We start from the raw sequence: 288,358 nt of genomic DNA, 5'->3' as shown, positions 1-288,358 counted from the left end.
TGGATCAATGTCACACATTCACCCCAGTCCAAAGATCTGGGCCCAAATCCATCGTTTTTTTGCACTCCACACCACCCTGGGTTAGACAATGGCGATATGCAAATCAGCTCTGACCCTGTGCCCCATGGGAACAGTCCAGTCCGAACTACAAAAGCCATGTCCTTCCCAGAACGGAATCAAGCATCCGAGGACCGGACCGGTTTCGAGGTAACACCTCTCATCAGACCGGCTAGCTTGACTCCAATGGTGTGGAGTGCCTGGGACCCACGTCTGGGCATCCCCAGCGTACTTAGGGCGGCACTTGCAAACAAAACAGGTGATGGACCGAATGTGGATCAATGTCACACATTCACCCCAGTCCAAAGATCTGGGCCCAAATCCATCGTTTTTTTGCACTCCACACCACCCTGGGTTAGACAATGGCGATATGCAAATCAGCTCTGACCCTGTGCCCCATGGGAACAGTCCAGTCCGAACTACAAAAGCCATGTCCTTCCCAGAACGGAATCAAGCATCCGAGGACCAGACCGGTTTCGAGGTAACACCTCTCATCAGCCCGGCTAGCTTGACTCCAGTGGTGTGGAGTGCCTGGGACCCACGTCTGGGCATCCCCAGCGCACTTAGGGCGGCAATTGCAAACAAAACAGGTGATGGACCGAATGTGGATCAATGTCACACATGCACCCCAGTCCAAAGATCTGGGCCCAAATCCATCGTTTTTTTGCACTCCACACCACCCTGGGTTAGACAATGGCGATATGCAAATCAGCTCTGACCCTGTGCCCCATGGGAACAGTCCAGTCCGAACTACAAAAGCCATGTCCTTCCCAGAACGGAATCAAGCATCCGAGGACCCGACCGGTTTCGAGGTAACACCTCTCATCAGCCTGGCTAGCTTGACTCCAGTGGTGTGGAGTGCTTGGGACCCACGTCTGGGCATCCCCAGCGCACTTAGGGCGGCAATTGCAAACAAAACAGGTGATGGACCGAATGTGGATCAATGTCACACATTCACCCCAGTCCAAAGATCTGGGCCCAAATCCATCGTTTTTTTGCACTCCACACCACCCTGGGTTAGACAATGGCGATATGCAAATCAGCTCTGACCCTGTGCCCCATGGGAACAGTCCAGTCCGAACTACAAAAGCCATGTCCTTCCCAGAACGGAATCAAGCATCCGAGGACCGGACCGGTTTCGAGGTAACACCTCTCATCAGCCCGGCTAGCTTGACTCCAGTGGTGTGGAGTGCCTGGGACCCACGTCTGGGCATTCCCAGCGCACTTAGGGCGGCAATTGCAAACAAAACAGGTGATGGACCGAATGTGGATCAATGTCACACATTCACCCCAGTCCAAAGATCTGGGCCCAAATCCATCGTTTTTTTGCACTCCACACCACCCTGGGTTAGACAATGGCGATATGCAAATCAGCTCTGACCCTGTGCCCCATGGGAACAGTCCAGTCCGAACTACAAAAGCCATGTCCTTCCCAGAACGGAATCAAGCATCCGAGGACCGGACCGGTTTCGAGGTAACACCTCCCATCAGCCCGGCTAGCTTGACTCCAGTGGTGTGGAGTGCCTGGGACCCACGTCTGGGCATCCCCAGCGCACTTAGGGCGGCACTTGCAAACAAAACAGGTGATGGACCGAATGTGGATCAATGTCACACATTCACCCCAGTCCAAAGATCTGGGCCCAAATCCATCGTTTTTTTGCACTCCACACCACCCTGGGTTAGACAATGGCGATATGCAAATCAGCTCTGACCCTGTGCCCCATGGGAACAGTCCAGTCCGAACTACAAAAGCCATGTCCTTCCCAGAACGGAATCAAGTATCCGAGGACCGGACCGGTTTTGAGGTAACACCTCTCATCAGCCCGGCTAGCTTGACTCCAGTGGTGTGGAGTGCCTGGGACCCACATCTGGGCATCCCCAGCGCACTTAGGGCGGCAATTGCAAACAAAACAGGTGATGGACCGAATGTGGATCAATGTCACACATTCACCCCAGTCCAAAGATCTGGGCCCAAATCCATCGTTTTTTTGCACTCCACACCACCCTGGGTTAGACAATGGCGATATGCAAATCAGCTCTGACCCTGTGCCCCATGGGAACAGTCCAGTCCGAACTACAAAAGCCATGTCCTTCCCAGAACGGAATCAAGCATCCGAGGACCGGACCGGTTTCGAGGTAACACCTCTCATCAGCCTGGCTAGCTTGACTCCAGTGGTGTGGAGTGCTTGGGACCCACGTCTGGGCATCCCCAGCGCACTTAGGGCGGCAATTGCAAACAAAACAGGTGATGGACCGAATGTGGATCAATGTCACACATTCACCCCAGTCCAAAGATCTGGGCCCAAATCCATCGTTTTTTTGCACTCCACACCACCCTGGGTTAGACAATGGCGATATGCAAATCAGCTCGGACCCTGTGCCCCATGGGAACAGTCCAGTCCGAACTACAAAAGCCATGTCCTTCCCAGAACGGAATCAAGCATCCGAGGACCTGACCGGTTTCGACGAGGTAACACCTCTCATCAGCCCGGCTAGCTTGACTCCAGTGGTGTGGAGTGCCTGGGACCCACGTCTGGGCATCCCCAGCGCACTTAGGGCGGCAATTTCAAACAAAACAGGTGATGGACCGAATGTGGATCAATGTCACACATTCACCCCAGTCCAAAGATCTGGGCCCAAATCCATCGTTTTTTTGCACTCCACACCACCCTGGGTTAGACAATGGCGATATGCAAATCAGCTCTGACCCTGTGCCCCATGGGAACAGTCCTGTCCGAACTACAAAAGCCATGTCCTTCCCAGAACGGAATCAAGCATGAATTGGAAGACATGACCTCCAATCTTAAGGATTTTACTTCTGTGGATACATCTGGTACAGTAACCTCTATCTTAGAAATGGCTGCACCTATTGGAGAGATTATGTTCATAATAGATTCTGTGGTCACCTCTGAGATTTTTGTGGTAGTCAGATTCCAAGTTAATCTGGTGCTACTAGAAGCAAGAAGCAAGAAGCAAGAGTAGTTGTGAGGATTTCAGATGAAGCATGTAACTTATTTATAGTTACAGTGATTGAAGGTGATCCATCTCGGTGTAGTGTGGGACCATTCCCTTAATGTATGCTTAACTACGGTGATGCCTCAGAGGCCAGCTAATGTATGGGGGCATCTGTATTTGGTCTCTCCAGTTGGAGACGAGGGTCTCCTGGGAGGGCTATGAGTCAGTGCACCATAGAAATACATCAAGCCAGCTGGGAGCAGTGCTGCATCCAAGCTCAACAGTACTATTTCAACAAGGCTAGTAAGTTTAGAGTACCATAACATTCTGCCTGAAGTCTGGCCTGAGTGCTCATAGAGGTTTCAGACATGGGACTTTCTTGAATATCTAATGCTCCCTTGCTTGTACAGGCAAATCTCAAGTTAACAAGTCACCTTTATGGGTCAATGGGTTGCATTAATATTCATTCTGACACATACCACTAGAGTGCCTCAATTCTTCAACACTTATGGACTGGATCACCTGGCCGTAAACATGCACTCCCCCATGCACCCCCCGTGCCAAGCCATGACATGTGTCTCAGCATACCTTCACCATTCCTCGCATCTGCTGCACAGAGGTGGAAAGAAGTCTTGACTAAGATCATCTTCAGGTTTCCTGACTATCTTCCCTGCTCTCCCCCAGCTTGCCATCTCTTTGTTAGTTTCTCCCAGTACCTTATGAACCAGAACTATTTTCCTTCACTGTACTTCTTGGCCTGTACAGACATAGTATATGGTGGCATTATGGTGGATCAGGGAGGGAGCCCACGGCTGATTCCCTGTTCTTGTGCAGGTCACCTGCCTTGGGCCCTTAATTTTAATCACCACTGCTGGGGGGACATTGGGTGCCACTCAATCTTGCTAAAAAATCTCTATTGTCCAGTCAGCATGTCCCATTGTAAAGCCGCCCAGCTCACCCTCAGCAGGCAGCAACAATCTTGCTTCTCACATAGCTCTAACTTCCCGTACTGCAGTTTTAAACTGACTTCACCTAACACATCCTGACTTTTTTCCTTGGAAATGAAACAGCACTGCACTATTAGAGGCTTATTTATGAGAGCCCCGTATCAGGTTTGCACCCTGTAAATTGGTGCATGCCTGATGTAGAGCCCTCAATTCGATTGATGAAGCAACATAAAGCCACCTCATACATTCTGAGTAAGGCAACCCAGCACAAATTGCTGCATCACCTTATTCTGCAGCTGGGAGACATTCTATGGGTGTTGCAGTGGGTTTCCCATGCAACACCCATGAAATTTCATGCCGCCCCAGATTTATAAAATCTTTTAAACATGGGGAAGCACCAAATCTGTACGCCTCTTGAGGTGAGGCGTAATGAGGAGAAATATGTATATTTCTGCTTGATTTTTCCTCTTTCTATGTGTGCTGCATTCTACAGCAAGCATAGAAAGAGGAAACACCTCTAAAGATTGTTTTTGTGCAGGAAGGTGCCGCTTACTGTACATAAACAATCCTGCATGCAATGGAGGCAACCTTGCACCATGCTGCAATCGTGCCTGCTTTGATGCTGGGCTGCCGAATTGGCACCAGCACAGGTTGAAAGGATGGTTAGGCCCCTCTTTGCCCTTCCTTGGGATAGGGCGGTGCAGCAGGGTGCCGGGCTTTACTGCCTGGCACCAAAATTCCCGAACCTTGTGCTCTTATAACAGATGTTTCTACTCCTGTGCTATCTTGTGTTGCCAAACACTCATAATATACAGCCTGGCAATCGTGTTAAGGAAGAACTACAATGAAGAAAAGTATGCATATTCCAGTGACTATTACAAGTTCATCAGGCAACATGAAAAACTTGATACACAAGCATAACTGCACACACCATGTTTCAAGAAGTAAACCAGATGTCTAGCTTTGAGTCTTGTGCTAACTTGAATTCTTATGCATCGGTCATTGAATAAAATCACAAAACAGCTAATTAAGCAGTTTTTCTGAATACATTGAGAGATGCGTTGTTTTTAAGAGACTTGTCTCAGTCTTTAGGCCCAGATCACCTGGGATGGTATTTCAATATCACAATAAATCCTCAGTGATGATGGAGATCCCACCTCCGTGTTCATTGGTTTGGCCCCGGTGTGTTATCTTGTAGCCTTTGAAGGTTGTGATGGCAATGTCTGGCTCAGAGGGGTACAGCCAGGTCTCTGTGAGCAGAAAATGGGCATCTGAAATGAGGGATGTGATTGTGTCCCAGACCTCTGTGGTATATGAAGTGCCATCATCTACAAGGACACCATACTGCACGACCACATCAGACGACTCAACCGTAATAATGGAACATTTCAACTTCCAACTCCACACAGAAACCATTAGAAGCACCCTCGCCTACAGACCACCCCGACATCATCCCAACTTTTGCAACACCATAATTGACCTCATCGCTCCAATCGCCAGTGACTCCGAGCACTACATATTTTTAGGGGACCTCGACTTCCAGCTCGATGACCCCAGCGATGCCGACACAATCAACCTTCTGGAAAGCATGAGCAACATCATCCTCAAGCAGCTCGTCACCTACCTGACCCACGTCACAGGACACATGCTCAACCTCATTTTCACCTCCAGCAACAGAGTCAAGTAAGTAAAACTGTATAAAGCACTGGATTGCTAAGGCGTCTTGGCGCTGAGATAACAGAGATATAGGTAAGCCCAGGAGGAAAAGGTTGTTAATGGGTGGGAAAGAGTCAAGTTTTCAGACAGGTTCAAAAGTCTGTGTGAACCCATTGGGATCTGATATTAAGTGGCAACTTGTTCCATAGTTTGGGAGCTAAATGAGAGAGACTTCTGCTACCCCATTTAGTCTTCTTGACTCTTGAGACCTTAACCAGTGTTTACTTTGCTGACCTCAGGGTGCGACCCGGAGTGTACCATTGAATAGTTGAGGATATTCTGTAGGTCCTTCACCATGTAGGGTTTTATAAACCAAACATAGCACCTTGCATTCCGTCGGCTCCTTGAATGGAAGCCAATGTAGTTTTCTGATGGTCTCAGATATACGACTATATTTCAGGAGATTTAGTAGGGTCCGGGCAGCGGCGTTTTGCAGGGGTGGCAGTTTGATCAGTTGTCTCTTATCCACCCCAAGATAGAGAGCATTGCAATAGTTCATTTGGGACAGAATGAGTGCTATCGCCACCATTTTTCTCAAATCCATCGGGAGAAATGGTAAGATCGTCCGTAAAATCCTTAAAGTTAAATAGCATGTGGATGTTACCTGTTTAATCTGTCCTATAAAGCCGAGCTCGGTGTCAAACACCATGCCAAGGTTCCAAATTTTGATTACAGGAAGTAGACATGCTCCTGCTTCTGCAGGCCACCAGTCAGGGTTCCAGATGGGAGGGCCAGAGCCAAATTCCATCACCTCCGTCTTTTGAGTATTCAATTTTAGATAGTTTAGGTGCATCCATTGAATAATGTGAGCCAGACAGCTGTGAAACCTGGCTGAGGGCATATTTCCTGAGGAGGATATGGAAATTATAATTTGTGTGTCATCAGGGTATGACACAAGCGAAAAACCATGGTGCTTAACCAGTTTCGCCAACATACATATTAAACAGTATGGGTGAAAGCGCTGATCCCTGAGCGAATCTACAAGGAAGAGAGAATTTGTCTGACTTGAGGTTGTCCCAACAGATCTTATGTTCTCTCCCTGTCAGGAAGAAGGTAAGAAGGGCCAGAGCTGAATTCCGAAACTCAATAGCCCCCAGCCGCCATGTGAGAATGGACTGGTTCACCGTATCGAATGCGGCGAATAGGTCCAACAAGATCAGGACCACCCTGCCACCACCATCAATTTGCAGTCGGAGTTCCTCCGTGGCCATGTCTAGTGCGGGCTCAGTAGAGTGGTTGGACCGAAAGCCATGTTGAATTCTATCTAGTAGGTTGTTAAAGCCCAGGTACTCGTTTAATTCTTTGTTTAGGGATTTCTCCGAAACCTTGGCCGCCATAGGCAGGCAGGAAATGGGGCGGTAACTGGTGACGTTATGAGAGTGCAGGAAGAGTTTCTTTAGAATCGGTCTAATGTAAGCCTTCTTCCAAGATAACGGAAAGTCCCTTGACTGCCCGATGGTGTTTAGTAGAGCTGCAAGAGTGAAGCTGCTTAGATTCGAGACACCATGAATGATGTCTGGAGGGCATGGATCATCTGGAGAGCCCGACTTGATGGTCAGCAGAAGGTTATTCGCAGAATCCAACAGAATAGGTGAAAAACTGACCAAATGGTTGGCAATTGTCTCTTCCCAAAACAAAAGTTGTTTAAACATCGATTTTCCCTTTCTGTGATTACTGTCTTTGCATGTGGTTGTTACAGTTAAAAATTGCAGTTTTGACCTGCCTGTGATTGCATTTGTTATCACCTGTTTTGTGTTTTAAACGTGTGGTTTTCTTTGCCCTTATTGCTTGCATTTAACATATTGAATTGTGGGATTTGCAGTCCAACCTCTGTAGTTTGTCCCTCTCATTTCTTGGTGACAAATCTGTTTTCCCTCCAAATTTCTCCTTTGCACTGTGCTAAGACCTGTGTGTTAAAATGGTGCAACCCCAGCCACCATTTTTGTGTTCACAAACCCTATTTCTCATCCTGTTCCTCTATCAATATATTTAATCTAAATATACTTACTTCCTTTATGTATCTATATACTTTCAATGTACTCATGGATCTATATATTTATCACTTTCTTCTAATTTAGCATTGCCAATGCACTAGCCTATTTCTCAGCCTATACTTTGCTCAATATATCTTCCAGCCCAACCTTCTGACTCATCTCAAACTTCTTTCTACTACTCCTTCCAATGCACTACCCTATCTCTCATCCTATACTTCTATCAATATATCCTCTAAATCCACTCTCTCATTTATCACAAACCCCAAAATAACCCTTTCTAGACTCTCTCCTGCTCTACCCCTCCTTGCATCATCTGACAGCCTTTTAGTACACTGATCCCCTAAAACCAACCTTTCTAAACTCTCCCCTCTGACTCCTCCCCTCCAAAACACCTTTTTACTCATCCAAAACCCTCTCCCTACTGCTAAGACCTAAAAAAAAAGAAAAAACAGACTAACATGATCACTTCTCAAATTCCATATTCAACTATAATAATATACTGCCCAAATAACTGAATAACATATCTACTACTCAAATTACCTCATATTTATACTATACTAATTTTCAACACTAATCCTTTATGGGTTCCGGAGTGGCATACTATTCGCCAGAAAAGCGCTTCAACATCCATCAGGGGTAACAAGTATTACATAAATGCAAATCTTTCTACCCTTTTATCCCTCCGCTATCCTTCTCACTCCAAGTAACAGACTAATATCCACCACTGAAATTATCTCATATTTCACCATATTAATTCACCACTAATCCTTTATAGGCTTTCTGAATGTGTCAACAAGTGATAAATAAATACAAACCTTTGTCCTCCTCTATCCTTCTGCTATTATTCCAAATCCAAATAACAGACTAACCTATCCACCACTTAAAAAGTACTTGCATATTTTCACTATACTAATTCAACACTAATCCTCTATGGGTCCCGGAGTAGAGTGCTACCCGCCGAAAAAGCACTTTGACGCCTCGTCAGGGGTAGTAAGCGCTATATAGATGCAATTACAATACAATACAATTACAATTCACTGTAAATTGATTGATTTTTTCTTAGTACAACTACGTCACACAGCTCACCTGGAACGACCACTACCGCATCCACTTCAACATCTCAGGACCCACGAGCACAGTGCCCTCCAGGTCCTCAAGCAGAGACTGGAAAAAGATATCTGAAGACGAGTGTTATGTTATATTATGTTATAGGAGGTTTTATAAAGCGCACAGCTACTCGAAAGAGTGTCCCGGCGCTGAGACAGAAGAAAGTTGCAGAGTCACAATAGGAAGAAAGCATTGACCCTAAAAAGAGAGTGCTCAGTCTGTTTGTTGGAACAGCCAGGTTTTCAATTTCTTTCCAAAAGCAAGAACATTTGTAGTTTGCCTAAGCGGAAGAGAGAGCTTATACCAGGATCTAGCCAGCAGCACCTGGAAGAAACGGCCACCACAGTGGGCTTTAAGACACTTAGGAGTCGCCATAAGGTGTTGGTGAGCTGATCTAAGGGATCTGCTAGGAGTATAGAATGAAGGGGAATATTATCAAGAAAGGGCCTTACATTATCGCCGCTTTTATCGGCAGGAAACTGTCGATAAATCGGCGATAATGGGCTTGATAATATGCTCTATGAATTCCAATCGAAGCCCATGTTAGATGTGAAGACATGTAACATGGGCTTCGATTGGAATTCATGTAGTATATTATCAAGCCCATTACCGCCGCTTTATCGGCAGTTTCCTGCCGATAAAAGCGGCGATAATGTAGGGCCCTATCTTGATAATATGCCCCGAAATTCTTCTGTGGGTGTAGAGTGCTCCCATGCCATGCAGAGCTTTGAAGGCCAGGACCAGAGCTTTGAAGAGTATTCTGCAGCGGACTGGTAACCAGTGCAGTTTCTTCAGAGGATGGGAAATCCGGTCTCTAGGACCGAGGCTGAGAAATGCCTTTGCTGCCGCATTCTTCATGACTTGTAGTCTGCTGAGCAAAAACTCCGGAATGCCTAGAAAATGAACGTTAGCATAATCCAGCCTGGAGGTGATGAGAGCCTGTGCTATTGTCTTTCTGTGTGAAATAAGTAGCAAGAATAGGAATCTGCGAAGCATTTTCAGAAGACAAAAACAAGTGCCTACAACTGACTGTACTTGTGAGTTCTTGGATAAGGTCTCATCCATCTTCACACCCAGATTCTTTACGATCTTAACTGGTGTTTGAGAGGAGGACATATCTGGAGGCCACCATTGTTTTCAGGCGTCTAGAGGGTAGGTGCCGAAGAAGATGATTTCAGACTTCTCTGAATTGCACTTGAGATGGTTAAATCGGAACTAGGCACAGGTATCTCTCAGGCACTTATTAATCTTCTCCCCGTTAAATACCTCTCCCTTCTTAGACGTAAACAGCAGTTGGGCGTCGTCAGCATATGATATAATTACAGCCTCACCTACTTCAAAGAGTGGGGCCAAAGGGGCCATATACAGATTAAAGAGGACAGGGCTCAAAAGTGGAACCCTGAGGCACACCAACACTTAAAGGAGGTAGACCAGCTGAGAACAGGGGTGACCACACCTCTTGCTTTCTTGCCTCCAAAAAGGAGGACACCCACTTCAACACCGTGCCCCCAAACCCACACTTCTGCAATCTCCGTAGAAGGTGATCACGGTGTTGAACGCTGTTGAGAGGTCAAGTAAGACCAGAGCCGCTTTGCCGCCTTTATCAAGGGTCTCCTTAATGGAATCCGAAATCTCCCAGCAACGCTTTCTCAGTGCTAAGGTTCTGATGAAAGCTGTACTGGCTTGAGTGGAGCAGGTTATTAGTTTCAGCAAAATTGCTGATCACAAAGTGGACATATTTCTCGGTTGTCTTAGCAAAAAAGACAGAAGAGAGATAGGTCTATAGTTGGTTAGGATCATGGGATCAGCCATCGGTTTTTTAATAAGGGAATCATTTTAGCGCTCTTCCAGCCAGCCGGGACCTGACCGCTATGAAGGAACGCGTACATCACCCTGTTTACTGTAGGATTAAAAATCTCTGCCATATCTGCTAAAAATTTAGCCAGGCACGGATCTGCAGGAGATCCCGATTTAAGACCTTAATGATTGCCAAGGATGTTTCCAGGGACAGAGGGGGGAAAAGTGAAAAGGGTAGCCTTGTCCTTATTACTCTGGGGAGCTATCCAAGAGGAGAGCATTGGATCTTTCTAATCCTGGGCGTCAAAAGAGGATTGAATTGTTATAATCTTCATATACAAGAAGTTGGCTAGTTTATCAATCCAATCAGAGAAGGGAGGGGAGGACCTCACACAGCCCTAGAAGAGGATAAGCTTTTAACTATACTGAAAATGTATTTGCTCTTATTTCCTGCGGACTCGATTTTAGATGCAAAATAGCTCTTTTTAGCTAAATGTATCTCTTTGTGGTAGAGTCTGATGGCCTCTTTATAGCTATTTTTATCATTATTATCAAAATCCTTCCTTCAGACTCTCTCCTGGCATTTGCAATCCTTTCGACATTGACGCATAGGCATCATTGAGCCAGGGGGATGAGTATCTGGTATTTTTAGTGAGGCTCAGTTTCGAGGGAGCTAGGGCAGAAGTTCCTTGCACGATCCATTTTACAAGGGCCTCTGCATCCTCGTCAACATTGCCCGATAAAAATAGCGGGTGAAAATCGAGTTCATTTTTAAGGGCAGTCGGAGTGATCTTGTTAAAGGGTTTGGAGGTACAGGCTGGTCGCTTAGCCTGGGCAAAGGGCGTTTCTTGTTATTTTTAACAATCCACCAAATAGTGGTCTGACCAAGCGAGCGGTAGGGGTGACTGTCTGAATAGTACAATTTGCAAATATTTGGTCAAGAATATGACCTCTTACATGAGTAGGGGCAAAGACCTGTGGTGCGAGATTGAGAGCATCCAGGGCTTCACCCAGCAGGATGGACTCCGAAGTCTCCGGTTTGTCCATGTGTACATTAAAGTCACCTAATACCGCAAAGAGTTGGAATCTAGAGGCAACCAGTGCAATAGCCTCACTCAGGGACTTCAGGAAGGCCCCTGTATGCCCAGGGGGTCTGTAAACTAAGACCCCTGCTAAACACTGATGGGGAGACAGAATGGCATGGAAACAGAGGCATTCCGCCCCTACAATTTCCTCTAAAGGAATACAAGTGATCACTATGTCCACTTTACTGATAATAGCAACTCCCCCCCCCCCCCCCTGGTTCCTACACGGTCTTTCCTTAGGATTGAATAGCCAGGGGTGCGTGTTGTGGCAATGGTTGGATTCGTTGTATCCGTCAGCCATGTCTCTGTCAAAAAAAAAAAATCATGGTGTTGCTCGTCTAACATATCATATATATGGAGGTCATTTTTTTTTAATGAGCAACAGTTTAATAATAGGGCTTTGATATATTTTTGATTCGATGGCCTGGGGTCCTGCTGTAGCCCACCCTTCTCCTGACTGTTGGAGGTAGGGCATCTAATCAGGGAAACATTAACGGCTTCCCAACTGCAGTCCTGACACCGCAGGGAACCCCTATGCGTCTCTAAGTCTAGCCTGTTATTGCATATGGGAATGTGGCTCAGTTCCCAAAGGGTCTCCCTGTCATAGGAAGTTACCTTTTTTGGTTGGCGTGCAAAACCGGCAGAGTTCCCAGCCCTAGTCGCCTCCGTGCTGCGGACGGGCGCAGACGGGTTTGCCTTTGGCGTGAATTCGGAACTATACTTTTATCTTCCACCCCCCTAGACACAACACCCAAACCAGAATAGGCAGTGAAGAAATACTCCCAGTGGATCACAGAATGCGCCAACGCAATTGTCCCTGCCAAGCTAGACAAATTCGAAGGGCCTACCAGAAGAGGTAGCTAGTTCATAAGGAGCTAAAATCTTCCATATGCAACTGCTGGCAACTAGAAGGGAAGTGGCACAGCAGCCAAAAGACAGGAGACCACAACGCCTTCAAAACAAAACTTAACCAGTACCACTGCCTCCTAAAAGAAACAAAGAAGAAAGCCCTAGCAGACCACATTGAAGCAAACACAAATCACAGCAAGGTTCTCTTCGCTATTGTGAAGGAGTTCTCCCATCCAGCAGCTGCCAAGAATGACATTACCCCCTCTCAAGAACTATGTGACACCCAAACCTCCTTCTTCCATGACAAGATCTCACCCATCTACAAAATAGTTAAACCACAACCCCCAATAACTGACACAATAAACACATCCCATACCACAAACCCCAAACACCTGCTCACACACGGGGGCCTCCTTACCACTCAAGCCACAATCTCCTTCATGAAGTCTGTGCACTCTGAAGCACCCATGGACCACTATCCTTACCACATCTTGAACTTCAGGAGCAAGACGATTGGCGAAGAGCTCAGGAAAGTCCTGAACACCTCCATCACCTGGGCCTTTTTCTTTGAGGTCTCGAAACACACTCAAGTGAGGCCCCTCCTGAAGAAGCCAGCAGAACCGAAGAACTAACTGCCATCTCCCAGCTCCTTGAGAAAGTAATCAAATAGCATCCCCGGAACAGCTGGAACACAACATTCTCCTAGATCCGTCCCAATCCAGATTTCGAACCAACCACAGCAACTAGACAGCCTTGATCACTGCCTCCGATGACAACAGGACCCTCCTGCATTGCAGCAAAATGGCATCCCTCATCCACCTAGACCTGTCAGCTGCCTCCAACACCGTCTCACATCACATCTTGATCAACAGACTCCTCCTCATCAGAGTCTAAGGAGACAACCTCAAATTGATTGCCTCATACCTCACCAGGAGTACCCAGGGAATCTATTTCCCACTGTTCATCTCAGAACCCATGAAGATCATTTACAGCATCCCCTCAATCCTACCCTCTTTAACTGCTACATGACCCCTGGCCAACACCGTCACATCACATGGACTAAACATCATCCCCTACACCAAAGACACCTAGCTCATCTTCTCGCTGTCATAAGACCCCTCCACCACTGGAGCCAATGTTCACAGATATATCATGGATGTTGTCAGCTGGATGAAGGACAACTGCCTCAAACTCAACACGGACAAAACAGAAGTCCTAATTTTTGGGAACACCTCACCATGGAACAAATCATTGTGGCCCATGGAACTCAGCCCACCCCCTGCCCCCGACAGACCACACCAGCAACCTTGGCATCATTCTGGACAGCAAGCTATCCATGGAAAGACAGGTAAACTCAGTCTCATCCACCTCCTTCTACACCCTACACATGCTACGCAAGATCTTCAGATGGCTCCAGTCAACACCAGAAGAACCATCACACAGGCCCTCTTCACCAGCAGGTGAGAATATGGGATCACACTATACATAGGAATCATTGCCCGTCTCCTGAACGACTACAGGCAATACAAAACTCAGCAGCAAGGCTCATCCTGAACCTCCGCAGAAGGCCCACATTACACCCCACCTCAGGAAGCTACACTGGCTCCCCATCCAAAAGAGATGCCAGTTCAAGATGCTGACCCATGAATACAAAGACCTGCACAATGAATGACCAGCATACAGCAACAAACGCATGACCTTCATCGAACTGACCAGACACCTATGATCTGCCTCCCTATTCCCTGCAGACACCCCCCGGATCTGCCTAACCAACAGCAAGGGGCGCTCATTTTCACACCTTGTGACCAAAGCCTGGACCAACCTTCCACTGCACCTCAGGACCATCCCATCACTCCAACAATTCAGGAACGGACTCAAGACCTGGCTGTTCGAATGAACAAACCACCTTGTGGCAGCTAGTAGCCACCAACTCTACTGCCTTGAAACCCTCACAGATGATTTTCAGCACTTTATAAATAACTTATTTAAGGAGTACCAATCATCTCATTTCCAAACTGTGAATTGATTTAAAATACTGAAATCCATCAAATAGTAACTTCCATACTCAAAGTCCCTTTGAAGTTATAAATATTTTTTGCTTGTTTATGTTTTGTTAACTATGTCACCTTGCAGCTATTTAATTTTTTTGCCACTTTTAAGCATTTTTAAAGAGGTAATGATTATAGTGTACAGGGTTGAGTGTTCTTGAGCTTTGATATCCTGAATCTTACAAGTAACATCAATTGTTGCATTTAAACGGTGCACCCTCATTTAGGTGTTGTTAAAATGGCTGCACGGTTCATAGATTTTCAGCTTTTGAATGACACCAGCAGAGATAGTTATTTCAAGCAGCTGTTTGACTTGTCAGCCTTAGGGTTTTCTTCCCCAAACTGGTTGCCTTACTCCTTTATTTTTGCAGATCCCATTTTTGCTGGCCTAAGGAAATGTTTCCACTGCTACCAATGCTAAAGTGCATTTCCTCACTCCTTAAAACAGTGTAATATTGGTTTATCCTCAATTGGCATATTTAATTTACTTATATTTACCTAGAAAAGTTTTATTAGTTGTACCCAGGGCCTGTAAATTTGAGGCTACAGGTGGGCCTGCAGTACTGATTGCGCCACCCACTTAAGTAGCCCTTTAAACATAACTCATGCTTGATACTACAGCCTGCATGTGCAGTTTAACACTGCCAATTCGACCTATCAAATAATCCCTTTGCCAGGCCCAAACCTTCCTTTTTAATACATATGTCAACCCTTGGGTAGGTCCTCGACAGCCCAGAGGGCAGGGTTCAGTGTAATTAAAATGTTGGACATAAACCTTTACGTTTACAAGTCCCGGTAGTTAAAAACTCTTACAGTCATTTTTACTACTGCAAGGCCTGCCTTTCGCATAGGATAACATTGGAGTCTCTTAATACGCTGTGATTTCTGAATGGAACATGCATCCAGGTGATGTTTGGTGTTTTTGAAATTGTAATAAAAAATCCTCTCTTATGGTAAAGTCTGGTTTTTAATTACGGTTTTGAAAATGGCACTTTTAGAAAGGTGGCATTTTCTTGTCTAAGTCATTTGGCACCTGAAGACCGTCTCTGAGTTGCATGACTGGGTGTAGTTGACATTTGAGTTTTGTGTATTCCTCCTAGACAGCCACACAAAATAGAGGGCTTAGTTATGTCTCACAGGGCCATTGCATGCAGGATGGGAGGGCTGAGCTGGGCACAACCCTACTTACGCTTGAATAGACTGTGTCCTGCCTCCCCACAAAGGACTGCATTGCCCCTGTAGTTTGTCTGGGGCCAGGGTAGGAAAGGCAATATGTCTATGCACTTCAAAGGGAAACCTCTAGAAGCTTCACACACTTCAAATGAAGAACCAGGTATACATTTTGGACATCAGACACTAACTCTTCAGTACAGTTCTGGACCAATATTGTTGCCCTGCTGAAAAGACTGCTACTCTGCTGGACTGCTGCCCTGCTGAACAACTGCCTTGCTGGACTGCTGCCTTGCTGGATTGCTGCCCTCCTACCTGTGTCAGAGGGATTGAACCTGCACCTGAACCCAGGACTCCAAGAGTTACTCCATGGGCTAGTCTGCTGGCCTATTGTTCAGAGGCACAAGGACATAAAAGGCTCACAAGTGACAATAACCTAAACCAGCATCCGGATCCAATTGTAGAATGCCACAGAACCCCAATTGGTACCCCTTGGGTCCTTGACACTTGGTGTGGCCTCAGACAGGCTAAACTTGAGTTGTTGGGCTCTTCGCGATTGTGAACGGGCCCAGTGGGTCCAAAACCTTGTCACTTGCAAAGCCCGGCAACATAAAGATTCATCAGCCCGACCCTTTGTGCTACAGAATTGACTGCTCATGGAGACTGCCCTTTAGAAACACTGGCCTCAACGTTCTCAATGACAACAGGGTCTTCGTGCTATAGTGATGCCTGCCCACAACCCTAGGCATTCTATTTGGATCACTGACATAATATAGAATGCCAAAATATCGACCTACCAAAATATCGAGGTAAAAATATAGAATGCCAAAATATTGACCGCTTATCTCCAAACAGGTAAGTACAAAAATATTGAATCAAAAATATTGATGTAAAAAATATAGTTAGTCATAATATCGAATTTTTTAAAATGCTTTAAATTAATTAAAAATTAATGAAATAATAAATATAATGCACTTAAACATACTTAAAATACTTAAATAACCTTAAAATTAATAAATATTTAATGTAAGTAAAAAAAAACAATACAAATTGATTTGTTAATACATATATATATATATATATATATATATATATATATATATATATATATATATATATATATATATATATATATATATATATAAAAACATAATATTAATAAACAAATTACACTATTTTTACCGTAGGATAGCAGAAAGGGTAAAATTTACTATTACCACTCCAGTGAGTGCAATAGTAGGGAAAGCGTTGGATAGCGTAGGGGTAAAAATTACTATTCCCACTCCAGAGAGTGCAACAGTAGGGAAAGCTTTGAATAGCGTAGGGGTAAAAAATACTATTCCAACTGCAGAGGGTGCAACAGTAGGGAAAGCGCTGGATAGCGAAGGGGTAAAAATTACTATTCCCACTCCAGAGAGTGCAACAGTAGGGAAAGCGTTGGATAGCGTAGTGGTAAAAATTACTATTCCCACTCCAGAGAGTGCAAAAGTAGGGAAAGCGTTGGATAGCGTAGAGGTAAAAATTACTATTCCCACTCCAGAGAGTGCAACAGTAGGGAAAGTGTTGGATAGCGTAGGGGTATAAATTACTATTCCAACTTCAGAGAGTGCAAAAGTAGGGAAAGCATTGGATAGAGTAGGGGTAAAAATGACTATTCCATCTCCAGAGAGTGCAATAGTAGGGAAAGTGCTGGATAGCGTAGGGGTAAACATTACAATTCCCACTCCAGAGAGTGCAACAGTAGGGAAAGCGTTGGATAGCGTAGAGGTAAAAATTACTTTTCCCACTCCAGAGTGTGCAACAGTAGGGAAAGCGTTGGATAGCGTAGGTGTAAAAATTACTATTCCAACTCCAAAGAGTGCAACAGTAGGGAAAGCGCTGGATAGCGTAGGGGTAAAAATTACTATTCCCACTCCACAGAGTGCAACATTAGGGAAAGCATTGGATAGCGTAGGAGTAAAAATCACTATTCCCACTCAGGAGAGTGCAACAATAGGGAAAGCGTTGGATAGCGTAGGGGTAAAAATTACTATTCCCACTCCAGAGTGTGCAACAGTAGGGAAAGTGTTGGATAGCGTAGAGGTAAAATTACTATTCCCACTCCAGAGAGTGCAACAGTAGGGAAAGCGTTGGATAGCGTACGGGTAGAAAATTACTATTCCAACTCCAGACAGTGCAGCAGTAGGGAAAGCGTTGGATAGCGTAGGGGAAAAAAATACTATTCCAACTCCAGAGAGTGCAACAGTAGGGAAAGAGCTGGATAGCGTAGGGGTAAAAATTACTATTCCCACTCCAGAGAGTGCAACAGTAGGGAAAGCGTTGGATAGCGTAGAGGTAAAAATTACTATTCCCACTCCAGAGAGTGCAACAGTAGGGAAAGCATTGGATAGCGTAGGGGTAAAAATTAGTATTCCCACTCCAGAGAGTGCAACAGTAGGGAAAGCGTTGGATAGCGTAGGGGTAAAAATTACTATTCCCACTCCAGAGAGTGCAACAGTAGGGAAAGCATTGGATAGCAAAGGGGTAAAAATTACTTTTCCAACTCCAGACAGTGCAAAAGTAGGGAAAGCGTTTGATAGCGTAGGGGAAAGAATTACTATTCCAACTCCAGACAGTGCAAAAGTAGGGAAAGCGTTTGATAGCGTAGGGGAAAAAATTACTATTCCAACTCCTGAGAGTGCAACAGTAGGGAAAGCGCTGGATAGCGTAGGGGTAAAAATTACTATTCCCACTCTACAGAGTGCAACAGTAGGGAAAGCGTTGGATAGCGTTGGGGTAAAAATTACTATTCCCACTCCAGAGAGTGCAACAGTAGGGAAAGCGTTGGATAGCGTAGGGGTAAAAATTACTATTCCCACACCAGAGAGTGCAACAGTAGGGAAAGCGTTGGATAGCGTAGGGGTAAAAATTACTATTCCCACTCCAGAGAATGCAACAGTAGGGAAAGCGTTGGATTGCGTAGGGATAAAAATTACTATTCCGACTCCAGAGAGTGCAACAGTAGGGAAAATAAATACTTCATATATAGATACAAATAAAATAAATAATAATACCAACTACAAATTAATTAAAATACTTAACACTTTTATTTAAGATATTAATTTATCAATTAAAAATGCAAATACAAATTAATTAATTCAAGAAACTACCTACTAATACAAATTATTTACCAATTAACAATAAATTAATTAACAATTAAAAAATATTTAAACATTTGATAAAATAAAATTAAAAATTAAAAATAGAATAACTTACAATTAAATTACTCCCCACCCTATTCCCCTATAAACCCACAACCCACTACATAAACTAAATTAACAAAATTAACATAATTATCAATTAATAAATTAATTAAAATTAATTACCCATTATATTTTAATTAATTACCAATTAATAATTAATTAACTATTATTTCACAATAAATACAAATAAATAAATTAACACATTTAATTATTGATAATTAAATAACTTCCCACCCTATTCCCATAGAAACCCACAACCCGCTACTGAAAATAAATTACTAAAATTAACTTATTTATCAATTAATCTAATAATTTTAATTAATTATCAATTATATTTTAATTAATTACCATTTGATAATTAATTCAAAATAAATACCAATAAATAAATTAACACATTTCATCAATTACAATTAAATTACTCCCCACCCTATTCCCCTATAAACCCACAACCCACTACATAAACTAAATTACTACAATTAATATAATTATCAATTATTCAATTAATTAAAAATAATTACCAATTATTTTTAATTAATTGATTAATTGATAATTATGTTACTTTTAGTAATTTATTTTCTGTAGCGGGTTGTGGGTTTATAGGGGAATAGGGTGGGAAGTAATTTAATTATAATTAATTAAATACCAATTATATTTTAATTAATTATAATTAAATTACTTCCCACCCTATTCCCCTATAAACCCACAACCCGCTACAGAAAATAAATTACTAAAAGTAACATAATTATCAATTAATCAATTAATTAAAAATAATTACCAATTATATTTTAATTAATTATCAATTAATATTTAATTAACACTTAATTCAAAATAAATACCAATAAATAAATTAACATATTGGTATTTATTTTGAATTAATCGTTCATCAATTATTAATTGGTAATTAATTAAAAAATAATTTGTATTTAATTAATTATAATTAAATTACTTCCCACCCTATTCCCCTATAAACCCACAACCTGCTACAGAAAATAAATTACTAAAAGTAACATAATTATCAATTAATCAATTATTTAAAAATAATTACCAATTATATTTTAATTAATTACCAATTAATAATTAATTAACAATTAATTCAAAATAAGTACCAATAAATTAATTAACATATTTAATTAATTATAATTAAATTACTTCCCACACTATTCCCCTATAAACCCACAACCCGCTACAGAATTATACTACTCAAAAATTAAATACCATAAAAATAATTAATTAATATAAATAATAAGATAAATATACACTTTTCAAACATATACTAACATAAAAACACTTTAAAAATGTATAATAACTTACTTACCTCAAATTCTATATTTTTGTAGTCTATATTCTGTCCATTCTATATTTTTGTAGTCGATATTCTGTCCATTCTACATTTTTGTGGTCTATATTCTGTCCATTCAATATTCTGTCCATTCTATATTTTTTAATTCGATATTATTGCTATCCTATTCGATATTTTTGTAGTCTATATGCTGTCCAGTCGATATTCTGTCCAATCTATATTTTTTAATCGATATTAATGCTAATCGATAATAAAAACTCGATATTTTGACTGTATACCATTCTATTTACTCTACACCGGCGACTGTCTGCAGTGCTCCTATGTTCCTCAAAGTCTGCGAGTAGAGCTTTGGGCTTTACGGTGCTATTTTCACTTAAATCTTTACAATTGCATATCTCCTGATCTACTGATTGGAATTTTTGTCATTTTGGTCTTGTTTCATTCATAGAAGTCTAATCTATTTTTCTACTTTGGTGTGGTATTCTTTTTGTGTAGTGTTTTCATTGTATTACTGTTAGAAGTGCTGCACCAATGCTTAAAAATTGCCTCTAAACTAAGACTGACTGCTGTTTGCCAAGCTACCAGATGGCGAGCACAGTTAATTTGGGGTTTGTTTTTAACTTCACCCTGACAAGGATTGTGGTTGTTACTTGACTAGGGTTTTATCCCCCTCAACCAGTAAACCAATTTCTTACAGCAGGTAATGCAGGCAGAGTAAATGCATTGCGAGTGTCATTAGATTCTAGCTCAGTTGAGATATTGATCCCCTATATCTCATGACTCATTCACTATGCTTCGTCACAAGGCAAAGGCTTATTTTAAAAGCAGCATGTTCAGAAGTCTGTTAATTATCCTGTCTTTTGAATGTTTATGGATGCTTTGAACAAATAGTTGTGTATAAATCTTTGGAATACTAAGACAACCTTGCATTCGTTCTCTTGAACTTTCGCTTGTGGGTTATTTGCTTGTTGAGTTCAGTTGGCTTCCAGGGTCATTGCGCCAGATGTCTTCTGCATGGTGTTGATAGATTCAAATATATCATACTTTATTCAACTCAGATTCAGGAAGGCGCTTTTAAGGATTTTATGCAGTGCACCATCACTGAGGGATTTTGATAAGGTTGATAAATGGCACTATTTGAGCAACCCACAATAACATAAATAATCTGCGGGTCTACTGAATCAAAAAGGACTAAAGCGCAATTCACAAGCTGCAACTCAACGGTATAGAAAACAGAAAGAGGATATAGCTCAGGAAAGTCAGGGTATATGGTTGTATTGTTTCGAACCTTCTAGTAGATTCTTTAAGATTTTTCACACATCACAGTAGCAATATATGGTTTTATGTGGTCCTGAAGAAAGCCAAGGGTCAACAATCCAAGTGGCTGAAACATGTAGACCTAGCAATGCAGTTATTAATTAAAACTGTTAGCACTATTTTTAGTGTGGGTAACAAGAGATACCTAATAAACACGTTTTTCTCTTGCGATCCACTTTAAACTCACTTTCACTCTTCATGCACTGCGCCCATCAGCTTTAGAAACCCATCTTCACATCTGTGATATCACAGAGAGCTATCTCTCATTAATACCCCCAAAAACATCCATGAGCTCTCTTCTCAGTGTAATAAGGTTGGAGCCCTTGGTTACACTAGTGTGTGGCCAGGATGAGACCCAGATGATGAAGCATGTCACTTTGGTGAGTGATGGGAATCTGTCCTTTTTAAAGGATTTCCCTCAGTAAAAGTGCTCTTTCCTGAGCTATATCCTCTTTCTGTTTTCTATACCATTGAGTTGCAGCTTGTGATTTGCACTTTAGTCCTTTTTAATTCAGTAGACCCACACATGTCTAAATGTTCCCTAAGATCCTCTTCTCCTATTGAAGTGTTCTTGACTATTTTAGCAAACCAATTTAAGAATTAATTAATATTTATGGTTATAAAACACAGGTCTTGTAGCACAGCTGCCTGAAAGCATGGCAGCTTACCAATTTCCAGGCATGAACTTCAAATTGAGAGCAAAACGTATTGCTCCGCATTTCCAGAATGAGCCCACATGCAATAGCTATGGTGGCATGTACTTGTACAGCTGCCTTACAGTGGGTGACTTATTAATATCAAGCCAGCCTTTTGGAAAATAAAACACATTAAAGTCTCCCAAACTATACGTTATAGGCCTGTTTAGCAGATCTCTACGCAGTGCATCTGTCAGTTTTGAGATGTCCAATAAATCAGAGTGAAACACACTACCCACATACTTTCCTCATAACTATAAAAGGAACACAGTGCAAGGAATTAGTAAAGGTCTGAGGGTGAGCCACTACCCAGGGAAAGCTGGCTACATGCGACCTAGAACAGGCAGTGAGCTATTCAAGTTAATAGACTTGAACATTATTGGCAAAAGTATCTTTATTTGCTCTCCTTGGTGGCTTTAGTACCTGTAGAAAGGTTTCATTAGAATGCTCCAAGTACATGGTCCAAGACCTAAGTAAGTACAGTAATTTGTTTAAAACAGGATATTTATCTAGGGAATATGGGGCATATTTATAAAGAATTGGCATAGGGTAGCGCCACAAGTTGGGGAATATATATATTTATTGTTTGATTTCTTAAATCTTTTAAATCCGCATGTAAAAAGACGAAACGTAGAAATACGTTAGAATAATTTACGTAAAACCACGTGGCAAAATAATATTGTTAAAACTATTTATAATAATAAAAAAGAAAATTAGAGGTTACTTCTAAAAATTACAAATAAAGCACCAAGCTGTAAAAAAGTGTCCCAAAGTTAATGTACAGTGCAGAGTGACTACAGTCAATTATCAGTAGTTGCTGACAGGTCATTAAGTTTGCGTACCGTATTGTTGCAGGAGCAGAGTACACAGATTTTGCGAGGCTGCTGCTTTGTAGATATACCGTTATTTTAGTCACCTGTGCACGTTCCTTGGTTTTAGTACAGGGTCTGGAGTTTGCTGGTTAAGCTAGCGATATGCGAGGTGGATAAAGATTGTGAAGCTTATGTTTAAACCAGTGTTCTCTAGGTTCAATGTCACAATGATTGCCTGCCTATAGGACAAGACTCCCAATCTATTCCACTCTGGCCGCAAGTCATTTTGTGAAGCTGTTGTGCGCCAATTTTGAAAGCAGGAAGATAAAGTGCAGTTCCTGTCCATTCTACCTGCGCTAGCACATAATTTGCAGCCGAGCGCCAATGCAGGCACCCTTGCACCATGGTGCAAGGAAGTCTGTGGTAATGGAAGGATTGTTTTTGTGCTTGAAAGGACAACTTTAAACACAAAGGGGCATATGTAGGTAATTTACATTTTGCGATTCTTAAATAGCGATTTTTAAGGAATCGCTATTTGAGAATTGCAAAATGGAATGTAGGTAAAAATTCACAATTTTTTTGAGAATCTCAAAAATTCCTTAATTGCGATTAGCAAATTGCGAATCGCAATTAAGGAATGAGTGTCCTATTCATTCCTAATCCTATGGGCCAAGAGGCCCATAGGAATGAATGGGGATACATTCTCAAATTGCGATTTTCTATGGGAAAATCACAATTTGAGAATTGCAATGCCAAGGGTACCAGGGTGTCCAAAGGACAACTGTTGCACCCCTGGAATGTGCCTGTAAGTACATGTGGCGCACATACATGCCCTAAGGGCATGTCTGTGCACCACATGGCAATTTTAATTTTTTTTAAAGATTCATTTTGAAATGAAATCGCAAAATACCATCTACTTGGAGTAGGTGGTGATTTGCGATTCCTTAAGCCCAAATCGCTATTTCTAAGGCACCCCTACATAGCATTTAAGAAATCTCAAAATTGCGATTCCTTAAATGCTTGAGCAAAATAAGGAATCGCAATTTGTGCGATTCCTTATTTTGCGATATGGCACCTACATACCAAATCGGTGTTTCTGAATCGCAAACGCCTACCTACATATGCCCTAAAAACAATCACAAGAAGCGTTTTCCCTGTTCCATGAGTGCTGCAGAATGCAGCACACATGAAATGCGGAAAAAGAAGAAGAATTGTAAACATTTCTTCTCGTTACGCCTGCTCTAGAGATGCACAAGGATTTTGCACTGCCCTAGGTTGTTGAGATATTGTAAATCTGGGGCAGCTTTAAAGTCCATGGGTGTTGGTAGGGAACACCCATAGCAACTTCCATTGAATGCGTCTTTGATTTCGAGTAAGGCAAGGCAGTGACTTGCGCTGCTTTACCTTACTCCATATCTAAAAGGCCATGAAAGCCAGGCAGGAGGTAGATATGGCTAAGCCGTGTGAGCCACCGTAAGGTCACAAAAGGTGACGTCCCTGCAGCCCACTGGGCTTGTGAAAAAGCCCCTATATGTTTTAGACTCATATACTGAATTATGGGAATTTCGTCAGTGTTGCATACTTTCTCTTGAGATATATTTGAAAGCATATTCAAACCTCACATGTCTAACTCATGGATCACAGGCTTGAACCCAACAGATCAAAGATATATCTGGCTTGTTGGAAACATTGTTGAACTTACCTCCTTGGCTAATTGGCAATCAAAGGAAGTTTCAGAGTAGTAACTCAGAGAATGTGCAAATCAAGAGGCTTATTTGGGGCTTATTTACAAGAAATTGGTGTTGGTCTTGCTGCACAGCCCTACGTCAATTTGAAAGGGCAGGAATGCACGGTATGTACAAGTTACGGTGCATTCCCGTCCTTTCAGCCAGTGCCGGGGCCCAGTTGGCAACCATGCACCAATGCAAGTACCCTTGCACCATGTGCCTGTGTTGTTGCACAATTAGTTTTGTGTACGAAGATGCATCTTTCTGCTCTAAAACCGTCCTATGGGGAATTCCTCTCTTCTTATGTGTGCTACGCAATGCAGCACATAGAAAGAAAAACAAACTAGGAATATTAAAGAGTTTTCTCCTCGTTACACCACCCCTGCGGAGGCTGATCGTTTTGGCTCGATCTATGTTAGGTTATAAATCTGGGAATTTGTTAAAATCCATGGGCATTTTGTGGGACCACCCACCACAATGCCTACGGAACGCCTCTTTGAACCAGAGTAAGGCAAGGCAGTGACTTTTGCCACTTTGCCTTACTCAATAACTATGGGGCATATTACCAAGCAATAGCGATAATTATCGCTATTGCTTGGTTACAGACAAAAATCTACCGCTGAGCTGCGGCGATTTTTAGCGCAGATAAACCTTGGTATTACCAAGGTTTATTGCAAATGCGATAAAAATCGGCCGCAATGCATGAATTTCGCTGAAAAATCTGCGATATTCATGCATTACCGAGCTAATGCTCTTAGCCATGTTATCCACCTCCCATTGGATAACATGGCTAAGAACTGCTCAGGGCAGGTGTTAGCTTTTGGAGATATTCGCGCTTAGCGCGAATATCTCCAAAAGTTGGTAATAAGAGATAGCGATGTTAGCGACTGTTTCCAGTCGCTAACATATTGGCACGCCCACTTTGCATGTCATTAGTGATAAATATCACTGACATGCAAAGTGGGGCCCAAGATGGTCGCTATCTCCTAATAGCTGTCACTATCTGGTGTTAGCGACAGCTAGGTAATAGGGAGATAATTTTATCTCCGCTTTCTTGGCTTTTAAAGCCAAAAAAGCGGAGATAAACCCCCTTGATAAAATGCCCCTGTGAGGCTATGAAAAACCACGCCTGACCTCGTAGATATGGGTCTGGACACTGCACCTCTGGCGCGTCACAAAAGCAAAGCTCCGATTTGGAAATGTGACATAAGGGGCTTGTAAAGTAGCCCCTAAATATGCAGGCTTTTTTGTTCCAAATGGAAATATTGCTTCAAAAAAATTAATGCCCAACTTACGAATATCTGATTTAATCTTTGAAGTTTCTACCAATCTTCCCCGAGTAGCCGATTTACGAATATCCGAGTTTTTAATCTTTAAAGTTTCAACCAATCTTCCCCGAGTTTTAGACTCTTTTTTTCTGCCAAAAAAAAGGTAACAACTGTCTTTTTTGGCATCTGAACAAGCACTTAGTTTGAAAGAATGTGACGTGTTCCAGTGAAAGGCTGCTTTCTTGGTTGACATGAAAGCCCTTCCAATTAAACTCACCAGGGGTCAGGTAGTAGGGAACAGACTCTAGGGGTGAATGCATTAAAAGTCCGAGCCTTCGGATTTTGTGCAGTCCAAAGGAAAGATTGTGAGTGTGTAAACAGCAGTAGTCGAAGCAGCATGGGTTGAAAGCTTAAAGTGTGTTCATAGGGAGATAATGCCATGGCTTTCCACAAGTAATTGACCTGAGAGCAACTTATAATGGATGCACTTAGCAGATAAAACAGTGTGACCGTGGATGAGTGGGTGTATTTAACTGCTGTCAGGAAAGATCTGAAGTTGGCTAAGAGCCCTGTGCTGTCCATACAGAGAAAAGTGGTGATCCCAAAAACAACATTATCAGTCGGCATGGAAGGATTTGGAGATGATTGTGTAACAAACGAAGCCTCCATTTTTTTTTTGCGTTCACAATATCACATTAGAACGGAATATGATTAGTCAAGTACCTTATCCATTAGCAATTTCACAGCCTTTCTCGCTGGAGGGCAATTTATAAAGAACAAGTTAAGCTTTACAATTAGGTTTCCTCCAACATTTTACCTGAAAAAGTAAAACACCAGACGGAGAATACTACGTGTCTAATTTGTTTCATTCCCAAATGGGTAATTCAGCTCTAACGCTTCCTTATTTGCCAGCCCAGGTGCAGGCTGTAATCCTGTGGTTTCTAAAATTAAGAAACGGTAAGAAATACAGGTATCACAGATCATGCTCTGCTGTATGTGAGAGCTTGTAAGGTTTATAATAATGGCAGTGTAGTGGAAATTCATAGTTAATGCTGCAGTGTGCCAGCAGGCACAGACAAACTTGCCCAGAACTATTTTTGCGCTCGATTGAATTTCAGTTATTTGTAAATATAAGTAGTCCATTTGGATGGAGAATGCCTTCATTAGCCTGAGGTGGATTTAGAATTCATTCACAAGTTTAATTATCTAGCAGTGGGTAGGCCAACTCAGCTTGCGCAGTGATATTATTATTTTTGTTTTAAATCTTTTGCACTAACGGCTAACTGCTAAAAAACTTTACAGTGTGGGCCTCATTTATTAGGAATTGGCGTAGGGCAGCACCGCAGGTCTTCTTGCTGCCCCATGTCAATATGAAAAGACAGGAAGCACCACATTTATGAAATACAGTGCTTTCCTGTCCTTTAACCCTGAACTGGTGCACAATATACAGTCGTGCGCCAAAATAGGCACTTTTGCACCCTGAAGCAAGGGTGCATCCTTTGCAGGCAGGATTGTTTTTGTGCAGTAATGGGCACCTTCAGAGGAAATAACGGGGACAAATAAAAATATTTCTCCTCGTTACCCCTGCTCTGGGAAGGCATAGGGCTACAGCGCTTCCTCAAGTATACGTGATGAAGTAAATCTGGGGCAGGGTCAAAATCCATGAGTGTTGTGTGGGAAACCCAACTGTAACTCTCATGGAACACCTCATTGACACAGAGTAAGGCAAGGCAGCGACTTGCACTCCTTTGTCTTACTCCATGTATATGAGGCCATGCAAAGCCATGCAGAGTGAGTTTGCGTTATTTCATAGATATGATTTAGAGGCTTGAGCTACCGGAGCGTCAGAAAAAGTGATGCTCCTGCATCGCAAGCCTCTCATACATAAGTCCCTATATTTTTTTAAGTTAAATGTCACATATGGACTGCAGCACTTATTGTGCCATAGTGGAGCAGAAAAACCTTTGTTTCTGGCCTACCGGTGTGGTCTGACTTTTGCAGCTCCAATGCTGCTGCCTGGCTTGTCAAAATACCCCTTTTGGCATGAAAAAAACGAAATATTATTTAATCACCTCTTATAGCCCACAAGGAAGGGGCGTAATATTGAAAAGTGGGACATGAACATTTTTAAGCAACTACGGGCCATATGTATGAACACATTTTCCCATAGACACAGAATGGGTAAAACCCTTTGATACACCTGGCCGTAAATTCCTACAGTGGAAGGCACAAAAGCTATTTTCACTGTGCCTCTGTGGAAAACTAAAGTACAGTTTAAAATACTAATTTTGCTATCTCGAGTTTGGGAAAAGCTAGTAAACAGAACAACCACTATTTGTAATAATTATTGAAATTCTAGTTCCATGGTGAGAGTAGATTTACAATAAGAAAATTAGGAAAAGTACCTCTTTGCCTGCCTGAAACTCCTGTGTGTTATTTTATGTAAAACTCACAGACGCTGCACAGCTAATGCTTGACATTAATGAGTTATGACTGCCCCCAGGGCAGAAACAATGGCCTGGGTGTGGGGAGGTGTATCTCTTCTCATTGAAGAAATACCATTTTGGGTGAACCTGTAACTTCATTAACTTGTACAGGACCTTCCCTTTCACAAGAACATATATGGTAAGACCTGGGGAAGATAAAGCTTTGTGACCCCAACCAGGCTGACTCCAAACCCAGTGTGGGTGAGCCTGTCCCCAGAACCAATTTTGAGTAACCACAAAGGATGGGGCTACTCATTTCCCAGGTGACACCTCAGGTGGGCACACAGGCTCTGTGCAAGGGAGAAATGGTTTCCCATCTTAGATTTTAGGAGTAAACTAAACTGTAAGATCATTTGCAGTAGATCAACCAGGAACTACTGAGGCGGGTAGAGTTTGCCCTGGACACTATTACGCTGTTGGTTACAGAAAAGCCAGGAATCATCCCCATCAACTAGCTAGTGGAATCCATAAATATGGCACCCCTAGGAAACCTCTTCAGAGCACTTTCTGGACCTGTGGGAGAACTGAAGAAGACTGCACTTGGTGTATGAGACCTGTGAGGAGAGTTGATGGTTTGGAACCTTTACGACCTGTAAGATAAAGAAGTGGACTACAAGGGTCTGTTGGCTAAACTCCTGTGTTGCTACAGGCACTCAACTGGCTGTAAGAGGCCTTTTTCCTAAAGTGCCCACTTGACAAGTTACATGTGAACATGAAATATACAGTTCTGGTGGCCTATGCTGGAGCGAGCTCTGATCCTTAAGTACTGCCTGTGCTGGGCTGAAGAAACTGGTTTCTTGCACTTGGAGCTTCTCTTCAGCAACACATCTATTTCAGCACATCCTCATAGAAAAGGTATCCAGACTAGTAGAAGTTGTTGTCCGATATAAACTGTAGCATTGGCCTGCTGGGGAATGCTTAGCCCCAGAAAAAGACTAAGGGCCTAATTGAGAGTGCAGTTACTCTGTCAGGGTGACAGAGTATTTTATTCCTTTGCCCGGCATATTTTACTTCATCGCACTGATGGAGTAAACACACTTCAAAATTAGAGATGTCCCATGTCGCAGCAGACTTCTCTCACATTGACAGGAGCACAATGGTCTCCCTCGAACTGGCAAGAATAGGTACATTTTTTAAAGAGGTGCAGGACTTCCTTAAAAACTCTAAACAAAGCACTGAGAGGATTATTAAGTGTTAACTCTTAGTCCTTGGATCACAGACATTGATGCACAGTATTGAGTTCTCTCTTAGTTGAAACTTTGTATTCATTTTATGGAAGGTTGTTTAACTTACTTTTATTCATTATTTTCATAATAGACATGGGAAAGGGAAGATGGTAAAGAGAAAGCCTGTACACCAAGAGTTTCCTTTCTTAAGGCATAACAAGCCATTTACACTATAAGGTCTTGTTAGGAACCAGCATTCTTTTTTTTTGTTTTTGTATAATTATGTTTCTTCTTTTGAAATGTTTTCTATTGTCATGGTTTTAAGTAATCTACACAATAAACTTTGTATTGACTGACTGACAGGAGCCACTGTCACAGCTGTTCCGTTCAATGGATTGAAAGTCTGCTCTATGGCTCTGTCAACATGGCAGAGCTCAAACAGCACACTTTGAATTTCATCTTTTAATTTCAAACAGAAAATCCCAAAGTGGGATTTAAAAAAAAAATAAAACAAAAAGCAATGGCCTTTTCACCATGGGAGCTTTCTTCCATGGCATGGGGGTTCTGCAATGTTTTACTTTTACTTACCTCCACGTTTTTGATGGTGGTAAGTGTAAGCTAAAACTTGCCCTTTGTTTGCCCACTCTAAAGAGGGTGAGCAGACAAATGACGAAACCTTTGCAAGTCCTTACTTCATCCGGCCATCAGAGGAGTATGCCAGCAGTGAAGATGGAGTAGTCTTCACCGGTGACATACTGAAGGACCACACAAATCTTAATAAGTTGGATGGATTTTCAGTGTGGCAGAGCGCAAAGTTCCCTCACTTTTGCTTCATCACGGTTGGTCTAAAATTGCATGTAGGTCCCAGTCACCTATGAACAGTGTCTACTGACTGATGCTTTACTTTTTCTTGCCGCTTTTGGCTTAAAGCTTTAAAAACATAGTATCTTTGATTTCCCTTATCCAGTGTTTGTAATCTTGGTGTCATTTCATTTAATAGACTTTGCTCTATATTTCTAAACTTGTAGTGGGGATCTTATTGTGATGTTTTTTTGACTTTTTAATGTTTTGGTATTTTTAAAAGTTTTGCAAATATTCACTAACTTAAGCCTGTTTGCTCTGTGCCATAGCTTCCAAGGTTTGAGCTCAGGTTGAAATTACTGAATTGCCTAGGCCAAATATGTTTGTGACTGTATTGTTTGTGTTGGACTACCATCCACCCCAACTAATAAGTCACTTTCTTACACTTAAGAACTTAAAGGCAATTGACTTTTTCATATATATAAACCTGCATATCATTGTCTGTACCAAAATACATAACATTTAAATATGGCTGTAGTTTCCTATTGATCTGAAGTGTCCTTTACCAACAAGCATACTTGGCCAATGTCATGGCTCTAGCTGGCCAGAAAGCCATTTTATTTGAAGTAGTATATTTGCACATTTCTGCAAAGTATAAGCTTGTTTTCATTGCTGGCAACCAGAAACCAGAATTTTAGGAGACTAATGAACTTAGTATTGTATTCATGATTTATGAGCCGATTAACAAAAGTAATCTGAGACAAAATCCTAACTTTACGACTTTCGGTAATCACAAAGGGCATTCAGGAATAGTGAAATTAAGAATCGTAACTTATTAGGAGTCCGAATTCCGAAGTCCGAATAGACTTGAAAACCTACTCCAGAAGAAGCACCGTACATTCTAAATCCACTCTATAAGAGCCCAGCAATGCCACCTGGTAGTGACATGGAGCAATGATGGAGTACGAAAAAGAGGTTGAAGAAATCCAAATCGTCATACAGGACCAAGCGTAAATGAGATATCTCCAGATTGCTAACTGTTATGTGAGAGCCTCAATTGGGTATCCTTCACTGGGAACCCTAAGAACCCTTATGAACTTCTAAACTATTGATAACTACAGAAAATTGAGGTTGCTTTGTGTTGATGACCATTTAATTGTGGGTTTATATAGCGCTAGAATCGACTCCCGGAGGAGTATCTCCGCGCTTCGACCGCTGGGGAACCCGTCCTGGCTCACCCTGAGAGATGGTCCCTAATGGGTATCTCTAAGGTGCGACCAAGCATCCCCAGCTGTCTGGGGGGTCCGTTGTGAAGATGAGGCAAGCTAATGCCCAGAGTTGCAGAGTGTGGTCCCTGACTGGAGTAGGCACCGAGGCGAGAATTATCGAGCCCGCTGACCCTGGTCCAGGACCCTGCCACGTCAGGAATCGAACCCTGGTCCCGGGCCGTCCTCTGCTTACGGGTCTGCCGCCTCTAACCAGTAAGCCACACCACTTCCACCATTGCCTGACACTGCTGTTTGTTTGAATGTTACTTGAAATTGCTATTTGATACGCCTATCAAGCCATCAATACAATGACGCAACAGATATTCAACAACAAAGACTTTCGCCGGTATGACTGGAGAAAGATGTGGGTGGAGGGTCTGGGGGGCTACTAGTATGCCAGGAACATTTCTCTTCCTCGTCACACCTGGGCAATCAACTGGGGAACATTTTGGGAGGGAAATGGGGAAAGAGAGAGGGGTGATCATTGTGTCCCATATACATATAAGGTGTCTAGACCCACACAAGGCATTAGTTCCCACAGCCAACCTATCATGACTTTAAAAATGCAACTTTTATCAGAGGTGTAGTCAAGGGTCCACATTGCAGCACCAGACACCATTAAATCCAATAGATGGTCAAGGAAGTAACATGGAATAATAAGGGTTAAATGCTTCCGTTAAGTGCCACAGAGTGTGGGTAAGAAAAAAAAGAGGTGGCAATGGATATTGTTTGCCTTCCGGGGATTCATCTGAAGACCCCTAATACGCAACTGAATAGAAACAAATCTTAACCCACCTAAAGTTACACTACTACCAACTCGAAAAAGAGTGGATTCATGATTGCTATATGCAAGGACTTCCCATGTTAAGCAACGCAAATTACCAAAGACAACATTAAGTGCCACTATATTTATCTTTAGGTTTTCCTCAGGGGAAACTTTTAAATATACTAAATGTCAATGTCTTCAATCATGGTCAAGTAACATACCTGGTAGCAATCATCAAATTATTAGGAGAATGGGCACACACTTAATTATTGTGGGATGGATAAAGTACCAGACTCCCAACTAGACAGACACCCACATGATCAGTATTTGCAGTGCGCTATGTCAACAGCAGTCCAGCAAAGTCTAAAAGATAGCAGCGCACTGGACCTTTGGACACATAAATATCCAGACATGTGCAAATACACATTCTTCTCCCACACACATAGATCATAGTCCAGTATTTATCTTATGTAGGGAACCCCATACCTTGGGGAAAAAATAAGGATCACCACACATAGACTAGCAGTATCGGACCATGCAAAAGTGCAGCCTGGAAATGTAATAGATATTTACTTAGAGATAAACTCGCCTGACAATCTCTAGGAGACACAATGTTGCACTTCCTGGATGAGAATAGTGTGGGGGGGTCTAAGACAGGTCCTTTGAAGTCATTGTACCCGAGAACGCTACACCACAAAAGATATGGGACCAACAAACTCTTTGGATGCAGATTACAGAGCGGACTTGGAATGCCACAGTGACACAGGTTTCTTAAAGGATCTGTGGGAGGTACCATTAAGGGTAAACTAGACCTATTTTCCACTGAAAAATCTGAAAAGGCACTGTTATGCCTTAGTCAAATAATTTACAAGCAGGCTAATAAGAGGGGCATGTTATTAGCACAGATGCTCGGAAGCCAAACTCTTTCCAGGCAAGTCCCTGCCTTGTGTGGACTTGGGAACACTATGCTAGTTTAGATAGATTCCACCACAGCACAGAATTTTATTGAAAAGGCACAGCTTCCTTGCCTCAAGTAGCAGACAAAATTAGGAGAGTGCTGCACTTGGTAGAAAAATCCCACTGCAGACCCACTCCCTTGACGATACTATCACTAGATTCTTAAAATACATTTTACGGAGTCAATTAGAACTACTTTTTCAAGGTCTTAGAGGCTATAGGACTAGAACCTCAAACCATAACTTTGACCAGGGGCCAGCTATAGATCTCCTTGTGCACCAGTTTTAGCAAAGAGGGAGAGACTGGGAAGCATTTCTTTACATAAAGTAACATGGCCAGGATGTCTGCTGTCCCTGTTACTATTTAACTTGTGGTCAAACCTTTGGCTGCAACCATTTAGAGGCAGGTGAAGATAGAAGGGATGCTCTTTGGTGGGGAAAGACAGATTATACACCTGTTGGTGGATGACAAAGTCCTCACTTTGACAAGCGCTACACGTCCAATTCAATTGTGATCTTGAACACATACACCAAATGTTCTGGGTTCAATGTTACCCTAGAGTAATCTGAGATGCTAAGCATAGATCTGTCATCAGAAATATGAATGGAGCTAGTAACAGCACTCCCATAGCACCTGGCCGTGGGCAAGAAGCTCAAATATTTGGCAATGTTCATAACCCAACACCATCACCAACTTTATGCATCAAACAATCCACATCTCTTCAATGCCACCAAAGCTGACTTGTCCCGATGAAAGTCTCAATATATCTTCTGGTTGAGGAGGTTGGCAGTGATTTAGCAAAACATGTTTTAAAGAACCTGGTTACTCCAATTGAAATGTCCCCGTGCTAAATTCACTCTAAAAATACTCACAAACTCGCCCCAAACTTACTTTAAGTTTTGCCTAAATAACCAGGTCTCGGACTGTTCAATTCTCAGGTCAAAAAGCATAGAGTTCCAAAGCCTAGCAGCCAGAAGCCTGAAGGAGCTACCTCCAAGTGTGCTCTGTTGACCCTAGGGATCACAGTTAGAGCATTCCCTGAAGATCTGAGATGCCTATAAGGAAGATATGGTTTTATGAGGGGGAAAAAAGGTAGAGAGGAACTTTCTGATTGAGAATTTTATGACAGAAACAGAGTGATTTAAAAGATCCTCTGTCCTTAATGGGAAACCAATGAAGTTGTGCAAGAATTGAGACCATAGAAGAGTGTCTCGTAATATTCAAAAGCATTCAGGCAGCAGCGTTTTGCACTCTTTGGAGCATTCCCAATCTGCCTTTGGAGACCTCTAAATAAAGTACATTACAGTACTCCAGTCGAGATACTAAATGAGCCTGGACTACAGTCTTCCTGGTTGCATTAGAAAGGAGCCCCAAGATTTTGCAAACATCCTACCATGACTGCTCTACCTCTTTCAGGAACTGCCAGGCAAGATCCCAGAGAAAAAATTAAAACTCCTTCAGAAATCCATTGACCACGGTATTTGTGGTGGAGAAGCCAACACCAGTATCACAGACTGTACTACGAGCTGCTAAAGGAAAAGGGGGACTAGCACTTCCAGATATCCAGAAATATTATCAAGCAGCCCAGCTCTGAAAATTCTTTGAATGGTCCTTTTACAAAACAGTGCTCGATTGGATCCACTTGATCCAGTGGTAATGTGGCGGGCACCATGGGCGATTCCCTGGCTCCCAGTTTTCTATTTTTCTGGAATACTTAAAACTTTACCAAAACCCCTAAATCAACCAATTCCGCATCCCCTGGTATGCCCTTGCCAGGTAATATAAATGTTTCCCCAAGGGATGAAGAGGGAGGGTTTCATACGGTAGTTTGAAGATGGTTGTAGCATGTTACCATATCTATCCCAAGGGGGCCCCATTAGGAATATCTAGCAGTGCAAAATAGACTTCGGAGTGCAGGAGGCTGAGCCATAGTAATATTTCCAGCTGTGTCAATGGGCTCTTTCCCTTACGAATAGGTTGGCACCACTCACATGCTGTAAAACTGTGAAAAATCATTTACCACATACACCCGCCCCAACGGTCTCATTTCAAATATTAGTGCCCTCCTCATGGAGAAGACTGCAGACCCAGAATTATCTTATATGAAGAGATGGTCCTGAAATTTGAATTGCCCAATCCAGCTGAAACAGTGGCAAAAACTATGGGAATATATATTGTCCCAGTGTAAAAGTGTGCAACAAAGGGAATCCAATAAAAAATATTTTTGCAGGCCCACATCAGGTCAAAACACTTAAAGCACATCTATCTATGGTCAGTCCAATGAACTGTGCTGGAGAGACTGTGGCTTTTGGGGGGATGTAATCCATATGAGGCGGAAGTGCCCCAGATTATCTTTTTTCGGGGAGGAATTCCTAAGCCACATTAGGGGAGTGATGGGCTATCCCTTTTGGCAAGACCCGAAAACCATAAGACTATGTCTCCATTGTGTGGGCTATCACCTGATGTTGAAGAGATATTGGAGAATGATCTTCAATATGCTGCTAGCAGCGAAACAGCTAATAACACAGCTGTTACCACTCGGACTGCATGTCCAAGGGGTTTACAGGGAATGGGACATTTTGGGAGTCTTTTAATAGTCTCATGCGAGTCCTCACAAATCTATGTACCACTCTTTAACACGGAATGATTTACTTACCCACACTTGCTTTTTCGGTGTCTTCTTTTGACATCAGTTTTTCCTTTTTTTGTATTTGTTATTTTATGTTCCCTGATCGCCTACTCTTGGGAGAGTATGGCATAAAGATTCCTTACACACTTCTCATGTGACTTGGGCGTTGCCAAAGTGCCTTGTTATAAGTTGTTTCTTCCAGTTGGGTGAAGGATTTGTGCTTCGCCATCTTGCATCTGTGTGTATGGGCTTCTGCCGCGCACACCTCCTTGTTGCAGGGACCGCTGGAGCGGTTAGTCTTCTAGACACTTGTGTGCCCGGCATTTCCCCGTGCACACCTCCTTGTTTGTGGGACTGCTGGAGTGGATCCTTTTTGTGAAACTTGTGTGCCCAGCTTTCCGCCGCACACGTCTCCTTGTGGTTAGGATGGCTGAAGCGGTTCCTCTTGGGGCCGCATGTGTGCCCGACTTTCCCCAGTCCACACCTCCTTGTTGCAGGGACCACTTGAGCGTTACCTCATTGCGACAATCATGTTCCCGGCGTTCTGCATCACACTCCTCCTTGCCTTTGGGTCTACAGGCGCAGTTCTTTACCTTGACACCCGTGTGCTCAGGCGTTTGGCTGCACAAACACCTGGTTCTTTTTGTTGAAGGCTGTGGGAGCCGGTCAGAGTTCGTGACTCTAGTATTTTGGAATCTTTCCACACACCCTTCACCATCCTTGCCTGGTTGGATATCCCATAAAACCATATGTTCTTTTTTTTAAAAAGTTTTTGGGTCAGTGCACTATCCTATGGACTTATAGGCTTGGTTTCTTGTTTTTTTCTTCTTCTGTTTCCTTAAGGGATGTGTCCTTTTGGGAACAACCCCAAGGTTCTTTCTAGACTTCCTCTGAGAAAATACCTTTTCCTTGCTGCAGCTAGTGGGAACCTGTCCCCTATGACTCCTAATTGGGATCCTCGCCCCATATCAGTCGCTTACCTTCCCTGGACATATTCTTGGCGGTTGTTTTTTTCTCTTTTTTGATTTTGGTGAGTAGTCTGATGAAAAAGGGAAGAAGGGGATGGGTCGTTAGGATTATCTGAGTGTAAATAGTATTCTCCTCCACTGCATAGTTTTCTGACACTTACCTGTTCCCTGTGTGTTTGTATTTTACAGAGTGATTGTACCAGCAGTCCGACCAAAGAGAGACTGACCCCCATCCCATTTCTTAGTCCTTCTAAAGGGAGTCCCTTTACCCTGCTGACGACTTCTCCTAGGTTTTCATTTCCTTTTTTTTACCTTTCCCCTTGGATAATTCGCCCATGCTGCTTGATCAGCATGTAGGGTTGGTCTGGAGGTGGGAGGTGGGACTATCTCTGTTTCCGTTCCTCCTGTTTTTTAGGTGAGTGGGATCGCGACAACAGCCTTGAAAATCACCCTGGATAATCACAATACATGAATGGATGAGCACATGGTAGGCTTTGTGAGTCATGGGAAAACGTACTTTGGGACTCAACAAAATGGACTATGAATTCAATTCTGGCTGAATATCTAGAAGATGCCAGTTTGGGTCTGGAATGTCCTAGACTATTACCGTCACTTCGGCTATTGACTTGAAGGGGAGGCACTTTGTTATCGCAACTGAAGAGTGACTAAGTCACCATGACTCACCAGAGAAGTGAAAGATAATGGAACTACACCTTGTGACAAGTGTAGAATGTTCAGCTACAGGGAATGGGTAGACTATAGGTTATGGTGCGGACAGAGGGTAGGGATAGAGGGTAGTAAACCTATAAAAACAAAAAATTGAAATTCTGATTCTGATGTTAAGACTGATGAAAGCTTATGGTTGCACTCACTGTTATCTTTATTGGACTTAGTTCTGATGTTATGCTTTGCAATATTTCAATAAAAATATCTTCAGAAAAAGAGAACGGCAATGAGGAAGTACAAATCACCTCTATTCAGCCTACTCCGTTACAATCACCACCTACTTCTATCTTCATAAATGTACAACAACCAGCTTCATCTAGGATCACCACTGTGGTCCTAGGTGGCCCTAAGTAAAAGTAACCCTTTTTTATATTTACCACAAGTTCACCTTGTCTTGACTCTATAAGAAAGCTCCCGTTCTTGGTTTGGGACTTCTTTACACTTATGCTGAATAAGAAATCTAGTGCATATTGTATAGTTTGTTGCAAAGCAGGGCATTTTGGGAAGCCAAGTAGACATCTCAAAACCATGGCAGAAAAAGGGTGTGTTTCCTTTGAAAACGGCAGGATGGTATGACCAAGCCTGTAGAAAGGCGAGACAGAACCTAAGCGTGGTACTAAGAAGCAAAAATAGAGGAGAATTCCTGAAGGCTAGGGACGAGTATAGAAAAGCCCAGACTAGGGCAAAACGATCATGGGATGAAAGCCAGTGGCAGGAATTAAAGAATGCTTGTACAGCCAAACAACAAAAAGAATTTTGGGCAATCATAAAATGGGATAGGGGCGGAACAGCTGAATGCCCAAAAAACCACGTGGCAAAAGAATGCTGGGTTGACTTCTTTAAGCCGCAATATTCCTGTACAATGCCCCTTGAGTGCCAACCCACGCCGCCCATAGTATTTTATAAAGAGGACGTATTCACAAAAAATGATGTAAGTGTAGCACTGGACGGGGTGACAAGAGGGAGGGCGCCGGGCATTGATGGCTTACCGGCCGACGTATTTTCATCGGACCGGGACAATTGGTGCCTGTACTTTGCCTGGCTCGCAAACTCTATAGCACAAGGAGCAGCAATACCGGCCTCGTGGAAAGGCGCAGAGATCATTCCAGTCTATAAAAAGGGAGATAAGGCCCTACCATCTAATTACAGACCCATCAGCCTTATCGACGCAGCGCAAAAACTGATGGGTAGAATGATTCAAAATAAAATGCAAGACTGGATAGATGAAAATAGAGTCCTCTCGCCATACCAAATTGGTTTTCGCCCCCTAACCAGCTCTATTGATCAGGTTTTCCACTTTCTAACCCTGTATTGGAAAAATGTCACCCTAGCAGATGGCCCACTGTTTGCTGTCTTTGTAGACTTAAAACAGGCATTTGATTTAGTTCCTAGGCAAAAATTAGGGAATGTGCTAGGTGAACTTGGAATTATCCCTGAACTGTTGTCACTACTAGTGCGTTTGCATGAGGGCAACTACGCCAAGATTAGATAGGGGACACAGGGCGAAGTCACTGATTCCTTCCCCGTAGAGCGTGGGGTGAGACAGGGATGTGTCCTGGCCCCCACCTTATTCTCTCTTTATATTAATGGAGTAGTGGACCATCTTAGGAAATCACCAACCGATGCCCCTATCCTAGATGGGGTGCGGGTCCCGGTACTCATGTTCGCGGATGATACCCTGCTGATATCGCGAACGCCTAGTGGGCTACAAAAGACAATTAACGCCTTTGGGGACTTTTGTAGGATTCGGGGGTTGGAAATAAATACTGCAAAAACCAAGTTCATGAATATGAACCCTGCTAAATCGTTTAAGGGGGCTATGTACTTTAATGGGGCAGCTCTAGAAGAGGTGAATGCCTTCACATATTTGGGTATCAACCTGCAGGGGAACATGCAGTGGAAATCGCATATTATTTCCACGGTCCTAAAGTTCCATCAGTTGTCGGGGGCCATTGCTCTGAAGCATAAATCTTCATTGACAAAACCTATTCAACCTGTTATGGAGATTTATAGCATGAAAGTTCTTGGTGCATGTCTTTATGGAGCAGAACTATGGGGGTTCGCCAACATCAATGAGTTGACAATTGCAGAGAATAAATTTCTACGTAGGCTGATTGGTGTTCCACAGAGCACTCCATCCATTCCTCTCCTCTATGATTTAGGGAGGAAAAAAATCGAGGACCAGGCTCGGCTGCGCCCACTATTATTTTGGAGGCGCATAAGGACTACGCCTGAACTGGGCCACTACGCTGCTGCACTGACGGACATTGTCAACTCTGATCGGTTCCATAAGATCACGTGGTTAAAAGAAATCAGGAATCTATTAAAAAGCTGCATCTTGATCACTTATGGACTATTACTGACCCTGCAGCTTTCCCTTCCAAGGACTTGTTAAAGAAAATGTACTGGGATATGATATACAGCTCAGCTTTGGCATCTAACCAGTCTTCGGTGTTAACATCCCAGTATTTGGAACATAAATTAGTTCCAACCTGTGAACATTACTGGGACTTGATCACTAAACCATTGGACAGAAAGTTGTATTTTCAGTTCAGGGTGGGCTGTCTACCGCTCAATGTATTTACATCAAAATGGTCTCCGGGTAATGTTAACACCTGTTCTCACTGCAAGGATCTTGTTGAGGACATTCCACATTTTCTGTTCGCCTGCCCCCTTTATGTGGCTCCAAGGCAAAGATGGTTAAAACCTGTATGTAGAAATCTAGGGACTAGAATACACCAAGAAGCGCTTAGAATCTTAAGAACAAATTGTTCCCCATGCCTCGCCATTGCACTAGCCAAATATTTGGGCTGGGCTTGGATTATACGCACCCGCACTTTATCTTAATGAATTGTGTCCAAAGAAAGCAGAATGTTTTTAGATGATGTTTTATTCACTTTTTGTAACAGGTTTTCATTTCTAATGCGATCGTATATTTTAAATATGTTTCCGACAGCACTTCATGTTTAATGAGTATTTTAATTGTTGTAAAATAGAATAGTATTTATTATGTATAGAGTAGGGTAAAATGCTTTTATGACAATGCTGTTGAATAAAGCTTTGAAACTTGAAACTTGAACAAAACCATGGTCATTTGGAGTATTTAAAAAACAAACATCCAATTCTATGGGAATAGGATCAAAATAGCAGTAACTTCCGCTTGGCACAAGGAAGTACCAAACAGCCTACCTTCATGAAAGTCAATCAATCAATCAATCAATCAAAGCATTTATATAGCGCACTACTCACCCAGAGGGTCTCAAGGCGCTAGGGGAGGGGGGTCCGCTACTGCTCGAACAGCCAGGTCTTGAGTTGCTTCCTGAAGGCGAGGTGGTCCTGGGTCAGGCGGAGGTGGGTCGGGAGGGAGTTCCATGTCTTGGCGGCGAGGTAGGACAAGGACCGTCCCCCTGTGGTGGCTCTTCGGATGTGGGGGACGGTGGCGAGGGCGTGGCTGGTCGATCGAAGCTGGCGTTTGGGAGCGTAGAAGTTGAGGCGGCTGTTGAGGTATCCTGGTCCTTGGTTGTGTAGGGCTTTGTGTGCGTGGGTGAGGAGTCGGCAGGTGATTCTCTTGGTGACTGGGAGCTAGTGCAGGTCTCTCATGTGTCCGGAGATGTGGCTGCGGCGGGGGAGTCTCTTGCAGTGGGATCATTGTCAGCACTGCCACAAACAAAACCTCATCAAAGACACACCATATCGCTGAATTCTTAATAAGGCCAATATGTACAATGGAAAACTAGTCAAAATGTTGGTACTTAACCTCCCTCTCTTTTCTTTGGTTGAAGCAGTGGGGCTGCTGCAATTTGTGGGAGCCCTTTTTCCACAATGTAAGGCTCCAATTGTGACATTTTTCAACTACATATATTCACCAATACAGAGTGAGATGATAAAAAAAACTTCCCTGAACAGATAATTACCACACAAAAGGCACTTAAGTTGGGAAAAGAATAGAATAATTTTTGGCTCTCCTAGGTCATTTGCAAGCATCTCCTAAGAACTGGATAGGTCACCTCACCCACTGGTTGTGGCGTGCTTCATCATTAGTGAGCTATCCACACCAAAATAGGTGAATACCATTTTAGAGGACTCAACCGCCATCAAGGAGTTTAGATAAAGTAAGCTGGACAATTACAGGGGTCAAAGTTAAAAAAAATATGTCTTAGAGTATACCTTGCGAGTAAATCAACTTTGGTGGAGTACCATAGATATGATTATAAGAATGTCTCATTGATTTTGAATAAAGTTTAATGAATCACCCATACACTGTTACCTAGTTAACATGTTTTGGCCTCCTTCTATCCTCATGCAGGTCATCGGCCTTCACCAGTTCTCTACAAGCAAAGTAACACACAAAGGCAAGAATGATGATGATATAACAGGTTTAAATAGTATCAGTGTAGAAGATGGCATAGGTGTTTCATCGCAATATGATTCAAGCAAACAATGGAAAATGGAGTGAACAAGTCAACATCAATTAACAAGAAACCAGTGGTGGCTCACTCTTATGGGTGTCGGAGTTCTGCACTCCTAATTTTTCTGCTTCTTTTCACTATACCCATTGTGAATAATTGGCTATTATCCACTATTAATATAATAAAAAAATGCCAACCATTCTAGATGAAGCAGTAGATGGGTAGTAAATAAGTCAAGTGGCTGGTGAAGGCACAGAAGATATTTATTTTATTTATTTATTTATTTAAAACATTTATATAGCGCAGCTATCCCCTTACAGGTATCCTGGCGCTGAGATAGCTCCTAAGAGAGAAGCACTGGGAGAACAACAGTTGAATAAGCAGCGGCTAATAATTTGGAAACAGCCAAGTTTTAACCCGTTTCCTAAAAGGGAGCAGTTCACTTGTTTGACCGACATCCAAAGGCAAGCTGTTCCAGAGTTTTGCTGCAGCAAACCTGAAAGATCTACCTCCTGTCCTGACTTTTTTAAATCTTGGTACACATGCAGCCATTAGTCACACCACCCGGGACTGTGGAAGTCCTGGACACAGGAGTCTAATATGTTTAGGTGCCATCCCATTGTGATGTACTGCCCCCACAGACACTTTCAGCTTAAGCCCTGCAGTGTCATGGAACACCACTTCACCCTCCCACTTCATGTCACAGGGTGTGAGGGGTCAGAAGATTCGCTGGCCCCACCCCAATCAGTAACAAGATAGGAATGAGGTGAAATAGCAAGAGAATGAAAACTGAACAGGCTGCAGCTCACAACGTTTAGGTCCTATCCCTCATGCGAAAGGAAGCTTTGTTCCTGCTTTGAGGGTACATGTATATGCAACTGAGGAACTGAAATAAAATGGCAAAGGCAGCTGGAAGTAATTCAAAAATCTATCAAATGTTCTGTGATAGAGAATGGATGAAAGAAAGGCTTTGTCTATAAGTGAGCATACAAGAACATATATATGAATGTGTGCGAGTGAAATTGAGTGAATATGAGTGAGCGAGATTGAGTGAAACTGAGTAAGAATAAGTGAAAAAATGAACGAGTCAGCGATTGGAAATCTTTGAGAGACTTTGAGGATGTGAGTAAGCATGAGTGTAAATGAGTATATTTGTAACTCTAGCCGTCCACTTCCCTTTTGAGACTCGACTGTTGATTTGGACTGTCCTAGCTAAAGATTAAGGAATTCATTGCCTTGGGGAACTGTTGCCTGGTTCTTAACTTGCGCTGACAGATGCTCTTTTCTGACTTTAATGCTACTGTCTGGATGGCGTAAGCACTCAGTCATTAGTGACTCTGCCTGAAAATATGCTTTGTGCTCTGCTGCTGCATCCTTTCTTCACCACAACACGACAGCTTGGCAGTTTTGCTTGGATTGCACTTGGTCGTTTTGCCTCCATCAACTCAGCCTTCTGAAGATCTATCTCTTTGATATATAAACCTGCCGTTCTGGGGTTTATCAGCTGCTGGTTTTACTTTAAAGCCACTAGCTCTGGGACACCTTTTTGGATGCAGCCACACGCTTTATGCTTTTTATTGTATTGTATTGTGTCAAATCCATTAGGGGGTGTAGGGGAGTTGTGCATTAAGAGACAGGGAGTGTATGGAGGCAGATGCTGAAATGATGGAAACTAAAGCAAGATGTTGATCAATTGTGAGTAAGCTGGTGGATCATCTAGAGTATTGTAGTAAATGAAGTAATGAGGCTAATAAAAGAATATAAGGCATTTATTATGCACTACAGAGAATAACTGGTGTTCCCATCAGAAAGCAGAGAGCTAACTGACTAGGCAGAACACAGTAGAAAATGACATCAGGAAAATGGAATGTCAGACTTAAAGGGATACAGCAAAACATAAGTGCAGAGAATACAACATATCCTCTTCCCTTCCTATGGAAGAAGCAAAAGTAAAAAAAAAACAAAATACTAAGCACATGCTCTTCGTTACAGAGAGAGACCTTATTTGCAAACAAAATTATGTAAGTAACCTGGAGGCCTTCTCACTCTCTGAGCTCTACCAACACTGACTTCCTTAGAAGGAACATCACCGCCACACTCACCGCCACACTCAGCCTTTTTGTACATTGCTACACGCCTCAAGTTCCAACTCTCACCGTTGAATAGAGTTACAAACCTTTTATGGACAGACCTGACTTTAAATGGTCCCCTGAACTTCGTCAACCCAACCCCAACTCGACCAGGTTTGACTTTCACCCAATCATTCACTGCAAATTTACAGCCTCCATCCGGTTCACTCACAACATCAGGATTGTCAGGACCAACGTTTAGCAACTCTTTCATCCATGCAGCGACTAGCTTGGTACCAGCTGAACGTCCCCTCATGACACTAAAAGGAATCATTCCAGTCGCACCATTTTGAGTAGTTCTGTATGCCCAAACCAGGTCATTAACCAATCCTCTCACATCTGTCCTAGAAGAAATTGCCATCTGAATCGCACCTTTAACCATCCGGTTCGCCCTCTCGACTATTCCATTCCCCTGGGGGTTGTAAAGTGAGGTCCTTGAATGTGCAATGCCGCACTTTCTCAAGAAATTAGCCATCTCCAGGGAAGTCAATTGCGTCCCATTATCGGTGATAATTCTTGTTGGAAAACCTTCCTCTCTAAAAATGTCACTCAACACTGTAATAGTGTTGTTCTTAGTAATCTCCTTCATGAATTTAACCACTAACCACTTTGTAGAAATATCAACTACTACCAACCCAAACCTCATATCTTGACTCAACTGGTAAAACGGGCCAATGAAATCAAGACATATGGTGTGCCATGGACACCCTGGGTCAACTATTGAGCCACAACCAGCATGACTACCGACTTTAAGCCTCTTCTCGCTCTCAAAGCAGTCTGTACATTTTTCCACCCACTGAGAGATTTCTAAGTCCATTCCGGGCCACCAAAAATTCTCCCTAACTCTCCTCTTGGTGAGGGACTGTCCTAGATGACCCTCGTGGGCTAACTTAAATAGAGTAAACCTCACTTCCTGTGGGGGAATAAATTTATCTTCCATTAAAATCAAGAAACCATCTTTGTCCAGGACAGACAGTTGTTCAAGAACCTTCAAATATGGGCGAAGTGCGGCGGATAAGCAACTCTCTCTCCTTGGACCCTTCACGATCAAGTCCTTTACTTCTCTCAACACCACGTCCTTAGCCATGGAGGTATTCCACAGACTCCTGCTAATTGCTCCAGCACACATATCCACAACCTCATCCACAGCAGCCACAGACCCTTCTGAATTGAGTGATTCTACTCCCAACTTGTCTACCATCTCCCAAGGTAGTGGAAGTCTAGAGAGACCATCAGCTTGGCAGTTCCTCCAACCTGGGATGTACTCAACAGTGTACAGATACTCTTGAATCCTAGCAGCGAGTCTAGCTAACCTCGCAGAACCCTTGCCGGCTCCACCAGGTGAAAGGATTTTAACTAAGGGTTTGTGGTCTGTCAACAGCGTAAACTTAAACCCCCACAAGTACATCCTGTAATACTCACAACCCCACGCTGCGGCTAAAGCCTCCCGCTCGATTATAGAGTAATTCCTTTCAGCCGTTGTGAGCGTCCTTGAAGCAAAAGCTACAGTCTTGAGCCCAGACTCATGTACTTGAGCCAATACCGCACCAACACCCACAGCACTCGCATCCACGGTCAAGACTGACTTACGGTTGGTATCGAATGGTGTTAAGATACCTGCATCACAAATTTCAATTTTGATCTTTTTAAAACACTCTTCTTGCTCCACACCCCACACAAACTTGCATCCTTTCCGCAACAACATCCTTGTCGCCATGTGTAGTAAATGAAGTAATGAGGCTAATAAAAGAATATAAGGCATTTATTATGCACTACAGAGAATAACTGGTGTTCCCATCAGAAAGCAGAGAGCTAACTGACTAGGCAGAACACAGTAGAAAATGACATCAGGAAAATGGAATGTCAGACTTAAAGGGATACAGCAAAACATAAGTGCAGAGAATACAACAAGTATCTTCACTATTTGCACAGTTTGGAAGGACCACCAAAATATAATTCCGATTTTTGGGGCTTAAAATATGCACCGAGATTGGCATGAATTAGCTGGGTGTGGCTCCTGTCTTTTTTTCAGGAGTGGTTTAGGAACTTTTGCCAGCTTGACTTTAACCTCTATTTTCCATCGGATTGCACAGCCTCTCTTGAGCTTATGGAGTGATAAACAATAGATATTCCACATACTAGATCACATATTTCATTATTATCAACCATTTTATCAACTGACACTAGTTTTAAAGAACTTGGAAGAACCCTCTTCCCCTAGGATTTATAGGGAACATAGGAAAATCCTAAAAATACATAGGTGAGCTAATATTGCGGGTCACGCTACATAAACGGCTTGCCTCTCTTAGTAATAAAGCATTATTCCACATAAGGACAGCACGATAGAGAAACTCCTTCTTGCATAGTCAAGTTGAGGACCAATATTGGAGCATCTCCAGCAATATCGGGTTACCCTGATCTTTAATAAATTCAGGCTCACCATTTAGGACTGAGCAAATAGTGGCCAGAAGGAACCAAACCCATTGGGTCATAATATATTTATGAAGCGGAAGGTGGGATACGGACCTTAAGTAGTGGTGATAGGAACCCAGTCCCTAAGGGCCAAAACATCATTTAAAGAGAGAGGGCATGTGGAGCCCCTCTCTGAGCCAAAAGGCGAACCTGGGTCCCCATCCCTCTGGCCTTCATTTATTATAAAGGTGAGGGAGTGTTCAGCTCCCTCCGCATACCACTATGGGTCCCTGGACATGTAGTGGTCCCAAGGTCCCCCATCCCTAAGCCCTTATCTGCTTTGGTGGGTGCCCTGGTGCCCATTCAGGGCACTCACAAACAACATGTTGGGGGCCGCAGTGGCTCTGGATGCACCAGGAGCTGCCATTGCTCCCACATGGTGGAATCCGGTCTTTTCATTTGAGAACGCTCTTCCCATGTGAGAGCCGGCTTGGGGTCTGAATTAGATCTTGGGAGAACTTGCCCTGCCGTGGCTTTTTCGTCAGTTTCTCCATCTGCATACTAGGTAGTACACCATCTCAATTTAGATGCTGGCGGTGCTATGGAAGGTAATCCGTCCACTATGAGAATTCCCCTCCCCCCCCACCCGCATTATTGGCGCCATTGGCAAAAGCAACTGTTGGAAGGAGTACAGACAGTATTTTTGCCAGGCCAAGCACAGTGTGCCTTACCGCCGACTTAACTGCGGCAGGGAAAGCTCCACACCGGAGTTGGTGGTTCCGATATAAGGCCGAATCTGACCTTTTTTCTTTTTTCCACTTCCCTTTCCATCATGGACATGATAGTTCAAGTCCTTCCTTTGCTTATACTACTTGACCTTGAAGCAAATGAACCCCATCATCACCAGAATCAAAGGTAAGCTTCTTTTTTGTTTATTTCCTTTTCAATTGTCTATTTATATTAGCTCTGGACTCGTGCTTTTAAATCTCACTTACAATCTCTCTTACAAGCAGTATTTTACTAATGTGTAAAACATATGTGCGCAATGTTGTTGTTTAAGAAATTTAAATTTCATTTTCAAATTTTATGCCTTCATTGCACAAGAAAAACTGAAAGAATAATTTTAAAATAACTGTAGAATCAATGTTAGTTCTAAACTTAAATCATTTTATGTATTTAGAAATGTAACATTGTCCTTGTGTAGTGCATTTTCTGTATTATATTAAATATTACTTGTCTCTTTATTATTTTAAGGTGTACGGCATATTTTTTTATAACACTTATCAAGTTCAAATAATCAGACCTATATTAACACTTAAACAACATATTTAAAATATTATTTTTTGGTGCAATTGTACTTATAATGATGAATATTTGCAGTAAAAGTTAAATGTCTATCACATTCTTTTTTTTAGTAGTGTATGGACTTTACAAATTAGTCTATTAAAAAAATTGTTGTATTTCCTGTCATGTAATTTACATTTTAATTTTATTTTTATTTAAAAAAAATTACAAATATTATTAGGATAAACAAAAATATTTCTTTCTTCACAAACAAGCTACTTCTCTCATATATGTTTTATTTAATGTAAAACATAAAAGGGTAACAAAAAGGTTATCTCTTCGCAATCAATAAATCAATCAATCATTCAGGGAATAGTAAGTGCACTACTCACCTGTGAAGGTCTCTAGGCGCTGGGATGGGGGTCAGCAGTTCGGACAACGACCCAGGTCTTGAAAGCCTTACTGAAGGTGTTCAGGGAGGGGGTGCACATGATGTTGATCGGGAGCTTTTTCCAGGTCTTGGCCGCGTTGTAGGAGAAGGGTCTTCCCCCTGTTCTGGCTCTGCGGATGCAGGGGGTTTCGGCGAGGGCAAGGTTAGTGGATCAGTGGTTTCTTTTAGGTACATGGAAGGCGATTCTCTTGTTGAGGTATTGGGGTCCAGTGTTGTTGAGGCTTTTGCAGGCGTGGGTGAGTATCTTGAAAGTGACTCTCTCCTAGACAGGGAGCCAGAGGCGGTTCTGTAGGTGTTGGCTGATGTTCTTGTGTCGGGGGTGGCAGAGGACGAGTCTGGCTGCTGTGTTCTGTAATGTCTGGAGCTTGCGGAGTAGAGACTTGTTGATGCCAGTGTAGAGGGCATTTCCGTAGTCCAGTCTACTGGTTATAGTGCATGTGTGACTGTCTTCCTTGACTCGGGGGGATCCATTTTAAGGTCTTACAGAAAATGCGTGTGGAAGAAGCTGGAAGCAACATCGCTGACCTGTTGGTTCATGGAGAGGGAGTAGTTGTGTATGATGCAGAGATTTCTGGTGTGGTCCATGGGGGTTGGAGGGCTGCCAAGGGCAGTGGGCCATCAGGTATTGTTCCATGCCAACTAGACTCCCCAGGGTGTCTAGTTTTCAGAAATGTGTGGGTTCGGTAGGTTACCCTAGATGGCCGTGAGCCTAAGGCAAAAATCCAGGCCCCCCCTTCCAAATCAGGTCGTTTTATGATTAGGGATCCCAGTTTTATGGTTTTTAGTTTTTTGCCATTTCCGTCTGTATTTATCCATACTTATGTTTTGCTAATTTTATATGTATTTATCCATATTTATTTGGTGTTTTCTGGAAAAATGTAGCTGAAATACATTACTACATTTATTTAACTGATAAATATGCCAAACCGTGCAAAAGCTATAAGCAAACCGAAAACCACTGCTCCTATGAAAGGCAGCCCTTACTATACTACCCAGTAGTGAGCATGATGCACTTTGGCTATAGAAGAAAAAGAAAATATTAAAAATAAATAAAGCGTACAACAATTTTCTGGTTGTGCTGCTTTTTTCTGTCTGCCCGAGTTCTTGGGGAATGGAAGAGGATACTCCAGCACATAAGGGCGATTACCAATAAATATCAATCCTATCCAGTGGCCAGGCATTTTGAGGAGAGCCATGACAGCAACCCAACTCATTTACATTTTTTTGTTATTGACTCTATTTCCACTTCAGAAGGGGAGGAAAGTGTGAAGCACAACTCTGCCTTTTAGAAACAAGGTATATATATTGGAGCTCGACACAAAGACACCTCCAGGGCTCAATGCGAGTGAAAACTTTTACACTTGCTTGTAAAGGGTGAGTCTGGTTATCAGAATATTTGCTTAATGGTTTGCTAGTAGTGCTAAGTTTCCGGTATAAGAGATAGTGCATATGTACATACATGTAAACATATTCCCTTTTTTACATCTACATTTCATAACCCTTAGACATAAGTTTCTTTTATTTCGTATTTTATTGCACTTAGCACTTTTCGAACCTGTTGGTTCAAGTGGGTGACACGTTCTGCACATCACATATATTGATTTCACTTAGGGATGGAATATGTGTTAGCCCACTGGGGCCCTATTGCGTTGAGCGACAGACTTACAAAGAGCAGGTCATCTGGACACCAGCATGTGAAAGATTTTTATCATTGTTATTAAGTGTGTATTATTTAATTTTTAATCACACTTGTTTGACATCCTTATGTTTTTAAGATTGTTTTCACATACAAGTGGTTTAGTGCAAATGAGATCATGGGTATATTTATGAGCAGATTATAGTGTTGTAAATATTGGCATTTTTAGCTTTTTAAACAAATCTTATTATTGAATGTTTTACCAGATTTTAAATGGCAAGTACCATGTCTCATGTTTACATTTGTATTTATATCTATTTGACATTTATGTATATACATCAATTTTCTATTTTACATTGATGTATTTATTGAATCAAAGTATGCACATTTGCACATGGGGAACCTTTTGTTGCAGCGCTCAGAGAAAAGAGAATACTATTCAAAATTTTTTTCATCTCCATGAAGTGGTCACTTGTTCAGTCACATAATGTTATGCACTGGCACTTTAAATAAGGGTTAAACATCAAGCAATGCGTCATGTGATCAAGGTCCAGGTAGGGCTGAAACGCGTTATGGAGGAGATGCAGGGCAACTAAATAAATTCTTAACTGCACAATAAACTTTGGGTCCGCGTTCGTCTTGTCCGAGTGGTAGTGGATGTTGTAGACGAAGACAGCTATATATATATATATATATATATATATATCCATGCTACAAGGTTTCCTTGCAATGGAAGGCACTCTAACACTACTCGTAGGTAAACCTCTTATTGGTACAAGGGGAGCAGGGGAATCGAATGCATGAACAGTCCAGCAACATCCAGAAGCCTGACGATTTTGAAGTATTAACAAACTTCTTCCTCAGAGGCAAAGTTGCGCTCCTTATGCGGGGACTGCTTGAACTCAGTGCCGACTACATGGCCCAGCATTCCTCATTCCTAATGCAACAAGCGGGCTATATAGGCCGGGTTCCCTGGTATGTGCAATAACCAGGATCCTTTGCTCTGAGCGTGGGAGTGGCCCATTCAGGGCGGACCATTTGCCATTATAAGTAGCAGGTCCACGGAACGCACAATTTCAGCGCATCTTTGCGTCTGAGGAAGAAGTTTGTTAATACTTCGAAACACGTCAGGCTTCTGGATGTTGCTGGACTGTTTATGCATTTGATGCCCCTGCTCCCCTTGTACCAATAAAGGGTTTACCTACGAGCAGTTTTGGAGTGACTTCCATTGCAGGGAAACCTTTGTAGCGTTGCTATATATAAAGAAAACATTTTTTTAAATGTCTCACCAAAAGCCATTTCCGCATGTGATTAAGGTCTTTTTACCGGCAGAAACGCGTCATGACTACGATGAGGAGAGAATAAAAATCATATCACACATACAAGAGGAGTTCGAGCATTCTTTCTCGCTGTTCTGGAGGTTAAGGGATGCACTACTATTGAATTTGATATATAAATATATATATTGTTATTATTATTATTATTGCATTTATTGAGCGCACAGCTACCCGGAGGTTTCCCGGCGCTTGCCTTGGGAACCCATCCTGGCTTTTCCCTGTGAGATAGCCCCTACAGGGCATCCCCAAGGTGAAAGCCAGGCATCCCACCGCAGGGGGCCGTTGTGGAGATTAAGCAAGCTTAATGCCCAGAGTTGCATAGTGAGAACCCATGATTAGAGCAGGCACCGAAGCGAGAATTATCAAGTCCGTGGACATTTGAGCTCAAGACCCTGCCGCGTCGGGAATTGAACCCTGGTCCCGGGTATGACCTCAGCTTCCGGGTCTGCCTGCTCTACACCGTGAGCCACACTTCTCTACTCCTCTGGTGTCTGAACAATAATTTCTTCTTGTTTGACAAGGAAATATGGAAACAGGAAAGAGGTGTAGCAATGGGATCCTGTTTCTCCCCCAGCTAAGCGTGCTTGCACGCTGGCTGGTGGGAGAGACAGGTCCTTTATTGCACACCTAACAGACACAGAGTGAAGTACTGGCTTTGCTTCATAGATGATGTCTTTGCAATATGGGACGGTGATTTGGAAAGTGCTGGAGAGTTTGTAAACAATCTAAATGTTAAGTTAAGTTTTTATTTATTTGCATAGTAAATAAAAACCACTGCAATTCTTCCATTTAAAAAGATTACATGTACGTACTGTGCGTTTTCACCATATCTATACTACTATTATAAAGAGAGAACACAAACCTTTGAGCCAGGTAAACTCGAAAAGTACACCACCAATCAAAACACCCAAGACATCTTTGAAAACCTCAGGGCAAGCAGAAGGACATAGGCTATTAAAAATAAACAATATACGTTGTTTATTCAAAAAAAATTTCATCTTCATGAAGTGGTCACTTGTTCAGTCACATAATGTTATGCACTGGCACTTTAAATAAGGGTTAAACATCAAGCAATGCGTCATGTGATCAAGGTCCAGGTAGGGCTGAAACGCGTTATGGAGGAGATGCAGGGCAACTAAATAAATTCTTAACTGCACAATAAACTTTGGGTCCGCGTTCGTCTTGTCCGAGTGGTAGTGGATGTTGTAGACGAAGACAGCTATGTACGTTGTTTAAAAAAATTTGAAATAAAAATAAAGTAGTTCCTTGCAAGTAGCGCCGGCCGCAACGTCTGAGTGATGACATCATTTGCGTGCACTTACCTGAACCAACATCAGTCCTGGCCGCATTCTGCGGGAAACCACAGAGACCCGCGTCAGGGATTTCCTTTCCTGGCCTCGCAGCAGACCTCCAGCCGGAGCAGAAGAGAGACACGCATGGGGCCCCGCCTTGGCTGATTTCGGGCTGTGGGGTGAATTGAAGAGGTGGCAGCCGGCTGCAGACAAGCGTGCTGGGGAGGGCTGGAGCGAGACTGCAGTCAGACTTGGTGGGGTGGCACCTATCGCTGCAGACGAGGGGACTTACAGCCACCAGACTAGGCAGACATAACAGCGTGGCCCCTGGAGCCAACGGCGTAGCTAGGGGGGCGGTCCGCCCCAGGCGGCATTATTTTCGGGGCGGCGGGTGTCTGCAAATAAATTATAAAGGCCGCCGCCGTGGGCCATCAGTCCTGCGAGGGCGGGAGCGCCGTGTATGTGGGTCCCAGAGCCATCATTGGTAGCGCGCGAAAGCGCTACCAATGATCGCTCTGGGAATCATTTTTGACCAGCCCCTGCGCTAAAAGCGCTGCAGTGACGTGCGCCATCACCACGCGCTCTCGAGTCTGGAGAGTGCAGGCATATTTGCAGCGCCTGAACTACTTGTAAAGAAGAACCAAAATAAACTCGTCAAATGCGTGTTTTAAGCTCATTGGAGCCAGCGCATTTCTTTTTCCTTCAGAATACCTCGAGGCCTGCTTCATGATGTCAGGGAGGTCACGGCGGCAGAGGGCGGAATGTGTATTTAACGCTACGAGGCACGGTTGATACTGAGTGAGTTTATTTACCATAAAATAAACGCATTGATTGTAGCCATGCTATGCTGTGTTTTGTATTTATGTAGCGTGCAATATCCGTTCAGGAATGTCTGGGAGCATTACTAAGTCTGCAGCAGAGGCTAATAACGCATATAGTACACTTGGCTGAATGTGCGCTTTACTAAAACAAATTTTTTGTAACAGTATGTTATGTCACGCAGTAAATCTACTCAAGGACAATAAAAGGCTGAGCTCATCACACAGAATTCGAGTGCCACTATATTTATCTTTAGGGTTTTCCTCAGGGGAAACTTTTAAATATACTAAATGTCAATGTCTTCAATCATGGTCAAGTAACATACCTGGTACTTCGGGACTCAACGAAATGGACAATGAATTCAATTCTGGCTGAATATCTAGAAGATGCCAGTTTGGGTCTGGAATGTCCTAGACTATTACCGTCACTTCGGCTATTGACTTGAAGGGGAGGCACTTTGTTATCGCAACTGAAGAGTGACTAAGTCACCATGACTCACCAGAGAAGTGAAAGATAATGGAACTACACCTTGTGACAAGTGTAGAATGTTCAGCTACAGGGAATGGGTAGACTATAGGTTATGGTGCGGACAGAGGGTAGGGATAGAGGGTAGTAAACCTATAAAAACAAAAAATTGAAAATCTGATTCTGATGTTAAGACTGATGAAAGCTTATGGTTGCACTCACTGTTATCTTTATTGGACTTAGTTCTGATGTTATGCTTTGCAATATTTCAATAAAAATATCTTCAGAAAAAGAGAACGGCAATGAGGAAGTACAAATCACCTCTATTCAGCCTACTCCGTTACAATCACCACCTACTTCTATCTTCATAAATGTACAACAACCAGCTTCATCTAGGATCACCACTGTGGTCCTAGGTGGCCCTAAGTAAAAGTAACCCTTTTTTTATATTTACCACAAGTTCACCTTGTCTTGACTCTATAAGAAAGCTCCCGTTCTTGGTTTGGGACTTCTTTACACTTATGCTGAATAAGAAATCTAGTGCATATTGTATAGTTTGTTGCAAAGCAGGGCATTTTGGGAAGCCAAGTAGACATCTCAAAACCATGGCAGAAAAAGGGTGTGTTTCCTTTGAAAACGGCAGGATGGTATGACCAAGCCTGCAGAAAGGCGAGACAGAACCTAAGCGTGGTACTAAGAAGCAAAAATAGAGGAGAATTCCTGAAGGCTAGGGACGAGTATAGAAAAGCCCAGACTAGGGCAAAACGATCATGGGATGAAAGCCAGTGGCAGGAATTAAAGAATGCTTGTACAGCCAAACAACAAAAAGAATTTTGGGCAATCATAAAATGGGATAGGGGCGGAACAGCTGAATGCCCAAAAAACCACGTGGCAAAAGAATGCTGGGTTGACTTCTTTAAGCCGCAATATTCCTGTACAATGCCCCTTGAGTGCCAACCCACGCCGCCCATAGTATTTTATAAGGAGGACGTATTCACAAAAAATGATGTAAGTGTAGCACTGGACGGGGTGACAAGAGGGAGGGCGCCGGGCATTGATGGCTTACTGGCCGACGTATTTTCATCGGACCGGGACAATTGGTGCCTGTACTTTGCCTGGCTCGCAAACTCTATAGCACAAGGAGCAGCAATACCGGCCTCGTGGAAAGGCGCAGAGATCATTCCAGTCTATAAAAAGGGAGATAAGGCCCTACCATCTAATTACAGACCCATCAGCCTTATCGACGCAGCGCAAAAACTGATGGGTAGAATGATTCAAAATAAAATGCAAGACTGGATAGATGAAAATAGAGTCCTCTCGCCACACCAAATTGGTTTTCGCCCCCTAACCAGCTCTATTGATCAGGTTTTCCACTTTCTAACCCTGTATTGGAAAAATGTCACCCTAGCAGATGGCCCACTGTTTGCTGTCTTTGTAGACTTAAAACAGGCATTTGATTTAGTTCCTAGGCAAAAATTAGGGAATGTGCTAGGTGAACTTGGAATTATCCCTGAACTGTTGTCACTACTAGTGCGTTTGCATGAGGGCAACTACGCCAAGATTAAATAGGGGACACAGGGCGAAGTCACTGATTCCTTCCCCGTAGAGCGTGGGGTGAGACAGGGATGTGTCCTGGCCCCCACCTTATTCTCTCTTTATATTAATGGAGTAGTGGACCATCTTAGGAAATCACCAACCGATGCCCCTATCCTAGATGGGGTGCGGGTCCCGGTACTCATGTTCGCGGATGATACCCTGCTGATATCGCGAACGCCTAGTGGGCTACAAAAGACAATTAACGCCTTTGGGGACTTTTGTAGGATTCGGGGGTTGGAAATAAATACTGCAAAAACCAAGTTCATGAATATGAACCCTGCTAAATCGTTTAAGGGGGCTATGTACTTTAATGGGGCAGCTCTAGAAGAGGTGAATGCCTTCACATATTTGGGTATCAACCTGCAGGGGAACATGCAGTGGAAATCGCATATTATTTCCACGGTCCTAAAGTTCAATCAGTTGTCGGGGGCCATTGCTCTGAAGCATAAATCTTCATTGACAAAACCTATTCAACCTGTTATGGAGATTTATAGCATGAAAGTTCTTGGTGCATGTCTTTATGGAGCAGAACTATGGGGGTTCGCCAACATCAATGAGTTGACAGTTGCAGAGAATAAATTTCTACGTAGGCTGATTGGTGTTCCACAGAGCACTCCATCCATTCCTCTCCTCTATGATTTAGGGAGGAAAAAAATCGAGGACCAGGCTCGGCTGCGCCCACTATTATTTTGGAGGCGCATAAGGACTACGCCTGAACTGGGCCACTACGCTGCTGCACTGACGGACATTGTCAACTCTGATCGGTTCCATAAGATCACGTGGTTAAAAGAAATCAGGAATCTATTAAACAAGCTGCATCTTGATCACTTATGGACTATTACTGACCCTGCAGCTTTCCCTTCCAAGGACTTGTTAAAGAAAATGTACTGGGATATGATATACAGCTCAGCTTTGGCATCTAACCAGTCTTCGGTGTTAACATCCCAGTATTTGGAACATAAATTAGTTCCAACCTGTGAACATTACTGGGACTTGATCACTAAACCATTGGACAGAAAGTTGTATTTTCAGTTCAGGGTGGGCTGTCTACCGCTCAATGTATTTACATCAAAATGGTCTCCGGGTAATGTTAACACCTGTGCTCACTGCAAGGATCTTGTTGAGGACATTCCACATTTTCTGTTCGCCTGCCCCCTTTATGTGGCTCCAAGGCAAAGATGGTTAAAACCTGTATGTAGAAATCTAGGGACTAGAATACACCAAGAAGCGCATAGAATCTTAAGAACAAATTGTTCCCCATGCCTCGCCATTGCACTAGCCAAATATTTGGGCTGGGCTTGGATTATACGCACCCGCACTTTATCTTAATGAATTGTGTCCAAAGAAAGCAGAATGTTTTTAGATGATGTTTTATTCACTTTTTGTAACAGGTTTTCATTTCTAATGCGATCGTATATTTTAAATATGTTTCCGACAGCACTTCATGTTTAATGAGTATTTTAATTGTTGTAAAATAGAATAGTATTTATTATGTATAGAGTAGGGTAAAATGCTTTTATGACAATGCTGTTGAATAAAGCTTTGAAACTTGAAACTTGAACAAAACCATGGTCATTTGGAGTATTTAAAAAACAAACATCCAATTCTATGGGAATAGGATCAAAATAGCAGTAACTTCCGCTTGGCACAAGGAAGTACCAAACAGCCTACCTTCATGAAAGTCAATCAATCAATCAATCAATCAAAGCATTTATATAGCGCACTACTCACCCAGAGGGTCTCAAGGCGCTAGGGGAGGGGGGTCCGCTACTGCTCGAACAGCCAGGTCTTGAGTTGCTTCCTGAAGGCGAGGTGGTCCTGGGTCAGGTGGAGGTGGGTCGGGAGGGAGTTCCATGTCTTGGCGGCGAGGTAGGACAAGGACCGTCCCCCTGTGGTGGCTCTTCGGATGTGGGGGACGGTGGCGAGGGCGTGGCCGGTCGATCGAAGCTGGCGTTTGGGAGCGTAGAAGTTGAGGCGGCTGTTGAGGTATCCTGGTCCTTGGTTGTGTAGGGCTTTGTGTGTGTGGGTGAGGAGTCGGCAGGTGATTCTCTTGGTGACTGGGAGCTAGTGCAGGTCTCTCAGGTGTCCGGAGATGTGGCTGCGGCGGGGGGAGTCTCTTGCAGTGGGATCATTGTCAGCACTGCCACAAACAAAACCTCATCAAAGACACACCATATCACTGAATTCTTAATAAGGCCAATATGTACAATGGAAAACTAGTCAAAATGTTGGTACTTAACCTCCCTCTCTTTTCTTTGGTTGAAGCAGTGGGGCTGCTGCAATTTGTGGGAGCCCTATTTCCACAATGTAAGGCTCCAATTGTGACATTTTTCAACTACATATATTCACCAATACAGAGTGAGATGATAAAAAAAACTTCCCTGAACAGATAATTACCACACAAAAGGCACTTAAGTTGGGAAAAGAATAGAATAATTTTTGGCTCTCCTAGGTCATTTGCAAGCATCTCCTAAGAACTGGATAGGTCACCTCACCCACTGGTTGTGGCGTGCTTCATCATTAGTGAGCTATCCACACCAAAATAGGTGAATACCATTTTAGAGTACTCAACCGCCATCAAGGAGTTTAGATAAAGTTAGCTGGACAATTACAGGGGTCAAAGTTAAAAAAAATATGTCTTAGAGTATACCTTGCGAGTAAATCAACTTTGGTGGAGTACCATAGATATGATTATAAGAATGTCTTCATGTCACAGGGTGTGAGGGGTCAGAAGATTCGCTGGCCCCACCCCAATCAGTAACAAGATAGGAATGAGGTGAAATAGCAAGAGAATGAAAACTGAACAGGCTTCAGCTCACAACGTTTAGGTCCTATCCCTCATGTGAAAGGAAGCTTTGTTCCTGCTTTGAGGGTACATGTATATGCAACTGAGGAACTGAAATAAACTGGCAAAGGCAGCTGGAAGTAATTCAAAAATCTATCAAATGTTCTGTGATAGAGAATGGATGAAAGAGAGTGTCTGTATTTGTAAGGCTTTGTCTATAAGTGAGCATACAAGAACATATATATGAATGTGTGCGAGTGAAATTGAGTGAATATGAGTGAGCGATATTGAGTGAAACTGAGTAAGAATAAGTGAAAAAATGAACGAGTCAGCGATTGGAAATCTTTGAGAGACTTTGAGGATGTGAGTAAGCATGAGTGTAAATGAGTATATTTGTAACTCTAGCCGTCCACTTCCCTTTTGAGACTAGACTGTTGATTTGGACTGTCCTAGCTAAAGATTAAGGAATTCATTGCCTTGGGGAACTGTTGCCTGGTTCTTAACTTGCGCTGACAGATGCTCTTTTCTGACTTTAATGCTACTGTCTGGATGGCGTAAGCACTCAGTCATTAGTGACTCTGCCTGAAAATATGCTTTGTGCTCTGCTGCTGCATCCTTTCTTCACCACAACACGACAGCTTGGCAGTTTTGCTTGGATTGCACTTGGTCGTTTTGCCTCCATCAACTCAGCCTTCTGAAGATCTATCTCTTTGATATATAAACCTGCCGTTCTGGGGTTTATCAGCTGCTGGTTTTACTTTAAAGCCACTAGCTCTGGGACACCTTTTTGGATGCAGCCACACGCTTTATGCTTTTTATTGTATTGTATTGTGTCAAATCCATTAGGGGGTGTAGGGGAGTTGTGCATTAAGAGACAGGGAGTGTATGGAGGCAGATGCTGAAATGATGGAAACTAAAGCAAGATGTTGATCAATTGTGAGTAAGCTGGTGGATCATCTGGAGTATTGTAGTAAATGAAGTAATGAGGCTAATAAAAGAATATAAGGCATTTATTATGCACTACAGAGAATAACTGGTGTTCCCATCAGAAAGCAGAGAGCTAACTGACTAGGCAGAACACAGTAGAAAATGACATCAGGAAAATGGAATGTCAGACTTAAAGGGATACAGCAAAACATAAGTGCAGAGAATACAACATATCCTCTTCCCTTCGTATGGAAGAAGCAAAAGTAAAAAAAAAAAAAATACTAAGCACATGCTCTTCGTTACAGAGAGAGACCTTATTTGCAAACAAAATCATGTAAGTAACCTGGAGGCCTTCTCACTCTCTGAGCTCTACCAACACTGACTTCCTTAGAAGGAACGTCACCGCCACACTCACCGCCACACTCAGCCTTTTTGTACATTGCTACACGCCTCAAGTTCCAACTCTCACCGTTGAATAGAGTTACAAACCTTTTATGGACAGACCTGACTTTAAATGGTCCCCTGAACTTCGTCAACCCAACCCCAACTCGACCAGGTTTGACTTTCACCCAATCATTCACTGCAAATTTACAGCCTCCATCCGGTTCACTCACAACATCAGGATTGTCAGGACCAACGTTTAGCAACTCTTTCATCCATGCAGCGACTAGCTTGGTACCAGCTGAACGTCCCCTCATGACACTAAAAGGAATCATTCCAGTCGCACCATTTTCAGTAGTTCTGTATGCCCAAACCAGGTCATTAACCAATCCTCTCACATCTGTCCTAGAAGAAATTGCCATCTGAATCGCACCTTTAACCATCCGGTTCGCCCTCTCGACTATTCCATTCCCCTGGGGGTTGTAAAGTGAGGTCCTTGAATGTGCAATGCCGCACTTTCTCAAGAAATTAGCCATCTCCAGGGAAGTCAATTGCGTCCCATTATCGGTGATAATTCTTGTTGGAAAACCTTCCTCTCTAAAAATGTCACTCAACACTGTAATAGTGTTGTTCGTAGTAATCTCCTTCATGAATTTAACCACTAACCACTTTGAAGAAATATCAACTACTACCAACCCAAACCTCATATCTTGACTCAACTGGTAAAACGGGCCAATGAAATCAAGACATATGGTGTGCCATGGACACCCTGGGTCAACTATTGAGCCACAACCAGCATGACTACCGACTTTAAGCCTCTTCTCGCTCTCAAAGCAGTCTGTACATTTTTCCACCCACTGAGAGATTTCTAAGACCATTCCGGGCCACCAAAAATTCTCCCTAACTCTCCTCTTGGTGAGGGACTGTCCTAGATGACCCTCGTGGGCTAACTTAAATAGAGTAAACCTCACTTCCTGTGGGGGAATAAATTTATCTTCCATTAAAATCAAGAAACCATCTTTGTCCAGGACAGACAGTTGTTCAAGAACCTTCAAATATGGGCGAAGTGCGGCGGATAAGCAACTCTCTCTCCTTGGACCCTTCACGATCAAGTCCTTTACTTCTCTCAACACCACGTCCTTAGCCATGGAGGTATTCCACAGACTCCTGCTAATTGCTCCAGCACACATATCCACAACCTCATCCACAGCAGCCACAGACCCTTCTGAATTGAGTGATTCTACTCCCAACTTGTCTACCATCTCCCAAGGTAGTGGAAGTCTAGAGAGACCATCAGCTTGGCAGTTCCTCCAACCTGGGATGTACTCAACAGTGTACAGATACTCTTGAATCCTAGCAGCGAGTCTAGCTAACCTCGCAGAACCCTTGCCGGCTCCACCAGGTGAAAGGATTTTAACTAAGGGTTTGTGGTCTGTCAACAGCGTAAACTTGAATTCCCACAAGTACATCCTGTAATACTCACAACCCCACGCTGCGGCTAAAGCCTCCCGCTCGATTATAGAGTAATTCCTTTCAGCCGTTGTGAGCGTCCTTGAAGCAAAAGCTACAGTCTTGAGCCCAGACTCATGTACTTGAGCCAATACCGCACCAACACCCACAGCACTCGCATCCACGGTCAAGACTGATTTACGGTTGGTATCGAATGGTGTTAAGATACCTGCATCACAAATTTCAATTTTGATCTTTTTAAAACACTCTTCTTGCTCCACACCCCACACAAACTTGCATCCTTTCCGCAACAACATCCTCGTCGCCATGTGTAGTAAATGAAGTAATGAGGCTAATAAAAGAATATAAGGCATTTATTATGCACTACAGAGAATAACTGGTGTTCCCATCAGAAAGCAGAGAGCTAACTGACTAGGCAGAACACAGTAGAAAATGACATCAGGAAAATGGAATGTCAGACTTAAAGGGATACAGCAAAACATAAGTGCAGAGAATACAACAAGTATCTTCACTATTTGCACAGTTTGGAAGGACCACCAAAATATAATTCCGATTTTTGGGGCTTAAAATATGCACAGAGATTGGCATGAATTAGCTGGGTGTGGCTCCTGTCTTTTTTTCAGGAGTGGTTTAGGAACTTTTGCCAGCTTGACTTTAACCTCTATTTTCCATCGGATTGCACAGCCTCTCTTGAGCTTATGGAGTGATAAACAACAGATATTCCACATACTAGATCACATATTTCATTATTATCAACCATTTTATCAACTGACACTAGTTTTAAAGAATTTGGAAGAACCCTCTTCCCCTAGGATTTATAGGGAACATAGGAAAATCCTAAAAATACATAGGTGAGCTAATATTGCGAGTCACGCTACATAAACGGCTTGCCTCTCTTAGTAATAAAGCATTATTCCACATAAGGACAGCACGATAGAGAAACTCCTTCTTGCATAGTCAAGTTGAGGACCAATATTGGAGCATCTCCAGCAATATCGGGTTACCCTGATCTTTAATAAATTCAGGCCCACCATTTAGGACTGAGCAAATAGTGGCCAGAAGGAACCAAACCCATTGGGTCATAATATATTTATGAAGCGGAAGGTGGGATACGGACCTTAAGTAGTGGTGATAGGAACCCAGTCCCTAAGGGCCAAAACATCATTTAAAGAGAGAGGGCATGTGGAGCCCCTCTCTGAGCCAAAAGGCGAACCTGGGTCCCCATCCCTCTGGCCTTCATTTATTATAAAGGTGAGGGAGTGTTCACCCCCCTCCGCATACCACTATGGGTCCCTGGACATGTAGTGGTCCCAAGGTCCCCCATCCCTAAGCCCTTATCTGCTTTGGTGGGTGCCCTGGTGCCCATTCAGGGCACTCACAAACAACATGTTGGGGGCCGCAGTGGCTCTGGATGCACCAGGAGCTGCCATTGCTCCCACATGGTGGAATCCGGTCTTTTCATTTGAGAACGCTCTTCCCATGTGAGAGCCGGCTTGGGGTCTGAATTAGATCTTGGGAGAACTTGCCCTGCCGTGGCTTTTTCGTCAGTTTCTCCATCCGCATACTAGGTAGTACACCATCTCAATTTAGATGCTGGTGGTGCTATGGAAGGTAATCCGTCCACTATGAGAATTCCCCTCCCCCCACCCGCATTATTGGCGCCATTGGCAAAAGCAACTGTTGGAAGGAGTACAGACAGTATTTTTGCCAGGCCAAGCACAGTGTGCCTTACCGCCGACTTAACTGCGGCAGGGAAAGCTCCACACCGGAGTTGGTGGTTCCGATATAAGGCCGAATCTGACCTTTTTTCTTTTTTCCACTTCCCTTTCCATCATGGACATGATAGTCCAAGTCCTTCCTTTGCTTATACTACTTGACCTTGAAGCAAATGAACCCCATCATCACCAGAATCAAAGGTAAGCTTCTTTTTTGTTTATTTCCTTTTCAATTGTCTATTTATATTAGCTCTGGACTCGTGCTTTTAAATCTCACTTACAATCTCTCTTACAAGCAGTATTTTACTAATGTGTAAAACATATGTGCGCAATGTTGTTGTTTAAGAAATTTAAATTTCATTTTCAAATTTTATGCCTTCATTGCACAAGAAAAAGTGAAAGAATAATTTTAAAATAACTGTAGAATCAATGTTAGTTCTAAACTTAAATCATTTTATGTATTTAGAAATGTAACATTGTCCTTGTGTAGTGCATTTTCTGTATTATATTAAATATTACTTGTCTCTTTATTATTTTAAGGTGTACGGCATATTTTTTTATAACACTTATCAAGTTCAAATAATCAGACCTATATTAACACTTAAACAACATATTTAAAATATTATTTTTTGGTGCAATTGTACTTATAATGATGAATATTTGCAGTAAAAGTTAAATGTCTATCACATTCTTTTTTTTAGTAGTGTATGGACTTTACAAATTAGTCTATTAAAAAAATTGTTGTATTTCCTGTCATGTAATTTACATTTTAATTTTATTTTTATTTAAAAAAAATTACAAATATTATTAGGATAAACAAAAATATTTCTTTCTTCACAAACAAGCTACTTCTCTCATATATGTTTTATTTAATGTAAAACATAAAAGGGTAACAAAAAGCTTATCTCTTCGCAATCAATAAATCAATCAATCATTCAGGGAATAGTAAGTGCACTACTCACCTGTGAAGGTATCTAGGCGCTGGGATGGGGGTCAGCAGTTCGGACAACGACCCAGGTCTTGAAAGCCTTACTGAAGGTGTTCAGGGAGGGGGTGCACATGATGTTGATCGGGAGCTTTTTCCAGGTCTTGGCCGCGTTGTAGGAGAAGGCTCTTCCCCCTGTTCTGGCTCTGCGGATGCAGGGGGTTTCGGCGAGGGCAAGGTTAGTGGATCAGTGGTTTCTTTTAGGTACATGAAAGGCGATTCTCTTGTTGAGGTATTGGGGTCCAGTGTTGTTGAGGCTTTTGCAGGCGTGGGTGAGTATCTTGAAAGTGACTCTCTCCTAGACAGGGAGCCAGAGGCGGTTCTGTAGGTGTTGGCTGATGTTCTTGTGTCGGGGGTGGCAGAGGACGAGTCTGGCTGCTGTGTTCTGTAATGTCTGGAGCTTGCGGAGTAGAGACTTGTTGATGCCAGTGTAGAGGGCATTTCCGTAGTCCAGTCTACTGGTTATAGTGCATGTGTGACTGTCTTCCTTGACTCGGGGGGATCCATTTTAAGGTCTTACAGAAAATGCGTGTGGAAGAAGCTGGAAGCAACATCGCTGACCTGTTGGTTCATGGAGAGGGAGTAGTTGTGTATGATGCAGAGATTTCTGGTGTGGTCCATGGTGGTTGGAGGGCTGCCAAGGGCAGTGGGCCATCAGGTATTGTTCCATGCCAACTAGACTCCCCAGGGTGTCTAGTTTTCAGAAATGTGTGGGTTTGGTAGGTTACCCTAGATGGCCGTGAGCCTAAGGCAAAAATCCAGGCCCCCCCTTCCAAATCAGGTCGTTTTATGATTAGGGATCCCAGTTTTATGGTTTTTAGTTTTTTGCCATTTCCGTCTGTATTTATCCATACTTATGTTTTGCTAATTTTATATGTATTTATCCATATTTATTTGGTGTTTTCTGGAAAAATGTAGCTGAAATACATTACTACATTTATTTAACTGATAAATATGCCAAACCGTGCAAAAGCTATAAGCAAACCGAAAACCACTGCTCCTATGAAAGGCAGCCCTTACTATACTACCCAGTAGTGAGCATGATGCACTTTGGCTATAGAAGAAAAAGAAAATATTAAAAATAAATAAAGCGTACAACAATTTTCTGGTTGTGCTGCTTTTTTCTGTCTGCCCGAGTTCTTGGGGAATGGAAGAGGATACTCCAGCACATAAGGGCGATTACCAATAAATATTAATCCTATCCAGTGGCCAGGCATTTTGAGGAGAGCCATGACAGCAACCCAACTCATTTAAATTTTTTTGTTATTGACTCTATTCCCACTTCAGAAGGGGAGGAAAGTGTGAAGCACAACTCTGCCTTTTAGAAACAAGGTATATATATTGGAGCTCGACACAAAGACACCTCCAGGGCTCAATGCGAGTGAAAACTTTTACACTTGCTTGTAAAGGGTGAGTCTGGTTATCAGAATATTTGCTTAATGGTTTGCTAGTAGTGCTAAGTTTCCGGTATAAGAGATAGTGCATATGTACATACATGTAAACATATTCCCTTTTTTACATCTACATTTCATAACCCTTAGACATAAGTTTCTTTTATTTCGTATTTTATTGCACTTAGCACTTTTCGAACCTGTTGGTTCAAGTGGGTGACACGTTCTGCACATCACATATATTGATTTCACTTAGGCATGGAATATGTGTTAGCCCACTGGGGCCCTATTGCGTTGAGCGACAGACTTACAAAGAGCAGATCATCTGGACACCAGCATGTGAAAGATTTTTATCATTGTTATTAAGTGTGTATTATTTAATTTTTAATCACACTTGTTTGACATCCTTATGTTTTTAAGATTGTTTTCACATACAAGTGGTTTAGTGCAAATGAGATCATGGGTATATTTATGAGCAGATTATAGTGTTGTAAATATTGGCATTTTTAGCTTTTTAAACAAATCTTATTATTGAATGTTTTACCAGATTTTAAATGGCAAGTACCATGTCTCATGTTTACATTTGTATTTATATCTATTTGACATTTATGTATATATATCCATTTTCTATTTTACATTGATGTATTTATTGAATGAAAGTATGCACATTTGCACATGGTGAACCTTTTGTTGGAGCGCTCAGAGAAAAGAGAATACTATTCATTATTTTTTTCATCTCCATGAAGTGGTCACTTGTTCAGTCACATAATGTTATGCACTGGCACTTTAAATAAGGGTTAAACATCAAGCGTCATGTGATCAAGGCCCAGGTGGGGCTGTAACGCTTTATGGCGGAGATGCAGGGCAACTAAATCAATTCTTAACTGCACAATAAACTTTGGGTCCGCGTTCGTCTTGTCCGAGTGGTAGTGGTTGTTGGAGACAAAGACAGCTATATATATAAATATATATATATATATATCCATGCTACAAAGGTTTCCTTGCAATGGAAGGCACTCCAACACTACTCGTAGGTAAACCTCTTATTGGTACAAGGGGAGCAGGGGCATCGAATGCATGAACAGTCCAGCAACATCCAGAAGCCTGACGCGTTTTGAAGTATTAACAAACTTCTTCCTCAGAGGCAAAGGTGCGCTCCTTAAGCGAGACTGATTGAACTCAGTGCCGACTACATGGCCCAGCATTCCTCATTCCGAATGCGACAAGCGGGCTAATTAGGCCGGGTTCTCTGGTATGTGAAATACCCAGGATCCTTTGCTCTGAGCGTGGGAGTGGCCCATTCAGGGCGGACCATTTGGCATTATAAGTAGCAGGTCCACGGAACGCACAATTTCTGCACACCTTTGCCTCTGAGGAAGAAGTTTGTTAATACACGTCAGGCTTCTGGATGTTGCTGGACTGTTTATGCATTCGATGCCCCTGCTTCCCGTGTATCAATAAAGGGTTTACCTATGAGCTGTTTTGGAGTGCCTTCCATTGCAGGGAAACCTTTGTAGCGTTGCTATATATAAAGAAAACATTTTTTTAAATGTCTCACCAAAAGCCATTTCCGCATGTGATTAAGGTCGTTTTACCGGCCGAAACGCGCCATGACTATGATGAGGAGAGAATAAAAATCTTATCACACTCACAAGAGGAGTTCGAGCATTCTTTCTTGCTGTTTTGGAGGTTAAGGGATGCACTACTATTGAATTTGATATATAAATATATGTATGGTGTCTGAACAACAATTTCTTCTTGTTTGACAAGGAAATCTGGAAACAGGAAAGAGGTGTAGCAATGGGATCCTGTTTCTCCCGCAGCTATGCGTGCTTGCACGTTGGCTGGTGGGAGAGACAGGTCCTTGATTGCACACCTAACAGACACAGAGTGAAGTACTGGCTTCGCTTCATAGATCATGTCTTTGCAATATGGGACGATGATTTGGAAAGTGCTGAAGAGTTTGTAAACAATCTAAATGTTAAGTTAAGTTTTTATTTATTTGCATAATTAATAAAAACCACGGCAATTCTTCCATTTAAAAAGATTACATGTATGTACTGTGCGTTTTCACCATATCAACAATATAACATATAAAACTATGTACATTTTTTAAAAAAGATTAAATACAATTTACCAAACAGGAGACAGGTAGTATATTCAGATGTATAATTTCCAAAAACAGTGGCTCGAGAGCTGCAGCCCAATCCTTTTCCTTCAATTTGTAGAGGATGGGAGGGATTCCATTCCGGCCTAGAGCCCCCTCTCTTCTACCTTTTTTGATATAGCGCCTGATAGTCTTTTGTAAATTTGTCACTCTTATAGTTATAGTTCAAGATATTTGTTTGTTTTGAGTGACGCCCAGTGATTTTAATTTCTTTTCATCATTTTCTGTCGCCAAACCATAGGTTGTATGTTGTGTGAAATGATCTTTAAGATGGTTTACCCATGTTTCTTCGGAGATGTGAGAGGAGACTCCATCATGCCTAGGGTTTAAAAATGAATTAATGGTTTTCCAAAATTTCGCCCCGTGCTTGGTATCTGCATGTAATTTGGCCCACAAACTGTCCTCCATTACCCTGTTTGCTTCCCATTTTGTTTTTTCCAAGGATGCCTTTAGTTCTCCCAGTTGGTTTCGTTTCGCCGTTTCTTTTGGGAAATACCTAAGTTGGCGCATTGTTTGAGAGATACATTTTTTTATGCGTTTTATCTTTACTTTGTGACTTTTTGTAAAATAAATCATGTTACTATCCTTCTGTACATGTTGGAGCTTAGGAGTTGTAGTATAATTTGCCATGGTTGTTGTGAAATTCTCCCATTTGTCAACCTCACTCTCTCCAATTCTCCCGTCAAAATGTAGCTTTGCCACTTCTTGTAGGTCTCCGTCTTTTACTACAGAATACTTAATCCTTTTGTAGTTGATGGTGTAGATTAGATCTTTCGATACCAGCGATTGCTCAAATTTAGGTTTACCGATGTTAAGTATAATTTCCTGAGGACAATGGTCGCTGTCAGCTTTTCCCCCTATATGAAATGAGGCAATGTGGGAGAATAGGGATAGTGACATAAAAGTGTAATCCAATATTTTACTGAATCTTGTTGTATGAAATGTACACGCTGGTGGGGTATCTTCAATGAATCTCCCATTCAATGCTCTGATGTTATAGCACTCAAGATTCTCTAGCACCTCCTCTCCTAACTTGGAGTGTTTGGATGTTTGTGGAGGCTCTTGATGTGGTATATTCCAGGCTATGTTTTGATAGTGATTCTCATCATTTGTTGAGATTCCCATCAGATTGAGGTTGAAATCCCCAGCAATCATGAGGTCCATTGACGGTGCATCGTTAGTAATTTCCTCCAGGCATTTACATAGTTCTTTAACTACCTTTCCTTTCCTTTTTGGGTGTTTGTAAACATTGATCAGTATAAGATTTGTGCCCTTCTTGCCCGGTTTCAAGGTGGAGAAATTTATTATCTTTAAGTCGGGAGTGGTTAGTCCTAGTTCCTTGATCTCATAGGCACTTGCAGCTGAAAAATAAGTTACTAAGCCCCCTTGGAGATGGCCATATTTTGCTGTTCTTACCGCACTGGTACAGAAGCGTAAAAATCCATGCAGTTGAGGGGGTTCTAGTTGCCATGTTTCTTGCAGGGACGCAATATCAAAAGATCTTAGATAGCTGACGAATTCTGTATCAGATATTTCGGAGGCAAGACCATTGATGTTCCATGAGCATATTCTAAAGTGGTTTTGCCTGCTTGTGTTAGGGAGGTTTTTTGTTGGTCAATTTGGCTGATTATTAATTGTTCTCGCAATCCATCTTAAATCAATTGATTCTAGTGTTGCGTTATCTGAAGTGCGGCCCCTAACATTTAGATCTTCCATACTTCTTGCCCCATCTATCCCTTTTGCCCCTCTAAGTACTGTTAATCCAGACCTATTGGAGGAGTTCTGTTCATCTGTCTGTTGCTGTTGGAATTAGTAAGTCGGGATATTTTGGTTTTATATAGGGGGCAATAGTTATTCCCCAATTATTAAAGGTTGTACTTTCTGCCAGTATGTTTTGTGCAACTAAAGATGTTGTCTATGTTGCTTTTGTTTTTTCTGCCTTCATTCCAGCTTCTGATATAAATTCAATGGAAGCCAGGTCCTGAGTAGTCATGCCCGCCAAGGATGGGGTGTGAGCTAACAGCCTTAAGATGTTGCCTGTATTCAAAACATCATGCTTTCCTTTTGAGATGTAATCCGGTTTGAACCATACAATATTTGTTGCACTTTTTATGTTTTCCAGACTGCAGTAGTTTTTGTTGTCATCGTTTCGTCCTTGTACAAATTCATGTCCTTACGGCGATCTCAATAAAGCTTGATGTGAAGAGGGTATTACATCATCACTCCCATCCCGATGGAAAGTTTGTTGTCCTCCTATAATTGACTTTGGGTTCACATCACCCTGGTCATAGACCGCAGTTCCATTTCCTGGACCGCTTGCCTGTGTCCCCATAACATCTCTTTGATTAGCTCTTAGATCAGCAGATTTAGGTGTTTGTCGGCTAGATACCGGTCCATTATCATCTGACACTTTAGATTCCCCCTTTGTTGTTTTCTGTTGTATGTGCTGGATGCTTTCTCTCCTGTACTTTGTTGTATTTCTTTCAAAGATTTTCATTATAGTGACGTTGTTTGATCCATTCGTGGTGCTCTGTTTATCTAGCTGGTTTTGAGTTAAATCTTTGATGTTTTTTCCTTTAGTTGTTTGCTGAGACGATCTATTAGTCTCTCTTTGATGCGGGACATCTACTTTTTCAGTTATATTTGTTTCATTTTTGGGCTCACCATCTTCATTGTATTAGTATTGTCTAAGAATTCGGGTTCACATCCCTCCAATTGTGACGTTTACCCGAAGAGACGCTTGAATACTTCTCGAGCTAGATTTATTTTTTGATTTCTACTTTTACGTTTTTTAGCACTCCTTTGTTTTGCATTCAGTTGTTTGTCGACCTTGTCTTCCATTTAAGCTGCAGGCAGTTGATCATCTGCTGTTATTATAACTTTGGCTTCTACTTTTCGGTTCTTGAAGATCTGTGAGTCTGTTGCCCGAGTTCTCTTTATCCCTAATAATTAACATTCCTGTACTTTTTGTTTTATCAGTTGAATTCGCATTGCAGCTATCAAGGGAGTGCTTATCCACATCAGTATCTGCTTGTTCGTCGCACAGGTGGCTGTCTGTTCTTCGCAGGGGCTTTTTTATTTGTGTACATAGGTCGGTCAAGAATAGCGGTAGTGGGGCCAGTTTGTCAATAATGGGGCCGCATCCACATCCCGTACTCTTGCCATGGGCTTGATCCTGCTTGTTTTGTAGAAGTGTATTTAAGGTGCCCAGCTTTCCATCGATAGCGACCATAAAAACAGCCAGGGTGTCTAAAAGACTAAGCTGGACATCCATCTTGTCTGAATGATAGTGGAGGGCTTCAACCAATAGTTGCATTGTTTTTAACAAGCTTGGCCATGCTGTTCCCTGGCTAACATTATTTGGTGAGTCTTCTACCCCATCTGGAATTGTTTTCTCTTTCCTATCTTCATTTTTGTTTCCTCTCACAGGTAGATCCTGTGTATCTTCAGTTAGGTTTCTTTGAATTTTGTTGTTAGGCCCACTCCTGCTTGTATCATGGCTGTAAGGCCTTTCATTCTTCTGTTCCGAGGAGTGAGGAGATCTCTATGACTTCCATATCTTCGACTGAATTTTTTGCTGTAATCGGCTCTTTGATTATCTCCCTCCCCCCTTTTTAGCTCTAATTGGTAATTTGGTGTTTCTTGGTTTGACGTTGGGGTAGGCAGTTTCAGTTTTGAACCCATGTCTACCTGCACCTCACCCTTCGTTATTTGGCTAGGGTCAGTGCTCATGAGCAGTGGTTTTTCCTCCGGGCTTGATTGGCTATCGATCGTTGGTGTATTGACTATGGCACGGTTGATAAATCTGTTTTTGCTATATTTTGGTCCACTGTCGCCATTCAGATCGTAGCTAGTTTCTTTTTGATCTTGGTTATTCCCTTGGGCATCACTGGGCCTCTTGTTTTCCCCATATTGCCTGTGGATTTGGACTTGTACTGTGTCTGCATTACCAGTTTGCTTTCCACCTGTAGGTTTGCAGCTTTCCGTATATTGCTGTGTTGAGGAGTTGATGTTATTTGTACAGGACTTGTAGCTGCTATGTTAGTAAATCTTTTACTATCTGGACTTTTTTCATAAATTGGTTTTGAGTCATCAATTATTTGTGAAGGTTGATTAAATTGAAGGGGCTGAAGAGGCGATTGAGGCCTGACACCTCTCTTGTGCTCGAAAGTACGGTGTCCCCCGGATTTTTTAGAAAGTAACATTTTGTAAAGATTTTTGGTTGGAGGAAAATTCACTTTTTTATTGATTTATTGCTTGTTTACAGATATGATATTTGCCCACTCTTTTGTAGCCCAGAAGGGTTTCCATCTACAGGTATTTCTAAAAAGGAACCATTTTTCTGGGTTGCCAGACTAGTTTCTGGTGATATTGCGGCCCTTTCATCCCTTACATCCTCCAGCATCTTAGATGTTCGTTTTTGTTTCTTTGTTTCTTTTTTAAAAGTTATGTTCCCCCGGACATGGCCTGAACTCATGCTGTCCTCAGCTCTACTTGCTCAGGCTGTATCGTCTTGGGTCTTAGGTCTTCGGCGTAGCATGGCGTGATAAGCTGTGTTTGGGACGCTCGAGAGTTATAAGCCAGATTGTACCAACCACAGGCACACCCGTCCAGGCAAATTCCGTAGCCCGGTGGTGCCGTCCTCTGTAATCGTGTAGTTGGTTAATATATTGTTAAGCGAATTTACACATCACCAACCGTTCTCTGGCCGTTCTTCAGCCAACCCCCCACTGTCCCCCCACCAACAGCCAAGGGGAAGGAAGACTAACAGGGGTTTTGCTGTGACCGGCCCTCAGCACGGTAGCCTGAATGGCAGTGGCAGTGGCTCAGTGTCTCCTGACAGCCACACTCCCATGCACAGGTGCAGGGATTTTGTCACTTCAGCGCTCAGCTCAGTACTCCTACATCCCCGGACACCAGGGCGGGTCGCCAACCGCCAATCACCAACAACGGACTCAGTTCCCACTGTCCACTGCACAGGCAGGCGGAGACAGAGCCCTGCAACAGCAGGAGAAGGAGGGTAACCGCAGGCTGCCCCCAATGTGCATGCCCCTCTTGTCTTCCCTTGCCCCCCGGCTCAGCTTGAGCCGTTAAAACAAGCCAGTGGTAGGGTGCCGGTGTCAGCATAAAGGCCTAGGGGGACCTAGGAGGAGTACCAGGGTCAACCACACGCCTCGCACAGCGAACCCCAAGCCACTGCAACAGCCGGCAAGGAACAAGGAACAAGAAACAGGTGATAGCCAACTCACGCCAATGCTGAAGGTGCTGACGGTGCTTCCAGCTTCCAGCTCCAGTTGTCTCTCTCCCTCTCTCCCTCCAGCGGCACGCAGCTCCCGGCTCCCGGCAGTTCAGCAGTCCGCAAGGTGACCCGCCACCTCGGCGGTTCGCGGTTCCTGTTGCCACCCATTGTCACTCATTCACTCACTATTGTGCTCTGTGCTCCAGTGACACAGTGACACGGTGTCTTTCAGCGCGGGTGATTTTCAGAATTTGCAGAGGAGCGGGGCGAGCGCGGTTCTCTCTGCTCTCTTGCACAACTTGCTTGCTGCTTCTGCTTCTGGTTCTGCTTCTGCTCGACGCTCGATTACTCAGTCCTCCCTCGATTGCTAAGACTCAATCTAAATTTCAATTCTTGCAATTTACATTTCACGTTCAATATTAGTGATTCAACAGTTGAATTTTTAGATGTACGTATTACAGTGACTGACAACATTTTGGAATTTACCCTACTCAGGAAAAAAACTGCTGGCAATAGCATTTTGCACGTCATCAGTGGCCATCCCTGTCACCTAATTGAGAGTATCCCGTTGGGTGAGCTGCTAAGATTAAGACGCATTTGCAGCTCCCCACAGACTTATGACATATGTGCAAAAGAGATGATGGATAGATTACAAGATAGAGGGTATTCTAAAACTACTCTCTCTAGAGCTTTGGGGAAGACTGGGGAGCGAACATGAGAATCATTATTAACCCCTAAAGCTATAGTGATAGTAAATGAAGATGAAAGTCCCCGATTAATAACCACTTTTAGTAAACAAGAAAGAAAAATCAAATCCATCATCAAAAAGAACTGGCCCATTATGCTCACTGATGGTGTACTTGGAAGTAGATTACCTGAGTCACCAACGATCACTTTCAGACGAGCAAGTTCTATGAGAAATCAATTGGTTAGGATGAGCCCGGAAATTAAAACAGATGGTCCCTGGCTTAAGCCGAGAACAGGGTTTTTCAAATGCTCATCATGCAGGGCGTGGATGCCGCACTGAGTATACTGTATATGTTCTGACATGCACCTGTGGACTACGCTATGTGGTTAGTACTAAGCTGCAGGTGCACATCTGAATATTGCAGCATCTCAGGGCCATAGTCAATAATGATGCGGCATATCCTGTGGCGAGACATTTCAGAGTAGCACACAACAACAATCTGAATTGCCTCTCTTACTATGTAATCAATGCAGTAGCGCCATTACGGAGAGGTGGAGATAGGGAAAAACTGTTAAGAAAATTGGAAACTCGCATGATAGTCGAGTTAGACAGTAAAAATCCTAATGGGTTAAACAACACTGAAGATTTACATCACTATTTATAGACGCAAGTATCCATGGATTGTGGTATGAATGCATGAATATGTAACGGTCAGGACTGTGTAAAGTTATTGAATAAATCTCCAGATGGTATTAACAAGGGTTTAATTATCAAATTGCTGCATATGAAATTCTAGTGTATTATATTCCTCTAGAAACCGCGAGTTTTATTAACAGAAAATTTTGTGTTGTATTACTTTTATGGGTAACAGATTTTTTATTGTGTGGCACTCTGAGCACTTTAAAAAAAAATTTGGAGCACTTTGTGTAGGCCTCCATTAAGCTGAATCAGTGTAAATAGCGATGGAAATATGCATTTATGCAGAAATATAAACTCTCTTGATTTAGAAAATCAAACTCCAAATTTTGATAATAATAGAGCATCAAAATATCCAAATAAATTGTACACAGTGCACGTATATACTCCCATTGTAAACCGAAAAGAATACAAGGGTAAAGCTGCTTAGCACTATGTATATATATGAGATTTATATATTTATAGTTTTAGTTACTGAAATTATATTTATGAATTTTAAGTATGTGTTGTATATTTATTGACATGGATATTGATGTTATTTATTTATTGCATAATTTTGCACTACAAATATTGGAGGGGTGTGGCTACACTAAGGCATTCATGTCGATCAGGAGAGTTGATGTTCACATCTTTACACATATGTATATTTATTAAGCAATCTTGCAATTGTAAGGGTAAATGCACTGATCAACATGAGGCAGAGCGCATGTTACATGAGTATGTTTTTCATGTCTATGCAAATGTGAATCACGTGATTATGTGCACTAGGGGGGGCAGTCTGTGTAAACTTAAAAGTAACATTATGCTGCCAAAATCTTTGTGTGAGCAAGAGCACGGCTGTGCTCGAAACGTGTCGCAGCAGAGTGGGGAAGCGAAATAAAATACCTTTCTGCCTTGTTCCGCGTGGTCCGCCTTCTTCATTTCACCAGGAGCTGGTGTAATGGAGGATTATTGCTAGTGGGGTGATATATATATAAGCAGATCCTTGGTATTGTTTTCACCAAAGAAACTGTGCCCAGATAGGTCAGTTGATAATTATTTATTTGTTAAACGGCAAAATCGCCTGATGCGTTTTGGAGCAGCCGCTCCTTTCTCACGGGTAATTTGTATGTATATGTATATATAATTTCTTGTAAGAGATTATTTTGCTACAGTGTAAATATTGTTTGTTATTCAAAAGTAAAATTCTGGAATGTCTTAGGTGCAGATAAGACCCTTAGAAAATACGTGGGGGACAATCCTAAAATTACATTCAGGAAATGCACTGCTTTAAGTGATATTTTATGTAGCAGTGCTATACAGACTGTGGCTGATAAAGGGATTCTTTACTGGCAGATCTTGTAAAGCTTGCAAAAATAGCGCTAATGCCATACAAATTGAGTTATGTAAAAATCAGAAAACGTTTGTCATCAACAAACATTTGACATGTAAATCGGATTACTGTGTATATGCACCAATCTGTCCTTGCCCATTGATTTACATTGGGAGTACCATCCACCAAGTAAAAAAACATATCTTGGAACACAGGAGGGCTATTGTGTACGAAGATAAGCAGTATCCTATAGCGCGGCATTTTAAGGATGTCCATGGTAAAAATGTAAGTTTGCTAAAATACTGTGCATTGGGCAGAATTCCTATTGTCGAAAGAGGGGGACATAGATTAAAAGGATTTAGGGGTTTAGATACAAAGATGATTATCAAGTATGAAACAGTGCATCCCCTAGGATTGAACAAGGATGAGGAATTGTCTGTACACTTAGGATAAGGGTGGAACTGAGATAGAATGAGAACAGGCTGCTAAAATGAACCATCTAATCCTGATGAAGTTTGTATTTTAAATTGCTGACATGTGATTACTGATCACATGTATGTGTTTTTATATTGTATTTGGTACACTGATATTCAAAGTAATACTGAAAACCGACTGATAAACAGAATGTAAGCCCACTGGGGCAGAATTGTAAATAATAACGATTTTACAAAAATCGTGTTCAATTATATTGTCTAATTAAATGGTTCAGTAATTTTGTACCAAGGATTTATGAGACATTATAAACTGTTATGTATATATCGGTCAAATCATGTAAAGGTTATGGTCACCACTCCAAAATGGCTGCCAATTTGCTGTACTCCTAGATGTGGTGTAGTAGTCCTATGTTTATGTTTTGTCATGTGATGTGGACACTCTCAATATATACTTTTGACTAACAAACAACAAATGACCCGTTAGAAAGGAGCAGCTGCTCTGAAACGCGTCAGGCGATATTGCCATTTAAGAAATAAATAATTATCAACCACGCTGACGGATCTGGGCTTGGTTTCTTTGGTGAAAACAATACAGAGGATTTGCTTGTATATTAAGAGGCTCGCTACCTCACCGAAGCCCACCGCCACTAAGAGGCAGATTGATCGCAACCTGGTGTTTAGATATATATATCAGTGATGTCACTGACCATGTCATGAATGATGTAATATGTGACGTCATCAGCAGTGCATTGCGGGGCGTGAGTTATATTTAGCTCAACTAACTATAATGGGGGAATTTCTATGGTTTTGTATGAGTGACATGTCCAACTAATTATAACGTCCCTGAAACCTATGGTTTTTTCAGTGAATTTATATGGTTTTTTAAATGCTAATTTCTAACTATAATGTGCCTGAAACCTATAGTTTTTTCAGTGAATTTCAATGGTGTATTCAATGCTAATTTCTAACTATAACCTGCCTGAAACCTTTGGCTTTTTTAGTGAATTTCAAAGGTTTTTTAAATGCTAATTTCTAATTATAATGTTCATTAAACCTATTTTTTTCTGTGTTTTTAAATTATCATCCCATTCTCAACCTGGTCAAAACTGAAAATCTCACCACTTTTCCATTGATACCTACGCCCAATAAATCGCCATAAACGAGAGTCACAACTGACGCTAATAATATGCAAAGTAAGCGTTCCCATGGAAAAAAAATTAAAAACACCACTTCCACATATTTTCAACGACCAGCCAAATCTGCAATGCGATCCAAAAAGCAGGCGATAAGCCAAGTTAGCAGTAAGAAATTAACATCAACCTTTAACTGGAGTAGGGAGGCCGACTATCTACTGCTTGAATAAGACCTAACTCACAGCCACATCTAAAGACCAACACGTGATAGAGGTACTGATCATGCAGCTCCGACACCCAACAAGGCCACAACACTAATCGCCACCACCACCAGAACCTCCCCCTGGACCACCCCCCTACTACCATGAGGCAGCGCAAAACAGGACCATGGACCTTCCCGAAACACCAAGGCCCCTCTGCCGCACAATAGCTAAATGTTGTGAGATTTGGGAACCATGTATGTGTGAAGGACGCACATAATACCAAAGGTAGCGGTGATGTGCTGCACAGACCGCACTATGCAAAGCACAAACCTCTCCATGTGTAGATATACTACTGATACTTGTAGTGTTGTGCATAGTGGACGCAACCATGTCACCCCAGGCAGTGGGGAAGATCTCGGTCATGTAGCTGTGTTGTCCCCCCTGGAAGCAGAAGCGGAGTGGACTGGTCCAACGTACGCACTCCAGCATAGGAGTATGAATAAATAAGCTGGGTCTCTGGGCAGGGTTCACTTGTGGAAAGGCCAACAAGTCTGCCAGAGTGGCTGCCCTCACCCTGGCACATGGCTGCCACCATGACCACGGGGCTCCTCGACACAGGCCCCCTGCGAACCAAGCAGCACAACACCGCAGACTTATGTCTGTACCGACTACTGCCTTCAATATACACTGTCAGCAGCAGGGCTCACAATTCAGATGCAGTGGCGATTGCAGATGACGCAGTCCAGTAGGCAAGAAACGTTGCTCCTAGTGCAGCCCGCATGGATCATGCATGATTGCAGGCTGAGCACACGCTGTGTGCTTCAGGTACCACTAACTCACTGCACCATAAGTCATCGCCACGTGGATATATCAAGGCCGAATTCATTAGACAAAAGACATTGCTCCCAGTGCGTCCCGCTGGGATCGCGTATCATCGCAGGGTGCGTACACGCTGAGTACTCCAGGTGCCACTAACAGTGCAGCTCAACTCAACGCCACGTGGCTGTGCGCCCATCCTGACCAATGCCTCCGGCGTACACTGGGGTTAGTACGGTTCACAATTCAAGATTAGTAGCAATGCAAATTGTGTAATAGACTATAATGAGTTAAGAAGACCAAATGCTCCCAATCTCTGCAGCTCAAGTCAACGTCACATGGCTGTGAGCCTTTGCTGACCGCTGCCTCCAGCCTACACTGTGGAAGACCGGCAACACCTGGTGCCACTGAACCTGCACTACGCAGGCCGGTGGGGCCACCAACGTATGCACATGGCTGTGGACCCTTGCTCACCGCTACCTCTGGCCTACACTGTGGAAGACTGGCGACACATGCTGCTACTAACCCTCTTTAACACAACCCAATCCCACATGTAGAACTGTGTCCTGAGTCCTGAATGGCTGTAACCCCAACTCCGTGAGAGAACTACAGCAGCAGACTCCCTTTGATCAGTGAGGCATATTTCCATATGGAACACCGGTGACACATGCTGCCACTAACCCTCTTCAACACAAGCCAATCCTACATGTGGAACTGTGTCCTGAGTCCTGAATGGCAGTGACCCCAAGTCCGTGGCAGCGACCATAGCACCAAACTCCCTTCGATCAGTGAGGCATATTTACATATGCAATGCCGGCAACACGTAGTCCCACTAACCCTCTTTAACACAAGCCGATTCCACATCTGTAACTGTGTCCTGAGTCCTGAATGGCAGTGACCCTAACTTCATGGCAGTGACCACAGCACCAGACTCCCTTAGCTTAGTGAAGGGTATTATCATATTGAAGAGCCTACACTGTGGAAGACCGGCAACACCTGGTGCCACTGAACCTGCACTACGCAGGCCGGCGGGGCCACCAACGTATGCACATGGCTGTGGACCCTTGCTCACCGCTACCTCTGGCCTACACTGTGGAAGACTGGCGACACATGCTGCTACTAACCCTCTTTAACACAACCCAATCCCACATGTAGAACTGTGTCCTGAGTCCTGAATGGCTGTAACCCCAACTCCGTGAGAGAACTACAGCAGCAGACTCCCTTTGATCAGTGAGGCATATTTCCATATGGAACACCGGTGACACATGCTGCCACTAACCCTCTTCAACACAAGCCAATCCTACATGTGGAACTGTGTCCTGAGTCCTGAATGGCAGTGACCCCAAGTCCGTGGCAGCGACCATAGCACCAAACTCCCTTCGATCAGTGAGGCATATTTACATATGCAATGCCGGCAACACGTAGTCCCACTAACCCTCTTTAACACAAGCCGATTCCACATGTGTAACTGTGTCCTGAGTCCTGAATGGCAGTGACCCTAACTTCATGGCAGTGACCACAGCACCAGACTCCCTTAGCTTAGTGAAGGGTATTATCATATTGAAGGCCGACTACAAGTGGTGCCACTGAATCTGAACGATGCAGGCCGGTAGAGCCCCAAGGTATGTACGTGGCTCTCGGCCCTTGCTCACCACTTTCTCTGGCCTACACTACGGTCAGCAGGCCTCACAATTCAGATAGAGTGCCGATTTCACATGACTCAGTCCAGTAGGCAAAACACATTACTCCCAGTGTGGCCCGTCCGCACTAAGCATCATCACAGGCTCATAGAGTCTCAATGCTTCTGGTGCCACTAACCCTATTTGACACAAGCGAATCCCACATGTGTAACTGTGTCCTGAGTCCTGAATGGCAGTGACCCCAACTTTGTGGCAGCGACCACAGCACCAGACTCCCTTCGATCAGTGAGGCATATTTCCATATGCAAGGCCGGCAAAACGTAGTCCCACTAACCCTCTTTAAAACAAGCCAATCCCACATGTGTAACTATGTCCTGAGTCCTGAATCGCAATGACCGCAACTTCGTCGCAGCGTCCACAGAAACAGACTTCCTTCGATCAGTGAAGCAAATTTCCATATGCAACTACAGACTCCAGTAGGCAAGTAACTATTACTGTCCTAAACCCTACTTTATATCCTTTTAGTATCCTTGCTTCAAGAACTTTTTTATATCAGTTATAGCTTTACTACAATGACCAATTCATATTCAAGTGCAAACCAACACTCAATAGTAATCTACACTGCGGATAGTACAACTCACAATTCAAATTTCAAATCCTAATTTCTAGCAAGAAGATTGTACTCAGAAAATACAACACTTCATCAGTGTATTCTATACTTATTTCATCTTTTCATGATACGCCGACACTGCGCTCAGTAGGACTCACAATTAAAATTATTTCTTGATTCATTAACTACAGAGTCCACTAGGCAAGTAACCATCACAGGCCTCAAATCTACATAATTCCTTTTAGTATCATTTCTTCTAGAACCTTTTTTATATCAGTTATAGCTTTAGTACAATAATCAACTTCATTTTCAAGTGCAAACAAACACTCATTAGCAGTCTACACTGAGGGCAGCAGAGCTCGCAATCCAAATTTTGGACACTTGGTGCCACTAACCCTCTTTGACATAAGCCAATCCCACATGTGTAACTGTGTCCTGAGTCCTGAATGGCAGTGACCCGAACTTTGTGGCAGCGACCACAACACCAGACTCCCTTCGATTAGTGAGGAGTATTTGCATATGGAAGGCCGGCGATAAGTGGTGCCCCTGAACCTGCACTACACAGGCCATTGGGGCCACCAACTTATGTACTTGGCTGTGGGCCCTTGCTCACCGCTCACTTTGGCCTACACTACGGTCAGCAGGCCTCACAATTCAGATAGAGTCCCGATTCCACATGACGCAGTCCAGTAGGCAAGACACATTGCTCGCTCCCGGTGCGACCCATCCACACCAATCATCATCACAGGCTCCTACAGTCTCAATGCTTCTAGCACCACTAAGCCTATTTAACACAAGCCGATCCCACATGTGTAAGAGTGTCCTGAGTCCTGAATGGCAGTGACCCCAACTGCGTGGCAGCGACTACAGCACCCGACTCCCTTCAGTTTTATTTGTTGTTGTTTTCTTTAAATAAAATGTTTTAAGCATAAATCTATACATGACTAAGATCCTTTTTTGTCCAAACACACAGCGACACTTACGGGTCCAAGAAGGTTGTTGGGGGTATGTTGGTAATGTGGGAAGAGGGTGCGTTACCTGCTGATGTGGGGAGAGGCGGCGTGAAAAGGGGATCTCTCACAGACAGAAATCCGGTATGTTTTCAGAAATGCCTCGGATACATGCAAGCTGACGGACTAAATAACAAAATTATTTTCCAATACTGATGTAGTGTGAGTTATGAACAGTTCCCACCCAGGCTCACAGAGGGACAGCTGCGGCCCCTGGGCTTGACTCGCAGAGGGAGAACTATGAGACGTCCGCTCTCAAAGGAACAGCAGGGTAGTAGCTCGCAGAGATACAGGAACACTAGCGTACTAGCTCGCAAAGGTAGAAGGCTGCGAGCCAACGAACTGGCTTCTAACGGCATAGCTGCGAAGTGGGGATGTTGGGCAGAGGGAGCATGAAAGAGTTATCTTGCACAGACAGAGCTCCGCTATAATAGATTGCCCCAAGACCTTTCTTTTAAATTTTCAATCGATGCAAGGAAGCGCTATTTCTTGACCAAGACCTTTCTCCCTGCCAAATTTGGCATAATTCCGTTTAGCTGTCTGACCTGTAGCCTTGTTTAAAGTTTCCTATGGAAAATCCATTGAGAAAACACGTTTTCACCCCCGCCCCACAAATAGCTACCTGTCGCACTCACTATTGGTGTGTAGGTCAGTGGTCTAGTTGTCAACATGTTATGGCCACTCCCTGAGGGCAGGTTTGCACACATAACCACACCCATCCGGCACATGCGTCATAGGCCATGTGACCACGCAAATATAATGGATCGACAGCGTCACATCCTTTATTGCCGGTGGTAACTGAATGGCGGACGCTCCCCTGGTCTGAATCATAAAGAGTCCATGAAGAGTTGCGCAGAGGGTTAGTCGTTCCCTGATCTGTATGGCCATCAGGGCCTACTACCACATAGCGTGGACTTGAGTTGCACAGATTTAGTGCCACCCGAAGCTAATGTGACCGTCAGGGGGCTACCACCATGTGGCGTGCACTTGAGTTGCACAGGGTTAGTGCCACCCGCAGCAGATGTGCCCGTCAGGGGCCTGCCACCTAGGCGTGGGCGGAAAATCCGTTCCGCTCGCGGATTTTGCGGATTTTCGGGAAATCCGCAATCCGCGAGATTTGCGAATTTCCCGCAAAATCCGCAAATCCGCGAGCAGCGGATTTTGCTCGCACTGCTCGCACTGTTAGCGTGAGTTCGCGCCCCGCGAATAAGTGCAAAATTGCAGAAATACGATCTTGGCAAAACTGAAAGTAACTACTTACCAGGTTCAAAAGTTCAGGCACATCATTAGTAGCCATTTCCTGTAGTGCTTCCTGAGGGGCCCCTCCAGAGTTCAGTTGCCAGTTGAAACTATTATGTGACCCTGCTCTGAACCTCAGAATAGTTACACATATGCCACAAAGGTCCTGAATTACAGCTAAGGGAGACAAGCAGGAGCCAGGCTGGAAGTTAAAATCCATTAATCAGCCCCTAATTCATTATTGTCAGTTGGGGCAGGGCAGGTGTTGTAACTAATTTTGCAACAATGAAAGCACTTAGCAAGTGCAAAAGATCACTAATCAGGGCGCACTAAGGAAGCAGGTGCCAGCTAAAAAAATATTCTGTGACACATTAATCAGCCCCAAATTAATTCAGGTCACTTGAGGCAGGGAAGGTGTGCTTTGCTTTGCCGAAAATAATGTACACTGGACAACCAGAGGGTGTAGTGATGAAACAGAGGGTGGCATGGGTGGGCCAGAGGGTGGCATGAGTAGTCAGAGAGTGGCAGTGGTGACAGAGAGTGGCAGTGATGAAGAAGAGTGTCCCAAACAGGCTGGACACGTAGAAACAACAAGTTCGCAAAACTTGCGACCCGACAGGTAAGTTCGCAAATTGCGAAATTGTAAAAACCCTCGCGAACTGGCAGAAACACGGGCGAACACAAAAAAAAAAAAAATCCGCAAATTCGCGGGAATTCGCGGATTTTGCGGATTGCGAATCCGCAAAATTCGCGGATTGCCAATCCGCAAAATCCGCTCATGCTTACTGCCACCACGTGGCACAGACTTGAGTTGCACAGAGTTAGTGGCACCCTAAGTTCTATGGCCGTCATCGGCCTACCACCACGTGGTGCTGGCTTGTGTTGCACAGGGTTAGCAGCACCAAAAGCTCATGCGGTCTCCACCATTGAGGACTCGGGACTCAGCGACATGTGTGAGATCTGCCTGGCCACGGAGAAGCTGATGTGGTCTCCGCCATACATGACTCAGGACTCAGCGACATCTGTGAGATCTGCTGGGCCGTGGAGAAGCAATGTGGTCTCCGCCAATCAGGAATCAGGACTCAGCGACAATCGTGAGATCTGCCGTGCCTTGGAGCTTTAACAGGCATGTGGAGTGCCCACTGGTAGACACCCCGGTGGCAGCAGGTAATTATTTGGTCATCGATGCGCAGGGACGGCAGTGTCTCTCTCGCTCTTTCACTTCCCTCTCTTCACTCTCCTTCTCACTCTCTTCCTTCCTTTCCTTCTATATCTCTCACTGTCAATCCCATCTCCCTTTCTCACTCCCTTTCTTTCCTTCCCTCTCTGGCTTTTTTTCTTCACTGTTTCTCTGTCTCTCACTCCTTTGATATGCGCATTACACACATCCTTATTTTGTGCTTTATTTTCCAGGCTGTGTCGTCGGCATTCATGGTCCCCACAGGAGTGTTCCGCCTTGTTGTTTTGTGTTCTTTTTGTTAAATTTAGTTTAGTAGTTTATCCTTTATGTATATGTTTATGAAAAAATAAAGTTTGAAAAACAAAAAACAAAAAAAATAAAGTTTGGGGTTGTTTTCTTAAGTGCTGTGTGATTCTTTCTCATTCGTATTACTGTTATTTGGCGGTGTCCAACATGGTGTTAAAGTTTGAGGCAGTTATCGCAGGAATACTGGTGATGTCTGCAGATTTGCACCAGCTTCTGAATACTGTGTTAGATTTATCTCAACTTTAGTTACATTAACGTGCTGATAATGAAATACAGAGTAGCTGTTCCCGTGCAAACAGACACGAGGTGCACCTTTGCGATTTATTGTAAATACTAAAATCCTGTATTGAATTGCACTGTAGTAGTGGGTGCATTTTCAGTGTACAAACAAAATCAATGAAGAAATCTCAATGTATTGATATTGATTGGGAATAGTGGGTCAGGTGATGGATCTTGATGGGATACACTGCCCAGTTTGTTTATTGTTCTGTACACAAAAAATCGCATCACAACTTTCACAACAACTGCGAAGCGAAACAAATTTCGGCAAAAAGCGTGTTAGCACTAGGGATTTTACACCTGCTTTCTGCTGGTGTTAACAAGGACGACGACCTGCAGCATGAAAGGGAACAATGCCAAGAGCCACACCCGAATGACAGGTGCCATAGAGTCAAAGAGCATGATACACGGATACCCATGAGGGTCACAACATTCATCGTAACAACCTCAGGACCGCCAACGCCCCCCAAGCCCACATCTCAGCAAGTGTGTCAGTGTGGTCATTGTGTTAGCATGATAGGGACAAGCCCTGCAACAGCACAGTGTGGTGTGCTCAGCGGACGTTACCATGTCACCTCAGCATTGGAAGTGACACTGGACATGTAGCTACGCACGCATGCGTGTGCTGGTCCGGCGTATTCAGGTCAGCGCAGGGGTATGCCTGTCTGGCAAGGGGAACGGGGTGTCTTGGACATTTCCATGTGCAGGAAGTGCAATAAGTGTGTCTCTGTTTTCTGGTGTGGCCGCCACAAGGGCCGTAGCAGTCGATCTTCTAAAGTGGCATGCACAACCTCCAAACGGCAGTGTGATGGTGTGGTTGGAATGCCGCAGGACTAGCGCAAATAGGCATTACAATGGTGTGCCATAGGAGTGCACAGGATACAACAGCGCACCGTACAAAAGTGTGAGGGCTTGTGGGAGGGAGGAGCAGCTGTTTGGCAATGTAACACACAGTCAAACCGCCCATTTGCCACGTGCTGGGCATCTCATCCATGATGACCAGGGTCACAGACATCCCACAACATCCACAACTGGCCTTTATACACATCCTGTATGAATGCATCTGGAGAAGTTACTGTAGGGAGGAAAGGTTATTTGTCTGAGCTATCTTGCACTAGCACATTCTGCTGCTCCGAGAAGGAATTTGCAAGTGGCCAGCCCCCCTGACAGATACTATAATATTTGCATCCGTCTCCCACGTTATGCACTGCCCAATTTGAGAACAACGAGTACACATCCCACACTTAAAAGTCCTTTGTCATTGTTAGCGTGCGTAAAATGCCTACACACGTACTCCCACCACACCCCTGCCCTGCACCCATTGCACAAACACCCGGCTCATTGCACCAAGCTGTGCCATTTATCCACAACACTGACACACGGCAAGCCAGTGCAGCTACAAGCAGAGCCACTGACGCAATGGCAGGGCATCCCGAACACATGGTTAACTCCATTCACGTCCACCTATACCTTGAACATCTGCTACATGTCCTGGGTGCACTGCCTTTGGCAGTACTGCGGATCACTTACAGGATTAACTTCCGCATTGCGGACGTCACCTACGTTCAACCTGTATTCCAATGTCGTACGTGCCTATCCGAGTGGTGCATGGACGTGTGCCTCTCCAACGAGTTGGGTTCTGACATGGATTACGACGGGTGTGTGCGCCCCCTGTAGGCCCATGACCAATAGTGTCATGGTGATGCCCGTTTATGGCAGGCATGGATGTTTGGCATGCATTTTGGGAACTGGGCCTGGGAGATTGCACGTGTCGTAGTATGCAGTGTGCAAATTGACCCATTTCCCGATTCTGCTTTGGTACACATTGGGTACAGTGGTTGGAGTCAGCACATCTGTCCCAGTCAGCTGATGGATTACATCAACGACATGTCAAATATTGTGGCCAACCGTCACTCATTAGAGATAGTGGCTTACGCAGCTGCACTCCCGTTCATGGACGAGTGACAAGGTACCTGCAACCACAACTCGATGTGCCACATTGCACGTTTCCTGCAGCATCATTGCACGTTGTACATCTGGTCACATGTCCAAAAACAACAGTGCACATGGCTGCATTGGCAACGAATTATGTCCGAGGTGCAGACAATCTACGCTGCTTGACACTGACGTGTGTTGGTGTTGGACTACCCCTAGGTGAACATGGACCTTTTCCTACGTTCCTCATTTAGTCATGCTGCTGCATTTGTCTGCATATCGTGGCACTACTCTTGGCCGTACTGACATGCACTTTTTTGATAAAGTTTCCACATTTTCACTTGTCTCCGAATGTGTTGTGTCTTCATTTGTATGCCAATGTGTGTGTCAGCACTCTCTGGCTGCCTGCCATATGTGAATTGCTACCCCATCCGGACTGTGGGTTTGTACTTTTGGATTCTCATGTGCCTGTTTTGTACTGACGCTTTGGATTCTTATTTGCCACAGGCGAGTGCATTTGTGTCCTGTGTTTGATTCTGTGAATGCTTGTATTTGGACAACATTGTGTTGGATGTTGGTGTACTCTGCTTCCTATGTGTGTGTGCTGCATTGTGTATGAAATGTCCCTTAATGTGAGCTTTTGTTCACCCTTCTCGCTTTCAGGCAGTGTGCTTTTCACTTCTATGCTCCTTCACTGGTAAGATGTTGGCAGGTTGTGTGAATTGTGCTTCTTGTTGGTGTGTTTCATTTTGGCAATGGTTTGTCTATAGTTGTGCTGTACTTAATTGTGCATGTGTGCCATTGTGGCCTTCTCCCCTGTCCCCCCACTCCTTGCCTCTTCCTCTTCCTGGTACTGTTGTGTGTGTAATTTTGATGCTCCACACATAAATACATGTAATGAACAAATTAGAATAGTTCCTTGATTCTTTTAGGTTTCAAAACATTTCTCCATTGGGTTTTTAAAATGTTTCCATATTAACAGCTTTTTTAATATTCAAGGAACCATAGAAGTCAGAAGTGCAAAGTATTCTATCAAAACACTTTCCAGAACATTCTACAACATTTGCAGGTTAAAAGTTCATCATTTTTTGTAAACCTAACGATATTTTTTTGCAACATTTTCTCAAACATTTAATGGTACGTGCAGGTTAAAAGTTCACTATGGTTTTAAGTTTGAACAGTGACTTCCAAATGCAAGCAGCAGGTGTGGTTGAGCTGAGCAAATTGTATCCTATGATATGTACTCCACATTTAATCTGTTTTTTCTTAGCCAATCACAAAGATGCTTTTCCACGAAACGAATGTGCACCCTACTTTTAAAAAACAATGCCTTTCATCTCCCAATCAGGTATCGTTTTGTATGGCAAAAAAAGTATTACCCCATCTTTAAACATATCTCTTATTCTGTGAATGGACTGCATGAGCTACAGACATCTATTCATTTCTCCCAGCCATACCTTCAAAGTGCTAGTGTGAATTGTAGGACATAGCTATATTATCTGGAGCAAGAGGTATGCAGAACATAAAAGAATTGACTTAGACCCAGGTTTTCAAAATGGGGACATTACATGGTTTGGACAGAGAGGATTGAAGTGGCACCAATTGTTGCCTTTGGTTAAAACCTGTTTGCATCTCCAACCCCCTGAGCTCATGATTGTGCACTGTGGTGGAAATGACCTTGGCACATTGGCTGGGGTAGGTTTGGAAATGCTAATGAAGGACACCTTTCGACAATTGATGTTGCTTTTGCCATAAACTGTCTTTGTATATTCCAACAATATATGCCAAAGACAGAAGTAGAAATTGTCTTACCAATTGTGTCCTCAGATTGAAAAATCTAGGAAGAATGTCAACAAAGCTGTGTCTGCATACCTCAGAGACCATAGAATCGGATTGATCTACAACAACAAAATACGTTTTGATATGGCTGATATCTTCAGAAGTGATGGAGTACACTTAAAAAGATCAGGGAAAATGTGTTTTTCTGAATAACCTGAAGCTGTGCATCCACACTTATATGTAGCTCCAACTAAAAACCACAAGGGCTCTTTTTAGAGCCGCCTTATATTCCCAATATTGTTTGGCAGAGTGACAGCTGCAATCCGGATAGCACAGGGAGACCTGCGGGCTGTCGAGCAGGCTCGCAGAGGGACACCTGCGGCCTGTGGGCTCAGCGCTCACAGGGCGAGCTATGGGCTGTTGGCTCGGCTCGCACAGTGTGAGCTACGGGCCGTCGGCTCGCAAACGCGCACCAGCATGCTAGCTCGCAGAGGGAGAGCTCCTCCTACACCATTCACCCCCAAACTTTCAATATAGGAGCTAATCCACAAAAGATAAACTTTTTGGATACTTTCATAAAGATTTGTCAAACGATGCCAAAGTTACAAGCACATAGAAGACTTCACAAGGGGGGCTGCGCATCCCTCCTCCCAACATAAGTGAAGCCCCAGGGCTGCGCTGACCCCAGAGGACCCCCGTAAACCCTGCGAGCCCCTGCTAATATTTTTTAAGAAATACCCATGGAACCTAGCCCACCCAAGGGCCTCATAAAACGAAACACGAGAACCCGCAACCCCAGATCAAATTTTTTCCAAATTTTTTTAAAATGATTTTTTGGGGCCCTGGGGGTCCTTCTGGGAACCCCTGAGCATGCCTAGGGGGAGAGAGTTTTTCTACCCTACCCCCTTCTCTTGTTTTATACCTTTGTTTCTCCGTTTTTAGGTGACTTGCTTCTACCAAGCCACAAGATGGCTGCCAACACTTCCTGGTTTAGTGTGCAAGCAGCCAATCACAGTGAAGCTCGGGCATGCGACTTAGACTCCGCCCAGATATCAAAACTTTTATTTTTCTAATTTTTCAGCAACTACTGAACGGATTTACACAATTTTTAAAAAGGTCACTTTCTGAACCAAGCTCTGCCTTTCTGCTAAATTTGGGGTATTTCCATTCAGCAGTTTGAGCAGTAGCTCGTCACAAAATTTCCTATGGAAATTAAAATGGAGAAACCGACTTTTGGGACCCCCCCTTTTTCTCAGCCTCCGCTTGACGAATCACCCCCAAACTTTAAGGATAGGAGCTGACCTTGATAGACTTTTTTTTTAGAGAATCTCAGGAAGGTTCGTCAAAAATATATATATATATATATGTATGTATGTATTACCTACTGGCGGTCGCCAGTAGGTAGTTATAGTTAGGATTTTTTTCAATGTTAAATCTCAAAATTCTATTTGGAATAACTTTTGCGCCGGTTGACGAATCTGCCTGAAAATTTCCTGAAAATGGCCTCGCGGCGTTCCGGTCCTTCCCTGAAAGTTTGGGGGGGGATACGTCAAGCGGGGGCCGAGATAAAAGGGGGGTCCCAAAACGCGTTTTCCCCATGTTAATTTCCATAGGGCGGTCGATTTCACTTTTAGCCCGAACGGCTGAATGGATTTCCACCAAACTTGGCAAAATTGTAGGGACTGGTAGCCCGATGTGCCTTTGCTATGTCTCAAGATATGTGCTTCAGTGGATTTTGTGAAATTAACGTTCAAAAAAATATATATATCTGTAGCCGCGCTCCGGTACGCGCACCGGGGAGCGCTCCAGGCGCGCCACGCGACTTGCGCGCAGAAAGCTGATTGGCTCTCAGTTGTCTGTAAACATTCGAAACAGTCCAGAGCGGCCGCCATCTTGTGTCTCGGTAAAATCGAGACATAAGAGGTGGCTAAAACAAAGGGGGAAATGACTATAAGGCGTCAGGGATAGACCCCTTTGACCCCCTAGGTTTGATGTGGGGGCTATAAAAGGGCCCCGCGGGGCATTTAAAATATTTTTTTTTTTTCGTTTTGCGCGGGGGAAGCGCCCGGTGCGCGCACCGGGGAGCGGCCCTGGAAGCGTACTATGAGGAAAAAAGGTGACAGAGTTTTTAAAAAATGAAGTTTTGATTTAGAAATTGGAGGTAGTTCTAAAAAGAACTTTTTTTTTTCTTCTTTTTGTTGTTTTATATTTTTTTTGTGTTTTTTGATCTTTTTGAACTTTTTTTGGCTTTTCAAAACAGTTTTATATTTTTTTTGTATTTTTTTAGGGGGAGAAACAAAAAAAGGGAATTGAAACTGGCTCAACTGGAGCAAAAAAACAAAAAACCCAAAAAATTACTTCTTTTTGGGGCACTTGTGATTATCACCTGCAAGGACGATGAGCTTAACGCTTTTTTCGCCATAGGCGATAAGCTTGCCACATGCAGAACAAGTGATTTTAAAATCAGCAAATCTCGGCTGAATGCAAGGCATCACCTCAGATGTTTCTGGTTCTGATGAAGTGGGTTGGTTTCTTTGGGAGGGGGTCCTTGATGACTGGGGGAGGTTACTGGCCAGTTCCCTGAACTCTGCACAAGAGTAGTTGTTTGGGTGCTTTCTGGTCATGTGCCGAATCATGGTATAGTTACCAAAAGAATATTTTTTGTTTGGGTTGCCCCGTGAAAGTTCATCATTGCAGATGAGGCAAGTCACCTTGGGCGCATTCACCTTTTTTTTCCCCTCTGGGATTGAAAAAAACTGCCATACAATGTGTGGTTTGGGTTTGTAAGGTGTATTTTCTTCTGGCAGCCATCTTCTTCTCCCCTCCTCCTCTTCCTCTTCCTCCTCCTCCTGTTCTTGACCACCAATATAATTTGGAGCTGGTCCTCTTGGTGGTTGTGGTGGTGGTGGTGGGGCAGATGCACCAGCTGATGCTACTACTGAAGCCATTATTTGGAGCAAAAAAGTAGAGAGAGCAACAAACAGGTCTTCCTCAGTCAAAGGACAAAGTCAGAATAAGGAAAAAAGGTGGGGTCTTTCATCATTTAGAAAAAAAAACTGTCCTGAACCAATGAGAAGTGTTATTTTCAGGTCACAAGACCAGGGGCTTCATCATTATGAAACTAAAACTGTTATGAACCAATGAAAAGTGTTATTTTCTGCTCACATGACCCGACGCGCTTACGCTACGCGCCCGGGGCGCGCCCGGGGGCGCGCCCCGGGTCGCGCAGCGTAAGCGCGTCGGAAGTTTACGTTGTGCGATCGTATTCGCTCGAGTACTTCCGGGTGCGCTTACGCCGTGCGTATCACGCGGTCGCGGCTACGCGATACGTCACGATCATGTTTTCGTTTGCGATATTGGCGCTCACGGGACGCTCCCCGGAGCGCGCCCCGGGGCGCTTTTCAGAAATACGCTTTTCGGGGCGCTCCCCGGGGCGCGCTCCGGGAGCGCTCCCCCCAAAAATTAAAAAAAAATAAATGGGATAATTGTAGGGACAGGTAGCCCTATTCTGAAGTGGTTTGTAAAAAATATGTATTGTGCTACATTGGGCTTAATATATGTTAGAGCCAAAATGTAGCCCAAATGTAGCCCAAAGTAGCCCAATGTAGCCCAAAGATGGCCACCAGAGACCAAAAATTGTAAATGTAGCCCAAATTTCAACTAGATGTAGCCCAACTGTAGCCCAATGACAGAATGTACCAGAGTGTTAAAAAGAACAACTAGAGTGCTAACAGTCTTATTTATAAAGTGAAACTTATAGTTAGGAATTAGCATTAAAAAAACCTATGAAATTCACTGAAAAAACCATAGGTTTCACACCAGTTATAGTTAGGAATTAGCATTTAAAAAACCTTTGAAATTCAGTGAAAAAACCATAGGTTTCACACCGGTTATAGTTAGGAATTAGCATTTAAAAAACCTATTAAATTCACTGAAAAAACCATAGGTTTCACACCAGTTATAGTTAGCTGGAAATTTTACTGATATAAAACCATTGAAATTCCCACGTTATAGTTAGTCGGACTCACTATAACTTGCGCGTGCAATGCACTGCTGATGACATCACATATTACATCACTCATGACATGGTCAGTGACATCACTCATGACATCACTGATGACACCATCCAGTGAATATGTGTCTTTCTGAAAAATAAATATTAGTGAGTTATGTTTAAATATTTAAATACATATATTAGTGTTTCACTTTGTGTATAAGTGGCTACATGTGCTGATAAGTAGCTACATGCGTATGTATATGGGTTATTTGATATTTTTATTAGTATCAGTATGAGTGTCTATATGGTTTGGTGGAGGTATTACTTAGCACATAGATGCATGAGTGACTGACTCTTTGTTTGTATGTGTTTTGAAGACAGCATATGTACAGGACTGTATGGGTGGATGAGTGTATATATGTGTTTGTTAGTGAGTGAATGACTGTCTCACTAGTGTCTTTATCAGTAACTACATATGTTTTAATCTAGTATATATGAATATTGATGTATATAAGTGAGTATATGTGAGAGTAAGAGATTGTAAGATTTCCTGTTTAAATAAGTATGTGTTTCTATAAGTGATTGTTTAAGAGAATAAATATGTGTAATTTTCAATAGAAGTAAGGTGGAAGTGTGTGTATAACTCTATATTCAAATAAATGGTTGTTCAATAGTTTATTTGCACGTGTGAATATGTGTGTGAGTAACTTTTGGATGAATGTCGGTGTGTAACAGGATGTATAGGTGTATCTCTTCATATGATGAGTGAGTATATGTATGAGTGACTATATAGAACTGTTGGTGAATGAGTGGATGAGTATATAGATAGTGGAAGTACAGAATTGCTTGTTGTAACTGATATAGGTATGTCCATTTTTTTACAATTTCAGTTTCTATTTTTGAATATGTGTCTCAAGGGTTACTTTACACTGAGAGGAGGTCTGTCACTGTGTCACAAGGATGGTGTCATCAGTGATGTCATGAGTGATGTCACTGACCATGTCATGAGTGATGTAATATGTGATGTCATCAGCAGTGCATTGCACGCGCAAGTTATAGTGAGTCCGACTAACTATAACGTGGGAATTTCAATGGTTTTATATCAGTAAAATTTCCAGCTAACTATAACTGGTGTGAAACCTATGGTTTTTTCAGTGAATATATATATATATATATATATATATATATATATATATATATATATATATATATATATATATATATTACCTACTGGTGGTCGCCAGTAGGTATATATAGTTAGGATTTTTTTCCTATGGGATTTTTGAAAATTCTATGTCGAATAACTTTGGCGTTTGTGGACAGAATTGGCTGAAATTATCAGGAAAATGGCACATTTTGTTTCTGAGCAGCCCCTAAAAATTCGGGGGGGTTTTGCCAAGGGGGGGCCAAGAAAAAAGGGGGTCCCAAAACGCGTTTTTAACATTGAGTTTTCCATAGGGCGGTTGGACTCACTTTTAGCTCGAACGGCTGAATGGATTTACACGAAACTTGGCAAAATTGTAGATATGGTTTGCCCGACGTGCCTTTGCTATGTCTCAATATATGTGCTCTAGTGGATTTTGAGAAATTACCGTTTTAAAAAACAGATATATCTGTGACAGCGCTCCGGTTAGCGCTCCGGTTCGCGTACCTGACGCGTAACGGAACTTCGCGAAGCGAAGCTGATTGGCTCTCGGGTGTCTGTAAACATTCTAAACAGTCCGGAGCGGCCACCATCTTGTGTCTCGGTAAGATCGAGACACAAGAGGTGGCCAAAATAAAGTGGGAAATGAGCATAAGGGGGCAGAGTACATCCTCCCTGACCCCCTAGGTTTGATGAGGGGGCTTTAAAAGGGCCTCGCGGGGTTAAAAAATAATCATTTTTATATGGTTTTTTTTGCGGGGGGTGCGCTCGGTACGCGCACCGGGAAGCGGTCCGGGAAGTGTAATATTGGGAAAATAGGATGAAAGAATGTTTAAATATTGTATGTTTATTGATTGTTATTTTTATTTTTTTTTATTTATTTTATTTAAGTACCAACATGTAGGTACCAATGCAGAGTCTAAAAATAAAAATACATTGTTTCCTTTGTAGATATCTTGCAGGTTGTTTCAGAAGTTATTGTGGTATATGGAATTCATAGCGTAGTCTGTCAGGAAAGCAGAAACACCATGGAGGCAGGAGATGATAAAGAGATGTTAAATACACATTGGAGATGATATAGTGGAAGAAAGGAAGTAACTATGAGCAAACTTAAAGTTGCACAGTATATTTAAAGTCTGATTTTACATTATAATCAATTTGCTACTAGTTTAAAAAATACATATAAAAATGAATAATGTCTCAAACAATTTTTGAATTATTATATATAAATTTATTATTCTGATTTATTTTCAAAATTAAAAAGAACTTCTAATAATTCTTGGTCATATTTTGACTCATTTTCAATTAACAAATCCACAGCTTCAACACATTGCAGAAGTTCTATGTCCATTGATTGATCAAAGAATTCTGAATCATTTTCTTTGTCTTGGTTGCATTCTGCAATTTCCACGTTATTTTTCTGCTCTCCTTCCATTTCTATGCTGTAAAATGAATTTCAAAAAATATATCAGTACAGATAGGGCACTGTTGGGTTTAAATACAGACAGGTAGTTTGGTTTTTTAAACAGTGATGTTTTCGTTGGGCAGTGTATGGTATCAAACTGGAAGTAGAAATATGAAAAAAATTATGAAATTAACTCTAAGTCAATTCTTAATTATACAAGACAAGTCTAACTCCATCCATAACTAAAACAGAGAAGTCTATTTTATTCTATAAGTATTACAGAGGGATAGTATATAACTATCAGAAAATGTTTTCCTAATTAGCTTACAGTACAGAACATACTTCAGTTTTTAAAATAACATCTTACCTTTCAAATAGAACTTCAAGTTATCAGTTGAAATGTACTTGATATGTACTTCAAGAGGTAGTAGTCAAAATGGCTGTGTTTCTCTCTCTTTCTTTATATATATTCAGGTACATAACCAATCAAATGTCATGAAATAATAGAAGATATTGAAAGTAGCATTTTGATTGGTTGTCAATTCTAAAACTTCATAAGTGTTTTGGTTAGGTAATTTACCTCAGGATATTTAATCATGCTTACAGCATAATTTTCACAATGAAATTCCATCAAATTTGGGGAAATGGTAGGGACTGCTATGTATTAGGGGTTATTCTATATTTGATGAAAGTGTCTGTAATGGTTTTTCTGTAAATTACTTTCCCACCTTTTTTTATCGAGCGCTTACTGGTGCGCTCCCCGGTACGTGAACCGGCAGCTTTACGGGAGTCCTCCATTTTGTGTATTGGTAGAATTAAGACATAAGATGGAGGACAAACAATGTACGGAATGGATGAGTGACAGTCTGTGAGTGTCTGTTTACACTGAGTGTATCTAAGGTTATATTAGAGTCTGAAGAGGTTCATCGTATTATCACATGAATAAGGTCATCAGTGATGTGATCATTGATGTCATTTGAGTTGTTAACAGTGATGTCATCAGTGATGTCATTTGAGATGTCATCAGTGATGTCATCAGTGATGTCACTGACCATGTCATGAATGATGTAATATGTGACATCATCAGCAGTGGATTGCGGGTGCGCGATATATAGTTAGTGCAACTAACTATATATGCGAATTTCAATGGTTTTGTGCGAGTAAAATAAGGTTTTGTAAATGCTAAACCCTAACTATATATGGTCTATAACCTATGGTTTTTTCAGTGAATATATATATATATATATATATTTTCTATATATATATATATATATTCTATATATATATAGAACATCAGCTCCCGCCTTGCAGTCCAAATTTGAAGATCCAATGGCGGGAGATGAGGTTTCATATATGTACATGTAATTTGATGTGTTTAATAGTGCATAATAGAAGATTAAAAAACATAGTATTTAAAATCAATATTATACACATAGGGCCCGATTATGATGTTGTTAGAAAACTGTCCGGAACAAAGCAGGTTTTGGAATAGTTTCCAAATTAATCAGGTCCTGTGAGTCTGGACGGCCGAATACGATGCTCCCCAACATCAGTCGGACTCGCATTGACTTCAATGGGAGCCTCTTTACCGAACGAGAGCACAGGCTCACATTGAAAAATGGGTGGTTGGAGAAAATCTGGCTCCCTGTGGCGGGCACCCCATGGTGCCTGCCACATTGGGCATGGTTGGGAAGAGGGGTCCCGTAAGTACCCCCCAAAGGCTACATTTGTACATCTCAGTAAAAAGGGGGCCTGTAACGGGCCCCCAAAGACAGATTCCGGCAGATATTTTGTCTCAGCAAACTGAATCGAAATGGTTTTTCGAGTCTGTCATCATAATCATTCATCCCGAAACCGTGTCCATAGAGCTGTACAAATTATGACACAGCTCTGGTAGACTCGGGCTGTCTGGTTGTCTTTCGGAACTGATTCGACCTGCTCGAACAGCTTCTGGGCATCGTAATCAGTTGTTGGGAAATCTGTACGATTCGGTAGGAAACAAGGGTTCCGAATCGGATTCTGCATTATTGATTTGCATCCAGAACCTTTCCCAATGACATCATAATTGGCCCCTTAGATATTTTAAGTTCTTTCTTGTTTCTTACAGCAAGTGCCTATAGAAATGATATAATGATCCAATGATTCCTCTGGCAGGTGCGACATTATTCAACCTAGCAGCAGGCATCCTATTTGAAACGCATATAATTAAATACTATTTCTAAAAAAAGTGATAATTTAGATCAGAACATACCGAAATATTTTTGGGTACTATAATCACATTACATCCCTCTATATTATTGTATGTAGATCATCTTTTTTTCTGATGAATTCATCTATATTAATCATTGTTCCAAAGGTCGATGAGATAAAAATATACATACGTATATAAAAATATATGTGAAAGCCTTCTTTAACAAATTGACAACATTGTAAAGTGCAAGTGCTAATTTTCTTATAACTATATGTTCAAAATCATATGAAAGACCGGCCTCCTTATTATACATGGCCACAGAACTTTTAACGGATATATATATATATATATATATATATATATATATATATATATATATATATATATATATATATATATATATATATATATATATATATATATATATATATATATATATATATATATATATATTCACTGAAAAAACCATAGGTTTCACACCAGTTATAGTTAGGAATTAGCATTTAAAAAACCTATTAAATTCACTGACAAAACCATAGATTTCACACCATTTATAGTTAGCTGGAAATTTTACTGACATAAAACCATTGAAATTCCCACGTTATAGTTAGTTGGACTCACTATAACTTGCGCGCCTGTAATGCACTGCTGATGACGTCACATATTACATCACTCATGACATGGTCAGTGACATCACTCATGACATCACTGATGACACCATCCAGTGAATGTGTGTCTTTCTGAAAAATAAATTTGTTTTATATATGTATTTGTAAAGGTCGATGGAAGAATAAATGTTTAAATAAGTGTGTAAATGGATGTTTTTTTAAAAAAAAAATTGGTTGGGTAACTGGCTTATTACGTGTATCTTAGTGAATACATATATTAGCGAGTATTGTTTAAATATTTAAATGTTTGTATCAATGTTTCTCTTTGTGTATAAGTGGCTGCAGGGGTTGGTGACTGACTCACTGTTTGTATGTGTTTTGAAGACAGCATATGTGCAGGACTGTATGGGTGGATGAGTGTGTATATGTGTGTGTTAGTGAGTGAATGACTGTCTCACTAGTGTCTTCATTAGTAACGACATATGTTTTAATCTAGTATATGTGAGTATTGATGTATATAAGTGAGTATAGTATATATAGTGAGAGATTGTAGGAGTTCCTGTTTAAATAAGTATGTGTTTCTATAAGTGATTGTTTAAGAGAGTAAGTATGGGTAAGTTTCCTTAGAAGTAAGGTGGTAGTGTGTGTATAAATGTATATGCAAATAAATGGATGTTCAATAGTTTATTTGCATGTGTGAGTATGTGTGTGAGTAACTTTTGGATGACTGCTGATGTGTAACAGGATGTATAGGTGTATCACTACATATGATGAGTGAGTATATATATGAGTGACTATATAGAACTGTTGGTGAATGAGTGGATGTGTATATAGATGGTGGAATTACTGAATTGGTTGTTGTTACTGGTTTGGGTATCTCCATTTTTTTGAAAATGTTTGTTTCTATTTTTGAATATGTGTTTCAAGCGTTACATTACACTGAAATTAGGTCTGTCACTCTGTCACAAGGATGGTGTCATCAGTGATGTCATGAGTGATGTCACTGACCATGTCATGAGTGATGTAATATGTGACGTCATCAGCAGTGCATTACAGGCGCGCAAGTTATAGTGAGTCCAACTAACTATAACGTGGGAATTTCAATGGTTTTATGTCAGTAAAATTTCCAGCTAACTATAAATGGTGTGAAATCTATGGTTTTGTCAGTGAATTTAATAGGTTTTTTAAATGCTAATTCCTAACTATAACTGGTGTGAAACCTATGGTTTTTTCAGTGAATTTCAAAGGTTTTTTAAATGCTAATTCCTAACTATAACTGGTGTGAAACCTATGGTTTTTTCAGTGAATTTCAAAGGTTTTTTTAATGCTAATTCCTAACTATATAAGACCTGAAAGCCCACCAGGAATCTCCAGTATGCGCCAGGGGACTGCATTGCAGAGAGGTGTAATGAAGCCACAACCCTTTTTACACCTCTCTGCAACGCAGCCCCCGTGCATGTTTGAAGAGGGGGAACTAATTCCCCTTGCATACTGGGGGCCCCTGGGGGCCAATTAGTCCACCTGGAACCTCCAGTATGCGCCAGGGGCTGCATTGCAGAGGTGTAATGAGACTATGCCCCTTGTTACACCTCTCTGCAACGCAGCCCACTGCCGCGTTTGCAGAGGGGGAACTAATTCCCCTTGCATACTGGGGGTCCCTGGGGTCAACTGGTCCACCAGGAGCCTCCAGTATGCGCGAGGGAGCTGCATTGCAGAGAAGTGTAATGAGGCCACACCCTTGTTACACCTCTCTGCAATGCAGGCCACTGGCGCGTTTGTAGAGGGGGGACTAATTCCCCTTGCATACTGGGGGTCCCTGGATCATATCTGCCCAAACACCGATATTCCGAACGATTGTAAATTACTTTTCTTGAGAAACATTTGGATTTGGATTATCATGTCCTATACTTTGGAATTTTTGAAAGACTGACTTTGAGGATGCTATAAATTACTCAAGTCTGCCCGAATTGTGTGGGTAAAATTGATACCTAGTCACTTTGAATAAGAATATACTTATGTCTCGTCTAACATTTGGAAGAAATATCTAGTTATATGACAACTGGATACCGACATAACTTGAAGGAAATAAGAACGCCCTGAAGAAGTTCTGTTGTACAGAACGAAACCTTTCGGCTGGCTGTGGTACATAAACTTAAGGAAAATAAAAGCATTTGAATATACACCAAGATTCAGCGCTTCAATAAGGACTCTAAGTGATATGATTTGATTGGACTCATTGTGAAAGTGGTGCTGTGCCAAACTTTGGAATATTCTCCACTACTCTCTACTACTTACTCTCTCCTACTCCACTACTCTCAAATACTCACTGTCTACTACTCATTCTCTACTACTCTACTACTCTCTACTACTCTCTCTCTACTACTCACTCCCTACTACTCGCTACTCACTACTCCCTACTACTCACTATCTACTACTCTCTACTACTCACTCTCTACTACTCTCTCTCTACTACTCACTCTTTACTACTCACTACTGCTCTCTACTACTCACTCTCTACTTCTCACTCTCTACTACTGTCTACTACTCACTCTCTACTACTCTCTCTCTACTAGTCTCTACTACTCACTCTACTACTCACTCTCTACTACTCACTACTATTCTCTCTGCTACTCATTCTCTACTACTCTCTACTACTCACTCTCTACTACTCACTCTCTACTACTCACTCTTTACTACTCTCTACTACTCACTTTCTACTGCTCTCTACTACTCACTCTACTACTTACTCTCTACTACTGTCTACTACTCACTCTCTACTACTCACTCTCTACTACTCTCTACTACTCACTCTACTATTCACTCTACTACTCTCTACTACTCACTCTCTGCTACTCTCTCTACTACTCTCTACTACTCTCTACTACTCACTCTCTACTCTCTATTACTCACTCTCTACTCTCTACCTCTCTACCTCTCTCTTCTTCTCTCTCTACTAATCTCTACCTCTCTACCGCTACCTCTCTACCTCTCTACCTCTACATCTCTACCTCTCTACCTCTCTCTACACGCACACATATACACATATATGCATATATATATATATATGCATATGCATTTATATATATATGTATGTGTATGTATAAAAAAAACAACAAAACATTTTTTTTTTAAACAGCTACTTTTAAAACTGTCATTCTTTTTCCCCATGGTACGCTCCCCGGTACGCTTACCGGTGCGCGTACCGGTGCGCGTACCGGGCGCGCACCCCGCGAAAATCAAAAATTTTTTTTATTTTTTTTTTGCTCTGCGGGGCCCTTTTATGGCCCCCACATCAAACCTAGGGGGTCAAGGGGGGTCTACTCTGCCCCCTTATGGTCATTTCCCTCTTTGTTTTGGCCACCTCTCGTGTCTCGATCCTACCGAGACACAAGATGGCGGCCGCTCCGGACTGTTTAGAATGTTTACAGACACCCCAGAGCCAATCAGCTTTCTGCGCGCAAGTCGCGGTAAGCGCCCGGTGCGCGTACCGGTGCGCGTACCGGAGCGCGGCTATAGATATATATATTTTTTTGAACCTTAATTACTCAAAATCCACTGGAGCACATATCTTGAGACATAGCAAAGGCACATCGGGCTACCAGTCCCTACAATTTTGCCAAGTTTGGTGGAAATCCATTCAGCCGTTCGGGCTAAAAGTGAAATCGACCGCCCTATGGAAATTAACATGGGGAAAACGCGTTTTGGGACCCCCCTTTTATCTCGGCCCCCGCTTGACGAATCCCCCCCAAACTTTCAGGGAAGGACCGGAATGCCGCGAGGCCATTTTGAGGAAATTTTCAGGCAGATTCGTCAACCGGCGCCAAAGTTATTCCAAATAGAATTTTCAGATTTAACATTGAAAAAAATCCTAACTATAACTACCTACTGGCGAACGCCAGTAGGTAATATATATATATATATATATATACATATACATATATATATATATATATATATATATATATATATATATATATATATATATTCACTGAAAAAACCATAGGTTTCACACAACTACTCACCAACCCATGCAGCCACTTATACACAAAGTGAAACACTGATACATATATTTAAATATTTAAACATTACTCGCTAATACATGTATTCACTAAGATACACTTAATAAGCCAGTTAACCAATCAATTTTTTTTTTTAAAAACATCCATTTAGACACTTATTTAAAAATGTATTCTTCCATCGACCTTTACAAATACATATGTAAAACATTTATTTTACTGAAAGACACACATTCACTGGATGGTGTCATCAGTGTTGTCATGAGTGATGTCACTGACCATGTCATGAGTGATGTAATATGTGACGTCATCAGCAGTGCATTGCAAGCGCGCACGTTATAGTGACTCCAACTAACTATAACGTTGGGATTTCAAAGGTTTTATGCGAGTAAAATTTCCGGCTAACTATAACTGGTGTGAAACCTATGGTTTTTTCAGTGAATTTAATAGGTTTTTAAAATGCTAATTCCTAACTATAACTGGTGTGAAACCTGTTTTTTTCAGTGAATTTCATAGGTTTTTTCAATAGCAAATCTCTATAGGTATGTAATATTTTTTATGATGAATTTTATATTTTATAATTATGTAATGCTATTTTTTTATGTTTTTTTTTATTTGTTTGCCCCGGAGCGCTCCCGGGGCACGTACCGACGACGGCTGAAATGCCAGAAACCGGTCCCCGGAAGCTTGTCTCCTTTCTGGTGAAGAATTGGCTTGGTAGTTTAGTCTGCCCTGTTCCCATGATGCACTAGGCCAGGGACAGACTAATTTGCATATAGCCAGGTTCTGAGCTGGGATGGTGCAGTGAGCTAAATAACGGTGATGGATCAAGCCCTGATCTTTGGACTGGGTAAGAGTGGTCTGCTTAATTCAGACACTCTGTTCATCACCACCCCCTTTTCTGAATCGTTTTTGGCCACCATAGGTGTGGCAGGGTATACTCAGACATGAGTCCCTTGCTCACTGCACCATCAGGATTCAAGCAAGCCGGGCCGACGACGGCTGAAATGCCAAAAACCGGTCCCCGGAAGCTTGTCTCCTTTCTGGTGAAGAATTGGCTTGGTAGATTAGTCTGCCCTGTTCCCAGGATGCACTGGGCCAGGGACAGACTAATTTGCATATAGCCAGGTTCTGAGCTGGGATGGTGCAGTGAGCTAAATAACGGTGATGGATCAAGCCCTGATCTTTGGACTGGGTAAGAGTGGTCTGCTTAATTCAGACACTCTGTTCATCACCACCCCCTTTTCTGAATCGTTTTTGGCCACTATAGGTGTGGCAGGGTATACTCAGACATGAGTCCCTTGCTCACTGCACCATCAGGATTCAAGCAAGCCGGGCCGACGACGGCTGAAATGCCAGAAACTGGTCCCCGGAAGCTTGTCTCCTTTCTGGTGAAGAATTGGCTTGGTAGTTTAGTCTGCCCTGTTCCTATGATGCACTGTGCCAGGGACAGACTAATTTGCATATAGCCAGGTTCTGAGCTGGGATGGTGCAGTGAGCTACATAATGGTGATGGATCAAGCCCTGATCTTTGGACTGGGTAAGAGTGGTCTGCTTAATTCAGACACTCTGTTCATCACCACCCCCTTTTCTGAATAGTTTTTGGCCACTATAGGTGTGGCAGGGTATACTCAGACATGAGTCCCTTGCTCACTGCACCATCAGGATTCAAGCAAGCCGGGCCGACGACGGCTGAAATGCCAGAAACCGGTCCCCGGAAGTTTGTCTCCTTTCTGGTGAAGAATTGGCTTGGTAGTTTAGTCTGCCCTGTTCCCATGATGCACTGGGCCAGGGACAGACTAATTTGCATATAGCCAGGTTCTGAGCTGGGATGGTGCAGTGAGCTAAATAACGGTGATGGATCAAGCCCTGATCTTTGGACTGGGTAAGAGTGGTCTGCTTAATTCAGACACTCTGTTCATCACCACCCCCTTTTCTGAACCGGAGCGCTCCCGGGGCACGTACCGATGCGCTCACCGGTGAGCGCATTGCTACGGCGTGCCCCGGTGCGCGTACCGGGGAGCGTCCTGTTAGCGCTAATGCCGTGAACGAAAACATCATCATGACATTTCGCGTAGCCGCGTCCGCATGATACGCACGGCGCAAGTGCACCCGGAAGCACCCACGCGCATACGAACGCGCTACGTAAGCGCCGCCAGGCGGGCCATGGTACGCGCCCCCGGGCGCGCACCGGGGCGCGTAGCGTAAGCGCGTCGGGTCATGTGACCTGAAAATAACACTTTTCATTGGTTCAAAACAGTTTTGGTTTCCAAATGATGAAAGCCCGGCTCATGTGACCTGAAAATAACACTTTTCAGTGGTTCAGAACAGTTTTGTTTTCCAAATGATGAAAGCCCCCACCTTTTTTCCTCATTCTCACTTTATTATTTGAGTGAGGAAGACCTGCTTTTTTCTTACAGATATGGCTACAGTACTATCAGCAGCTGGAGCATCTGCCCCACCACCATCACCACCACCACCACAAGGACCACCAGAAGATCACATTGGTGGTCAAGAAGAAGAGGAGGAGGAGGAGGAAGAGGAGGAAGGGACAAGGCAGTTCCTGCATGAAGACAATCCCCCATACAAACCAAGAGAGCACTTCATATGGGAGTTTTTTCAAAATCCCAAGGGGTTTTAAAAAAGTAAACGCTGCAAAGGTGACTTGTCTCATCTGTAAAGCTGTGCTATCCAGAGGGAACCCTGCTAAAAAATATTCCTTTGGGAATCATACTATGATACGACACATGCAGCGTTTACACCCTAATAACTATTCTGCAGCAGAGGTGAGGGAAATCTGCAGTAACCTACCCCAATCATCATCCAGAACCTCTACAACTAAAGAACCCACTCCATCGGGTCCAGAAGCAAGTGAGGTGATTCCAAATGTACAACCAAAGTTTGGGGGATACAAAATTGTTTATATTTATTGTAACAAAACCATTAGTTATGGTGAAAAAAGCATTACACTAATCACTGTTGGTATGGATCACCACAAACCATAATTTTCCTGTTTTTTTTGTGCTCCAGTTGAGCCATTTTCAATTACCTTTTTTTTTGTTTCTCCCCATAAAAAATAAAAAAATAAATATTCAACTGTTCAGAAAAGCCAAAAAAAGAAAAAAATGTTCAAAAAACAATAAGAAAAATATAAAACAACAAAAAGAATAAAAAAAGTGCTTTTTAGATCTACCTCCAATTTATTAAAAAAGGCTTCATTTTTAAAGGCGTCATTCTTTTTTCCTCATGGTACGCATCCCCGGTCCGCTCCCCGGTGCGCGTACCGGGCACTCCCCCCGCAAAAATCAACTTTTTTTTAAATTTTTCTTTTTGCCCCGCGGGGCCCTTTTATGGCCCCCACATCAAACCTAGGGGGTCAGGGGGGGTCTACTCTGCCCCCTTATGGTCATTTCCCCCTTTGTTTTTGCCACCTCTTGTGTCTCGATCTTACTGAGACACAAGATGGCGGCCGCTCCGGACTGTTTCGAATGTTTACAGACACCCGAGAGTCAATCAGCTTTCCGCGCGCAAGTCGCGTAGCATAGATATATATATTTTTTTTAACCTAAATTACTCAAAAACCACTGGAGCACACATCTTGAGACATAGCAAAGGCACATCGGGCTACCAGTCCATACAATTTTGCCAAGTTTGGTGGAAATCCATTCAGCCGTTCGGGCTAAAAGTGAGGTCGACCGCCCTATGGAAATTAACATTGGGAAAACACGTTTTGGGACCCCCCTTTTATCTCGGCCCCCGCTTGACAAATCCCCCCCAAACTTCCAGGGAAGGACCGGAGCGCCGCGAGGCAAATTTGAGGACATTTTCAGGCAGATTCCTCAACCGGCGCTAAAGTTATTCACAATAGAATGTTGAGATTTTGCATTGAAAATTATCCTAAATATAACTACCTATATATAAAAATATATGTCCAAAACAAAGTTGCTCGTATAGTGAAGACACCCATACAATGTTTGTACTCAGCCTTTAACGGTAAAGCAGGCAGCAGTTCCAACAGTCGTGACCTTCTAGCACAATCTCTGCCATATACCCATACGCGTTTCTGGATAGTCCCCATGATCACTGGCAATGGCTTTTGGTGGAAATACAGCTGCGCAGGCTTTTAAATCGCACTTGCAATGTTTCTGGAATAGTCTCGCCCACCTGGGTGCAGTGCATCCTGGTTCATGTAGTAGAAAACAATATATCCATAGTGGTGCAGCTGTCATTACTCCCTCCATTCTTTAAAATTCTATCAGGTTGCTGTTCTGGACATTGCTGATATGCCGCTTGATTTGTGCCACGCTAAAGCGGCAACTTCGCTCCTTAAATGCACTCCAAATTCAAGAGCGCAAGGACTCGCTCAGGAGCAGTGGGGTGTCTTCGTGGCCAGAGCAAGCCACTTAACATCCAAAAGAAAGTTGCTCGTATAGTGAAGACACCCATGCAATGTTTGTACTCAGCCTTTAATGGTAAAGCAGGCAGCAGTTCCAACAGTCGTGACCTTCCAGCACAATCTCTGCCATATACACCATACGTGTTTCTGGATAGTCCCCTTGATCACTGGCAATTGCTTTTGGTGGAAAGACAGCTGCGCAGGCTTTTAAATCGCACTCTCGATCTTTCTGGAATAGTCCCGCCACCTGGGTGCTGTGCATCCTGGTTCATGTAGTAGAAAACAATATATCCATAGTGGTGTAGCTGTCATTACTCCCTTCATTCTTTAAAATTCCATCAGGTTGCTGTTCTGGACATTGCTGATGTGCCGCTTAATTTGTGCCACGCTAAACTGGCAACTTCGTTGCTTAAATGCACTCCATATTCTAGAGCGCAAGGACCCACTCAGGAGCAGTGGGATGTCTTTGTGGTCAGAGCAAGCCACTTAACATCCAAAACAAAGTTGCTCGTATAGTGAAGACACCCACGCAATGTTTGTACTCAGCCTTTAATGGTAAAGCAGGCAGCAGTTCCAACAGTCGGGACCTTCCAGCACAATCTCTGCCATATACGCCATACGCGTTTCTGGATAGTCCCCTTGATCACTGGCAATTGCTTTTGGTGGAAAGACAGCTGCGCAGGCTTTTAAAACGCACTCTCGATGTTTCTGGAATAGTCCCGCCACCTGGGCGCAGTGTATTCTGGTTCATGTAGCAGAAAACAATATATCCATAGTGGTGCAGCTGTCATTACTCCCTCCATTCTTTAAAATTCCATCAGGTTGCTGTTCTGGACATTGCTTGATTTGAGCCATGCTCAACCGGCAACTTCGCTCCTTAAATGCACTCCATATTCAAGAGCGCAAGGACTCGCTCAGAAGCAGTGGGGTGTCTGCGTGGCCAGAGCAAGCCACTTAACTTTCAAAACAAAGTTGCTCGTATAATGAAGACACTCACGCGATGTTTGTACTCAGCCTTTAATGGTAAAGCAGGCAGCAGTTATATGAAGAGTGGGTGTATAAATGACTGTCTGCTTGTATCAGTGATTGTATAAGACACTTATAAGTCACATGTGACATTGAATCCTTATACACCAACATACCTCAGGACAAAGCTATAGAGTCGGTGGCAGCACTCCTAGCCAGAGCACCAGGATCCAGACCTAACATGTTCATACTGGAATGCCTCAGATTAGTCCTTCAGAACAACTTTTTTGAGTTCAAAGAGGATCTATACCACCAGATCAAAAGAGTTAGCATGGGGGCCTCTTGTGCCCCCAGCATAGCCAACATATATATGGGAGAATTTGAACTTAAAAACATCTTCAATGAAATCGCACCATTTTATGAAAACATCTCCAGATGGCACAGATTTATTGATGATGTTTTCTTCATTTGGACTGGCACAGAGGACATGCTTGAAGAATTTATGGAATGGCTTAATTTTGCTGACAGAAACCTCAAATTTACCTGTAACTATTCACCTGATAAGGTTGAATTTCTTGACATATGGATACGGCATACAGAAGGAGAACTAACTGTTGACTTATACAGAAAACCGACAGCCAAAAACACCATCCTTGAACACAGTAGCTTTCATCCAAGCTGTCAAAAAGACTCCATCCCATTTGGAGAATTTTTGAGGATAAAAAGAAATTGCACTACCATGAAAGATTTCACGACACATGCAAGCATGCTAACAGAACGCCTACTTGCGCGAGGGTATCCCAAGAGACTGGTACGAAATTCGATGAAAAGAGCGAAGTACTATAATAGAGATGCCTTGCTTCATGCAACAGCAAAACCCATGAACCAAAAACTTGTCTGCATTCTAAATCATTCAACCATCAATAACAAGATCAGAAAAGTTATCAACAGCAATTGGAAGATACTTAACACTAATGAACAAGAAGGAGAACTAAGTAAACCTATCATAGCATTTAGACGCAATCAGAATTTAAGGGATAAACTGGTCCACAGCAGATGGAAAAACCAAGACCCAATACGACAGAGCACTATCGATGGGAACCCGTTACCTAAAGGAAACCACAAATGTGGCAGCAGCCACGCATGTGACCAAATAATTCCAGGAGAAAAATGGACATATGGCCAAAAAAAAGGAAATCTGAGAGAAATGACCAATTGCAAAACATCAAATGTAATATACCTTATCATGTGCCCTTGTCAGTTAGGGTACATTGGTGAAACATCCAGGGAATTTCGGACGAGATTCTCAGAATACAAGTCTGCCATAAGAACACAGAAAACCAATGCTCCGATGGTATCACATTTTCTGCAATATGGGCATACTGAAAAAGACATGAGATGGCAGATCCTAGAACGTATCCATGTACCATCAGGTAAAGATCCTACAAATGTCAGGAAAAAACGCAAGACATTCTGGATATACCAACTGGACACAGTACGTTATGGCCACAATGAGGAGATCTCTTGGATAGTGACCTTGTGACTGCTCCCATCATTTTACCACAATGGTCTTTATCTCTGCAACCGTTACTATCATAGCACAGCGTATTTCTTTTTGAGCTGGTTATCGTGCTATCTGATTATATAACTGCAGACCTCTACAAATATCGCAGGTCCCCGTCTTTCGTGATTTAAAACTTCGAAACCAGAAAAACAAATTAATATCACCTACTGGCTTTCATATTTTTTAAGTATCCTTAGTGTTTTTTCATAATTCTTTGCACCATTATTATATTTCTGTCACGACCGTTATATCCCCTTTTTAACAGGTCTCTTAAACATTCACTATCCATATATATTTACTTATGTCCATCTTTGTAAATTATTACCTCATACAATTGGTGTTTCCGTGTTTGTTTTTCAGTAGTCCTACTCCTATGTCCTCACTCACTCGGCCTCAGTTGGGTTACACCTTAGGCTTTGTTTATAGTCCTACATCTATGTCGTTCCTTCAGACTCGGCACACAGCTGCATATTATTAGATCGTAGCTGATGGGAATCGGCTTATATAACCCGGCGTCTTTATTTTCTCGCTGACTCGCATGCTGCGCGAACACGTCTTGGGACCCCCTGCTACAGCGATTTACTCAACACTGATAGTAAGTAATTTCCGTAGTGTTTGTTGCACATACGGCATCTTTCCTGCCCCCTCGGTATCTTAGCACATAGCTCCAACCGTCCCAATGCCCTGGTGTTTTGTGTAAAGGCTTAGTGACTTGTTTCCGCGATGCAACAATATTACCATCTGCTTCCCGTTCGGCGCGGCGGTCTCTCCCTTAAACAGCGCCCTCCACTCTTCTTTACATCTGAGCAAAGCCATCTCATTAATATATGTTTCAGTCTGTTACCGTTCTTTATCCTCTGCCCACATAACAATTGCGCTGCAGCCCAAACATTTGTTGGTCTTACTTATGCGTTATTTGCATATTCATCGAGTCACTTTTATACATTTATCGGGTCTCTTGTGTTTCCGCTCCATTACCCATTAGGCAGATAGTTATTACTTAGATCTCTATCCGCAACCCTGTGATTCATTATTTCTGTATTTTCAACATATTTTACAGGTGGAGAGGACACACCCCACTAACAAATTTCTGGCAACTATACGTACAATATTACAAGACCAGGTACATTCATCACCCTTATGCATAGTGTCTCTAAATGACAGTTGCCATTTTAGTTTAAATATAAATTTTTACAATAGTGTTTGCACTTTATTCTATGCAGAACCACATGAGGATTTAACACAAATGTACATCGCCTGTCCAACTATTATACTTTATTATCCAGCCTACAATCAAAACATGGAATAATTTATAATGTCGTCCTATTTGCTACAGCAGGTAATGCCTCCTAGCATATTCTCTGTAGGTGCCTTCCCCCTCTATAACATCACCTTACCAGTTCAATCTTTCCTCTCCAGATTTCACCCCACCTTTAGCAGGAACAGTGGACCCGCATTTTTTCTCCTGTACACTTTTGTGACCTGAAATAGGTAACCAATGCACATGTCACTTTCTGATATAATCTATCTACCTAGGTTATCGAAACTTGATGTCTGACTGCCCTCAGCACTTTCATTTTCCTACAATCTTGTTATCATTATGATCACACTGGGTGTTCTCTTGCTTCACCTTCTAGGCCAGCTTCCCACTTTTCCCTCATATCTTCCATGTCTTCAATTAGATTTCTTTATATACTTTATACTATAGCAGTCTTCGCAAATTAGATATATGATGAAAAATGGATTTACCAGACCATTGCACTTATAGGATGCTATGTTGTAAAATGCCAAATGTAAATACATTTTTGCAAGTAAAAAAGTAAAACCAACAGTATGAATAAATGTTTATAGCTGTTTTTCTTTTACTTTCAGAAAAGAAAATACCTATTGCCCCTTCTTCTTCTTTTTAACCTTGTATATTGGTCGTCTGTAAAAGTCTTTTTTTGTATAACCATCTTGGCCCTAAGGAAGGTGATTTTATCACCGAAACGTACGTAGGCCGTACATCCTAATAAGATCTGGACAATGCATCAAAGATTGGTCAATACCACACAGATCAACGTTTAAACTGGTGGAATTCTCCATTTTGTGTACCAACAGTGAACCACCATATGCACCTTTGGGTTATCGTTCTATTCCATTGAGTTTTGTCTGCATGTTCTTTTATAAAGAATTATGAATGTAGTTGTATGACTGGTATGTATGAAAGAATGTATGTTAGTAAGATATATTATTGTTAGGGGCACAACTTTTTTCTAATTGCACTTTGTTCAATTGCACTGTCTGAAAACTATATAATGTATAATGACTATTTATGAATTTTTGCATGTAATGTTATATGATAAAATGCACATATGTATAAATCTTTAAAAAAGTAAAATGATAAAAAAAGACAAAAGAAAAGGAAAATAAAATAATGTTTTTGTAATATCTACAAGTCTTGGCTTCTAACTATAGCATCCTTTTGTATGAAAATATTTTCTGGATTTATTCCTTTGACAAAAGCAATATATGTCTTCTAAGAGGTACCCCTTATGTTAAGACACTAAGGGCTCCATTAGGATGTCGGGCGGATTTCCTCCGCCAGGGTAGTGGTGGCCACCGCCACCCTGGTGGAGGCAATCCGCCCGACATACTTCCCTGCATTCCCAAGGCGACCGAGGCGGAAAAGGGATAACATGGTGGCGGTGTCTATCAGACACCGCCAGCCATATTAGAAAAGGCATTTTTCAATGCCTGTTCATGGCGGCAATGCCGCCACGGAAAGGCATGTGGTGTTCACTCTGTGGGGCCCCTGTGGGCCCCCAGAGTGACGGCCAAAGGGGGGTGACACACGGGAGGGACCTGTGGTACCACCTGCATTTGCATAATCGCAGCGGCAGGCACCGCGCGGTGCCTGCCGCTTCGATTATGCAAATGCGTGCATTTGTTATTAACATTGTGGCGGGCGGTGCAGTGAGCACCGCCCGCCACAATGTTAATTTGAGGAATGCGCCCGCCACTGTGTGGCGGGCGCATCCTAATGCCAATGTCGGGACCCCCGCCCTTTAGCCGGGCGGTCCCGATTTACGATGGGATGACGGCGGGCAAAGTCCGCCCGTCATCCTAATGGAGCCCTAAGTATAAGTTAGTATCTGCAAAAGTAAGTGATGTGGTGTGTGTATAAATAACTCAGTTGGTATATATAACTGTATACATGAGTAAATGAGTATGCAATTCATTCTTTGCATGACAGACTAGGTGTGTGAGTCACTCTATGGATGAGTGGTAGTCTGTGGCTATATGTATAGGTGTATGAGTACATAATATAATACTGTATTGATGAGTAACTGTATGTATAAGACACTGCATGTGTGTATAAAGCTAGGAAATAGTTGGTGGTCTGTAGTATCTGGCATTTTTTTGTGTATGGTTTCAAAATTATTAGTGTTTTTTTTATAGTGGCTGTGTCAAAGTTTATATTAGCGCATCAGTATGTGTATTAGATTATCATGTGGATGATGTCATCAGTGATGTCATTTGAGATGTCATCAGTGATGCCATTAGTGATGTCACTGACCATGTCATGAGTGATATAATATGTGACATCATCAGCAGTGCAATGCGGGTGCGCGAGTTATAGTTAGCTCAAATAACTATAACTGTTCAAATGTCCAACTAACTATAACGTCCCTTAAACCTATGGTTTTTTCAGTGAATTTCTAAGGTTTTTTAAATGTTAATTTCATATTTTAATGTTTATAAAACCTATATTTTTTCTAATTCTTTTTTAATATTTTGCAACTCTATTATCCTTTTTTTGAACTTTAGAAAGTATGTAAACTTTTATATCTTCCCCCAAAAATATGTATATAAGTTTTTTTTCTTTTTTTGAGAAAACTACAATCCCGTACCAGTAGTCTACCAAGCTCGATCAGCACGCAAAATCTATCAACCACATTAAAATGATGCGTATTTCGTTTCCGACGGGTTTGTGGCAATGTGTCCCACATAACAACATATACGTATGAGTTCACACCAGCTGCTACTGTGGTATGCGACCGGTGCGCACTACCAAGTGACGCGTTACGTCATGTACACATGGGGTGACGCCTGCTGCACGTTGTGAATGCAACGAATGCACGCTGCCACGCCCTATGTTACATCATAGACGTACGGTGCCACGCCACATACGCCATTGCCTCATTTTTTTTTGTCTCAAAACTATATCTAAATACCTTTAAAGTGTATATGAGAGCAAGCGATAATTAAACATTTTAAACATTTATATATTTCTAATTGTAATAAACTTATATTATAGTAAATATATTTTCTCAAAATCACATCGGGTGCGGTCTCATTGTGCACTGAGTGCGTGATTGCCATGTGACCATAAAAAAAAGCATTTCATTAGTTCATTCCCATTGTAACAGTTCGAGAACACCGCCCATTTTAGTCAATATCTGTACTGCATCCCAGGAGACACACCACTTCTGCTTAGAGAGCTTTTTTCTACACTTTTTGCAATATACACGTATCTTAAACTACACACAACATGCAACCATCATCTTCATCAATATTCATGATCTGTAAAGTACCCTTCCACCTGTGATAGCCATACACCTAAAAGTTACATAACCAACATTTTCTACAATACCAGTGGTAACATGGTTGCATACGCTGTCCACAGCACAACGTAATATAGTATGACCCAGAGACAGTATCATGCATAGAGAATGAACACATGGACACAGATAGATAGTGGAAGTGGGTATGGGCACGTGCGCTCAACTTCTTTTTATTACAAGGGTCACATATCCAGTGACGTCTGTGCTGGATGCGTGTGGGGTGAGTGTAAACGAGCCCTCAGGGAATGGTTGCTGCTAGCATCAACTACAACAGTAATCATTGGATCACACACATAGATTCAATATTAACAGAATTAATAATTTGTGCTGCAGTAAGGTAGGGACAGTAGATGTGTAATAATACAGGAATAATTCTATCATAAAAGAAACACAACTTGTGGTATACTGAGACACAATCAATAGATCTGAAATAATACACAAAAAGATTATATCATAAACGCTCCATCAGTTCTAGAGCACTCACAAAGCTACATCAACAACATTCAGCATGTGCACAGCCAGCAATGATGCGTGCTGCAGGCGGGCCGTACTGGGAGTAATATCTGTTGCCATCAACCCTGCATCTTCTGCAATAGCGACTCAATCTGAATTGTGAACACTGGTGTCTGCAGTGTAGACCACAGAGAGCGGTCAGCAAGCACCCACAGCTCAGTAAGTTACTTGACCTGCCCAGTTTAACATAAGTGAAACAACAAAAAAGAGTGTGCGGAGCCTGCAATAATACGTTCGCATGATGCAGACAGTACTCACTGGAGCAATGTCTTTTTTCTACAAGACTACCTCATCTACGATAGCAAATCGATCTCAAGTGTGAACACTGCTGTCTGCAGTGTAGGCCAAGGTGAGCCGTCAGCAAGGGCCCACAGCCATGTGGCATTGACTTGAGCTCCACAGTTTGCAATACATGAAGCAAAAAAAAGCGTGAACGGATCCTTCATTGATGTGTATGCATGGTGCGGACAGAGCGCAGTGGAGCAATGTCTTTTCCTACAGAACTGCGTCTTCTACAATACCGACTAAATCTCAAATGTGAACATTGCTGTCTGCAGTATAGGCCAGAGAGAGTGTTCAGCAAGCGCCCACTGCCACGTAGCATTGACTTGAGCTGCCCAGTTTGTCATATGCAAAGCAAATAAAAAGCGTGTGCAGATCCTGAAATGATGCATATGCGTCGTGCGGACAGAGAGCACTGAAGCAATGTCTTTTCCTACAGGACTGCATCATCTACAATAGCGACTCAATCTCAAATGTGAACACTGCCGTCTGCAGTGTTGGCCAGAGAGACCGTTCAGCAAGGGCCCACCGCCCCGTGGAATTGACTTGAGCTCCACAGTTTTCAATGCGTGAAGCCACAAAGACCATGTGCCGAGCCTTCGATAATTTATATGAGTGGTGCAGATAGAGCGCACTACAGCAATGTCTCTTCTTACAGGCCTGCGTCATCTACAATAGCGAGTCGATCTGAATTATGAACACTACTGTCTGCATTGTTAATTGAAGGCAGTACTCACACACACAATCATGAATACTTTTTCTAACTGCCTCTTCACAAAATACAACAACATAAATTACAGAAAACTCTACAATAAATAAATCAAAGCAATCCGAATTGGGATTTTATCTGTCCATAGTCTACACTATTCACTGTTCCTTTGGACTTGCAAGATGAATTTGGTTATTTTACTAAACCTATAACTCATCTAAAAAAAGTTCTTCAAGCAAGTATACTATAGCCTTATACCCTGTCGTATTAAAAGCCCTCTCCAGCGTTAAAGGCCCGAGCCAAAGCCAAGGGAAAGAGAGTTAAATAGCCGGTAAAGCCCAGCTACGAAGGGCTATAAGGCTATTAGAACATTCTGCCACTAGAGGGTAGAATGTTCTAACAAATAAAACAAAGCCTTAAGGGAGGGCAAAAGGCATTGGAATCCCCTTGAGGTCCCTGAAGCCTTTGTTCACTGCCAGAGCAGTGAACAAAGAAACATTAGAATGTTGGAACTCCAGGTTTATACCAGCCATTATAAGCCCGGAGCTACTCCATCATTTTCAATGGACCTCCCAACATTCCAAGGTTCTAATAAAACAATATTGTGTATATTTCAACATACGTTGTAGTTACTTGACTGCTGGATTCTGTAATTAAACAATCACCACTCAATCTGAATTATGGACCCTGCTAACCGCAGTGTAGGCTAGAGGCAGTGGTTATTAACACCTCACAGCCACGTACCTTTGGATTCGAAAGCACGGAGTGTGTGTTGCACCTGATCAGAGGGGGTACACAGAAATCATGACAGACTTTAACTTATGACATCATCAATCATAGAATCAAGAACCCGTTTCACTGTTCAGACCTGCTGTACCGCAATGTACTCCACCGACTAGTGTCAACTAAGCCCAATAATCATGTGCAGCAGTTAAGTATGGAAGCACAGAGTCTGATGCTCCTCAACAGAGGTAGTTCTGTGAAAAACCAGAAACGGGAAATATCGGACATCGTCCATTGAGGGATCAAGACATCATTCCACTGTTGGGACCTAGAGTTTCTTGCACCTAGTCGAAGGGAGTACCTTCATCTCCACTCTCAGATCCAGTTCTAACATCGTCCATTGAGGAAACAAGACACGGTTCCACTGTTGGGACCTAGAGCTTGTTGCAACTGATCGGAGGGGGTACACCGAAATCATCATAGACTTCAACTTCAGACATCCTCAATTATAGAATCAAGACCCCGTTTCATTGTTTGGACCTGCTGTACTGTGCTGTAGTCTAGCAACCACAGTCAACACCTGGTCGAAGGGAGTACCTACATCTCTACTCTCAGATACAGTTCTAACATTGCGCACTATGGTATCAAAACACTGTTCCAATGTTGCTACCTGTCAGACTACTGTGTTAGTAGTACACAGAGCACTCCTTGGTGCTGGGCCTCATGCTGGGCGCTGTGTGCCTGTGTCACGGTAGCCACCGTTTATCTCTGGAGCCTTCCAAGCTCGCAGACCTCACCCAAGAGCTTCCGCTGGCACGTGGTGGGCCCTCTTTCACATACGGTGGTGTTGAAAGGTGAACTGTGGGGCATATATGCGTTTCAGCGGCCATGACGGTGTATAGATACCAGCATGCTGAAAGCATCATACACGCAGCCACCTTCGCTAACAGCATCAGCCTCGTGGCGGTGTAAGCTGCTCGGACCTGGCAGAAACGTTTGCCAATCCGGAAGCAAACCACACCCAGAGAAACGTGCCTCTTCTTCATACTCCTACGCTAGCCTTGCGTACGCCGAGCAAGCCCACTACCCTAAACATTTGGGGGTGGGGGAGGAGGCACGTACACGCTACCATTCCGTAATCTTCCCTACTGACTGTACTATCATGGATGCGTCCACTGTCCACTTCACTCAATAGACCATCATTGTATGTTGACATGTACATGTCTGTGCTTTGCATACTCAACTCTGTCCAGCACATCCCCTCAAGACTTTGCATTATATACTTATAATAATCGATAAGTACTTGTCACCTTCGCACATATTTTGCTCCCATCTCTCCTCGCATTCTGCATTGTGAGGCAGAGGTGCCATGCCATGTTTGCTTTGTATACATGGCTAGCCACGTTTCCCACAGTATGTAGTATTGTTGTGTCTGCTAGGTGAGTTGTATTTGTGAGAAAGGGGCCCCTGCCTTATGGGATGAGCCCTGGCAAGGAAACAACACTTGGGGTAAAAAAGAGCAAAATTGCATCGGGTTTTGTGCCTGTTGTACTTGAGAGAGAAAACTTGGAGGTAATGACTGAACTCACACTATAATTGTGTTGATATATTCTAATATTTTATTACTTTTTATATCATCTTTTGTTATAGAAAGTGTTTTTATAAATTAGTACATACAAAAATCCAATACATATAGTATAATATATATGAAAAATAACAGACAATTCAAATAATTTATAAAATACAGAAGTGCATTCCCATTTCAATGCGTTCGGCGTGAGCCTTCTTCAGGAAGTCTGTATTCATGCACAATTATATTGGCTTATAATGAATAGGCAAAGTGGAGAACTGGGATCCGTGGTTCTATCGGTGATGGAAGTCACCAAAACTGTAGTGCAGAAAGTCTTATGTGTACTGGTAAAGGCCTATCTTATTCCAGTAGGTGAACCGTGCACTTGAAGAGGACAATAGTGGATAAAAACAGTGACGACGCCCAATCGAAATTACTTAATAAGACGATGTGTTCTAACCGAACAAGAAGTTGTGGTATAGTTGAGGAGGACTACGATTCGTCATAATTGCAGTGTGTGCTCCATTAGGGAACAGATGGCTGGATACATGGAGCGGGCGACCGTCTTCAAATCCGATAAGTACTTGTCACCTACGCACATATTTTGCTCCCATCTCTCCTCGCATTCTGCATTGTGAGGCAGAGGAGCCATGCCATGTTTGCTTTGTATACATGGCTAGCCATGTTTCCCACAGTATGTAGTAATGTTGTGTCTACTAGGTGTACATGTTGTTTGTCATGTTGAATGTGATTATGTAAGGTAGCGTGTTTATTCGCAAGCAGTGTTTTCTCCCATTTACATATCGCTGTCTTAAAGAGCATACAGAAGTTTTTCTCACATGTGAATAGTGCAACCACAATGGCAGTCATTCATTACTATCCAAGAATGTCCAACTACACAGCGCTTCTAAGCTTACAGCCCCCAATCTTGCGTCCTTTCTTAAAAGGACGCCAACTCCCTCAATCAGACTAACATTCACACAGTTTTCTAACAGCAGTTGTCTGCTTCTCAGTAACATGCGCTCCTACGGAATGTTAGCTGGCATACCGTATGTCCTTGCTCTTTCTAACAGAGTAACTTCCTGTGGCAATGTCTATTCCCACCCACATAAAGTAACTCCCAAACTTCAACTTGGCCTTCAATTCGTAGCTTGAAAACAGATTTCATGAAACAAACCAAACTAAAAGCACTTTTGTTCAGAACAGAAGTCTCCCTCAATTCTGCAAAAGAAATGTATCGACTGCAGATACCACGAACTTCAAATAAAATACACTCCCTTTTAAATATGAACCGCCAACTACACTTTGTGAATTGTTACACAATTTTCAATACGTCACACTCAAGGTCCGGCACACTTTTTTAACACAGTCTCCTACGGCCTTCCAACATGTTTTCAAACTGTTCTTCTATTAATACCAGACTTCTATCGATCATCTCTGGAATACCAGGAACAGTGCCCATAATTCTCGCTCTCTTTGCGGCGATCCTACTACTAATTCTACTTCTAAAAATGGCTATGCTCTCTGTGGTAACAACTATGTCCGACAGAATACACCTCTATGCCAAGCTACATCAATACTGTGAAAAAACTGAAAAACCTTTCGACTACCTGCCTCTATCTATTATCAGAACCAGCTACAACATAATATTTATCTTATCTACACTTATGCAATATGCGTACAACCATTGTTTTATTGCAAAACATGCCCATTTGACTGGTGAATGGATCTATGCCTTGCCAACATCCCAACAATCGCTCTCGATATCCATCAGGTAATGCATTATCTTGAAAACGATGAACTTGATTGTTCTGGCAGTAGAGAAATGGCGAATGCAATGCAAAAAGGTATCGTAGCGGAATGGGATTTCTGCGTAGCCACGAAAGATCTCCTGCAACGTGCTACCTTTCACAACATCGCAGATTGCCTCCCTATTCAAATTGCTGCTCCAACATTCGAGGAACATTACTGTCCCTTCGAGGATATGAATTGGATCGCTTCGCTTTTCTCAGATGATGGCAACAATAGCCTCTTGGATCATTACACATCTCAAGCCGCTGAAGAACTCCTGGACTGCAATCTCCAAGACTTGTAAGAAACTCACGTTATTCTTGAATGGATTTTTTTCATATTTTTTTGCTTTTTCCTTCATTTTTTTTAAAATACACTTCAATCCTACCACTTTGATATATTAACTTTCTAAGTATACTCAGACATTTGAACTCTGTCTTCATTATTGCCCCTTACGTCTCCACTCTAACCAGGAATCAGTGATGTATGGCCTATGCAAATACGCGATTTACTTCCTAAATTTGCCTAAAGCCAACACCCATTTAAAAACCACATCTATTCTTTGTGCACACGCCTCTCTGCCTGCCTGTTATTCACGAAGCCCTTTCACACAAATTTACTCAAACTTAGCCTCTGCTCACAACCTGACGATAAAAATGAAAAAAAACGACTTTGTTTTTTCATTATACAATGTATTCATTCATGTCTAATAGCTATTGTGTATGTCACATAGAACTGTAACATATAATGTGCAATTCACTGATGCAGGAGCTTCGATTTGACTACAGCAGAAGCGGTTGGAGTTTGTCTCAGCTTGATGCCTTAGCTCTCTAGACAAGAATGATTTTTTTGAAACAGCTGAAGATAATAATGTATGGTTTGACTACAAAGGTACTGAATGTGCTTCTCAGAAGAGCAATGTTTGTATTCATCCTAAAAGTTCCAATGTGGGTAGATCTAGTACAAATTCTGACACGCACAACATTGAATCTACTGTACAACAGATTGCTGACTATTCCACTGTTGATAATTTTGTGTTTCAAAAAAGCACTGCCATTTTGCAATTTCTTTTTTCTTTCTTTCTTTTCTTAAAGGATACATGTGGTAATTGTATCCTACCTTTATTTTCCTTATATAATGTAGAGTCATTCAAGTGTAATAGCTATTGTTTATGTTGCATGCAACTGTAACATGTAATATGCAATTCACTGATGCAGGAGCTTATGTTTGAATAGAGAAGAAGGGGTTCAACTTTGCATCAGCTGGATGCCCTAGCTCTTGCACCAGTGGGTCCAATTATGGCACTTAAATTTAGACACTTTCTATATAATTTTCAAACTCCATCCCTTTATTACACACAGCCACTTTCTTAGACACACCTCATTTCACGATTTGTCTTCTGTGGCATTGCAACATTTTGCATTATATTCGTTGTTGGAACCGGAGGTCTCTGGTTGGCACTGGTATGCACTTGTGACAAGCAAGGACCCTCAGCTCCACGTCAGGGCAAGGGAACTACTCCTTCGCTCCTTCGAATAACCCCTGCTCACCCTCTAGGTAGTGTGGCGCGAGCAGACAAGGCTAATCCTCAGGGCGATAGTAAGTTAAACATTCATGATCACACAAAGTAAACCCACTGACCCACAACAAATGGACACCAGTGGTATGGTTGTATCAAAAATACGTATACTTTATATAAAAGATAGATTCAGGCAGGATTATCACAAGACCAAATAACGTTTAGAAAATTGAGGTCACCAGATTACAGTAGGCCAACTTAGTCTTTCAATGTTCGTTGTTTAGCAAGGTACGATGACAGGAAAATAAGAACGTTGCGGACCCTGGATGCGATATGAACTCGGGACGGAGTTCAAGTGTACCTTGCTGGTGGAAGTCTGAGGTGTTTCAGGCGTGGCTACTTGTGAGGGCGGACCCCGAACGAGGCCGACGGTTCTCCAAGGGATGTCTCCGGCTCAGTCCCCCTCGAGGAGCGAGGTGAAGGAGCTAGACTGTGGAGGGTTGTGGCGATCCGGGATCGATGCAGCTCACGGGGCGAGGCGCCGTTCATGCCTGCGGGATGTACTACTTCTTAGCACGACGGGTCGTACTCATGGATCTGTGAGGGGCGCCGAGTTCTCGGGCAGACGGGTGCAGCACCAGGCTTACGGTACCACGGTACGGGGAGGCCTTTCTTGAGGTGCGGCATGAGCCTTGGTATGCAGGAGCGCAAACCGAGACAGTCGGGTACGTTACGAAGTACGGACCTACCGAGGCTATGAGATACTCTCCGTGCAGATTACGGATGGAGAAGATGAGAGGCACACAGCGAGCTCCGTAAGCGGCAAGGTGACAGGAGAGCAGGCTGCCCGGCAATGAAGCGGAGAGCAACTCTGGGACGAGCGGGGCTCTCTACGGCAGGGCGACCAAGCTCCGAGGTGTCACGACCTGGGAGGGGGCGAAGGCACCCGAGTCACAACTCTGGCGAGGGAATAAGAACTGAGGCCCAACAGCAGACGGGCACAATCAGATAGAACCCAATGGTCCTGGGGTTCCATTCAGTGGGCAAGCTCTCGACCAAGCCCTTGGAGATCGTTTCAGGCACAAGTCTACAAAGTCCTTTCTGGTCCTTTCCTCTCCATTCTCAGCAAGGCACCACTGCAGGCCAGTCCAACAGGATACAGACTGGTTTCCGTCCTTCAGCTTCTCTTGGTCCTTCTAGTCGGGCAGAGGTTCGTCGTGGTCAAAACTGGATCTGATTTGTAAGGAGCGGAGCTCCTATATTCATACTGCATTTCTTTTGTCTTTGCAGGACAGGGGGCCTGAGCCTGGTTCAACCCGGTTCTGAAGTACTTTGTTGACAGGACGCTGCCGTCTTCTTTCAGGGTGCAGGGCAGAGACATCAGACGCTCCACAGAAGGTGGAGCCAGCATTGTGGTGGTGGAGCACCACCCTATTCAGAGTCAAGGACTACTCTGCCCACCCATCCTGGTGTAAGCACCCATTCACCACCTGGAGCACCCGACTATCCCCGGCAATCTCCCAGCCCTGTCACTCACACAAACCCAGACAGCAGATACACATCCTGGCAGAGGCGGGCTGAACAGTTAGGCGAGCAAAGGCTAACTTTCTAAAAGTAGCATTTTCAAACACAGGATATTAAAATAAACCTTGCTAAAGGAAGTATTTTATTATTCTGAGTTCAGGCATACTAAACTCGACCTGCTACCGTGTTCCCTGAGTCTGCCGGGACTATAGCGTGTAATAGCTCCGACAGCTCATCTGGCCTAAGAGAACAGGTAGCCCTTCAATAGTGAAGAACGAGAAGGGCGGTAATTCACTACTAGGACATGCCACACTCTAGGCTTGTCCTACCTTACGCTTACAATGCACCCGGCCCGTAGGCCTACCATAGGGGTGACTGATATGAAGGTGAGGGAAGGTTCTGGGACTGGTAAGTGTGGGCACTTGCGCAGTCAGCGTGACAGTACGAGACTGTACGCGGGGTCAGCAATGGCGGACCCGAGACATATCTTACGAGGCCGCTTCTGTGGGTGGCGCAATCAGCGCTGCAGGCCCACTAGCAGCATTTGCATCTACAAGCCCGGGCACGCTCATGCACTTTACTGACAGTAAACCAAATAATCCAATCGTGGAAATCAATTAACATACACTTTACATTGGGAGCACTTGCACTGCGGCACGGATTGGCCGTGGCGCAGTACCCTGAGCATTGAACCCCAGCAAAACATCTGAGGTACATCAGCAAAAAGTGGAAGGGAAACTCACGCCAAGGTGCCAGGTCTAACATTCTTCATGATTATTTCTTTATTCCTTCTTCCTAAAATACTTCATTTGAGTCTTCAGAGTGGTATGGGTGAGCAGTTTGCTTCCCATTCCCTGTATAGTATAAACGCACACTAACAGTACTTACACAGTTATGCTACAGGGCCCAGTATCCTACAGCACCCACAGCACATCACTTTACAGCAATAAACTCATGACTTACACTCACAGTTTCATCCTGAGTCTTCAGACCGGTACCAGTGAGTAGTTTGCTTCCCACTCCCGCTATACTCTAAACGCATTCCAACACCACCTGCACACATATGCTACAGCAGCTAGTATGCTACACCGCCCAGAGCACATCAGTTTACAGCACTCAGCTCACAGTTTAGGTGCAGGGTTTCATCCCTGAGTTTACCGGTACCATCTCACTCTATACAAAACAGCACTTTCACAGCGGTTAGGGTAAATACTTTGATTCTGCCAGTATGCTACAGAGCATTCAGCTCACTGTTTAGGCACACACTTTCAACCCAGAGTGTACTGGCACCTCACCTCACCACCATCTCACAATGGGCAAAACAGTACTTTCACACCGGCAGTGGTAAATACTTTGCTATGGCCAGTATGCTACAAAGCCCACAGCACTTCCATTTACAGCACTGAGCTCACAGTTTAAGCACACGCTTTCATCCCCGACTTTACCGGTACCTCACCTCAACACCATCTGCCTCTAGGCAAAACAGCACTTTCACACCGGTAAAGGTAAATTCTTTGCTTCTGCCATTATGCTACAAAGCACTCAGCTCACAGTTTAGGCTCATGCTTTGATTGCCGAGTTCACCGGCCCCTCAACTCCGCACCATCTCACAGTAGGCAAAATAGCACTTTCACACTGGTAGGGGTAAATACTTTGGCCAGTATGCTACAGCACCCAAAGCACATCAGTTTACAGCACTCAGCTCACAGTTTACATGCACGCTTTCATCCCAGAGTGTACGGGCACCTCACCTCAGTACCATCTCACAGTGGGCAAAACAGCACTTTCACAACGGTAAAGGTGAATACTTTCCTTCACACTCACTCTATAGCACACCCTAACCAACCTACAGAGCTCACAGTGCTCCTACCCTCCTCTTTCCCACTTTTTTCTCCCTTTTTTCCCCTTACTCGCTTCAACAGAATCACAAAATGGCGGCCAACACTTCCTAGTTGCAACCGTTCGCCCCGCTCACAGCCAATCAGCAGCAAGCTCGTGCTTGTAACGCCTCAGCTAATCAGATGGCAGAATTCCCAAATATCTATATCTGTAGATGTCAATGTTTCTCAAAAACTAATGAATGGATTTACACCAAATAAACAAAAGCTTGCTTTCTAGACCAAGACCCTTCGCGCTGCCAAATTTGGAGTAATTCCGTTCAGCCGTTCGACCTGTAGCCTTGTCTAAAGTTTCCTATGGAAATTAACATGGAGAAAATATGTTTTGGGACCGCTCTTTTTTCTCTGCCCCCCCTTAAGGAATCACCTCCAAACTTTCAGCATAGGAGTTGATCTGAAAAAACTATTAGTTTCGAAAATTTCATAAAGATTCATCAAACAATGACAAAGTTATAAGCAAAACAAAAAATGCTCTTCCTAAGGAAACTCGGTCTTAACTATAACTACCTACTGGCGACCACCAGTAGGTAATATACATACACATAGATCTATACATATATATATATATATATATATATATATATATATATATATATATATATATATATATATATATATATATATATATATATATATATATATATATATATATATATATATATATAGATATATATAGATATATATAGATATATAGATATATATATAGATATATATATAGATATAGATATATGTACATATAAATGCATACTGATTTACTGAGTGATTCCTGCAGAAATCATTAAACATTCTCACAATGGTTTAATTTGTTATTCTTTATTCATGTTCTCTCGATGTATCATGATTTTAAAGCAATATTGCCTACAGTCAACCTGTGGTTCATGCACACTTGCACTTCTTCAGGGCTGTCACAAACAGAAAAATACACATCAATTCCTTTAAATAAAATTTAAAAAACAATTGTGCATATTTATTACGCAATTGTAGCACGTACTATAATCTCTTCTATAAAGGATCTGATCCTATACAGAAATTCTAAATACAAATTTTCACATATATTTCACACTTGTGGTATATACCATAGTCTCTGCTATACAGCTTCAGGATTCAGCTTTCACAGTATATAACCACTCGTCTCACAAGTCATTTGGTTTGCCTAAAATATACTTTATTGTCATTCCTAATACAGGTAATTAATAACTGTCCTAATATACACTTCAAATTCAATTTTACTCTTTTCTATACCTAAGGGAATCTTTCCATGTACCTATCAATTCCTTAACTTTCCTTCACATTTTAGATTTGAATTACCTGGCAACAGTGAACTTTTTAGATCTCGCTGTGTCATTAGTGTATTTTATTTAAAAATAATTTACCTTATGCTTAGTGTTTGTGTTCTTTTCGTGTTTTGAATATTGAACATTGTATATGATTCTGATAAATCTCCCTTTTATATAATCCTCTGTCATTAAAGGAAACAAAAAAAAGTTAAGAAATGCTCGGCATGTAATCCATTTTATACGTGTTCTTGTGAATTTTGGATTTTACACTTACTCTTTTTAGATGGTGGTTATTTATCCCTTCCCCAATTTTTCTTCCTATAAACGTACTCTGCACCTCCTATCTGGTTTATGTTGTATTCATGATAATGTGTTCATAGTGTCTCATGTATTTACCTGAAAAAAAAATGGACAGACCCACATTATGTGCCTTGTTATGCTCACACTCTATTGTTCCCCTCTACCTTTTTGTCTCACCTGTGTCAGATGTTTCTACTATCATATTCCTGCATTGTTCATATCGATTTACTTTAGCACACCCCCATATACTGTAAAAATACCAATCTTCAGTCATTTTGACCCACACTAATTTGTGTTTCACAAATTTATGTTATATGTTGTTTTGTAACACGCACAATTACTACCAGAGTATCCTGGCGCGGTATACCGCTGGGGAACCCGTCCTGGCTTTCCCTGTGGGATGGTCCCTACTGGGAGTCCCCAAGGTGGAGCCAGGCATCCCCGGCGTTGATGGGGCTGTTGTGGAGATTAGGCAAGTTAATGCCCAGAGTTGCCGAGTGGGACCCCTGCCGCGTCGGGAATTGAACCCTGGTCCCGGGCCGACTCCTGCTTCCGGGTCTGCCGCCTCTAACCAGTGAACCACACCACCCCACTTATATTACTATACCTTTTGACACTCTGTTGATGTTCTTGATTTATATAAAAATTGTTTTTAAAGAACTACGTCACCTTCCTTATCCCTTTGAGGAGGTTAGGGACAGGGGAGGGAAAGGGCCATCCTAATTCTACCTATCACTCTATAGTCTAGATTTATTCATCCTGTACCCATATTTGGTGCAATATAGCTGCAGTTCTATTGGGGGTTTCAATTGTTAATACTGTTCCGCAATTCGTATGTCTTTAAATGATTGAACATATGGATAATTCACTCCTCTTACATTACACGTTGCCAATTGTAGTGGTTAGAGACAGATGCCCTGCCCAGTATCCATAGCCATTGCTCTGTATCTGCTCATCTATCAGCCAAAACCACAGACGCATGTGTAGTGAGGTATTAAAATCAGTTAGGTCAGCCTTAAGTGAAAAGTTCTCATTCACTTCCGGAAAATGGGGCTCTTTCAAATTGCTGCCATCTTTCTACACTGCTAGGCAATGCCCACCAATATGTTTAATCAAATGTATATTTCAGTAATTCATACAAAGCAACGTTCGGTAATAGTGAATATTATAAAATCTATATTTTTTTATTTAAAAAATCATATCTGTATGTAGTTTCTCTGATTGCATTTTGTGGGATAAGAAATGTTAAAATTAATACTCAGGGACATATTATTTTTAGATAAAACAAACATTTCACTTTCTTTCTTTTACGAGTTTTTATCCCATTACATGCAATAGTAAAAACAACCATAAGAGGGTCTTGAACTACAGCTAAAGAGCATACATATCCAGCTAGAAGTGTTTTTTTTTTAATATGGTAAGTTCTCCGGGGTCATGGATTTAATGACCCAAAAGACTTACTGCCTTTTCTAATGCTGTTGGGTTGCTGCTGCACTCCATGCAGTTTTTCAAAATAATAATATTGGGAAAATTCACGAAGACAAGTGTAAAAGAAGTCATGTCTATGTCTCTACCTGCAAAGTACATAGTGCATTTGGAACCCACATCAAGGCAAAAGTTTTCAGAGTACTATCACACATGCTATGTGACATTAGAGCTGCTTAGTTCCTTTGTATAGAATTGTATATACTGTGCAATTCCATGCAGGGGAAGGGGAAAACAAATATGCAAAAACGGTTTCTTCCTTTTGTCTGCGAGGAAATATTTTTCCCGTGGAGAAAGCCCTACCAAGCACTACAACCAAATCTTCGGCTGATTAATTAGAGTGAATCTTGTATTGCTTTTTGGCTGGAGAGGATTTAAGTAGATCACAAAGGCTGTGAATCACGTACCTTGCATCTGTAAGAGAGACACATGTATTAGATTATGAACGAAGGCCCAGTTTGATTATAACCCGTGAGTGATGTGCCCGAAAACGTGTATACTGATTGAAGTATACAGTTGTTGTAAGACAAATTCTAATTACGCACAACTAGACATTATTTCCCTGTGTTTTGTGCTTATTATTATGTTTCAAATCAGTCAAAAGAGTGAGAAAACTGGTGAATTAGAGCCTGGGATTTATCCCAGGTAAGCAACCAAAGCTTGCCCTTAGAGGAGAGAACCGAAATTGCTTCTGTATATGGAGCATGCAAACATACGTTGAATAGTTATTATGTGTCATTGGACATTTGTAAAGACAACAGACCTTCGGTTCTTGAGTATTCACAACAATAGAACCTAAGTATGTTATGCAACACTCAAACACTTTCTCAAAGGAAAACACAGGGATCCCAATTGGAACAATTTTTGTCTCTCCCAATGTGTGACTGGTAAAGAGTAAAAGAGGTAGAATAAAATCTTCAGAGTAATACATTACATTTGAGAGATTTCAGCATCAGCCATCCAGCATAACCAGTAAAAGGAGCTTGATCGTGTTCACCAAAGGTTAGGTTGAAGATATCTAAGAAAGGATTACATTTATAGATCTAGTGATGAACTGAAAGTCAGGGGCGTAGTTTGGTCAGTGAGATTGTGGGGTTGTGAGCATCAGATTTCCAACAATCATACTAGCATATAATGTTAAAATACATTATACAACGAGGAGGGCGAAGAGAGGGGTTTAAGGGGCAGTGAAAAGGCAGAAGAATGCGGAACGGAAAAGTTACTAAGTGAAAGAAAACACATGATTTTGTAAAAATCCCCGGACAATACGACAGACACCTCACCACATCCAACTGAAACCACTTGTACTCAACTATTTGTCAGAAAATATGTTTATATGGGGTATGTAACAACCCAACCTCCTTCCCCCCACTGAACGTACCTCCTGGTGATTGTGGTAACTAGCCTCCACATAATCATTAGGTAATTGCAGTTTTTCACAGAGAGAAATTAAATATATACTTTATTGTTTTATCTTCTTATTTTAGTTAGATATTTGGTCCTCAACGTCTCCCACTTGGGTTCAAACAATCACTGTCGTGGATTAACCCTCCATTGTTGGGTTCATTGGCTCGAAGGATTGTAGGGTCCATGCTGCCCTTGCAATCTGAGCTGAGAAAAGAACACCCATTTGAGCTTTATCTGACAAAACCAGCAGCAGTCAGTCCACACATGTAGGTCTGAAGCCACATTTGGCAGCGTAATGTGTGGCACATGTGCTGCGGTCCACAGGTGACATGTAACTTTCCACAAAATTGGTGTAATTTCTTGAACCATATACTGTGGCCTTACTGGAAATTTAAATATGCCAATTGAAGATTAGCCAGGTTACCATGTAATAAGGTCAGCGCTCATACACTAGAAACTGAAAAGTAGTGCCCCAATGTAGAGTTCAAAGACCAGCAGCATAAGACCGCATACAACGGGGTTGACCATGCAAAAGAGTACATTTTCACAGTACAGATACATTTTTGATTACAAACATCTTTGCGACTTGGGCCTACTGACTAATATGAAACGTTTGAGAATCAAGATCAAGTCAATCTAGTTTTATACCCATTTAAAATGGCATTCCATAACATAGTGCTTACTTCTTATGAGACCAGGAAACTGAAATTATGCAGCAACTGTGGCTGCTGGCTGCTGGCTGCACGTACACCAACACCATCTACTTGAGGAACAGAGATCCTTACATAATCATCATCAGCTGTTAGACCTGGCAGTCTCTGCAGGGTCACCCCCAACATTTTACCTTTACTCTCCATTTTTATGCAGAAGTTGTTTTTGTTGCTCATAGGACCACTACTAGCTAGTGAAATAGTGTTTGTGCTTATGTGCTCTGTCCTTTAAACATTGTTAAATTGGATTATAACTAATTGGCATATTAAATTTACTTATAAGTCCCTTGTAGAGTGGTGCAACACATACCTAGGACCTATAAATTGAATACTAACAGTGGGCATGCAGTACTTATTGTGCCACTAACTTAAGTAGCACTTTATAAGGCCTGCCATTGCAGCCTTAATGTTGTAAACTGACATGTTGTCTTGGCATTAAAATGCCATTGCCAAGCCTTAAACTTCCCCTTTATTACATACAAATCACTGCTAAGGCTGGCCCTTGTGCTGTGAAATTAAAAGGTTGGGTATGTAATTTTTTTGTTTTTCATGTCCTGGTAATGAAAAACTCCTAAGTTAATTTTTCACTACTGTGAGGCCTACCCCTCCCTTAGGATACCATTGGGGATTCCTTATTACAAATATGAAGCTGTAATTCCCAATCGGGATAATGAAACAGTGTCATGTTCGGTATGTATGGTATCGTAATGATAAACACACTAATAGTAAAGACAGATTTTTAATTGCAATTTTGAAAATGACACTTTTAGAAAGCATTTTCCTGCCCTTATCCCTTTTGTGCCTGCAGCCTGTCTTGGGTCACATTACTGGGTGTGTTGACAGTTAAAATGTGTGAATTCCCCCCAGACAGTCACACAATAGAATGATTCGATGTGCCTCAATGGGCCATCTGTGGGCAGGACGAATTTGAGCACAGTCACACTTGCAATTGAACAGCCTGTGCTCTTCCTTCTGAAAAAGAGCACAATGACCTCATATTGTCACTGAAACCAGTTTGGAGACACGACAGGAAAGTCAGGAAAATCCATGCACTTCAAAGCCACTGCCTAGGAGCTTTTACCACATTCCGGAAGCAGGGCACCAGGGTATAAAATGGGGTCCTCAGACACTAACTCTTCAGGTCACTAATGGAACTGCGGAGGCCTCTCAGAGGACTTCCTTCTGCTGTGATCTGCTGCGCACTCTGCCAGATTTCTGCTCTGCCTGAAAGGACTGCCTTGATTGAATCCTCAGAGGCCAGCCCTGCTGTTGACCCCTACATCTTCACCTGCACCATGACTTCCAGGGTGACTTCCCAGGACTAGTTTGATTGCCTACTGGTCCAAACCACGGGGACATAAGAGGCTCCCACCATTTTGAACCCGCACCTGGACCCAGCCTGAATGAGTCCTGAACCCACAAGAGGTGTCCCACCAGTCCTGCACCCTTGATTGTGGTGTGAAAGGTGTGCTGATGGTCAATTCCTAAAAAGGAGAACATTTTGGCCAACAACTGCAGTGAGGACCAGGAGAAGACTAGGACCAACCTGCTCACCTATCTGTGCATTGTCGCACATATTGACTTCACAGCTTCTCATGATACATTTTTCTCTGCAGCAGAAAATCCTTTTCAGCGGTGTTTGACCTAATGGAACTGTCTTCGGCAACAGCCTTATCAGACTGGATATTTTTTACTTCTGTTTCAGCGACTAAGTCTGAACATAGAAATCTTCACTGTGGCTTCGACCCAAGGCCATCTAACAACGATGCTCGCTCCTCAGACACCCCCTGCAGCCTTACCCATCCGAACTTGAACTTTTCAGACACTTTTCTCAGAACTTCTTCCAAGTTCAAAGGTAAGTGCTGACCAGGCCCAATCCACTTCCTGCAATTGAACTGTGCTCCATCACGGTCGGCCATATTTCTTCAACTTTGATCCCGTTGCGCACGACTAGGTTGGTGCTTTGATCTTTCAGGTGCTACTTTTTACTCTAAACTTTAAAAATCCATAGGTCCGGTTCTACTCATTGGATTTTTATAGTTTTGGTGTTAAATAGTGTATTAAAATGTACTCTATTTTTATAAATTGGTTTCTAATTTTTCTTGTGCTGGTTTTCTCTTTATTACTGTTTGTGTGCTGCATAAATACTTCACACATTGTCTCAAAGTTAAGCCAGACAGATTTTTATAACAAGCTACTCAGAGCTAAGCACCGGTTAATTTAATTACTTTTTGTGGTTTACCCTGCATAGGCTTGTGGCTGTTGCTTGACCACATCAAGAAAGGAGGAGGCCAAGAAAAGAAAACCTTCAATGGATAATTGAAAATAAATCAACCATTTAAGAATTATTTTTACTCAGTTTGTCACACAAAATGGAATGAAATACATAGCTAAACAATTATTCTCAGGAATACTGTTGGACCTGGCCATCTCTGCAGGATCACTCCAAATCTCTTGCCTTTACCCCTTCTACTTAGCTGTATTTGGTTTTGGTACCTTTAATTTACTACTGCTAACCAGTGCTAAAGAGCTTTTGCTCTCCCCCTAAAACATGGTAAAATTGGCACATTTAATATGTTTGTATGTCCCCTGAATATGGTACTATATGTGACCAGAGCCGGTAAATTAAATGTTATTAGTGGGTCTTCTGTACTAATTGTGCCACTCACTAAAGTAGGACTTCGAAACATGTATAAGGCCTGACAGTGCAGCCTGTAATGCAATATTAAACTGCTATTTCAACCTGGCAAAATAAACATTTTGCCGAGCCCAGATCTTCTTTTTTTAATACATATCAATCATCCCTAAGGTGTACTCTTAAGGTTCATAGGACATGGTGACTTGTATTAAAAAAGTAAGGACATGTAGGTTTACTCCTTAATTAGTTTTCCAATACTTTAAGACCTATCACTCATATTGACTATCACTGAGTTACCTTCTTAAATTTAATGAGTGCTAACTTTGGATTTTAAACAATTAGAGATATGATATCTGGATTCAAATTATTTATACGTTTAAATCCTCTTCAATGGTATAGTAGGACTTACAATTCTGAAAATGCGACTTTTTAAAGTTGTTATTTCCTTCTCCAAACCATTTGTGCCTCTGCCAGTGTCCTGGGTCACACAACTGTGAATGACTCTGCTTTTGGGCTTTGTGTGTTCCCCCTAGACAGTGAGACCATAGGGGACTGGGTGTGTGCAGGAAGTCTGGGGGCCGAGCTGTTCCTAGGCCTCCAGCACACAACAAAGAAACCTGAGTGTCTTTTGCCACCCCAGATTTCTTTGAGCGTTGAGAAAGGGAGAAATCTCCAGAACGAGGTGTTGGGTGAGCATAGAACATCCACCCACATCAAAGGCTGGTACCAGGTATAAATGTTGGACTTATAGACCCACTTTTCACTACACTCGTGGACCTACGGACATTAGAAAAAGAAGGATTGTCTTGCTTCTCAGAGGACTCCAGAGTGGCTTGAAGCTTGCCTTGTTCCCCAGAGGACTACCCTGCTACATTAGGCTTGCCTTGTTACCCAGCCAACTGCTGTGCTGCTTGAGACCTACCCGGATCTCTGAGAAGGAAGAATATATCTGCTTCCTTCATCCCAGGCTACCTGAGTGACTCAAATGGTCAGCTGGCTTACTTCCTGTTCTGAGCTACAGGGACACAACAAGGATTCCCTGCAACTGCCAGCTGACCTGCTCCATTTGACCTGCAACTAGACCTACCTGAATACTGCTGGCCTCTGCTAGAGTGAGCCCCAGGTCCCTAATAGGTGCATCTCAAGGTACTGCACAATTAGCTGGCACCAGAGGGCAATCCACCACACAAAAAGCTGAAATCTTGAAGATTTAGGCTCTTCATGAATGTGAATGGGTCTTTTCGCACTAGGGCTCTTCTGCGCATGACGATCATCAACCCAAAGCTCTGGTGAACCCAAAGGTGTACGCTAGGGCAACCTTCAAGGATGATCGGTGGGATCTGCACTTCACTTACAGAAGAGACAGTTATTGCAAAGCTCTACCAATGACTGTCAGTGATGCCCAACCAGATCTGCATGCTCCAGCAAGACATTCCACAACACCAGACCCACTCTTTAGGCTGAATCGATGAAGATCCGCAACACCTTCTCTGTTCATCACAGCCCCCTCCACCGCAAATGGAAATCTTTATGCCGGATTTTGAGAAGGTAATTTTTCCAGTGGGACTAACCCGGTCCTTGTATCTGGCCCACTCTCCATTGCGGTAGCACTGAATTTGTGACTACATGTGTTGATTTGTTCTCTTAGGCATTATATCGACCTAAAAATTTAAAATGGCATACATTCCGTTTTACTAATTAGAATGTTGTCCTTCTGACATCATTTTATTTATTAAAATGCACCTTATTTTTCTAAATTGGTTTGTGATTTTTTTGTGTTTTGTTGTTTTTTAATTTATGTTTGTGTGCTCGATACATGAACATTGACTTTAATTAAGATTGATTGCTTTTTTCCAGGCTACCTAAAGGTTAAGAAAAGGTTACTTTAGTGACTTTTGTGATCCACCAAGATAAATATTGTGGTTGTTGTTTAGGAAGGGCTAACATTCCCCAATTGAAATTGTATTTTTTCAGTTATCAAAAGGAAGAGAAAGGGAAGAAAATAGAACAGAAGATAGCTTTCAGAATCGATGAAGAAAGAAATGGGGATAGACAGCTAAAAACATGCCGTAAGCAGAACAAATGCAACTTTCACCTCCAAAATCACCATACACAAAATGCTTATATTTATTATAATATAAAAAATATTTTTCTAATAATTTTACTGATTTTCAATAAGGAATGCGAAGGCAAAAATTGAAACCTTCATTAAATCTAGGAAAGGGAATTGACTTGTATCTCAGAAAGTATGTTTTATCTTCATCTACCCAAACACTGAACCAACGGTACACTATAGATGTAGGTAGTAATAACTATCCAAATGATCAAGTAGTCGCTATTGCTGTGTGTCCATCATAAACCTGGGTAGCCTTTCATACGGTATCATCAATCAGGACTAGCCTCACAAAGAGTGAGCAAATGCAATTCCTTCAGGGTCCCGCAGAACCTCCACCATCTACTCACCCTGAGATGGAAGCAAAAAGAGATATTGCTACTAGCTCTGAAGAGATACTTCAAGAAAAGTGCCAGAAGTGTGCAAGTCAAGTGTCAGATAGTGGTTCATCCACAAAGTAGGTCTGTCTTGCTCCACCTGTTGCTTATTTTCTTGATTGTTTTTACCTGTTCAGGGGTTTCAAGATAAAGGCAAGTACCTGCCCAATTCATAGATTCCCCCCTTCACCCTGACTGGCACTTTTCCCGTCCTGTACAGCATTTTTGTAAGAATGCTTCAAGTCACACTGGGACAGATCCTTCTCTCTAAGCTACGCAGATCCACCTCCCTATATCTGGTTTCTTCCCTCCAAGTTTTAAATAACCCCCTCTTGATGATTGAAGTCACATGTCTGGCTGACCTCCTTTTCCTTCGAGTGGAAACATCCTGTCACTACTTTTCAAGAAGATGCAGTTGATTCCATTACACTGGGTTACAGCCAGCGTCTTCCTCTGCCAGGAGAAGGCTAATCTCCACCTATGAGTCTATTGCTCAGAGAGCAGCTTTCAGCTGCCAGTTGGCCAACAGAGTAATTATTTAACCTAGGGGGGTATTTCAAAGCATGAATTCCGTTAAGGCTAGTTCAGGGAATATGCCCAATTTTATAACTACATAAACGCCTTTACCGTAAAAATGTTATGTAAGTGAACATGACTCAGACTTTGTTTGGAAAAGACACATCAATCACTTTTCTATCTAATGACAATCAACACCTTTAGCTTTAGCATACTTTATCCAAAGAGTACAGACAGTTTAAACACTACAGGATCTCAGCCGAAAACACAAGCTATGTTGCGTTTATAACCTTATTTTAAAAGTTTGGCTCTTGAGGATACAGCTCAAAACGATTTAACAGAAGCTTGCGGTGGGTAAGTGTTGTCTTACTGACAGCAGAGGACCAAAAAACCGAGGTTCCAAGAATTGCGTGTGTATATGGGGGGGAGGGAGGGTGACAAAAAAAGGCTTAACAAGGGTAAGACGCAGGACAGTACTAAGTGGTTTGCTATGGTCAGTATTGTGCCCTCACAAGCAGGTTCGTGCGTGCTGGCTATGCTATTTTTTATTAAAACCATTAGTCACAACAGCATCTCACATCTACGCATTGGCATAGTGAAATGCAAGTTCATGGCAATGTTAATATTTTAATGTATTAATCGTTTGATTGGTCCCCATTTCTTCCATCTGTCCTAATATTTTGATTTAAGATTATTTGCATGGTTGTTTTGCACTCCATCTCTCTAAATTGTGTGTTCACATTTTAGGCAGGAGGAATTATCCAACTATGTGATTAATATTGATATTGTTATTGACAAGGGCCTTTCAGAGGTTGCCATCTCAAATAGGAAACTATTGTGCTGTATGGAAACTTTAGGTGGTCCATTGTGATATAACCAGGCAAATACCAATTGCATAAAGGTGATAACTACGTATCTTACATGGTTCTTGCAAAGGATTTGGACTGTGTCCACTGTGTAGGAGTGTGATTCGCTGCATCACCTTCAAGGACTCTTTTCAAAACGTTATTAGTATGCTCCAAGTGAATCTTGGACGAGTAAGAGGTGCTTGGCAAAGAAACTTTACAACACTGCAAAATAGGCTTCCAAATATTTAAATTGCTGCAGCTGTATTTATATTCTCCTAAGTTCACTATTTACACCATCTGTATTTGTACATGCATCAGTGCCATTACACACAGTGCCATTTCTCACAAGTTTCAGTTCAACATTTGTGTTTCTTTTGCATTTCTTTAGCCGTTGTACATCTGTAAAATAAATGATGTGCAACGTTGCCTCAAAGTGGTTCATATGTACCTTTCCTTTGATGTTATAAGAAAGCTACTGTTTGAGTGTGAAATTGCAAACAGTTACTGCACCTAGATCCACAATTACGCATTAGAATCCATTGTGTGTGTTGCAGAGCCTTCGAAGAGGCAATTTAGTTGTCCACCGTTGCGTTGATGCAGCCATACATGTACGGAAGTGTGATTTTTAATGAACAGTCGTTTTTCAATTTTGCAGTCATACAATTTTTGCATTAAATTGTTTTGGGGAAAAGGAAGTACATCCGGATATAATTATCTACTCTGGGACATTTTAGAGACATAGATTATAAAAAATGGCATCTCTTCACAATAGATGTGCTTGAATATGCAAATCCATATGGAAACATTAGCACATCCAAATGAAGCATGAAAATACATCTCTCATACATTTCTAAAAGATTGAAATGCTCATGATACATTTTTGAATTTTCAAAAGAATGTTATTTCTAAATTAAATGTGATTACTTATCATTTGCCTGCAATAGTTTAAGCTAACTTTGCTAAGTGAATCATAAATTGTTTGTTTCATAATTAGCATTGAAAATGTATGCAAGATAAGCAGGACATCTGTTGGATTACACATAGTTCATTTGCAATTTCCCCAATGCTTTCCGTTCATTGGCACACTTTTGTCAGTTTTAGAAAATACATATTCATATCATTTAATTATTCAGTTTTTGTCATGAATTACGTGTGATATTAGCTAGACAAGGGTCTTAGTGCATGACCTACAGTCTGGAGCTGCCAGGGTGGTTTTCCCTATTGCCCCCAAAAAGTTGATGATATTTAAAAACATGTAAATAATGTTTTTACTCAAGCAGCCTCTCTCAGTTTCCTTTGCCTCGCTTCTCCTCGGACTTTCTTTCTTCCGTTTTGGGTATGTTGTCTCTGCATTTTCTTCCTGTTCGTTTTTTGGGGGGTACGGGCTTATCTGTCTACTCTTCCAATGTAATTTCGGTACTATCCTATCATTTTCTATTCATAGATAGTCTATTTTCCTGCGTTTCGTTGCATTGGTCTTAAAACTACAATATCATTAAACACAATACAGAGTCATATCTGGGGCCGTATAACGAGCATTGAGCACCTGTGGAAACAAAATAAAAAACACTATCACAAGTGCAGCAGCACTTCAGTAGCTTAGGACACATATATTTTTTTCACACTGCACAATGCAGTAGGCCACCGTGCTGTGCTGCACTGTGGGGAAAAAGAAAGGGCAGGAATGCACTGTATTTAACATTAGGCAGCACATTCCTGACCTTTCCTAGCGGGGGGCATTGTTTTTGTTGCCTAGCACCAAGGCAGGAACCCTTGCATCATGGTGCACGGGTGCCTGCATTGTAGGCAGGTTTTTTCTTGTGCAGCAATGGACACCTTCCTGTTCAAAAACAATCCTTACAGGCATTACCCTCTTTCTATGTGTGCTGCAGAATGTGTGGAAGGATTACTCTTTCTGGCTGCTGCTGGATATTTGGATTTCAGGACTTTTTGTTTGGATCATTTTTGGATTTGAGATTTTACAAGTAAGTTGGTGTTTTTTGTTTGGGGCATTGCAGTTGCTGCAACTACAATCTATAAACTTTTTCACAACTTTAAAAAAAAATATATTGTGGGTAGCCACAGTATCCAGTAGGGCCAGGGTTAGTCATGGGTGCAAGATACAACTGTTTCTGGGAGTTTTGTTGAATATGAACATCATTTAGGGCATAGATGGCATTGGATCGAGGTGATTTATTTGCGTATTTCGATCTTTTGGGTGTTGTTGGGGCCTGGTCCAGGGCCTGGCCATGTGCGTGGGGGCCATTTTGATGCCTGGTCCAGGGCCTGGCCATGTGGGTGGGGGTCTAGGGGCAATTTGAAGCCAGGCAGTGTGCTTTGTGCCATAGGCCTGCACCCAGTCTGCCTTGCTTTCATCCATTATGCCCAGGGGTACTCAGTGGTGCATCGACCAAGTCTTTCTGTGGGGTCTCTTGAATTCAAATATCATTTAGTGCATGGATGGCATTGGAATGGGTGATTTTTGTGTGTATTTCGATTTTTTGGGTGTTGTTGGGGCCTGGTCCAGGGCCTACCCATGTGAGTGGGGGCCATTTTGAGGCCTGGTTTAGGGCTTGGCCAAGTGGGTGGGGGTCTAGTGGCCATTTTGAAGCCAGGCAGCGTGCTTTGTGCCATTGACCTGCACCCAGTCTGCCTTGCTTTCATCCATTTTGCCCAGGGGTACTCAGTGGTGCATGGACCAAGTCTTTATGTGGGGTCTCTTGAATTTAAACATCATTTAGGGCATTAATGGAATTGGATTGGGGTGAATTGTTGTGTATTTTGATGTTTTGGGTGTTGTTGGGGCCTGGTCCAGGGCCTGGCCATGTGGGTGGGAGCCATTTTGAGGCCTGGTCAGGGCCTGGCCATGTGGGTGGGGGTCTAGGGGCCATTTTGAAGCCAGGCAGTGTGCTTGTTCCATAGGCCTGCATCCAGTCTGCCTTGCTTTCATCCATTATGCCCAAGGGATGTTTTGGGTGTTGTTGGGGCCTGGTCCAGGGCCTGGCCATGTGGGTGGGGGGGCATATTGAGTCCAGGCAGTTTTTGCCATAGGACGGCAAGCTTGCAGGCCAGTAGACCTAGGGTTATGAATGAGTGCATGAAACAACTCTCTCTGTGTGGTCTCTCCTATTAATTAAAACATCCATTTTTGATTAGAATTGCAATTTTTATTTTGGGTCTTTCCATTTTTGGGTGTGTTGTGTTAATAATAATAAATGCCTAGTTGCAATAGTATTAATTGAAGCACGACATATGCAACATTTATTTAACTGATGTTCCTTTGGCTTCTTTGCTTTAAGGTGAACAAAGACTGAGAACAAGGAATCATCCTCATCATCATCATTTCCTGTAGTGCCAGGAAGAAGTCCTGCTGCGGTTTGTGCACAACGTCACGTGACGTCACGTGTGGCCGCAGACAACTCTGCAACTCGTGCAACTGCGTCCTGCTGTTCTGACATCTGAAGAAGATGGGCCCAAAGAAAGGTGGCCGAAGCTCCTCTATCAAGAAAGTTGCCAGTGCCACTGCCAGTAAGAAGAAGCAGAAGAAGCAAGTGGCGCCACTTACCAATGAGACTGGTGTGCCGACTGATACTTATTTGGGGAAAAAAGAACTACACCTGCAGCAGCGGTGTCTGCCGGGGACCACGCTGGGAGCAGCACCTCCGCTTCATTGGTCTCAGTACCACCACACCAAATTAGGCCCAAGCCCATGAGTGCCGCAGAGGCAGCCACTTTATTTGCTCTTTCACCATCGACTAGTGATGTTGGCGTTGACTCATCGCAAAGTAGCATCCAATCAACGCAGGGTGTAACTCATCTGACGAGTGTTCAACCACAGCCGCAACGACAACCACAGGTGCAACAAGGAGAGGCGCAAGGAGAGGCGCAAGTAGAGGTGCAAGTAGAGGCGCATGGAGAGGCACAAGGAGAGAAGCAAGGAGAGGCTCAAGTAGAGGCGCAAGGAGAGGCACAAGGAGAGGTGTAAGGAGAGGCGCAAGGAGAGGCGCAAGGAGAGGCGCAAGGAGAGGTGCATGGAGAGGCATGAGGAGAGGCACAACTGCCCGCAATACTTGTTCCTCCAGAAGTAGCGGCACATCAGGAAATCGAGATTCATGCGGAGGTATCAGCCGAGCAAGCCACTCCTGATGAATCTGATCCATTGTCTTCCAGATCCCCAGCAAGGGAAAGAAGGGCTAGCACAACTTCTTCTTCAAGCTCCCATCCTTCGGATGATCTAGATCTTGATTGGCAACCACCAATTCAGTCTGAGAAGGAGGCACACCATGAGCCGACAAAGCTAGGTAAAAGGAAGGTTCATGCAAGGCTTTCAGTTATGGGTGATGAGTCTGATGAAGAATAAGTAGAAGTGGTGTATTCTGCTGCTGATGAAGAGTCTGACGATGACGACCCAGTCATCACAGTCGTCACTCCAGGCCCAACGTGCATGCAGCAGACAGACATTTTTACCCTATCCCGAAATGCTGCGCGGGATGTGGGCGGCATGGCACTGGTACCACCACCAACACAGATAACAACTACACCAACACGACCTACAGCTTCCATATTTTCTCTTCAGTAGGGCTGGCAGGGACCTCCATCCAGCTCGACCTCCATTATCTCAAGTAGTGGTGCTGTAAGTGCACAACAGAGTCAAATTCCACCACACCTATCCTCCACTTTATCTGGCATTGAAAGTGGCACCTCCACCACCACGAGAAATCTCAACTCCCTAGTTTGGGACTTCTTTTGTATTAGCTAAAAGGTGGAAAACCAAGTTATTTGTAAACAAGTAGTTAGTTGGGGTAAGCTTGGTACCAACTATGGTACCGGAGGCCAGAGAGGTCATCTGCAAAAACACCACAGCTTCCAGTGGGAGGCGCACCTAAGTAACATCGGAAAGCCAAAAGTACAAATCCAAATATAGCCATTGATATTGCATCTGATGACTAGGAGCTGATCGTACAGGGGGAGGTGAAGAAGCGAGAGACATTTTTTCTGGTACACACAGTACCCCTGGCAGCAGCACTGCAGTGGTAGTGCCCACACTCTCTATCCCAGAAACATCTAGGAGGCACAGTAAGAGTCTGGTAGAGACACCAATGCGAAAAAGTATATCAATGAGCCTAACTGAGTTGAAGAAGTCTGGATCATCATCATATATGAAAACGGTCCAGACCACCATTAAAAGCATGTTTTGGTCGGAGGAGCCATTTGAACACAACCACCCAACAGCACGTCTGTATAATGCAATGCTAGCTAAAATGTTAGCGCTGGACCTTCTCCCTTTTTCTTTAGTGCAAGGGGTGGGTTTTCTAGAATTTGTGGCAACAGTCTGCCCTAAATGGAAGGGTTCTAGCCGGTCCTATTTTGCCAGAGTTGCGGTTCCTGCACTACATCAAGATATGCTGGATGTGATTGGGGCAGCTTTGCAGAAGAGTGCTGTTTACACTATCCACCTGACAACAGACATGTGGACCAATTGCCAAGCCGTTGATTTCATGTGCATCACTGCACAACACTGGGTCTCTTTTGCGGGGGTTAGAGAGAAGATAGCTGCAGGTGTTGACAGTGTCACAATTTTTCAAGCTACTCGGAAACATGCAACAGTAGCCATGTTTGCCATGGAGAAATCTCATACTGCAGTAAGGATTTTGGAGGAGTTTAACAGTAAGTTCTTTCAATGGCTGCATCCAAGAAGGCGCATGATTGGCTATGTTTCCACGGATAATGGCAGTAATATAGTTAAGGCCATGGCTGATGGTGGCTATTTCAGAGTGCCGTGTTTGGAGCACAGCATTAACATTATTGTTCAAGATTTCTTGAAAAAAGAAAACACAGTCAGCAAGTTACTGACCACCTGCCGAAGAATCTGCACACATTTCAGCCATGCTTTTTAAGGCCCGGAAGTAGCTGAGGATAATTCAACGTGACCGTAGAGTGCCAGTCAGAGGACTCATCCAGGAGGTGGCAACACGTTGGAACTCAACCTTCCACAGGCTTGAGCATCTGTTTGAGCAGTACTTGGTAATCAATGGGCATGAATTTCTTGCACTGGGTGCTTCTATGAAAGACATGAGGCTAAAGTGGAGGAATGGGACCTAGTTAAAAGCCTGACAGACAGGCTTCGTCCTTTTGAGGTCTTCACGCGTGAAGTCAGCAGGGAGGACTGTACTTTGGGCAAAGCATCCCATTGTTGCGCATGCTAGAGCACCAACTGAAGGCGGTGTCTTCAACGTTCCGAGTTGATGCTGAAAAACAAGATGCATATCGGTTTGCGGAGGAGCTTATTAAGCCGCATAGTTGACAATGCAAGGCTTAAAGCAATACATTCAGAACAACATTACATTTGTGCCACTATTTTGGATCCACGGTACAAAAAGGCACTGGCAAGCAAAACATTAATTCCTTTTTCTGAAGGAGATTTTTCCAAGCACAAACGTTGGCTAGCTCTGTCAGCCACTCAGTTCGAAAAAGAGTGGCAGGAAATTGAAGAAACCATCACAAGTACTAATGAAGCAGCAGGCTATCCGGCGTCAAGGTCCACTGCTGTGGCCGAAGGCAGTCACTTGCCCTTAGAGCCGTTACCAACACCAGCAACCGTATTATCATCACCTACACCAGGGTCAGCCATAGTATTGTCGGAAGCGAATTGGATAACTCATCAAGGGTTTGCTCGTTCCAGTGTTGATGCAAAGGCAACAGATGGTACGCAAAGTGGAGCACCCCTGGAGGACCTTGAGTGGATGGTGCAGGCCTATCTGGATGACCCAACAGAGGTCTTCTTTGCTCAGAACCCATTGGTGTATTGGTATGGGAAAAGGCCTCAATGGCCACTGATCACCAAGCTGGCTTTACATTATTTGGCTTGCCCACTCACAAGTGTGTCTTCTTAATGTGTTTTCAGTGCTGCTGGTGATATTGTAACTTCAGAAAGGACCCACCTCTCGCCGAAAAATGTGGAGAGGTTAACAGTGATCAAGATGAATCTGCACTTCATACCACCAGATTACAAAATACGTGAATCCACGCAGGAAGAAGAGGACACCAACTTAGGTGACGGAAGTTCTTCTCTGTTAGCTGACCTACTCCTGTTTCAATTCACAGAGTTTGAGGACGAGCTCTACTTCCCTGACACCTAGGCTTGAAATACTTACTTTTTTTTTCGTACTTATTCACTTTTATTGCTGTGTCCCTTTCTTTGTCTTGCAACTTTTAGCACAACAAAAATCTAATCACAACAAATCCATCAGCAGCACTGTCTTCGTCTTATTTCCATATTGAAGGTGCTGCTGTCTGCATTCCTTAAGTTCACAAGTTCACAACTCCAGACTCTCCCTATCCATTTCCCTCAAGGCAGATGGCCAGATTACGCAGAATCAAGAAACTGTCGCTTCGTAGAAGAGTCCCCTCAAAAGAAGTGGGACTGGAATGACTGACTATGCTGACTGTTACTTCTGAAATTGACCCGAGAGGCTGCCCTGTGGAACTTTACTTAAGAATAGGATGCTGACAAAAAGTGGAACAGGTAATGAATGATTAGATGGCATGCAGTGGACAACACTGGCTGTCTGGCTCTGATGAAAGCAATTGTTGTTTATTTGTTGTGCATGAAATTAATCCTATGTGTTCTGTTATTATTTAATCTTTTACACAAGAAATGTAGCCCAGGTCTACTCTGTTTACCTTGTTTAATGCAAATTGTACTTCTACTGCAGGGGCCACTACGTTGCATAATTTTTTAATATGGAAAATGTCCTTGGACTCATTGTGTGTAGACTGTGACTGCATGAATAACATTGAGTTACCAACACCATGATGATTGATGATGAGTCATGATGACCAAAGTTACATAATATCTTTACAGTCACTCACTGAGATGGATGGACCATCATCGTCTATTTACGGAAGAACTATGGCTATTTCGTCTCTGGCAAACAGGTAAACAAGTCAACAACAACCACAGCAGAACTACATGTCTGTCTAGTCGTGGTATGGAGTGGTCGAGCAAGTGTAGTGTTATGCCAGAGTCCAGACAGCGGTTCATGTAAAATTTAGGCTATGTGGCTTGCTGTATAAGATTAGATCTGCTTTTTCTGTCTGTGTCAAAGAGGTATGCTACATGGAGGTTGGTTCACTCAGTGGTGCCTGCCTTGACCGTCTGCATGGCCCTGGCCTGCTGTGTGCTAATTATTATCCTTGAAACAGAGACTCAGAGTAGGCACTTTAGAAATGATGCATGTATGTAATACTGTCGCCTCTGAAAGTGAAAGTGTTATTTTTGCACTACACACCGTACCTTATATTTTTTCTCCGGGTTGTTTTAATATCCCTTTCTGTTTTACCATCGGCAATTACAGGCCGGCACTTACCCTGTGCGATGGGAAAAACATTAACTCAGGCTTACCATAGCAATCCGCAATTACGCATCCGCAAGGCAGGCAGTGGACAGTGTGGTCACCAAGATTGATCGACGGAGCGCCCAATGGAATAGAGGAGTACCGCGAATAAGAGGAATGGCTGGATGCATGCAACTTCACAATTTGACCAGGACAACTACAACATACAGTTCAGTATCCACTTCACTTGTCTTTATCTTTTAAATAATGTTATTGTTGTGAATTTCTATGAGTACGACGGCGTTTGCTCTCTGCTTCAAATTCATCCCTAAAGCTATTTGATAAGTTTCTTTGCTATTTTTAAAACTAATGTAATGTACTACTAAGTGTTTATTCTCTCTGAGGGCAAATAGGCAAGTGAAATTGCGTAATTACTGCAGCCCTGTACTGTCTAATTGTTTAGTACTAGTTAGTAAGTTGTAGTAAGTAGTAATTTTCAGTAACCTAACCATCCATTTAGTAAACAACTTCATGCATGCACTTCCTTTATGTCCCTTAAATGATTTATGGATATCTTCGTATCCAAAGATTTGATTTTCTTCATTTGTTGTTTGTCCATGATGTGTTTTTTTTTCTCTCTCCAAAAAACTTTCCCAAAAACCCCCATTCCCAGCCATTTTTCAAACCCTAAACCTCTTCCCCGGGCTGTGTGGTTTTCATTGAAGTGTGACTAAATGACAACCAAAAATTCCACACGCTTGTTCGGGAGGATAAGGTCAAAAGCAACAGAAAATCAATGTCAAGGCAGGTCAAGAAATCCGAGGATATATTCTTATTTAGCTTGACACACACCCATAAGTATTTGCAAATCAATTCAAAATTTCATGTCCGCCATTGAGTGGATTCATCATCAACAACATCCTCCTACACGTGACGAAAGCTTACGCTGCTGTGTCCTTCAGAACTAGTTCTTGTAGTAGTCATAATCCACGCAACTAGTAGTTAACTTTTTATTGAATACTTTAGCATTGCTTAGGCTACAATTTATGGCACTGTTCTTGTTTACTGTACTATCATACTGTTCTAATGCTCCTCTCAGGCCACTCAATGTCTCATTTCCTTTTTCTTCATATGCTGCTACTGCCAGTGTGTACCACTACTACTACCACCACAATGATGCCATTTCATCCGTCCAGGATTCCATAGCCAACCTTTAATCGCCATTTACCATGCAGCCAGCCCTGTGCCTAGCCCTATTCTCAAACACGAATCACAGGTAAGATAAGCATTTTGGGGGAGGAAGAATAATGGAGTAGGAGGAGAAGACACACTGACTGTAGCACTAGTAAAGTAGTAGGACAATTGAATTCACTAACTATGTCAGTGGCACTTTTGTACAAATTTGGGTGATTACTTAGACAATTTGAATCCACCAGCCAGTTAGGTTTCAGGAAAACAAACATACAGTTAACCCCCCCTGCCTTCCCCAGAAAACAGTAGAAATGCGTATGCTATGTTTAAGTGGAAAATAAATAATTATTTAGACCCTAACAAAAATAAACTATCCCACAAACCCCGACCCACCCCCTCCCTAACCCCAACCAATGTCTATGAAATGTCCCCAAAAGTTCCAAAACCCCAATGCCCAATTCCCCCCCCAAAAAAGTCTTTAAAAAAGGGGTAAGTGACAATCTCTACTTTGGCCGGCTGTGTCCTGTGGCCAGGTGGTCACGCAGCTCTCTACGGAGGGCCTTGAGCCAGACTTTCTGCCTCTCCACCTCCTGCTCAAGGTAGGCCACTTACAGGGTTAGGCGGTACACACGCGCCTTGCAGGTACTGTGGGGGGATTCTGTTGGTTTCGCTGCTCGGCGGCAGCGGGTGGCTGCCAGACCACGGCACCCAACCGCTGGAGGATTGTGCTGGCTGCATGACCAAGGGGCCGTGGAGGAAGAAGCAGCTGTTGTTGACTGAGAATCAAAAGTGTAGTGTCATAGCGATGACACTGTGCCCTGGTGGCACTCCTGGTGAGACGTGTGTCTCTGTACCATCTGGTCTCTTGTTAATGAAATGACGTACTCCAATTTAGTCTGTGTGCTCCTTGTATACAGAATTCTTGTTTTATTCATACTCCAACATTGTTGATTCACAAGGTTGCTTCAAATCATGTAGCTTCAATAGTGATTTATATCTTTAACATAGTTGAGTGTCCAAATACGAAAAATACAACCCTATGCATTTCGGGACATTGTTATGCTTGGGCCTGCCACGAAAAAAGACTCCGCTGTAGTGGATGATTGTGTAGTCTTGTTGGTGTCGATCCACAAACCAACAGGAAAATACATAGTTTTACACTTACAACCACTCATAAAGAGTATGACAACCTATTTACGGGACACAACCGATTTTTTAAATAAACTTGAACGAACCCTCCTTGACCCAGATACTACAATCACCTTATGTACCATCGACATCTGTGCTCTATATACGTCCATTCCTCATAACAGAGGTCTGGAAGCAATCGAATCATTTCTAATCAACCACCCAATAAAAGAGGAACTGAAGATCCTACTTTTGTAACTGCCACAATACACGCTGTACCACAGCTATTTCACATGGGATGGAGAGTTTTTCCAACAACTAGTTGGCACTTTAATGGGCAACTGTGCAGCCCCCAGTTATACGAACCTCTTCATGCACTGCTTGGAAATCGACAACATTTTGACCAATCCAAAGTGGAACAAAAAAATAGTAAGATTTTGGCGATACATCAATGATATCTTCCTGATATGGTCAGGACCCCCAGAAGATATTTACGTATTCATTTCATTCATCAACAAGATCGATGACCACATCAAATTCACATACTCCATGAGCACACACAGTTTACCTTTTCTTGACGTTTTAGTTGTTTATCAGAACAACAGAATTGAAACTGAACTATACAGCAAAGAGACTGACAGAAACAACTCATTACACTTCAACAGCTGTCACCCTTCTTCACTAAAAAAGCATCTTCCTTACTCACAGTTACTCAGAGTAAAAAGGATTTGCTCTGACCCCGAAACTTACTCCAACAACGCACAGAAAATGTTAACGAGATTTAAAGATAGGAAATATCCTGACATTGTGCTGGATTTGGCTAAAGATAGTGTAGACGCTACTAACCGCAACAACCTTCTAACAACCTTCTAACACCACAGACACATCTTTGTTTCCAAATTTTCAACGAAGAGTTATCTCATCGAGAACATCATTTTAAAGAATTGGCAGATGATCCAATATGAACCAGACTTCAACGGGATTTTTAACCATACGCCACTCTTCGCCTATCAGAGATCAAGGAATATGAAAGAACTATTGGAAACTAGACCAACAGATACAACAATCAAATACACAGGTACTAAACCATGCTTTAATTGTAGCCACTGCAACAATGTTATCCAGGGGAACACACTCAATCACCCTTAATCGGGAAAACAAATCAATCTATTTACCAATGCCACATGTGACTCTAAGAATCTAGTATACTTGTTGAAATGCCCCTGCGGACTCCCATACGTTGGGAAAACAGAAAGGAAGATAAAGGTTCGCCTGACCGAACACAAGAGCACCATCTGTAATAAGGTGATGAAAGCACCATTCGCAGCACTCTTCACCAATTTCAATCACAACATCAGCCAACTTAGGTTCTTGGTATTCGAGGTGGTACCTGTAAAGCAGGGTTGACAACAAGAAAAGACTGTTACAACGTGAGATAATTTGGATAAAAAAGCTGGATGCCTGCCAGCCCGAGGGACTCAATGATAGGATGGAATATAGTTGTTTCTTATAATTCAAGAGTTCTTTTAATGTTATACATTTGCTTTTTTTCTGCACCAGGGATCTGTACTAATGTGATATGACACACGACAACCACCGTTATGATTTAGTGAATTTCATTTTTCCTTCATTAGCTTTTCCTATTTATCACAAGCTTGAACACAAACCCAATTCAAAGATTTCCATTAGTTTTTGTTACACATCAGACACAGCCCACTGCAGTAACCCTGTTGTGCATAACAGAGTTTCATTTTTCATATGACACCACAGTTTTCACTCCCTAGACGGACGACGCCATGACGCCAGCCAGACTGTCCATTTCTCGGAGTCTCAAAGGGAGTTTTCACTCTCAAGATGGCCGACACATTCAGAGTCCCTCGTTCGTGTTTACCAGGACAGGAAGTAGCATATTAATCTTCCATGCACGAGCCCCTGACACACCCAATGATGCCAGCAAGCGTTCACGCACTTTGAGAGACCCAGATACCGAAGGGATACACGGTAAGACACCGCACACGAACGTGAGTGCACACCACGATTTGGGAACTAAAACTCCATAGACTTAACCTTCAGAGTCACACGGGGACCTCGTGTTAACGTTTGAAAAGACGGTCCTCTATGAGCCGTTCACTTCCTGGAAGCCACATCGCATAAGCACAGGAACGAGAGTTAGATCGCCCATACACCTGATTGTTTGACCCGGTCGACACAGGGACACAAGGTATTCACTCGCAACCACTTTTTCAACATTTGTTAGTCCCAGAGACGGTCACATCACGATTTCACGAAAAGCACACTGATTACTTTATGTCTTTCACCTCGGTGTTATATTCTGACAGTTTTAGACCAGTTTGACTCAGCGCACAACTACTTTTATATGCACTTAGAGTCTGTTGTTTTACCCACTATTAACTAGAAGGTGTGCCGTAAACAACAGTCTTTTGTTGTTGACTGAGAGTCATCCTCCTCCTCCTGAGCCACCAACCGCCGATATTCGGAGACAATTGCCTCCAGCTTCCGTCGCCTGGCCCGGATAGCCAACTCCTTCCTTGATAGTTTAGAAGGAGTATCTATGTGAGGAAAACAAAAAATACTGTAACCAATACTCTTTAAGATTAACACAAAATAATTCAACAGAAAGTTGTGTCACAGTAGCACTAGCAACTTGCAAGCACAGTACATAACATTTGTGGCAGGTAACTATCTCTCTAACCTCCCACTTTGTCGGCCTCTGCTCTAACATTAGTGGGAGTTTCAGGAATTCTACTAGGACTATGGACTCACTACATTAGACTCAGACAGTACACCAGTCTTCTTCTTCTCTCTTGTTTAGCAAAATTAGTACGTAAACTTGTGGAAACCGGCATAATGCCAACGCAGTCAGCTTGCACCCAAACAAAACGCAAGCCATGATGACGCAGACTTGCGCTACTGTTACCAGTACATGCAGGTGGGGAAGCTCCTACTGTTCTATTACGGGTGGCACTGGCCATACTCTGTTACAAGGGCTACTGCTCCATTAATTTAACTTTCACCCTGCCCTGCCCCTGACTACTACAAAAGGAAAATGAAGAAGATGATATGATCATCTATCCCTTCACATGATATTTACTTATATAAGGGATGACTTTAGGTGCTTTGTTTTAATTGATTGAGTGAACATCGATAGGCCACACATGAATGACAGAGTTGAAAAAAATAGGTAGTGAGTGGTCCCCGTAATCGCCGGAGGAAGGCACTTGTGACTTGACTTGATAATGTGAACTATACAATATAGATACACAATATATGCTGTGCTTGGAAACTACTGTTAGTCAAGGGAGTATTCTGAAAAATGACAACTTCTACTTTCCTCGGCTTTGCTACTCTGGCACGGACGTGCGTTTTACATGCTCTTCAAACGAACTCTCTTCATCCAGTGACCATCTACTCTGTCTTCTCTAAGTACACCTATGCTTCCTATGAGGAAGATACCATCCAGGCATCCATCCATTCAAAGTAAATGTCAATCATTCTTCTTAATGTCTAAACTAGACAAACCTTACTTTTTCTCACCAAAAAACACCCTTTTTATTTTATTTTGTAAACCGCCACCCATGCATGCGTGCTTGACTTGCATTTGAATTTGACCCAAAGGATATATTGCGCACACATACAGTTTCTGTTTCACCCACCCAGGCAGTCCTCTTTTCTTTCTCCTTCCACCCATCCTTGCTTCACCCGGCCATGCATCAAATTCCTACCAGCCAACTCTGCCTGCATTTAAAAACACATATCATTCTTTGCCAGTCAATAATTTAACTTGCTCGTCCTTCCTCCTTCCTTACACCCTTTTTTCCCTTTTCATTCATCCCATCCATCAAGTTTATCTCTGATCAGACTTGGCTTCTCGATAAATCTTTCACAGCTGAGTTGAAGTCAAATTTAGAGGAGGCCATTGGTTACTCGTCAACTCCCACCGCTAATGCTATTGCTAATGCAAAGTCAAGGGTGACTGTCTTCTACCTGGTTGACAAAAACTTAGTTCTTCTAAATTTGTAAGTCTTCTTAACAGTAAAGTGTACTTGTACTGTACAACATACACCCTTGCAGCGAGCCTACTCTGCAATCTCAATAAGTAAGGAATATAATAGCTTACCACTGCCCGCCACTACAGAGGCATCCCCCACAGTAGTTCCTGCGGCCACTGGTGGCACCGCATCTGAGTGACCACCTCCGCGCTAGCCCCGGCACTGGTGTTTGTCTGTGCCGATGGTGTTCCGCCTAGAAAAAACATTTCAAATTTTTAGATACCATATACACCACTCCCTATTTTGTCTAGAAATGAAAAAAAATGTCACTATATAAAGAAATTTAATTATTTTTGACTCTCTAGTCAAAACTAAAAAATTCCCCTTTCGGAAGGGGAGGGTGTTTTTATTTATGCTTAGCCATAACATGCAACACTTTTTGGCACAACTGATGAATGCTTGCTTCTTAACACGCACCTTTTTTCTCATAACAGACAGAAGATTCACTTCTACTCATCATCATCACCACCAGTACTTTAAGTTCCAACCAGGTGAGGGATCTCCCACAATTAATGTGTAAATCAGCCAGTGTTCAGTTTTCATGAGTTCACCGTTTCTCTTCTATGAAGTTGGTTTTAATAAATGTTTTTATATAATGCACAATTGAAAATTAATATACAGAGTACACACCGAGCTAGTTGTTTTACTTTTAATAAAGCTTTAAAACTTACATAGACTCTCTGGTTTTTGGTCATGAGTGAGTGAGCGAAAGGGTTTGCAATTTGCAAGCATGAGTCCGTGACTCTGAGAGGTCGGGACTCTGACTCCGTAGTCTTATGTTCTGGGTTGTATATTCATTGGGAAGCATCGCTGCATTCGGGAGCTAAATAATGACTCTGACACACTAGCTAGTCAGTAAGGAGATTGGGGGATCAACTTCTGTTATGACTGAGGTTAGTGGAAAGTCTAACTGCGCCTATTATCACCACTGCCCTATTTCTTGTCCATAGTTCTGTATGTGCAAAATAGTCCCTGCAACAGTAGTAGTATGTCCTCCTATCCAATCAAAAAGTAAACTAGTATCTTATTCTTGGTGGCCATTGCCATTTTATTGTTGGGAATTTTCAAAGCATAAACATTAAGAAGACTTCAATCGACATTATGGACAACCCAGAGGACTGCACTCAGTGCCTAGAGCTATTGCTGAATAGGAGTTTTGTTTAACACCTTTTGCCAACTGTGCAAGCTTAGTTAGCTACACAGACAGACTAATAATAATAAATATTAGTAGCACAGAGAGTCATAGTAGAGGCAGGATAAGAATTTAGAAACAGTCTACAAGAAGATCAGAGACGATTTAGGAAAAAATAGAATTATGATGAACGTTTGGAATAAATAGGCACTGTAAAAGTTAGGGAAGTATAATTACTAATATTAACAGGAAAACTTACTAAGGCCAGCAGAAGAGCCCTCGGCGGACCAATCCTGGCCTTCCTGCTCCGCCGGCTCCACCACCTCTGTCCTCTTGCCCCTGGGGGGTGCTGATGTACATGAAAGAAAGACACAAACATGGATGATTGTTGTCAACGAAATCAAACATTTCAAAAAAACAATAACAAAATATTTCAGGGAAATAAACAACAATTGCACTAAATGTATTGACCTATCTGATGTGGTCTACTAGGATATTAGTATTGCTGGATTCGGGGACCGTCTACTTGGAAAGGTATGTAACTCACTAAACCAACTACAAAAAGGTTCTACTAGGACTGGCAGCACTCAGCAGCACGCATAGTGACAGACACAGTCCGTCATGATTGCAGACCACTAAAAAAATTCCTACTAAATAACAAGTCATAATGTACTCAACCTATCAATCCACCACCACTATCTCTTCTTAGTGGTTGGAGTACAAAGAAACGACTGGACTTGAGTCTCTAGTCTCTCTAGCATTACGCAGTTCTGTAAAGTATACTCATACATAATCACTCAGGCCAAATGAGCACAAAATTGAAAACAAGTGAGCATACTAGGAGCACCGCCACTGAGCAGGCGAGCACCTGCAATCACAAAAGCTTTTGAAACATAATTTACCTGCAATGTAATCGGCAGCATTCTTACTCTTCGGAAAAAACATATATTTGCAATATAACACAGAGCAGAAGAAAACAAAGTAGTTATTAAATAGCTACCAGTACTCACCAAGACCAGGGATCTCGATGCTAAGCAGGTCGAGCAGGTTTTGTTCCTGGTCTAGTATGTGGGACCAAAGGTGCGTCACCTGTTTGTAGGTGCGCCACACCCCTGACTCCGGATACATGGCCTGGCACACCTTACCCCATAGCAGGCGACGCTCCTGGAGGCCGTACCTGGTACCGGGCCTGCCGCCTCCTACAATGGTCTTGGTGAGGTGGCGCTGCACAAAGACGACCAGTGCGGCCACATCCACCGTGCTGAAGATCTCCATGGGAGTTACAGATTTTAACGCCCGCAAGGGAGTCGCTGCGGGGTGCGGGACTCTTCCCCTTGGACTTGCCCGCTCCCTTTGCCATGGTCCTGGGTAAAAAAAGGAAAAATAGGAAAGAATAAGGAAAAAAAGTAAATAAAAGAAAAGAGACTGCTAAAAAAAAAGTAGTCATTAAAGTAACAAAAAGTAGAAAAAAACACAAAATATAGATGTACAAAAATAGAGAGATAGATATTGAGTAAAAATATTTTTTAAAAAGTTCAAACAAAGAAGGATTACAAAGATTGAAGCAGGATAGAAATGCATGCTCAGAACCATAGCAATGAATGAAAAACAAGATGGCCACGCCCATTGCAACCACGTGGGTGAGCTGGAGTGATATTTTCTTCGCGAGCACGCAAAAACAGACACAAACACGCAATTGCTACCCGAACAGGAAATGCACAACGCGAGCATGCAACTAGTGACTGGAAACGGAAAAACGCATTGCAAACTGTGAAAACAAGATGGCCGCGCCCATATACAGCCGCATGGGTAACTTCGCAGTAGCTGCGGTGAAAAAAAATCCTGCGAACTCGCAAAAATAAAAAAATCTGCAATCTCACGAAAGTTCACCTATTTTGCGGACCGCGAGTACGCTTTTGCGCGAATTCGCGTATTGCAAATTCGCAAAATTTGCCCATACTTAACTGTGACTGAGTCTGTCGACATTTGAGTGGGCCCATACCGGCGCGGTCCACTGGATTTGGTAGACTCTGTGTTATGTTCAACAACACTGTAGCCCGCCCGGGCTACCGACTCACACAGAACCTTGATTTAAGCCTTTTTAACAAGAACTCTTGAAATCTAATAGTACTGTGGATTCTTTTTGTCGTTTAATGGTCTTGTGGTAACTCTATATAAAATATACTTATTTTTTATAAACGTACAACTCCTCCGAGATAAAGCCTTGCTGCTCGTGCCAAACTACCAAGGGGGCGAGCAGGGGTTATTTTAGGAGTGTAATCCCCTTATCCTGACTAGAGGAGAGGGTCCCTAATTTTTACAAGCACCTACCTCTGCCAACTAGAGACCCCCAATTCTTACATTGGTAGACAGCCGAAGGGATTCTTAATTGCATTTGTTACTCATGTACAGTGATTGGTGAGCACTACTTAGTGAGTGTAGACCATAACGCAACCACTTACTTCTGATACTTGTTTTTGCCAGAGATCTCCATTTTTTTAAATTCATGCCTGGTTCAGTCAGAATAGAAAAGGCAGCATCCATTGCATCTAATGACTGTGATTGAGAGGAAGAGAAACGAGAAAGCTACACCAACGACCAGCTCAAGAGCTTATGCAAAACGTTTAAAATTCCCCGGACTGGATTCGCCAAGAAGGAGCACTACCACAAGGCGCGAAGGGCCTGGATGGCAGCAAGGAATGCCTCTGGTGATTTAGTGGATTTTTAGGATGCAGAGCAGCAGCTTGGTGGGTCACTGGGTCCTGAGAGGAGGGGTGCGCCCTCCCCAGTGGGTAGCAGTGTTTCTGCCTGAGGTCTGTCCCCAGAAGAGTTGGCATAAAGGAAAGAAACCAGGATGCAAGAAATGGAGATGGCCAAGCTCAAATTGAATGGGCAACTGGAGCTAGAAAGCAAGAAGATAATTAAACAGCAGGGGGTGGTGATGGACAGAGTTTCTGAATTAAGCAGAATACTCTCACCCAGTCAAGAGATCAGGGCTTAATCCAACACCGAAAGCAAGAAGATGGCTCTAGAGGTAGAGCTAGAAAGCAAGAAGATGGCTCTGAAGGAAAAGAGATTACAGTTTGTTCATGACAAAGTTTTGAGGGATTTGAATCTGAAAGCCAGGAGCCTGGAGATTACTCCCTCTGGTGGCAGCACACCATCAGTGCCCGTGGAAGGTAGAGTGTACATCCCCAAAGATGTGGTAAAGGAGTTTGGTTCAGAGCCTTTGAGGTAGCCATGTCGTCCCACCGAGTCCCTGAGAGAGATTGGAGAACGGGGTTGTGGGGAAGGTTCCTTAGTGAGGGGCGGGATACACTGTTGGACTTGCCTTCTGAAGTCCATGATTCCTATAGCCACATGAAAGATGCACTCATGCCTAGGTATGGTTTGACCCCTGAACTCTATAGGCAAAGGTTCAGGAAGTGCAAGAAGATAGAAAATAGTACCTGGGTAGAATGGATCACTGACTTAATTTCGACGTACAAAATATAGACTACCAAAAATATTGTCGAGAAATTATTGACACCAATAATATCGATTACTAATCCCTATTTAAGAAACCACAAAAATATTGAGTACAAAATATAGTCAAATAAAAATATCAAGGGACAAAATATCGAAAGACAAAATATAGAAAGACATAATATCGTGTATCACAAAATTAAACAGTACACAACTAAAATATCGACATAAAAAATATAGTCACCACAAATATCGTAATTTATAAAATATCGACTATGTAAAAATATATCAAAATATATATAACTACGACCAATATATATATTTTTAAAAACATAATACACTCTACGAAAATAACCTAACATATAATACAATTTAAATAACACACAAACAAAATAAAGTGCACTTTTATAACAAAAAATCCTAGAAACAAATAAATTAAATAAATAAAACATAACATAATTCTAAAAACAGTTTCATACATAATATAACATATATTTTCGAAGAAATTTAAATCAAACTATGTATTCACAATTATTAGTAACTTACTAGCATTTACTCGACACAAAATAATCCAATTAAAAGAAAAAAATTCGAACCTGCCAATGAAAAGCATCCATTCTTCATTAAACCAATCAAATCCAACAACAAATCAAGAACACAGTATAAATGGAAAGACTTTCAACAGTTACTTCCTACTTTAAACTCTAAAGAAGAAGGTGACACGCTGGCCAACTTTTTACAGAAAGAACTACTAATCCTGAGAAGAATATTACAGACATACACAAAGTTAGTTAAACTATTTATAATTTTTTACAAAAGTTAAAGCTTAAAAGTCTAAATCTTTAATCAAAAACTTTAACTTACATTTGTTTCACATCACTTATATCTCCACTACAGACACCTCCAAAACACAGCACTAAAGTTTATATATTTATTTGCAAAAATAAATATATGTAAGTATTTCCTGGATTTTTAAAACAAACAAACAACAACTATTTAAATGCAAAATTCTAATGCACATTTTATTTGTGTTCTACCTTCTTAATAGAAAATTGATACACACCCAAAACCTATTTCTTCAAAATAAAGAATTCTACAAATTACCAAAGTAAGTATATATTTTAATAATACTAAAACACACCAACTATTTTTTTTAAATGCTAAATTATAATGCATATTTTATTTCTCCACTATCTCCTTAACGGAAACTTTATAAAAAACCAAAACATAATATTTTCAATTATAAAAATCTACAAATCTCCGAAGTAAGTATATATTTTGAATATTAGAAAACAGACCAAATCCATTTCTAATAAATAATTTGTTATGCACATTTTATTCTTGTTCTATCTCCTTAACAGACATTATATACACACCCAAAACCTACTCCTTCAAAGAAAAGAACTCCAAAAACTTAACAAGGCAAGTATACAGTTTACATAATACTAAAACACACAAACTACTTATTTCCAATGCTAAATTGTAATGCATATTTTATTTCTCTACTATCTCTGTAACAGAAAATACATAAATACCCAAAACCTACTCCCTTCAAATAAATAAATCCACAAATTTCCAAAGTAAGTATATATTTTGAATAATGTAATACAAATCAGCTGCATTTTTCAACACAAATTTTTTTTTAACATGTTATTGTTGTTATGTCTCCTTAACAGAAATTTATACACCCACCATAACCTACTGCTTCGAATTAAAGAACTCCACAAAATATCAAAGTAGGTATTTATGTTAAATAATACCAAGACACACCTAACGTATTTATCAATGCAAAATTATAATACATATTTTGTTTTGTACTATCTCCTCAACGGATAATTAATACATACTCAAAACCAACTCCTTCAAAATAAAGAACTTCACAAATTGCCAAAGTAAGTATCTATCCTCAACAATGTACCAAATTAAAATACTAACTGCAAAAGAATGTCTCTTACAAAACCATCTCAAAATTACATAATAGAATACAATAACAAAAAAAATTATTCTCCCACCAACAGAAATACATCATCAAAATACAAGTAAAAGCTGAAGAAAATATACTGAACATTTCAAATTGCACCAAAAATAAATTGTAAGTATAATTATTGAAAATGTAATGCTCTTACAACATTTTTAAAATCATTGAGGCTTAGGGCCCCATTAGGATGGCGGGCGGATTGCCCCCGCCAGGCTGGCGGTAGCCATCGCCAGCCTGGCGGGGGAAATCCGCCCGCCATCCTTCTTTGTATTCCCCCCTGCCATATTAGAATGGCGGGGGGGACCACGGCGGAGCAAAACACCGACTGGGGCGGAAAACGAGTAACATGCAGGCGGTGTCTGTCAGACACCGCCCGCATTATTACAATGGGCATTTTACAATGCCTTTCCGTGGCGGCATTGCCGCCACGGAAAGGCATGCAGTGTTCACTCTGGGGGCCCCCTGTGGGCCCCCAGAGTGAAGGCCAAAGGGGGGTGGCACACGGGGGTACCTGTGGTACCCCCTGCATTTACATAATCAAAGCGGTAGGCACCGCGCGGTGCCTGCCGCTTTGATTATGTAAATGCTGCACAGCATTTTTAGTATTGTGGCGGGCGGAGCACAGAGCTCCACCCGCCACAATACTAAAAAAACAGGAAGTGCCCACCACAGTGGAGGGCACATCCTAATGCTGGGTGCGGGACCCCCGCCCTTAGGGCGGGCGGTCCCGATTTCCGAAAGGATGGCGGGCGGGCAAAGCCCGCCCGCCATCCTAATGGGGCCCTTAAACTCTATTTCTTTCTATTCTTTCATAGCACAACCAAAGCAAACTTGACTGAAGGTGCAGAGTTTGTCATGTCTCAAAAAAATAAACTACTACTATGTTATATGGGGCATGTCTATAATCAAGAAAGACAGACAGGATTGAAAGTATTTTGGAAATGCACTAAGTACTATTCTAATAAATGTTATGGCAGGGCTACAACTGAAGAAGCCAGAGTACTAAATACAATAGAACATAATCACCCCCCCCCATATCACAGAAATAGAAGTCCGAGATGCCCTTGAAAGCATAAAAGAGGCAAGTACAAGCACTGACAAACCTACAACCCAAAAATTAAAAGAGGACCTAATAAAAGTTCCTCCACACGCCTCAGGACAACTATCCTCTATTGACTCCCTAAAAAAAATAATTCAAAGACAAAAAAGAGTAACAAATACAAGTCTACCAAATCCTAAAACCCTACAAGAAGTTGTCATACCCCCTGAATTGAGTATAACTCACAAGAAAGACAAATTCTTGCTTTACGACAACAAAGACCCCAAAAACAGAATTTTAATGTTTGCTACTGGTAACAATATTAGAGAAATACAACACTGCCATCACTGGATGATGGATGGGACTGTTAAAACATGCCCCAAACCATTTTACCAACTCTACACCATACATGGATTATACCATCATTCCAATATACCGTTCATATATTGCCTTTTGCCAAACAAACAACAGAATACCTACATAGCGGTACTAAACACAATTAAACAGGAAACAAATAATTATTCTCCACAAAAAATAATTATTGATTTCGAATTAGCCATGATTAACTCCATTCTAAAAACTTATCCACACACAGCAATACAAGGTTGTTATTATCATTTCAACCAAAGCATTTGGAGACACCTCCAAAAATCTACATTAAGCATCCAATATGCTACAGATAGCACTTTTGCTTACCAAATCTAAACATTAATTGCTCAAGCAGATGTCCCTGTAACCGACGTAGCGGAACATTATAATACATTAATAGATAGCCCATACTTAAAAAAAAATGATGAAAAACTAGCACCACTCCTCGACTACTTTGAGGATACATGGGTGGGAAGGTTACACCGATCGGGACATAGACGCCCACCCAAATTTCACATTGCTTGGTGGAATGTGTATTTAAGCACACTATACCAAGAATCAAGAACTAACAACAGTGTAGAAGGATGGCACAATGCATTCTAGGCAACCAGTAGCAGAGGAAAACCTACTGTCCAAAAACGACTAGAAGCTTTAAAAAGAGAACAGAGCTACCAAGAACTACGCATACACCAATCAATACCTCAATTAGGACCTAAACTAACAAAACAAAGTAAACAAATGTTTAGACTACTTCAAAGTCAAGTGACCTTATATCCTTCTACAAAAGGTCTTGACTATCTATCTCTCATAGCTAAAAGCCTCCTGTAAATTTCACATCAACACATAAAAGTACTCAATAATATAAAATAAAATCATTTAAGTCAAATAAATATATATTTAAAAATATTATATAATTGTCCTACATATTTATTTCCATCCAGTAAATATGTAGACAATTAAATAATATTTTTTTAAATACACAAAAAATAGAACACAATTACAGTAACATTTCACACCCCAAAAAAAAGACACTTTACAATTCATGTAGCAATCCAAGATGTAATCCGACAACTTGTAATCCATTAACTCCACTGGTAATCCACTATGAATCCAAAGTATAGAAACCCTCAAAATCCAGAAAAAGCGTCAAAATAGGAAAAAACGCTCCAGGAAATCCCGAAAAAAGAAAAGTGTGGCAACTTTATTAATTAAAGAATGAAACACACTTTTAATAAAAATAAAAAAGCTCTTCTTCTCCAACATAAATTAGAAACCCTTAAAAACCCAAAAATATTTTTAAAAAGTCAAAATCACTCCAGGAAAACCTGAGAATAGAAAGTGTGTCCAGTTATTAAATAAAAATAACATATACACACTTTTAGTATAAAAACAAAAGCATTTTCCTCTGCAACATTAATCGGAAACCCTCAAAACCTGAAAAATATTGTGAAAAATGTAAAAACCGCTCCAGGAAACCACAAAAAAAGAAATGAGAGTGTAAAAATATTAGTTTAATAAAGTACTACTCTCTTCTCCCCCCCAAAAAAACGCATCCTTCCTCGAAACGGAACAGCGAAAACAAGGAACCTGTAAACAAATAACACAAACATACCCACCCACACAAAACACCCACAACATTTCAAAACACATATTAACATTAATATATCATGTAAAAATACACATAACTTTAATTAAACGAACTAAACACACTAGGCCTAAAAAACACCGTTCCGACACCTCCGTTAAAAACAACAACCACCTAAAACAAACCGAAACCACAAATACATTATTAAACTAATACTAAACACCTCCCAACTCCAGTCAAGCATTACTAATTTCTAACATATAGTACTAAAAAATAATCTTACCTTTCTGAAAGCGATGCAGCATGCAACCGCAAACTTTTCCAATCCTGAATAAAGCACAATAACATTACGCGGTTAGAAAGTAGTCCCTGCAAAACAAAAACATTAACTTAAACATATTAAATACAATATTATACAATAAACAAAATATAAAACTAGACTCTAAGGGGCCCATTAGGATGTTTTCCTGTTTTCCAATTTATGTTAATATTATACAAAAAATATATAATTAATATACATTATATATTAATTATATTAATGAAATATTTAAAGCAAAACATCAGAAAACATATGTAACACTGTTAATGATTGTTTAGCATAAATATAAATGTTACAAATTTGTAAAATGCAAACCAAACAGTATCTATGTTTCAAAAATACAATTGTATAAAAACATTTGGGGGCCCATTAGGATGGCGGGCGGATTGCCTCCGCCAAGGTAGCGGTGGCCACTCCGCCCGCCATCCTTCCCTGCATTACCCCCGCCATATTACGTTGGCGTAGGGGACCGCAACGGTCGGAAAGACCGCCCGCCTGTTTTCCGCCCCGGTCGCATAGCGGCCGGGGCGGAAAAGGGATAACATGGTGGCGGTGTCTATCAGACACCGCCAGCCATATTAGAATAGGCATTTCTCAATGCCTTTCCGTGGCGGCAATGCCGCCATGGAAAGGCATGCGGTGTTCACTCTGGGGGGCCCCTGTGGGCCCCCAGAGTAACGGGCAAAGGGGGGTGGCACACGGGGGGGTACCTGTGGTACCCCTCTGCATTTGCGTAATCGCAGCGGCAGGCACCGCGCGGTGCCTGCCGCTTCGAGTATGCAAATGCGTGCATTTGTTTTTTACATTGTGGCGGGCGGTGCAGTGAGCACTGCCCGCCACAATGTTACTTTGAGGAATGCGCCCGCCACAGTGGCGGGAGCATCCTAATGCCAATGTCGGGACCCCCGCCCTTTAGGCGGGCGGTCCCGATCTCCGTTAGGGTGGCGGGCGGACTGTTTCCGCCCGCCATCCTAATGGACCCCATGGTCTTTTAAATCAAAAACATGTATGAAAATAAATAAATGTAATGTAATTATTTTTTTACCTAAAACTTTAACATAAACAAAACATTGTTTTATTATTTTCTGAACTTTCATAAATATAAATAAATCATGTAAAGAAAAACTTTCAAAATAATTTTTTTTCATCAAACAATAACATTTATTGAATTAAAAATGTGATGTATCTTTTCTTACTTATATATTAAAATGTTATATTGTATTTACAAATTTGTAAAAAATATTTATGATTTATCAACCAAAATTTTTAAAAATCAGAGAATCTGCTGGACAGTGACCCAATATAATTTACTATTCCAACTCCAGTCAGGTGAAAGTCAGGTAAGGTGCTGGACAGTGACCCAATATAATTTACTTTTCCAACTCCAGTCAGGTGAAAGTCAGGGAAGGTGCTGGACAGTGACCCAATATAATTTACTATTCCAACTCCAGTCAGGTGAAAGTCAGTCAAGGTGCTGGACAGTTACCCAATATAATTTACTATTCCAACTCCAGTCAGGTGAAAGTCAGGGAAGGTGCTGGATAGTGACCCAATATAATTTACTATTCCAACTCCATTCAAATGAAAGTCAGGGAAGGTGCTGGACAGTGACCCAATATAATTTACTATTCCAACTCCAGTCAGGTGAAAGTCAGGGAAGGTGCTGGACAGTGACCCAATATAATTTACTATTCCAACTCCAGTCAGGTGAAAGTCAGGGAAGGTGCTGGACACTGACCCCATATAATGTACTATTCCAACTCCAGTCAGGTGAAAGTGAGGGAAGGTGCTGGATAGTGACCCCATATAATTAACTATTCCCACTCCAGTCAGGTGAAACTCAGGGAAGGTGCTGGACAGTGACCCAATATAATTTAATATTCCCACTCCACTAAGTAAAAAGACAGGAAAGGTGCTGGAAAGTAATCAAATAATAAGCAATAAATGTAAATTTGACATATACTTCTTGCTTTTAGTAAATAAAAAAAATTATACATATTTATCTCCAAACCAGAACCATTGTAAAGTATATATATTTCACAACTTTATAAACATTTTTAAAATAATTCACTAATAAATAAAAATTATTATCTGTATAATATTATATTTTTAAAAAATAAAAATTCGACATATTTAAATTGTATTTATCATTTTGTGTTTTTTCTATTTTTAAAAAAAAATCTTATTCACCATTAATTCTATAATAAATTCCTTCTAAAATTAGTTTTAATTGATAAATTATTGAATATTTCTTTTAATTAAATATGTAATAAATATTTTCTACCAAAATATTAATCATTATTTTAAAACACTCCCCACCCTTATCCCATATTAACCCAACATCCCAATCGTAAATAATTAATTATTACATTTTAATTTTTACATTCAATTTATCCCAAAGTTTTATTTAGATTTTTTACTAAAATTACCTTTTTTAAACAATATTACTCATTATTTTAAAACACTCTGCACTCGTATCCCCTATTAACCCATTAACTTGCTCCTAAATACGTTTTTATAAAATTTTTAATTTTAAATTCAATTCTACAAACAATTTTTTTTTCTATTTTTAAAAAAAAATTGACATGATTTTAAAATTATTACTCATTATTTTGAAACACTCCCCATCTTTAGCCCCTATTAATCCAACATCCCAAACTTAAATTATTAATTATTAAAATCGAACTTTTTAATTCAATTTAATAAAATTATTAATTTCGAATTTGTAATAAAATTTATATAATTTAATAATTATTACTCATTATTTTAAAACACTCCCCACCCTTATCCCCTATTAACCCAACATCCCAAACTTAAATTATTAATTATTAAATTATTCGAAATTTTTTATTCAATTTATCAAAATTATGAATTTTGAACTTTTAATAAAATGTACATAATTTAATAATTATTACTCATTATTTTAATACACTCCCCACCCTTATCCCCTATTAACCCATTATCCCAATCCTAAATAATTAATTATTTAATTCAACATTTTTAATTCAATTTATCAGAATGATTAATTTCGAATTTTATAAAAAATTGACATAATTTTAAAATTATTAATCATTATTTTAAAAAAACTCCCCAGCCTTATCCCCTACTAACCCAACATCCCGCTACTAAATAAACTTTGTAAAATGTGAAATTTTTTATTAAAAAATTATTTCAACTTTTAAATTTTTTGACATATTTTATAAATCATTACTCATTATTTTAAAACACTCCCCACACTTATCCCCTGTTAACCGAACATCCCGCTCCTAAAACACAATATTAAATACTAAAAATAACATAATAATATACAAATTAACTTATTACAAATTAAAAAAATTAAACAATAATTCTTAACTATTAAATAAATAAATATTATTAAAATAATATATATTTTTGATATTTTAAACATTAGATATTATGTCTTTCGATATTTTAAACAATCTATATATTACATTTCGATATTTCTAACAACACTAACATAACTATCTTTTGGTGAAACGATATTCTGTACTCGATAATATTACCAACGATATTTATTACATAATATAAAAATCGATATTTCTACCTTCGATATACTCACAGTCAATATTGTTGGACTCTCGATATTCTGACTTCGATATTACGTCCAGTCAATATTCTGGAATCGATATTTTGTCCATTTACCGGGTAGAATATGTCACTTTCTTTCGCAGAGCGTTGGATGGTTGGGTGAAGGGCAGCAACGTTGATGATTTTCAAGGTCTTTTAGATTTGATTGCATGGGAGCTCTTGTCTGATAATTGTTTTCCAGAGCTGAGCCAGGATCTGATTGATAGCAATCTTACTTAACCTTAGGAAGCTTGCTGAGGAGGTGGACCACTGGGTCAGTACCAGGGTCCACAAGAGTCACGTGGGAGACTCAGCCAAGGGTGGGCAGGGTCCCCAGCAGAAGAGTGGGGGGTTTAAGGGTAAACAGAGGGAGTTCCACAGAGGGCCCCAAAGTAATTACCAAGGGAACCAAGGGAAGGGTTCCCAGCCTCCCCCTGAGAGAAAGCCAGTGGTCCTGACATGTAATTTTTTTCCACAGGGACAACTGAGATGTTACAAATGTGGGGACCTGGGTCATAAGACAAATTATACCAGGTGCCGCCTGTTTGGTAAACTAGCACCCACTGGTGCTCCACCCTGGCGGATGGCTAGTTTAGCCTTTGGGGAGGAGGTTGAAGTCCAAGGTGGGTGGGGTCACACAGAAATGTCCCTTGTCTCTTTAGGAGACTGTGAGGTGGTCCCAGAGAAACAACTGCCCAAGAACACTAAGAAATATGGGAAGTGGGTGACCATCAATGGCCAAAAGGTGGAGGCTCTTTGAGACACAGGAGTCAGTGTGACAGCTGTCAGGTGTCACATGGTGTCTCAAGAGCAGGTTGTCCCACATGCATTCTGCTGAGTTGTTAACGCCGACAACAGAGAAACATCGTCTAATGGCTCAGGTTCCCTTTGAGTGAGGGGGTTTCTGGTGCTCTTCATGTAGCTGTGAGGCCCACCATGCCTGTTGACTGTTTGTTGGGGAATGATTTGGAGAGCTCACCTTGGAAAAAGGCGGAGAAGAGTACTAACCTGAGGATGGTGGGTCTGCCTGATTGGGCGTGCGTGACCACCCGGTCAATGGCAGCCAGTAGGGGTGCTCAAGAGGACCTGGAGCCTAAGAGGGAGGCCCAGGAGCCTGCCTTAGAGAGAAGATGCAGGGGGTGTGGGAAACCAGCCCCCAAAGTTCCCACAGCCCAGGAGGAGGTAGTCCCTGAGGGGGATGCCCTAGAGACTACCGGGGAACAAGTAGCTGAACTGGGGGACCTGCCTGAGCTGACCCATTGGCAGCAAGAAGGAGGCCCCTCCATGGAAGAATTCTGCAGAGAGAGTGCCCTTCTCTCGTGGGCTTGCGGCAGCAGGCTACAAGCCAGGCAGCAGGTGATCAGTCTGGGTCACATTGGATCTACTGGGAGAATGGTCTCATGTATAGTGAGCCTAAGGTTGATGAGCCTGGGTCAGCCTGTGTGGTGGTGGTACCCCAGAGCTTCAGAGCCTTCCTACTGGGACTGGCTCATGATGTACCATTGACAGGACATTTGGGGCATGACAAGACCTTTGAGAGGCTTGTCACCCACTTTCATTGGCTCCAAATGCGCAAGAGTTCAGACACTCATTGCAGGACCTGTCAGACTTGCCAGGCAAGTGGAAAGAGATAGAGGAAGCAGAAGGCTCCTCTCCAGCCATTCCCTGGGGTCAGTACCCCCTTTGAGCAGGTGGGAATTGACATTGTGGGGTCACTGGACCCCAAGACAGCCATGGGCAACTGGTTCATCCTGGTCTTGGTGGACCATGCCATCCTGTACCTGAAAGCCATAACTCTGAAGACAGTGACGGCCACCGTGGTGGGACGAGCACTGGTGGGAATTTTCTCACAATTAGGATTCCCTCAAGAGGTTGTGTCTGACAGGGGCACCAACTTCATTTCCATGTATATGAAGTCCCTGTGGCAGGAGTGTGGGGTAACTTACAAGTTCACCACTACTTGCCACCCCCAAGGAAATGGGTTGGTTGAAACGTTCAACAGAACCCTGAAAGGCATGATTATGGGTCTTGAGGTACCCATGAGGCATAAGTGGGATGTCCTCTTACCATGCCTGTTGTTTGCATTCCGGGAGGTACCACAGAAATCTCTAGGGTTCAGTCCCTTTGAGCTTCTCTATGGGCCCCCGGTTAGAGGACCTCTGAGCCTGGTCAAGGAAAGCTGGGATCAATCTCCCTGGAAACCTCTCCAGGATGTATATAGCTACATGCTATCCTTCAGGAACCAGACTAGGCGTTTCAGGCAACTCGCTGAGGCAAATCTGGAAGCCAGCCAGGAGGAGATGAAGCAGTGGTACGACCAGAATGCCACTCTGGTAGAACTTCAATCGGGTCAGAAAGTGTGGGTCATGGCCCCAGTGGAGCCCTGTGCGGTCCAAGATAAGTGGACCGGACCATTTGAGGTTGTGGAGCGCAAGAGTCCAGTTACCTACTTGGTGGACTTGCGGTCTCCCAGAAACCCTTGAGGGTCCTTCATGTCAACCGCCTTAAGCCCCACTTAGAGAGGTCTTTTTTTGTTTTTTACATAGTTTTATACAGCACAAACTTGACCCGAATCCGGTATCAGAGCGCTTTACATAGCACCAGTTGCGTTACATGAGGACACATTCATTTTTTTTTGTGAGGCACATGGAGATTAAGTGATTTGCCCAGAATCACAGGATGTTCAGCGCCGTTGCCAAGCAGCCACAGAGCAAGATGGGTCAGTGGATGGTAATAACCTCACTTCCACGCTGACCCCTGAGCAACAAAATGACTGCCGCCAGTTGCTGGGACAGTTTTCTGATCTGTTCTTCCTGGTTCCTAGTATCACAGATTGGTGTGTCCATGATGTGGATATGGGAGACAGCTTACCTGTGAAGCACAAGTCTCACAGGGTAACTGACAGGATGAGGGCTTGCATCAAAGAGGAGGTCTCAAAGATGCTTGCCCTAGGGGTGATTGAGTCCTCCAGCAGTCCTTGGGTAGCCCAGTGCTCTTGGTTCCGAAGGCTGCGGCGCAGGGTGACACACCCGAACTCCGGTTTGGTGTGGACTAGCGAGGGCTCAATTCGGTCACGAAGACCGACACGCACCCCATCCCCAGAGCTGATGAGCTCATTGATCGGTTAGGGGCTGCCCGGTACGTCAGCACGTTTTACTTGACGTCTGGGTACTGGCAGATCACCTTGACTGATGGGGCAAAGGAGAGGTCAGCATTCTCCACACCAGATGGGCATTTCCAGTTCCGTGTTAAGCCCTTTGGGATAAAGAATGCCCCTGCCACCTTTCAGAGGTTGGTAAACCAGGTGTTGGTTGGACTGGATGAGTTCAGTGCCGCCTACCTGGATGACATCGCAGTGTTCAGTGTCACTTGGTAGGAACATCTGCGTCACCTCTGGGAAGTGTTGTTGGCACTGGGGAAAGCAGGCCTCACGATCAAGGCAAGTAAAAGCCAAATCGGGCAGGGTTCTGTGGTGTACTTAGGACATCAAGTTGGGAGCGGTCAGGTGGCACCCCTACAACCCAAGATTGAAACCATCCTGGCTTGGGACAAATTAATTCAACAAATGGCAAGAGGGGCTTTTTGCGCTTATAGTGATATTATTAAATGAATAGTCAAATCAGGCTTGGTATTGCTCAAAGGTTGAGATACAATCCCTGCCACAACTGTAGGAATAGGCAAAAAAGAATTCTGTCTATATAATAAACATTAAATAATTCTCTTCCCGAGCAGTTACCAAAGCATTATCTTAGAACCAATTCATAAGAAACATCCGAAAAATATCAAAACAAATCAGAAGAAATGAATCCAGTATTATTCTACAACTTCTTCTTTATTTTTCTTCTTTTCAGTCACTCAATACTTTTTCTTTTCTTTTCCTTTGCCAACACGAGTTTCGTCCTAACTACATACAGTTAACGGACTTCGTCAGGGCAATAAGTATCTTTAATCTATGATATTGGCGAAACCTCAGATGATCATAACTTGAAAATTCCTTAGTTAGTTATCGTATCCACTAAGTTCCACATAATCTTTTATTTTTCAGTATCAAGGTCGGGATGTTTGATATCGGATGAAAACGTGCATATATCTCGAATTACGGGGGTCCTGGCGTACTCGGCGTCTAGATTAAAGATACTTATTGCCCTGACGATACTTATTGCCCTGACGATATTTTTCGGATGTTTCTTATGAATTCGTTCTAAGATAATGCTTTGGTAACTGCTCGGGAAGAGAATTATTTAACATCCTGGCTTGGGAACCCCCAAAACATAGACAGAGGTGAGGGCCTTTTTAGAACTCACATAGTACTACAGGAGGTTTGTCAAGGGGTATGGGATAATTGTTGTACCCTTGACAGAGCTGACTTTCAGGAAGCAGCCCAAGAAAGTGATTTGGACTGATACCTGTCAGAAAGCTTTTGAGGCCCTGAAAGCTGCCATGTGCACGGCGCCCGTGCTCCTGGCACCCAACTTCTCCAAAGAGTTAATTGTTCAAACAGAACAGCTTCAGAGCATGGTGTGGGGGCTGTTTTGTCACAGATGAATGAAGAGGGCCTAGATTAACCTGTAGCCTTCATCAGTAGGAGGTTACCTCCACGGGAACAGAGGTGGAGTGCTATTGAGCGTGAGGCATTTGCTGTGGTCTGGGCACTGAAGAAGCTGAGATCATACCTGTTTGGGACTCACTTACGGGTTCAGACAGACCACAGGCCCCTCAGATGGTTGATGCAGATGATGGGTGAGAATCCAAAGCTGTTGAGGTGGTCCACTTCCCTACAGGGTATGTATGGACTTTAGGGTGGAACACCGCCCTGGTACAGAACACGCTGATGATTTGTTTACATTTTTCCACCTTAGTGAAGAGAACTCCCAGGAAGTAGGGTAGTTCTCCCCACATTTCAGCTGGAGGGGACACTCGTTACACCTGGCACCATTGGCGTGGGTCTGCCTTCCATTTTTGCTGTTGCCTCATGTGTTTTTTGCTTTGGGCACTGTGTCACTGCCGTCCAGTGCTACAGTGCAAATGCTCCCTACTGTAAATTGATGTATTGGTTAGTGGTTCCATGATTGGATGTTTAGTTTACTTGTCAGAACCTAGTATTGTGCACTGAGTGTGCCCAGGGTGTGTAAATCCAAATGCTACTAGTGGGCTTGCAGCACTGGTTGTGCCACCCATAGAAGCGGCCTTGGAAAACATGTCTAAGGCCTGCCATTGCAGAGCCTGCGTGCAGTCTGGTACTGTCATGCTGACTGGGCAAGTGCACCCACTTGCCAGTCCCTAAACCTTCCCTTGACTTCATATTAGTCACCCCTATGGTAGGCCCACAGGCAGGGTGCATTGTAAGTACAAGGTAGGACATGCCCTGATGTGTGTGGCATGCCCTAATAGTGAATTACAGCCATTTTCGTTTTTTACTATTGCAAGGCTACCTGTTCTCCATAGGATAGAATGGGCTGCTGGATTATTACATGTTTATAATCCTAACAGACTCAGAGAACATGGTAGAAATTCGAGTTTAATATGCCTGGACTCAGAATAATAAAATACATCTTTTAGTGAAGTTTATTTTAATATTCTGTGTTTGCAAATACCACTTTTAGAAAATAGGTATTTGCTTGCCAAACCATTTGAGCCTGCCTCTACAAGGTTGTGTGTTCCTTTCTCTGGGTTTGTGAGTGACAGGGCTGGGGATTCCAAGAGACAGGCTGGGGCAGCCCGGTGGTGAATAGGGAGATCTACATCTAGATGGGAGGGAGGAGTTGCACCTGGGACCTGAATAGGGCTGGGCCTTCCCTCTACAATGCTGGCTACACCTCCTATAGTGTGTCTGATGTCTATGCCCTGCACACTGAAAGAAGAGAAGGAAGACTGTCAACAGTGCTCCAGGACTACACTTGCCTTCCACAATGCTGGCTCCACCTCCTGTGGGGTGTCTGATGTGCCTGCCCTGTGCTGTAAAAGGAAAGGAGAAGTCTGGTAAACAGAGTGCTTCAGAACTGGTTCGAACTGGGTACAGGCCCCTCTCCCCTCAGAGAACAAAGGATTTTGGGGTTTAAGTATTGGGACCCTGATCCCATGAACTTAGATCACTTCTGGACTTACAAGACGAAACCTCTGCTGATGAGAAGGAACCTGAAGAAACTGCGGAGAGACTATTCCCAAGCTGAAGTGCTGCTTGGGGGATTGTAAATGTAAATGTAAATGTGCTTGTATTTATATAGCGCACTTCTACCCTGAGGTCTCGTATCGCTGTATTCATACCGCTGTGAACCCTTCCTGGCTTTCCTGTGAAATGTCCACCCCTGGGCACCCCCGAGGTGAAGCCAGGCATCCAAGTGCTGCTGGGGCTGTTGTACAGATTAAACAAGCTATTGCCCTGAGTCACAGAGTGGGACCCATGATTAGACTAGGCACCGAGGCGAGAATTATCAGTTCCGGGGAGATTGAGTCCAAGAGCCGTCGAGGCGGAGATTGAACCCTGGTCTCAGGCCAGACCTCTGCATCAGGGTCTGCTGCTCTAACCATTGAGCCACACTTATTAACTTTGAGAAGGCCTGCAGTGGTTGCCTGGCTACCAAAGAGAGGAGAAAGAACTTTGAGGATCTTTCAACTTGTGCAAAGATCTCTAAGGGCTTGGAAGAGAGCTTGCCCCCTGACTGAAGTCCCAGGACCAGTGGACTTAACCAGCCTTTGTGAATTGTGGCTACAGAGGCAAAGAACTGTGACCGACTCTCATGACCGGCCCGTTGTCCTGTAGGCACCGCATCAAGCAACATCCGCCTCAAACAACGCAAGCTCTGCACTCACCAACTCCGTCCTGATGCCGTCACCGAGCCTTAACTTACACCGCAACTGGTGGACACTGCGACGTGCAACGCCTCGCTACACCTAATCGTACTGGTCTGACCGACGCGGTCAATGCTGCTGATTTCAAGTCCTGTAATTGCACCGGAGTTGGGCACCACCTCGCACGTTTCGCGACGCAACGCCCAACTCGCACCACTGTCCGGACTGATTGACGCCAGCGTCCGAACTCCGGCTCAGTCGCCGCACCACAAGCTGCAAGCACTGCATCGAAGCACTGTCTCGCCCTGCAACGCAAGCCTTACATCCACCGGCTCTGTCAACGGGCCGCTGCCTGCACCACATCAAGGGACAACGCTACCTGCAACGCTTCCTTTTTCTGCACCGCACCGAACACCGGAATCGACTCTCACATCCGTGCCGGCAGGCCCAAAGTAAAAGGTACTGTGACTGAGTTTGTCAACATTTGAGTGGTCCCGTAACATCGCGGTCCGCTGGATTTGCTAGACTCTGTTATTTTCAACAACGCTGTAGCCCGCCTGGGCTACCGACTCGCACAGAACCTTAATTTAAGCCTTTTTAACAAGAACTCTTGAAATCTAATAGTACTGTGGATTTTTTTTGTCCTTTATTGGTCTTGTGGTAACTCTATTTAAAATATACTTATTTTTATATAAAACCTTGTGTGGTGTCCATTTGTGTTGTCACTGGGTTACTGTATATGGTCACAAATGCTTAACTTACAACGCCTCTGAGATAAAGCCTTGCTGCTCGTGCCAAGCTACCAAGGGGGTGAGCAGGGGTTATTTTAGGAGTGTAATCCCCTTATCCTGACTAGAGGAGAGGGTCCCCATTTGTCACAAGTACCTACCTGTGCCAACTAGAGACTCCCAATTCTAACAACCACTAACAGTTAATCTAGGAATGCACCAAAATCCATGGGCAGATGCATGTGAACACCAGCACTCCACCCATGGAATGCCTCCCTGGGACAGAGAATTACTCTAGATTTATCAAGAAATGAAGGGCAATGTAAGGTGGCCTTGAGTGGCTTGACAAATCAAACCTAGGTTTCGCGTCACCTTCGCGCCCCCTTGCGTGGTGCAAGGGTAACGCAAAACCTTGATAATTCTTGCCGTGTGTGCTTAACCTTCAGCATACACGCATGCCCATTGTTGTGATTAGCGAAATGTGCACTTTACATTTTTCATCAGTAATTGTGGATTTTATGAATTTGTGCCTAACTGAGGAAATTGCAAAAATATTTAACATTATTTTCATAGTAGTATTTGTGTTTTTGTAACTCTCTCTGTCAGGAATAATTTCATAAAATAAAATAAAATTGTTGTTGATCATGATTTATATATTCTTCAGCTCTCTTTCCCTCTATAGGTGGTATTTATTCAAGAAATGTACAGGGCACTCTTGCTGGCCTTGGCCTAAATCTTTTCAGACTCCTGGCTCAAGACAATGTGGAAGCAGTCACTCTATAAATAGCTGAATTACAACTAGCCCCCCCATCTTCCAGGTGCAAACTCATTATCAGAATACAAACGCCCCTGCTCCCAAGGCAAAGAAGTCTCTTTGAGTAAATATACCTCATCCTTCACAAATGTAAAAAACCTCTAAATGAGCAGAAATAATCTTTGACACACAGCTTTCTTTAGAGGTTTAACCTAAGCAAGATGTTTTGATTTAAGGAGGGAAGTTTCATACTAGACCCTTCTCAAAGAGAGGGAAATCAGAGATTATTCTTCTGGGTTAAGGTGAACATACTGTGAATGGAGTGTGATGAGGCTCAACAAGAAGTGGCGGATACTCCTGCTGATGAAGACTCTCACGACAACGACGCAGTCATCATAAAGGTCACTGCAGTCCCAGCGGGCATGCAGCAAAAAGAAATTTTGACCCTAGCCCGAGAAGCTGCTTAGCGTGATGATGTTGTCGACAAGGAGGCAATGGAAGAAACACCACAATCATTGGAGTTAACTAGTACACCAACACCTACCGCTTCCATATTTCTTAGTCGCCAGAAGGGACCTCCATCCACCTCGACCTCAATTAGTGGTGGTGAAAGTGCAAAACGTACTGAAGTTCGGCAATCCACATCCTCCACTTCATCTGGCATTAGCAGCAGGACCACCACCACCAGTATCGCAGCCTCCTCCGGCCCCCAAAGACATTTCAAGTCCGCAGTTTGGGACTTCTTTAGTGTTTGCCCAAAAAAGGAAAACTTTGCCATTTGTAGCATTTGTAAGTTGGCAGTTAGTTGTGGTAAGTTTGGTTCCAACTATGGTACCGGAGGCCACAGAGGTCATCTTGAAAGAAAGCACGCTGTCAAATGGTTTGCGCACCTACAGGCGATCAAGGAAGCCCGAATTGCACGTAATGCTGTTTCATCTGATGATGACGAGGAGGAAGAAGACGTGTCAAACACTTCACTTACACCCAGTACCCCTGTCAGCAGCACACCCCATGTGAGCCACACTAAGAGTGTGGGAGAGAGTGAAACACCAATGCGAAAAAGTTCATCAGCGAGCGTAACTGGGTCGAAGATATCATCATCATCCCGTAAATGCTTGGTCCAGGGCAACATTGAAAAGATCTTGTTTACAGAAGCGCAATATGAACGCAACCACCCACTGACGCGTCTGTATAACACTAAGCTGGCTAAAATGCTAGCTCTGGACCTTCTCCCATTATTCTTTTGTAGAAGGGGTTGGTTTTCTAGAATTAGTGGCAGCGCTCTGCCCTAAATGGAAGGTACCTAGCCGGTTCTATTTTGCCAGAGTTGCGGTTCCAGCACTACATGAAGATGTGCTGGAGGTGATTGGGGCAGCTTTGCAGAAGAGTGCTGTTCACACTATACATCTGACAACAGACATGTGGACCAGTGGCGCAGGCGCTGATTACATGTGCATCACTGCACACTGGGTCTCTTTTTCAGGGGTTAAAGCAAAGCTAAACGCAGGTGTTGACCCGGACCAAGTTTTTAAAGCTGCTCGGAAACATGCAACACTAGCCATGTTTGGTTTGGAGAAACGTCACACAGCACAAAACATTTTGGATGAGTTTAACACAAAGGTCCTTGACTGGCTGTCCCCAAAAAAACGCCAGATTGGTTATGTTTCCACGGATAATGGCGCCAATGTAGTTAAGGCCATGGAGCTGGGTCAGTATTTCAGAGTGCCGTGTTTGGCGCACTGTATAAACCTGGTTGTCAAAAAATTCTTGAGTGATAAAGACAGTCCAGCGTACGAGGTAGTGGAGACCTGCCGAAAAATGTGCAACCATTTCAGCCATTCTTTTAAGGCCCAGAAGCATCTGAGGAGCCTGCTACATGAACATCGAATGCCAGTGAAAGCACTCATCCAGGAGGTGGCAACACGTTGGAACTCAACCTTCTACATGCTTGAGCGTCTGTATGAGCAGTATACGGTACTCGATCACTATTTCTTAACACAGCGTACAGCTCAGAAGGACCTGAGGATGGGTGCGGCGCAATGGGACATAGTTAAAAGCCTGACACGCATGCTTCGTCCTTTTGAGGTCTTCACGCGTGCAGTCAGCAAGGAGGACTGTAATTTGGGAAAAGCTATCAGATTGTTGTACATGCTGGAGCACCAACTGAAGGAGGTGTGTTCTGTGTTTCAAAAAGATGAAAAAAACAAAGACCCTTTTGTTTTGGCGGAGAAATTATTAGAGCGCCTACAAGGTGATGAACGTCTTAAAATGATCCACTCAAACCAGCATTACATTTGTGCTACTATTCTGGATCCACGCTACAAAAAGGCGCTGGCAGGCCAAGAAGTCTTTCCTTTTGATGATGAACATGTTCCAAAGTACAAACGTTGGCTAGCCTTGTCAGCTAAGAGGTTTGAAAGAGAACAGCAGAAAATTGAAGGAAAAGGCAGTACATCAGCATCAGCAGGCCATCCCCAGTCAAAACAATCCACTTCTGCACCTGTGGCTGTGGCACAAGTGACCTCTCAGCCGTTAAATACACCGGCAACCGGATCATCTGCACCAGACACAACAGAAACATTGGAGGCTGAAGAGGATTGGCTAGCTCGGCTTGGGTTTGGTTCTCAAAAGGTCACAGCAACAGCTAAGCAAAGTGGAGGAACCTTGGAGGAGGACCTTGAGTGGATGGTGAAGGACTATCTGAATGACTCAACAGAGGTCTATGTTAATGCTGACCCATTGGCGTATTGGCATGGGAAAAAAGAATTGTGGCCATAGCTCTCCAACCTGGCTTCAAACTACTTGTCTTGCCCACTCGCAAGCGTGTCTTCTGAACGTGTTTTCAGTGCTGCTGGTGCTATTGTAACTCCCAAACCGAGCCGCCTCTCGCCCAAAAATGTGGAGAGGTTAACAATGATCAAGATGAATCAGCACCTCATACCACCAGATTACAGAGTACGAGAAAGCGTGCCGGATGAAGACGAGGTAGACAGCAACGTAGATGAGGGAATTTCTACTCTGTCAGGTGACACTGAGCTCACCCTGCCTGAATTCGCAGAGTATGATGACGAAGCCTTATTCTTATTCCTGGACCTTAACACCGAGCCCTGAAAATGAGACAATGAATCAATAACTTTCTTTTTCGTCCTTATCACTTTCATTCCTGTGTGTCTGTCTTTCTTTGTTGTGCTCAGTTAATATAATTCAAACTTTAATCACCTAATCACAAAAACAAGCCCATCAGCAGAACTATCTTCACTTGTTTGCTTATTGATTTGAAGGTGCCGCAGTCTGTATTCCTCAGGTTCACAAGTTCAGAAGAACATGCTCCTCTATCCTCCTCCAGACTACTATTTCCATCAAAGCAGAGGGCTGGATTACGCCCAATGAAGAAAGACTCAGCACTTGTGGGGGTGTTCTACTTCTTTGCGGGTGAGTTGACGGCTCTGGGGCCATCGCTGGGAAGCTCCAATACCGGATAAAAGTGGTTTGGACCAAATCGGAGGCGGAAATTTTTTTGTGTTTTTGGTGACTTGCTTGCATTTGAGGAGCTCTTTGGGGGGGTTCCAGCTGTTTGTGGGAGAGTTTTGGGGTCTGGGAGCACTGCTGGGACACTCTAATCTTGATTGCATTTGCTTTTCAGGAAATCCATGGTGGAAAACTGGAGTTATGGCCTAGCTGCACTGCGCGTTTGGACCGAAGGCCAAGAAATATTGTAAGTATGAGATTTTGCTTTTGGGCTGTTTGGTGGTGTTGTGCTTTTTGGTGGGTTGGCGGGTCTAAGGGGCATTCCTGGGAAGGTCTAATACCGGATAGAAGTGGTTGGGACAAAATCCACGCTGATTTTTTTGTTGCTATTTCTGACATTTTGCTCAATGTAGCGTTTTCGGGGGCCTGTTTGGGGGGCTTCCTGGTGTCTGTGGGTGAGTTTCGGGGTCTGGGAGCAATGCTGGCTACGGATACTTTAGTTTGCAAGAGGTTTGAAGCAAATCCATGGTGGCAGAGGGGAGTTAGGGCCTAGCTGCAGAGCGCGCGCGGAGTGATTTGGGAAATTGGCCAAAAAATGACTAAGTCCCCATTTTTGTACTTTTGCTCTTTGGCTGTTTGGGGGTCTTCTACTTGTTTTCTCCTGGGTTGACGTTCTGGGGCCATTGCTGGGAAGCTCTAATTCCGGATAAAAGTGGTTTGGACCAAATCGGAGGCGGAATTTTTTTTTGTGTTTTTGCTGACTTGCTTGCCTTTGAGGTGCTCTTTGGGGGGGGGTCCGGATGCTTGTGGGTGAGTTTTGGGGTCTGGGAGCACTGCTGGGACAGTCTAATCTTGATTGCATTTGCTTTTCAGGAAATCCGTGGTGGAAAACTGGAGTAATGGCCTAGCTGCACTGCGCGTTTGGACGAAGGCCTAGAAATATTGTAAGTATGAGATTTTGCTTTTGGGCTGTTTGGGGGTGTTGTGCTTTTTGGCGGGTGGGTTGGCAGGTCTTGGGGCATTCCTGGGAAGGTCTAATACCGGATAGAAGTGGTTGGGACAAAATTCACGCTGATTTTTTTTGTTGCTATTTCTGACATTTTGCTCAATGTAGCGTTTTCGGGGGCCTGTTGTTTTGCTATTTCTGACATTTTGCTCAATGTAGCGTTTTCGGGGGCCTGTTTGGGGGGCTTCCTGGTGTTTGTGGGTGGGTTTCGGGGTCTTGGAGCAATGCAGGCTACGGATACTTTAGTTTGCAAGAGGTTTGAAGCAAATTCATGGTGGCAGAGGGGAGTCAGGGCCTAGCAGCAGAGCGCGCGCGGAGTGATTTGGGAAATTGGCAAAAAAATGACTAAGTCCCAATTTTTTTACTTTTGCTCTTTGGCTGTTTGGAGGTCTTCTACTCGTTTTCTCCTGGGTTGACGGCCTTGGGGCTATTGCTGGGAAGCTCTAATACCGGATAAAAGTGGTTTGGACCAAATCGGAGGCAGAATTTTTTTTGTGTTTTTGCTAACTTGCTTGCCTTTGAGGTGCTCTTTGGGGGGGTTCCGGATGTTTGTGGGTGAGTTTTGGGGTCTGGGAGCACTGCTGGGAGAGTCTAATCTTGATTGCATTTGCTTTTCAGGAAATCCGTGGTGGAAAACTGGAGTTATGGCCTAGCTGCACTGCGCGTTTGGACCGAAGGCCGAGAAATATTGTAAATATGAGATTTTGCTTTTGGGCTGTTTGGGGGTGTTGTGCTTTTTGGCGGGTGGGTTGGCGGGTCTTGGGGCATTCCTGGGAAGGTCTAATACCGGATAGAAGTGGTTGGGACAAAATCCACGCTGATTTTTTTTGTTGCTATTTCTGACATTTTGCTCAATGTAGCGTTTTCGGGGGCCTGTTTGGGGGGCTTCCTGGTGTTTGTGGGTGGGTTTCGGGGTCTGGGAGCAATGCTGGCTACGGATACTTTAGTTTGCGAGAGGTTTGAAGCAAATCCATGGTGGCAGAGGGGAGTTAGGGCCTAGCAGCAGAGCGCGCGCGGAGTGATTTGGGACATTGGCAAAAAAATGACTAAGTCCCAATTTTTTTACTTTTGCTCTTTGGCTGTTTGGGGGTCTTCTACTTGTTTTCTCCTGGGTTGACGTTCTGGGGCCATTGCTGGGAAGCTCTAATTCCGGATAAAAGTGGTTTGGACCAAATCGGAGGCGGAATTTTTTTTTGTGTTTTTGCTGACTTGCTTGCCTTTGAGGTGCTCTTTGGGGGGGTTCCGGATGCTTGTGGGTGAGTTTTGGGGTCTGGGAGCACTGCTGGGACAGTCTAATCTTGATTGCATTTGCTTTTCAGGAAATCCGTGGTGGAAAACTGGAGTAATGGCCTAGCTGCACTGCGCGTTTGGACGAAGGCCTAGAAATATTGTAAGTATGAGATTTTGCTTTTGGGCTGTTTGGGGGTGTTGTGCTTTTTGGCGGGTGGGTTGGCAGGTCTTGGGGCATTCCTGGGAAGGTCTAATACCGGATAGAAGTGGTTGGGACAAAATCCACGCTGATTTTTTTTTTGCTATTTCTGACATTTCGCTCAATGTAGCGTTTTCGGGGGCCTGTTTTTTTGCTATTTCTGACATTTTGCTCAATGTAGCGTTTTTGGGGGCCAGTTTGGGGGGCTTCCTGGTGTTTGTGGGTGGGTTTCGGGGTCTTGGAGCAATGCAGGCTACGGATACTTTAGTTTGCAAGAGGTTTGAAGCAAATTCATGGTGGCAGAGGGGAGTCAGGGCCTAGCAGCAGAGCGCGCGCGGAGTGATTTGGGAAATTGGCAAAAAAATGACTAAGTCCCAATTTTTTTACTTTTGCTCTTTGGCTGTTTGGAGGTCTTCTACTCGTTTTCTCCTGGGTTGACGGCCTTGGGGCTATTGCTGGGAAGCTCTAATACCGGATAAAAGTGGTTTGGACCAAATCGGAGGCAGAATTTTTTTTGTGTTTTTGCTAACTTGCTTGCCTTTGAGGTGCTCTTTGGGGGGGTTCCGGATGTTTGTGGGTGAGTTTTGGGGTCTGGGAGCACTGCTGGGAGAGTCTAATCTTGATTGCATTTGCTTTTCAGGAAATCCGTGGTGGAAAACTGGAGTTATGGCCTAGCTGCACTGCGCGTTTGGACCGAAGGCCGAGAAATATTGTAAATATGAGATTTTGCTTTTGGGCTGTTTGGGGGTGTTGTGCTTTTTGGCGGGTGGGTTGGCGGGTCTTGGGGCATTCCTGGGAAGGTCTAATACCGGATAGAAGTGGTTGGGACAAAATCCACGCTGATTTTTTTTGTTGCTATTTCTGACATTTTGCTCAATGTAGCGTTTTCGGGGGCCTGTTTGGGGGGCTTCCTGGTGTTTGTGGGTGGGTTTCGGGGTCTGGGAGCAATGCTGGCTACGGATACTTTAGTTTGCGAGAGGTTTGAAGCAAATCCATGGTGGCAGAGGGGAGTTAGGGCCTAGCAGCAGAGCGCGCGCGGAGTGATTTGGGACATTGGCAAAAAAATGACTAAGTCACAATTTTTTTACTTTTGCTCTTTGGCTGTTTGGGGGTCTTCTACTTGTTTTCTCCTGGGTTGACGTTCTGGGGCCATTGCTGGGAAGCTCTAATTCCGGATAAAAGTGGTTTGGACCAAATCGGAGGCGGAATTTTTTTTTGTGTTTTTGCTGACTTGCTTGCCTTTGAGGTGCTCTTTGGGGGGGTTCCGGATGCTTGTGGGTGAGTTTTGGGGTCTGGGAGCACTGCTGGGACAGTCTAATCTTGATTGCATTTGCTTTTCAGGAAATCCGTGGTGGAAAACTGGAGTAATGGCCTAGCTGCACTGCGCGTTTGGACGAAGGCCTAGAAATATTGTAAGTATGAGATTTTGCTTTTGGGCTGTTTGGGGGTGTTGTGCTTTTTGGCGGGTGGGTTGGCAGGTCTTGGGGCATTCCTGGGAAGGTCTAATACCGGATAGAAGTGGTTGGGACAAAATCCACGCTGATTTTTTTTTTGCTATTTCTGACATTTCGCTCAATGTAGCGTTTTCGGGGGCCTGTTTTTTTGCTATTTCTGACATTTTGCTCAATGTAGCGTTTTCGGGGGCCTGTTTGGGGGGCTTCCTGGTGTTTGTGGTTGGGTTTCGGGGTCTTGGAGCAATGCAGGCTACAGATACTTTAGTTTGCAAGAGGTTTGAAGCAAATCCATGGTGGCAGAGGGGAGTCAGGGCCTAGCAGCAGAGCGCGCGCGGAGTGATTTGGGAAATTGGCAAAAAAATGACTAAGTCCCAATTTTTTTACTTTTGCTCTTTGGCTGTTTGGGGGTCTTCTACTCGTTTTCTCCTGGGTTGACGGCTCTGGGGCCATTGCTGGGAAGCTCTAATACCGGATAAAAGTGGTTTGGACCAAATCGGAGGCAGAATTTTTTTTGTGTTTTTGCTGACTTGCTTGCCTTTGAGGTGCTCTTTGGGGGGGTTCCGGATGTTTGTGGGTGAGTTTTGGGGTCTGGGAGCACTGCTGGGAGAGTCTAATCTTGATTGCATTTGCTTTTCAGGAAATCCGTGGTGGAAAACTGGAGTAATGGCCTAGCTGCACTGCGCGTTTGGACGAAGGCCTAGAAATATTGTAAGTATGAGATTTTGCTTTTGGGCTGTTTGGGGGTGTTGTGCTTTTTGGCGGGTGGGTTGGCAGGTCTTGGGGCATTCCTGGGAAGGTCTAATACCGGATAGAAGTGGTTGGGACAAAATTCACGCTGATTTTTTTTGTTGCTATTTCTGACATTTTGCTCAATGTAGCGTTTTCGGGGGCCTGTTGTTTTGCTATTTCTGACATTTTGCTCAATGTAGCGTTTTCGGGGGCCAGTTTGGGGGGCTTCCTGGTGTTTGTGGGTGGGTTTCGGGGTCTTGGAGCAATGCAGGCTACGGATACTTTAGTTTGCAAGAGGTTTGAAGCAAATTCATGGTGGCAGAGGGGAGTCAGGGCCTAGCAGCAGAGCGCGCGCGGAGTGATTTGGGAAATTGGCAAAAAAATGACTAAGTCCCAATTTTTTTACTTTTGCTCTTTGGCTGTTTGGAGGTCTTCTACTCGTTTTCTCCTGGGTTGACGGCCTTGGGGCTATTGCTGGGAAGCTCTAATACCGGATAAAAGTGGTTTGGACCAAATCGGAGGCAGAATTTTTTTTGTGTTTTTGCTAACTTGCTTGCCTTTGAGGTGCTCTTTGGGGGGGTTCCGGATGTTTGTGGGTGAGTTTTGGGGTCTGGGAGCACTGCTGGGAGAGTCTAATCTTGATTGCATTTGCTTTTCAGGAAATCCGTGGTGGAAAACTGGAGTTATGGCCTAGCTGCACTGCGCGTTTGGACCGAAGGCCGAGAAATATTGTAAATATGAGATTTTGCTTTTGGGCTGTTTGGGGGTGTTGTGCTTTTTGGCGGGTGGGTTGGCGGGTCTTGGGGCATTCCTGGGAAGGTCTAATACCGGATAGAAGTGGTTGGGACAAAATCCACGCTGATTTTTTTTGTTGCTATTTCTGACATTTTGCTCAATGTAGCGTTTTCGGGGGCCTGTTTGGGGGGCTTCCTGGTGTTTGTGGGTGGGTTTCGGGGTCTGGGAGCAATGCTGGCTACGGATACTTTAGTTTGCGAGAGGTTTGAAGCAAATCCATGGTGGCAGAGGGGAGTTAGGGCCTAGCAGCAGAGCGCGCGCGGAGTGATTTGGGACATTGGCAAAAAAATGACTAAGTCCCAATTTTTTTACTTTTGCTCTTTGGCTGTTTGGGGGTCTTCTACTTGTTTTCTCCTGGGTTGACGTTCTGGGGCCATTGCTGGGAAGCTCTAATTCCGGATAAAAGTGGTTTGGACCAAATCGGAGGCGGAATTTTTTTTTGTGTTTTTGCTGACTTGCTTGCCTTTGAGGTGCTCTTTGGGGGGGTTCCGGATGCTTGTGGGTGAGTTTTGGGGTCTGGGAGCACTGCTGGGACAGTCTAATCTTGATTGCATTTGCTTTTCAGGAAATCCGTGGTGGAAAACTGGAGTAATGGCCTAGCTGCACTGCGCGTTTGGACGAAGGCCTAGAAATATTGTAAGTATGAGATTTTGCTTTTGGGCTGTTTGGGGGTGTTGTGCTTTTTGGCGGGTGGGTTGGCAGGTCTTGGGGCATTCCTGGGAAGGTCTAATACCGGATAGAAGTGGTTGGGACAAAATCCACGCTGATTTTTTTTTTGCTATTTCTGACATTTCGCTCAATGTAGCGTTTTCGGGGGCCTGTTTTTTTGCTATTTCTGACATTTTGCTCAATGTAGCGTTTTCGGGGGCCTGTTTGGGGGGCTTCCTGGTGTTTGTGGTTGGGTTTCGGGGTCTTGGAGCAATGCAGGCTACGGATACTTTAGTTTGCAAGAGGTTTGAAGCAAATCCATGGTGGCAGAGGGGAGTCAGGGCCTAGCAGCAGAGCGCGCGCGGAGTGATTTGGGAAATTGGCAAAAAAATGACTAAGTCCCAATTTTTTTACTTTTGCTCTTTGGCTGTTTGGGGGTCTTCTACTCGTTTTCTCCTGGGTTGACGGCTCTGGGGCCATTGCTGGGAAGCTCTAATACCGGATAAAAGTGGTTTGGACCAAATCGGAGGCAGAATTTTTTTTGTGTTTTTGCTGACTTGCTTGCCTTTGAGGTGCTCTTTGGGGGGGTTCCGGATGTTTGTGGGTGAGTTTTGGGGTCTGGGAGCACTGCTGGGAGAGTCTAATCTTGATTGCATTTGCTTTTCAGGAAATCCGTGGTGGAAAACTGGAGTTATGGCCTAGCTGCACTGCGCGTTTGGACCGAAGGCCGAGAAATATTGTAAATATGAGATTTTGCTTTTGGACTGTTTGGGGGTGTTGTGCTTTTTGGTGGGTGGGTTGGCGGGTCTTGGGGCATTCCTGGGAAGGTCTAATACCGGATAGAAGTGGTTGGGACAAAATCCACGCTGATTTTTTTTGTTGCTATTTCTGACATTTTGCTCAATGTAGCGTTTTCGGGGGCCTGTTTGGGGGGCTTCCTGGTGTTTGTGGGTGGGTTTCGGGGTCTGGGAGCAATGCTGGCTACGGATACTTTAGTTTGCAAGAGGTTTGAAGCAAATCCATGGTGGCAGAGGGGAGTTAGGGCCTAGCAGCAGAGCGCGCGCGGAGTGATTTGGGACATTGGCAAAAAAATGACTAAGTCCCAATTTTTTTACTTTTGCTCTTTGGCTGTTTGGGGGTCTTCTACTCATTTTCTCCTGGGTTGACGGCTAAGGGGCCATTGCTGGGAAGCTCTAATACCGGATAAAAGTGGTTTGGACCAAATCGGAGGCGGAAATTTTTTTGTGTTTTTGCTGACTTGCTTGCCTTTGAGGTGCTCTTTAGGGGGGTTCCGGATGTTTATGGGTGAGTTTTGGGGTCTGGGAGCACTGCTGGGACAGTCTAATCTTGATTGCATTTGCTTTTCAGGAAATCCGTGATGGAAAACTGGAGTTATGGCCTAGCTGCACTGCGCGTTTGGACCGAAGGCCGAGAAATATTGTAAGTATGAGATTTTGCTTTTGGGCTGTTTGGGGGTGTTGTGCTTTTTGGCGGGTGGGTTGGCGGGTCCTGGGGCATTCCTGGGAAGGTCTAATACGGGATAGAAGTGGTTGGGACAAAATCCACGCTGATTTTTTTTTGCTATTTCTGACATTTTGCTCAATGTAGCGTTTTCGGGGGCCTGTTTGGGGGGCTGCCTGGTGTTTGTGGGTGGGTTTCGGGGTCTGGGAGCAATGCTGGCTATGGATACTTTAGTTTGCAAGAGGTTTGAAGCAAATCCATGGTGGCAGAGGGGAGTTAGGGCCTAGCTGCAGAGCGGCCGCGGAGTGATTTGGGAAATTGGCAAAAAAATGACTAAGTTCCCATTTTTGTACTCTTGCTTTTTGGCTGTTTGGGGGTCTTCTACTTGTTTTCTCCTGGGTTTACGGCTCTGGGGCCATTGCTGGGAAGCTCTAATACCGGATAAAAGTGGTGTGGACCAAATCGGAGGCGGACATTTTTTGGTGTTTTTGCTGACTTGCTTGCCTTTGAGGTGCTCTTTGGGGGGGTTCCGGATGTTTGTGGGTGAGTTTTGGGGTCTGGGAGCACTGCTGGGACAGTCTCATCTTGATTGCATTTGCTTTTCAGGAAATCTGTGGTGGAAAACTGGAGTTATGGCCTAGCTGCACTGCGCGTTTGGACCGAAGGCCGAGAAATATTGTAAGTATGAGATTTTGCTTTGGGCTGTTTGGGGGTGATGCGCTTTTTGGCGGGTGGGTTGGCGTGTCTTGGGGCATTCCTGGGAAGGTCTAATACCAGATAGAAGTGGTTGGGAGTGGACAAAATCCATAAGGAAAAGCCTTTTGGCACTTTTTGTAACTTAGGGTTCGTTAGGGTTAGCCCTAACAGCAGGATTGCATGTGTTTTGGGGTGTTCTAGATTTTTGCAACTGAGTTCTGGGGTCTTAGAGCACTTGTGAGAATTTGTAATTTTGGTTGCAAGTCATTTGAAGAAAATCCATGGTGGGAAAGGGGGGATTTGGCATATTTAAAGAAAGCCTCTGCCACTATTCTTAACTTAGGGCTCGTTAGGGTTAGCAGTATTTCTATTGCATGTGTTTGGGTGGGGGTTTTTCGAGTCTTGGAGCGATGCTGGCTATGGATACTTTTGCTTGCTTGCAAGTGGTTTGAATACAATCCACGGTGGGTAAGGGGGTATTTGGGCCTACTTTTACTTTCAAAGTACGTTTTGTCACCAATTTTCTGCTAGGCCTCGTTTTTTGAGATCTGATTGGGGGTCTTCTACATTTTTGCAACTGGCTTTAGTAAGGGTCTGGGTGGAAGCACTGCTGGGAAGGTCTAATTTTGTTCTGAAACACAGTTTACAGTACACCTAGCTTGAGGGGAAAGATCCGCTAAATTAATTTGCCCATACTTATTTATCCTTGAAAAGGTGACTCAGACAGAGTACGCACTTTCAAAAATGTTGTACTGTCTATTAGGAAAATCAAAGTGTGACTTTTTGCACTACACAGCGTACATACCTTATATTTATTTATCAGTGCTGTTTTTCGTTCAATAATTACAGGCCGGGTTTCAGTCTGCAATGGGGAAAAAAGGATGGAGTCAGGCTTCACATTAGCGAGCCGCAATTCAGCATCCGCCAGGCAGGCAGTGGACAGGGTGTCTTCTGGTCACCAACATTGATGGACAAAGCGTCAGCTGGAATGGAGGAGTGCCGCTAATAAGAGGAATTGTTTGCTACATGCAACTTACTTACCAAATTCAACAGGACAACTACAACAATACAGATACAGTATCCATTCTTTTATTCAATGAGTGTGTGTGACTGCATTTCTTGGATCTCTCTCTGCTTCTAAATTGATCCCTACAGCCATTCTATAGGTTTTACTTCGGCTATTTTTTAAACCTAATTTAATGTAGCCCTGTACTGTCGCATTCTGTCATTCACGGTTGTCAAAAGTACTACTTACTTTTCTGCAACAATGCATTCAGTAGTGCATGCACTTCCTTTATGTCACGTAAAAGATTTATGGTTAGCTTTGTACCCAAAAATTTCTTTATGTTCAATTATTGTTTGTCCATGCTGTGCTTTTTTTTTTCTCTCAACAAAACCTACCCAAAAAGAAACCCCCATTCCTATCCATTTTACAAACCCTAACCCTCTTCCCCTGGGTTGTGTGGTTTTGCTTGATGTGTGACTAAATGACATCAATAATTCCACACAGTTGCTGGGGAGGATAAGGTCATAGCAACAGGCTGGTGAAGGAATCCGAGGATATATTCTAGACTTACTCAGCTTCAGTACTATTTCTTGTAGTAGTAGCCAATGTCAAAGAAATCCTACACAAGTACAAGTTATACTATCAATACTTTACCATTTGTTAGGCTACATTGTGGCACTGTTGTAGTCTAGTGTACTGTCACCTGCTATATTCTCTATCGTACCATTGTAATGCTACAGTAAGGACAAACCAGGTTTAATTTTCTTTTTTTCCATAGCCATGCAACTGCCACTGTGTCACACCACTAGTACCACCGCAATGAGGAGGAAATGTCAGCCGCCCTGGATTGCAACCTTAATCGCCATTTCCTGTGGAGCCAGCCCTGGGCCTAGCCCTACTTTCAAACGGAAATTACAGGTAAGATAAGCGTTTGGTTGGAGGTAGTATAATGGAGTATTAGGAGAGACGAGAGATTGACGGTAGTACTACTAAAGTCCTAGGACTATTCAGGAAAACAAACTTACTGTTAAACCCCCACCCACCAGACTCAAAAGCAGTAAAAAACAGGTATGGTCAGATAAAGTTTCAAAAAGTATAGTTTTATAGCCCTAACAAAATAATCTCCCGCAAGACCCTCCCTAACCCCAACGATTGTCCTTCAAAAGTCCCCAAAAAACCCAACTCCCAATTCCCACCCCCCAAAAGTCTCTAAAAAAGGGGCAAGGGACACTATGGCAGGGTGCTGTTGACTTTAGCAGCCAGGGCATCATGCTCCTTGCGGAGGGTGGCATGTTCGAAGCGGAGGCCCTCCACCAAGTTCTTATAGTTCAGGACCTCCTGCTCCATGTAGGACAGTCTGAGGGATAAGCGGCACCGGCGTGCCTTGCAAATCCTGTGGGGGGCAGCTGCTATCTTTGCTGCTCGGCGGTGGCGTTTGGCTTTGGTAGCCCGGCTCCGCACCGCTGGAGCACTGCGCTGGCTGGCAGCCCGCACGGAGGAGGATGCAGCTGTCCCAGTGGATGTTGTTGTAGTACCAGACTGCATCTCCTCCTCCTCCAGGGCCACCAGCCGCCGATATTCAGCGACAGTGGCATCCAGTCTCCGTTGCCGGGCCATTCGAGCCAGCTCCTTCCTCCTTGATGGTCTCTTGGATTTGGAAGGAGCAACCATATGAAGAAAGAAAGACATAGTCTGTAACCAATGCTCCTTAAGATTAACACACAATGATTGAGCAGAAAGTTGTCACAGTATAAGTAGCAAATTGAAAGCACAGTACATAACTATTGAGGACAGTATCTATGTAACCTCCGACTTCTTCATCCTTGCTCTAACATTAGTTGGAGTTTAAGGAACAAATTCTACGAGCACTATGGACTTCCATTACAGTCGACTATGACAGTACACCAGTCTTATTCTTCTTCTTCTATCTTGTTTAGGAAAATTGGTACGTTATCTTATGCAAGCCGGCATAATGCCAGCGCAGTGAACTTGCACCCGAGAAAAACAGACGCACACCATGGTGAGTGAGAGAGACTTGCGTTACTGTACCGGTCCAGTACATGCAGGTGTTGAAGCTCTTACTTTTCTATTACGGGTGGCACTGAGAATACTCTGTTAAAAGGGCTACTGCTTAATTAATTTAGCTTTCACCCTACAGTGCAAATGAGTATTAGAAAAGGAAAATGAAGAAGCTAAATAATCTGATTATCTATCACTTCACATGGGATGTATTTGATGACATATGGGATGACTTTAGGTGCTTTGCTTATTATTGAGTGAACAGTGATACACCCACACATGAATGACGTACTACTACTAAACTAAAGTTATTAAGAGAGGTATGGAGTGTCCACCGTAATAACCGGATATATGCTGTGCTTGCAGTTGCAATATAAACTACTGCTACTATTCATGGTAGTATTTGGACAAAATTACAACTTCTTTTCCTTGCCTTTCCTACACTGGAACGGACGTGCGGGTGCGGTGTTACATGCTCTTCAAAGTAACACTTAGTTCATCCAGTGACCGTCTACTCTCTCTAGATGCACATATGCTGTCTAAGAGTCAGATAGTACCATGAATGATCCAGGCATCCATCCATTCAAAGTATATGCACACATACAGTTTCTGTTTCACCCACCCAGGCTGTTCTCCTTCCACCCATCCTTGCTTCATCATTCACCCAGCCATGCACCATACCATATTCTTTCCTTCCCAGCCACCTCAGGGACCAAGCAAACACATATCATTCTTCTTTGCCAGTCATCATTACATTTCTCGTCCTTCCACACTTACTTACACCCTTCTTTCGCTTTTCGTTCATCCCATCCATCAAGTTCATCTCAGATCTGATTGGGATTCTTCTCGCCAAAAACTTCACAGCTAAGTCGAAGTACATTTAGAGGGGGCTACTACCTGGTTTATTTATAATACACCCATGCAGAAAGCACACTCTGCAGTCTTCAATCTCAATGAGTAAGGAATATATAGCTTACCTCTGCCCGCCACCACCGTGTCATCCCCCACAGAATTGTCCGGCACTTCCACCGCCTCCTCCCCAGAGTTGTCCTCCTCGTCCAATGCCACCACCACCTCCGCACTGGCCCCGCCTCCAGATGTTCGACCTACAAAGTACATTTAATAATGTTAGAATACACCACTCACTACTATATAATATTTGGTCTAGGAGGAAGAAAGAAATGTGAAAAAAACAGTATACAATTTAATAATTTGTGACTGTCTACTCTAAAGTAAAAATGTCCCTTTTTCCAGGGAAGGCTGTTGTCTTGCTGCACTTTTTGGCACAACTGATGAATGCTTGCTTTTATTTTTAACACGCACCACTTTTTCTCCTAGCAGACAGAAGCTTGACTTCTAAGAACACGAGCAGGATCAAGTTCAAACCAGGTGAGAGCTCGGCTCGACCACAAGAAATGTGTCCAATTAATCGTCAGCACTAAGCACTTTTCCATTTTCAGTTAAACGTTTACTTTTATGACAAACTTGATTTTAATAAATGTGTTTACTTTTAATAAAGCTTTTAAACTTAAATAGACTCTGTGGTTTTTGGTCCTCCAGACTAGAGTGGATGAGCTAAAGGTTTTGCAATTTTTTCAAGCATGTCCGTGCCTCTGACATCATTGGGGAATAATCATAATCATCGGTGACTTTGGGAGCTAAATGACTCTGCCACACTATCTAGTCAGTAAGGAGATTGGGGGCTCAACTACAAAGTCTGTTATCACTGAGGAATGTGGAAAGTCTAACAGCACCTATTATAATTGATAAGCTAAGCAATGCATTATTTAGTGTCCATAGTTCTGTTTTTGCAGATTTGTCCCTGCAACAGTAGTAGAATGGATTGTCCTCCTATCCAAACTAAAAAAGTAAAGTAGTATCTTATTCTTTCTTGGTGGTCATTCACCTTTTTATTGTTGGCAATTGTCAAAGCATAAACATTTAGAAGACTTGAAAAGACATTATGGACAATCCCAGAGGACTGCACTCTGTGCATAGAGCTATTGCTGACTAGAATGGGAATCCAATGGAATTGCCAAATGTGCAATCTTAGTTAGCTACACAGACAGACTAATAAGAATAATCTAGTAATACCACATGGAGTCATAGTCGAGGCAGGATAAGAATTTAGATCCAGTCTACAAGAATATCAAAGACGATTTAGAAAAAATCGAATGAGGAACGCTGGGAAAAAATAAGTACTCTATATTAAAATTAAAACTTACTGGGGCCAGCAAAGGAGCCCTCGCCTGTCCGATCCTGGCCTGCATCCTCAACAGCACCCTCCTCCTCCTCCTGTGTCCTTCTCTTGCCCCTGGGGGAAGCTGATGTACAACATGAAAGAAAGAAAAACAGAAAACATGGATCACGTTTGTCAACCAAATCAAACATTTCAAAAGAACTAACAAAATATTTTGGCGAAATAGCAAATAGACAACTATTCCCTGGGATATATTATTGACCAATCTCATGTGGTCTACTACGTTATTAGTATTGCTTGATTTGCGGACCGTCTAATTGGAAACTTCTTATTTAACTCACTACACAAAGTACTAAAAAGGTTTGCCTAGGATTGGTAGGCAGCAGTCCGCAGCATGCGAAGTGACAGCCAAAGTCCATCGTGATTGCAGATCAGCGACAACACTAAAGTTTCCTACTACATTAACGAGTCATTAAAATACTCAAACTATCAATCCACCACCACTATTTCTTCTTATCGCCATGTGTACAAAGGAAGGACTGGACTTGAGTCTGTAGGAGCTGATTTAGAAGCCCCTTGCGGTACTTTTGCTCCATTGTTGCGTGACTTTTGTGACGCAGCGGCAGCACAAAAGAGGCGCAATGGTGCGGCGTATATTAACAATGTGACGCATATGGGAGATGCATCATGTTGTAAAGCCCTGCGCCATCAGGGGTCGTTCTGGCGCAAGGGAGGGCGTTCCTGCGCAGGAACGCATCCTAAAAGTGGCTGAGGGAAATCTACAAGATTTCAATCACTCACTTTAACGACAATGATGCATGACTCAAACCCTGCGCCTGCTTGAAGCAGACGTATGGCTCGACGCAGCATTGGGGAGATAGGGCACCCCAGAGCATTGATGGAGCTGCGCCATCGTTGCGACGCAACTCCAGCAATGCGCCGCCCTTACAGCACAGATGCGTAACGCTTTGGTGACGTTTTGGGCCCATGGTGCTCCGCATTGTAAATACGGCGCACCATGGGTGATAGTGGCGTGGCGCACAATTACTGGCGCATCCCTGCTACTTTGCAGGGATGCGCCGGTAATTAAACATCTGAACCTTAGTGTGTAGCATTACGCAGTTCGTTAAACTACACTCATACATAATTTCACAGGCCAATGAAATGAACACAAAATCAAAAACAAATAAGCATAGTAGCAACACTACTGAGAAGGAGAGCAGTGCACCTGAAATGCACAGAAGATTTTGAAATATAATTTACCTACAATGTAATGAGCAGCATTATTGCTCTTGGTAAACAAAAAAAAAATTGCAATATAATAACACAGCAGGAGAAAACAGAGTAGTTAAGAAATAGCTACTACTACTACTCACCAAGCCCGGGGATCTCGAGGCCAAGCAGGTCGAGCAGATCTCGTTCACGGGTCAGGACATCCGTCCAGCGGTAGGTGGCCTGGCTGTAGGTGCGCCGGACCCGAGAGTGGTGGCATCCCGTACCCGCCTCCGATCTTGCCGCCTGCCATGATGGTCCTGGGGAGGTGGCGCAGTACATAGAACACTAGTGCGGCCACCTCCTCCGCGCTAAAGATCTCCCGTGGCATCACTAGCTCCCCCCTCAAACGCCCGAACTGGAGCCGGGCACGGGGTGCGGGACCCTTCCCCTTCTCGGGATGCTTCCCGGCTCCCTTCACCATGATCTGGGCGGAAAGGAATAAAGAAAATAGAATAGGGAAGAGAAGAAAAGAAAAGAGTTTAAAAAAGTAGTTTAAAATTAACAAAAAGTAGCAGTAAACACAAAAATATAGGGCTAGAAAAATAGAGGGATAGATAATAAGTAAAACAGATCAAAAAAAGCTTCAAACAAGCAAAGGATGACAGAGATTTAGAGAAGATACAAAAAGCATGCCCAGAACCATAGCAATGAATGAGAAACAAGATGGCTGCGCCCGTTCACGACCGCGCGGGTAATTTCGCGCGAGATGTTCCTCGCGAACACTCGCGAAATTGTACTGGCGAGCCGCACACTTTGCGAGATTACACTTCGCGCCCGGAAACGGAAATATGTCATGCAAACAAGATTGCCGCGCCCTTGAACGACCACGAGGGTAACTTCGCGCCTTGCGCTACAAGCGGCTTGCGAAAACGCACAAAACCTTGCGAACTAACACGCCGCAAAAAAAGAAATCTCATATTTGCACGAATTCGCGGCTTCCGAATCCGATCTCGCACGTGTTCGCCCCGTGAATCCCGCGAAATTGCAGAAAAACGACTTTTGCAAAACTGAAAGCACTCGGCAGGTGCAAGAGTTCAAACTCATCATTAGTAACCATTCCCTGTAGTGCTTCCTGACTGGGGCCCCTCCAGAGTTCAGTTGCTAGTTGCAACAATTGTATGACCCTGCTATGACCCTCACAGCAGGCTCATAGAATAGCTAGAAGTAGGCCACAAAGGTCCTGGAAAAAAAAATTGCACTGCAACAGAAAGCAAATTACTGATAAGGAAGCAGGTGCCAGACCTGGAATTTTAAAACAGTGACACATTAATAAACTAACCCCAAATTAATAAATTTCAGTTGAAGCAGGGCAGGTGTGCTTGCTTTCCCCCCCCATAATCTACAGTGATGATGAACCAGAGGGTGGCATTGATGTAACAGAGGGGGGCATGGGTGATACAGAGGGTGGCAGTGGTGAAACAGAGGGTGCTGGGAGGCTGTGATGATGATGAACCAGACGTAGAAACAACATAGTCGCGACCGTTGCGAGCCGACAAGTAAGTTCGCAATTGCGAACTAGTACCAAACCCTCGCGAACTGGCAGAAACCCTTGCAAACACAAAAAAAAAAAATCCGCAAATTCACGAGAATTCGCAGATTTTGCGGATTGCGAGTTCTCAAATTCGCAAAATTCGCGAACGCCAGATTCACAAAATTCACCCATGCTTAGTCAAGGGGCTATTTTGAAGCCAGGCAGTGTGCTCAGGCCTGCCCCCAGTTTGCCTTGCTTTCAACCATTATGCCCAAGGGTACTCAGTGGTGCATGGGCCTAGTCTTCTGTGGGGTGTCTTGATTGTAAACATCATTGAGGGCATGAATGGCATTGGATTGTGGTGATTTTTTGTGTGTTTTTCGACTTTTTGGGGCGTTGTTGGGGCCTGGCCATGTGTTTGGGGGCCATTTTGAGGCCTGGGACAGGCAGAGCCTGGTCGTGTGGTGGGGGTCAAGGGGCCATTTTGAAGCCAGGCAGTGTGCTCAGGCCTGCACCCAGTTTGCCTTTCTTTCAACCATTATGCCCAGGGGTACTCAGTGGTGCATGGGCCTAGTCTTTCTGTGGGGTGTCTTGAATTTAAACATTATTGAGGGCATGGATGGCATTGGATTGTGGTGATTTTTGTGTGTTTTTTTACTTTTTGGGGCGTTGTTGGGGCCTGGCCATGTGGGTTGGGGCCATTTTGAGGCCTGGGACAGGCAGGGCCTGGCCATGTTGTGAGGGTTAAGTGGGCATTTTGAAGCCAGGCAGTGTGCTCAGGCCTGCACCCTTTTTGCCTTGCTTTCAACCATTATTCCCAGGGGTACTCAGTGGTACATGGGCCTAGTCTTTCTGTGGGGTGTCTTGAATGTAAACATCATTGAGGGCATGGATGACATTGGATTGTGGTGATTGTTTGTGTGTTTTTTGAATTTTGGGCATTGTTGGGGCCTGACCATGTGGGTGGGGGGCATTTTGAGGCCTGGGACAGGCAGAGCCTGGCCATGTGGTGGGGGTCAAGGGGCCATTTTGAAGCCAGGCAGTGTGCTCAGGCCTGCACCCAGTTTGCCTTGCTTTCAACCATTATGCCCAGGGGTACTCAGTGGTGCATGGGCCTAGTCTTTCTGTGTGGTGTCTTGAATTTAAACATCATTGAGGGCATAGATGGCATTGGATTGTGGTGATTTTTGTGTGTTTTTTTACTTTTTGGGGCGTTGTTGGGGCCTGGCCATGTGGGTGGGGGCCATTTTGAGGCCTGGGACAGGCAGGGCCTAGCCATGTGGTGGGGGTCAAGGGGCCATTTTGAAGCCAAGCAGTGTTCTCAGGCCTGCACCCAGTTTGCCTTGCTTTCAACCTCTATGCCCAGGGGTACTCAGTGGTGCATGGGCCTAGTCTTTCTGTGGGGTGTCTTGAATTTAAACATTATTGAGGGCATGGATGGCATTGGATTGTGGTGATTTTTGTGTGTTTTTTTACTTTTTGGGGCGTTGTTGGGGCCTGGCAATGTGGATTGGGGCCATTTTGAGGCCTGGGACAGGCAGGGCCTGGCCATGTTGTGAGGGTTAAGGGGGCATTTTGAAGCCAGGCAGTGTGCTCAGGCCTGCACCCTTTTTGCCTTGCTTTCAACCATTATGCCCAGGGGTACTCAGTGGTGCATGGGCCTAGTCTTTCTGTGGGGTGTCTTGAATTTAAACATCATTGAGGGCATGGATGGCATTGGATTGTGGTGATTTTTGAGTGTTTTTCGACTATGCCTGAAGCAGCAGCGGTGTCCGCCAGGGACCAAGCTGGAAGCAGCACCTCCGCTTCATTGGGCTCAGTGCCACCACTCCAAGTTAGGTCCAAGAACATGAGTGCTGCTGTGGCAGCCACTTTGGTTGGTCAATCACCATCGAGCAGTGATCTTGGCTCATCACAAGAAAGTACCATCCAATCAACGCCAGGTGTAACTCAGCTGACGAGTGTTTAACAACCACAGCCGCAACCACAAACACAGGTGCAACTAGTACAAGCGCAAGTACATACGCAAGGAGAGGCACAAGGAGAGGCGCAAGGAGAGGCGCAAGGAGAGGCGCAAGTAGAGGCACAAGTAGAGGCGCAAGGAGAGGCGCATGGAGAGCGCAAGGAGAGACACTAGGAGAGGCGCATAGAGAGGTGCATGGAGAGGTGCAACTAGAGGTTTATGGTTCAGAAAAGGGGGTGGTGATGAACAGAGTGTCTGAATTAAGCAGACCACTCCTACCCAGTCCAAAGATCAGGGCTTGATCCATCACCGTTATTTAGCTCACTGCACCATCCCAGCTCAGAACCTGGCTATATGGAAATTAGTCTGTCCCTGGCCCAGTGCATCATGGGAACAGGGCAGACCAAACTACCAAGCCAATTCTTTACCAGAAAGGAGACAAGCTTCTGGGGACCGGTTTATGGCATTTCAGCCGTCGTCGGCCCGGCTTGCTTGAATCCTGATGGTGCAGTGAGCAAGGGACTCATGTCTGAGTATACCCTGCCACTCCTATAGTGGCCAAAAACGATTCAGAAAAGGGGGTGGTGATGAACAGAGTGTCTGAATTAAGCAGACCACTCCTACCCAGTCCAAAGATCAGGGCTTGATCCATCACTGTTATTTAGCTCACTGCACCATCCCAGCTCAGAACCTGGCTATATGCAAATTAGTCTGTCCCTGGCCCAGTGCATCATGGGAACAGGGCAGACCAAACTACCAAGCCAATTCTTCACCAGAAAGGAGACAAGCTTCCGGGGACCGTTTTCTGGCCTTTCAGCCGTCGTCGGCCCGGCTTGCTTGAATCCTGATGGTGCAGTGAGCAAGGGACTCATGTCTAAGTATACCCTGCCACACCTATAGTGGCCAAAAACGATTCAGAAAAGGGGTGGTGATGAACAGAGTGTCTGAATTAAGCAGACCACTCCTACCCAGTCCAAAGATCAGGGCTTGATCCATCACCGTTATTTAGCTCACTGCACCATCCCAGCTCAGAACCTGGCTATATGCAAATTAGTCTGTCCCTGGCCCAGTGCATCATGGGAACAGGGCAGAACAAACTACCAAGCCAATTCTTCACCAGAAAGGAGACAAGCTTCCGGGGACCGGTTTCTGGCATTTCAGCCGTCGTCGGCCCGGCTTGCTTGAATCCTGATGGTGCAGTGAGCAAGGGACTCATGTCTGAGTATACCCTGCCACACCTATAGTGGCCAAAAACGATTCAGAAAAGGGGGTGGTGATGAACAGAGTGTCTGAATTAAGCAGACCACTCCTACCCAGTCCAAAGATCAGGGCTTGATCCATCACCGTTATTTAGCTCACTGCACCATCCCAGCTCAGAACCTGGCTATATGCAAATTAGTCTGTCCCTGGCCCAGTGCATCATGGGAATAGGGCAGACCAAACTACCAAGCCAATTCTTCACCAGAAAGGAGACAAGCTTCCGGGGACCGGTTTCTGGCATTTCAGCCGTCGTCGTCCCGGCTTGCTTGAATCCTGATGGTGCAGTGAGCAAGGGACTCATGTCTGAGTATACCCTGCCACACCTATAGTGGCCAAAAACGATTCAGAAAAGGGGGTGGTGATGAACAGAGTGTCTGAATTAAGCAGACCACTCCTACCCAGTCCAAAGATCAGGGCTTGATCCATCACCGTTATTTAGCTCACTGCACCATCCCAGCTCAGAACCTGGCTATATGCAAATTAGTCTGTCCCTGGCCCAGTGCATCATGGGAACAGGGCAGACCAAACTACCAAGCAAATTCTTCACCAGAAAGGAGACAAGCTTCCGGGGACCGGTTTCTGGCATTTCAGCCGTCGTCGTCCCGGCTTGCTTGAATCCTGATGGTGCAGTGAGCAAGGGACTCATGTCTGAGTATACCCTGCCACACCTATAGTGGCCAAAAACGATTCAGAAAAGGGGGTGGTGATGAACAGAGTGTCTGAATTAAGCAGACCACTCCTACCCAGTCCAAAGATCAGGGCTTGATCCATCACCGTTATTTAGCTCACTGCACCATCCCAGCTCACAACCTGGCTATATGCAAATTAGCCTGTCCCTGGCCCAGTGCATCATGGGAACAGGGCAGACCAAACTACCAAGCCAATTCTTCACCAGAAAGGAGACAAGCTTCCGGGGACCGGTTTCTGGCATTTCAGCCGTCGTCGGCCCGGCTTGCTTGAATCCTGATGGTGCAGTGAGCAAGGGACTCATGTCTGAGTATACCCTGCCACACCTACAGTGGCCAAAAACGATTCAGAAAAGGGGGTGGTGATGAACAGAGTGTCTGAATTAAGCAGACCACTCCTACCCAGTCCAAAGATCAGGGCTTGATCCATCACCGTTATTTAGCTCACTGCACCATCCCAGCTCAGAACCTGGCCATATGCAAATTAGTCTGTCCCTGGCCCAGTGCATCATGGGAACAGGGCAGACCAAACTACCAAGCCAATTCTTCACCAGAAAGGAGACAAGCTTCCGGGGACCGTTTTCTGGCCTTTCAGCCGTCGTCGGCCCGGCTTGCTTGAATCCTGATGGTGCAGTGAGCAAGGGACTCATGTCTGAGTATACCCTGCCACTCCTATAGTGGCCAAAAACGATTCAGAAAAGGGGGTGGTGATGAACAGAGTGTCTGAATTAAGCAGACCACTCCTACCCAGTCCAAAGATCAGGGCTTGATCCATCACCGTTATTTAGCTCACTGCACCATCCCAGCTCAGAACCTGGCTATATGCAAATTAGTCTGTCCCTGGCCCAGTGCATCATGGTTCCAGGGCAGACCAAACTACCAAGCCAATTCTTTTCCAGAAAGGAGACAAGCTTCCGGGGACCGGTTTCTGGCATTTCAGCCGTCGTCGGCCCGGCTTGCTTGAATCCTGATGGTGCATGAGGACTAGAGGTTTATGGAGCGGCACAACTGCCTACAACGCTTGTTCCTCCAGAAGTAGGGGCACATCAGGAAATTGATATTCAAGAGGAGGAATCATCAGAGGAAGCCACTCCTCTTGATTATGATCCATTGTCTTCCAGATACCCAGCAAGAAAAAGGTCAAGGAGGGATACTACTACTACTACAAGTTCTTCTTCAAGCCCCCTTCTATCTGATGACCTTGATCGTGATTGGAACCCAGCAATGCAGTCTCAGAGTGAGTCACGCCATGAGCCGGCAAAGGTAGCTAAGCCTAAAAGGAAGGCTCCCGCAAGGCTTCGACTTATGGATGAGGTTGACGAACAAGAAGTGGTGTCTTCTGCTGCTGATGAACTGTCTGACGATGACCCAGTCATCACAGTCGTCACTCCAGCCCCAGCGGGCATGCAGCAGACAAACATTTTGACCCTATCCCAAATGGCTGCTGAGCGGGATATGGGCGGCGTGGCACTGGTACCACCACCGTTAACTACAACACCAACACGACCTACAGCTTCCATCTTTTTTAGTCAGAAGGGCCAGCATGGACCTCCATCCAGCTCGACCTCAAGTAGTGGTGCTGTAAGTGAACAACAGAAACAAATTCAGCCACACCCATCCTCCACTTCATCTGGCATTGAAAGTCAAAGTAGCTCCTCCACCACCAGCAGACATCACCAGTCCGCAGTTTGGGACTTCTTGACTGTTAGCGCAAAGGCGGAAAACGTGGTCATTTGTTCGATTTGTAAAACATCAGTTAGTCGGGGTAAGCTTGGTACCAACTATAGTACCGGAGGCCAGAGAGATCATCTCAAGAAACACCACACTATCATTTGGGAAGCACATATGAGGAAGATCGAGGAAGACAAAAGAAAAAAAATCCAAATATATCCCTTGATATTGCATCTGATGATGACGAGAGGCTGATCGTGAAGGGGGGAATTGAAGAAGCGACAGACATTTTTTCTGGTACACGCAGCACTGCAGTGGTATCACCCACACCCTCTACCCCTGCAACATGTATGAGGCACACTAAGAGTCTGGGAGAGACACCAATGCAAAAAACTACATCACTGGGCCTAACTGGTTTGAAGACGTCATCATCATGACACCGGAGATTTGCTCAGTTGAAGCATGCAACCGTATAGCGGATTATTTTTGCGGATAAGGTTGCAAAGATTTACACATCTTTCCCGGATCAACCCGCCACGGGGGCAGAGACCACCGAAGCACCGGGTGGAGCAGAGGACCAGTGTGCCTTAACCCGCTTCCTCACCCCCTCTCCTGAAGAGCTAATCGGGATTTGTAGATCGGTGAAGTTGGGCTCTCCTCATGACCCTATGTCACCTAGATGGCTTGGGGACAGTCTAGGGGTTCGGGAACCCTATATAAGGCATATCCTGGATCTCTCCTTTAGGACCAGCTTGCTGCCTAGTGGCTGGAAACAAGCAGTCATGCTCCCCCTCCGAAAAAAAACAAACATCAGTTTTGAGACATTAGAAAATCTTCGACCAATATCTCTGTTGCCCTATATGTCCAAAGTGGCTGAGAAGGTTGTGAATGGCCAGCTGATGCAATATGTGGAGGAGGCGAACTTACTCCATGACTTTCAGGCCCGCCACTCAACGGAGTCGGCCCTACTTATGGCAACTGAGACCTTGAGGCAGGGTGCAGATGAGGGACAAGCTATGGCCCTGATCCTGTTGGACCTCAGCGCTGCCTTCGACACTGTAGCACATTCCACCTTGCTACAGTGTCTGAACAAAGGGGGAATATCAGGTGCAGCGCTGAGATGGATCCAGTCCTTCTTAGCAGATCGTGGATTTCAAGTCAGGCAAGGGGACTGTTATTCAAGAGTGGTCACTCTGGGCCAGGGCATGCCCCAGGGCTCGTCCCTGAGCCCAACTTTATTTAACCTATATGTTGCCCCTGTTGCAACTATTGTTGAGAGCTATGGCCTACGAATAGTGTCCTACGCCGGCGACACGCAGCTGGTCATCTCCCTATCGTGTGCGCCCTGTCTTGCCGCGGACAATTTCTGAACATGCATGCAAGATCTTGCTGGCTGGATGTCCACCCATTGTCTGAAACTGAACGGCGGCAAGACGGAGGTGCTCATAGTGGGGGGAGGCCAGTCGGCGTGGTCATCGGCGTAGTGGCCATCCTGCCTAGGGACGGCACCAACGCCCTGCCAGGAAGCCAGGAACCTGGGAGTATGGTTCAATGCATGTCTCACCTTTGGATCCCAAATCAATTGTGTGGTCGGTGTTTGCTTCGGTGTCTTGAAAACTCTGAGGAGAGTACTGGAGCTTCTACCAACTGAAGCACGCAAGACACTGGTGCATGCATTGGTGACCGCTAGATTGGATTATGGGAATCTGCTGTATCTGGGGGCACCAGAGAAGAGCATTGGTCGCCTTCAGGTATTGCAGAATGCTGCGGCACGCCTGATCTTGAGTCTATCCAAGAGAGCATCTTAAAAAATGGCACTTCAGACTCTCCACTGGCTCCCGGTGAGAAGCAGAGTGGATTACAAGGCACTCTGTACCTGCCATTGCATTTTGAATGGCAGGGCGCCACAACCGCTGCAGAGCTTGATAGCGCGCTATCAACCGTCCCGTGCCTTAAGATCTGCGAGCTCGGGACTGGTGAAAATTCCCAAGGTAAAAAAAGCGCGCATGGGGGGAAGATCGTTTAGGTACCTGGCAGCGTTTAAATGGAACAAATTACCGCTTGAACTGCGTCTTGAGCCCTCGGAGACCAGGTTCCGGTCTAAACTCAAAACCTACTTATTTGTCCAGTAGCTGGTCCGTCTCCCCTTCTTTTTGGATCCTGTTGCAGCCATCTCACCATAGCGCGGGGACACGCCGGGGCGCGTAACCAGGCGCTTTATAAGCTTCCCTATTATTATTATTATTATCATTATCACGTAAAATTATCCAGCCCACCATTCGTGGAATGGTGTGGTCGGAGGCGCCATTTGAACGCAACCATCCAACTGTACGTCTGTATAACGCAAAGCTGGCTAAAATGCTAACGCTGGACCTTCTCCCTTTTTCTTTTGTGGAAGGGGTGGGGTTTCTAGAATTAGTGGCAACAGTCTGCCCTAAATGGAAGGCTCCTAGCCGGTCCTATTTTGCCAGAGTTGCGGTTCCAACACTACATCAAGATGTGCTGGAGGTGATTAGGGCAGATTTGCAAAAGAGTGCTGTTCACACTATCCACTGGACAACATACATGTGGACCAGTTGCCAAGCCCTTGATTACATGTGCATCACTGCACACTAGGGCTCTTTTGCAGGGTCGTTTACAGCGGTTAGAGACAAGTCAAGTGCAGTTGTTGACCTGGACACAGTTTTTCAAGCTACTCGGAAACATGCAACATTAGCCATGTTTGCCATGGAGAAAACTCATACTGCAAAAAAACATTTTGGAGGAGTTTAACAGTAAGGTCTCTGAATGGCTGCAACCAAGAAATCGCATAGTTGGTTATGTTTCCACGGATAATGGCAGTAATATAGTTAAGGCCATGCAGCAAGGTGACTATTTCAGAGTGCCGTGTTTGGCGCAATGTAAAAACCTGGTTGTGCAAGATTTCTTGAAAAATGAAAACACAGTCAGGAAGTTACTGACCACCTGCCGAAGAATTTGCACACATTTCAGCCATTCTTTTAAGGCCCTGAAGGAGCTGAGGAGCATTCAACATGAACGTAAAGTGCCAGTCAAAGGACTTATCCAGGAGGTGGCAACACGTTGGAACTCAACCTTTTACATGCTTGAGCGTCTGTCTGAGCAGTGCATGGTAATCAATGAGTATTAAGCATGGGCGAATTTTGCGAATTCGCGATTCGCAAATTTGCGTATTCAGAAATTTGCAATCAGCAAAATCCGCGAACTTTTGCGAATTTGCAGATTTTATCTTTTTTTTGTGTTCGCAAGGGTTTCTGCCAGTTCGCGAGGGTTTTTTACCAGTTAGCAAACGCAAACTTACTTGTTGGGTCGCAACGGTCACGACCATGCTGTTTCTACGTCTGGTTCAACACAGCACCCTCTGTTTCACCACTGCCACCCTCTGGTTTACCCATGCCACCCTCTGGTACATCACTGCCACCCTCTGGTTCATCACTGTAGATTATGGGGGGAAAAGAACACCTGCCCTGCCTTAACTGACATGAATTAATTTGGGGCTGATTAATGTGTCACTGAATTTGAGCTGGCACCTGCTTCCTTAGCTGTAAGTGCTTCCTGATTAATGATGAGCTAGGACTTTTGCACCTGCTAAGTGCTTTCAGTTTTGCAAAATTCGTTAGCACACCTGCCCTGCCTCAACTGACATGAATGAATTAGGGGTTGATTAATGTGTCACTGAATTTGAACTTCCTGTCTGGCACCTGCTTCCTTATCTGTAATTGCTTTCTGTTGCAGTGTAATTTTTTTTACCAGGACCTTTGTGGCATACTTGTAGCTATTCTCTGAGCCTGCTGTGAGGGTCAGAGCAGGGTCATAGAATAGTTGCAAGTAGGCAACTGAACTCTGGAGGGGACCTTCAGGAAGCACTACAAGGAATGGTTACTAATGATGAGCTTGAACTTTTGCACCTGCTTAGTGCTTTCAGTTTTGCAAAAATAGTTTTTCTGCAATTTCGCTTGATTCGCGGGGCGCGAATTTGCGCGAGATCGAATTCGGAAGCCGCAAATTCGTGCGAATATGTGATTTGTTTTTTTGCAGCGTGTTAGTTCGCGTGGTTCTTTGCGTTTTCGCAAGCCACTGGTATCGCAACGAGGCGAAGTTACCCTAGCGGTCGTACATGGGCGAGCCATCTTGTTTGTGTGACGTATTTCCGTTTCCTGGCGCTAAGTGTAATCTCGCAAAGTGTGCGGCTCGCTAGTACAAATTCGCTTGCAATCGGGCGAACTTACCCACGAGGTCATGAACGGGCGCAGCCATCTTGTTTTTCATTCATTGCTATGGTTCTGGGCATGCTTTCTGTATCCTCTCTCAATCTCTGCCATCCTTTGCTTATTTGAAGTTTTTTTTTATATATTTTGCTTATTATCTATCCCTCTAGTATTCTAGCTCTATATTTTTGTATTTTCTGCTACTTTTGGTTAATTTTAAACTACTTTTTTAAACTCTTTTCTTTTCTTCTTTCCTATTCTATTTCTTATTTCTTATTTACCTTCCTTTCTGCCCAGACCATGGTAAAGGGAGCCAGGAAGCAGCCCGAGAAGGGGAAGGGTCCTGCACCCCGTGCCCGGCTCCCGTTCGGGCGTTTGAGGGGGGAGCTAGTGATGGCACGGGAGATCTTTAGCGCGGAGGAGGTGGCCGCACTAGTGTCCTATGTACAGCGCTGCCTCCCCAGGACCATCATGGCAGGCGGCAAGATCGCAAGCGGCTACAGGCTCCGGGAGCGCCGGAAGCGGTGGGAGAAGGTGTGCCGGGCCAGGTATTCTTCGTCTCGGTTACGGCGCACTTACAACCAGGCCACCCACCATTAGACGGATCTCCTGTACCGGGAACACGACTTGCTCGACCTGCTCGGCATCGAGATCCCCGAGCTTGGTGAGTAGTAGTAACTATTTCATCACTACTCTGTTTTCTCCTGCTCTGTGTTATTGTATTGCAAATTTTTGTTTTTTACCAAGAGCAATAATGCTGCCGATTACATTGTAGGTAAATTATATTTCAAAATCTTCTGTGCATTTCAGGCGCACTGCTCTCCTTCTCAGTAGCGTTGCTACTATGCTTATTTGTTTTTGATTTTGTGTTAATTTCATTGGCCTGAGAAATTATGTATGAGTGTAGTTTACAGAACTGCGTAATGCTAGACACTAAGCGGCAGATTTGCAATTACCGGCGCATCCCTGCAAAGTAGCAGGGATGCGCCTGTAATGGTGCGCCACGCCACCACCACCCATGGTGCGCCGTATTTACAATGCGGCGCACCATGGGCCCAAAACGTCACCGAAGCGTTACGCATCTGTGCTGTAAAGGCGGCGCATTGCTGGAGTTACGGCGCAACGATGGCGCAGCTCCAGCAATGCTCTGGGGTTCCCTATCTCCCCAATGCTGCGTCAAGCCGTACGTCTGCTTCAAGCAGGCTCAGGGTTAGAGTGACGCATCATTGTCCTAAAAGTGACTGATTGAAATCTTGTAGATTTCCCTCAGCCACTTTTAGGATGCGTTCCTGTGCAAGAACGCCCTCCCTTGCACCGGAACGCCCCCTGATGGCGCAGGGCTTTACAACGTGATGCATCTCCCATATGCGTCACGTTGTTAATATATGCCGCACCATGGCGCCTCTTTTCTTCTGCTTCTGCGTCACAAAAGTCACGCAACAACGGAGCAAAAGAGCCGCAAGGGGCTTGTAAATCTGCCCCGACAGACTCAAGTCCAGTCCTTCCTTTGTACACCTGGCAATAAGAAGAAATAGTGGTGGTGGATTGATAGTTTGAGTATGTTAATGACTGGTTAATGTAGTAGGAAACTTTTTAGTGTTGTCAATGATCTGCAATCACGATGGAGTTTGTCTGTCACTTTGCGTGCTGCGGACTGCTGCCTGCCAGACCTAGGCGAACCTTTTTAGTAGTTTGTTTAGTGAGTTACATAACTTTCCAAGTCGATGGTCCGCAAATCAAGCAATAATAATATCGTAGTAGACCACATGAGATAGGTCAATATATCCCGTGGAATAGTTGTCTATTTGCTATTTCGCCAAAACAATTTGTTATTGTTCTTTTGAAATGTTTCATTAGGTTGTCAACAATCATCCATGTTTTCGGGTCTTTCTTTCTTTCATGTTGTACATCAGCTCCCCCAGGGGCAAGAGGACAGAGGAGGAGGGCGTATCGGCTGCTGCTGCTGTACAAGGCTAGGATCAGTCAGGCGAGGGCTCCTTTGCTGGCCCGGTAAGTTTTAATTTCAATATAGAGTACCTATTTTTTCCTAGCATTCCTCATTCGATTTTTTCTAAATCGTGTTTGATCTTCTTGTAGACTGTATCTAAATTCTTATCCTGCCTCGACTATGACTCCCTGTGGTGTTACTACCAATTATTCTTATTAGTCTGTCTGCGTAGCTAACTAAGATTGCACATTTGGCAAAAGGTGTTAAACGAAACTCCCATTGTAGTCAGCAATAGCTCTATGCACTGAGTGCAGTCCTCTGGGATTGTCCATAATGTCTTTTCAAGTCTTCTAAATGTTTATGCTTTGACAATTACCAACAATAAAATGTGAATGACTACCAAGAAAGAATAAGATACTACTTTACTTTTGGTTTGGATAGGAGGACAATCCACACTACTACTGTTGCAGGGACAAATCTGCACAAACAGAACTATGGACACTAAATAGTGCATTGTTTTCAATTATAATTAATAGGTGCAGGTAGACTTTCCATATATCTCAGTGATATCAGACTTTGAAGAACTCCCAATCTCCTTACTGACTAGATAGTGTGGCAGAGTCATTTAGCTCCCGAATTCATGGATGATTGATCCCCAATGATGATTATCCAACACAGGACAAGAGTACGGAGTCAGAGTCCAGAAGTGTCAGAGGCACGGACTCATGCTTGCAAATTGCCAAAGCTTTTGCTCAGTCACTCTTGACCAAAAACCACAGAGTCTATTTAGTTTTAAAGCTTTATTAAAAGTAAAAACATTAATTAAAATCAAGCTTGTCATAAAACATAAACGGTTGATTAAAAATGGAAAGTGCTTAGTGATCTATTTCACACATTTATTGTGGGCGAGCCGAGCCCTCACCTGGTTTGAACTTTAATTTTTCTTTTTGGTGCTGAATCGTTGGTCACTCCGTCCTAGTGATGATGATCTGATCTTGCTCTTGTTCTTAGAAGTGAAGCTTCTGTCTGTTATGAGAAAAATGGTGCGTGTTAAAAAGCAAGCATTCATCAGTTGTGCCAAAAAGTGCAGCAAGACAACACCCTTCCCTGGAAAAAGGGACATTTTTACTTTAGAGTAGACAGTCACAAATTATTAGATTGGTTTCTGTATTCACATTTCTTCATTCCTAGACAAAATACTAGTGAGTAGTGTATGTCTATGACATCTAACATTCTTAAATATTCTTTGTAGGTGGAACATCTGGTGCCGGGGCCAGCGCCGAGGTGGAGGAGGACACTTCTGGGGAGGAAGCAGTGCAAGTGCCGGAGGAAACTGTTGTGCGGGTTGCCACGGTAGTGGCGGGCAGTGGTAAGCTCTTATATTCCTTACTTATTGAGATTGCAGACTGCAGAGTGTGCTCTCTGCACTGGTGTAGTAGATATGTTCTACAGTTAAGTTACTATACTGTTAAGAAGACTTTCATTTAGAACAAAGATTTTATCAACCAGATAGTAGCCTCCTCTAAATTTACTTCAACTCAGCGGTGATTTTTTTTTTGAGAATCCAAATCAGATCTGAGATGAACTTGATGGATGGGATGAACGAAAAGCGAAAGAAGGGTGTAAGTAAGTATGGAAGGACGAGCAAGTTAAAAGTAATGATGACTGACAAAGAAGAATGATACATGTTTGATTGGTGCCCGAGGTGGCTGGGAAGGAATATGATGCATGGCTGGGTGAAGGATGAAGCAAGGATGGGTGGAAGGAGAACAGACTGGGTGGTTGAAACAGAAACTGTATGTGTGCGCAATATATGCTTTGGTTGAAATTCAAATGCAAGTCAAGCACAGATGTATGGCTTGTGGTTTCCCAAATAAAATGAAAAGGTTGTTTTCCCGCGAGAAAACGTAAGGTTTGTCCAGATGAGAGACATGAAGAAGAATGATTGACACATAGTTTGAATGGATGGAAGCCTGGATCATGGTACTATCTGACTCTTAGATAACATATGTGTATCTAGAGAGAGTAGACGGTCACTGGATGAACTAAGTGTTACTTTGAAGAGCATGTAAGGTAACCGCACCCGCATGTCCGTCTCAGTGTATGAAAGGCAAGGAAAAGAAGTTGTAATTTTGTCCGAATACTACCATGAATAGTAGCAGTAGTTTGTATTGCAAGCACAGCATATATCTGGCTATTACGATGGCCACTCACTACCTCTGTTAATAAGCTTAGTAGAACTCGGTCATTCATGTGAGGATGTATCACTGTTCACTCAATAAAAAGCAAAGCACCTAAAGTCATCCCATATGTAAACAAATACATACTATGTGCAGTGATAGATAATCAGATTATTTATCTTCTTCATTTTCCTTTTCTAGTATTCATTGGCACTGTAGGGTGAAAGTTAAATTAAGTAAGCAGTAGCCCTTGTAACAGAGTATTCTCAGTGCCACCATTAATAGAAATGTAAGAGCATCACCACCTGCATGTACTGGACTGGTACAGTAACGCAAGTCTGTCTCACTCATCATGGCGGGCGTCTGTTTTTCTCGGGTGCAAGTTGACTGCGCTGGCATTATGCCGGCTTGCAGAAGTTAACGTACCAATTTTGGTAAACAAGAGAGAAGAAGAAGAATAAGACTGGTGTACTGTCATAGTCGACTCTAATGGAGTGAGTCCATAGTGCTCGTAGAATTGATTCCTTAAACTCCCACTAATGTTAGAGCAAGGATGAAGAAGTGGGAGGTTAGATAGATGCTGGCCACAATAGTTATGTACTGCGCATGCAAGTTGCTAGTTCTACTGTGACACAACATTCTGCTGAATCATTTTGTGTTAATCTTAAAGAGCATTGGTTACAGACTATGTATTTCTTTCTTCATATAGATGCTCCTTCCAAACCAACACGGAAGGAGCTGGCTAAAAGGGCCCGGCAACGGAGGCTGGAGGCGACTGTCGCCGAATATCGGCGGCTGGTGGCCCAGGAGGAGGGGGACACGCAGTCGACCACAACATCAACCGGGACAGCTGCATCCTCCTCCGTGCTCCCTGGGTCAGCCAGTCAGCACAGCAGATCTCCAGCGGTACGGAGCTGGGGTACCGCAGCCACCCGCCACCCCCGAGCAGCAAACAAATCAGCTGCCCCCCACAGCAGTACCAAAAAAAGGTTGCACTGCCTTTCACTTAGGGTGTCCTACCTCGAGCAGGAGCTGTTGAACACCAAAACCCTGCTCGAGACCCTCCGCAAGGAGCATGCCAACCTGGCCCGAAAAGTGAACAGCAGCCAGCAGTAGGAGGAGACTGTCCCTTGCCCCTTTTTCAAAAACTTCTGGGGCGTGGGAATTGGGAGTTGGTTTTTTTGGACTTTTCACGGACATTCGTTGGGGTTAGGATGGGAGTGGGTTGGGTCTTGCGGGAGATTATTTATGTTTGGGATATAAATATACTTTAAACTTTATCTTAGCATACGTGTTTTTTACTGTTTTTGAGGCTGGTGCGTGGGGGTTTAACAGTAAGTTTGTTTTCCTGAAACGTAAGTGGCATCTTGATTCAAGTTGTGTAAGTAATTACTAATTGCCCAAATGTTTTCAAAACTAAGTGCCTCTCACAGAGTAAGTGAATTCAATAGTCCTCGGACATTACTAGTACTACCGTCTGTCTCTCGTCTATCCTAATACTCCATTATACTACCTCCCCCCAAACGCTTATCTTACCTGTAATTTGTGTTTGGAAATAGGGCTAGGCACAGGGCTGGCTGCACGGGAAATGCTGATTAAGGTTTGCAATCCTGGGCGGATGAAATGTCATCATTGCGGTGGTACTAGTGGTGTTACACAGTGGCAGTTGCAGCATATGAAAAAAAAGAAAATGAAACCTTGTTTGTCCTTACCATAGCATTAGAACGGTACGATAGAGAATATAGCAGGTGACAGTACACTAGAACAGTGCCACAATGCAGCCTAACAAATGGTAAAGTATTGAAAGTATAACTAGTACTTCCGTTGAATTTCTTTGACATTGGCTACTACTACAAGAAATAGTACTGAAGGTAAAGGACACAGCAGCATAATAATTTGCCACGTCTAGGAGGAGGATGTTATTGATGACCAATCAGGTTGATGGCGCACATGAAAATCTGCTTTCATTTGCCAATAGTGACTCTGTGTCAAGCTGAGTAAGAATATATCCTCGGATTCCTTCACCAGCCTGTTGCTATGACCTTATCCTCCCCAGCAAGTGTGTGGAATTATTGCTGTCATTTATTCACACATCAATCAAAACCACACAGCCCGGGGGAAGAGGGTTAGGGTTTGGAAAATGGATGGGAATGGGGGTTTTTGGGAAAGTTTTGTTGAGAGAAGAAAAAAAAAGCACAGCATGGACAAACAATAATTGAAGATAAACAAATATTTGGGTACAAAGCTAATCATAAATCTTTTAAGTGACATAAAGGAAGTGCATGCACTACTGCATGCATGGTTACTGAAAAGTAAGTAGTACTTTCTATAACCATGAATGAAAGAATGCGACAGGACAGGGCTGCAGTAATAATTATGCGTTTTCACTTGCCTATCTCTGCACTCAGAGAAACACTTCGTACATTAAATTAGGTTTGAATAATAGCAGAAGTAAAACCTATACAATGGCTGCAGGGAGGAATTTAGAAGCAGAGATCAAAGAAATGCAGAGTCACACTCATAGAAGTTCACAGCAATAACATGACTTAAAAGATAATTAGAAAAGAACGGATACTGTATCTGTATGTTGTTGTAGTTGTCCTGTTGAATTTGGTAAGTTGCATGCATCCAACCATTCCTCTTATTAGCGGGACTCCTCCATTTCATCTGACGCTCCGTCCATCAATGTTGGTGACCAGAAGACACCCTGTCCACTGCCTGCCTGACGGATGCTGAATTGCGGCTCGCTAATGTGAAGCCTGACTTCATCCTTTTTTTCCCATTGCACAGGCTGAAACCCGGCCTGTAATTATTGATGGAAAAACAGGAAGTGATATTAGAACACCACTGACAAATAAATATAAGGTATGTATGCTGTGTAGTGCAAAACGTCACACTTTGAGTTTCCTAATAGACAGTACAATATTTTTGAAAGTGCGTACTCTGGCTGAGTCTCCTTTTGAAGGATAAATAAGTATGGGCGAATTAATTTAGCGGATCTTTCCCCTCAAGCTAGGTGTACTGTAAACTGTGTTTTAAAACAAAATTAGACCTTCCCAGCAGTGCTCGCAGACCCTTGCTAAAACCAGTCGCAAAAATGTAGAAGACCCCCATCAGATCTCCAAAAACGAGGCCTAGTAGAAAATGGTGACAAAACGTACTTTGAAAGTAAAGTAGGCCCAAATCCCCCCTTAACCACCATGGATTGTATTCAAACCACTTGCAAGCAAGCAAAAGTATCCATACCCAGCATTGCTCCAAGATTCGCAAACCCCCCCACAAACACCAGGAACCCCCACAAACAGCCCCCCGAAAACGGTAGAGTGAGCGAAATCTCAGAAAATGCAAAAACTTTTTCCCCAGGGATTGTCTCCAAAACACTTTCTTTTGGGTATTAGACCTTCCCAGCAATGGCCCCAGAACTGTAAACCCGGGCGAAAACAAGTTTAACACCCCCAACAAACCAAAAGGCAAAACCCGGGAAAAGCCACACTTAGAAAACTTTGGGCCTACCTGGAATTCAGTCCAAATGCGCTCTACAGCTAGGCCCCAACTCCCCTTTTCCACCATGGATTTCCTGTAAAACAAATGCAATCAACATTAGAATGTGCCAGCAGTACTCCCAGACGCCAAAACCCACCCACAAAAACCTGGAATCCCCCCAAACAGCACCCCAAAGAAAGGCAAGTGAGCAAAAACGCAAACAATTTTCACCATGGATTTGGTCCAGAACACTTGATTCCGATATTAGACCTTCCGAGCTATGCCCCCAGACCCCTGCAGCCACCCGCAAAAAAGCAGAACACCCCCAAACAGGCAAAAAGCATAGATGGGCCTACCTTCAATTCAGTCCAAATACGCTGTGCAGCTAGGCCCTAACTCCCCTTTTCCACCATGGATTTCCTGAAAAACAAGTGCAATAAACATTAGACTGTGCCAGTAGTGCTCCCAGACCCCAAAACCCAAGCACAAAAACCTGGAAGCCCCCCGAAATAGTACTCCAAAGACAGGCAAGTGAGCAAAAACGCAAAAACATTTTCACCATGGATTTGGTCCAAAACACTTGATTCCGATATTAGACCTTCCGAGCTATGCCCCAGACCCCTGCAACCAGCCGCAAAAAAGCAGAACACCCCCAAACAGACAAAAAAGCAAAAATGGGCCTGCCTTCAATTCAGTCCAAATATACACTGTGCAGCTAGGCCCTAACTCCCCTTTTCCAACATGGATTTCCTGAAAAACAAATGCAATCAATATTAGACTGTGCCAGCAGTGCTCCCAGACCCCAAAACCCACCCACAAAAACCTGGAAGCCCCCCAAACAGCCCCCCAAAGACAGGCAAGTGAGCAAAAACTCAAAAACGTTTTCACCATGGTTTCGGTCCAAAACACTCGATTCCGATATTAGACCTTCCTAGCTATGCCCCCAGACCCCTGCAGCCACCCGCAAAAAAGCAGAACACCCCCAAACAGGCAAAAAGCAAAAATTGACCTACCTTCAATTCAGTCCAAATATACGCTGTGCAGCTAGGCCCTAACTCCCCTTTTCCACCATGGATTTCCTGAAAAAGAAATGCAATCAACATTAGACTGTGCCAGCAGTGCTCTCAGACCCCAAAACCCACCCACAAAAACATGGAAGCCCCCCAAACAGCACCCAAAAGACAGGCAATTGAGCAAAAACGCAAAAACTTTTACACCATGGATTTGGTCCAAAACACTTGATTCCGATATTAGACCTTCCGAGCTATGCCCCCAGACCCCTGCAGCTACCCGCAAAAAATCAGAACAATCCCAAACAGGCAAAAAGCAAAAATGGGCCTACCTTCAATTCAGTCCAATTACGCTGTGCAGCTAGGCCCTAACTCCCCTTTTCCACCATGGATTTCCTGAAAAACAAATGCAATCAACATTAGACTGTGCCAGCAGTGCTCCCAGACCCCAAAACCCACCCACAAAAACCTGGAAGCTACCCAAACAGCACCCCAAAGACAGACAAGTGATCAAAAGCGCAAAATCTTTTTCTGCTCCGATTTTCTCCAAACCACTTTTATCCGGTATTAGACCTTCACAGCAATGCCCCAGACCCGTCAACTCACCCCCAAAGAAGTAGAACACCCCCACAAGCAGTGTTCTCTGGAACCTGCGCGGCTGGGCGCCCGCGCATATCAGTGCCCCCGAGCGCGCACTGCTGTGTCTGTGGCGCGCACACAACTCTCCGAGCATTCGCGCTACCGAAGCAGCGCGAAAAACCGGCATTTCCTACATGCTGAGGAAGAGGCATTTAACAAGTGCTTCCCCCTCATTGTGTGCTTTTGTTTAAAGCATTCGTGTTAATTGCAGAGCCCATCATGAGCTGCGATTAACAGGAATGCTTTAAACAAAAGCAACAATATGACCTGCAGCCACAACAGAAATGCAGCACCAAACACAGCGTGTGCTTTTAGAATCACCTAAAAGCAAACGCTGTGTTTGTAGACTTTTTACATTTCTTGTCTTAATAGAGCTGGGCTGTGGGGTGTGACTGTGCCTTTCTTTTTTTTTTTTTTTAGTTTTCATGTTAATTGCAGTTCATGGACGCTGCCATAAACATGAAAACGTTAACAAAGGCACCCCACAGCTGCGCTCTTTTAAGATAAGAAATGCAGAAAGCCTACAAACTTTACAATTGCCTAAAATAAACCTCCTTTTGAGTCACCTTTCACCCTTCTCTTCTTGTTGATCACGGGTTAGCACTTAGCACCTTTTTCGCGCCTCCCTCGGACCCGTTCCATTTCTAATTGCGTGCGACCCGAGGCACTGAGGAATTCCAGCTCTGGATGTGGTTGATCACGAATAGCCCTACCGGTTTGTTAACTCTGACTTTCTGGTGTCCCCTGAGTCTTCCCTCCTTGGCCAGTCTGCTGAGACCCGACCTGCATTCAATCCCCTTTACTTTTTTCCCCCATTACCCTCGATGCCCCATTAATCTTGTTTTCTATGTTATTTAATGCTAAAGCAACGGACGTAATTGTGCAACACAGTTTTTTCCTTATTCTATGCTAAGCTTTTGTAACTAATGTAACTTTGTAATACTGTTTAACCTCATGTAAAGCGCTCTGATACCCCCGGGTCTAGCTAGGGCTATATAAAACTCTTCAAATAAAAAAAATAATAAAAAAAAATACAAATTTCCTTCCAGGTGCATATGCTGAAGGGCAAATTACATAGCTGCCCAGGTTGCAGATTGCCATGTGTGACATTTTCATAATTTCAGAGTAATTATGAGTGATATGTTAATGAGTATGAGTGATACTTTCTTACAAGCAAAATCAAGCTATGAAGATGAGAGAAACATATAAATATGAAAAATTACATTCATTTAAGGATTGGGAAACTCTGAATTAACTGGTGCACAGCGTTAGGAATAATTGTTTACCGACTTCCATTTATCAGAGGCATGTCTAAGTCATATATTTAGAATCATAAAAATATCAGAGAGCTCCTTTGCAATATATTAAATCAAGGCGTTTCACACATGCTCAGGAGATGTTGTTCTCGGTTGTGTGTTGTTTTGAGGCTTATGCTTCCAGCCTTTGCCATACAGAGATTGTCAGCCTTAGTGGTGGTTCACTCCTTCCCAGCAAAATCAGTAGAGTTTAGGGTCTGGGCCTCTATGACGTTATGCGAGTTACCTGCCAACAGGGAACCAATGTCAGAGAGGCACCAACAACATGAAACACTCAGTTAGTTATACACATTACAGGGTGCCAGTTGAGCCACCTTTGTCACCTTCTGAGCACCAGGAGGCAACGCAGGCTGCAGCTGCCTGATCGTGCTCTGCCACTTACAGGCTAGACACTTTAATTTAATTAGACCGCGGCCGCAGATGGGAGTCAATTCAGAATACGGTGGTGGTGCCGCACCATTGGAGGTAGTGATGCAGTCTCTGCCAAGGCTGGAGGAACTGGCAGGCTCAGGCCTGAGTCACTGCAGCTGAAGCAATTCAGGTTTACCGCCGGTGCCCAGCCCTCCCCCAGTGTCGTCGAGGATGGACAGTGAGTCCTACCACTCACAAGCAGACATAACCATGCTGCGATCTCCAAATCATTAGCCATATCACACTGTGCAATTAGCGGGACACCGTGCAGTAGCCGCATGCCTGTTTTGCCATATTTGCACACAAGCTTGAATACACACCTCCTGCCAGCACCCAATGACCACCATAATACAAGCCCGCAGTCTGGCAAGCGCATTAGGTAAGAAGGGGGGGCACACAAACAAAAGGGGAATGTCAGGGGGATGAAGGGGGACATCAGACAAACGTGTGTGTTGTACCTCAGATAGCAGGCTCCACAGCTCCTTCTCCCAGGGCACTGCAGTATTCAGTCTCCAGTGCAGCTCCTGAATGTGATGCAGGACTGTATAGGTGACGGGAGATGAGCACTGCCGAAGACATGGCACGTAGCAGGGCTAAAGGGCTGCTTAGTGGTGGGGCTGTTGAGGCTGCCACAGCACCAGTGTCTCTCACTCCTCTCGGTCTTCCTTGGCTGCGGTAATGAATAATTGAATTCGACAGGGAGCTGACAGTACACAGTCTGTGGCTCGGGCTAGTGTGAGCTGCAGTAGGCAGCGCGATGCTGAGATCGCCAAGCTTGAATTTGGCGCCACCTGCATAGTTTTCAACAAACTCAACTCCTACTGGCAGCAGGATGTGACATCCTCCCTGCGGCGCCAAGACACAGTATAATATATAATTCTGGTTCTGCACTATGTACAGCATAATGCATCATCTGCTGCAGAATTTGACGTTTTTAACTAATAAATCGTTTGTAGCTCAAATGGATCAAATGTTGCTAAAATATGGGAATTGTGTTTCTGCAAAGTGGACGGCCCTTTGCAAAGGTTGACTGATCACCTTTGTCAATGCTGGATTTATATGTTACACTTGTACTACTACGAATAAGGCAACATTTTTCCAGAGACTGTTAGCGTCGGTAAAAATTATAAAGTATCATATAATATACTGCATTACATTCCAGCCTCTTTTTTGCTGCATAATTTAGTAAACACTGTGGCATAATTTTGTCCTCCATTGGTGCATAATTCCAGTGGCCCCACAGCAGGCAGCACATATTAAAAGTGCTTGAGCATGAAGCAGAGCGACTGTGAAGATTGTGAACTTAGTTTGGTGTGCTTGCAAATCATGCATTGTCGACCCCTGGTGAGTTACAGCTACTACTGCTGAAACAGGGCCAACGGAGGGACCAATGGGTGAGGCGGACGGCCTCAAGGGCAATGGCGGAATGAGCGCTGGTGGAGCACTGTGCAACAATGTTTGTTGGTGCCCTCTCAGTGGCTCCCTCCGCCACTGATTCCCTCACTACCACCCTTTAACAGTGCCCCTCAAGTCTCCATAACCATACTCTCGCTCAGATGAACTTAAATTGATTTACAGCGCTGCTCATACCAGTGAAGGGTGGCAGAGCACTTTCCATCACACTTCTGACACGGAGACAATTATTCATATGTGTGTAAATCTTTGTATAGCAAATGTTACATAAGACAAAGGACTACAATGTGTAGGAGTGACATGATATCCATACTAGTAGGCAGTATAGTTTAATAGTGATTGGTTTGGAGAAGCACATTGAAATTAGAATGTAATATCATGATTGCGGGTTCTCTAATAACCAGAATTTATTTCTATTCAAATTAACCCTTTTTGCAACAATAAGGTAATCAGACTGGGGAAAACATGAAAGTTAATTGCTTAATGTTCTATTTTAGGATTTTTACATATAAACTGCAAGTATCAAAAGGTGCTCACTGACAAAAGCAGTAACCCACTCACCCATTTACTTTATGTGCACGTTATAATCTGCATGGTACATGTTATTGGCAGCAGCCACATTAATCCTCTGAGCCACCTTTCTATGAGTCAAAACTTCCACTTGACAAAACTCCAGCTATCTCTAGGAAGAACATTAATCACCGGAGTTATCATGACATTTTTATTGTTGCCTAAAATAGATAGCGGCCAGGCCTGCGCAGCGCTGTTCATTAATATTCTATCTCTGACGCATATCATTTTAAATTTGAAGATGCAGTTGCATGCTCATATGTTAGACAATTTTAGCGTACTGGTGCTGCCCCATTGGCAGTGTACTTAAATTGCAGTATTCTCAGAGGGGCGCTAGAATACGGGACTAATGCATTTTAATGCTGTGATGTGGACACTAGCATTAAAATGCGTTAGTCGAAAGCCTGGTGCGGCCCTACCCTAACCCAGCCCTGAAACTGCATTTGTTAAAGTTTTCATGTTAATCGCAGCGCCCATCATGAGCTGAAATTAACATGAAAACTTGAACAAATGCACACAATCAACCCACAGCCCAGGTCTATTAGGAAAAGAAAGGCAGCAACATAGCTGCCAAGGTTTCAAATTGACATGTGGGACGGTTTCAAACCTGCCTTAACAACATTCACTTGGATCTGTTCGTGAGAAAATGCACCGTCTTTTCACTTTTTTAAGCAAGTTTGGAGTGATATTTGGCGCTGCACCCACACGCGCGGTCTGGTTACTGGCGCACATAGCCTTGGCTGCGGCGCACATAGACCTTACACTGCCACACACAGAGGAAAAATATAAGAGGGAACATTGCCCACAAGTGCAGAGTCTTTCTTCATTGGGCGTAATCCAGCCATCTGCTTTGAGGGAAATAGGAGTCTGGAGGAGGAGGATAGAGGAGCATGTTCTTGTGAACTTGTTAACCTGAGGAATGCAGACTGTGGCACCTTCAAATCAATAAGCAAATAAGTGAAGACAGTTCTGCTGATGGGCTTGTTTTTGTGATTAGGTGATTCAAGTTTTTTTTATACAGATTTTGCAAAACAAAGAAAGACAGACACACAGGAATAAAAGTGAATAAGGACGAAAAAGAAAGTTAGTGATTCATTGACTCATTTTCAGGGCTCGGTGTCAGGGAAGAAGAGCTCATCCTCAAACTCTGCGAATTCAGACGGGAGTAGGTCAGTTACCAGAGAAGAACTTCCCTCATCTAAGTTGGTGCCCTCCTCATCTTCTTTCTGCGTGCATTCTCGTATTTTATAATCTGGTGGTATGAGGCGCTGATTCATCTTGATCATTGTTAACCTCTCCACATTTTTGGGCGAGAAGCGGGTCCTTTTGGAAGTTACAATGCCACCAGCAGCATTGAAAACACGTTCAGAAGACACGCTTGTGAGTGGGCAAGACAAGTAATTTATAGCCAGGTTGGTGATCTCTGGCCACACATCTCTTTTCCCATGCCAATACGCCAATGGGTCATCATGAACATAGACCTCTGTTGAGTCATTCAGATAGTCCTGCACCATCGACTCAAGGTTCTCCAGGGTTCCTCCACTTTGCTTACTTTTTTCTGGGACCTTTTGAGAAGCAAACCCAAGCTGAGTTAGCCAATCCTCTTCTTCACACAATGTTACTGTTGTGTCTGGTACAGATGATACGGTTGCTGGTGTCGTTAACGGCTGAGAGGGAAAATCACTCACTTCTGCCACAGCCACAGATGCAGAAGTGGATTTTTTTGACTCCGGATGGCCTGCTGATGCTGATGTACTGCCTTTTCCTTCAATTTCCTGCCGTTCTTTTTCAAACAGACTGGCTGACACAGCTAGCCAATGTTTGTACTTTGTAACATCTGCGTCATCAAAAGGGAAGAATACTCTGCCTGCCACTGCCTTTTTGAACCGTGCCTCCAGAATAGGAGCCGAAATGTAATGCTGTTCTGTGTGGATCTTTTGAAGATGTTCATCGCAAAGTAGGCGCTGTAATAACTTCTCCGCCAACTCAAATGCTTCTTGCTTTCCATCTTTTTGAAACGTAGAAGGCACCGCCTTCAGTTGGTGCTCTAGCATGCGCAACAATGGGATAGCTTTTCCCAAATTACAGTCCTCCCTGCTGACTGTACGCGTGAAGACCTCAAAAGGACGAAGCATGTCTTTCAGGCTTTTTACTAGCTGCCATTGCTCCACCTGTATCCTCTGGTGAATCATAGGTGTACCCAGTGTAAAGAAATACTGATCGACTACCGCATACTGCTCATACTGACGTTCAAGCATGTAGAAGGTTGAGTTCCAACGTGTTACCACCTCCTGGATGAGTGCTTTCACTGGCACTTTACGTTCATGTTGCAGGCACCTCAGCTGCTTCCAGGCCTTAAAAGAATGGTTGAAATGTGTGCACATTCTTCGGCAAGTGGTCCGTAACTCGCACACTGGACTTTCTTCACTCAAATTTTTTTTAACAACCAGGTTTATACAGTGCGCCAAACACGGCACTCTGAAATAGTTACCCTTATCCATGGCCTTAACTACATTGGCGCCATTATCCGTGGAAACATAACCAATCATGCGTTTTCTTGGGGACAGCCCTTGAAAGACCTTTGTGTTAAACTCATGCAAAATGTTTTCTCCTGTATGATTTTTCTCCATGGCAAACATGGCTAGTGTTGCTTGTTTCCGAGCAGCTTTATAAACTTTGTCCCTGTCATCACCTGTGGTTACCTTTGCTTTAACCCCTGAAAAAGAGACCTAGTGTACAGTGATGCACATGTAATCAATGGCTTGGCAACTGGTCCACATGTCTGTTGTCAGATGTATAGTGTGAACAGCACTCTTCTGCAAATCTGCCCCAATCACCTCCAGCACATCTTCATGTAGTGCTGGAACCGCAACTTTGGCAAAATAGAACCGGCTAGGAACCTTCCATTTAGGGCAGAGCGTTGCCACTAATTCAAGAAAACCCACCCCTTCCACAAAAGAAAAAGGGAGAAGGTCCAGCGCTAGCATTTTACCTAGCTTAGTGTTATACAGATGCGCCGTTGGGTGGTTGCGTTCAAATGGCGCATCCGAAAACAACATGCTTCTAACGGTGGGCTGGACCATTTTACGGGATGATGATGACTTCTTCGACCCAGTTACGCTCAGTGATGAGGAACTTTTTTGCATTGGTGTCTCACTCTCTCCCACACTCTTAGTGTGGCTCATATATCTTGCAGGGGGTGTGCTGCTGACAGGGTTACTGGGTGTAACTGAAGAAATGTTTGACGCTTCTTCCTCCTCATCATCATCAGATGAAACATCAACGGATACAATTTGTTGACTTGTAATTCAGGCTGCCTTGATCTTCTTTAGGTGCGCATGCCATTTGACAGTGTGCTGTCTCTCAAGATGACCTCTCTGGCCTCCGGCACCATAGTTGGTACCAAGCTTACCACGACTAACTCAAACCTTACAAATGGTGCAAATGGCTATGTTTTCCCTTGTTGGGCTAACACTAAAGAATTCCCAAACTGCGGACTTCAAATGTCTGTGGGGGGCGGAGGAGGCGATACTGGGAATGCTAATGCCAGATGAAGTGGAGAATGTGTGTTGCCGAAGTTTACTATGTTGTGCACTTACAGCACCACTAATTGAGGAAATGGAGGTCGAGGTGGATGGAGGTCCCTTCTGGCGAGAAAATATGGAAGCTGTAGGTGGTGGTGTACTAGTTAACTGCATTGGTGGTGGTCCCATTGACACGTCGCCAACATCACGCCCAGCAGCTTTTCGGGATAGGGTAAAAATTTCTGTTTGCTGCATGCCCGCTGAGGCTGGAGTGACGTTTATAATGACTGCGTCGTCATCGTGAGAGTCTTCATCAGCAGGAGTATACACCACTTCTTGTTCAGCGTCATCATCACACTCCATAACTATGAGACTTTCGGGGACCTTCCTTTTACGTTTAGCTACCTTTGTCAGATCATGGTGTGCCTCACTCTCAGATGGCGCTGGTGGTTCCCAATTTTCATCCATATCATCAGAAGGAAGGGGGCTTGAAGAAGATGTAGACACCATCCTTGATCTTTTCCTTGCTGGGGATCTGGAAGACAATGAATCATCAGGAGGAGTGGCTTCCTCAAATGATACCTCGGCTTGAATGTCTCACTCTCTCCCACACTCTTAGTGTGGCTCATATATCTTGCAGGGGGTGTGCTGCTGACAGGGTTACTGGGTGTAACTGAAGAAATGTTTGACGCTTCTTCCTCCTCATCATCATCAGATGAAACATCAACGGATACAATTTGTTGACTTGTAATTCAGGCTGCCTTGATCTTCTTTAGGTGCGCATGCCATTTGACAGTGTGCTGTCTCTCAAGATGACCTCTCTGGCCTCCGGCACCATAGTTGGTACCAAGCTTACCACGACTAACTCAAACCTTACAAATGGTGCAAATGGCTATGTTTTCCCTTGTTGGGCTAACACTAAAGAATTCCCAAACTGCGGACTTCAAATGTCTGTGGGGGGCGGAGGAGGCGATACTGGGAATGCTAATGCCAGATGAAGTGGAGAATGTGTGTTGCCGAAGTTTACTATGTTGTGCACTTACATCACCACTAATTGAGGAAATGGAGGTCGAGGTGGATGGAGGTCCCTTCTGGCGAGAAAATATGGAAGCTGTAGGTGGTGGTGTACTAGTTAACTGCATTGGTGGTGGTCCCATTGACACGTCGCCAACATCACGCCCAGCAGCTTTTCGGGATAGGGTAAAAATTTCTGTTTGCTGCATGCCCGCTGAGGCTGGAGTGACGTTTATAATGACTGCGTCGTCATCGTGAGAGTCTTCATCAGCAGGAGTATACACCACTTCTTGTTCAGCGTCATCATCACACTCCATAACTATGAGACTTTCGGGGACCTTCCTTTTACGTTTAGCTACCTTTGTCAGATCATGGTGTGCCTCACTCTCAGATGGCGCTGGTGGTTCCCAATTTTCATCCATATCATCAGAAGGAAGGGGGCTTGAAGAAGATGTAGACACCATCCTTGATCTTTTCCTTGCTGGGGATCTGGAAGACAATGAATCATCAGGAGGAGTGGCTTCCTCAAATGATACCTCGGCTTGAATGTCGATTTCCTGATGTGCCCCTACTTCGGGAGGAACAACTATTGTGGGCACTTGTGCCGCTCCATGCACCTCTGCTTGCGCCTCTCTTTGCACCGCCTCTCCTTCCACATGTATTTGGACTTGTACTTGCACATGTGGTTGTTGTATCGGCTGTGGTTGTTGAACACTCGTCAGATGAGTTACAACAACCTGTGTTGATTGAGGGATGCTGCTACTTTCTTGCGATGAGCCAACATCACTGGTCGATGGTGATTGAACAACTATACTGGCTGCCTCTGCAGCACTCAAGGGCTTGGACCTAAGTTGGCTTGGTGGTGGTGGCACTGAGCCAAATGGAGCAGAGGTGCTGCTCCCAGCTTGGTCCCCAGCAGACCCCGCTGCTGCTGCAGGCGTACTTTTTTTTCCCAAAAAATGCGGCGGTCGACACACCAGTCTCCTTGTTAAGTGGCGCCACTTGCTTCTTCTGCTCCTTACTGGCAACTTTCTTGCTAGAGGAGCTATGGGCAACTTTTTTTGGGGCCATCTTCTTCAGATGTCAGAACAGCAGGTCGCAATTGCACAAGTTGCAGAGTTGTCTGTGGCCACACGTGACGTTGTGCTGCACACACCGCAGCAGGACTTGTTCCTGGCACTGATAAGGAACAATGAGGCTGATGATTCGTCTTTCTGCACCTAAAAGCAAACGAAGCCAGAGGAACATCAGTTAAATAAATGTTGCATATGTAGCGCTTCAATTAATAGTTTGCAAGTAACCATTTTTATTATACCCACCCCCCAAAATGGAAAGACCAATAAAATGCACCACTGACAGAGTACCCCTTGGCATAATGGATGAAAGCATGGCAGACTGGGTGCAGGCCTATGGCACAACAAAGCACACTGCCTGGCTTTAAAATGGCCCCTAGACCCCCACCACATGGCCAGGCCCTACCTGTACCACACAAAAATCACCACAATCCAATGCCATCTATGCCCTCAATGATGTTTAAATAAATACACCCCACAGAAAGACTAGGCCCATGCACCACTGAGTACCCCTGGGCATAATGGTTGAAAGCAAGGTAAACTGGGTGCAGGCCTGAGCACACTGCCTGGCTTCAAAATGGCCCCTTGACCCCCACCACATGACCAGGCTCTGCCTGTCCCAGGCCTCAAAATGGCCCCCACCCACATCGCCATGCCCCATCAACACCCCAAAAAATTGAAAAACACGCAAAAATCACCACAATCCAATGACATCCATGCCCTCCATGATATTTACATTCAAGAGACCCCCCGGAAAGATTCAGTCCATACATCACTGAGTACCCCTGGGCAAAAGGCCCCAACAACAGCCAAAAAATCAAAAAACACACAAAAATCACCACAATCCAATGCCATCCATGCCCTCAATCATGTTGAAATTCAAGACATCCCACAGAAAGACTCGGTCCATGCACCACTGAGTACCCCTGGGCATAATGGATGAAAGCATGGCAGACTGGGTGCAGGCCTATGGCACAACAAAGCACACTGCCTGTCTTCAAAATGGCCCCTAGACCCCCACCCACATGGCCAGGCCCTGCCTGGACCAGGCCTCAAAATAGCCCCACCCACATGGACAGGCCCCAACAACAGCCAAAAAATCAAAAAACACACAAAAATCACCACAATCCAATGCCATCCATGCCCTCCATGATGTTTACATTAAAGAGACCCCACAGAAAGACTAGGCCCATGCACCACTGAGTACCCCTGGGCATAATGGATGAAAGCATGGCAGACTGGGTGCAGGCCTATGGCACAACAGAGCACACTTCCTGGCTTCAAAATGGCCCCTAGACTACTACCACATGGCCAGGCCCTGCCTGTACCAGGCCTCAAAATGGCCCCCACCCACATGGACAGGCCCCAACACCACCCCAAAAAATCGAAAAACACACAAAAATCACCACGATCCAATGCCATCCATGCCCACAATGATGTTTAAATTCAAGACACCCCACAGAAAGACTAGGCCCATGCACCACTGAGTATCCCTGGGCATAATGGATGAAAGCATGGCAGACTGGTTGTAAGCCTATGGCACAACAAAGCACACTGCCTGGCTTCAAAATGGTCCCTAGACCACCACCACATGGCCAGGCCCTGCCTGTACCAGGCCTCAAAATAGCCCCCACCCACATGGACAGGCCCCAACAACAGCCAAAAAATCAAAAAACACACAAAAATCACCACAATCCAATGCCATCCATGCCCTCCATGATGTTTACATTAAAGAGACCCCACAGAAAGACTAGGCCATGCACCACTGAATACCCCTGGGCATAATGGATGAAAGCATGGCAGACTGGGTGCAGGCTTATGGCACAACAAAGCACACTTCCTGGCTTCAAAATGGCCCCTAGACTACTATCACATGGCCAGGCCCTGCCTGTGCCAGTCCTCAAAAGGGCCCCCACCCGCATGGACAGGCCCCAACACCACCCCAAAAAATCGAAAAACACACAAAAATCACCACGATCCAATGCCATTCATGCCCACAATGATGTTTAAATTCAAGACACCCCACAGAAAGACTAGGCCCATGCACCACTGAGTATCCCTGGGCATAATGGATGAAAGCATGGCAGACTGGTTGCAGGCCTATGGCACAACAAAGCACACTGCCTGGCTTCAAAATGGCCCCTAGACCACCACCACATGGCCAGGCCCTGCCTGTACCAGTCCTCAAAAAGGCCCCCACCCACATGGCCATGCCCCATCAACACCCCAAAAAATCGAAAAACACAAAAAAATCACCCCAATCCAATGCCGTCCATTGCCTCCATGAGGTTTACATTAAAGATACCCCACAGAAAGACTCATTCCATGGACCAATGAGTACCCCTGGGCAAAAGGTCCCAACAACAGCCCAAAAATCGAAAAACACACACAAATCACCACAATCCAATGCCATCCATGCCCTCCATGATGTTTACATTGAAGAGACCCTACAGAAAGACTCAGTCCATGCACCACTGAGTACCCCTGGGCAAAAGCCCCCAACAACAGCCAAAAAATCGAAAAACACACAAAAATCACCCCAATCCAATGCCATCCATGCCCTAAATGATGTTAAAATTCAACAAAACAGTTGTATCATGCACCCATAACTAACCCTGGTCCTACTGGATACTGTGGCTACCCACAATATATTTTATTTAATGTTCTGAAAAAAGTTCGAAAATCGTAGTTGCTGCAACTGAAATGCCTCAAACAAACAACATCAACTTAGTTGTGAAATTTCTAATCCAAAAGTGATCCAAAGAAAGTCAAAAAGGCCTCAAATCCAAATATCCAGCAGCATCCACAAAAAGTAATCCTTCCAGGTCAAGATCCAAATCAAAGTGACCAGGACATGAACAAAGCACTGGGAGGAGCCTGCTGGACAGGAACAGGAAGTTGGAGACTGTGGGGCACTTCTTTCCTCCCACCCCCCCCCCCCCCAAAATGGACTCCTTGCAAAAAAAAGTGCAGGCAAATGTCAACCTGAGGAGTTTTTCCGATAAAAATCATCATTTTCAGAAGGTTTATGCTGCCTGCTGGTGGATTTCTTGTGCAGAATTGCAAATTTTGCAATTTAGCGAGTGCGAGATTGTTGCTGCCCGCCGCATCTACGAGTTCGCAATTGTTTACTCCTGCGATACGTGATCACGAGCCTTTATGACGTACTCGCAATGACAAACTCTCGCTGTGCAAGGTGGCGAGCCGCAATAACGTAATTGCGGTCGACAAACTCCCGCAGGATCACGCAGCAAGATCCAAAATAGCGCAGCACATGCCAACATGGAGAAAAACAACTCTTCAAATGCTGAATGACGGTGAGTGAACGCCGTGTGCCGCAATATTGTATTTGTCAAGCGCGACTAAGCAAAAAAATCTGCTGCGCGCTAAGCATGGGCGGAAAATCCGTTACGCTCGCGGATTTTGTGGATTTTTGGGAAATTCGCAATCCGCGAGATTTGCGAATTTCCCGCAAAATCCGCAAATTCGCACGCAGCGGATTTTTTTTGCGGCGCGCGGCGTTGGTGATACAATTTTTGCGGCGCGCGGCGTTTATCATCGTTTGCCGAGTTGTTTTTCTCGATAGTTTGCGAGTGCTGCGCCATTTTGGATCTTGCTGTGTGATCCCGCGGGAATTGGCGAGCGCGATTACGTCATCGCGGCTTGCCAGCGATAGTTTGTCAACGCGAGTACGGCGAGATCACGTCTCGCGGTACTTCGCAATTGCGAGATTTGAGATGCGGCGAGCAGCAAGAATCTCGCACAAGCGAAAATATAAAATTTGCAATTCTGCACAAGAAATCCACCAGCAAGCAGCATAAACCTTCTTGAAATGATGATTTTTATCTGAATAACTCCTTAGGTTGACATTTGCCTGCACTTTTTTAGCGAGGAGTCCATTTTGGGGGAGGGGGGGAGGGGGGTGGGAGGAAGGAAGTGCCCCACAGTCTTCAACTTCCTGTTCCTGTCCAGCAGGCTCCTCCCAGTGCTTTGTCCATCTCCTGGTCACTTTTCATTTGGATCTGGAGCTGGAAGGATTACTTTTTGTGGATGCTGCTGGATCTTTGGATTGGAGGCCTTTTTGACTTTCTTTGGATCACTGTTGGATTAGAAATTTTACAAGTAAGTTTGTTTGGGGCATTACAGTTGCTGCAACTAAAATTTAGGAATTTTCGATTTTTGGGCTGTTTTGGGGCCTTTTGCCCAGGGGTACTCAGTGGTGGGTGGACTGAGTCTTTCTGTGGGTTGTCTTGAACTTAAACATCATGGAGGGCATGGATGGATTGGGATTGTGCTGATTTTTCAGTGATTTTCGTTTTTTGGGGCTGTACTTGTGGCCTTTTCACCAGGGGTATTTGAGTCTAGCATGGGCCTAGTCTTTCTGTGGGCTGTCTTGAACTTAAACATCATGGAGGCCATGGATGGAATGGGATTGTGCTGATTTTTCAGTGATTTTCGTTTTTTGGGGCTGTACTTGTGGCCTTTTCACCAGGGGTATTTGAGTCTAGCATGGGCCTAGTCTTTCTGTGGGCTGTCTTGAACTTAAACATCATGGAGGGCATGGATGGAATGGGATTGTGCTGATTTTGCAGTGTTTTTCGATTTTTGGGGGTGTTCATGGGGAGGGACAGGCCATGTGGCTGGTGGCCATTTTGAGTGCAGCTACAGGCACTGGCCATGTGCTGGCAGGCAAGTGGCCATTTTGAATGCAGGCTTTGTTGTTAGGCCTGCAAACATTTTGCCTACTTTTCAACCTTTATTTATGCCCAGGGGTAGTGAGTCTTGCATGGGCCTAGTCTTTCTGTGGGCTGTCTTGAATTTAAACATCATGGAGGGCATGGATGGATTGGGATTGTGCTGATTTTTCAGTGATTTTCGTTTTTTGGGCCTGTACTTGTGGCCTTTTCACCAGGGGTATTTGAGTCTAGCATGGGCCTAGTCTTTCTGTGGGTTGTCTTGAATTTAAACATCATGGAGGGCATGGATGGATTGGGATTGTGCTGATTTTTCAGTGATTTTCGTTTTTTGGGCCTGTACTTGTGGCCTTTTCACCAGGGGTATTTGAGTCTAGCATGGGCCTAGTCTTTCTGTAGGTTGTCTTGAATTTAAACATCATGGAGGGCATGGATGGATTGGGATTGTGCTGATTTTTAAGTGATTTTCGTTTTTTGGGGCTGTACTTGTGGCCTTTTCACCAGGGGTATTTGAGTCTAGCATGGGCCTAGTCTTTCTGTGGGCTGTCTTGAACTTAAACATCATGGAGGCCATGGATGGAATGGGATTGTGCTGATTTTGCAGTGTTTTTCGATTTTTGGGGGTGTTCATGGGGAGGGACAGGCCATGTGGCTGGTGGCCATTTTGAGTGCAGCTACAGGCACTGGCCATGTGCTGGCAGGCAAGTGGCCATTTTGAATGCAGGCTTTGTTGTTAGGCCTGCAACCATTTTGCCTACTTTTCAACCTTTATTTATGCCCAGGGGTAGTGAGTCTTGCATGGGCCTAGTCTTTCTGTGGGTTGTCTTGAATTTAAACATCATGGAGGGCATGGATGGATTGGGATTGTGCTGATTTTGCAGTGTTTTTCGATTTTTGGGGGTGTTCATGGGGAGGGACAGGCCATGTGGCTGGTGGCCATTTTGAGTGCAGCTACAGGCACTGGCCATGTGCTGGCAGGCAAGTGGCAATTTTGAATGCAGGCTTTGTTGTTAGGCCTGCAACCATTTTGCCTACTTTTCAACCTTTATTTATGCCCAGGGGTAGTGAGTCTTGCATGGGCCTAGTCTTTCTGTGGGTTGTCTTGAATTTAAACATCATGGAGGGCATGGATGGATTGGGATTGTGCTGATTTTGCAGTGTTTTTCGATTTTTGGGGGTGTTCATGGGGAGGGACAGGCCATGTGGCTGGTGGCCATTTTGAGTGCAGCTACAGGCACTGGCCATGTGCTGGCAGGCAAGTGGCCATTTTGAATGCAGGCTTTGTTGTTAGGCCTGCAACCATTTTGCCTACTTTTCAACCTTTATTTATGCCCAGGGGTAGTGAGTCTTGCATGGGCCTAGTCTTTCTGTGGGTTGTCTTGAATTTAAACATCATGGAGGGCATGGATGGATTGGGATTGTGCTGATTTTGCAGTGATTTTCGTTTTTTGGGCCTGTACTTGTGGCCTTTTCACCAGGGGTATTTGAGTCTAGCATGGGCCTAGTCTTTCTGTGGGTTGTCTTGAATTTAAACATCATGGAGGGCATGGATGGATTGGGATTGTGCTGATTTTTCAGTGATTTTCGTTTTTTGGGCCTGTACTTGTGGCCTTTTCACCAGGGGTATTTGAGTCTAGCATGGGCCTAGTCTTTCTGTAGGTTGTCTTGAATTTAAACATCATGGAGGGCATGGATGGATTGGGATTGTGCTGATTTTTCAGTGATTTTCGTTTTTTGGGGCTGTACTTGTGGCCTTTTCACCAGGGGTATTTGAGTCTAGCATGGGCCTAGTCTTTCTGTGGGCTGTCTTGAACTTAAACATCATGGAGGCCATGGATGGAATGGGATTGTGCTGATTTTGCAGTGTTTTTCGATTTTTGGGGGTGTTCATGGGGAGGGACAGGCCATGTGGCTGGTGGCCATTTTGAGTGCAGCTACAGGCACTGGCCATGTGCTGGCAGGCAAGTGGCCATTTTGAATGCAGGCTTTGTTGTTAGGCCTGCAACCATTTTGCCTACTTTTCAACCTTTATTTATGCCCAGGGGTAGTGAGTCTTGCATGGGCCTAGTCTTTCTGTGGGTTGTCTAGAATTTAAACATCATGGAGGGCATGGATGGATTGGGATTGTGCTGATTTTTCAGTGATTTTCGTTTTTTGGGCCTGTACTTGTGGCCTTTTCACCAGGGGTATTTGAGTCTAGCATGGGCCTAGTCTTTCTGTAGGTTGTCTTGAATTTAAACATCATGGAGGGCATGGATGGATTGGGATTGTGCTGATTTTTCAGTGATTTTCGTTTTTTGGGGCTGTACTTGTGGTCTTTTCACCAGGGGTATTTGAGTCTAGCATGGGCCTAGTCTTTCTGTGGGCTGTCTTGAACTTAAACATCATGGAGGCCATGGATGGAATGGGATTGTGCTGATTTTGCAGTGTTTTTCGATTTTTGGGGGTGTTCATGGGGAGGGACAGGCCATGTGGCTGGTGGCCATTTTGAGTGCAGCTACAGGCACTGGCCATGTGCTGGCAGGCAAGTGGCCATTTTGAATGCAGGCTTTGTTGTTAGGCCTGCAACCATTTTGCCTACTTTTCAACCTTTATTTATGCCCAGGGGTAGTGAGTCTTGCATGGGCCTAGTCTTTCTGTGGGTTGTCTTGAATTTAAACATCATGGAGGGCATGGATGGGTTGGGATTGTGCTGATTTTGCAGTGTTTTTTGATTTTTGGGGGTGTTCATGGGGAGGGACAGGCCATGTGGCTGGTGGCCATTTTGAGTGCAGCTACAGGCACTGGCCATGTGCTGGCAGGCAAGTGGCCATTTTGAATGCAGGCTTTGTTGTTAGGCCTCCAACCATTTTGCCTACTTTTCAACCTTTATTTATGCCCAGGGGTAGTGAGTCTTGCATGGGCCTAGTCTTTCTGTGGGTTGTCTTGAATTTAAACATCATGGAGGGCATGGATGGATTGGGATTGTGCTGATTTTTCAGTGATTTTCGTTTTTTGGGCCTGTACTTGTGGCCTTTTCACCAGGGGTATTTGAGTCTAGCATGGGCCTAGTCTTTCTGTGGGCTGTCTTGAACTTAAACATCATGGAGGGCATGGATGGATTGGGATTTTGCTGATTTTGCAGTGTTTTTTGATTTTTTTTGTGCTGTATAACTGAACTGATGTTCCTCTGTCTTCCATTGTTTTTAGGCGCACAAGACTCAAGAGAACCACCAGTGCCAGAAAGAAGTCCTGCAGCGGTGTGTGTGTGCAGCATAACGTCACGCGACGTCACGTCTGGCCTCAGACAACTCTACAATTCGTGCAACTGCGGCCTGCTGTCTGACCTGCTCTGAAGAAGATGGCCCCAAAAAAAGGTCTCCGTAGCTCCTCTAGCAAGAAAGTTGCTAGTAAGGAGCAGAAGAAGCAAGTTACCAAGGAGGCTGGTGTGCCACCCGCCACGTTTTTTGGGAGCAAAAAAAAAAGTACGCCTGCAGCAGCAGGATCTGCTGGGGACCAAGCTGGGAGCAGCACCCCTGCTCCATTGGGTTCAGTGCCTCCACCACCACGCCAACTTAAGTCAAAGCCCTTGAGTGCTTCAGAGGCAGTGAGTGTGCTTCTCCAATCACCATCGACCAGTGATGTTGGCTCATCGCAAGAAAGTAGCAGCAATGTCCCTGAATCAACACAGGTTGTTGTAACTCATCTGACAAGTGTTGAACAACCACAGCCGCAACAACAACACCATGTGCAAGTACACGCCCAAGTACATGTGGAAGGAGAGGCAGCAAAAGGAGATGCGCAAGCAGAGGTGCGTGGAGGGTCACAAGTGCCCACAATAGTTGTTCCTCCCGAAGTAGGGGCACATCAGGAAATCGACAATGAAGCCGAGGTATCATTGGAAGCCACTCCTCCTGATGATCATTCATTGTCTTCCACATCCCTAGCAAGGAAAAGATCAAGGGGGGTGTCTACATCTTCTTCAAGCCCACCTCCTTCTGATGATACGGATCCAGCTTGGAAACCACCACTGCGGTCTGAGAGTGAGGCACACCATGATCTGACAAAGGTACCTAAGCGTAAAAGGAAGGTCGTCGAAAAACTCATACCTATGGAGTGTGATGAGGCTCAACAAGAAGTGACAGATACTGCTGGTGATGAAGCCTCTCACGATGACGACGAGCCAGTCATCACAAAGGTCACTGCAGCCCCACCAGGCATGCAGCAAAGAGACATTTTGACCCTATCCCGAGAAGCTGCTGAGCGTGATGATGATGTCGACGAGGAGGCAATGGAAATGGAAACACAACAATCATTAGATTTGGAGTTAAGTAGTACTCCAACACCTACCGCTTCCATATTTCTAACTCGCAACAAGGGACCTACATCCACCTCGACCTCAATTCGTGGTGGTGAAAGTGCAAAACGTACTGAAGTTCGGCAATCCACATCCTCCACTTCATCTGGCATTAGCAGCAGGACCACCACCACCAGTATCGCTGCCTCCTCCGGCCCCCAAAGACATTTCAAGTCTGCAGTTTGGGACTTCTTTAGTGTTTGCCCAAAAAACGAAACCGTAGCCATTTGTAGCATGTGTAAGCTTCGAGTTAGTCGTGGTAAGTTGGGTTTCAACTATGGTACCGGAGGCCAGAGAGGTCATCTTGAAAGAAAGCACACTGTCAAATGGTTTGCGCACTTACAGGCGATCAAGGAAGCCCGAATTGCATGTAATGCAGTTTCATCTAATGATGACGAGGAGGAAGAAGACGATTCAAACACTTCACTTACACCCAGTACCCCTGTCAGCAGCACACCCCATGTGAGGCATACTAAGAGTGTGGGAGAGAGTGAGACATCAGTGCGGAAAAGTTCATCAGCGAGCGTAACTGGGTCGAAGATATCGTCATCATCATCCCATAAATCCTTGGTCCAGGGCAACATTAAAAAGATGTTGTTTACAGAAGCGCAATATGAACGCAACCACCCAATGACGCATCTGTATAACACTAAGCTGGCTAAAATGCTAGCTCTGGACCTTCTCCCTTTTTCTTTTGTAGAAGGGGTTGGTTTTCTAGAATTAGTGGCAGCACTACATGAAGATGTTCTGAAGGTGATTGGGGCAGCTTTGCAGAAGAGTGCTGTTCACACTATACATCTGACAACAGACATGTGGACCAGTGGCGCAGGCGCTGATTACATGTGCATCACTGCACACTGGGTCTCTTTTTCAGGGGCTAAAGCAAAGCTAAACGCAGGTGTTGACACGGACATTGTTTTTAAAGCTGCTCGGAAACATGCAACACTAGCCATGTTTGGTTTGGAGAAACGTCACACAGCAGAAAACATTTTGGATGTCTTTAACACAAAGGTCCTTAACTGGCTGTCCCCACTAAAACGCTGGGTTGGTTATGTTTCCACGGACAATGGCGCCAATATAGTTAAGGCCATGAGGGACGGTTACTATTTCAGAGTGCCGTGTTTGGCGCACTGTATAAACCTGGTTGTCCAAAAATTCTTGGGTAATAAAGGCAGTGCAGCGTACAGTGTATTGGACACCTGCCGAAAAATGTGCAAGCATTTCAGCCATTCTTTTAAGGCCCGGAAGCAGCTGAGGAGCCTGCTATATCAACGTAAAATGCCAGTGAAAGCACTCATCCAGGAGGTGGTAACACGTTGGAACTCAACCTTCTACATGCTTGAGCATCTGTATGAGCAGTATACGGAACTCGATCAATATTTCCTTACAGAGGGTACAGAGGAGCTGAGGATGGGTGGGCCGCAATGGAACATAGTTCAAAGCCTGACACGCATGCTTCGTCCTTTTGAGTTCTTCACGCGTGCAGTCAGCAAGGAGGACTCTAATTTGGGAAAAGCTATCCCATTGTTGTACATGCTGGAGGACCAACTGAAGGAGGTGTGTTCTGTGTTTGAAAAAGATGACAAAAACCAAGACTCTTTGCTTCTGGCTGAGAAATTATTAGAGCTCCTACAAGGTGATGAACGTCTTAAAAAGATCCACTCAGAAGAGCATTACATTTGTGCTACTATTCTGGATCCACGCTACAAAAAGGCGCTGGCAGGCCAAGCATTCTTTCCTTTTGATGATCAACATGTTCCAAAGTACAAACGTTGGCTAGCCTTGTCAGCCAAGAGGTTTGAAAGAGAACGGCTGGAAATTGAAGGAAATGGCAGTACATCAGCAGGCCATCCCCAGTCAAAACAATCCACTTCTGCACCTGTGGCTGTGGCACAAGTGGCCTCTCAGCCGTTAAAGACACCGGCAACCGGATCATCTGCACGAGACACAACAGAAACATTGGAGGCTGAAGAGGATTGGCTAGCTCTGCGTGGGTTTGGTTCTCAAAAGGTCAGAGGCACAGCAAGAGCTAAGCAAAGTGGAGGAACCTTGGAAGAGGACCTTGAGTCGATGGTGAAGGACTATCTGAATGACTCAACAGAGGTGTATGTTAATTCTGACCCATTGGCGTATTGGCATGGGAAAAAAGAATTGTGGCCACAGCTCACCAACCTGGCTTTAAACTACTTGTCTTGCCCACTCGCAAGCGTGTCTTCTGAACCGGTTTTCAGTGCTGCTGGTGGCATTGTAACTCCCAAACGGAGCCGCCTCTCGCCCAAAAATGTGGAGAGGTTAACAATGATCAAGATGAATCAGCACCTCATACCACCAGATTTCAGAGTACGAGAAAGCGTGCCGGATGAAGAGGAGGTGGCCAGCAACATGGATGAGGGAATTTCTACTCTGTCAGGTGACACTGAGCTCACCCTGCCTGAATTCGCAGAGTATGATGACGAAGCCTTATTCTTATTCCTGGACCGTGATACCGAGCCCTGAAAATGAGACAACGAATCAATAACTTTCTTTTTCGTCCCTATTCACTTTTATTCCTGTGTGTCTGTCTTTCTTTGTTGTGCACAGTTAATATATTTCAAGCTTTAATCAGATAATCACAAAATCAAGCCCATCAGCAGAACTGTCTTCACTGGTTTGCTAATTGATTTGAAGTTGCCGCAGTCTGCATTCCTCAGGTTCACAAGTTCAGAAGAACATGCTCCTCTATCCTCCTCCTCCAGACTCCTATTTCCATCAAACCAGAGGGCTGGTTTACGGCTACGCCCAATGAAGAAAGACTCAGCACTTGTGGGGGTGTTGTTGTACCTCTTTGCAGGTGAGTTGACGGCTCTGTGACCATTGTTGGGAAGCTCTAATACCGGATAAAAGTGGTTTTGACCAAATCCCAGGAAGAATTTTTTTTGTGTTTTTGATGACTTGCTTGCCTTTTAGGTGCTCTTAGGGAAGGTTCCGTCTGTTTGTGGGTGAGTTTCGTGGTCTGGGAGCATTGCTGGGACACTCTAATCTTGATTGCATTTGCTTTTCAGGAAATCCGTTGTGGCAACCCCGACTTATGGCCTAGCTACGCAGCGCGTTTGGACCGAAGGCCGAGAAATATTGCAAGTATGAGATTTTGCTTTTGGCCTGTTTGGGGGTGTTATGCTTCTTGGCGGGTGGGTTGGCGGGTCTTGGGGCATTCCTGGGAAGGTCTAATACTGGGTAGAAGTGGTTGGGACAAAATCCAGGCCGATTTTTTTTGGCTATTTCTGACATTTTGCTCAATGTAGCGTTTTCGGGGGCCTGTTTGGGGGGCTTCCTGGTGTTTGTGGGTGAGTTTGGTGGTCTGGGAGCACTGCTGGGACACTCTAATCTTGATTGCATTTGCTTTTCAGGAAATCCGTCGTGGCAACCCCGACTTATGGCCTAGCTACGCAGCGCGTTTGGACCGAAGGCCAAGAAATATTGCAAGTATGAGATTTTGCTTTTGGCCTGTTTGGGGGTGTTATGCTTCTTGGCGGGTGGGTTGGCGGGTCTTGGGGCATTCCCGGGAAGGTCTCATACCGGGTAGAAGTTGTTGGGACAAAATCCAGGCGGATTTTTTTTTGGCTATTTCTGACATTTTGCTCAATATAGTGTTTTTGGGGGCCTGTTTGGGGGGCTTCCTGGTGTTTGTGGGTGAGTTTCGTGGTCTGGGAGCACTGCTGGGACACTCTAATCCTGATTGCATTTTCTTTTCAGGAAATCCGTCGTGGCAACCCCGACTTATGGCCTAGCTACGCAGCGCGTTTGGACCGAAGGCCGAGAAATATTGCAAGTATGAGATTTTGCTTTTGGCCTGTTTGGGGTTGTTATGCTTCTTGGCGGGTGGGTTGGCGGGTCTTGGGGCATTCCTGGGAAGGTCTAATACCGGGTAGAAGTGGTTGGGACAAAATCCAGGGCGATTTTTTTTTGGCTATTTCTGACATTTTGCTCAATGTAGCGTTTTCGGGGGCCTGTTTGGGGGGCTTCCTGGTGTTTGTGGGTGGGTTTCGGGGTCTGGGTGCACTGCTGGCTATATATACTTTACTTTGCAAGAGGTTTGAAGCAAATCCATGGTGGCAGAGGGGAGTTAGGGCCTAGCTGCAGAGCGCGCGCGGAGTGATTTGGGAAATTTGTGAAAAATTGACTAAGTCCCCATTTTTGTACTTTTGCTCTTTGGCTGTTTGGGGGTCTTCTACTCGTTTTCTCCTGGGTTGACGGCTCTGGGGCCATTGCTGGGAAGCTCTAATACCGGATAAAAGTGTTTTGGACCAAATCCCAGGCGGAAAATTTTTTGTGTTTTTGATGACTTGCTTGCCTTTGAGGTGCTCTTAGGGGGGCTTCCTGGTGTTTGTGGGTGAGTTTCGTGGTCTGGGAGCACTGCTGGGACACTCTAATCTTGATTGCATTTGCTTTTCAGGAAATCCGTCGTGGCAACCCCGACTTATGGCTTAGCTACGCAGCGCGTTTGGACCGAAGGCCGAGAAATATTGCAAGTATGAGATTTTGCTTTTGGCCTGTTTGGGGGTGTTATGCTTCTTGGCGGGTGGGTTGGCGGGTCTTGGGGCATTCCTGGGAAGGTCTAATACCGGGTAGAAGTGGTTGGGACAAAATCCAGGCCGATTTTTTTTAGGCTATTTCTGACATTTTGCTCAATGTAGCGTTTTCGGGGGCCTGTTTGGGGGGCTTCCTGGTGTTTGTGGGTGAGTTTCGTGGTCTGGGAGCACTGCTGGGACACTCTAATCTTGATTGCATTTGCTTTTCAGGAAATCCGTCGTGGCAACCCCAACTTATGGCCTAGCTACGCAGCGCGTTTGGACCGAAGGCCGAGAAATATTGCAAGTATGAGATTTTGCTTTTGGCCTGTTTGGGGGTGTTATGCTTCTTGGCGGGTGGGTTGGCGGGTCTTGGGGCATTCCTGGGAAGGTCTAATACCGGGTAGAAGTGGTTGGGACAAAATCCAGGCCGATTTTTTTTGGGGCTATTTCTTGACATTTTGCTCAATGTAGCGTTTTCGGGGGCCTGTTTGGGGGGCTTCCTGGTGTTTGTGGGTGGGTTTCGGGGTCTGGGTGCACTGCTGGCTATATATACTTTACTTTGCAAGAGGTTTGAAGCAAATCCATGGTGGCAGAGGGGAGTTAGGGCCTAGCTGTAGAGCGCGCGCGGAGTGATTTGGGAAATTTGTGAAAAATTGACTAAGTCCCCATTTTTGTACTTTTGCTCTTTGGCTGTTTGGGGGTCTTCTACTCGTTTTCTCCTGGGTTGACGGCTCTGGGGCCATTGCTGGGAAGCTCTAATACCGGATAAAAGTGTTTTGGACCAAATCCCAGGCGGAAAATTTTTTGTGTTTTTGATGACTTGCTTGCCTTTGAGGTGCTCTTAGGGGGGCTTCCTGGTGTTTGTGGGTGAGTTTCGTGGTCTGGGAGCACTGCTGGGACACTCTAATCTTGATTGCATTTGCTTTTCAGGAAATCCGTCGTGGCAACCCCGACTTATGGCCTAGCTACGCAGCGCGTTTGGACCGAAGGCCGAGAAATATTGCAAGTATGAGATTTTGCTTTTGGCCTGTTTGGGGGTGTTATGCTTCTTGGCGGGTGGGTTGGCGGGTCTTGGGGCATTCCTGGGAAGGTCTAATACCGGGTAGAAGTGGTTGGGACAAAATCCTCGCGGAAAAGCCTTTTGGCACTTTTTGTAACTTAGTGTTCGTTAGGGTTAGCCCTAGCAGCAGGATTGCATGTGTTTCGGGGTGTTCTAGATTTTTGCAACTGAGTTCTGGGGTCTTAGAGCACTCGTGAGAATATGTAATTTTGGTTGCAAGTCATTTGAAGAAAATCCATGGTGGGAAAGGGGGGATTTGGCATAGTTAAAGAAAGCCTTTGCCACTATTCTTAACTTAGGGTTCGTTAGGGTTAGCAGTATTTCTATTGCATGTGTTTGAGTGGGGGGGATTTCGAGTCTTGGAGCGATGCTGGCTATGGCTACTTTTGCTTGGTTGCTTGCAAGTGGTTTGAATGCAATCCACGGAGGGTAAGGGGTAATTAGGAAGGGGGTACTTCGGCCTACTTTTACTTTCAAAGTAAGTTTTGTCACCAGTTTTCTGCTAGGCCTCGTTTTTTGAGATTTGATTGGGGGTCTTCTACATTTTTGCGACTGGCTTTAGTAAGGGTCTGGGTGGGAGCACTGCTAGGAAGATCTAATTTTGTTCTAAAACACAGTTTACAGTACACCTAGCTTGAGGGGAAAGATCCGCTACATTAATTTGCCCATACTTATTTATCCTTCAAAAGGTGACTCAGAGTACGCACTTTCAAAAATATTGTACTGTCTACTAGGAAAATCAAATTGTGACTTTTTGCACTCCACAGCCTACATACCTTATATATATTTATCAGTGGTGTTGTAATATTATATCACTTCCTGTTTTTCGTTGAATAATTACAGGCCGGGTTTCAGTCTCTGCAATGGGGAAAAAAGGATGGAGTCAGGCTTCACAGTAGCGAGCCACAATTCAGCATCAGGCAGGCAGTGGACAGGGTGTCTTCTGGTGACCAACATCGATGGACGGAGCGTCGGCTGCAATGGAGCACTTTTCACTGACATGCATGCAGTAGTGCATGCACTTTCAAAGATTGATGGATAGGTTTGTACCCAAAGATTTGTTTATGTTCACAATTGTTTGTCTATGCTGTGCTATTTTTTCTTGTCTCCCAAAACCTTTCCCAAAAACCCCCGTACCCATCCATTTTTCAAACCCTAACCCTCTTCCCCCGGGCTGTGTGGTTTTGATTGATGTGTGACTAATTTACAGCAATAAATCCACACACTTGCTGGGGAGGATAAGGTGATAGCAACAGGCTGGTGAAGAAATCCGAGGATATATTCTTACTCTGCCTGACAAAGAACCATGGCTAATGTCAAAGAACTTCAACCGAATTAGTAGTTATACTTTACCATTTGTTAGGCTACAATGTGGCACTGTTCTAGTGTACTTCTGTCACCTGCTATATTCTCAGTTGTACCGTTGAATTGCTCAGGAGGACAAACCAGATTTCATTTTCTTTTTTTTCATAGGCATGCAACTGCCACTGTGTCACACCACTAGTACCACCGCTATGAGGAAATTTTATCCGACCAAGATTGCCAACCTTATTCGCTGTTTCCCGTGGAGCCAGCCCTGGGTCTAGCCCTACTTTCAAACACAAATTACAGGTAAGATAAGCGTTTGGTGGTTTGGGGTATAATGGAGTATTACTAGGAGAGACGAGAGACTGAAGGTAGTACTACTAAAGTCCTAGGACTCTTGGATTCACTTCACTTACTCTGTGAGAGGCACTTAGTGTTGAAAACATTTGGGATTTACACTTAAAGGAAGAAAATGGAACTAAACTTTCAGGAAAACAAAGTCACTGTTAAACCCCCACCCACCAGGCAAGCAGTAAGAAACGGGTATGCTCAGATAAAGTTTGAAAAAGTATATTTATATCCCTAACAAAATAATCTCCCGCAAGACCCTCCCTAACCCCAACGATTGTCCTTCAAAAGTCCCCAAAAACCCAACTCCCAATTCCCACCCCCCAAAAGTCTCTAAAAAAGGGGCAAGGGACACTATGGGTGGATGCTGTCAACTTTTTGGGCCAGGGCATCATGCTCCTGGCGGAGCAAGGCGTGCTCTACGCGGAGCCCCTCCAACTCCTTTGAAAAGTGGTGGAGCTCCTGCTGGAGGCGGGACACCATCAGGGTACTGCGGCGCAGGCGTGCCTTCAATGCCTTGCAGGTGCAACGGCTGTGAGAGGAAGCTGTTGTCCTTGCTACTCGGCGGTGGCGTTTGGCTTTGGCAGCCCGGCTCAGTCTGGGTGGACCACTGTGCTGGGTGGCACTGGCAGCCCGTGGGGGCACGGAGGCCGATGCAGACGACGTAGTTGTTGTGGTCGACTGCACACTTTCTTCGTCCTCCAGGGCCACCAGCCGCCGATATTCGGCCACAGTGGCATCGATCCTCCGTTGCCGGGCCGCTCTAGCCAGCTCCTTCCTCCTTGTTCGTTTGGAAGGAGAACCTATATGAAGAAAGAAAGACATAGTCTGTAACCAATGCTCTTTAAGATTAACTCAATCATTCAGCAGAAATTTGTGTTGCACTACAACTAGCAACTTGCAAGCGCATTACATAACTATTGAGGCCAGTATCTATCTAACCTCACACTTCTTCATCCTTGCTCTAACATTAGTGGGAGTTTAAGGAACAAATTCTACGAGCACTATGGACTTCCATTGGAGTCGACTATGAAAGTACACCAGTCTTATTCTTCTTCTTGTCTCTTGTTTAGGAAAATTGGTACGTTATCTTCTGCAAGCCGGCATAATGCCAGCGCAGTAAACTTGCACCCGAGAAAAAGAGACGCACGCCATGAGGAGTGACCTAGACTTGCGTTGCGTTACTGTACCCGTCCAGTACATGCAGGTTGTGAAGCTCTTACTTTTCTATTACGGGTGGCACTGAGAATACTCTGTTACAACTCAAGGGCTACTGCTTAATTAATTTAACTTTCACCCTACAGTGGAAATGAGTACTAGAAATGGAAAATTGAAGAAGATAAATAATCTGATTATCTATCACTTCACATGGGATGTTTTTGCTTATATATGGGATGACTTTAGGTGCTTTGCTTTTTATTGAGTGACCAGTGATACATCCACACATGAATGACTGAGTACTACTAAACTTATTAAGAGAGGTAGGGAGTGGCCACCGTAATAACCGGATCTATGCTGTGCTTGCAATACAAACTACTGATACTATTGATGGTAGTATTTGGACAAAATTAAAACTTCTTTTCCTTGCCTTTCCTACACTGGAACGGACGTGCGGGTGCAGTGTTACATGCTCTTCAAAGTTACACTTAGTTCATCCACTGACCGTCTACTCTCTCTAGATCATGGGTACTCACAAACTTTCTCTCAGGGGCTAAATTTACAATGTAGTTTGTGGCCGAGGGCCGCACTGGTGGGGGCGGAGTCAGAGGGGGCGGGGATAAAGCAAAACAAAAACTTGTGACCATGAGGTTGCACACAGGTCCCTGCAGCAGATGCCCTCATCCACTGAGCCACCAGACCCAGCATTTACATACATCTCTCTCCCTCCTGCTCTCCCTCCTGCCCTCCCTCTCCATCTCTCTCTCCCTCCTGCCCTCCCTCTCCCTCCCCCTCTGTCATCTCACTGTGTGTGTGTCTATCTGTGTCAGCCTTCAGCCCGGGTTGAGACCGCTTCCTCAACGCGCACACACAGACAACAACACCAAAGTACTTAACAGGTCTTTAAAAGACCATTAACATATTATTGAGGCTTTCTTTGTTGTAGCGCCCCTGCATCTCCACCCTGACAATCACTGCTTGCCCGGCCCCACAGAGCAGAGGCTTTGTTCTATTTCACCTCTTTGTGGCCTTGCATCTCCACTCTGCTCTGTGGGGGCCGGGGGAGCAGTGATTGTCAGAGTGGAGATGCAGGGGCGCTAACAGGTGAAATACAAAAAAGCCTCTGCTCTGTGGGGGCCGGGGGAGCAGTGATTGTCTGCAAGGTCTGCGCACCTCCAAGGAAGGCTTGCCGGGCCACCACCGGCCCGCGGGCCGTACTATGAGTACCCTTGCTCTAGATACACATATGCTATCTAAGAGTCAGATAGTAGCATGATCCAGGTATATGGACACATACAGTTTCTGTGTCACCCACCCAGGCTGTTGTCCTTCCACCCACCATTGCTTCATCATTCACCCAGCCATACATCTCATATTCTTGCCTTCCCAGCTAGTCTTCAATCTCAATAAGTAAGGAATATATAAGAGCTTACCTCTGGCCGCCACAACCACCGTCTCAACTCTCACAGCCGCCGCCTCCTCCCCTGAAGAATTGCCCTCCGCCTCCGTGTCGAGCACCACCACCTCCACGCTGGCCCCGACACCAGATGTTCCACCTACAAAGTACATTTAAGAATGTTAGAATAAAGCACTCACTAGTCTTTGGTCTAGGAATGAAGACATGTGAAAACAATGTAATTTGTGACTGTCTACTTTAAAGTTAAAAAAGTCCCTTTTTCCAGGGAAGGTTGTCTTGCTGCACTTTTTGGCACAACTGATGAAGGCTGTTTTTTTAACACGCACCATTTTTCTCCACACAGACAGAAGATGGACTTCTAACAACAAGATCAAGTTGAAACCAGGTGAGAGCTCGGCTCGACCACAAGAAATGTCTTCAATTAATCGTCAGCACTAACCACTTTTCCATTATCAGTTAAACGTTTAGTTTTATTATGACTTCATTTTAATAAATGTGTTTACTTTTAATAAAGCTTTTAAACTTAAATACAATCTGTGTTTTTTGGTCCAGACTAGAGTGACTGAGCGAAAGGTTTTGCAATTTTTGCAAGCATGAGTCCAGATAGAACACTTCAAAAGACATTATGGACAATCCCAGAGGACTGCACTAAGTTGATAGAGCTATTGCTGACTAGAATCATGGGAGTTTCGCCAACCGTGCAATCTTAGTTAGCTACACAGACAGACTAATAAGAATAATCTAGTAATACCACAGGGAGTCATAGTAGAGGCAGGATAAGAATTTAGATTCAGTCTACAAGAAGATCAAAGACAATTTTGAAAAAAGTCAAATGAGGAACGCTAGGAAAAATAGGTACTAGTCTAAAATGAAAACTTACTGGGGCCAGCAAAGGAGCCCTCGCCTGCCCGATCCTGGCCCTGTTGAACAGCATCCGCCGCCTGCTGCTCCTGTGTCCTCCTCTCGCCCCTGGGGGGAGCTGACGTACAACATGAAAGAAAGAACAGAAAACATGGATGATTGTTGCTTGTCAATGTCAACCAAATCTAACATTTCAAAAGAACAATAACAAAATATTTCCGCGAAATTATATTGATTAGGGTTAGTTTTCATTTATTTGCGGACCTGTGACTTCGAAAGTCACGTAACTCACTAAACAAAGTACTGAAAGGTTCACCTAGGACTGGCAGGCAGCAGTCCGCAGGCAAGACGCAAAGTGACAGACAAACTCCATTGTGATTTCAGTCAGATCAGTGACAACACTAACAGTTGCCTGCTACATTACCAGTCATTTAAATAGTCAAACTATCAATCCACCGCCACTATTTTTCTTATTGTCAGGGGTACAAAGGAAGGGGCAGATTTAAGCCCCTTGCGGCTCTTTTGCGCCGTTCTTGCGTGACTTTTGTGACGCAGCAGCTAAACAAAAAAGGGCGCCATGGTGCGGCGTATAATATTATAACAACGTGACGCATTTGGGAGATGCATCCCGTTATAAAGCCCTGCGCCATCTGGGGGCGTTCCGGCGCAAGGGAGGGCATTCCTGCGCTGGAACACATCCTAAAAGTGGCTGAGGGAAATCTACAAAATTTCAATCAGTCACCTTTAGGACAATGATGCGTCACACAAACCCTGCACCTGCTTGAAGCAGACGTACGGCTTGACCCAGCATTGGGGAGATAGGGTACCCCAGAGCATTGCTGGAGCTGCGCCATCGTTGCGACGCAACTCCAGCAGTAAAGCTTCGGTGACGTTTTGGGCCCATGGTGCGCCGCATTGCAAATACGGCGCACCATGTTTGGTGGTGGTAGCGGGCCGCACAATTAATGGCGCATCCCTGCTACTTTGCAGGGATGCGACGGTAATTGCAATTCTGCCCCTTAGGGGCATACTTACTTACGCGTTCTGGCGCATCTCCAGAGATGCGCCAGATCAAAGGCGTCACGCAAAACTACCCTTGCGACACGGCAGATGCGCCTCATTTACAATGCGGCGCGCCGTGGCGCAAGGGTAGGCACTTGCGTGACGCATCTCGTCACGTAAGAGCGGCGCATCGCTGGAGTCACGTCGCCAACGCAATGCAACTCCAGTAATGCTCAGGGCCACCCAATACTTAACATGCTGTGTCAGTCCTTTCGCCTGCTTCAAGCAGACATAAGGAATTGAATTGACGTAGCAGCGTCGCAGAAGTGCCTGCGTTAAATCTTGTAGATTTCACGCAGGCAATTTTGCGACGCGCACAGCCGCCGGACCGCCCACCCTGCGTACTAGGAATGCACCCATTGTGGTGCAGGCCCATGGCTTTATAACGTGAGGCATCTCCCTAGATGCGTCATGCTGTAAATGACTCGCAGGGATGCGGCACGTTTACGCCGCTGTTGCGTCACGCAAGGCAACGTAAACGTGGCGCAAGGGGCTTGTAAATGTAATCTGCCCCCTAGTGTCTAGCATGACGCAGTTCTGTAAAGTACACTCATACATAATAGTTACTCAGGCCAATGAGACCACGAAATAGAAAACAAATAAGCATAGTAGCAACGCCACTGAGAAGGAGAGCAGTGCACCTGAAATGCACAGAAGATTTTGAAATATAATTTAACTACAATGTAATCGTCATCAGCGGCATTATTGGCTTGCTCCATGTAAAAAAACAAATATTTGCAATACAACAACACAGAGCAGGAGAAAACATCATAGTAGTGAGTGATTAAATGGCTACTACTACTCACCAAGCCCGGGGATCTCCAAGCCGAGCTGGTCCAGCAGGTCGCGCTCGCGGTCCAGGAGGTCCGTCCAGCGATGGGTGACCTGGCTGTAGGTGCGCTGGACCCCGTAGAGGTGGGATATGGCCCAGCACACCTTCTCCCCCCGCTTCCGGCGCTCCCGCATGTTGTAGCCGCCGGCCGCGATCCTGCCGCCTCCCGCGATGGTCCTGGGCAGGCGGCGCTGGACGAAGTAGACCAGCGCGCCCACTTCCTCCGGGCTGAATATCTCCCGTCGCGTCACCTGCTCCCCCCTCAATCTCCCGCATGCTGTCCTGGCACTGGGTCCAGCACTACTCCCCGCCGCCGCTGCGGCCCTCAAGTGCCTGGGCAGCTTCACGGCGCCTGGCTTGACCATGGTCTGGGCAGGTAAGGTAGGAAGAAGTAGAAAATTAAGAAAGAATAGGATAGGGAAGAAGAAAAGAAAAGAGTTTAAAAAAGTAGTTTAAAAGTAAAGAAAAATAGCAGAAAAGACAAAATATACAGCTAGGAAAAGAGAGGGATAGATAAGAAGCAAAATCGTAAAAAAAAAACTGAAAACAAGCAAAGGATGGCAAAGATACCAAGAGGATTAAACACCATGCCCAGACACAGGAAATGAATGAAAAACAAGATGGCCGGCGCCCGTTCACGAGCGCGAAAGTAAGTTTGCGCGAGATTTCCCTCGCGATCTCGTGCGAACCTCTAGATTTCCCTCGCGATCTCGTGCGAACCTCTACTCGCAATGCACTTACTGAGCGAGATTATACATAGCGGGCGGAAACGGAAATACGTCACGCAAACAAAATGGCCGCGCCCGTACTCGACCTTGGGGTAAATTCGCGTGTTGCGCTGCAAGCGGCTCGCGAATACTGCAAAAAAACTCGCGAAACAACAAGCCGCAAAAAAATAAAAAGCTCATTTGCACGAATTGGCGGCTTCCGCGGTCTGTTTCGCACGACGCCGCGCCCCGCGAATAGCGCGAAAAAACCGAAAAACGATTTTAGCAAAAGCAAAAGCAATGAGCAGGTGCAAAAGGTCAACCTCATGATTTGTAACGATTCCCTGTAGTGCTTCCTGAAGGGGCCCTCCAGAATTCGGTTGCCTGCTTGCAACTATTGTGTGACCCTGCTCTGACCTTAACTGTATGCCACAAAGGTCCTGATTTACAGCTAAAGGAGCAGACAAGGAGGTGCCAGGCTGGAACTTCAAATTCTTTCAGTGACACATTAATTAGCCCCTAATTCATTATTGTCAGTTGGGGCAGGGCAGGTGTTGTTAATAAACTAACCCCAAATTAATTCATGTCAGTTCAAGCAGGGCAGGTGGGCTTGCTTTTCCCCCCCATCTTCTACAGTGATGATGAACCAGAGGGTGGCATTGATGTAACAGAGGGTGGCATGGGTCAAAGAGAGGGTGCCAGTGGTGAAACAGAGGGTGCTGGGAGGCTGTGATGATGAACCAGACGTAGAAAGTTTTAGAAACAACATAGTCGCGACCGTTGCGAGCCGACAAGTAAGTTCGCAATTGCGAACTAGTACCAAGTCCTCGCGAACTGGCAGAAACACTTGCAAACACAAAAAAAAAAAATCCGCAAATTTGCGAGAATTCGCGGATTTTGCGGATTGCGAATTCGCAAATCCGCAAAATTCACGAACGCGAGATTCGCCCATGCTTACTGCGTGCAAATTTGCGAATTGTCAGCAAATTCGCGCAAATTCGCGGATTGCGAATTTGACGAAAATCCGCAAATTCCGCGAGCGGAACAGATTTTACGCTCATACCTAATGAGTATGTCTTTCAACTAGGTTCTACTATGAAAGACATAAGCCTAGAGTTGGAGGAATGGAAGCTAGTTAAAAGCCTGACAGACATGCTTCGTCCTTTTGAGGTCTTCACGTGTGAAGTCAGCAGGGAGGACTGTTCTGTGGGCAAAGCTATCCTATTCTTGGTTCTGCTAGAGCACCAACTGAAGGCGGTGTCTTCAATGTTCAGAGATGATGTTGAAAAGCAAGATGCATATCCGTTGGCGGAGAGGTTATTAAGCCGCCTAGTTGCCAATGAAAGGCTTAAAAGCATACATACAGAACAACATTACATTTGTGCCACTATTCTGGATCCACGGTACAAAAAGGCAGTGGCCAGCAAAACATTCATTCCTTTTGATGAAGCATATGTTTCAAAGTACAAACATTGGCTAGCTGTGTCAGCCACTTGGTTCGAAAAAGATCGGCAGAAAATTCAAGGAGCCGGCAGAAGTCCAACTGAATCAGCAGGCCATCCGGCGTCAAGTTCCACTTCTGAATCTGTGGGCGAAGGGAATCACTTTCCCTTACAGCTGTTAACGACACCAGCAGCAACCGTATCATCATCCTCATCTGCGCCAGGCCCAGACATAATATTGTCGGAAGCGGATTGGCTAACTCACCAAGGGTTTGCTCGTTCCAGTGCTGCAAAGGCCACAGATGGTACGCAAAGTGGAGCAACCATGGAGAACCTTGAGTCGATGGTGCATGCCTATCTGGATGACCCAACAGAGGTCTTTGTTAATAAGAACCCATTGCTGTATTGGTACAGGAAAATGGCTCTATGGCCACTGATCACCAACCTGGCTCTAAATTATTTCTCTTGCCCACTCGCAAGTGTGTCTTCTGAACGTGTTTTCAGTGCTGCTGGTGCCATTGTAACTTCAAAAAGGACCCGCCTCTCGGCCAAGAATTTGGAGAGGTTAACACTGATCAAGATGAATCAGCACTTCATACCACCAGATTACAAAGTACGTGAATGCATGCAGGAAGAAGAGGATACCGAATTAGGTGACAGAAGTTCTTCTCTGTTACCTGACCTACTCCCGTCTCAATTCATGGAGTTTGAGGACGAGCTCTACTTCCCTGACACCGAGGTCTGAAAATGAGTTCCTTTTTTTCATCCTTATTCACTTTTATTCCTGTGTGTCTTTCTTTGTTTTGCATCTTTTACCACAAAAAAACTCTATTCACCTAATCACAACAAGTCCATCAGCAGCATTGTCTTCATCTTATATTCCTTATTGATTTTAAGGTGCCGCAGTCTGCATTCCTGAGGTTCACAAGTTCACAACTGAATCATGCTCCTCTATACTCCTCCTCCAGACTCCCCCTATCCATTTCCCTCAAGGTAGATGGATGGATTACGACGAGTCCCATCAAGTGGGAGTGAAATTACTGACTGACTACATGCTTGCTGATTGCTGACTGACTTACTTCTGATATTGACAGGATAGGCTGCCCTGTGGGCCCTCACTTTCCGAAGAAGATGCAGACAAAAAGTAGAACAGGTAATGAATAATTGAGAAGAAGGCATGCAGTGGACAGCAATGGCTGTCTGGCTCTGATGAAACCAATTGCTGTTTGTTTTTTGTGCATGAAATGATGAATCATATGTCTTGTCTTACTTATTATTTAATCTTTTACACAGTAATTGTAACTCATGTCAACTACTCTGTTTTTTTTACCTTGTGTAATTCAAATTGTACTTCAAATTCATGGGCCACTATGTTGCATTTCACAATATGCAAAATGTCCTTGGAGCGGACTCACTTTTCAATATACCATGATGATTGATTAAATAACATATCTTTTTTCTTTACAGTCACTCACTGGGATGGATGGATCATCAGCGTCTGTGGGGTTTACGGAACAACTATGGCCGATTTGTGAGTGGCAAACTGGTAAACCAGTCTACAACAACTACTACAGCAGATCTACATGCCTGTCTATTTGTGGTATGTAGTGGTCGAGGGCGAGGCAGTGTACTGTTGTTGTTATGCCAGGCAGAGTCCACTCCAGACAGCAGTTCATGTAAAATTGGGGCTATGTGGCTTGCTGCATACAATTAGATATGTTTTGTCTGTCTGACAAAGAGCCTAGGTGTGCTACATCAGGTTGCTTCACTCATTGGTGCCTGCCTTGACCGTCTGCATGGCAGTGCCTCAAGCTTGGGCCAAACATCCGTTATGTTTGCAAAATTTGCTGTTTTTCGGTATTCGCAAATCTCGTGAAATCACCGAAAAATCTATCATTCTTGAGCGGAACAGATTTTTTGCCCGTGCTTGCGGCAGGGCCATGCAGACGGTCAAGGCAGGCACCACTGAGTGAAGCATCCCCCTGATGTAGCATACCTAGGCTCTTTGACACAGACAGACAAAGCATATCTAGGGTTCAGGGTTCAGTGCGATTTAGTAGGGTTTTTGGGTTTAAGTTGGTATGGTTCACGCTGAGTCTAGGGCTCGGGGCCCGATGCAGGCTCGTTCATAATGATGTTGGCAAGGTTTTAGGGGGGTTTGGTGTCCTTTGGTCCAGAATTGGCAGAATTTTGGCCTTTTTGGGTGTTTTGCGGGCGCCTGTGTTTGTGTGAAAACTCAGTGAAAACTAGTCGTAGACCTTCTTCTTCTTCTTCTTCAAAGAGCGCAGTGGTTCAATTTTGTTCTGCCTTGCTGAGATTCTTGTGAATCGCTGGAACAAGTTACTGTCCATGTAAGTTTCAAGAGGATCGAAGTAGTGGAAGTGCTGAAAACAGCAATGTTTTGTGAACAGCGCAATTTGCCATGTTTTGAATATACCAGTATTGCATATTTTTGGGGGCTGTTTGTGGGTGTTCTAGATTTGTGAGGGAGGGTCTGGGGGTCTGGTAGCACTGCTGGGATAGCATAATTTTGATTGCAAGTGATTTGAAGAAAATCCATGGTGGGAAAGAGGAGTTAGGGCCTAGCTGCAGAGCGCATTTGGACCGATGTTGATTGGTTGGTTAAAAAATTTCTAAGTATGAGTTTTTGCATTTTTGCTTTTTGCCTGTTTGAGGGTGTTCTGCTTTTTTGGCGGGTGGCTGCAGGGGTCTGGGGGCATTGCTGGAAAGGTCTATTATCGAAATCAAGTGTTTTGGACCAAATCCATGGTGAAAAAGTTTTTCCGATTTTGCTCACTTGCCTGTTTTTGGGGTGCTGTTTGGGGGGCTTCTAGGTTATTGGGGGTGGGTTTTAGGGTCTGGGAGCACTGCTGGCACAGTATAATTTTGATTGCATTTGTTTTTCAGAAAATCCATGGTGGAAAAGGGGAGTTAGGGCCTAGCTGCAGAGCGCATTTGGACTGAATTGAAGGTAGGCCCATTTTTGTTTTTTGCCTGTTTGGGGGTGTTATGCTTTTTGCGGGTGGCTGCAGGGGTCTGGGGGCATAGCTGGGAAGGTCTAATATCGGAATCAAGTGTTTTGGAGAAAATCCATGGTGAAAAAGTTTTTAACTTTTCAGAGTTTTCGCTCACTTTCGTGTTTTCGGGGGCCTGATTGGGGGGGTTCCTGGTGTTTGGGGGGGGGGGGTTGGGGAGTCTTGGAGCAACGCTGGGTATGGATAGTTTTGATTGCAAGTGGTTTGAAGAAAAACCATGGTGGCAAAGGGGAGTTAGGGCCTAGCTGCAGAGCGCGCACGGAGTGATCTAGGAACTATGCATAAATTTGTCAAAGTTCCCATTTTTGCATTTTTGCTTTTTGGTTGTTTGGCGGTGTTAAACTTGTTTTCGCCTGGGTTGACGGGTCTGGGGGCATTGCTAGGAAGGTCTAATAAAGGATAAAAGTGTTTTGGATAAATTCCATGGTGGAAAAGTTTTTCACTTTTCAGAGTTTTCGCTCACTTTCGTGTTTTCGGGGGCCTGCTTGGGGGGGTTCCTGGTGTTTTGGGGGGGTTGGGGAGTCTTGGAGCAATGCTGGGTATGCATAGTTTGATTGCAAGTGGTATGAAGAAAATCCATGGTGGCAAAGGGGAGTTAGGGCCTAGCTGCAGAGCGCCCACAGAGTGATCTGGGAACTAGGCATAAAGGGCCATATGTAGGTGGCCAAATACTGGTCGCTCACACCGAAAACGGGTCGGTTTCGGCGTTACTGACCGGTATTTAGCCATGTGAGATGTACGTAATACCGAATTGAATCGATAATAACGAATTGGTAAACAAATACCGATTCCTTATTCACCGATCTGAGAATACCGAAACAATGAATACCGAATCTGAAACAACGAATTGGTAAAAACCCCTAAAACGTGATGTAGCAAACCTCGTTATTACCGAATATGACCAAAATCGGTAATAACAAATCAGTATTTACCACTTTTCCAGAGCAGGTGGTAATCAGGTGCAGTGCATAAAAACAGGCCCAAAAAGCATCTGTGTGAACACAATGGCGGCCCTCTACCTCATAGTAAGGCGGCTACGCTTGAGAGCAGCAGGAGTGAGGATCTGGAGACGGGAAGAGCGGTTGTACAGACTACGCATCACATTGTTCCAATTGACTGAACCTGAAATCCATGAAAGGTACAGACTGCACCCAGATACCATCCTTGACCAAATACGGGACCTTAAACCCTATCTGGAGCATCAGACACCAAGGGCCCACGCAATCCCAACCCATGTCCAGGTACTCTGTTGCCTGCACCTCCTTGCATCAGGAAGTTTCCAGGGTGTGATAGCCGCAGTGGGTGGTGTGTCACAGAGCTGTCTATCCTGTTTCTTCAACACCTTCCTGGATGCCATGATGGACTGAACGGAATATTACATTACCTTCCCCAGTACACAGGCGGAGCTGCAGAGGACCAAGCTGGAGTACTACCAACTTGCGCAGTTCCCACACGTAATTGGCTGCATCGATGGGACACATATACCCATCTGCCCACCTGCAGCAAGTGAATACATCTACAGAAACCGCAAGTCCACCCACTCCATCAATGTGCTGTTGATATGTAATGCCAAGTACATTATAACTAACATCGTGGCCAAATTCCCCGGGAGTAGCCACGACTCCTACATCTACCGGAACAGTGGCATCCATACACGTCTGCTTGCTGGTGAATTTTGAGACTGATACCTACTAGGTACGTAAATGTGACACACCCTGATGTACACCCTGGCTCAAGCGGTTGGTCACACAAATTCATGGCACTTACTTCTGTACATAGGTGACAGCGCATATGCCCTCCGGCCTCATCTACTCACACCATATCTCCACCCAACCACCCCAAAGGAGAGGAGATACAATGTGGCACATAGGAGCACACGCAAGGTGGTGGAGCGCACATTTGGATTGCTCAAAAGCAGATTCTGTTGCCTCCACAAAACTGGAGGTGCACGTCTGTACAGTCCATCAAATGCTGCAAGATAATTGCTACATGTGCAATGCTACACAATCTGGCCACAAAAAAAGGAACAGCAGTGGAACTAACTGACTCAGAGGACCAGGACGAGGACAACCCTCAGTCAGAGCCCTGCGCAGCTGGTGTTGCAAATGAACATGATGGGAGACAGAGACGGGAAGAGATTACGTCAAACTATTTCTGAGTGAGTAATGAGAAAGAGCCAGTAACAGTTACATGTGAAGGTGTTTATTAAGCACACCTCCAGTATTAGGATCAATGTCCAATCGGACATGGGTTACATCACCCATCCCATGTAAGGCAGCAGGCATAGGTCTCTACTTCCTGCATCCACGCGCTGCACGTGCATGTTCAGTAGCTACACTGTCTGGTGTGTTGGACTGTTCCTGTGCAGCCCTGTGACGTTCACTGCGCCTTCTGCACTCGGTGGGTGAGGGTGTAATGCTACCACGGCTGGTAGCCTCCCCAGTGTCCCCCCCTTCCATTGTGGCCACCTTAGCATTCTGCATGAGCTCTAAAGCTGAGGTCATAGACACCATCCCCCTGGCCACATCCCTGCTGCAATGCGCCATCTCCTCCTGCATGGCGATGGACCTGCGACACATCAATGATGTAGTAGTGGCCAGCCGGTTCACAGACTTGGTAAAGGCCTGTAGCCTCAGCCACTCCCTGCGCCTGCCAAGATGGTCCTGCTCAAGCTGGCTGCAGAGGTTGTCCACAGAGGTTGCTACTCTCTCCATTCCCGCACACAAGTTGTCTCCCATAGCACTTATGCCGTTTTCCATCCTGTGCATGTGATTGTTGATGTGTGCCACCTCCCTGTGCATTGATTTCATCTCCCTCCATTGCAGGCGCTGGACCTTCAACATGTTGCCTTCCAGTCCAGCAAAGACACTTTCACCCTGCTCGGATGCTTCTGGACTGTCCGGCCTTGCCCTGCGGTGTTGGGATGAACTGTGGGCGCCCTCTGATGGAGTACCAGCCCTCTCCCTGTTGGATACCTCTTGTATTGGACTTTGTTCGCCCACTGTGCCCTCCTCTGATGACTCTTCCATCTGCTGGAGGGTGGCCACGGCATGCCTCCTGCCTGACTGTGGTGGTGGTGGTGTTGGTGATCGTCGCAGTGGGGACTGGGTGAGAGGGGATTGAGGCCTTCCCTGGCACTGTGGTGATGGCTGTGGTGGAGGATTTGATGGCTGTGATGGCGCGGAGATTGTGGTCCCTGCAGGCATGCTGTCATCCTCATGGTGCCTCCCCTCTGGCCTGGCTGACTTAGCTCTGCTGCCCTCTGCTGCACTGCAAGATGACTCGCCTGTAATGACACAAATGTAGATGTACTTACTGCTCTGTCTGCAACGGAATTACATTAAACATCATGCCTACAGAGCACAGTGATTGTCCTGATGTAGCCTATTACTATAACATGCTATTGTGTTTGCTAGCCTGACTGTCCTATATATAAGTTCCCTTATACTACATCACCCATAATGCATTGCAGGTAATCAGTAAGACATGGAGTGGAGTGGGAGCCACAATGCCACTATGGGGATTGGGGTTGGGGAGGGGGTAGCACAGCATGCTGGGCATGCTTCTTACCTTGTTTTCTTGCTGCTCTGGCGGAGCTGCCTGCGTCTCCCATGCCACTCACACTCTCAGGCTGGATGGTGGACTCCACCATCAGTTCCAGTGGTGTTGGTGCAGGGGCTCGGTTCTTTCCTCCACCTGTTTTGGCAGCCTGCCTCTGTCTCTCTGCGATCCTTTGTTTAGCTGTCTTCCTGAGGTCGTACCACTTCTTCCTGATGTCCTCTATGGTGCGCTGGGTCACACCTATGGCATTGATTTTGTCCCGGATGCCACTCCAGATTTGCCTCTTCTGTGACTCGGGCACTTGGTGGGACTAGGCTCCAAACAGCTTGTGATGGTCATGGCTGACATCCTGGATCAGTACCTCCAGCTCCTTGTCACTGAACTTCAGTTTTCTTTTCCTGTCACCTCCCTCCTTCTCCCTGTCCTGGTTTGCCATTTCAATGCTTGTTTTCTTTTATTAATGTTCTTGCTTGTAGCTGTGAGGCTCTGTTGCTGCTGGCTCCTCAGCTCACCTGCCTGCCTGTCTCACAGTGAGCTCCAGGTCCTGTGCAGCTGCCTGGGTGTGGCCACTTCCTGTTTGGGAGGTAATTGGGTGATGCAGGATTGGCTGATTCAACAAATTGCGATTTTTTGAATTACCAAATCGGTATTTACCGATTCGGTAATGTATTCTGTAACTCCTATTCTGTATTTTTTTTTTTACCGATTCGTTCACATTCTGTATTTATTACAGAATTTTAACGAATCGGTAAACTTTACCGATTTTTTATCTACATCGCGTTTACCGAATTCTTAGTACCGATTCAGTAAAGTTCGGTATTAAGGATTCGATATTCTTGATTTACCTAAATATGGCCCAAATTTGTCAAAGTCCCCATGTTTGCATTTTTGCTTTTTGGCTGTTTGGGGGTGTTAAACTTGTTTTCGCCTGGGTTGATGGGTCTGGGGGCATTGATCGGAAGGTCTAATACCGGATAAAAGTGTTTTGGATAAAATCCATGGTGGAAAAGTTTTTAACTTTTCAGAGTTTTCGCTCACTTTTGTATTTTCGGGGGCCTGCTTGTGGGGGTTCCTGGCTTTTGGGGGGTTTGGGGAGTCTTGGAGCAACGCTGGGTATTGATAGTTTTGATTGCAAGTGGTTTGAAGAAAATCCATGGTGGCAAAAGGGAGTTAGGGCTTAGCTGCAGAGCGCGCACAGAGTGATCTGAGAACTAGTCCTAAATTTGTCTAAGTCCCCATTTTTGCATTTTTGCTTTTTGCCTGTTTGGGGGTGTTAAACGTGTTTCCGCCTGGGTTGACGGGTCTGGGGGCATTGCTGGGAAGGTCTAATACCGGATAAAAGTGTTTTGGAGAAAATCCATGGTGGAATTCTTTTTCACTTTTCAGAGTTTTTGCTCACTTTCGTGTTTTTGGGGACCTGCTTGGGAGGATTCCTGGTGTTGGGGGGGGGGGTTTGGGGCGTCTTGGAGCAACGACGGGTATGGATACTTTTGATTGCAAGTGGTTTGGAGAAAATCCATGGTGGCAAAGGGGAGTTAGGGCCTAGCTGCAGAGCGCGCACGGAGTGATTTGGGATTAAGGGCAAAATTATTTTGTCTCACTTTTTGCGGTATTGCATTTTGGCTGTTTGGGGGTGTTAAACTTGTTTCCGCCTGGGTTGACGGGCCTGGGGGCATTGCTGGGAAGGTCTAATACCGGATTAAAGTGGTTTGGAGAAAATCGGAGGTGAAAAAGTTTTTGCGTTTTTGCTCACTTGCCTGTCTTTGGGGTGCAGTTTGTGGGGCTTCTAGGTTTTTGTGGGTGGGTTTTGGGGTCTGGGAGCACTGCTGGCACAGTGTAATGTTGATTGCATTTGTTTTTCAGGAAATCCATGGTGGAAAAGGGGAGTTAGGGCCTAGCTGCTGAGCACATTTGGACTGAATTCCAGGTAGGCCCGAAATTTGCAGTCTCACTTTTTGCGGTTTTGCTTTTTGGCAGTTTGGGGGTGTTAAACTTGTTTTCGCCCGGGTTGATGTGTCTGGGGGCATTGCTGGGAAGGTCTAATACCGGATAAAAGTGGTTTGGAGAAAATCTGAGGTGAAAATGTTTTTCCATTTCAGACATTTCGCTCACTTTAGCGTTTTCGGGGGCTGTTTGGGGGTTTTCCTGGTGTTTGTGGGCGGGTTTTGGGGTCTTGGAGCAAGGCTAGGTATGGATACTTTTGATTGCATGTGGTTTGAAGAAAATCCATGGTGGCAAAGGGGAGTTAGGGCCTAGCTGCAGAGCGCGCACGGAGTGATCTGGGAACTAGGCCTAAATTTGTCTAAGTCCCTATTTTTACATTTTTGCTTTTTTGCCTGTTTGGGGGTGTTAAACTTGTTTCCGCCTGGGTTGACGGGTCTGGGGGCACTGCTGGGAAGGTCTAATACCGGATAAAAGTGTTTTGGAGAAAATCCATGGTGGAATGTTTTTTCACTTTTCAGAGTTTTCGCTCTTTTTTGTGTTTTCGGGGGCCTGCTTGGGGGGCTACCTGGTGTTTGGGGGGGTTGTGGGGTCTTGCAGCAACACTGGGTATGGATAGTTTTGATTGCAAGTGCTTTGGAGAAAATCCATGGTGGCAAAGGGGAGTTAGGGCCTAGCTGCAGAGCGCGCATGGAGTGATTTTGGAACTAGGGCTAAATCTTTCTAAGTCCCCGTTTTTGTATTTTTGCTTTTTGCCTGGTTTTGGAGGTGTTAAACTTTTTTGAGGGTGGGTTGGCGGATCTTGTGGCATTGCTGGGAAGGTCTAACATCGGAATCAAGTGGTTTGGCCTAAATCCATGGTGAAAAAGGGGGGTTAGGGCCTAGGGTTAGAGTTAGGGTTAGGGTTCTGAAATCGCTGTTTAAACTTTACACATAGCTTGAGGGGAAAGATCTGCAAACTTCACCCACACTTATTTATCCTTGAAAAGTAGATTTAGGGTACACACTTTCGAAATGATGCTTGTATGTTTTGTAATACTGTCGACTCTGAAACTGAAAGTGTTATTTTTGCACTACACAGCGTACCTTATATTTTTACCTCCGTGGTGTTTTAATATCACTTCCTGTGTTCCCATCCACAATTACAGGCCGGCTTTTACCCTGTGCAATGACAAAAAGGATGACCTCAGGCTTAGCGACCTGCAATTCAGCATCCGCCAAGCAGGCAGTGGACAAGGTGTCTTCTGGTCCCCAACATTGATCGGCGGAGCTTCAGATGGAATGGAGGAGTACCGCGAAAGAGGAGAGGCTGGATGTATGCAACTTCCCAAATTCAACAGGACAACTACAACAACATACAGTTACAGTATCCATCTTCATTTCGACTTATCGTTTAAGTAATGTTATTGCTGTGAACTACTGTGAGTGTGACACTGTGCATTTGTTTGCTCTCTGCTTCAATTCATCCCTCCAGCCATTGTATACTTTTTTCTTTGCTATTTTCTAAACTAATTTAATGTACGAAGTGGTTCTTCTCTCTGAGGGCAGATAGGCAAGTGAAATTGCATAATTACTGCAGCCATGTACTGTCACATTGTTGTTTCTTCTTAGTACATTGTAGAAAGTACTACTTACTAAACCTATCCATTTAGCAAACAACTTCATGCATGCAGTAGTGCATGCATTTCCTTTATGTCCCTTAAAAGATCTATGAATAGCTTTGTATCCAAAGATTTGTTTATCTTCATTTGTTGTTTGTCCATGCTGTGTTTTTTTTTTCCTCTCTCCACAAAACTTTACCCACAAACCCCATTCCCATCCAAGTTTCAAACCCTAACCCTTTTTCCTCGGGCTGTGTGGTTTTCATTGATGTGTGAGCAAATTACAACAATAATTCCACACACTTGCTGGGGAGGATAAGGTGCAAGCAACCTCCTAAACTCAATTTTAAGGCAGCTAGATGAATCCTAGGATATTGTAATTCTGGGTAAAAAAACAACAATGAGTATTTTAAAATAAATTCTGAATTTCATGCCCACCATCGATTGGATCCATCGTCAACATCATTCTCCTACATGTCAAGAAGACTTGTTGAGTTACGCTGCTGTGTTACTGTTCTTGTTGTAGATATAATAATCATCCATGCAATTCTTTTTTCCCAATACTTATCTTCAGCATTGCTTAGGCTATTGTTCCTTCTATGACTCCTCTCAGGCCACTCAATGTCTCATTTATTTACGTTGTTTTTCATATGCTACTACTGCTAGTGTGCTACCACTCCTACTACTAACACCACAACAACAGAATTTCCGTCCGGGATGGTGTAATCGCCATTTGCCATGCAGCCAGCGCTGTGCCTAGCTCTATTCTCAAACACGAATCACAGGTAAGATAATCATTTTGGGGAGGTAGAAAGATGGGCTAGGATGCGGAGGAGAGACTGATAGTAGTACAAGTAAAGTACTAGTAGGCCAATTGAATACACTAACTCTGTTAGTGGCATTTTTGGACGTTTTAGATAATTCATGCTGGTAAGTTTGAGGAAAACCAAACGTGCCTTAACTCCCGCCCACCACCCCACAAAAGAAGATCAAAGCGTACACTATGTTGAAGCATGTAAAATGAATAATGTATTTCCCCTAACAAAAATAAACTAGTCCCACCCCTCCCTAACCCAAACAATTGTCCATTTGAGGTAGTCCAAAAATAAATAATCCCCAACTCCCAATTCGCCCCCCTCAACAGTCTTTAAAAAAGGGGCAAGGGACACAGTCACTTCCGGCGGTGTTTGAGCAGGCGGTCCTTGCGGATGTCCCGGAGCTGCTTTTCAAGGTCGTCCACCTTGCGCTCCAGGTAGTCCACTCTTAGGCTTAGGGGGCACATGCGTGCCTTCCAGGCTCTGAGGGGGCCAGCTGCTGATGGTCTTGCAGCTGAGCAGCGTCGGGGAGCTGTCCGAGCACGGCGGTGAGATGGAGGCTGCTGGCTGCTGGACACGGTGGCAGTGCTGGAGGAGGTTGGTGATGTTCCCTCCTCGTTCTCCCGAGCCCACAGCCGGCAATATTCAACTCGAATGGTCTCCATCTTCCGGGCCCTGGCCCGGACAGCCATCTCCGCTCTGGTGAGCTTTTTGGGAGCATCTCTATGAAGAAAGAAAGAAAAATAATGTAACCAATACTGTTTAACAATAACACAAAATAATTCAACAGAAAGTTGTCTCACAGTAACACTAGCAATTTGCAAGCACAGTATGACATTTTGGCATGTATCTTTCCGCCATTTTTGTAGGCCTGTAACAGTGGGAGTTTCAGGAATTCTACTGCCAGGCAGCACTATAGACTCAATACATAGTCAGAGAGTACACCAGTATTCTTCTTTTTTTCTCTAGTTTTGCAAAAGAAATTACTTGTAAGTGTACTTGTGGTAACCGGCATAATGCCAGCTCAGTCAGCTTGCACCCAAGAAAAAGAGACACAAGCCATGATGACGCAGACTTGCATGCATTACTTTAAGCAGTATATGCAGGTGGGGATAGGGAAGCCCTTACTTTTGTATAGGGGTGGCACTGGCCATACTTGGTTACATCAAGGGCTACTGCTCAATGTAATTTATATTTCGCACTGCCCCCCCGGGCCTTCAGTACTACAAAAGGAAAATGAAGATTATTCATTTCTGATCATGTCTCCAGCCGATCACATGATCTCTTTGCCTATGTGATGCATGACTTTAGGTGCTTTATTCTGATAGATTGATTGAATAGCAGCGATAATCCACCCATGATTAACACAGCAGAAAGAAAATTATGAACATAGGGAGTGAGTGTGGTAACCATAATTGCCGGAGGAAGGGACTTGACTTGATATAATTGTCAACTATACAATACATACACAATATATGCTGTGCTTGCAAAGTAAACTACTGTACTGTTACTTTAGGCAAGGGAGAGTTTCAGAACAATCACAACTTGTAGTATTTGGATTTCCTCTGCTTTGCTACTCTGGCACGGACATGCTGTTCGAACAAAGTAACACTCTTCATGCACTGAGCGTCTGCTCTACATACACCTCTGCTATGTATGAGGAAGAAGATATACCATCCAGGCTTCCAAAGTAAACGTCTATCATTCTTCGTAATGTCTCAACTGTAACAACTTTACTTTTTCTCAACAACCAAATAACACCCTTTTCATTATATTTGGTAAACCACCGTCTTCTTGACTTGCATTTGAGTTTCACCCAAATGATATATTGCAATGCACACCACACAAGAATTTTCTGATTGACCCACACAGGCAGTAATTTTTTCTTTCTCCTCCAACCATCCTTGCTTAAAGCAGCCATGCATCTGATTCCTTCCTATCAGCCACCTCTGCCTGCATTCAAAAACACGTATCATTCTTTAGTCATAAATGTTATGACTCACTCATCCTTCCATTGACCCTAAGTTCTTTCACTTTTCATTCATCACATCCCTCAAGTTCATCTGATATGACTTGGCTTCACGATAAAAGTTTCGAAGCTGATTTGAAGTCAAATAGAGGGGGCCATTGCTTACTCGACAACTACCACCGCTAATGCTATTGCTAAGTCAAGGGTGACTGTCTTCTCCGCGATTGGGTAAAAATTTTTTTATTCTAAATCAGTAACTGTTCTTAACAGTACAATGTACTTGTAGTAGTGTACTTTATACTGTACAGTACATCATACACTCCTTCGCGAGCCTACTCTAAAATATCAATAAGTAAGGAGTATAATAGTAACTTACCACCGTCCACCGCTGCTGAGCCATCCCCTTCAGCTCCTCCTGGTGGTGCCGCCGCTTGAGTAGACCCCTCTGCGCTGCTGGCCCCGGCATAGGTATGTGGCAAGTGCTGCATCAGATGTTGTGATGCCTAGAAAAAACATGTCATATTTTTAGATGCCATACACCACCCCCTACTTCGTCTCAGAATGGAAGAGAAAATGTTAAACAATTTTTAATTATTGGGAGTGAAAAGAAGTCACGGTTTTGGGGAGGGTGTTAACTTATATGCTTAGCCATAACATGCAACTCATTTTGGCACAACTGATGAATGCTTGCTCTTTAATGTGCAACATTTTTATAATTACAGACAGAACCAACTACTCCTCATCACCACCAGGAGGACTTGAAATTCCAACAAGGTGAGGGCTCCCGAGTCCCGCACAGTTACTTCTGACTGAGGTATGTGGAAATTCGAACTGCACCTATCATCAACAATGTCCTATTTCTCTTGTCCATACTTCTGCATGTGCAGAATAGTCCCTGAAACACTATTTGTATGGTATGTGCTACTATCAAATCAAAAAGACAACTACTAGCTTATTCTTGGTGGACATTGACATTTTGTTGCTGGAAATTGTCAAAGCACTAACATTAACAAGACTGGAATAGACAGCAAGGGCAACCCAGAGGACTGCACTGAGTGCCCCTAGGGCTATTGCTGGATCAGAGTTTTGTTGGATGCTAATGACAAGGGTAACTCGTCATGCACTGCCCATTCATTTCAATGGAAATCTCATTATTTTGCTCTAATGACCCTTAACATCCAAGTGGTTAACACCGTTTGCCGACTAGGCAAGCTTAGCTACCTACACAGACCGGCTCAGAAATAATAGTAAATAGTAGTAGCACGGAGAGTGATGGTAGAGAGGCAGGATAAGAATGTAGAAACAGTGTACAAGGAGATCAAAGACTATTTTGTAAAAAATGGATTTAGGGAAGTATAATTATATTAACAACAGAACTACTTACTGGGGCCAGCAGAAGAGCCTGCACTGAACCGTTCCTTCCTGGGGTGGTGCTGTCCTCTTGCCCCTGGGAGGTGCTGATGATCATGAAATAAACACAAACATGGATGATTGTTTTTTGGAAATATTTGATTTCTTTGACCACAATTGTAAATTATCTCGGGGAAACAAATTAGCAAGAATTGCACTACATGTATTGACCTATCTGATCTGGTCAACTAGGTGGATATTAGTACAGTATTGCTGGATTTGCAGACCGTAAACTTGGAAAGTTATGTAAGTCACTAACTAAACCAACAACAAAACGGTTCTACTACAACTACCAGCACTCAGCAGCACGCGACGTGACAGACACAGTCGGTCATCATGATTGCAGAGCACTAAAAAATGTCCTACTACTACTACTAATAACAAGTCATAATATACTCAACCTGAACCTATCAATCCATCACTATCTCTTCTTCTTAGTGGCAGCAGGAGTACAAAGGAAGGACTAGACTTGAGTCTCTAGTCTCTCTAGCATTACGCAGTTCTGTAAAGTACTACACTCATACATATTCAGGCCAAATGAGCACAAAGTTGCAAACAAGTAAGCATTGTAGCAACGCCACTGAGCAGGCAAGCACCTGCAATCACAGAAGCTATTTAAACGGTAATTTACCTGCAATGTAATCGAATTGGCAGCATTCTTACTTTTTGGGAAAAACATATATTGGCAATATAACACAGAGCAGATGAAAACAAAGTAGTTATTAAATAGCTACTCACCAAGGCCAGGGATCTCCACACCGAGCAGGTGGAGCAGGTCCTGCTCGCAGTCAAGGATGTCCGACCACCGGTGCGTCACTTGCTGGTAGGTGCGCCGGGCCCCTGACTCCCTCCGCATGGCCCGGCACACCTTTTCCCACAGCTGGCGATGCTCCCGGAGGCCATACCCTGCCACGATCCTGCCCCCTGCTGCCACTGTCTTGGGGAGGTGGCGCTGCACATAAAAGATCACTGCAGCCACCTCCACCGCGCTGAATGTCTCCCTGGCCATCACTTCCTCCCCTCGTAAATGCCCGCAAGGGAGCCAGGTATGGGGTGCGGGACCCTCCCCCTTCCCCTTCTCCTTCCCGGTTCCCTTTGCCATGGTCCTGTACAGCAGAAAGAAAAAAAAGGAGAGAATAGGGAAAAAGTAAAGAAAAAAAAAGTTTAAAAAAGTAGCTTTAAAAGTAACGAAAAGTTGAAAAAAACACAAAATATAGATCTAGAAAAAGAGGGATAGATATAGAGTAGAAAAGATCAAAAAAAGTCCAAAGAAACAAACGATTGCACAGATGAAAGGAGGATTAGAAAGCATGCAAAGAACCATAGCAATGAATGAAAAACAAGATGGCCGTGCCCATTGAGGACCGCGTGGGTAAGTATGCCCATATTTTTCCACTGCGAGTACGCAAAAACACGCAAACTCGTAATAGTGCGCCGCACACAACGCGACATTGCCAATAGCACCCGGAAACGGAATTATGCAACGAGCACAAAATGGCCGCGCCCATGTACGACCGCATGGGCAACCTCGCGGTCGGTGCACTGCAAGCGGTCCGCGAACAAGCAAAAAACCGCACGAACACGCAAAAAAAAGAAATCTGCAAATTCGCACGAATTCGCGAATTCTGCGGATCGCAAATTCACTTTCGTGCGATTTCGTGGACCGCAAATTTGCAAATTCGCACAAATTCACGAATTCTGTGGATCGCAAATTCGCTTTCGTGCGATTTCGTGGACCGCGAATTCGCAAATTTTGCCCATACTCACACCTGCCCTGGAGGGGGTCACTTTACTGTAACTCCTTGGCCTGTTTCTCTCTCCTTTTCCCTCTTCATGGGCGGGCGCTTGTTGCTCTGCTGATGGAGGGTTCTGATCAAGCCACTCTCAAATCTCCTGTGGTTTCCCTATGAACCGCACACAATTGTCATCGACACAAGCAATCTGGCAGGAAACATCATAGCATATTGGACTCCCAATTGACAGAGGTGCTTTTTAGGTTCCAGGAAGGTGTAACACTGTTTTCGGACCTCCTTGGTGAAGCCTGGAAGGAGCATGGTCTTGCTATTTTCCACTTGCAGATCAATCCAGGTTCTGGCCCATTGTAGAATGTGGTCCCTGTCTTTGAAGTGCAATAGCCTGCCTACCACATGCCAAAAGAGAGCTCAAGGAGGCCTTGCTGGAATCCTGTGTGCTATCTCTAGCACAAAAACGTCCCTCCGATGTGACTTGATCCTTCAACCAACATTCTAAGAAGTCCAGTATGCTATCTCCCTCTGTACATTCAGGCAGGCCAATCACTCAAATGATATTACTTCAGGACTGATTTTCAGCATCCCCTGCCTTAAATTCCAGAGCCTTGACCCTATTTTCCATCGTGGTGAAGCACTCTTTCAGTCCCACCACCTCAGGTGGAACCTCCACCAATGTCCTTTTGGCTGTTGTGACTCTTTCTGCCAGGCACCCATGATTGTCTTTCAGAATTCCCAGATCTACCACAAGCATGCCAAATTTAGGTTCTAGCACCTCTCTTGAGGCCGTGATTGCAAGCAGAATATCGTTTGGGTGGCCCCTTTGTGGCCCACAGCAGCGGTGCAGGAGACCCCTCACCGCTCGAGGCATTGTTAATGTCTCTAGGTGGTGGCCCACCCTTGTCTTCCTTTTTCCTGGTAGCCTTGCCCATAGTTAATGTCAGTTGAGGACCTTTGACCCTGCCCTCAGGTAGGTCGCCCCCCAGCCACCACACGGTCCTCCTGTGACGCTGCCCCCGCAATTATCTGTCGCCTGCTCCTGCCGCTGCCTGTTGTAACGTGAGTCCTCCGCCGTCCCCTTTACCTCCTCCGGTCCTTGTCCCTTGCCCCTCTTGTTGCCTTGCTGCCTTTTGTATTTTGTTGCCCTGTTGCCTTGTTGCCTTTTGTACCACCTATTTTCAACTGTTGTGCCCTTTCTGCCCCCTCCCCCGATTTGCCTTCAGTGTCTTTTTCCCTGTTTTTCCTTCTGTGCCACTTTTCCCGCCGCTGCGTCCCTGCGGCCACGCCCCCGCTGTTCCCATTCGCCGCCCTGCTCCCCCTCCCAGCTGCTCCTCCCTCCCACAGCCCCTCATATGGAGGTCGCGCAGTGGGCGCGCACTGGGCGCGCCGCTGGCGCAACAAAGGCAAGCCCGTCTGCGCCCGTCCACGCCTGGACCGTGCCCAGTGCCGGAACCCCTAGCCCCCGCTGGAGCCAGGCTACCCGACTGAGATACGACACCGCCGCCCTCAACGCACTCAACACCAGACTACCACCTGCCTGCTACCGAGCCACCCCAAAGCGGACCCTTCACCTGCCTAGCCTGCAAATTCACCTGTCTCTGACCCTCCCCCCTGCCCGGCCAACCAAGCAACAACAACCACCTCAATTGCATCCTCCTCAACACACGCTCCGTACACAAGCACGCCATCGAACTCTGGGACCTCCTCGACACAACAGCACCAGACGCCGCCTTCCTCACGGAATCCTGGATGAACGCCTCCTTGGCCCGACATCGCCATAGCCATCCCAGACGGCTACAATATCACCCAGAAGGGCCACATCAACCATACCGGAGGAGGAATCACCATCATCTACAAGAACACCATCCACATCTCGACCAACGCCGAGGGCACACTCTCCGCCACTGAACACCTACGCTTCCAGATTCACACTGACCCCAAGACCACCCTCAGGGGAACACTCATCTACAGACCCCCGGGCCCGCGCACACAATTCAGCGAAACAATCACCGACTTTGTCAGCCCGCAAGCCCTAGCCTCACCAGAATACATCCTCCTAGGGGACCTGAACTTCCACCTGGAGAAAAACAACGACAACAACACCACCACCCTGCTTGACAACCTTGCCAACCTCAGACTCAAACAACTGGTGGACACCCCCACCCACCTCACTGGCCACACGCTCGGCCCCATCTTCTCTGCCAGCAACCACGTCTCCTTCAGCCACTCCACTGGACTACACTGGACCGACCACAGATGCATCCACTTCACCTTCAAAAAGACTACATCCCACAACCGCATGCAAAAAATCCCCCGCAGATGCTGGAGCAAAATCACCACAGACCAGCTCCTCTCATCACTGAGCCAGAACCCGCCAACCAACACCTCTGACACCAACGAAGCAGCCCGCAACCTCGCACAGTGGATCACCAACTGCACCAACAACCTCGCTCCACTGAAGATCCACCCAGGCAAGACCGGCAACAGGAAAACCCTGTGGTTCACAGATGCCCTCAAAGACTCAAAGAAATCCTGCCGCACTCTCGAAAAAACCTGGCACCAAGAACAGACAACAGAAAACATGACAGCCCTCAAGAACGCCACTCGCGAACACCACCAGCTGATTCGCACCACCAAAAGGACATCATTCAAAGAGCGGCTAGACAACAACACCCACAACAGCAAGGAACTCTTCAACATCGTCAAAGAGCTCTCCAACCCCAGCGCCAGCAACAACGACATCACACCATCACAAGACCTCTGCAACTGCCACGCCACGTTCTTCCACCGAAAGATCGCAGATATACACGACAGCTTCGGACCCCAGACTCCGCCTACAGTCACCGAACCAACGACCCCCACCACCATCCTCAGCACCTGGACCCCCATCAGCACTGAAGACACCACCAACGTCATGAACTCCATCCACTCCGGCCCCCCCTCTGACCCATGCCCCCATCACATCTTCAACAAAGCTGACACCATCATCGCACCCCATCTCCGGAACGTCATAAACAACTCCTTTACGTCAGCCACCTTCCCTGAGAGCTGGAAGCCCGCACAAATCAATGCCCTTCAGAAGAAACCCACAACGGACCCCAAAGACCTCAAGAACTTCAGCCCCATCTCTCCTCTTCCCTTTCCAGCCAAAGTCATCGAGAAGACCGTCAATAAACAGCTGACCACTTTCCTCGAGGCAAACAACTCGCTCGACCCATCCCAGTCTGGATTTCGAGCCAATCACAGCACCGAGACCGCCCTCATCGCAGCCACGACGACATCAGGACCCTGATTGGCAACGGAGAAACAGCCGCTCTCATCCTCCTAGACCTCTCGGCAGCCTTTTTTTATACCGTTTGTCATCGCACCCTGATAACCCGCCTCTTCCACGCCAGGATCCAAGGAAAGGCTCTGGACTGGATCACCTCGTTCCTCTCCGACATAACCCAGAGAGTCCGCCTCCCACCCTTCCGCTCAGCGGCCACCGAGATCATCTGTGGCGTACCCCAAGGATCCTCGCACAGCCCAACCCTCTTTAATATCTACATGAGCCCCCTCGCCGCCATCGCTCACAAACACAACATCAGCATCATCTCCTACGCCGACGACACTCAACTGATACTCTCCCTCACCAAACACCCAGCCACAGCCAAAACCAACCTCCAGGAAGGAATGAAAGACATCGCAGAATGGATGAAGCTTAGTCGCCTGAAGTTGAACTCAGACAAGACGGAGGTCCTCATCCTCGGACAAATCCCATTGGCCTGGGATGACTCCTGGTGGCCCACGGCACTGAGCTCCACACCTACACCCACAGACCACGCATGAAACCTAGGATTCATCCTGGACTCCTCCCTCACGATGACCAAACAAGTCAACGCCGTCTCATCCTCTTGCTTCACCACCCTGTGCATGCTCCGAAAAATCTTCAGATGGATCCCCACCGAAACCAGAAAAACCTTCACCCAGGCCTTCGTCACCAGTTGACTGGAATACGGAAACACCCTATATGCAGGAACCACAGCCAAACTTCAGAAATGACTTCAGCGCATACAGAACGCCTTCGCACGACTTATCCTCGTCATCCCCCACCACAGCCACCTATCCGCCCACCTGAGAAACCTACACTGGCTAACCGTCAGCAAGAGGATCACGTTCAGGCTACTCACCCACGCACACGAGCGCTCCACGACAATGGTCCTGAATACCTCAACAGCCGCCTCTCGTTCTACACCCCCCACCCGCCAGCTCCGCTCCGCCAGCCTCGCCCTCGTCACCGTCCCACGGATCCACAGAACCACTACTGGAGGAAGATCATTCTCTTACCTGTCAGCCAAAACATGGAACTCCCTCCCCGCACACCTACAACTGACCCAGGACCATCTCACCTTCAGGAGACACCTCAAGACCTGGCTATTCGAGCAGTAGCGACACTCTCCCCTCCCTCCAGCTCCTTGAGACCCTCACGGGTGAGTAGCGTGCTCTATAAATGTACTGATTGATTGATTGATCCATGCAAGCTCTCACGTTCCGGCAACAAGTCTCCCAGAAGTGTTCAGGTCCACCACTGCACATCTCTGTGACTGCGCACTACAGAGATCGTGACCCTTGCCTCCGCCTTTATACCAGTCAGCTATCTCAGTGTGAAGGATTGGTTGAGGTGACTCCATTCTCAGCAGAGGCCTCTCTTGCCACTTCAACCATCACCCAACTGGCCTCACTGTGTAAGCTGGTGGGCAGTAACTTTCAGTGCATGCAATATGGTAGGGCCAATGGAGTCCAAATGGTCTTTGCGGCGGTTCTTAACAGATTACTGGGAGTTCCTCCTATGTCCCTCTCCTTTTGTGCACACCCAGATACCTCAGGTCAGATGGTCATCCACTCTCCTTACAAGTGGGGCTGTTGACCCTCAGGTTACCTAGAACAGTAAGCAATGGGGACCTGCACAGTAAAGTAGGTTGCGGGGAGGCGCCTGCTCCATAGAAGGCTGCTGGAGGCATAGTGGTCTGAACAGATACAGTATAAGGCCCTTGTCGTAGCAACCCAATGAGTAATGGTCCAACCAGAAGAGCTCCCATCGCCTGGCCCAAAGAGAGGTAATCCATGTGTGTTCACTGTCAAATTGTAGGACGCCACTGCCTCCTCAGCTCATCAAGCAGTTCTCGGTGCTCCCCACCAGCCAGCCTCATGCTCTGAATGCTGCGGGATACCACAGCTCTGGAATTTCATGCAGCACCTCACATCTCCTCTAGGCCCGTCAGTGCCACTGCAGCTCTCATGGGCAAAGTACAGCACTTTCAGTCAGGCCCCACACCTGGCCTGTGTTCACCCCCTTGCTACAGGGCATGCCTGGCTACCAGCCAGGTGGCTACTCTGTGGTAGGTTCTCAGCTTCCCAGCTCTCCAACCTGCTACACACATGACCCCGTAGCATGCACTGGCCGGACAAAGCACTTGCAGTCAGGTACCGCCTCAGGCTCATGACTCACTCCACTCCTCCAGGTATTCCTGATTTCCAACTAGATTAGCAATTATCGGTAGTGTCCTGACTTTGCAGTCCACCAGCTCTCAATCCATGGGGCCATGACCACACTTAGATGGGGCTCGCACTCACCTTCCAATTGCAACCCCCGGTCATCATTTTCGTCATTTTCAGTGCACAGCCATGCAGCCGTCAATTGCAGCTGCCGATGCCAGTAGAAGGCCGTTCCAGGTTGTGTTCACAGTGCCTGTGCTGATCTCATGGCAAGGCAGGGGGCTTACCATTAGCAAATGGGCGCCCCCTTGGAGATTTTGGGGATGAGGAGGGTGCTGGATGGGACCAGCCAGCCAGAAGCTCTATCTCCTCCACCCTATTACATTGGTGCCTGGCCGTGCCCCCTTTTTACAAATTAGTCTTCACCCTCTCCAATGGGAACACTCAAGCCCAAACTGCCAATCTGGATTCTCCCTGAACCAGAACACACGCAACCCAGGACTGGTTTTACCCATGTTATAGGGTCATCAACCAGGTATAACGTGGTTCCCGTGATACAGTTTCTGGACGTAGCTGTCCCACTTAGAGTGACATACTAAAGTATACAAAAAATGATTGATGGAATTCTTGAATTAATCTCAGCCGCTTGTAATTACCTGGGCCTGCATCCCAATCCATCATTATGTTGCACACCATGCCACCTCAATTTGGATCAATCTATATGCAAATTAGTCTCAACACTGCTACACAGTAACAGTTCAACCCAAACAGCCAAGACAGATCCTCCCTGGACTGGTACATGACCAACCCAGGACTCTTTCCATCCTTGTTTTGGGATTATCAGCTGGTTAGAGCTTGGTTCCAATGATGCACTGTGCACAGGACCTGTGTTTGTGCATACCCGTCGCACTTAGGAAACCATATTCAAGTATACAAAATGTGATAGATAAAGTGCTTCAATTAATCTCAGCCACTGGTAAGCACTTGGCCTGCACCCCAATCCATGGATATTTTATACACCATGCCACCACACTTTTGACTTAGCTATACGTAAATTAGTCTTAACCCTGCTCCCTGGAAACAGTCCAACCCTCTGCAAAGCCAGGTTCTCCCTGGACTGGAACACAAGAAATCCAGGATTGGTTTCACCGTTGTAAAGGGCTCATCAGCCGAGTATAACTTGGTTCCTTGAAACACTGTGCAAGGGACCCACATTTGTGCATACTCATTCCACTGAGGGCAGCATTTTAAATTATACAGAAAGCGATGGCTGGAATGATTGAATTATTATCAGCCACTTGAAATTATTAGGGGGCCACATCGCAATTCGTTGTTATTTTACACACCATGTCACCTCAGTTTAAACCCAGCTTTATACAAATCAGTCTTGACCCTGCTACAATGGTAACAGTCAAGCCCAAACTGCTTAGCCATATTGTCCCTGAACTGGAACACAAGCAAACCACCCCTCTCAACCAGTAACCCTATTTCTCACAGTGACTCAAATTTTTAAAAAACAGCACAGAGGTATTTGATCAGACACTCCACACTACTTTGAATGCAATTATTTATGGATAAATCAGTTTAAGTGGTGCCCTTACTTAGTATGTAAAGCCTATTAATTGGAACACACAAAATAGTTGTGTGCAACATTCAAGTCACAAAAACTCTCCAGCCATCAGGGGAAGCAGAGGATCTCGATTTCCTGGCTTAAGTTAATAATTCCAGGAAACCTTGAAACTCTAGAACGTTTGCTTATTTGTATCCATTAGCAACACAATTTTTGCAACTTAAAGATTCTGCATGATTCTGATAATATTCCTACATTTAACAAGGGTGAATGTTCCTCTGTAATAGACTATACTATACTGTCTGAGAAATTAAATAATTTAGTAAAAAATTACGAGATTGTCCAGAGGATCGAAAGCGATCACAATCCACAAGTCATTCTCTTTGACATTGACCCGGAGTATCTGCCAGTAACTAGGACTATGATAAAAGTTCCAACAGCCTTTAATCTTAAAAGGTTAGTTTGGAATGGAAAAACTGAGGATAAACTTTTGGGCGTTCTTGGCTGTTTAATTCAGGATACGCACTCTGCTTATGCTGAAGGGCAGTCTATGGTTGAGCTTTGGTCTCATTTGTGTGATAAATTAGTAGCTACATTTGCTAGAGATGAGCCCTGTAAGGGTATAACACTAAATCCCTGGAGACCAGGATGGTATTCTTTCCACTTACTTTATCAAAAAAGAAAACTTAATAAAGAAATAAGATTACTTTACAGGAATAATACCAGGCTACCGCGTCTCAATATATCATGTAAAATTAGAGAGTTAAAACAGAGATACAAGAAGGAAATATGGATAGCAAAACAAGCCTATTATGAATCAATTTGGGCAAAAGTCCATTATGCATGTAAATCCAAAGATCTTCGGTTATTCTGGAGTATCATTAATGATATTGAGAATGGTAATAATAGAGGCAGCAGTGCTAATGTTGATGAAGTGAGTTGGGTGAGCTTTTTTAATGAAAAAATTGATACAGAATATTTAGATAATGATAAATATAGTAATAATAGGTTAGATGACATGCATAAAGTAAAAGATGGGGGGAGTGGGGGTGGCATCTCTCCTCCTCATTGTAGAGTGGATACGAAACCCTGGTCGCTCAATAAAGTAAAAAAGGCGATAAAAATGATCAAATCCAACGGAGCACCGGGTCCAAATGGTATCCCAAATGCAATATTTAAGGCTGAATTGAGTAATTGGCCTGAGTTATTAATGCTTTTATTTAATGAAATTCTTAAATCAGGTCTTCTTCCGTTATCCTGGCACGGGAGTATTATACAGCCGATTTACAAATGTGGCCCGCAGGATAATCCGGCTAATTGGCGTTTAATTACACTCACTGACGTAGAGGCAAAAATATTTGCTAGTTGCTTGCTGGAAGAGTTAGAGACTTGGGCCTCACAGGAGGAGCTGATTCCTAAATTTCAAACAGGGTTTAGAAGGGGCAAATCAACCCATACGAATTTGATTTTATTAACGTTATTAGGTGAGAGAGCCAAAAGTAGGAAGCAAAGATTATATGTTTGTTTTATTGATTTAAAAGCCGCTTTTGATTCTGTACCACGAAATAGACTTTGGAGGAAGCTACAGAATTGGGGTATTCCAGAGTCTCTATTAAAAATGATTATATTGCTATACTCCAACACCTGGGTGCAAATAAAAATAGGCGATGGCAAACACATGACCCAACGTTTAGCTACAAATGTGGGACTAAAACAGGGGTGTGTCTTGGCTCCTTGCCTTTTTAATCTTTTTATGGCTGATTTACCAGCCCATTTTAAAAATATAAATTCGCATTCGCCTTCTATTCATGGCCAGGAAATCAAATATATGCAATATGCAGACAATACGATTTTAATGAGTCAAACAGAAATAGGATTAAAAAGGTTAATTAACTCTTTTAATGGTTATGTTACACAAAATGGTCTGATAATTAATATAAAAAAGACAAAGATAATGACTATGGGAAAAGGGAAGCCTAGGATTAAAGAGTGGAATATTAACGGTATGATAATTGAAAATGTGAAATTATACAAATACCTTGGAATCATGTTTGACGATGGTTTGATTTTTAGACAGCATTTTAACAGTCTTGAAGCTAGGGGTTGCTCACTTGCATTTGCTTTTAGAAAATTAAGAGACAAACTATTATGCCCCAATTACGACCATCTGATAAAGGTGATGCGAGCAAAATTAATGCCATCTTTGGAATATTGCTCATTCATCTTCAGGGGCAAAGACGCTAAAGTGCTCGATGATATAGAGATTAGAATATATAAAACGGTTTTTAAAATCCCCAAATATATTAGTCAAGCAAACATAAGACTGGAATTTGGTTTGAAAAAACAATCTCTGGCGCTTCAATCTACATTCTTGAAGTCTCTTTTAACATTAGTCCGTTCAGAGGAAGGCTCACTGGCAAAGTTAGGCTGGCTTGAAATCTCAGAAGGGGAATATTCAAAAAATTGGCAGCTGTATTTTAATGAATGTATAAGTAAATTTGACTGCTCTAATTTGGCTGATGAATTGAGGAGCAGGATAGTTTTAAAAAAAGAAATGAATCAAATGGCCGCATTATTAACGACTATAGCGGACAAGGAGGAATTAAGAAAAAGAAGTCATTTCTGGACAGTTGCTAACTCTTTCGGTAGGCTGTCACCTCAATCTTACTTGTCTTATCACTTAAAACCTAGGCTTAAGAATACATTTATGTATTTAAGGCTGGGAAGATATCCGACAAAGGATGGTATACCAACATGGGAAAATCAATGGGAATCGAGCATCTGCAGGCTTTGTAGTCAAAGGGAGAAAACACTAACACACATCGTAACCTTATGTCCAGCTTTGGCAGAGGCTCGGAAGTTGATCCTAAAACCAATTTTTTATGAATTAGGAATTAGAACATGCATGCAAGCAATTATTACCTGTTTGAGTGGGGCCAATATCAAAGTTACCTACCACTTTGTTAAGTTCATTATTATTGTTGAGAAGAAACTAAAAGACGAAGAACAAGTAAATAACTGTTTATTGTGATCCAAAGTAAAAAAAAAAGAAACTTATTTTAGGAATTGTTTAAATCAAAATGTGTGCCAGTTGAAGGGTCTATTAGTTTATTTTACTATAGTTATGCATATTGCACTTTACTATAGCTAGCAAATGGAAAACAGCAAAAAATGTATTATACTAGTATTTCCTACTGCTAACACTGTCACTTTAGATTAAATGCTGCTATAACAGTGATTGCTGCTAATATATTGTACTCTAGTTAATACCTGTATTTTAATAGTGTGTAAACGCTTAAATATTATTATAGAATTGACTGCATTAATGCAATTTTAGATGATTATTTTAATATGATTATAACTCTGTGCATAGTATATGTTTGTTTATGTAGGTTGCTTTTATCTATTCTTGTTTGTAATGATTTTAATTAATCAACAAATAAATATATATTACTTACTTACAATTTTTGCACTGAGCAAGTTGTTATATTTGTTGTAGTTCCCCCACATCCTTCCTGGTGTAATGCCAGTCAATAATAGAGATGAATATGGGTGGCAGAGAGATCAGTATTCACAGGAGACAATCCTCAAAGCCATTCTCTAAAATCATCATTTCTGGTGGGCAAGCAAAACGTGTTCCCTACCTCACCAGGCACCTTGGACCCCTGTAAATTTTTTGTCACCCACTTCAATCAGTTTATGAGGGCCTCTGACATCAACAGCTCCCAGAAATACTTGTTTTGAAGGAGGACGTTGTATAGAGATGGATACAATAATATATAGGTGGCCATCTTGAATGAAAAAGGAACTAATGGAATAAAACATTTTCACACAGTTTGAGAGTCATGAATACAATATGAACTGTGAAGAAACACATTTTAATAAACTGGCAAGCACTGGTTAATAAACTGCCATTAAGAGAAGGAACCCTCCTTCCAGCATCTAAGGATCCAATAAATCTGCCACACAGGAGAAAATGTCTGTATCACAGTAAGATCTATACTTTTCAACTTCATGGAAATGCTACTGTACCAAAGAACCAAATATTTCTTCCCTAAAAGACTTCCTAGAAAATCAATTTCATTGGATGACTCCTTCTTTATGAAATGAACATTACATTCTTCATTGTCTTCTCCAGTGACTCCCTTATACAGAAATGGTTTTACAGAATTCTCTCTGAGGGTCCCACTCCAAGATGAAGTAAAGTCTTCTTTCCCTGTGAAAGCAGTTCTTGTTTGAATGATGTAAAAACTCTCTGCCCTTGCCTAAGAGCAAAGAGAGTTGATTTACCCCCTCTCCAACGTTGCTTTAGGGACAGAGAGGAGTTGATAGGAGGGTGTTTTTTTCCACTTTGCTCAATGGTGGAAGGGCAGTGCAATGTCATGTTAGTGAACTCAATACTGCTCCAAACTGTCTCACTCTACTCAACAACGCTGAAGTGTGGTGGGGAATAATTTCAATCTCCTTACATTACCCAAGGATAAACATGTAAATTGCTCTCTCCTCCCTAAAATTGCCAAAGTATGAGAAGGGCTTTAAAAGAAAACAAAAGGAGGGGATGCCAGATTGACACCCACTTCCTTGTGAACTGCCCATCTCCTTGCCCAAGGGTGAGGGGGGAATCGTCCCCTATGAGTCCCCCCATTGCAGACATTGCAGAAACGCATGTCCACGGTAACCTTTTGCAAGGACAGGTGGGCATTAAAACAAATATACAATGTGTAGGAAAGTAGGATCTGCTTCTTATGGTTTTGCTAAATGTTATACTGTTTTTGACTAGTCTGACTGGGATCTTGCTAATCAGGACCCCAGTCTATCTGCTTTCTCCTTAAACTGTTACACTATGTACTTAGGTACACACCAGATTCGATACTGGGGTACCCTTGTCAGTACCTAGTATATAGTACACATGTACCCAGGGCATAGGTACCCCAGATGCCGCCCATGTGCTGAAGCATGTATTATGCCACCCATGAGAGGCCATGCAAAATGGAACCTACAGGCATGCCATTGCAGCTTGTGTACGTTGGTGCATGCACCACTTACTTAAGATATAGGTATATCTAAGGGTCACTGCAATTAAAACCTATAAGTCACCCATCAAGCAGGCCTTTACAATCCTGAAAGCAGGGTGCTTGGTTCAAAGTGAAAGGGTGCCACTGCATGAGCAGAACACCCCTGCAGCCTACGAATTCCATTCTCCAGGGTTGTCAGTGAAGCAGGCATCTACGACAATATGCAACCACATGATGACCAACTCTAAAACGGCAGAAACAAAACACTATTGTGTTTGGTGTCAAACATGTTGGAATTATACCACTGATGTGGGAGGTCTGATTTCACCCCTCAGATGCGAGCTTTGTTGGGTCCCTGGTGTTCCCACTAACAGCCTTCTAGTCCCAGGCAGCACAAAATGGATGTTGCTGACCAGAGACACAATTCTACCCTCCTGCTCCTGAGCCAAGCTCGAGCAGGGGAAGGCAGAACAATAGGCATCCCATCACAGGGAGGGTTTAGTGTAATTGGGCTGGGTGGGTGTGCTTGCCAGTGACCAAAAGTCTGCATGAGGGGCATATTTGCTGTCTATGTGCATAGTCCAGTTCAAACCAGTCCTGGGAGCCGTTGGCTCCTGCTCTGGTGTGAAACTGGACAAAGGAAATGGGAGTAACCTCCCCACTGTCCAGACCCTCCCCTGGGAGGGTCCCCTAAATCTGTCCAACCCTCTCCCATGGGTGCAAAAGAGTTTACCTAGCTGTAGGACCCTAGATTCGACTTGGACAAGATGCTGAACCAGAAACCATTGAACTCGACCAACTGGACACCCTGGACTTAGCTGGACTTTGTTCGGGCTGACTTTGTCTCCCTCTCAGCTTGAAGCATCATCTGTGCTTGTGCACCATACAGGATCCACGCAGGACCTGTGGAGCATCAAGGACAACTGAACAAATCTCCCTTGGAGTGAAGGAGTCACTCCCCTGCATTCACAGGCACCCGCAACACTGCTGTCCAGTTTGCTGACCCTGCGCTCCTATAGATTCCGAAGGCTTTAGCAACAGAGGAAGTGGGTTTCTACATCTCTCAAGGTCCGAGCTGCTCTCTTACCAAGTTTGAGGTCAGAATCTCTTGTGGGGCTGCAATACCAGAAACCCTGTGCACCGCTTACATTTGCAGATACATATGCTTTTTGGCATTTCCTGAACAAATCCATTGGGCTCCGAGTAGCCCCAACCTCTGGCACCATTTCCTACCAAAAACTCTGGCCTCCTTGCGCCGAGTGCTCCGTGGGCTGCTGTTTTGTGAAATCACTCAAGGTCCTCTTGCGACTCATTTGCCTCCGGGCTGTGGGTCCACTTGGGGGAAACTCTGCATTTCTTGGGCTCCCCTGGTTGCTTCCACCTGCCTTGACTTTGCTCGCTGTGATGAGTCTCCTGGACCTTGCTGGTCTGAACAGTTATCATCCTTGACCTTCTGGATGGATTGCCATTGCCAAGGCTTGGTTGTGCTTCAGCTGGACACCGTCCCCTCAGCCCTGGACATCCTTTGTGGGACAGCTCGAATCCAGTTCCTGGTTGTCCTCAACATCTCCTGGTCCCCGTAGCTGCAGAGTCAAGAACTTCATCAACTCACCGGAAGCACCCGATATCGGTGGGCATTCGTCTACCGAGACCCTGGTCACTCCTGAGTGACCCAGACTCTGTCCCCTCTGCTTTCAGGTACTCTTCAACAAGAATCCACCTTTGAATTCCAATGGACACTTTTCTTTCTTCCAGCCTCTTCCAAGTCCTCCAGTGGGCTCAACAGCAGTTTCCAATGCCAATTCAGACCTATAAACCTGGCTTCCCTGGGACAGGTAATTTGAGTACCTCAGTATCCAGGGGTGGGGTGGCTCTCCAAACTCTTAACTTCCAAGGGGTTTCTTCGAAGTCCACTGGGAAGGGTCCTTAAAATCAAAAAACTTCCATTGCAACTTTCCCATAGAATTGTACAGAGCATGCAGCTGTGTTCCCACACTGCACCCTTCCTCCATGGGGTCCCAACTTACTAACCTTGGGTGGTTCTTTGGGGTTCCAGCGATTCTATGTCCTCTTATTACTGTCTTGACTCGAGTATGGTTTTTATACCATTATTTTTGTATATGATTTTGTCCCACCATGGGGCCCACTGTATATTAGTGCTATTTACTGTCTTTTATGAGGTTAAGTATTGTGTGCTTTGTGATCTTCTCCGTGTAGGAGATACTGCATCATACTAGAGAGTGTTATATTAATAAATACATATTTTTACCACTACTGTGTGTTCTCCTTTCCTTTAACCAATATTATAAGGTTGTATTCTGGTAAAACAAGCTGCTTAATATTCCTTCAAGATTAAGCCTGAAGGCTGCTCTCCACAGCTACCACTTGGATAGCTTTCTAAGGCAGAGGTCTTCAAACTATTGGTTGACGAGACCTCCCTGTCAACATTTTCAGGCGTAAGGACCCCCTCCTGACAAAAAACCTGTAGGCAGGGCTACTGGAATTGTGAGGCAGGTGAGGACCAAATTATGCGACAGGTTTGACTAAATTGTGTGGGTAGAAAATTTAAATAATGTTCTGTGATGCCACGTATTTTGGGATAGCATTGCTTTATTATTTTGAAATGTTTTAAACACAGTAACACTAAGGAAAGATTTCACCCCATCAGTACCAGTTTACAACCAAAATACAGCAATTAACATAAAAAAGATGTCTAGTCAACCTTTGTGAAGGGCCTCCCACTCCACACGAATACGGGCTGCCACACTAGAAGCTCACCTGGCCCTGGCCGGGTGCAGCAAGGGTCCCTTCAAACCCTGGCGGTCTTGTGCATAGTTAAGCGGTTTATCCATGTCTTTTTCCTCTCACCCAGTTCCTTCCATCCCTCTCTTCTCTCCTCTCCCAACCCCTGATCCCTCTCTCACATTGCAGGCCATTTTCTTTCACCCCTTTTTACAACTTCTGAACTCCCGATTCAACCTCTCACTTCACCTTTAATCACCTCTTGCCATTCTGTCTTTTCACTGCCCTCATCTCTAACAGTCTTTCGAATTTATATCATGGCCTCTCGGGCCCAGTCACCTCCCGTGCACATCATCACTTCTCATTCACCTCAAGTCTCTCCATTCAAATTTTTGTCTATTTGTATCTTACACCTCTCCAGCCCTCCCATTCATCTTTCACATCTCCCCTTTGTCTTCCACACCTTCTTGAACTAACGCCCCTCTCCCCTGTTACCTCAGCACCAGTGCCTAATTTGAGCAGGTGGCTTTCGGTGCTCCGCACTGGCACCTAATTATGCACAGTGGCACTATGACAGGCTTCCAGATGGTGGCTCTGTCTGTGTAAATTAGAGATGAGCAGAACAGCTGTTTATTAATTCAATATACACTAAAAATGATAACCTCCTGCCACCTATGCCATTCTTTATAGCTTTGGGGGCTTGAAATAGTCTGAATAGTCACACTTGTACGTGTGTTATGGTTGGTTGTTGCATAGGTATTGTCATTGGCCTCACAGGCCAGGTAATGGTGGGTGGTTAAAGTTGCAATGGCCTACTGGTGAGGGCCCTGGCATATGTTGTATTAAAAATTACTATCAATAACAAGGGGGGAGAGAGAGAAATTAGGTCGAAATGGATTCGTTCTCCCTTGGCTAATGTTTATAAACAAAGAGAATCCACTCATTCAAGGGCGGGTGTATTCTCCAGTGGTGGGGAACACCCTAGTTGTTTTCATACCCCTCACACACCAACCGGCCCCTTGGTGTCATGCTTCATCATCGGGGTCCTCGCACCCCTCTACGGGGTGCGGTGTGCTGCGACCTACGACTACGTGGGAGCACTTACAAAGACTATGTGTGGTGTGATTGAGGATTCCCTTTGTGAGTGCGAGGGGCGGTTTTATTTTTAAGTGAGTGATATTAAAAAGTACCTGGCTCGTTGGTTGGCAAAAAACTTTATTGGGCCCCCGAGCTGGTGCTATTAAAATTAAGTGTAGGAAGTATAGTATGCAAAACAATGTGCATCACCTCTTTTTGTGTGTGTCAACATGTTTCGGTTTAAAAGGGGTTTTGAAGGGGTTCAGTGCCTCATGAGCCAAAGTCCAAACGGTCTCCTGACCGACCCTTCCGCGGCCGTGGAAGGGTCGGTCAGGAGATATTACCTTGTAGCACTCGTAGCAGATTAGTACGAGGGACCCCTACGTTTGGACTTTGGCTCATGAGGCACTGAACCCCTTCAAAACAGTCAGCTAACAAGCTGCGTTTTGTTAGGTACACTGTTTTACCTGCACTATATATTTCACTTTTTGTATAAAAATATTTCCAAAAAGTAGAAAAACATGAGTAAGGTGGGGATTTGTGTACCCCAGTCCTGAAGAAGGTTTTTTAAACCGAAACATGTTGACACACACAAAAAGGAGGTGATGCACATTGTTTTGCATACTATACTTCCTACACTTAATTTTAATAGCACCAGCTCGGGAGCCCAATAAAGTTTTTTGCCAACCAACGAGCCAGGTACTTTTTAATATCACTCACTGAAAAATAAAATCTCACCTCGCACTCACATAGGAAATCCTCAAACACACCACACATAGTCTTAGTAAGTGCTCCCACTTAGTCGTAGTTCGCAGCACGCCGCACCCCGGAGAGGGGTGTGAGGACCCCGATGATGAAGCATGACACCAAGGGGCCTGTTGGTGTGTGAGGGGTATCAAAACAACTAGGGTGTTCCCCAACACTGGAGAATACACCCGCCCTTGAATGAGTGTATTACAAATTAATCACTGCTCAGCAAACACCCCAATACTCCCTCTCTTCCCCTATCTCTGCTGTCCCTCACCTATGTCGCATCAAATTATCTGTTTAGGTCACAGATCATCTCTCAGCTATCTTATCTCACAGTTTAACAGTAGCCCTCATCTTTTGCTCATACTCACTTCTTGCGTGTCTGCGCTTCGCTTCAGAACTTCACATTTCACCTCATCCCTGACCTCTTCAATCGAATTCTCCCACTCCCTTGCTGTTCTTTCATCTCTCCTCATGGAGCATACGGGTCGGACGCGTATGCTGCTCTCGCCCGATGCCACTCTGCTTATTGTTTCCTAATTCAGGAAGGCATGAATTGTCTGTCTCGTTGTTTTGGTGCATGCTGTGCAGTTATGGAACTTGCACCCTCCTTTGCTTCGCTCCACCAAGAATCTGTTATCCTTTAGGAAGATGTAAAAACCTGGCTCTATGCTCTGTAGGTCACCCCATTTGGCTGGTTCTCCTTCACCCTTCTGTTTGTTTCTCGTTTGTCTTCAGGCAGCAGATGGTTATTAGCCCCAGGACACCTTTTGGTAACAGTAGCACACTACAAATGTAAATAATATTAGGCAGAAGCAGGGGATCCACTAGACCCGAACTTCGGGGGGGGGGGGGGCTAACACTCCCAGCCAGGGCTGGCCCTAGCACTGGTCGAACATGGTGCAACCGTATTTCCACCTTCTCCATGAATTCACTCACTACCACTCACCAACAATACACCTCATCTCTCTATAGCACCTTTCTGACAAACATTTCATTTTTTTTATAGCGCTACTCATAGTTTACTCACACTCAGTTCTGTGATGTGCATGGTACATGTTCTTTGTATCAGGCACTTTAACCTTCTGCACTGTTTGGGTGACAAGAGTGCCCATGTGACTGCACGGTGAGCAATGCAACAGTGTGAGAGTTCGGTAAAAGGAGTGACTGCAGCGTGAGTGAGGTGACCATATGAATTTTGGTTCGGCTGTAAGTGCAGAGTGGGACGAATTAATGTATGGTTAGTGATGGCCTTGTTTAAGTGAGCTACAGATTGAGCAGTGAGGGGGGGATAGGTGAGTGAAGTGTCACATGAGTGCAGGGTGAGTAGGGTGCTTGTGTGACTGCAGGGTGAGGTATAGGGTGAACAATGCAAGCACATTGTTAGTGCAGAGTGATCACTGTGAGTGCAGGGTGAGCGGGTGAATTTTGTGAGTGCATGGTGATCAGTGTGAGTGCATTGTGACAACTGTGAGTGCAGGGTGAGCGGATGAATTGTGAGTACATGGTGATCAGTGTGAGTGCAGGTGAGCGGGTGAATGGTGTGAGTGCATGGTGATCAGTGTGAGTGCATTGTGATCACTGTGAGTGCAGGGTGAGCGGGTGGATGTTGTGAGTGCATGGTGATCAGTGTGAGTGCATTCGGATCACTGTGAGTACAGGGTGAGCTGTTGAATGGTGTGAGTGCATGGGTATCAGTGGGAGTGCATGGTGATTGCTGTGAGTGCAGGGTGAGCGTGAAAGCGAAGGCGAGAATGAGGAGTGAGTTGTCCAAATACAGGATGCATTCTCAGAAACTTGAAGAGTAGGGTTTCAGACACAAGTTAAACTGTTGCTATAATGGCATTAATCAGGGATTGAGGGTGGAGGACATAAATAATGTGCTGATCCTGCAACAAACTACCAGTCTTATGATTAGGGTTACCAGCTCATTATTTTGATGGCCCAGAAATAAGCAGTCACCTAAAGCTGTACTTTTAGCACTTATCTGTAAATACTTAGAACAGCAAATATAAATAGAAAGCACTCTTAATTGTGTCACGTTTAATTGTGTTCTAGGGCTGCCTCAATGATCCATGACTGAAAATTAAAGAGAACAACGACAGAAAAATCACATAACAAATTAACACATACTTTCTTATTTATAACTCTATTTAGTGTCAAGAGCAGGTCTCTGCAGGCTCTTTAAACAACACACGGCAGGCATTTTTCTTTTGGAAACCCAACTTTATATTTCTTTTCATTAAATACATTCTCACACTACAGCAGTAAGTGTAAAAATTCAAATGTAAGGAATAGGCTGAGTGGGGGCCCAGGGGTACTGGAATCATAAAAAAACAAAGTCTTGGTAACCTTTTAACAAAGGCATGTAAATATGCAAATGGTCTTTAAAGACCTTTGAAAAACTCGAATGTGTGGAGATAAGGCTCAAGATACTGCCCAGCCGAGCCCCCAGCAGCGCGAGCTGCACTGCAGCAGCCCGGGCTAAGACACAGGATGGGGGAGGAGGGAAGCTGAAGCCCAGGCAGAAGTGTGACTGTGAATGCGCGACCCCCTTCACATCACTCCACGGCCCCCTGGGGGTCGAGCCCCACAGTTTGAAGACCTCTGTTCTAAGGTTATCTTTGACCTCTTAAATCACCATAAGGTTTGTTTGGACTGGTGCTAGGTGCCCACATTAATTAGTGGACAGCATACACCAGGCCAACTTCTCACACAATGGAAGACCCAATGCCAGTACGTCACCTGTTTGTGTCACCTAATCACACGTGTGACTGCTGACACACTCCCCCTAGACCTGCGCCAAGTAGCATATCAGCTACCACCTGGAACAGGGTACAGGAGACGCTGCCAGCTGACCTACTTCCCCTTGACTCACGGTATGCTGATGGTGAAGGTCAAATGGTACCCTTCCAGTACCCTGTTCACGACAGTGAACAGAAATCAGGAACAGAAGCAAATTGATCTGTCCCTCCATGCTGTTATTTTTCTTTACAAGAACAAACTCTTAAGTTGAGAGTTTGTTCTTGTTGAACAGACAAATCTTTGCTGACCGACGCACCAAACATGGAGCCTGGTCAGCAAAGTTGCACGCCTCCAGTGGATCTACTGCACTTACTGTTGTTTTGATGCACTTTTTTATAAAATGTGAAAAATATTTCAAAGGTTCCTCGCAACTATGGGTTTTTATACCATTTTTGTGCAAAAAGATTTGCCCAAACATTTATTATATCTATATGGGTTTATGCGTGTGTGTTTATCTGTGTGAAGAGAGAATGAGATTGTGTGTGACTTTGACAAAGATCAAACTCGATTAAATCTTTTAACCAGGGATTATGGAGAAAGATATGGAACTCTAAATTAGATTATTAGACCTGAATGTTCTGGTCTGTTAGTACATGTCTCATACAATTATTTTATCTAAAAAGTAGTGGACTTCACAAAGTCATCCGTAAGAAATTGCAGTGCTTCGCAGAATAGACAGAATACCGAATGCGAATGTTTATAGTATCATTTATTCAAAAATTCAAATTTTCAAAATGCCCCAGGACATTTCTTGGCCCAGAAATCATTAAGGTACAAGAATCCCCTTGAGAGCTAGATTCATTTTTTGCTGACAGTGTGTCTCCGTTAGCTTCGAAAAGAAAATCTACCATGTTGTCACCAAGCGAAGTGTACCTTTACATTGTTAATAGGGATATTTCTGCCATTTGTGTGGCCTTTGAAGAAAAATGAATAAAGGAAGTATATGACATTGATTTTGATTTCTTTTCCAACCTCCAATAAAATATTTCATTTACCTAAGAATGAATTTCCAACCATAAGCTGAGCAAAAGTATCCTTACCGTCACATATGAGTTATACTCTTAGAGAAAAGGGTATTTGTATGCTCTTTTATCTTTCGGAATGACCTAGCTTCGATTCAGTTTTTTCTGACAGCATTTATTCTCGAAACTAATGTGTTGGATTCTGCTGCCAGTTTCATTGATTTTGTATTGGTGATCGTATGGACAACGTATTGGGACAGAAGCAGTGGTGACAATAGCTATTGCAGAGCATTCTGCTTGTGCTAGACTTGCAATCTTTCCTGTAAAGAATATGGGGCCATATCAGCAAGACGATGCTATAAAATTATCATCGCTTTTGCGTCCGTTTTTGGACGATAAGCCGCGATAATTTTATCGCCTTATCAGCAAGGTCAAGCTATCGCTTAAATCCTTGCCTTAGCGCCCTTTCCCGTAACGCCCACCAATGAGATGCAAAGTGGGCGTTCCGTCCCAAAATAACTGGATAAATGTCACTAACTGATATTTCTCCAATTATCAAGGGAATCGCTAACCTGTTTAGCGATTGGAAAAGAAGCGCTAACTGCGCTTATCGCAGGTTTCTTTACGCCTGCCGCCAATCTGATTTAGCCATGTAATCTGATGGGAGGTGGATTACATTGGCTAAGTCCACCCTGCCCTATCATCAAGGTATCGCCTGTCACATTGCGATTATCGCTGGATTTCTAGCAATAATCGCACTGTTTTGTGGTTAACGCATGGATTTCTATCGTTTGGGAGATAAGCGTAGCTGATAGCATGCTATCTCCGCGATAGAATCCAGGGTTAGCCTGCGATAATTATCCTTGCAATAGGAGTGCTGAGCGATAATTATTGCAGGCCCTTGCTGATATTCCCCGTAACTGACTACGTGCCAGGGTCTTCCACGTCACACTGCAGAGTGAGGCACACACAGATCCGAGTTCATGCTTTTTAGTATTCCAGACACTGCACACTTTACACATTGACAGATAGCCGGTGCTGGACTCGGAACTTAAAGTAGCCCTGGCAATTTTCTTTGATGAGCTCCGGGGAAAGCACTGCCCCCCAGTGCAGCAAAACCGTCCTCCACCCTCCCAGCCTCCGAGGGAAACGCTGATGCCCAGTTAGGCAGTACAAACCTTCAGAAAGCTCTCACAGTGAATTCCCGGTACAAAGGCAGAAATTACCACCAACATGGAGGTTGAAAGTTTGTTGAGAGCATCTTGCGGGAGTTAGCAGTCGTAAACATACAATAGCCACACAGCAGAAAAACAATAGTGTGACCATTGACACTCCAACAAACAGAGGGGCATATTATGAAGGGGGTTTATCTCCGCTTTTATGGCTTTAAAAGCCAAGAAAGCGAGATAAAATTATCTCCCTGGTACCTAGCTGTCGCTAACACCAGTTAGCGACAGCTAGTAGGAGATAGCGACCATCTTGGGCCCCACTTTGCATGTCAGTGATATTTATCACTAATGACATGCAAAGTGGGCGTGCCAAGATGTTAGCGACTAAAAACAGTCGCTAACATCGATATCACCTATTACCAACTTTTGGAGATATTCGCGCTGAGTGCGAATATTTCCAAAAGCTAACACCTGCCCTGAGCAGTTCTTAGCCATGTTATCCAATGGGAGGTGGATAACATGGCTAAGAGCATTAGCTCGGTAATGCATGAATATCGCGGACTTTTCAGCGATATTCATGCATTGCAGCGATTTTTATCGCATTTGCGATAAACCTTGGTAATACCAAGGTTTATTTGCGGTAAAAATCGCCGCAGCTCAGCGGTAAATTTTTGTCTCTAACCAAGCAATAGCGATAATTATCGCTATTGCTTGGTAATATGCCCCAGTGTTTCAACGAGTGTATTGTGTTTGACCGCTCTGTTATTGTGTGAGGTTAGAAGAGGACCTCTATCTGAATGAATACTGCTTGCCCTTTATGTCTACTGTGTGCAGTTTCATGTAAGACATGGAAAGGAACAAGCTCTAAGGATTGATCACTGATCTAAGGTCCCAAAAGTTCCTACACATGGTTATAAATTAAACAAGAGAGCAAAGACCTAAGTGCCGTGCAAACGCAGGACATGCCCAAATGCAGTTCCTAGCTTGATGTACCTTTCAGATTCTGCTGGTTTGAATTGTCAGTTGGCTCAGAGACGACACGGTTTGGCAGTTCCAGCTAAACAGCCTTATGTGTGTCAGGCCAAACACTGATGTCCATATGGCTGGCACTTGTTAGTTCACAAAGTAAAACATGATGGAATTGGATGATCCCAGTATCGGTCAGATTGTTTCGATGCTCTTTTTCCATTGCTTTTTATATCCGTCCATTTCTTGATGTCTAAGTTTGTCACCATGAGTGTTCAGACTTGTGTCCCAAGCTAATTGGGAAATAAGAATCTATGGACACAACATACATGGAACCCTATTATGGAAAAGTGACCCAGAGGCATAACAGATGTGTAAACCGGATTTCGGTGCTCCCAGGGGAACTTTGGAGGGGCTGGGGCTACAAATGCTTGCACAGTCTTTATTTGCAAGATAGGTTGCACTGGTACACAAAGTTTCTTCATGACATATAACTGTACTTCTCTAAATAATGTACGAGAGGACCATAAAAATCGGCATTGCTTCCCTCCCACAGATATACCCTTACTGGGGGTTCAGAGTAAACAACAAGGATTATGAGTTTTGGGCTTTTGTTTATAGATATCAGATTTACTGTATCGATTTCTGTTTTTTTTGTATTCCAACCAGTAGCAACTTTCTCTGCTTGAAGCAGGTGAAATCTCCAAGTGAAATACCATTGGAGTAGTGGTGTTCCCAGTAAACTCTCGTATTTCGATGGACCCAGTAACTGGTGTTACCAGTCCCATTGAACTTAACAGGCCTTTCGTATTGAGGGCCACCATGTTTCCATCATTACATCTACATGTTTTTTTAAAGTATTTTGCATATTTGATTATTCTGCTACTTTGCCTTTTTAACTAACTGTTAAAATGTGTATTCGGCAAAAATAGGTCATTACTGATGTGCAATATTGATTGGTTTGGTGTGATTTGCCTTTATATCAGGTAGAATAAACAACTTAAACATTTCACATGCTATTTGTTTTGTGCTCCTCTGCTTTGGAGTCATTTTCCAAGAATGAAATGTGGGCTTTGTGAAGCATTTTGCTTTCCCATATTTGCTGGTTCTGCAATTCTTTATATTGATTGTATGTCAGCATTTCTCTATTGTTACCTGAGGTTTTGCGAATTATGCTCTAGAATGCTCATAGGGGCTGATTCACAATGAGACTTACGCGTAGTAAAGTTACGACTATGGAGTTTCCACACTCAACAGAATCCCCAGAAGGCGCACTGCAGAGAGTGCGACGTACGGAGATACAATAGGGTGTGTAGGTGCCCGGGGTCGCAAAACATTCATCTAGTTGGAGCTCAGTTTTTATACATCCCCAAGTCCATACAACTCCCTACACATAAAGTAGAAGATGCCAGATTTGAAACAACAAACATTGAGGAAGGTCCCCAGGCAGATACATAAACTCAAAAAATGAGGTCCATCCCTCACTCCCAACCAGTGACCTGATCCCAGATTGACGGAGTGGTGGGGTGTGGGTGCTGCTGTAGGCATTTGCGGGTCGGTCCCTTTTTTGTTTCCATAGGACACCCCAGATGGATCGTCCCACAATTGACTGGTCCATGTGAAGCCAATGCTTGTTAGACTCCCTCGCGGACCATTCCGTCACCACTCTTAACAGTGCCGCCTGAAAGTACAATGTGAAGTCCGGTACGGCCAACCCCCTTGTTCCTCAGTCGTCTCAGGACATGAAAAAGAACACAAGCCCTCCCCCCTTGCCAAATGAGATTAGTGACTAGTGAGTGCAGGCGAGGCAATAGTTTCCGATCAAGTTCAATAGGCAGGGCTTGAAAAAGATATAAGAATTTTGGTAAGACTGTCATTTTAACAGCATTGATCCGCCCCAGCCAGGAGATGTAAAGGGACTTCCATTTCTTGAAATCTTGTTGCAACTGCGTCACCAGAGAGAGGAAGTTGGCCTTGTAGAGATCTTCAATAGTGGGAGTGAGGTAGACCCCCAGGTATAGTAGAGAATGGTTGGCCCATTGTAGGGATGTCTGGCCTCTCAGTCTAGTAGCCTCAGTGGCAGGGAGCGTGAGGTTCAGTATAGATGATTTAGATACATTTACCTTAAATTCCACCGCCAGTGTCTCAGTTTCTCCTGTACGGCCTGTAGAGAGGATGCCAGTTCCGTAAGCGTGAGCAGGATGTCATCAGCAAAGAGGGATGCCTTGTGATCTATGCCGCTGAAGCAAATTCCCAGAATCACTTCATTGGCCCGGAATTTCACTGCAAGAGGTTCGGTACTGAGGGCGAATAGGAGGGTGGAAAGGCGATATCCCTGCAGAGTGCCCCCGCTAAGTGGAGTGATGGACATCCATTGACTATAACTCGGAGGTGGTAGTTGGCCTTAATCATGAAAAGGAATGTGTCCCCAAAGCCGAATTCACACATGGAGAGGAAGAGGAACAACCAGTCCACCCTGTCGAAGGCTTTTTCCGCATCAAGACCCACCACGATTGCTGGAAGCTTAAATTTAGACACTTTCTCAATCAGATGTATGGTGCGTCAGATATTATCATGTGTTTGCCTTCCCTTTATAAAACCGGGTGGACTAGATCGGGCATCAGGTCCTCCAGTCTAGCAGCTAAGATCCGGAGTAGAGCTTTGTGTCGAGATTTAGAAGAGCTATCGGTCTATACAAGGCACAAAGTTGGGGGTCCTTCCTGGGTTTAGGAATTACATATATCACCGCTTCAGCAATGGAAGCTAATACCCGGCGTCTTCAGCTATTGCCTTAAATAATGCAGTGAGGTAGGGGATGAATTTGGATGCATAGCATTTGTAAAATTGTGCCATAAGACCGTCAAGTCCGGGAGATTAATGCAGCTTGAGTCTTGAAATGGCCTGTCTCCCCTCTTCTGAAGTGATAGGAGCATCTTGAGAGTCTGCGTTGGCGGGGGAAACATGGGGGAGCATTACGGAATCAGGGGAACCTTTGCGAAGTGGAAACTGACTACTGCCAATCGCATCCGCAGCTAAGGGGAGCTGCTTGCTGAACGCCCGCTGTGATCCCGCCGCCCGCCGCCGCACCGCCAAGACCTTTTGGTGTGGCCGCAGTGTGGCATGTGGGAACTACAATACCCAGAATTCCGGGCGGCTTGCTGCCACGCACGCTGATTACCGCGCTAGGAGGCGCATAAATACTGGGACAGCTCCTGTTGAGCGGGGGAACCTTTGCGAAGTGGAAACTGACTACTGCCAATCGCATCCGCAGCTAAGGGGAGCTGCTTGCTGAACGCCCGCTGTGATCCCGCCGACCGCCGCCGCACCGCCAAGACCTTTCGGTGTGGCCGCAGTGTGGCGTGCGGGAACTACAATACCTAGAATTCCGGGCGGCTTGCTGCCACGCACGCTGATTACCGCGCTAGGATGCACATAAATACTGGGACAGCCCCTGTTGAGCGGGGGAACCTTTGCGAAGTGGAAACTGACTACTGCCAATCACATCCGCAGCTAAGGGGAGCTGCTTGCTGAACGCCCGCTGTGATCCCGCCGCCCGCCGCCGCACCGCCAAGACCTTTCGGTGTGGCCGCAGTGTGGCATGCGGGAACTACAATACCCAGAATTCTGGGTGACTTGCTGCCGCGCACGCTGATTACCGCGCTAGGAGGCGCATAAATACTGGGACAGCCCCTGTTGAGCGGGGGAACCTTTGCGAAGTGGAAACTGACTACTGCCAATCGCATTCGCAGCTAAGGCGAGCTGCTTGCTGAACGCCCTCTGTGATGCTGCCGCCACACCGCCAAGACCTTTCGGTGTGGCCGCAGTGTGGCGTGCGGGAACTACAATACCCAGAATTCCGGGCAGCTTGCTGCCGCGCACGCTGATTACCGCGCTAGGATGCGCATAAATACTGGGACAGCCCCTGTTGAGTGGGGGAACCTTTGCGAAGTGGAAACTGACTACTGCCAATCGCATCCGCAGCTAAGGGGAGCTGCTTGCTGAACGCCCGCTGTGATCGCGCCGCCCGCCGCCGCACCACCAAGACCTTTCAGTGTGGCCCCAGTGTGGCGTGCGGGAACTACAATACCCAGAGTTCCGGGTGGCTTGCTGCCGCGCACGCTGATTACCGGGCTAGGAGGTGCATAAATACTGGGATAGCCCCGTCTCGCGGGACGCCGGGCAAAGCCCGGGCAAAGGGCGGGACCTCTGAGGCCCTCAGAGACCGTAAGAGACTGGGCTGGGCCCCCTCCCTTTCATTGACTTATTTGTGGTAAAGTAGATTTGTCATTTGATGTAGCAAGCTGCGGAGTCTATAATTATTCTGCTACATTGTTTGTTACGTTGTAGCTTGACAGTTTGTTGTGACATAGTGTTTTTTCTTTTTTGTTTTTTAGAATTGGTTTTACTAGCAAACGATGACTTTGTCTCCCATAAAAGACAAGTACCCATCAATAGGAGGAGTTAACCAGCGTACGCTGGATGATTTCTTATTCAGGGTTAACACTGGAACAGACAAGGAACTCGCTCTGCCTGAGTGACGGGCGGAGAGACGCCGTTCTATCGAATGCATCAAAAATAAGAGATCATCTATAGGTTCCCCAAAGTTAACGATTTCCCCCATCCATAGTATTTCCCCTGTAATTGGGGATAGTGAGGTATCCCTAAATATCAGTATCCCACTACTTTTGCAAGAAAAAACTCCCCCATTAGTCGTAGTCAATGACTTGACTATAAATGATTCATCTTTGAATTGTAGCTTGATTCCAGATGCAGAAGCCCTGCCCGACACTTTGCCAACGCGAGTGGACTTACCTAACATAGTAAAGGGAGCATCCAAAATCCACAGAGCCCAAGGTCCACCGCCCCAAAGAAGGAAAAAGAGGGGGGATTCTCTATATAAAAACAAGGCTATTGGCAAAAATGGGGGGCCCTCCGACAAACCTTCCCCTAATTCACCTACACCTATCCCGATGGTCAATTCAATACCTACCCCGATAAATGATCCACCTAGTACAAATTTATTGGGCAGTATAGAGCAATTAATAACCCCTTAAGTGCTGCTGACAGCCAATGGTCGTCAGCAGCGCTACCTCCCCAGTGCTGCGCACGACCATTGAACGTCCATTCAGCACTAGTTCTAATGGACAGCGCAGCACTGGGGAGAAATGTTTACACGCAGCTAAGGTGTTAAGATCGTTCACGCTGCCATTAGTTGAGAGATTGAAGGGATTACCCAGCCAAATTGAGAAGCTAGAAAAGGAGTTAGGGGAAATCAAAGAGGCAATTAAGGATCCTTCTAAACCTGAACTAGAGCACCATCCCTCCGCACCACCTTTAAATACCACTGTTCAGAATGGTATAAAAACCACAACTTTGCCTAAACCAAAACCCCGCAAAATATTACCCATTAACACTGCAGCGATAAATAGTAAAAATAACGCCTTGAAGATACAGGAAGGAGTAATCTCAGATAAACTAGGAAATGCCCCGCTAACGCATCCGGCCAGAAATGCCCCCAAATCCATTGACCAAGAAAAACCCGCTAAGACATTCCCAGTTAAGAAGCTCAGAGTAGAGCTGCCCCCGGAAGCGGCGCCATATGTTGCAGTCCTCACCAGGGTGCCAGCACTAGTGGATGGATGTGGAGAAGACCAACAGGGGCTAAAAAATAAAGTTATACACTGGCTGAGGCAGAATTGCCCACTCCCACTGCAAATAAATGGGGCAATACTTAATGTTAGACATCTAGCCTGGTTGGGGAAAAGAACCAAGGATTTATCGGGTGACATTGTCATCATAAATTTTCAAGATGACAGAGTTGTTAAATACATTGTAAATGGGTTTCCACAAAATGCAGGTAACGCTATTACTGTACGTGATCTAACTTACTTCTATCCAAGAGGAATAGTCGCCCCGATACCCAACCTCAGGCCTTTGGGTTATCAACAGAACAATTATGCAACCTCCTCACTCTGCCACCAGAACCTGGGTTTTGGGCACTCTATTCAGAGACAGGATGGTTATTTTAGATCCATCTCTCACCACCAGCAGAACAACCATGCAACCCCCTCACTCTGTCCCCGGAATCTGGGTTTTGGGCCCTCCATCCAGAGGCAGGATGATTGTCTTAGACCTTTCTCTTATCATCAAGGTGATTACCCCTGGCCCACTTTTAACCACTTTGCAGCATTAGCGGGCATGGAGGGAGTCGATTGACTCTGTTTAGGGGATATAGCAGATAATGATGTCGTTGAAAAGGGCCCCTGCACAACTTGTAACATGTATGTTTCCCCCCAAAGCATACTTGCTCCCAAAAATCAGTGACTGTTTGTGTGACCATAGACAAGGGGCAACCAGTTCATG

Source organism: Lissotriton vulgaris, chromosome 4_1, assembly GCF_964263255.1.
Source record: "Lissotriton vulgaris chromosome 4_1, aLisVul1.2, whole genome shotgun sequence".
Classification (NCBI taxonomy): Eukaryota; Metazoa; Chordata; class Amphibia; order Caudata; family Salamandridae; genus Lissotriton; species Lissotriton vulgaris.
The sequence above is the reverse complement of the archived record's forward strand: the minus strand, read 5'-3'. Positions refer to the sequence as shown.